This window comes from Podarcis raffonei, chromosome 11 (assembly GCF_027172205.1).
Source record: "Podarcis raffonei isolate rPodRaf1 chromosome 11, rPodRaf1.pri, whole genome shotgun sequence".
NCBI lineage: Eukaryota > Metazoa > Chordata > Lepidosauria > Squamata > Lacertidae > Podarcis > Podarcis raffonei.
In genome coordinates, this window is record NC_070612.1 from 32,110,208 (window position 1) to 32,395,781 (window position 285,574).

General features: G+C 41.9%; 2 protein-coding genes and 1 long non-coding RNA gene across 11 annotated transcripts; 2 read left to right on the plus strand and 1 right to left on the minus strand.

The window, feature by feature from the left end:
• The first annotated feature begins 18,348 nt into the window (after positions 1–18,348).
• On the plus strand, positions 18,349–150,275 carry VCAN (versican). Of its 7 annotated transcripts, none has more exons than XM_053408706.1 (16): positions 18,349–18,849; positions 37,613–37,679; positions 56,154–56,519; positions 65,004–65,178; positions 65,286–65,413; positions 75,562–75,855; positions 84,926–86,977; positions 104,220–109,541; positions 111,622–111,735; positions 113,665–113,778; positions 118,031–118,078; positions 125,593–125,751; positions 127,859–127,941; positions 146,883–147,027; positions 148,016–148,198; positions 148,894–150,275. In XM_053408706.1, exons 2-16 carry the CDS (start codon positions 37,619–37,621, stop codon positions 149,022–149,024), a joined length of 9,375 nt encoding a protein of 3,124 aa, XP_053264681.1. In that variant the 5' UTR covers positions 18,349–18,849; positions 37,613–37,618; the 3' UTR covers positions 149,025–150,275. The 7 variants fall into 7 exon arrangements, with proteins under 7 accessions (XP_053264681.1, XP_053264684.1, XP_053264683.1 ...); XM_053408707.1 differs by lacking the exon at positions 18,349–18,849 and adding an exon at positions 19,986–20,060; XM_053408709.1 differs by lacking the exon at positions 111,622–111,735.
• A 25,034-nt stretch (positions 150,276–175,309) lies between these two features.
• Positions 175,310–243,352, minus strand: HAPLN1 (hyaluronan and proteoglycan link protein 1). 3 transcript variants are annotated; one of them, XM_053408713.1, is made up of 6 exons: positions 243,162–243,351; positions 242,717–243,007; positions 204,442–204,567; positions 188,431–188,799; positions 181,716–182,018; positions 175,310–179,374 (listed from the first exon to the last, which is right to left on the minus strand). In XM_053408713.1, the coding sequence occupies exons 3-6, from the start codon at positions 204,539–204,541 to the stop codon at positions 179,085–179,087; spliced, it is 1,062 nt and encodes a 353-aa protein (XP_053264688.1). In that variant the 5' UTR covers positions 204,542–204,567; positions 242,717–243,007; positions 243,162–243,351; the 3' UTR covers positions 175,310–179,084. The 3 variants fall into 3 exon arrangements, with proteins under 3 accessions (XP_053264688.1, XP_053264689.1, XP_053264690.1); XM_053408714.1 differs by lacking the exon at positions 242,717–243,007 and having other exon boundaries at positions 243,162–243,352; XM_053408715.1 differs by lacking the exons at positions 242,717–243,007; positions 243,162–243,351 and adding an exon at positions 205,113–205,207.
• LOC128423506 (uncharacterized) lies at positions 203,505–217,030 on the plus strand. The gene is made up of 3 exons (XR_008332773.1): positions 203,505–203,635; positions 203,846–204,024; positions 211,227–217,030. It is a non-coding gene; the product is annotated as an uncharacterized LOC128423506 (long non-coding RNA).
• Positions 243,353–285,574: the final 42,222 nt, after the last annotated feature.

Here is a 285,574-nt window from a genome sequence, read left to right on the forward strand (position 1 = left end):
GAAGCAAAGTTCTTAACCTGAAGCACCATTTCTGGGTCAGCAGAGTCTGTAACCTGAAGCATGTGTAACCTGAAGCGTATGTAACCCGAGGTACAGTGGTACCTCGCAAGACGAATGCCTCGGAAGACGAAAAACTCGCAAGACGAAAGAGTTTTTCGTTTTTTGAGTTGCTTCGCAAGACGATTTTCCCTATGGGCTTGCTTCGCAAGACGAAAATCCGCGCAAGACGAAAAGACTCGCGGAACGAATTAATTTCGTCTTGAGAGGCACCACTGTACTACTGTACCTGTTTTGGACTGGGACCAAAAACAAACTTAAAGAAGCAAAACTGTGAACAAAATATAAAGGAAGAGATGGATTAGGAACCTTTGGGATTTGTAAGCTATTTCAGTGGGGCTTCTGCAGGAGAATTTCCCGGTTAATTTGGGCCCATTGAGTTTCATACATTTGGATTGAGTTCCCATTTATTGTAACATTTAGCAGATACAGAGTGAGGCTCAGGAAAGGATTACTGACAGACACACTGCTTTTCTTGGTTTCAAGAGCCCTCCCTATCAGTGTGGACCCAGACTTAGTATTTGCACAATTGCGGTAACATCATATCGTAAATTATGAAAGTCTGGTTGCATGAGGTAAAAGGGGAAAGAACAAACCCGCAATTGATTGTCCAGTATTACTTCTGCGTCAACTCTTGTGGTGCAGTCTGTGCATTATCAAAACAAAAATAATATGAGCCCGGGGTGAAATTTATCAAAGGAAGTCTGAGACAGTAAGGATTAACACAGTACTTCACTGTGACTGGGACCTCTTGATAGTGATAAGTTTCTCTCCCTCATTTGATCGTGCTCTGTTCCCATTCAGACCAGTGTGCAGAAGGAAACTGGTAGCATGTGACCTTTTAAACCCTTCTCTAAAGACTCCCACTATAAAGTACAGAAGGCCTATTCTTTAAATATACAGATCAAATTCTATACCGGCCAAACAGACTATCATTTATACCTGACACAGAGATAGGCAGAAGTGCCATTGCTTCTTATATTATTTCGTGTCTGCTACTTGATTTCCAGTCAGGCTGTTCGAAAAAGTAACCACTGCACAATATTAGCATGTGTATTATCTGGTCCAATTGTGAAAACTTTCAAACCAATTAACCAATTAAGCAAATGATTTTGAATTTATGGTCTTTTAGACAGTGGACCACTAACAGACTAAGATGCAATTGAGCACTAGCCCGATTTCAGCCAATGGACCGCAGAATGATTTTTAACCTTCTTTCTGTTTTTAAGAGACCCTGCTGCCAACATTTATGCTGGGGCAGAACAGCCTTAAGAGGACTTTTTTTTTATTTCCCTCTGAAACTCCAAGGGACTATCCAGGGAAAAAACGACTGCATTCTGAATTATTGAGCTACAGGATCAAAACCCATCACTTTTAGAGCAAATTCCTCTTAGGGCATGGTCTGAAGGTGCATTATGTAGGTTTAGAGCTGTTCAGTAGCTGAATAGTGACCCACTTGTGTGGCCCGTGTACAGTGCCTTGAGTTCCACAATGGAAGAAAGGTACATTATAAATGTACTAAATAAATAAGCAAATAATAATAAAAGACTCTATGTAAAGTGAGTTCCTCTACCAAGCCATCCACAACTGTCAGTCATCCTAATCCAGTGGGAACTCATCTTATCCCGTATGCACAAAATGGTGGTGTATGTGACATTCTCCTTTGTGGATCTCCCCATACAGCTCAACAACACATTTCTCTTTGTAGATCAGGACCCTAGTATTACTTCCTATCAGACGGTCATTGTCACTTCTCTGTATTCCACATCATAATTCACTAGAATCTGCTTGATCATTTTCATTGCCCTTTTCTGAACCTTTTCCAACCTTTTCCAATATCCTTTCTGAGAGGAAGTTACCAGAACTGTAGACAGTATTCCAGATGTGTTCCCCAGGGGGGTGTCCTGTCCATGAGGTAGACAGAGGCAGCCACCTCAGGTGGTAGAATCCAAGGGGTGGCCTCCCCAAGTACACCACTGCAGCCATCAGAAAAGCAACTGCAATGGCTTCTGGGTTCTGGGGAGATCTTGTGAGAGCCCCAAGAGGTTGTGTGGAGGCTTCTGAAGGCCTCCATGTAATCCCACAAGATCTTACCAGAAGCTCACATGACCCCGGTAAGCGAGGTTTCGGTGGGAGTGGTAGGGAGGCAGCAAAACTAGGCAGGCCACCATAGATTTGTATTTATGATCAGCAGTTTTATTTTAGATTCCTTTCCTAATGACCCCTAGCATGGAATCTGTCATTTTCACAGCTGCCCCACACTGGTTCAACACCTCCATAGAGCTATCCACAATGATCCCAAGGTCTCATTCCTGGTCAGTCACTGCCTGTTCAGATCCCATGATCATGTATGTAAAATTAAGAGTTTATGCCCTGACGTGCATCATTTTACACTTGTTCACACTGGGTTGCATTTACCATTTTACCACCCATTAACTCAGTTTGGAGATATCCTTCTGGAGCTCTTTTTTGCAATCTCTTTTTGTTTTAATGACCCCGAACAATTTAGTATCATCAGCAAACTTGGCCAACTCACTGCTCATTCCCAAATCAAGATTGTTTTTGAACAAGTTAAAAAGCACAGGTCCCAATACCGGTCTTTGAGGGACTTACTTTTCCGCATCTCTGGAGAAATGTCTGTTTATTCCTACTCTCTGCTTTCTACTACTTAAGAAATTCCTGATCCACAAGAGGACCTCCCCTCTTGTTCCATGACTGTTAAGCTTATTCAGGAGACTTGGGTGAGGTACTTTGTCAAAAAAAGTTTTGAAAGTTGAGATACGCAGTATCAACTGGATCACCTGTCTATAGAGTCTAATAGGTTCTTGAGACAGGACTTGCCCTTGCTGGTTCTGCTTCAGCAAGCCTTTTTCTTCTGTATGCTTGGCTATTTTATCCTTAACAATACTTTTCATCAGTTTTTCTGGGACAGGTATTAAGCTGAGTGTCCTGTACAAGACCTCTAGAATTCATAGACACCTTGGCTTGAGAACTTTTCTCTCTAATCACACAAAGATAAAGGCTAGTTGTGTTGACTCAATAGCATCCTGCATGTAGTTATTTTTTCTTCCAAGTTTCATGACTGTGTCAAATAAAGCTTGTCAGCTGATAAATTTTATCTGATGATTAAATATGTCTTTTAACTACTTCATTTAAAAAATTTGCGTCAGCAGAATTTTGATAATTGTTTTTTTGAAATTTGGGGGAAATATGAGTTAATATATAGTTTGAGGGGGGAAATGCTACCACTAATGTTGTTGTTGTTGTTTAGTCGTTTAGTCGTGTCCGACTCTTCGTGACCCCATGGACCAGAGCACGCCAGGCACCTCTGTCCTCCACTACCTCCCGCAGTTTGGTCAGACTCATGTTTGTGGCTTCGAGAACACTATCCAGCCATCTCATCCTCTGTCGCCCCCTTCTCCTTGTGCCCTCCATCTTTCCCAGCATCAGTGTCTTCTCCAGGGAGTCTTCTCTTCTCATGAGGTGGCCAAAGTACTGGAGCCTCAGCTTCACGATCTGTCCTTCCAGTGAGCACTCAGGGCTGATTTCATTAAGAATGGATGCGTTTGATCTTCTTGCAGTCCATGGGACTCTCAAGAGTCTTCTCCAGCACCATAATTCAAAAGCATCAATTCTTCGGCGATCAGCCTTCTTTATGGTCCAGCTCTCACTTCCATACATCACTACTGGGAAAACCATAGCTTTAACTATACGGACCTTTGTTGGCAAGGTGACGTCTCTGCTTTTTAAGATGCTGTCTAGGTTTGTCATTGCTTTTCTCCCAAGAAGCAGGCGTCTTTTAATTTCGTGGCTGCTGTCACCATCTGCAGTGATCATGGAGCCCAAGAAAGTAAAATCTCTCACTGCCTCCATTTCTTCCCCTTCTATTTGCCAGGAGGTGATGGGACCAGTGGCCATGATCTTCGTTTTTTTGATGTTGAGCCTCAGACCATATTTTGCGCTCTCCTCTTTCACCCTCATTAAAAGGTTCTTTAATTCCTCCTCACTTTCTGCCATCAAGGTTGTGTCATCTGCATATCTGAGGTTGTTGATATTTCTTCCGGCAATCTTAATTCCAGCTTGGGATTCATCCAGCCCAGCCTTTCGCATGATGTATTCTGCGTATAAATTAAATAAGCAGGGAGACAAAATACAGCCTTGTCGTACGCCTTTCCCAATTTTGAACCAATCAGTTGTTCCATATCCAGTTCTAACTGTAGCTTCTTGTCCCACATAGAGATTTCTCAGGAGACAGATGAGGTGATCAGGCACTCCCATTTCTTTAAGAACTTGCCACAGTTTGCTGTGGTCAACACAGTCAAAGGCTTTTGCATAGTCAATGAAGCAGAAGTAGATGTCTTTCTGGAACTCTCTAGCTTTCTCCATAATCCAGCGCATGTTTGCAATTTGGTCTCTGGTTCCTCTGCCTCTTCTAAATCCAGCTTGCACTTCTGGGAGTTCTCGATCCACATACTGTTTGAGCCTTCCTTGTAGAATTTTAAGCATAACCTTGCTAGCGTGTGAAATGAGTGCAATTGTGCGGTAGTTGGAGCATTCTTTGGCACTGCCCTTCTTTGGGATTGGGATGTAGACTGATCTTCTCCAATCTTCTGGCCACTGCTGAGTTTTCCAAATTTGCTGGCATATTGAGTGAAGCAAAGCTATATTTAGTGTCCCCCCCTTTCCTATTAAGTAACACACTAGAACCAAAATATCATCTCAAAACTAGTGTGTACTTGTAGCTCTGTCTCAGTGATTAAAACCTAATATTTACAGAGGCACTTGTCAGGGCTATCCAATGCTGACACTATTATTCACAAAATCACCAGCTCCTACAGCTGAACTTATGAGCAGATAATACTATCAGTAGAATACAGATGAAAACACAACCAATCAAAATAAAATTACACGCAGACTACATCGTGTTCCATGTGATTGTGGTGGCCTCTGGCTACAGGCAACAAAGTTTGTATTGATACAATATTAAACCATCAATAAGAGAATTGAGATAACTAGTTGAAAGTAATATATAACTTTTCAGCAGTGCGCATGCTGGGCTAGGGTACTGCACATGAAATAAAAGCAAACAAACCAATCTTTAAATTATTACAGCATTTATATCCCATTTTCAGGGCAGCTTACAACATCAAAAATTTCATAAAACAGCAATATAGAACATGAAGAAAGAGAAAAGGTCAGCACTACAAATTTTGTTTGTTGTTATGCAGGATACTTCCACACTATGCAGTCAAAGCACATAGCATCCCCCAATCTTGGGACCAGTAGTTTACTCCTTGCACTGCTACAATTCCCAGTGACCTTAACAAACTACTGTTTCCAGGATTATTTTGGGAAGCCATGTGCTTTGAATGTATGGCACGAGGGCCTCAATAATCGGCACAAAATGTTGAGGGAGGGGCCCAATGTTAGTCTGGGTGCAGCCACTGCAGGAGGTCATGGGTGATATACACAGAATAGATGCATTAAAATCAACAGACTTAAATTATCTAAGTATCAATTGTAATGGATCTACTAACAGTGTGTCTAACAGTGGATATCGTCTGTTAAGTTTTAATCAGAGGTGTTAATTTGTTCTTATTAAGATGAACATTTATCAATGGAGAATAGTATTAATAAATCGCAAATAGTTAGTTGCTATATAGTATGTTTGGACAGCACTAGTTCACATTTACATAGAATTCCCACTCTTTAAGTATTATGAAAGAATGAGCCCCCTGGAACATATTGAACTTGTCATTATAAAATAGAATTAACATCAGAAAAAATAATTGTCTTTCTCCCCCAAAAAACCTTTCTATTCATATCAGTTTGTACAGAACTCCGTAAAGTGGTCTTTTGTGTTGAAGTGTTGCCAAACCTGGGTTCATAGGAGTCAACTTCTAGGGGGCGAGGGGGCTTCAGCCCCCCAATAAAATATTCGAGCCCTGCCCCAAAGTCAATGAGAAGTGCCATTCAAATGGTGCACATGCACTGTCATGTGATTGATGAGGCAGGGCATATCTGCACCCCCTCATATTTCATTCAAGTTGGCACCCCTGGCTGAGCTGTAGTGTTGTATCCACACACACACACACACACACACAGATCTGCATGATCTCTTGTTCTGAAGTCTGGAAGAAAATTTGTTCTACAGGCCATGGTGACCCAGTAGGGTCACCCAAGGCGGTAAGGTCAAGGGGGAAGAGCTAAACAAAGAATGATCCAAGAGGTCCTCAATAGCAGAAACAAGCAGAAGATAACAAGTGGTATGTTACAACAGCTGTGAAGGTGGATGAAGGCTGCAGCAGATAAGAATCTACTGGTTGTTGTGATACTCATGCCATCGGAATACAGCCATACGGTGAAGACTGTTCATTGGTCAGCGTGCCCTGATTTCCACACATAAAACAAATTCTTGCACAGGCGTCTTCCAAGAAGACCAAAATTAAGGGCACCTCACTGATCGAGACCACATTATTTACGTTACAGGATTGCCACAAAATCAAAGGTGTTCCACCCGCCTATGCAATTGGAAGCACAAAAGCTGTGTGACTAAGATGCAGAAGTGGAAAGCCGAGAATAAAACAGGCACATGAGAATCGTAATAAGGGAGGCGTAAGCCTGTAAAAAAGGAGTCTGACCCTGGTCATATTCTGACATTTATACCTCTGTTGAGCTCCATTGTTAATGATATTTTGAATAGGCCTTTGGGACTAGCTATTAAGAGAACTGTAAAGATAATGAATATCTTTTCACGACGTCTCCCCCTCCCTCGTCCCCTATGACTGAGGTTAGAGATGTCTTTCGTATTACACAGGCAAAGGGGAGGTAGGCAGAGGGCAGGATAGGGATCGCCTTGTAAAAACAAGACCTTGAGGGTGGCAAGGCGAAACTATCCCCATTCATCCCCGTTCTCCTCCCAGCATGGCCTGAAAGGGCTGCTGGGGGTGGGGGGGAGAGCTGGACATTGTTGTATGGTGTGTGAAACGAGGGAGGAACGGGGCTGCGATTTCCCATCGTGAGAAGAGCAATTTCTTGGCAAATACTTTGCCCATATGTCATGGAAGTGTTTGATCTACAGTCAAGAAGGAAGGGGGAGTCGAAGGAGGGTGGCGGTGGGAGAGAGAGGCTTCATAAACGTGCACACAAAAACTATGTTGCAGAAAGGTTAAGGGGTTGGCTTAAGCCAACATATGCAAGGAAATTCAAAGTGAAGGCTGAGGGTTTCTCCTTTAATCGCTACATTGTGCTTAGGCGCAGCAGCTGATAGGGCCTCAGGAAAGGGTCCACAGAACAGGCCCTGTCTGGAAATGCTTGGGAGGAAAATAAAGCAAATAAGCACATATGAGGGGGGAGAGTGCTAACTTCTTGATTTCTAGGGCTTTCATTTTGTAGGCCTGACCAGCAGCTAAGAATCATTTTAAAGTTAAGTTAATAACCTTGTTATTAAACTTACCAGTTTAAAAATCGATGATATGTTGCTCAAAGTAGAGGCCAGTCTTAATGGAGACATTGAAGAAAATGACTAAGTCTTCGCATCTTCTGTATGTTGGCTCTCAATTGTCAACAAATGGGTCTGTTGATTTCTGCCTTCTGTGGACATGCCAGCATGTTACAGGACAAATGGGTATCTCAGGATTTTTATCCTGAGAACCACATTTTATTATTTTTCTAGCAAGTGGAACGTTTTTTGGTTGCCTAACTTCTTTGCTCTGAACTGAATAATTATTTAACTTGCATTTAAAAATTACTTCATGTCACGACAGATTAAATTTTAAACAAAGTTAGCATTCAATATGTACCGGTATGTGTTTATTTGGAAGTAATGTATCTGTGGGATAAATGCATATAGATCACTTGCATAGAACTTAACACCATTTTTCAAAATACACATTTTGAGTAACTGTTTTACGTGAGTATCTGTAAAGATGTAGGTAGGACTGAGTTCAAGTGTGTCAGACTTTGGTTGCCTCTTTTCCAACCAATCTGGTACCCCATGGATGTTGTTTGACTACTCCTTGATGATGGCTGAGGCTGATAGGAGTGGGAATCTAACTACATCTGGAGTAAACCACATAGGCTTCCCTGGGTCATAAATAAATAGTGAAGATTTCAAACCTCTTGCACCGATTTGACTAGCAAGATTAATATCAATGGTGGTTGGTTTTTTTTAAAAAAAATTCATCATCCATACAGGGCCAACATCATCTGATGTCAATGAAAGTACCAGGTGGCGCTCACTGGGGAGAATATTCCACAGACAGGAGCCACAACTGAAAAAGGTCCTTCCCTTTGTCAGCACCCTGAGCCTCCTCAGAGTGTCGGAAGAGGTTCATATCAGGAGTGGCATTCCAGAATATATTGGGGTCCTGATCTGCAAAAAGCTTTACAGGTCAAAGTTCACAGACCCATTCTTTTTTGTAGATGGGGGCTAGCTATCACCTGTCTGTGAGCTCCCCTACCCAGCTGCCCTCCTCCATACCGGACATTTGCTGAACTGCAGTGATGTCATGGCATGCTAGTAGCCAACCTAATTGCTAAGATGAAAGAGCCATAACAAAAACAGACAGTGCAGCTGGTGAGAGGAAAGGGAAAAGATAAGATTTGTGTTGAGAGACAAGGAACTATCTGTTGCTGCTGGGAAAAAGGAACAAGGAGGTCAAGAGGCTGAGGAGGTTGTGGATCAGGGAACTGGGGTGACAGTGACGTCAAGGGCATAATAGAAGGGATAGATTCCACATATTGGTGTGAAAGAACCAACTAGATCTTGGGCTGCTATCACTAATCATTACTTTACCTTTGGTTAATACACATAACATGAAACTCAGTTTCTATTTACACAGGGCATTTCCAGACAACCACTATTTTGGGGTGGGATTCAATGACATCATGGAAAACTTCAGGCTGATTTGGTGTTCTTATGAAACAAGCCCACTTCCCCAAAAGAACGGGCATTTTGCAATAAGAATAGTGATGTGAAAATGAAATGGAGAGTGTGGGGCAACACTTGCTTGACACAACATCATCTAATCTCCTTGCAAACAAATCAAGATGAATGCTCATTCAACAGATTGTCTGGAAGCGACCAGGGTGAGGACTGTGCAGGGTCTTCACTGAATACATGGCATCAACCTCCACAAAAACCTATGCGTGTCCATGTAGTAGAAGTCTACATCGGTAGGGAAAGGGAAGCTTTGTGGGATGACATCTGCCTCGCATGCAGAAAGTCTCAGGTTCAGTTCTTGGCATCCCCTGGTAGGGCTGTGGATATCCCCTGACTGAAACCCTGGAGGCCCACATATTCCTGGGGTCTCTGTCATTCATGCACTGGTTCTGTCACGCATTGCTGACCCACCCTCTGGCCATGTGAGCACCTGCATGTGTGACTACAGTAGTTATCAAGAGTTATGATATTGAAGTTCTCCTCCTCTCACCACCATCATCATCATCATTTTATTTGTATGCCGCCTTTCCATAGTTGAAACTATGCTCAAGGCGGCTTACAGCATGACAAGATTTACATAATTACGAACAACGTAACAGAATTCATAAACAATAAATAAAACACATCAAAAAGTACACAATCTAATGGAAACAATTTCCATATAAATCATAAGATCTAAAACTAAAGATACAACAATAATATAATAGCAACAGCTCTCTCAACAACACCCCCCCCCGGTAAACAATACTCCAGCCCAAGAATCTGTTCAGCAGCCTCAGCTTTTGTAGCTGGAGTCAGTCAGCACTCCACTCTCCCATGCCAGATGGGAAAGGGCCAGCAAGGCAGGGTACAGGTCTTCCAGGGCTCACAGCCAAGATGATCTCATTTAAAACAACACAGATAAAAATAAAAAACAATTTAAAAGAGGAGTCCTCAGTGCTAAGCAGCAGCCACAACCCTTGTGAAGCCTGTCAAGCCCTGCCCCAAGCCAGGTGGAAAGAGGCAAGGGCGGGGCCCTTCAGGCCCTCAGCAGCCAGTCCTCCTACAGGTGCAAGCAACTATATCCTCAGTACTGAGGCCAAATTAACACCATTCTCCTAGGTATCTGTATGGTTTCATTGCAATTTTAAAATAATAAAGAACTGCTATGACAATTAACATGTATAAAACATGCTTGATACAGACAACTACTTATTTGCTAAATCACTCCCTCTTTTTATGTTCAAGCTGTGAGCATCCTTGCTTATTTAGTCAAGATGGCAAAAACCACACACACACACACACACACACGGGGTGTAGCAGCAGGCTTGGGTAAACCTCAAGCTTTTCAGAAGTCAAAAAAAAACCCCCACCTCTTTAAAAATGATCAGGGAAATGTTGGAGCAGCAGCTCTGGAGCCAATCAGATGCCCTCTGGAATTTGTTCTGGATCTGTGAATGCCCTACCCAGTTCACATAATTTAAAGAACTGATATGCTGAATCAAATCAGGCCCAATGCTCGTATGGAACTACTTCTGTTTTCTGGGGTAACTCTGCCACTCTGACCGAAACGGTTTCTCTCATGTTGACCTTTATTCCAAGAAGCAGCAGCAGCAGAAGAAGAAATTTCTCCACATGTAACCCTCTCATGCAATCTCCATGACTACTCTGACTGCATTTCCGATCTTGCTTCTTTCTATGTTATTGGCTGACTTGCAGACTCGAGAACTTTTTTGGGGGCACATAGGATCAACAGTAGATATTTCCTCCCCCCCCCACTCCCAAGATGTTACAGAAGACGCTGAAGCACCCCCTTCAGATTGCATGGAGAGCTTGGGATGTTCAGAGCAATGCAAGAGCCCCTGTTCACAGGGGTGTCAACTTGAATAAAATATTGTGGGGGCCCATGTAAGCCCTGCCCCACATAATTGATCACACACACCATTTGAATGGGAATGCCCATCAACTTTGTGGGGGCCCGGACCCCTCAAAAATTTTACTGTGGGGGCTGAAGCCCACATGAACCCTTGGCGTTGGTTCCTATGTCTGTTCCTATGCTGCTTCTAGCACAGCAGATGACGACTGGATTGTGCTTATGCTGGCTTTGTGTCACTCCAGCCAGCTGCCTAGTCTTCTTGTATGGTTGACCTGGTGTTAAAGCTGAAGCAAGCGATATCACTGTCCTTATCCCTAGTTGCAGTGACTGCAGTCTTTGAGCACTTTTTGACTCCTCAGCAGAAACTTTTCCATTCTTTACAAGGAAGCCAGGGTGATTTGCAATGCCGTTCTGAAAGATCACAGGACTTTGTGAGAGCCAGGAGTTCATTTGCACTCGTGTATTAGTCAGCCCCATTTTTGTGTGTGTGTGACAAATGAAGAAGCAGAAGGTCTTAATTAGTTTCAGACAGACAGATATGCCTTTTGTTGTATACCACGGTCACAGTTTTGATCCAATTCCTTCTGAGTAATGCATGTGAAGGCAGTAAATGTCCCTGAAAATAATTTAAAGGCACATGACACCGCCATACTTCAGAAGCTGGCCATGTAAGCCTTCTGAGTAGGAAACTGACTGGACAATACTCTGAGTTCTTTGGATGAAAAGCAGAACACGGCAACCAAAGGAAATACAGTAAATCCTGTGGGATTTACTCCAAATATTGGAGGGTAGGGAGAACAGAGGACACCGCCCAAAGGAGTGAGTCTCACAGCAGTATTAAGAAACCAAATATCAGTTCAGTAAATAGTTTCAGACCCATGCTTTTCTGGACTTTCCATATTAGCTGCATAATGTACAGACCCCACCCTTAAATCTGCACACACAATGTTTTGCAGGAAAGAGTTAATGCAAGTTATTTCCTCCACAGTATTGATGCTTGCTTCCAAGCAACTCTTGTGTTGTAAAAATATAATAAGGGAAGCAAAACTTCTGATTCATCATGCCACAGCTTCTGTGGCAACCACAAGAGCTGGATGAATGAAATTGTCTTGAGTTGTTCATTTTTAAAAAATAATTTTTCATTGAAAGAGACAACCGGGAATTACAGGATACCTGTTTAAAAACACAGTGGCTGTGACCTCATTGTGTGGCTGCTGACTGTTGTCTATGGCCACATAGTCACCACAACTTAGAGCAGGTTCTGAGCTGAAGGCGTAGGAAGGGCCAGTGTGTTATGGGCTTCACTGATGGTTAGAGGCAGGGCTTTTTTCCAGTGGGAACTCAGTTTTGGAACCTCTCTGGTGAGTGCCATTGCCATTCTACGAGAACGAAAGTGTGCATTCAATAATGTCACATTTACCTCAAATGTTTGGATTTTCAAGAGTTTGTATCTGCCTGGAAGGGGAATGTGTCTTTAAATTGACTTGTGTGCAGCTTGGAGCCTGGTTGGCTTACTCTTGTTCACAAATATTAAATGTTACCTCAGAGCCCTTCTTAAAGTGGTGTGTGCGGATCACCCAGAGCTGTCTCTCAGATTGTGACTGTTGTATATGTAATGTGATTGTAGGCCAGAGACAGCTGCGTATTCTGTACCGTTTGCCAAACAATGCTGTAGTGGTCAGTGGCACAGGGCAGAGTGGCACATTGTTGCCAATCTTGCCCCTCCTCTTACCACCAAAAACCTCCATGCTGAGAAGCCAAGTGACCAACTCCACCTCACTCCAACCTACGATTGCTGCCTTCTGTATCACATTACATCTACTTTTCAAAGGTAGGCTTGCTTAGAGTTTATTGAACTTCCAAGGCACATTCCATCTCTGTGGTTCAGGGCTAAATCTTACTTTTGCACTAGTTGTAAGGTGCAGATGTTTTCCAGAACATTCATGGAATATTAGGATTTAGAGGGTTAGTATATACCTCTTAATTGCATACGCTCTTTAAACTTTTGTAGTATATGCTATTGAACAAAAACAATTGGGTAGTTTGGTGCTGTCTTCAGGTATTGGGGGTGGAGGACAACCTTGAGCAAGTTGCTTTCAATGGACCCCCATTCCTAAGTGCGCCTGCCATCTTGGTGCCACCACTGCTGCCCAATTCCTTCCTTTTGGAGGGACCCAATCCATTATTTGGGAAAGATCAAGGAAAGTGGAAGATGTGGCTTCATCCCTTGCTCTTGTCAATGCTCACTTCCTTCAAGAGCAACGGATGGAGAGGCAATGACATCCAGGTACGTAGTTGATTCCTTGCAGAGCACTGGCAAATGCCCAACAATGCCCGTTCCTGATGCCAGAATGGTAAGGTGTAAAGGTAAAGGGACCCCTTTACTGACCATTATGTCCAGTCACAGATAACTCTAGGTTTGCGGCGCTCATCTCACTTTATTGGCTGAGGGAGCAGGCGTACAGCTTCTGGGTCATGTGGCCAGCATGACTAAGCCGCTCCTGGCGAACCAGAACAGCACACGGAAACACCTCTTACCTTCCAGCCAGAACGGTACCTATTTATCTACTTGCACTTTGACGTGCTTTCGAACTGCTAGGTTGGCAGGAGCAGGGACCGAGCAACAGGAGCTCACCCCGTCGCGGGGATTTGAACCGCCGACCTTCTGATCAGCAAGACCTAGGCCCTGTGGTTTAACCCACAGCGCCACCCACGTCCCTTTCACTATGTCTTAACCTCACATAAATTATTGTGAGGGTGAAATGAAGAGGAGAACCATGTGACCATCTTGAGATCCTGGGAAGACAAAAGTTGTATATAAAGGAAATAAATAAAACAAATAAATAAGCTAGATAATGCACGATTGGTGTTCCATTTTCCAGGACTGCTGTAAACGATCATGCATGAAAGGACAGGGATGTATATATCAGGAATCATTTTTCAGTGGTCATAGAAGATGCATGTATGTGCAGAAGTTGTTTGGAAACTCAGTAGATACTCAACACCAGGGCACAAAACTGCTAAACTGAGAAGAAATAAAGGGGCAGGTTTATCACATCTCTAATTTTCCCCCTGTTGCATTATTAATAGCAACAAATTTTGATCATGGATGCATCTAATTGGCAAGCCCTAGGCTCTGTGGTTTAACCCACAGCGCCAATAAGGTACACTATTTTCCAAATCCCCTACTCTGTTCCAAGAAGTCAACTTAAAGTGTGCGGCAACAAACAACAACACAGTAGTAGTGACAACAATGCAATACTGTAGCCTCTGTAACCATTGCAGATGGCAACTCTTTCCACATATCTGACTGTGCAGACACTCTTGCTTTCTCTGCATCCAGTGCACTCTCACGACTGCTTTAGGAAGTGGTATACACAAGGCATTAGCCACAGCCCATTTGCAATTTGATGCATTTCTCCCCAAGTCCAGCTTCAATCCAATTTCGAAAAAGAATGATCTAGCTGTGTTTTGTCATCGTTGTGTACATTCTGACAACACTATTACAGAACCTAATAATGTCATTGACAGTATCACATGCTTCTTTTCCTACTCTTCTTCCATATGCCAGTATCTCCTTTTCTGCATGCTACATAGGACAAACGCCATGCAAAAGACACTGTGCAAAAGGATAAATGGGCACAAATCTAACATCAGGAATAGTAGTATTCAAAAGCGGGGTTGGGGGGCATTTCTGCTTTCCAGGACACTCTGTAAATGACCTTCAAGAACAAAGAATCTAACCAAAACAAAGGCATTTTAACACATTATATGTGTTAATTAGCTTACCAATGCCAGGATATCTGTGCCATCGAAAGCTGTTTTATGAATTACCATTGTTAAGTATGTAATTATCACTGCACTTTTCTGCTTGTCATTTCCCTCTGACCTGACTTTTTACGATCTCCCACCAACCATGGTATATAATTCAGGCATGTCCAACAGGTAGATCATGATCTGCTGGTAGATCACAGGGTGTTCCTGGTAGATCTCCTGGTAGATCTCTGGGCCCCTCAGTGATCCCCCGCAAAAGCTCAACAACTTGGTCCATCCAGTGACAATGGGTAAATCACTGCCAGTTTTTTTATACTGTGAGTAGATCACAGTATATTGGGAGTTGGACTTCCCTGGTATATACGGTATATATTTACCCACGACTCAGGATAACACTTCGTGCATCTGATAAAGTAGACTGTACTCCATGACAGCTTTCCCCATAATAAATCAGCTAATCTCTAAGGTGCCACAAAGCTCCAACTTTCTTGGTTTTGATGTGGAAGGCTTAACACGGCTACTCCTCTGGAAATCATAAAGTGTAAAAATTGTCTTATCAAGAAGTACAGGAATTAAGCAGAAAAAGGGATCAGGAGTACATTTAACGGCAAGCAGAAAATCTAGCAGCAGCGATAGAAAACAATATCAGTCTTAACTCTCTCTTTTTAGAATAATTAAGTGCAGGCCTACACATGGAAGCACTAACCAATCCTTTACTATGTGGCCTCAGTGGGAATCCCTATAATAGAACCAGACAGTCATTCTAGGGCCAGTTCTTACGTTGCATGAGCAACGTATCTCATGCTCCCCCATAGCTGCTTCCCACTCCACCCTGGTCCTATTAAAAGAGAGATTATGTGGGAGGGGATAATGACACGGTGACTTGCTACAGCAGCCTCGCCCCACCCCCTGGAAGGGGCCAGATTGACATGGGATAGAACAACTTTGCCAGCCCCTCCCACATGACTTCGCGGTTTTAATTTTACTGGGATGACATAGGTAGCAACTGCAGGGAAGTAACAATCATGCTACTCCCCCTATGGTAAAAACCCAGACCTTAAGGCACATCCAAGAAACCTGAAAGTGCAGAATCAAATGATGTAAAACAGAAGTCTTTGACCTTTGCTGTAAACAACGTTCCCCAGGCCAAGAAATAAAAAGTGTGAGCCTCTCCAAGTACAATTAAGGGGAAACAAACAATCCAGCCACAAGGCCAAATGAATCAGAGGGGCAAGGTGGGGTGGGGGAAGCATGAATAGCCATGGGAAAGGGGGTGGCACACTGAGAAAAGGAGCACCCACTGCCACCTTCAGCAGAAGGCATCAGCTCTGTAGGGAAGCTGCCCACAGTGCACTGTAAAAGCCCCCCCAGTGTTAAGGGCTGGAGATTGCTAAACCTCAGAGGGAAACACCCCTGGCTAGAAAAGCTGTTAATGTTGGACTGTCCACAGTTCTGGCAGAGAAAGGGATGAAGTTAACAATTACAAATGTATTTTTCTTTAAAACTCCCTTCAAGCGAGAAAGGGTTTAGGATGTTACTCTTTTACTGGCATGAGAAGATTATAAAGGAGGCTTGGGAGATGGTTTTTCATTGGCCAGTTGCTTGTTTTTTAGGATTATAAATTTGTGTCCTGCAGAAGAGAACATCTCTTGCCTATCCATATTTATTGTGTGTAAGTAGAAGCATTTTCACAATGCTAAGAGATTCCCACATTACAATGATACAGTACACTTAACTCTTTTAAGTGTATTATATCTACTTATTACTGCTGCTACCACCACTATTACTATTGGTATTCACACATTTATCTTCTCCTAGTAAAGTTGTACCTGCATCTGTGGAGGCCTTGGTTCACACATGCTGTGGTTCTTTGTTTGAATGTATCCCCTGGAACAGTTGAGGCACATTGTGTGGAGCTCTTTTGTATCGGGTGAACCAGTTTTCAGTCTTGTTCCACAAACAAATATTTCTAGGAAGAAAATGGATAAGCTTCCCATCTGGTGAATGTGTGGATGTTGGGGGGGAAACAAGCATCTTAAGTCAGGGTGGGGAACCTCCAGATGCTTTTGGACTCCAGGTCTTCTCAGCTCCACCCCATCATGGCCAATGATGAGGAAGATGCCTTTTGTACTTCAAAAACATCTGGAGGGGCACAGGTTTCCCACGCCTGGAAATCTTGAGATGGGGCTGGAAGGGGGGCAGTCTTGCTCCCTCTCCGCATGTACAATTTATAATAATTGAACAGCCCTATATTCTAAAAAAAATGCTTGATTAACCTGGAGGTAGGCTGTATGAATTGTGTATTGATTTGTAATGATTTGTTGGGTCTCTGGACCGTAATAAAGATTGATTGAATAATTGAACAGACCTTAATTTCGTGTGTGTGTGACCAGTACAAGCTAAAGCATGGTTCAGCTACGGAATCCCCTAAATCAGCCTTTGCAAACTTGATGCCCTGAATAGTTGTTTCAGACTACAACTCCCATGAGCTCTAGCCAACACAAAGATGCTCATCTCCCCTTTACACTTCATGTACCCTTTGCTAGGAAAGCTAGTGTCAGTACAACACACATGCCTGCCACCACAATGATGGCTTTTAGAGAGGGCTGCCATATGTCCGGATTTTCCCAAACATTGCTGGGATTTCAAAGGCGGAAGTGGCATCTGGGGGGAATTTCTGGAAGGTGGTGGTTCGTCCTAGATCTTCGGCGAGTAAGCCAAAAAATCACGCTTATTTGGCATTGAAAGCTCAACAACTTTCAAGTTTTCCTTTAAAAAGCCAGAACAACTTTTGGGGTCTCCTGGTTTTTACTTTTTGAAATATGGCAACCCTACTTTTAGAAGAAAAACCTGGGAAACCTCAGTTTAAAGCCCTGCCAGTCCAAACTCAGAGTGACCGGAGGCAAGTCAATGCATTCTGCCCATCTTATAAAGACAATAAGTCGCATCACAGATGCATGAGGATTGTAAAGTGCTGTGGATATGTTTGTGATATGTCTGAAGAAGGCACTTTGTCCTTATCACAGGCTTTCCTTCAGCTTGCAGATATATTTGGCAACCCAGGAAACATCAGTTTAATTAGAATTCCTAGAAAGGATAATGTCCCCTTTCTGGAGAGCTTCTGCCAGTCAGTGCAGACCATCCTGAGCTAGATGGACCACTAGGACAGTGGCTGGTTGGGAGTCATAATTTAACAGGGGCAATGCTTTTTCAAGAAGAGCACCCCTATACACTTTGTAACCCATCCTCACATGGGAGGGGTTCACACGCCACCCCCAAATCCCACACCCCATCACAGGGGGCGTTTCACTGGTTAGAGAGCCAGTGCGGTGCAGTAGTTAAGAGGGTTGGACTAGGGCCTGGGAGAGACCAAGGTTCAAATCCCCTCTCGGCCATGAAGCTCAGGGGGTGACCCCCAGGACTGTTATGGGGTTTAATTGAGGCAGAGAACCATGCACACCCCCTTGAGCTCCTTGGAGAAAAGATGGACTATAAATGCAATAAAATAAAAATTAGTTAATCGGAACGCTGTATGGTACATATTAGAGAAACAGAGAGGGGGGTCTCCATCCTTGTCCCACTGCAACCAGTTGCTCTCCCAGTTTGGGCGACGGAAGGTCCCCTGCTCCAGCCGCCCGGCCGCCTCTCCGGCATCCCCGGCGAGGGGCTGAAGGAGGCCGCGCTCTGCCGAGCCTCTTGGGACTTGCTGAGTCCGGCAGGGGGCTGTGGGAGGGGGCAGAGGCGAGGCAGGCGCAGGGAAGCCGCCGCCGCCGCCGCTCTGCTCCTCCTGCCCCCCTTTGGCTCGGGGCTCGTCTGCCTTGGCGAACCTCGCCTTGCGCTGGAGGGAAGAGCCCTCCTCTCGGAGAGGCAGGGCAGGGCCCCTCCTCTGGAGCGCTGACGGTACCATGATATAATAATGATGGGTGGCGGAGCCCGCATTTGAACTTGCGGGGAAAGCGGGCTGGGTGCATCTGGGTGCCTGCAGCTCCCCAAGCCGGACTTCCACAGCCGGGGATCAGGTGTTCACCACCGGGGGGGTCACGAGGAGAAAAACTCCCGAGCCTGGACCAGCGACCAAGAAGCCCAGGGCTTGCATGAGGGCACTTCTGGATTAACAAGCACGCTGTGATTTTTATTTTTATTTTTTGGTGCTCCTTTCCAATCCTTCTTTTTTTCCTTGAATTTTTTCCCCAGTCTCTGCAATAAACTGCTTTGAAAGGTAACTATACCCTCCCCTCTAATTTTCTGCGTTTGTCGGGTGGGGAAGGTTCCCACCATCTAGGATTCCGCTGCTGTGGCCACTCGTTTACCTGCGAAACAAAGAGTTTGGGGAAAGAGAAAAGGGGGCGAGGCGGAAGGAGTGGATTGTTACTTAAAGAAAAAGAAAATCTCCGGATCTGGGGCGCAAAGCAAAAGGCTTCCTTTTTGGTGGGAACCACAAGTTCTGGGGAGGGGGGGTGGGAAAGAGAGAGAGAACAAAGAAAAGTGAAAAGAATGGAGGAAGTGTGTGTGGCCGGAGTAATTGAATGGCAGGCAAGGTAGAGTTGGGAGTTTGGCGGTTCTCAAACGGTTAATGGCAGGGGGAGAGAGAGAGAAAGAAAGAGAGAGAAGTCTTTGTAGGGGCTTGAATGCACAAAGCGGCGCTAGAGGAAGGAGGTGGTAGAAAGCCGGGTGGGTTTCATTATTATTACGATGATTATTGCACTGATCAGGTTCGGCTGAATGGGCTTGAACAGCCCGCGAGGATGGTGGTGGCGAGGATGAGAGAGCGCTTCCCAGCCACGCTGAGGTGGCTTGGGGGATTACTGGGAAGCAGCCTTCCTCCTCCTCCTCCTCCTCAGGTTGGGGTGGGGGTCTCGGGAGATCTCCTGGGGAAAGGGGGTAACAGAGAACAGAAACCCTCCAGCCCCACTGGTAGGCGACCAGGAGGAGGAAAGGGGGTCTCCTCCTCGTCTCCTCCCCTTGGCACCCCAGCCGGCTTCAACTGGTCTTGAGGAACATTTCCACGTTTCTTTCCCACCGTCCTTCTCCTGCTCACCCACCGACATCCTTTTTTGTGTTTTAAAGTGTGCGGGGAGAGAAATGGGGACGTTGAACTGGCGGGGGAAGCCCTCCGGTGAAGCAGGAAAGCGTTGGGGAAGTGACCGGAATTCCCTTTGCATCGGCATTGGGTTCAGAAAGAAACGTGAATGCGAGGCATCTGTCTGTCTGTCTCTAATCAGTTTCCTACCCAGATTTCCGAAAGGAGTTGCTGGAAAGGAGTTCAAGAGGCTAGAACGCTTTGAGGAAGTGGGAGGGAGGGGGAGATTAAGGGGGGGGGGGGAAAGAGCCAACCCCCAAACTTTAATCTTGACCCACTGCTCCAGATTGCAAAACGCATCATCCCGAGGGGGAGGCAACTCCATCCAGAACTGAGTTCAGACTTGGCAGGTCAGAAAGAGCGAATGTGCAACATGGAAAAAACTGAGGGTGGGTGTGGTGGTGGTGCGGGGGGGGGGGGAGGGGATGGAAAGAGTAAGAGTTTTGTTTTCTTGCACTGAAACGTTGTGTCGGAGGATGGAGCGTTGTTTCGTCTGCTTCGGGCCGGTTGCTTATGTTTCAGGCGTGCTGGAGGAGGAGGCGGGCGGGGTGGAGAGAATCTTTCCCCGCTCGGGTTGGCTTTTGGTGCGCGCCTGTGTCTCTGCACAAGGGAGTTTGCGTCGGGGGGAGAAGCTCCTCCGAGGTTTCTTCTGTGCAAAAGGAGCGATGTGCAACTTCCCAAGGCACCGCCAGCCCCTCTGGCGGGCTCCAAAATGTCACCGGGGGTGGGGCGGCGGCGGGTCAGGATTTTCTCCACGGCAGGAAAAGTCTATGTCATCGCCATCGGTTCGGCAATGAACTGCTTCTTCCCCCAGCCCAGCTGCTTTCTTTTAGACAGACTTCCCAGCCCTCCCAGTCCGGATGGGGGGGGGGAAGGGATTTTTTTTGGCAGATTTTTTAAAAAGTTGGCTGGAGCTATGGGGGAAAACCCATCCAAAGACGCCCCCGCGCATCCTCCTCCTTCCAGGGTCCGGGACGCGATCTCTTCTTCCCCATTTTACAGGAAGTCCTGCTTGAGCAAATGAACGGGCCGCTTTGCAAAGAGGGCTCCGCCGCTTGTAGCTTCCTGGTCCAGTCCCTTTCGGGTTCCGATGGACCACGCTTTAAAAATCCCACGACGTAGAAAGGGCAGGTTTGAAAGCGCGGAGCGCTCACCTCATCCACTCCGAAGTCGGAAATCTAGGAATCGGACGCTTTTTTGATAGACCCTCGGCTCCCCCTGCTGGGGAAACTGCGAAGGAAGGCTGGAGGCGGGGAAGGGAAAGTTCATTCACACAAGTATTCTTGTGCAAGCATCTTCTCTCACTAGGGAGAACACGATACTTGCCCGCATTACGCTACTTTGGGGATTCTTAATGCCATAAGAGATCACCAGTTAATTCCAGCTAGCAGTCTTCCCGATCATTTAGCAAGTTTTTTACGGTTCCTTTCCATGCGCAACTTTTCTTAAACTTGGAACGGAATGCTATTACCGTAGGGACGTTGTGGGGAATAAATTTTGCTATCGTAACGAAAAGATAATTTATCAATTCATTCAAGCTCCGTTTGAACCGGCTCAATTTGAGCCAGGAGTCTCAGATTTTATTTATTTATTTAATGCCGGAGCGAAAGTCTGGAGCACGTGAAAAGTAATAATACAGAGGCGTGGACTCCGGACTAGTCTGATGACTGCATCAAGCGATTAGCGATGCATTTCCATGTGTGAACGAATGAGCCTTTGCCGATCACAAAGAGAATATTCACACATGCGGGCACGTCCTAGCATTTTGAAGAGAACTCTTCTTTTCAGCGGAGCCAGTTCACACATTGGATTTAAAAAGCCGCATGCACGTGGGAACTGACTCCTTGAGCATAGTCAGGGTGTCTGTGTGTTTGGAGGGGGTGCTGTGGGGCGTTCTTTCCTGCAGCACACATCTGGAAGTAGGGATCGGGCTTTCAAGTAAGGAGGCAAGTCTTTCCGGCAGACTTTATTTACTTTTTCATGCAGCCAGGCTGCGGTATCTGTATCTCTCCAGATGTTTCGGGACTCCAGCTCCCACCAGGATGACCAATGGGCAGGAATGATGACGGGCCACCCACCGGCTCCGAGTCCCTGCCATAGAGCATCGCCAGGGTACAAGACCCCGAGTTGCTTAGCCTCATGTCCGCGAGGAGCATACTGTTGGAAACAGGAGCCCCAGCTGCCCCCAACCTTTCCGTTCATCTTGCCTCTGACCACCTTTCCTATTCCACGCGGACTCCCTTGAGTCGAATCTTTGCTTCCTTCCCTCTTAATGGTCCGAGTCCTTTCTCTTTCTTTCAAAAATGGAAACGAAACCAACACGTGATAAGAAGCCCCGGTTGGGATCTTTTGGACCCGAGGCTTTTAGCTGCCTCGGAGTGATGCGTAATAAGACGCGCTCCAAGACAGGCAGCGAAACCCGCGTTTCCTTGCCGAGAGAAAGAAAAGTCTTGTTCCGCTTTTCTTCCGGAGCGGGCGGGCGCGAAAGGGCGAAGAGATCCCCACAGACTCCCCCTAGACACTCTGCACAAATGCAGTTCCCGATGAAGATGGGTCCCGTCTCTGAGAACGGGGGCAGGAGGGACCGTATCACATTTCGGATTTGATTCCCAATGGAGATGGAGCCAGGAATCTGGCAAAAAGGCTGAGCAGTCCCAGCCAGCTGTTGTTAAAAATAAAATAAATCCGGGATCCATATTGCGCCCCTTTCCCACTCCCCATAGCAGAGCAGGACCTGGGGGTGGGGGGCGCGCCCTGGGCGTCGCCTCCTGCTTACTCCCGCCTTGCCTGGGAGCGGGAGCCTGGGAGGTCTGGTTCCCCCGGAGCCACGTGGCCTGAGGAGGTTCAGCTGGGAGACAGTCTTGCTCCTCCTTTGTCCTTGCCTGTCTCGTGTGAAGTTAGGAGCTGCTGCGGAGCAGTTTGCCCGGCGCCTTTTGTACAAAGACGACAAGAGCCAGGAGAGAGAGAGGGAGAGAAAGAAAGTGAGGGCGAGAGAAGGGCTGAAAGTCAGAGAGGTGACCCGGGAGTTGGCGTTCCGAGATGCTCACGGAATATTAAGGTCTTCTGCAACAGCGGCTGCGGAAGGCGGCGTGCATCCTGCGGGTTGCTTTATTAGCGACATGGCCAGACTGAATGGGGGTGGCAGGGGAGGACACGGGCAATCGCAAGTGGAAAGAGGCCACCGTGGGGCGAGGTGCCATTGCGAGCAGTTGCCAGGATTAGCTGGTTTGTTCCCCCACCCCCACCCCAAGAGTGCTGTGGGAGACTTTCCTGGTTTGCTATGACATCAGCTTCCGAAGACAGCCAATGAAACTGCTTGCTTCACATGCAAGAAGCAGACAAAGAATGTCTTAGGTGGGAGTAGGAGGAGAGGCCCGCTGAATCAGACCAAGCAAAGAGTCTGTCTCGTTCTGCATCCTGTTTCCCACAGGGGCTGCCCAAATGCTTTGGGGAAGCAACAGTCCTCTTCCGTTGTTTTAATCCCCCACCATCTGGAACTCAGAGGTATAGTGCCCCTGAATCTGGAGGCTCCATCTAGTCACCCTGACTTCCAGTCAGAGACGGACATTTTTGTCGTTGATTTGTCTTGTGTTGTTTAGTCATTTAGTTGTGTCCGACTCTTTGTGACCCCATGGACCAGAGCACTTTTAAAACTGGATTGTAGTGGGGATTAGGAATGGCCAATGAAGTAGGTTGTTGCCTTCAGAATAGCAGGGCCATGTGAAAAATGTTTAAATATATCCCAGTACAATTTCAAGTATCATCACAGTGCAGTTAATGCTTTCTCTCTTTCTCTTTGGCGTTGAAAACCAACATAGCTAGTCTTTTGAGCCTGTTCTACAACAAGTGGTTAGGATCAATGTATTGCACAGCAAAGGGATATGGTAACACCTCACCCCACCCCAGTAATTCACTTGTTACTGCTGTGTACATTGAGCTACCTGGGGCACATGAGGAATGAGGATACAGTACTATAGAAAATATCAGGGCAGCACAACCAATATATTTTGTGTCATCTTCCTTAAGAGGCCACCTTCCTTTAAGAAACAATCACCATTAGGTCATCTAATGGTTATGTATAGGGCAGATTTGAATCATAAACTGCCTTTTATGTACCACTGCTCTGACCTGACCAATTGTACCTTTACATCTTATCCACATACTGCCAGCTCTCAAAGGCATGTTGTCACCCTAGGAAAACTACATCCTCTCAGCTGACATTCCCCAGTTGTCCACATGTAGACACACAGGCCCTGCAAGCAGTTGCACAGAGACCCATTGCAACACTCCCAACAACTCATCCTTGCTACTGGTATCCCTGGAATTGCTCTCCACAGCTGATGTGGCTTCCACCCCCCTTGCACCAAGCTCTGGAGCCTAATTTTTCTTGTGATTCTGTCTGGAGCCTTCAGGATTCCTTGATAGACTCTGCCTCCCCCTCTGTCAATGGGTTGCGTGCCTCCCCCTTGGAATTTCAAGGGTACCCAAAGTATGTTGTGATGGCCTAGACACCCAACAGCTGGATGATGTCAAATTTGATAAAACTCGTTACCTGTTTAGAAGGGAAGGGGCACAAGACCTCCCTTTTCCAAGGGGGGGGGGGGAGCTGAAAGGGAGCCATATTCAGCCACACCACAATGTTCCAAAGCAATGCATCAGTTCTATCAAACCCGACAGCATGTTCCCCACAGAGCACAAAGTGCACAAATGTGTGACCCTGTCCTTCTAGAATTTGGATGGGAAATTATGGGCTCAGAATGACCCTCCACTGCCGTGGCAGGGGGTTTCTAAATGCACAGAGATTCTCCTTCTATTTTGCTCCCCCTCCCAGTTCTCCATGCAGACTCTGACTTTGTACATAAATATGATTTAGTCATTAGTACTTATTTATCATCATGCGTTAAGTCCTAGTCGGCAAACATCACAGGAGGCCAATAAACACCTTGAAATAGTCAAGAGTGCAAAGGCAAATAGGACCAGGGGTCAAGATGGATGCACTGACCCAGGTAATCTTCTCAGTAATCCTTGCTGAGAGAGATGCCAGGCTGGGAACTCAAGGGGGACCTGCCATTTGTCTGGGTGGACTGAGCCTCAGTGATGGATAGGCAGCAATGATGTAACCACTTGGGTAGATATGCAAATGAGGAGTCCTGCAGTGATGGAATGATCAGACAGTGCCTTTGTGTGGAGATGGGAGCAGTCCTCTTTCGTAGACTCCTTCCAGTTCCGATGTTGTCGCATCCCATGGCAGCCTATCAATGGCCATGTTCCTGCTGATGATCAGAATGAAAGAGCTCTCTATATGGAGGGACATTCCAGGTGCAGGATTAGCAGGAAAGGAGACGGATGTCTGCCACTGCTGCTGCTGCTGCAACAACATGAATGTTATGATGACTGCCTCAGTGTATGGCTATTTCTAGATGGGGACAGACGGTGATATGAATCGGAGAAGTTTGGCATAACGTAGAGTTCAGCACAGGTCCCTGTAAGCAAGCCAGTATTCATCATCATTCGGTCCTCCCTGTACTGAAACAGGATGAACATGTGGGATTGCTTTCACATACCTCTTTATCCTCGGACCTTTTGAGATATTCCATCATTCAGGGATATCCCACACAATGTGGAAAAGAGATGTTTGCATCAAGTGTTGCAGCAAAGAACACAATGCCATTTGAAGCTGACCTGAGTGCTTGCAAACAAACCTTGTGCAATAACAAAGTGCCTAGGAGCTGGGCATTTGCTGTCTCTGTAAATCATGGAATTGTAGAGATGGAAGGGACCACGAGGGCCATCTAGTCCAACCCTCTGCAATGCTGGAATATTTCAAATAGTTTTCTCTTTTCAGAACTTATTGTGTGCACTGGACATATAATAGACATCTGTTTTCTGTATCATCTGAAACATCCTTCCTATTTCCTTGTCACATGAAATGGGAAGAGTGTCCCTGATCCAATTTTTGGGGGTGGGTGGGTGGGAAGTGTGGGTGGGAAGAGTATCTCATCATTTCAGGCTTTAATATTTAAATCTGATGTTCCTTCAGCACATTCATGTTTTTGCATGCCAGCCTTATTGCAGAAGGATTCTTAATACGGTGGCGGCTAACAGGTGTCCCTGCTAATGCATTTGAAAGATCCATACTTCATTATATCTTTGCACATTTTAGGAATATTTAGCAACTTGGCAATAGATGGGGGTGAATCCGAATAGTTTTATTGTGTAGTTTTGAAGATTCTTGTTAACAGCTTTTTAAAAAGACTTGACCCACTTGAAGAATGGAGAGCAGATATTCTAGGACAGACTTTGCCAGCCTGGGGCCCTCCAAATGTTCTCAGCATTCTGGCCTTTGGCTGTGCTGGTGAGGCTGATGGGAACTGAAGTCCAAAACATCTGGAGAGGTTGAAGAAGGCTGCTCCAGGCACTTTCGAGGCTACATCTGCACTCTACATTTAAAGCAGGATCGTAGCACTTTAAACAGGCATGGCTGTCCCCAAAGAATCCTGGGAACTGTCATTTGTTGATGGGAGAGCTGAAATTCCCCCTAGCAAGCTAATTTCTCCAAATTTCCCTAGGAAAGAGGGAGCAATTTCTAAACAACTTTGGGAACTGTAGCTCTGTGAGGAGATTAGGGTTCTCCTAACTCTCTGCACCCTTAACAAACTACAGCTCCCAGGATTATTTGGGGGAAACCACAACTGTTAAAATAGTATAATAGTGTTTTAAATGTCTGGTGTGGAGATGGACAGATTCATTATAATATCTATACCCAGGAGCAGTACTATTTTTATAGGAAAAAAGGTGTCTGAACTCACCATGAACACTTTCCTTGTTCTCTTAGAATGGCGATGGTGCCCACCTGAGAGGTGCTAGAACCAGAGCTTTTTTCATCTGGAACTCGCTGGAACTGTACTGGCCTATAAGTAAAAGAAATCCAAACTCCACCGTAGAGCAATATTTTTATTAGGCCAACCAACATGCCATAAAACTGTGTGCAAACATTTTGAGTTCTTCAGAACTCTTCATCAGACCAGATGCTGCCAGATGTTTCACCACCAGCCAACTCTCTCTCCCTCACACTTCCTTTGTTTACCATAGTATGATGAGTTATGGAGAACTCAAAAGCTTCCACACTCACACTCTTTTTGTGACATTCTAGTTGGCCTAAGGAAGGCATTGCCTTAATATGAATTTGGGGATTTTTTATTTTTTTTTACACTTTAGCTAAAAGGAGAGAGAGATTTGACCACATGACTGTCCTCGGGCAAGGCATTCTACTCCTAAGAATATACCCTCCAACGTTTCTTCAATGAAAAAGGGACTTCCTAAGGGAAAGTGGGACATTCCAGGAACAAATCAGAAACCAGGACGGCTTCTGTAAATCTGGGACTGTCTCTAGAATATAGGGACACTTGGAGGGTCTGAGTAAGGAACCCCTTTCCACCCACCCATCTATCCAAAGTGGGCCAAAAGTCTGCTAGGCTGGCTTGCCTCACAGCAAAATAATAATAATGCAGTAGAATTCTTATTATTTATTGAATATATATATATATATACACTGCCCAATACCCAGAGGTCTCAGGGCAGTTCACAGAACAAAATCAAAATATAAAACCACAAAATATATAATCAAAATAAAAACAGCAAGCCAATACATGGGATCAATTCCAATCTGTTACCTCCGAGGATGTGGACAGGCTGCTTGGACAAGTGAAACCGACCACCTGTCTCCTTGATCCTTGCCCATCCTGGCTGATAAAAGCAAGCCGGGAAGGGCTGGGCGATGGGCTCTGCGGGGTGGTGAATGCTTCCCTCTGTGAGGGAGCCTTCCCAGACCCGCTGAAAGAGGCGGTCATTAAACCGCTTCTTAAAAAAACATCTTTAGACCCGGCCAATTTGGCCAACTATCGCCCAGTCTCAAATCTGCCATTCTTGGGCAAGGTGATTGAGCGGGTGGTTGCTGAACAACTCCAAGCACGCCTGGAGGAAACGGACCATTTGGATCCCTTCCAATCAGGATTCAGGCCTCACCATGGGACTGAAACTGCCTTGGTCGCGCTGGTTGATGATCTCCGGCGGGCTAGGGACAAAGGTGAGAGCTGTTTCCTAGTTCTGCTGGATCTCTCAGCGGCCTTTGACACCATCGACCATAACATCCTTCTGGACCGTCTAGAGGGGCTGGGAGCTGGGGGCACTGTCATACAGTGGTTCCGCTCCTTCCTCCTGGGCCGTGTCCAGAAAGTGGTGGTGGGGGATGAGTGTTCAGACCCCTGGGCTCTCACTTGTGGGGTGCCTCAGGGTTCTGTCCTCTCCCCCATGCTTTTTAATATCTATATGAAGCCGCTGGGAGAGATCATCAGGGGGTTTGGACTGGGTGTTCATCAGTATGCAGATGACACCCAGCTCTACCTCTCCTTTAAATCAGAACCAGTGAAGGCAGTGAAGGTCCTGTGTGAGTGCCTGGAGGCGGTTGGAGGATGGATGGCGGCTAACAGATTGAGGTTGAATCCTGACAAGACAGAAGTACTGTTTTTGGGGGACAGGGAGCGGGTTGGTGTGGGGGATTCCCTGGTCTTGAATGGGGTAACTGTGCCCCTGAAGGACCAGGTGCGCAGCCTGGGAGTCATTTTGGACTCACAGCTGTCCATGGAGGCGCAGGTTAACTCTGTGTCCAGGGCAGCTGTCTACCAGCTCCACCTGGTACGCAGGCTAAGACCCTACCTGCCCGCGAACTGTCTCGCCAGAGTGGTGCATGCTCTAGTTATCTCACGCTTGGACTACTGCAACGCGCTCTACGTGGGGCTACCTTTGAAGGTGACCCGGAAACTGCAATTAATCCAGAATGCGGCAGCTAGACTGGTGACTGGGAGTGGCCGCCGGGACCACATAACACCGGTTCTGAGAGATCTGCATTGGCTCCCAGTACGTTTCCGAGCACGATTCAAAGTGTTGGTGCTGACCTTTAAAGCCCTAAACGGCCTCGGTCCTGTATACCTGAAGGAGCGTCTCCACCCCCATCGTTCAGCCCGGACACTGAGATCCAGCGCCGAGGGCCTTCTGGCGGTTCCCTCATTGCGAGAAGTGAGGTTACAGGGAACCAGACAGAGGGCCTTCTCGGTAGTGGCGCCCGCCCTGTGGAACGCCCTCCCATCAGATGTCAAAGAGATAAATAATTACCTGACATTCAGAAGACATCTTAAGGCAGCCCTGTTCAGGGAAGTTTTTAATATGTAACGCTGTACTGTTTTTAACACTGATTGGGAGCCGCCCAGAGTGGCTGGGGAAACTCAGCCAGATGGGCGGGGTATAAATAATAAATTATTATTATTATTATTATTATTATTATAATACCACCCCCCAGAAGGTGCTTCAGCACATGGAGCCCCTTCTCTGCCTTGCTGGCTTCCAAGATCCCAAGGGGCGCAGCTCAGAGAGGCTATGGCTCGTTCTAGTCCTTCAAATCCATGCTTCCAACTCTCATACCTGGACTAGGGTGAGCTGAGCACAGCCGGAGAAGCGTCAGCAGAGGTGGCGGCTGCTAAGAGAGGCCCAGTGAGCCCAGTTCCAGCCCCACCTGCTTGCCTGCCTGGCATTGGTCAGGGGCTGTGGGGTGCCTGCCCAGGCTGTGCTGCCCACCCTTCCCCTGAAGCACCTGGGCTGGTGACAGCGACTGCCCTGGCAAGGCTAGAGCCGCACACAATATGGTGGAGTTGAGCACTGCTGGTGCTGCAGGCAGCCACCACCTTGGCACATCCGGGGCTCCTGTCCCAGTACTCTCCCTGGGGCCACCAAAATCAGCCTCGCGGGAGACGTGTGGCCCATGGGCTGTGTGTTGGACCACTTCTGGTTTAGTTGGAGTCTCCGTTATTGTAATCCATTGGTTTGGGTCCTACCCTTTAGAGCAGGAACAAACTACCGGTAGCTAGGTCCATCTGTGACTGAATGTTTCCTTGCTTTAGCTGTGCAGCGTCTCTGGCTGCATTCAGACGACACTTTATTCTGTGTTTTCAATTTCCTTATTGGATAATTTCTGTGTTCTATGTGCTCTTTCACATGTTGCAAAAGCAACTTCTGAAAATCGGGATTCAATGGAAGTTAAGCACTCATTCTGTTTTAATTGCTTCCAGAAAAAATCCATTTGTAACCTCGTTAACCTAGAAAATCGTGGGAGCTTTGTGCTGTAATTTTCCTATGGTTTTCCATGGATCGTGCCATGTGATGAAATCTGGGGTAATATTCTTGAATACAGTCCTTTCCTGACATTTTCACAGGGAAACAGAAGCCCACATGTGTGTAATGGGTGGCAACATGTCCAGTGATGTTAACTGTTGTGTCACAACACACCCACTGAAATTCAGCATGACATGGCAGTACAGTATGTTGATGAAAAAGCCACAGTTCCTTAACACATTGGGTAATGCAGTGTAAAAGGAACATTAGAAACTGGTATAGAAGCACTAGCATTGTAACCAGGAAAACTAATGCAATAATGCCCATGTCTGAATGCACTCTCTGTCTAAATAAGAACCCTGGAATATCAGTGTTTTGTGTGTTTTTGTGAGTGTGTGCAGGTGACAGGGAGCTGCAAGAGGAGACAGGCCAGTTGGTCCATAGAATCATCGAATTGTAGAGTTGGAAGGACCTTGAAGATCACCTAGTCCAACCCCCTGCAGTGCAGGAATATGCAGCTGTCCCATATGGGGATTGAACTTGCAACCTTGGCATTATCAGAACTACGTTCTAACCAACTGAGCTAACCAGGGTCCATCCACACTTCCCCCTCCCTAACATGACTGTAAATACTGTAGATTCCGGCGTATTAGGTGACTGGGCGTATAAGACTTATATGCCCAGTCTTATACGCGGCAGCTTCGCTGGGCAGCGGCAGTGGGCGGCGGGCTCTGCACTGGGAGGAAGCTGCCTGGCAAAGCTGCCACTGCCACAGCAGTGGGTGGTGGGCTCCCCGCTGGGAGGAAGCTGCCCAGCGAAGACGGCTTATCACTGGGCAGCTTTGCTGGGCAGCTTCCTCCTAGTGCAGAGCCCGCCGTCCACTGCCACTGCCCAGCAAACCTAGACGACCCCCGACTTTTTAGAGGATTTTCCAGGGTTAAAAAGTCATCTTATACACCAGAATCTACGGTATATGCAATGGGGAGAATGGATATCTAGGGCTTGACTTCCTGACATCCACACATCAAATCTGCACAAGATATAACCCAATAATTTGAGCACAGCCTACCAGGCCTGCCAATAACTCATTTCTGCAGCTCCTGTAAAGCAGCAAAAACAGAAGGTTGACAGTGGTTGGCTCCACACATGGCTGGTGGGCTCTTTTTTTTTTTGCTTGGTGAGATAGAAATTATGCAGGCTTCTGCTCTGTATGTAGATCTGTGTGACACTCCTTGGCTTCTTCCGTGTGACACAAACCTTTCAGAAGCTTTCAGAGTATGGGAACACTTTAAGTATGGTGTGAAGAGACAGAAGGAAGGACCAAAGCGTGCCTTGGGGGGGAGTCAGTCGTTTTGAGGTTCTGGCAGCCAGTCCATAGCAAGCGATAATGAGCTCATCAAGAGACTGTGATTAATTGAATATGGCCGAAATTAACCAACTGTGAGCAACAGAGCAATTAATCAACTGGCAGTAATGTGGTGAAACTGGCAAAGTTAATTAAACCGAGAGGAGAATATTTAAGCAGCAGCGTTTATGGTGAAACTAATCAGTGTTCAGCAATTAATGGTCCAGCAGAGAGTTTCAAAAGATGGGAGATGAGTTGATAGTGAACAATACAAAGTGCAAGTATATGTTAGGGCTGCTGCAATAATTTCCATCATAGCTTGTGAGCTGGGCATAGTAAGGAAATGCTCGCTTGGGGTCTATGGCCATCGATAGGCCATGCCGCAACTTGGGCTTTTCAACTTCACTAAAAACAAGTAACATGCCAGAGTGCCATGGCTTCTCAAAGACCAAGACTACAATCCTATGCATAGTCACTAGTGAGCAAGTCTAGCTGCCAGTGTGGTGTAGTGGTTAGGTTGTTGGACTAGGACCTGGGAGACCAGGGTTTGAATCCCCACTCTGCCATGAAACTCACTGGTCAGTCAATCTCAGCCTTGCCTAACTCACAGGTTTGTTGTGAGGATAACCTGGGGAGGAGGAGAATTATGTATGCTACTTTGAACTCCTTGGAGGAGAGATGGGATGTAAATTAAACAAACTGAATGGATAAAATGACACCAGCCTTTGGAAACAGGAAATGGGAAGGCAAAACTATCCTGATATAAGCATCAAAGTAAACAGTGCTATAGCCTTCTGCTTGAATGAATGTAGTTATTTGAAGTAGATTCAGCAAATCTAGCAGTAGAGGTTGTTTCCTGTTATACTTTTTCTACAACCTTGTTGCGGTACTTCAGTTCACATAAAATACTTGGGGTAGGATTTATCCATTAATTAAACCAGAAGGAACAACATCTGCATGTCTATTTTGGGGAGGATTAGATTAGAATCTCTGCAAATTTTGTGTCTGAAAAAAGGAATAAGACTCTTCTGAGTGAATAGAGATCCCCAGGGCTCTTTCACAGCAATAGCAGCAGATGAACAGGAAGAGACAAGCCTCTGATAGACTCTGCAGCCCAAGGAGCAAGGGTTTATTACATCTTTGATCACAACAAGAAGACTTTGAAAAATGGAGGAAGGAGCAGGGGACAGGCAAAACTTCCTTCCATCAAGGAACAAACAGTTCTTACAAGCAACGTAAGGATGGGAAAGTCACAGCTCTTAACAGACTCTATTCCTGTTCATTTTTCATTGCAAGTGCTCCAAGCTCAGACATGTTTCCGTCCAAGAAGCATCTCCTTGAATCTCTTTTGCTCAGATTTTTTGTGCACACACTGGCTTGATAAGAGATTGAAATTGCAGCATGCTCTCTCAGAGCTATGCAGATGGTTGCTCATCTACTCACTGGAGGCTGCCTCACACATTACTTTTCCAACTTGTAGACCCCCCAAAGTGTGCATTCATAATGAGCCGTAGCCACATGACATGAAAAGCCATAGTTTATGGCTTACCATGATCGAGCAACATGCTAGGGCATGCTACTCAGCCACTCCTGCTTTAAGCTTTGTTCTTGGCTTACTGCTTTCATTTTGTGGGAAACCATGAGCACCATTTCACATGCAACACTAAGGCAAGTCTTGTGGCTTGTTTCTTGCAGCTGTAGACAGGGCAGAGTGAAAGGAGGGTGATTGAAGAATGTGCATAAGCATGCTGCTCACCTACAGTTTGTTGCTGTGACATGCAAACCATGGCTTACAGTGACATTCAACGTGTGAATGTCAGCATGAGTGATCCTCAGCACAAGAGCCAAGAGAATCAAATGGATCATTCCCATTCTTTCCTCTTGTTCAGTGAAAGACATGATCAACTAAGGCAGCCTCAGTCCTGAACCCTGACCAGAAGGTGATTTGAAATGGGTCTAAATCAGGTCTTGGGGCCAAACACAGCTCTGTCTGGCCCTAAAGACTCTCCACGAACTTCTCCACTTACTGGCAATGCTTGAATGCTTCTGCCCACTGGTTCATGTTTCTTGGAAGACTGACCATAGAAGTGTTGCCTTGGGGACATCTGCTGCCTGAGGAAGGAGCCTCACCCTGCCTAATGGTTGGACAGGCCCCTTATCTGTCTATCAAAATTAAGTCACTTTAAAAAGCTTTCACATGCATTCTGTGTGTTCAGGGTCCATCCAACTCCACTGGCAAGGCAATATGTTGAAGAGGGGTGAGAGTATACAATATAGCATTTCTCAACTTGTTGCCTCATTCTGGTTGGGTTGCTTCCAAATGACCTAGAAATAAGCTGGGTCAGCCGCAGCCTATTCACCTGAATAGGAGGGAAGTGCCCCAGGAGTATTCTTTTTTTAATATGCCTTCTCACTGAATGTATTGTGCTGCTACTGAAATCGGCTGGCTAATATTACACAGGATTAATAAAAATTCACCCTTGGAGATTAGATTTCCAAGTCATTCTGAACATTTGAAGTTTTCTTATTATCTGCTAATGAACTGGAGTGGCGGTTTGACTAATTGTTTTTTTTAAAAACCCACCCATATTAAAAATGTATAGCTATGCCCTGTGATATTTATTCACATTATTTTAAAAAATGATGTTGACTTTACCTAAGGCTTTGGCTTTCTTCAAGCTGGAACACGTAATAAATGTGCTAAGGGTGAGAGCGACCGTGTGAAAACAGGAAATTGTATCCTTTAAAAGCAAGATGAGAGAAAGACTCCTGAGTGAAAACTGGGGTTGAAATACAGACTGCCATTAAGGCATCTTCTCTTCCAGCTGCAACAAGAGCCTGCCATTTTGTCCAAAGGGCTTACAGGCACCTGGTTAAAAAGTAGACTCAAATACAGTGGTACCTCGGGTTAAGTACTTAATTCGTTCCGGAGGTCCATTCTTAACCTGGAACTGTTCTTAACCTGAAGCACCACTTTAGCTAATGGGGCCTCCTGCTGCTGCCGTGCCGCCGGAGCATGATTTCTGTTCTTATCCTGAAGCAAAGTTCTTAAGCTGAAGCACTATTTCTGGGTTAGCGGAGTCTGTAACCTGAAGCGTTTGTAACCTGAAGCATATGTAACCCGAGGTACCACTGTAGGGTGCATTTGTTCTCCCAGTATATGGCTAGGAATATAATTAAAAAAACAGTTACTCTGGGTGCCACTGCAATGAAAGGCAATGCGTTACATCCAATTAGAATAGTAACTGAGGTTACAGGTTGGTCAACTGGAACCATAGTTTTTGCACAGATCGTGCCCCAGGCTTTTCACCTTGGTTTCCATATGAAGAAGATCATTTCTGCCAGCTGCTATAGAGGGGTGTTTCACAGTTCCACAGTTTCAACATTAACCCCTTGTACTGCATACCCTCCAAGTGTTCTGATCTCTGAGGGATTGTCCTGGAATTGCAAAAGACATCCTGGCTTCTGATTTGATCCCAGAATGTCCCTATTTTTCCTCCTGGTGCTGCTGCCACGGAGCTTAAGGAGGAGGAGGAGATGGAGCTTGTCCCAAGCAGTGGTTGCAGTGGCTACAAAGGAGCATCCGTGGCCTCTCCATGGCTGCCACTGCCGGCCTCCTCCCTTGGGCAGTTCGTAGCAGCTGCTGGAGGTGGCCAAAGAGGAGGAGAGGCTGCCACCATCAAGACCCAGCTTTGTGTGACTTGCCGGCTCTGAGGGGCAGGCAGAGGGCAAGGTTGCCCTGGGTGGGAAGAAAGGGGGAGCAGAGCAGAGCAGAAGGAGTTCTGATGCTTTTTAAAAAATGCTTTGTTTATCTGTGCCCAGTCTTGCCCCCTTCTAAAATTTATTTATTAGTGTGTGTTTTTCTTTTTGCAAATCTATCAAAAAATGGAGGTGGTGGGCCTGTGTGCTGTGTCCCATTGGTGTAGTGATGCTAGCACTCACCCTTCTTCTGATAGGAAATGTTCTGCGGGGCGTGGGGACGAAAAATTGGGGTTGGGGAGTGAGAAATGTCTCTATTTTCCTCTGAGGAATGTTGGAGGGTATGGTACTGGTACTGATCCACCAGAGGGAGGATTTGTTGTTAGACACCCCTGTTTGGGGGAATGCCTGTGTATAAGCATGGGTCAAGGATCAAAATAGGGGTGGGGGGGGGCTGGTGTTGATGTAAATAACTCTGGCATGCAACACTGAAGCAATATGCCATGCTGTGTCTTGCAGTCAATTTTATTTGTTGTCTTGGTGTTAGCTCTGGTGGCAAGGAATTCTTACAGCATTAGAACAAAAAAAGGCTTTGTCCTCTTCATCCCTGCCAGAGGCAACCAATGGTGTGAAGTGGGGACAGAGAAGAGGTAAAGGAAATTTGGAAAGAAACATGAACTTGGTGCATTTTCAGCAGCAACCTAGTACTCTTAGTTACATGCATTTTTGTTCTGAGATTAGCAATTGAGCTCCATTTACTATGGACCAGAGATTTATGCCTCCCAAGTCCTAACTCCTGATTTTCCAGTCTCTGTCCATACCCATTAAAAACTGCAGTATACATAGCTACTTCTCTCCAACACGAAACTTGCCCTTGTGGATTACCGTAGCAAAGGCAAAGAAAAAGAAAAAAAAAGACTAGCCCATTCCCCTGTATAGTTATAGCACCCCAGAACTTAAAAGAGTGATCAGAGTGTCATGTTTTGGCAAAGCCATACAGAATTTAGGGAGACACACTTCAAGACTTGTTCCAGCAGGGATGAATTGCATTTGGATTGACTCGCAGGAGAGTGAAGATAGCAGGAAGGGCAGCTAATTGGCTCAACTATCGAAATTCCAGTGTCAGAAAAATTATTAATTAGGAGAAATTTAGTTGTGTACCACCAGGTTCTTCGTTTTAGGAATCCCTTGGGTTTGCAGGCCTCCCTTAACTCAAACTAACTACCACTGCATTACTAATACTACTTGACAGTGATGAATGTGGGTGATTTGTTTCCTGCAGTTCTGATCATGTTATACTGGAAATCTAAGCTCAGCAGTGAATGTGAAGGAAATGTTTTCTGGAAACACCATCATGCGCTTCCTCTGCTTCATTGCTGTTGCTAAACTCCAAGAGAAAGAGAGAGAAAGAAACTGATCATCTTAACGATTTCCTTTCTCATTATATTCTTTATCATGTTTCCCCTGTCCTTTTCTCTGCCTCTCCTGATCTGTCCATCTAAATTGGGCTGAAGGGGAGGAACCTGTACACCTCCAGATTTGGTTGGACTTATAAAGTCTTGTCAGCCGCAGGCAGCATGGCAAGTGGTCCAGGATGATGGGAGTTTTAGTTCAGCAGCATCTAGTAGGCTACAGCTTCTCCATCTCTGATGTACATAAACCAACAAAACTGGTTTCAGAATGTGACTATGGTCTGGCTGTTGTTGTTGTTGGGTTTTTAGGTATCAGGCTTCTCTCATTTTCCCTGTAGTATAGAAATTCCAAAATAAAGTATGCTCTTTTTGTGGAGCAAGGGGAAAAAAGGAAGTGGTGAGATGGAAAAAAGAAAGTGTTTAGGCAAGGTCCAGAAGAAGGGCAAGTGGCAGGGAATCCTAAGTAGTGGACCAAGCACAAAACTATATTTAGCCACAGTTTATAAGGTGCTTTGTTGGTGGAGTATGAATTTCCACTGCTAAGTACTATTTGAAGGGAGAATCTTCTCCTTTATTGGAGGGTGTCAGAAGGTAGACAAAGAAGTATGAAGGTATCGGACACACCATACATTGAAAGCACACGGCTTCCCCCGGAGAATTATGGGAACTGTAGTTTGTTAAGAGCACCGAGAGGTGCAGCTCTGTGAGGCATAACCTACAGCTCCCAGGATTCTCTGGGGGAAGCCATGTGCTATATAAGTGGTTTAAATGTATAGCATGAAAGAGAGAGCTAGTCTGGGTTTCACCACTCTTGACACATGGTGACTTAGAGCACCTGAAGCAAAAAATGGCAGAGGGCTGTCCCCCAATTAAAGGATATTAATCACAATTAATCAACCAATCTCAATAATATGACTTTACTTTTAATTGATTAATAAATGAAACTGTCAATTATTCCATATATATTGAAGCACCATTCAACTTTTGTGTTTAGGTTATACACACATCAGCCATAACAGGCATAATGAGAGAAGAGAGATTCCTTGTATGTGGTTATGGGGAAACACCTATGTTAATGGCAGTTGTCACTTGCAGTCTGTGTGACTAGGATGGAAAGGCACCACTGGATAGAACCACTTGTCTAAAGAGCTAGAATAAAGACAACGAAATAGCCTGTAATTTGATAAATATATATAATTACCAGATCAAGTATTTACTTAGAAGCTTTTATAAGACCACAGCAGAGTACATTTAATTTATTTTGTGTTTTCATTTTTTGTAGGTCAAGATGTTAAAAAATCTCTTATGGATGTGTTGGACCTTAGCCATAACAGGTGCACTTCACAAAGGTAAGGACATTGTGGACCAGGAATATTTGCTGAAGTTGGCTTCTGTGAGAATTGGAGACGTTGTCCTGATGTTTTTTGGCAGTGGGAATATGGCAATTATTCTGAAGCAATTAGTCTGACCTCCATAACTTTAATGTGTATTTGTGTGTGTGGTTCCTTTGCCCTGATGGCTCCTAGTTACACAGAAATGAAGGAAAATCTCTGTATATTTATTTATTTAGGGTTGCCACTTCTTCCCCGCCCCTTTTTGGACAGGGTTCCTATGCGCCTTTAACAGCTGCTTGACAATGAAAAGAACTAAGGAGTAAAAGCTTGTGCTGTTATCAACCTATGATGTTGGGCGAAAGAAGCATCTCAGCACCATGCAAGAGCTAGCAAAGGTTCAAGAGTTCCTGTTGGGAACAGAGATGACAGTGCTCTTCTCAGATTATATTCCCAGGGGGAATCAGACAGCGAGAGAGCACTCTGTTCCTCATGTAACTGCTAGTTAATATTCTGAATGGGAGCTGAATAAAGTCCCTAGCTTCTCAAGGTAGGACTGGAAGACAATCCTGCAGCAAACCTTGGAGACCCAGTGCCAGTCAGTACCAAGCTAGAAGGACCAATGGGTCTGTTTCCTATGTTCCTATGTTGTTCTTCAGTGGTAGAGTACATGCTTTGCATGCAGATGTTCCTAAATTCCTCCAAGTACGGCTAGGAGGGACTATTTTCTAAAACCTTATGAAGTCATTGTCAGTCACTGTAGACCAGCAGCAGACAGCATGGTGCCCTCAGAATGTTGTTGGACTCTAACCTCCACCAGCTCTATCCAGAATGGCCACTGGCCCTGTTAGCTAGGGATGATGGGAGTTGTAGTCCCAAAACATCTGGAAGGCCGAGTTTGCCTATGCCTGGCCTATAGAGGGGGTGCTAGCTTATGCTAGTTGCTTGTCAATTATTTAGCTACCCACTGCTGCTGTGCCTATAAGAACAGCTTGCTGTGCAGCCATTGTGAAGTGAGACAATGGTTATCTTTATTATATGCCAACTTTTGCACATCACACACATCAACCAGGCCTGTTATCTTCTGGTCTGTTGGCAAACCGAATACTGCATTAATAGTTGATTGTAGCTAAACCAGAACACCTACATTTACAGTACAAAGCGTTTCCCACTGGGTTCCAACAGGACAATACCTGGTAAATAAGCATAGGATTCCAGCCTAATCTCAAACTAGATTATGGTGATATCAGGTGTTACAATATTGCTGTATGGAAAGAAGTACAACTTGTGATCTCACACATGTGCATTGCTGCATGATTGTTCACATGTGACCATCTACACAGAGATTCCCACTGGGTGATTCCCGCACAGAAGTGTTTTCTGTGTAAAGAACGCTGTACTTTATGTTGCTTCAGTTGGTTCAACTGGTTTGTGGATTAAACCATTGGCAGACTTTTATGGGCTATATGTTCCACTGAGGTGGAGATTTTCATCATGATTTGCCCTGTCTGTTGCTAAGGTGGTACCTTTAATAGCAAGCTAAATGTATGTGTGACGTGAATGGAGGCATAATTTAAATATTTGCAACTGGGTGTAATCCCCTAACGGGAAAAGGAATGTATAAAATCAAAATTAATTGACCTGCCTTACACTTTCATATTTTTCCATATTAAAACCCAGTTTTTCTTAAAGTCTCCCTGCCACATTTCCCCTGGAATGTGCAAATACCATCTACCATTTCAATTACAACAACAAAAATACATTTATATTGAAAATAATAAGGCTCTTTGTAGAACCACTGCTGTTGTAATTTTATCAATGGTTTTCATCACTGGCCTGGTTTCCACACCATGATAAACAATTAAGCAATTGCATCTTTAATCAGGGTTTCATGTGAATGGGCCATGTCCTGGGACATACTGCTCAAAAGCCCCCTCTTCACTTTGCTCACAGGCCATGCTGGGAGCAACAAACCGCAAGCCTTGGCTTGCCGTGTCATTCAAACCCAGACTAATGGTTTGTTTCTCTCCAAACAAAGCACAAGTGGTAGCCAGGGTTTGTTCTTGGCCTGCTGCTTGTGGTTCATTTGGGGGAAACTAAGCACGAGCCTGGGCTTGGATGCCAAGCATTGTGGTTTGTTGCTCCCAGTGCAGCACGTCCAGGAGTGGTGGAAGAGCAAACAGAGGGACTTTTGAGCAGCGTGTACTAGCACACTGCTCATTTGCATTCAACCATAGTTAAGCATTTGTGATGGCTGCTTTAATTTCTTTTTGGGAGCAACTGGCAAGCGAGGCAGCGGTGCCACATTATCTGTTTGAGAGTCTCATTTCAGAGGCTCAAAATTGCTGAGTTTTGCCCCAAAACTTTCATATGGGGGAGGAAAGATTATCCAGATATAGCCTCCTCCTACACCTCTCCCTTTTCCTCTCATGGCATCATCATAGAATCACAGAATTGTGGAGTTGGAAGGGTCATAACCACAACATATCAATACTGTGCCTAGAAGCTGCCTCAACACTCCATGATTTCTCCATTTCATCTAAGGCAGCAGCTAACGTATGCCTCTTACACCTCACCTAATTTAAAGGGAATGCTGTTATTTTCCCCTTTTCTGTTGTCCCCTTTTCTGCTCCCTTTCAATTTTTACCCCGCTTCCACAGTCCCCCCGACCCCGACCCTTTCATTTGCTTTGATTCCCACTATCAGGTAAGGTTGATTTGAGTGAAGTAGTACACGTGGCAGCAAGTCGCTGAATGCAACCTTGGCTTCCCTTTGTTGCAGATTGCATATACTCATTCCCAACTTGTTCCTTTGTAAATCTTCACCTGCCCCCTTTCCCCTGGCGTAGTGGTGCTGTTTTGTGGTTTGCCTCAGGTGTCAGAATGTCTTGGGCCAGCCCTGGTCAAGAGATTTGTAGATGCCTCAGGGGTGGAATGGCTATTGCCTCTAGCTCTGTGGTATTTGTTTCAAAAGGGCCAGTGAGTATTAACAAGAAGCATGTATTGATGTGTTTGTGGGTGTTTCATGCTACTACATTCAGATGCATGTGCCCTCTTAAATATTATTGCTGCAGATGGAATGTACATTTGCCTAGTTTCACATGATTTACAGCCGGAGCCTGAACAGTAACTGATCCTTCACTATGCCTGGTTTACATCCTCCCTCTCTTTACTGTACGAACTCAGACCACAAGCCATCTGGCAGAACAGAAAGGTTTTTGTTAGAATTCAATTTATTACCTTCATTGTCAAAGCCTCATGCACGTTTCTGCTGGTAGACCTGGATATTTCTGCAGATCTGCTCTCGCAATCTATATATGTTGACGGGGTGATCCTAAGGGCTGATTTACATCTGATGAAAGTCCTGCACAGAAGGCACATCCATGTTGGTAATAGCTGGTGACCCCATTATGTGTGCCTAAGGGGTGTGTGTGTGTGTTGGACAGGGGAAGAAGAGGTTCACACAGTAGTTAAGGGGCTGCTCTTTGCTATATATTCAAAACTGAATTGCAAAAATTGAGGGAAGCTGTGTGTTTCAAAAACATTTGTTGTAGATACTATAGAATAGAATAGCCTCTTCTGTAGAAAAACTGTATGTAGTCTGAAACTATAAGTTTGTTGGACTTTCTGTTGCCCTTTCCAAATGTCGTCCTGGTCATCCATATGTAAATCATCATGGTTGATGATTGCATGCATATGTATTGTATGATGTGAACTGTTACCTGGAAGCCAAGATTGCTTTCAGCGACTTCCTGCTTCATTTACTACTTCGCTCAAGGAAGCTGTATTTCTTCACCCAAAGTGCAACTGATTTATGGAATTTTGTATCAAAATATGGGGCAATGAAGACTAGTTTAAATGACTTTAAACACTACTATGTAAACTCACCCAAGATATACCTCTCAATGGTTTACAGTGGTACCTCAGGTTAAGTACTTAATTTGTTCTGGAGGTCCGTTCTTAACCTGAAGCACCACTTTAGCTAATGGGGCCTCCTGCTGCTGCCGCGCTGCCAGAGCACGATTTCTGTTCTCATCCTGAAGCAAGTTCTTAACCCGAGGTAATATTTCTGGGTTAGCAGAGTCTGTAACCTGAAGCGTATGTAACCTGAAGTGTATGTAACCTGAGGTACCACTGTATGCTTGGGGAATTTGTGAATTCTGATATAAAGTGGCCTGAATCTAGTCTGCTGGGCTAATGTGCTCATTGAAACATAGATAGCCTTCAGAGCTTACACTTATCTGAATTTTGTGATAGTGCTTAGAGTGTATTTGGACCACAAAGCACTGATGAATAGTTCTCAAACATGACAATCTACATACAAGTATAGTGCCTTCTATGTACAGGAAGAATATCTCTTTTGGGAGTTATGGGGCTGTTCAAGAGACATGGGCGGATCTTTGGGTTGCAAGCTTGCATTGCAATATCCTGGAATAATTAATTTGTGGAAGGTTTTTCTTTAAGGTTTTTCTATTTTGGTTATAGAATAACAAGCACATATGGATCTGTGCCTTCATAGCTGATCATGGGGCTGGGGGTTGCTCAGATTAAAGATTTATATTTATTATAGTTAACAATATGGTCATAAATTCTACTCATATTTATCCAGAGATAAAATCCAACATATAGTTAGCAGAGTAAAAACTTAAACACATTGCAGGATCTACCAAAATAGACCAGAGGCAATTGTATCTCATCCAGCAGAGCTTTACTGCTACTGAAGGCAAATAAGCAAAATGGTCACAAATCCAATACATACAGTGGTACCTCGGGTTACATACGCTTTAGGTTACAGACTCCACTAACCCAGAAATATTACCTCGGGTTAAGAACTTTGCTTCAGGATAAGAACAGAAATCATGCTTTGGCGGCGCGGCAGCAGCAGGAGGCCCCATTAGCTAAAGTGGTGCTTCAGGTTAAGAACAGACCTCTGGAATGAATTAAGTACTTAACCCAAGGTACCACTGTACAGGATTGGCACTGCCCACAAGAAATCCAGTTGCAGCAGACTTAACTTAAACGTACAATAACTTATAATAAGACTAAAACATTAACACTAAGATACATGCTTCAGAGACAAAGTTCTGAAGAGATGGAGGGTTTTGGTATTATGTTTATACTTTGTTGCCTCTCAAGTGCTGAGCATCTTAAAAAAAAATAAGACCATTTTTTGCAATGGATAACAAAATGAGGTTTAACAGCACAGATTTTTAACCCAGAGATCTGAGTCCTTTGAATAAGGGAAGGCTGTGATTCTGATTGAGGTCAAAAACGAGAAGAGATTTTATTCAGTGTAGAGGGAAAAAATGTGACTGTGAGCTCCAGGAGGTGGGATGCAGAATTTATAGCTTCTCTGGGATCCCTGCATATAACTACCTCCCTTTAAATTAATTAAACAGCTCAACAGCTCTTATAACTGCCTAGCAACTGAATGCATTAGCTCTCTGGGTGGAAGACTATTACCACATGTTCAAGAGGTGATTGTTTTGCAATATGTTTTGTGCACATTAACTAAAGAGTGGGATCCTTAGGCTCCCTCAGTGATGGGATGGAATTCATAGATAAAGATGGAGGGGGTTGGTGTAGAACCTTATATTTGCCAGGCTATACAACACAGACCCTCTAAGTGTCCCTTTTCTCCAGGTACATCCCAGATTTAGAGAGGCCATCCTGGTTTCTGATTTGATCCCAGAATGTTTCACTTTTCCTTAGGATGTCCTTATTTTCATTTGTAGGGTATGGAGTTATCCAACCCCCAAGCCGTCTGAAGGCAATCCTGTATAGGGAAGCTTGTTTAATGTTTTATTATATTTTTATATATGTTTATATATATATATAAAGCTGCCAAGAATGGCTGGGGCAACCCAGCAAGATGTGTGGGGTATAAATAGTGAAATTATCATTATGGAATGGGATGTCCCTATTTTCATCAGAGAAATGTCGGAGGGTATGACAACAGTGTTAGTTTGGTAAGAGTGCTGTTTGGAGCTCCCTTTTCATCTCACAGAGCTACAATTCACAAAGTGGTTTAATGATCAACCCTTTTCTTTTAATCAAGAAACTCTAAGCATTGCACTTCTATGAGATGAGTAGGGATCTCCTAACAACTCTCAGCACCTCAACAAACTACAGTTCCCAGGATTTCTGGGGGGCTGTGTGTGTGAAGCCATGACTGCTTAAAGTGCTTTACATGTATGGCGCCGACGGGGCTCAAGTCTGCTCTTTTTCTGGCTGACAGCCCTTCTGATTTTCGGAGACTGCTGTAATTGGTTTACATTTTAAAATATATACATTCAGAAACAATATTCAATAAAATTTTCCAGAAACTAAACAAAAACAAAACACATTGGTGTATGAGAAAATAAAACTGAGTAAGAGTACTTAACCAAAAATAAAAAGTAACGGTCCAGGATAGCTTGTGTAAGCATATATGAGTTTAATAGCTCAGTTAGTAGAGCATAAGACTTAATCCTGGAGTTGTGGGTTTGGGCAAAAGATTCTTGAACTGCAGGGGGTTGGACTAGATGACCCTTGTGGTCCCTTGCAACTCTATGATTCTATGATGTAAAGGTCTTTACTGTCTGCCTCATGAATTACCTTGGAGGGTGCATTCCAGAAGGTAGGTGTTATCACCAAGAAGACCTGCTTCCTTATTGTCACTTACTGACATTCTGCTAGTGGTGGAACAACAAGCAGGGTCCTCTTGGAAGATCATAATGATTTGCTTGGTCCGTACCAGGAGAGGCAGTCTATAAGATACCCTAGTCCCTAATCAGCAAATGGAATGCCCCCCCTCAATGTGAATAGTATCTCTGATGATTTTATTTTGTATCAGTAGGCAGAACAAACATAATCCACACTACTATGTGTTGTGTCTAGCTGCCTGCTCTTCCTAGAAGGCTGAAGATATGGGCCCATATCTCAAAGAAGTGATTTTTTGCTATAAGGTACACTGTGTCAAATGAGTTTCTGCTCTCCTCTAGGAGTTTCTGCTTTGCTCTCTTCCTTTTTTGTTGTTGCTGCATTTATTTATGATATAATACTTATGCAGCCTGAGCCTAGCCATTTTGGAGGGCTCAGGAGGAACATCTGGGGCGCAGGGCGGGGGAAGAGTGTGTTGCTGCTACCACCACCCTGCCCATCAGCTCCTGCCTTAGGGGGGCACCTTGTTTCTTCTATTCACAACCCCACACCTGCCAATAGCCCCGATTTTTCCGATACATCACGGATTGACAGAAGCCGCCCCGGCTCCTTATGTCAATCATCTTATTTGAATAGCCCTACATTTCACTATTCTGAGAGAGGTTTGTTTTATACACCTGTCATGTCCTGCTGTCCTTACCTCTAATCTAAGTAACACATAACATTGTAACTTTTCATCTTAGAGGAGCCGCTCCTCAGTGTCTTCAAGTGGTCCAGACGCCAGTGAATTAGGTCTACTTGCAAAGAACTGTTCTCCTAAGACACTTTTACAGGGACAAGTTTTTGGAGGTTCCCAGCCTCTGTCTCCAGGGCAGTGATTTTCAGCAGCATAAAACCCTTGATTTACTACCTGACAGAACAATTCTCTTAGGTTTCCTTGCAGGCATGCTCTGAGCTGGGGTCTCGGCAGTTGTTGGCCAGCTTTCCAAGCTTACCTCCCAGCAGCTGTCTGGTGGGTCTTTCTTTCTGAGCCTCTAGCACAATTTTTTAAAAAAAAAATGTTCTCCCACTTGGCTCAGTAGTGCTTCCAGCATGATGATAAATGCTGCAGAACTGTGAAGCTGTGGCCTGCTTGCACTTATCTAGCTTTCAGAAAGTAGCTGTTATGTCTCAGCCTCTGCAGAAACAGCAGCCCTAGTTCCTCACTTCCTCATGCGTTGTGATTTAGATTCTTGACTCTGCACTTTGGTCGCCTCTCCTTGATTCTGCTCGCCCTGCTAGGGAAAGCTTCCCCCCACTAGAAAGCTTTTTGATGTTGCCCTGATCTTGCTCAGATAGACATTCATTGCCTGGCAAGATGAAGTGAAAATATCTATACAGTGGTACCTCAGGTTATAGATGCTTCAGGTTACAGACGCTTCAGGTTACAGACTCCGCTAACCCAGAAATAGTACCTTGGGTTAAGAACTTTGCTTCAGGATGAGAACAGAAATCTGGCTCCGGTGGTGCGGCAGCAGCAGGAGGCCCCATTACCTAAAGTGGTGCTTCAGGTTAAGAACAGTTTCAGGTTAAGAACGGACCTCCGGAATGAATTAAGTTCTTAACCTGAGGTACCACTGTACACTGGGCTGGCCAGAGGCAGCCCCCAATTTGAAGCATTGCCCAGTCTGTCAGGTTTAAAGATTTAAAAACATTCAAAAGAAAGATCAGGCACTTTGGAGTTGCCCATCAGCCGTTAGCAGAATGACCAGCAGAATGAGTAGGCATGCAGGTCACCTGGTTAGTCTTCCTCACTATGGTGAGATGTATTATATTTCTATTTTAATTATGGTAATTATATCTAAATTTGCATCTGTGCAGGACATATAAATATGTACACAAAAATATTATGCAAATCTGTGTCCTCATTTGGTGGCTATGCATAAATGACCATCCTAGTGTACACTGCATTTTTACACATCTTTCGACACTGCTGTGTTTTGTGAGAGTGAGCACATGTCCCTGCAAAGCCTTTACCCATTTTTGGACATGTGAACTATCGCTTAGTATTTCCATTCCTCTCTTTCTTCCTCTGAAAGGTTAAGCAGGATTTCTGATGTGCTGGTGAAAACTAATTTGGCCAATTTCATGCTACAGTATTTGGTTAAGGTTTTCTTATTCATCTCTAGACTTACTTTAAATGTGTATAAGTGACCTTAACAAATATTTGCACGAAATATAAACATGCATCATTATTTCCGGCACCCCATTTCTCAGGAGAGGTGGCAGTGCCAAGCTGAACATATGGTTTAGGCAAATTTATTTTGCTTTGAAACATCCTATCTCTAGAAGGCTCGGCCAATTAAAATGGATACTTCAGCAGAAAGGGCAATAAATCATTCCTGAATCGGGAGAATGGACTGCTACAGGAGCAAAAAAAATCACAACTCCATTATCCCCCCTTCCCCAATTCTTCCCAGTTACAGGTTTGAGTTGATTAATCTGAAAGCTAGACCAGAAAGAACTCCCAGGGAAAGCTACCTTGGGCTGCCTATTATGGAATAGTTGAATATATATATGGCTACATTGTCATTTTTTGTTCTGTATTGAACAGAAGGCTTGTTCATCATGCATTGTGGATGGCTCTACTGTTGGGTACTATGAGCTTGTTGCTTCACATAACTGATTCTGTGTATCATGAAAGAGCAACTGTTGGTTATTGAATTTGTTATAGTTGTGTTTTCATAGAGCCGTAGAATTGTAGCGTTGAGAGGGGGACCCCCGAGGCTCATCTGGTCTAACCCCCTGCAATGCAGGAATTACAACTAAAAAGTCCATGACCGATGGCCACCCAACCTCTGCTTAAAAACCTCCAATGAAGGAAACTCCCAACACCTCCCTAGGGAGTTGGTTCCTCTGTCAAATAGGTCTTGCTGTCAACAAGTTCTCCCTGATGTTTAGTGGGAATCTCCTTTCTTGTGAAAAGGGACGTGGGTGGCGCTGTGGGTTAAACCACAGAGCCTAGGACTTGCCGATCAGAAGGCCAGCGGTTCGAATCCCCGCAAAGGGGTGAGCTCCCGTTGCTCGATCCCAGCTCCTGCCAACCTAGCAGTTTGAAAGCATGTCAAAGTTCAAGTAGATAAATAGGTACCGCTCTGGTGGGAAGGTAAACGGCGTTTCCGTGCGCTGCTCTGGTTCGCCAGAAGTGGCTTAGTCATGCTGGCCACATGACCCGGAAGCTGTACGCGGGCTCCCTCGGCCAATAAAGCGAGATGAGCGCCGTGACCCCAGAGTTGGTCATGACTGGACCTAATGGTCAGGGGTCCCTTTACCTTTACCTTTCTTGTCACTTGAAGCCATTGGTTCAAGTCCTACCCTCCAGAGCAGGAGAAAATAAGTTTGCTCCATCTTCCATGTGACAGCCCTTCAGATATTTGAAGATGGGTGCATGCAGTGCTTTGTTCTGGTGTACTCAAGAGTATGCAGTACCGGCAACCCCCCCCCCCCCCAGTATTAAAAGTGTGGCACTTACTGTAACAATTTCATGGTGAATACCAGTTCCTTTTCCCCTAAAATAAATAAAGCACTGGGAGTACACATGCACATTGAACGGCTAATGGCATCCATGTCCCCCAGAAGGTTGCAGCTGCAGAGATAAGAAAAGAAGAGTCGTTCCGTTGTCTGGAGAGGTCATTTCCTGGTTTGTGTAGAGAAGCCGTTTTCAACAAAGCCCAGCAAGGGAAACATGCAACTGTATTGAGGCAGCACTGGGTGTAGGAGTTTTGTGCCTCTAACAAATTAGCACCCGGGGCAACCGCCCATGCTATGCCACTGACTCCAGCACCTTGTTCTCACAGAGGTCAACCAGTTTAATATGGAAAATGAATGCAACAATACTCTGCTCAATTGGGATTCCCAACAGCTTGTGATTCCCATCGTGGCTCTTAGCCCTGTGTGCTTTGTTTTCTTTATTCTCGTTTGTGTATCTTAGTATGCAATATCTTCTCAACCTACTCTGTATTTCTCAGCGTACACATAAAATGAGCATTTATAAAACATCCCTGGTTATTACTACATGCAAGTAAATGCTGTTTCCTAAACAGCTAAATAACTTGCTGGTGTCGGAAGTGCTCATTTCTTGCTTTGCACTGTTGGTGGCCAGCGCTAGTTCACAGATATTACGTTTCTCAATTGTTTTGAATTAATACATTAATTCATTTTGAATGGGCTTTTAAGAAAGGAAGGACGAAGTTCGCTTTTGTATCCAGGGCTGTCAAGTCGCATTGAATAACTTAATGAGGGATTAAGGGTTGGCATTCAGTGTTAGCAAATGTAAAGTTTCGTCTCCAGACATGCTGCAGGCAGGTTAGATGAACAGTAGCCAGCATTACCCTTAAGGATATTCTTTTGTTGTATGGAAACATTTTGCAGTAAAGTGTTTGCAGCTGGAGATGTATAAAACCATTGTAAAAGTCCTTTAATCAAGCAGGGACTATCCACGTGCTTTCACTTCCTCTTTGGGCCCTTCTCCCATAAAATGCCGTGGGATGTTTTATTTCAGTGATATGTTAAGCCCCTAGATTGGAAAGGCAATAATTAAAAGGCAATGATTTGTTGCCTGGAGTGTTTTTTTCTGGTAATAATAGGAATGTGGCTGTTTCCTCTAGATAAATGTTAAAAATAAACCGACACTTGCTTAGAATTACTAGATTATGTATTCTTTTAAAATTTTACTTTGCTGAATCTCAATAAACATTGAGCAAACCTTAGTAATGCAGCGTGCATAGTTAGAACAATACAATAGTTCTTACCAGAGTAGTTGCTTATATACACTAGAAAACAGCACCATGTTTTTTAGAATAAAAACCAACCTTGACCTGGCAAAAGGTCAGGATGAGAGCCTGGTACATGAACCAAACTTCCAGATCTTTTGGATCACAACTCCCACAAGCCACAGCCAACATGGCCAGTGATCAGAGATGATGGGAGCTGCAGTCTAACATTACTGGAGTGCACCACAAGTTTATTCTGTAACAAACTTAAATCTGTGCAGTATCAGCTGGGCCCAAGCAAGGGGATGGGTGGGTACATTTGGCTTTAACCAGGCCCAGAGCTCCAGGGGAGGCCAGGCCTGGGCTACAAGCCCATTTCTGTGAGGGGGAAAACAAGTTAACTAGTAGATGGTGCAGTGAAGATGTTTATACAAACTTATTTCCATGTGTTCATACATGATATCCAGATCTTGTGAGATTTTCTGGAAACAGTGGTAGGGTAGAACAAGTAATACAGTGGTACTTCGGGTTCCATACGCTTCAGGTTAAAGACGCTTCAGGTTACAGACTCCTCTAACCCAGAAATAGTACTTTTGCTTCAGGATGAGAACAGAAATCGTGCAGCGGTGGCACGGCAGCAGTGGGAGGCCCCATTAGCTAAAGTGGTAACTCATGTTAAGAACAGTTTCAGGTTAAGAACAGACCTCCAGAATGAATTAAGTTCTTAACCCGAGGTACCACTGTATTCTGAAAGGCGAGCTGCTGGCCTAGGCTGTCCAGAGAATGAGAGAACCCCCACTGACGCGTAGAGAAAAATCATGATGAAACTGTCTTTGGAGTTGTGTGTTTTAACTCCAACATCATGATCCTTCTGTCCCCACCATCAATGTGTATAATATCTGTAGCAAAATATTCCTCTTTCACCTGACTTGATGTCTGCATTCAATTACTGAGTGAATGTGGAGTCAGAGAGAGGGGATTTGTAGTTTGAAACACAAAGGAAAGTATGTCCTCCTTTGTGTCATGCCCTCTCAAGAACTACAACTCCTAGTGATCCATAGTTCCTGTAGGCATTTCCTATGCACAGGTTGGAGAAACCAACAGGGCATGGCAGCGGAAGGGAGAAATTAGTCACAGGAGGAGACAGTGCTGCTGAAAATATTTACTGGGCCCAGGAAGTAGGTGAGCACAAGTTTTTAGACCTCTGGTCTAAAAATTGCGCTGAGCCACAGACCGTTGATGCAAGGGACAAAGAATGGTGCTGAAATGGCAATTGTCAGGGCTCTTGGGTATGATTTATATACATACATCTGATATTGCCCTGTGTTGCTAGAAAGAGAAGCTAGGGAGCCTGACACACATGAAGCTTTAATAAAGGGACCTGAAGAAACTAATTCATGCAGGTGACAATCATTTCGCGTGGCGGTTCTGTCCCCAGCCCCTGCATGATTGAGCTTGCAGGGCAGCAGCTGAAGAAGAAGCAAAAAGGGTTTTCTCGTGTGTGTGTTTCTTTGTGGCTGATTAGCTGCTCTCCCTGTGCAAAGGTCAGAGGGGGCAGGGTTTCTGTTGAGGCAGGTGATTAGCTGTGGGAGGAGCTTATCAGAGCTTGCAGGGCAGCGGCGCAAGCCTAGCGGCGCGTGCAGTTTAATCCATCTTTTAGATTTAGGGGAGCTAGTCTCAAACATTTGTTGGGGGAGACCTAGGTTTTTTTTGGGGGGGGGAGTTATTTGTCCTGTCTTCACGCTTCTTATGATGGAGGACCGCTGTAGTCACCCCCAACGACACGTTCTCAAGATGGAGGGTGAGGGAACAGCTGCAGTCGCCTGCGGTTCCTGCGTAATGTTTGCCATCTTGCCAAAGGTTGCAAGCAGCTTTACCTGCAGCAATTGCATGTTGATTGCCCTCTTAGAAGACAAAGTCCAGCAACTGGAGGAACGTGTAGCTACGCTCCAAAGAATTAGAGAGCTGGAGCTCTTCTTGGAAGCAACAGAGCACGCCGTCTCCACCAAGGAGAAGACAGGGGACTCCCCTGAGAAGGAGGCTAGTTCACCAACACAGGAGCCAGATATATGGAGAAACGTGACTCAAAGAAGTAGGAGGCCCAGGGTTCGCTCTGATTGTTTAGAAATACACAATCGCTTTGAGGTCCTCTCCCCTAGCATGGAAGATGAAGAGCAGACTCCATTTGAGGATCTCTCCCTCATTACAGTCGATCAGGTATATGAAGACGAGCAGCAAAGTCAGTCCTCAGGGAATGTGCAGGTGACCTTGGAACGGACAGCTCACGGAAAACCCCGACCAAACCTAAGAGAAGGCGTGTAGTTGTGATAGGGGATTCCCTACTGAGGGGAACAGAAGCAGTGATCTGTGGGCCTGACAAGATGTCTCGGGAAGTGTGCTGTCTCCCCGGGGCTAAGATCCAAGATGTAACTGAATGACTGCAAGGAATCATAAAACCCACTGAAAATACCCCTTTCTCTTGGTTCATGTGGGAACCAATGACACTGCAAGCAATAGCCTCCAGAAGATCAAAAGAGACTACGAGGCTCTGGGCAGGAAATTGAAGCAATTAAATGCACAAATTGTCATCTCATCTGTCCTCCCAGTTGAACGACGTGGCCCAGGGAGAGAGGGAAAAATAGTGGAAGTGAACAGCTGGCTTCGCAAATGGTGTAAACAGGAACAGTTTGGATTCTTAGATCACGGACTGCAGTTTCTTGAAGATGGACTTCTGGCAAGCGATGGGCTGCACCTCACAACGGTTGGGAGGAATGTTTTTGCCAAAAATCTCAGAAACCTCATCAGGAGGGCTTTAAACTGACTAATGTGGGGGAGGGAGACAGTGCTCCTGAAGGTAGGAGTCTATCAATTGATGAAGATGATCATCCAAATGTCATAGACCAAATGGAGCAAACAGCACGCAGACCTAGTAGTGGGAGGAAAAAATCCTTAAATAAGAGACACGGGGGAATGATTAATGGACTTCAATGTCTGTACACTAATGCGCAAAGCATGGGAAATAAACAAGATGAGCTTGAGCTCTTGGTACAGCAAACTAAATATGACATAATAGGCATCACTGAAACCTGGTGGGATAAGTCCCACGATTGGAATGTAATAATGGAGGGATACAATCTATTTCAGAGAAACAGACCAGACAAGAAAGGAGGAGGAGTGGCGTTATATGTCAGGGATGTGTATACCTGTGAAGAGATCCAAGATTTAGAACCTCAAAGCCAAAGTGAGAGCATTTGGGTCAAAATTAAGGGAGAGAAGAATAACAGTGACCTCATTGTGGGAGTTTACTATAGATCCCCAAGCCAAACGGAGGACATAGATGATGCCTTCCTGGAACAGATGGCCAAGCATGCAAAAGGAAGGGAGATAGTAGTAATGGGGGACTTCAATTACCCGGATATTTGTTGGATGTCAAACTCAGCCAAGAGCATAAGGTCAAACAGATTCCTCACTGGCCTTGCAGACAACTTCATTGTCCAAAAAGTGGGAGAAGCAACAAGAGGAACAGCCATTTTAGATCTGGTCCTAACCAATGTTGATGACCTGGTTAGTGGGGTAGAAGTGGAAGGATCATTAGGCGCGACTGATCATGCTCTTCTGAAGTTTACTATACAGCGGAAAGGAGCAGCCAAGCATACTAGGACTCAATTTCTTGACTTTAAGAAAGCCGACTTCATAAAACTTAGGGAAGTGCTGGGTGAGATCCCATGGACAGTAATACTAAAAGGAAAGGGAGTTCATGATGGCTGGGAGTTTGTTAAGAGGGAGATAGTAAAAGCACAACTTCAGGCAATACCAATGAGACGGAAACATGGAAGGTGCCTAAAGAAGCCAGGGTGGCTATCTAAAGAACTTTTAACTGAGATAAGATTAAAAAAGGATGTGTACAAAAAATGGAAAAGGGGGGAAACCACCAAAGAGGAATTCAAACAAATAGCCAGCACGTGTAGACACAAAGTCAGAAAAGCTAAAGCACAGAATGAACTCAGGCTTGCTAGAGAGGTTAAAAGCAACAAAAAAGGCTTTTATGGGTATGTTCGTAGCAAAAGGAAGAACAAAGAAACAGTGGGGTCACTCAGAGGAGAAGATGGTGAAATGCAAACAGGGGACACAGAAAGGGCTGAACTCCTCAATGCCTTCTTTGTCTCAGTCTTCTCCGATAAAGAAAACAATGCCCAACCTGAAGAATTTGTAGCAAATGATTCAGCAGAGGAAACACAGCCCAGAATAACTAAGGAGATAGTACAAGAATACTTGGCTAGTTTAGATGTATTCAAGTCTCCAGGGCCAGATGAACTGCATCCAAGAGTATTAAAAGAACTGGCAGATGTGATCTCAGAACCACTGGCAGTCATCTTTGAGAATTCCTGGAGAACAGGCGAAGTCCCGGCAGACTGGAGGAGGGCATATGTTGCCCCTATTTTCAAAAAGGGGAAAAGAGAGGACCCAAATAATTGCCGCCCAGTCAGTCTGACATCAATACCAGGGAAGATTCTGGAGCAGATCATTAAGCAAACAGTCTGTGAGCACCTAGAAAGGAATGCTGTGATCACCAATAGTCAGCATGGATTTCTGAAAAATAAGTCATGTCAGACTAACCTGATCTCATTTTTTGACAGAATTACAAGCCTGGTAGATGAAGGGAACGCAGTGGATGTAGCCTACCTTGATTTCAGCAAGGCATTTGACAAGGTGCCCCATGATATTCTTGTAAAGAAGCTGGTAAAATGCGGTCTTGACTATGCTACCACTCAGTGGATTTGTAACTGGCTGACTGACCGAACCCAAAGGGTGCTCATCAATGGTTCCTCTTCATCCTGGAGAAGAGTGACTAGTGGGGTGCCACAGGGTTCTGTCTTGGGCCCGGTCTTATTCAACATCTTTATCAACGACTTGGATGATGGACTCAAGGGCATCCTGATCAAATTTGCAGATGACACCAAACTGGGAGGGGTGGCTAACACCCCAGAGGACAGGATCACACTTCAAAACGACCTTGACAGATTAGAGAACTGGGCCAAAACAAACAAGATGAATTTTAACAGGGAGAAATGTAAAGTATTGCACTTGGGCAAAAAAAATTGAGAGCCACAAATACAAGATGGGTGACACCTGGCTTGAGAGCAGTACGTGTGAAAAGGATCTAGGAGTCTTGGTTGACCACAAACTTGACATGAGCCAACAGTGTGACGCGGCAGCTAAAAAAGCCAATGCAATTCTGGGCTGCATCAATAGGAGTATAGGATCTAGATCAAGGGAAGTAATAGTGCCACTGTATTCTGCTCTGGTCAGACCTCACCTGGAGTACTGTGTCCAGTTCTGGGCACCACAGTTCAAGAAGGACACTGACAAACTGGAACGTGTCCAGAGGAGGGCAACCAAAATGGTCAAAGGCCTGGAAACGATGCCTTATGAGGAACGGCTAAGGGAGCTGGGCATGTTTAGCCTGGAGAAGAGGAGGTTAAGGGGTGATATGATAGCCATGTTCAAATATATAAAAGGATGTCACATAGAGGAGGGAGAAAGGTTGTTTTCTGCTGCTCCAGAGAAGCGGACACGGAGCAATGGTTCCAAACTACAAGAAAGAAGATTCCACCTAAACATTAGGAAGAACTTCCTGACAGTAAGAGCTGTTCGACAGTGGAATTTGCTGCCAAGGAGTGTGGTGGAGTCTCCTCCTTTGGAGGTCTTTAAGCAGAGGCTTGACAACCATATGTCAGGAGTGCTCTGATGGTGTTTCCTGCTTGGCAGGGAGTTGGACTCGATGGCCCTTGTGGTCTCTTCCAACTCTATGATTCTATGATTCTATGATATCGGCAGAGTGCACATAAGTGTGCCCCACCCTGTTCTTCCCTTTTTTGCCCTCATCCTTCCCTTTTCTGGACCCAAAAGGATCCATGTGTCGGCAATAGCGCGCCATTTGGACGCGCCTAAAACGCTTGCCGCCTGTACGAATTAATCTCCCAATTTTTCAAAACAGACAAGGCCCGTTGCTGGAAGAGAGTGAGGAAGGGACCTTCGTTTCAGTCTGTATCAATCCCAGCCATTCTCCGTGGGAAGGAGGGGCTGCATTACCAGCCTGTTTCGAGCTCAATGAAATTAGGCTGGGCCATTGGATATCACTGGTGTTAACTGTGCTCGCTTATGCTGCAAATATGAGGGAATTCTCACAGACCCTTTCACCCGTTGTAAGAGTTGTGCGGGAGCTGTTGGGCTGTGCAGACTGGTTCGCACCGCCGCCATCAATGTACCCATTGGCCACTCTTCCTGCTGTATTTTGGATAGGATGGTTGTGGGAAGGGACTGTACACATGTGGTCAGGAACCCCCCTCATGAAGGAGCTTCTTGTACATGTAGGGTCATTCCCACAGTCACCCAGTTCCTGGTTGGCAGAACTTGGGCTATGTGCTGTGTACTCATTCTTTTAATGTGTCAAGGGGTTTGAGTGACTGCCCTGCTCCAAGGATTTAAATTAATGTCTTAAGACAAAAGGGATGATGAGAAGATAACAAGTGACAATGCCACCAATGTATATGGGTTGCTGCTTATTTTACATAGAAATGCTCCTTCCTGTAAAGGGGACCCCCCCCCCATAACTGAGATTCCATATTTTAAACACAATCTTATTTTTCAGTGGCTGGGTTTTATGAGGCTCTATTTGTCATACAGGGCCTCACTCAGAAGAGGGATAGGCAACTTTCAGTCTTCCAGATGTTAATTTTATTAAATGTATATATCATGTCACATGCCTCAAAGGAGTCCTGAAGCAATTTACAGGACAATAAAGTACAAAAATACAATTTAAAAGCCATTAAAACAATATGCTCCTCCACTTCTCTTCCTATGGCTGTGCCCAAACCTGGGGCCATGGTTTGTTTCCTACAAATAAACCATAAGTGATAACCAAAGTTTTAAATTATGGTCCAATGTGACATGTCAGACAGCTGTTTGAATCAACCAATTGCGGCACACTTTCAGCTGTAGTAATAGAAGGGGGCTATCGTTGCTTGAATTTTAAGTCTCTGTTGATTTTGTGTAGATCAGCTTTTGCCAGCTCTCTTATATGCTATTTTCTTTTGCAGAAAAAAGCCCACCGGTGAAGGGCTCGCTCTCTGGAAAAGTCATCCTCCCTTGCTTCTTTTCGACCTTGCCTACTTTGCCTAACTACCACAGTTCAAATGAACTTTTCCGGATTAAGTGGTCAAAGATCGAACAGGATAAAGGCGGAAAAGATCTAAGAGAAACCACTGTTTTGGTGGCCCAGAATGGGAAAGTCAAGCTAGAGCGAGGCTACAAAGACAGGGTGTCTGTTCCGAGCAACTGGGAAGACATTGGTGATGCATCATTGACTATGGAGAAATTGCAGGCAAGCGATGCTGGGGTTTACCGCTGCGATGTCATCTATGGAATTGAAGATACCCAAAATGTTGTCTCATTAGCTGTGGATGGTAAGAGTACACTTTTGTATTTGTTCATCTGCTTTATCAGCTTCAAATTACAAAATGAATCATTATATATGAGTGAACTTTTCCTGTTTGCCGGCAATATACTGTTACATCTCAGTTATCTTCTTAGCCTCCCTTTCTACTCCTGCTGTTTCTAGTTTCCTGGGAGAGTCAGTCTGAGGAGACAATGGAGTTTGGTGGGTGTGGCCTTTCCTTCTATTGTCATAAGTAGTCTGCCAGTAAGTCCTATTGCTACTGGCATTGGTTGTTCTCCATCTTTTGTCTCTGGGCTGGCAATGGTGGGAGACAGCTGTTGTTTCGTATTTGGCCAGAATTGACCACAAAGCCTCCAATTGCTGATCCTGCCTTGCTTTTGGCTGCTTCCAGACCATTTGCTTATTTGAGTGTCCATCCTGATTGGTTTGCATATTGATGATGCCAGTTACTTAATGGCCGTTCATTCTGATTTGTTTCTGGGGAGGTTAGATGACGTTGCATCAAAGCAAGCGTTATCCCACATTTTCCACTGTCCCCCCCCCCCCGTTGCTATCAATATTGGAAAAGTTCTGATCTTTGGGGAAAGCAGGTTTGTTGTAGAAGGTCTACTAACCGGTTATAATTGCACAAACTGAATATGCCAGTATGTGATTGAATCCTACTCAAAAATAGTGACAGTCTGGAAGTGCTTTCTTCCCAGATACTGAGTTTCCTTTTATTCACCTTTCTTTGAAAGAGAGATGATTCCCCACCCTAAATTCAAAGCAACCTCTGTATTTATTGAATGCAGACCCTGCTCTTACTATGCTCAAGCTAATTTCTTTTATTTTCTTATCTATTATGATACTTCTTAATATTCCCAGTTTGGGCTCCATCACTTGTTTTCACTTTTATCAGACGTAATGCTGTAATCTCTCCGTAGTGGTTAAGAGATCGGGAACTGGACATGGGATGGCACCCTCCTCCTTCGCTTATCTGGCTTGAACCAGAGTTAAATATTGCTTCATCACTGTATTTAAATCACTAGTCCTTTTTACCAGGAAGTGATGCCCAAGGTGGAATCTACATATATGTTAAGAATGTTCTGAAAATGCTTTTTTTAAAAGTGTTTTTTAAAAATAAATGAATTTTCCATAAGGCTCACCATCACTATCTAGTGTCACATTGTATATTGTACTTAAAACACACTTAAAACATTTTATTTGCAGCTGTATAGCTGAGTCTCAAGTTTGAGGCTGTTGGTTAAGAGAGAAACTTAGTTATTATTAACTGTAGTTAACATCCTTGCTTATGTAAACTTCAGTGTGACTAAAGCTGCCAGGCAACGGTTTGAAGGAATGCCAAGAGATCAGGGAATGGGGGTCTCTTACTGCTCATCATACAGTTGTAGCGTTGAAAGGGACCCAAAGGACCATCTAGTTCAATTCCCTGCAATGCAAGAATCACAGGTAATTGTTAAGGTATCATTTTTGACACCTACCACCACCTTCCTTATATTATGGTGCCAAATTCATACAGGAAAAATGAGTTTAAAGATGACTGCATGGTGCAAAATAAAACCAAAATTTCATCATTTTTATTGTCATAGGAATGTGACCAGATTTATAGTACTTAATCCGGCACGCAGAAACCCCAAAGATGAACATTTCTTTTGCCCTCATCACATGTATAATGTAATCTAGATGATAGTGTTACAAAAGCAGACATTTAGAAGCACACAAGGTGATCCACATCACACATAGCTGGGGGCAAGGAAGAACTGAGTAGAGTAAAGCAGATGACTCAAACCAAGCTAAATGCAACGCTGAAGGCTAAAAATAGTGAAGGATGTTTAGGGTCCTTTTTCTAGCAAAAATTCCCTGGCACTCTTATGTAGGTCTCTGACTACACAGCAAGGGAACAACAAATGAGCTCCTTGAGGAGGCAAGGAGCTCCATGTTCTGTTTCTGTGCCCTTGCATGGCTACTCTTAACTTCCAACCCTGCCCAGTGGTGCTGTCCCCGCCTCTCTTCTTTGCATGCCCATCTTGCAACATCTCTAGACACTATTCTTGATCCGTCCAACCTATAAACTTTACAGGGAAAATGAGGGGAAGGTTCCCATTTGCTTTTTGTGCAAGAATCAGGATTGTGTCACAAAAGATGGTCAAAGTTGGATTCAAGCTGGGAACTTTCCACTTTGTTTTTCTTAAGCCTGTGGTGTTTGCGTGCAGAAATGAGATAATATGTCTTCCTCATGATAGTAATAATATGGGAAGCATTACTCACCACAAATGATCAACTAAGCTCCCTCGTTTCACCAGACTGGTTGATAAGTGATGGGACTTTTTATATGCAACAAAATATGCTTGTCTGTTTCCTTTGCATTCCAAGGCTACACAGCATATCATCATATTTCTAATCTTTATTATTTGGCCTGGAGAGCTAGAAGCATATAGTCTACCCTCAACAGAGTGATTGGAGTTAACCAGAATTAATCAAGGTTACTGGGGTGAAAATAAAATTGAATAGATGGCATTTATGGAAAGCCATGATGGCAGTATTTAATGGGGAGAAGTATTTAGCTCAGTGACAGATGGCATGGTATCAGGGGTGAGCATTGTAATTGAAAAGTGCATCAGTGCTGTGGACTAAAGATTCCTATAATATCCACAAAATAAAAATTGATAACCACTTTCTCAAATCAGTCAGGTATAACGATATATCATAATTTTATTTGTATGTTGCCTTTCCACAGAAAGGAGCGTGTTAAAAGTAAGAAGCCACCCTGAGCCTACATAGCTTTAACTTAGTTAGCATTCATAAAGAAAATTCCATATTGCGGGGGTTGGACTAGATGACCCTCTGGGTCCCTTCAACTCTACAGTTCTATGATTCTATGTTATTTAGCAGCATACTGAACCTAGAGGCTCAGTATAGTTATCATTGCATTTAACCATTTGTAGGCCCATCCTCCATGGATTTGTCTAATCCCCTCTTAAAACCACCTGAGATACTAGTTATCACCATATCTTGTGGCAGTGAATTCCATAAATTAACTAATTAATTAAATTAATGTTGTGTCAGACATAACAACTGCTGACCAAGATTGAGCATTGTATCCACATGTTATCTTCCCCATCACCCCTCTCCTTCTCCCTTTGAGTATTGTATCCACATGTCATCTTCCCCCATCACTCCTCTCTCTTGTTTGCTTGTTAGGACTAAGGATAGCTGATTCTGGGTTCATGGCAGTTAGTAAGTAGAGATTAAACCACTGTTTCCTGATTTGATTATAATAGGAAACCGTGGTTTAACAAGCACTGGGAGTCTTTTAAGTCTGATGCACGAGCAAAGTGATTGGGGAGATACTAAAGGGGAAGTGTACAGCCATAGTTTATTGGACAGAAACCATTATGCCTAAACAGACCCCGCTGCTTTTGTTCTAGGATTTCTACTAGGGAGTATACAACAATAAAGCAAATACTGCCTCTATTCCTTGTTATCCTTTAGATATATCGAGGATCAAACTGTGTCTTTCTTCCCGGTCGTCAGTTTAAAGGACAGCTTGGCTGACTGTTCCATTTTGTTTCCAGCTGTCTTTGTAAACCAGCATTACCCAGGCACAAGTTGCAGTGCTCAATATATCACTCATGTCAAGTAGAACACATAATCAAAAGAAACATCCCTTAGAAAACTCAAGAATTTCAGAACAACTTCAAAAGATTTTTCTAGGTCTAGACTCCCAGGAGATGGCAGTGGCAGATGACATTTTTATATATAGCTTTTATTTTTATATATAGCTTTTATTTTCTCTTTTAAAACCTCATTAATTCAACATGTCAGTAATAGATCAGCCTTCTTTGTGTCTCTCTGACTAATATAGGGGAAGGGCTGTTTTCATGGATATTAGCCTGTTCATTTGAATTTGATCCAGTAGCAAGTTGAAATAATTAACGTTAAACAGAGAAAATTCTCTCTCTCTCTCTCTCTCTCTCTCTCTGTGTGTGTGTGTGTGTGTGTGTTTCTTTCTGTCTGTCTTGGGGAGGAGAGAGGGTAATCTCATTTCCCATTTATATCAGTGAGGCATGCATGAGAGAACTCCCTGTGGGATTCTGACTCACTTCTTTGCTACAGGACCATTCGGACACAACCCACAAGGAATGCCTTTCATTCCGCTTTGGGAGAGCTGTGTGAAAACAGTGGGAGAACAGTGCACAAGGTGTTCAGTTTCCCACCTCTAGATGTTACATATTGGGGGAAAACCAAGTTTACACTTAACAAAGAACTACAACAAAATCCTTGCTCTATTATGAACGGACCACCAGCATGATGCTACAGCAGCAGACCCTTTGCACTTTACGACATTCCAGTCTGAGAGTCTCCAACTTTGGGCGAGGGCCTTCAGAATATCAATGGAAAGCAATAGTACCCATGAATAGCAATAGCACCCATGATTAGCCAAACAATGCTTTGGATGCTTTCATATTTTTGGACCATTCAGTATTGACTTTTCTTACTGTTATAGGACATAATTTGCCACTTGAGTGGTTTGTCAGTCCCTGTCACTTTAACAGCATCAGTGCCATCAGCTTCCTCTGCTGATTTCTGTTGATCAGGCACAGGGGAAGGTCAAGCCAGTGTTTTTATCTAGTCACAGAGCAGCCCTGTTTGCCACTGCCTCTCTGCTTCAAGGCGTTATCAGCTTTGTGAGTACAGTGGTACCTCAAGTTACAAACGCATCAGGTTACAAACGCATCAGGTTATAAACTCTGCTAACCTGGAAGAGTTACCTCGAGTTGAGAACTTTGCCCTAGGATGAGAGCGGAAATCGTGTGCCGGAGGCACAGTGGCAGCAAGAGGCCCCATTAGCGAAAGCACGCCTCTAGTTAAGAACAGTTTTAGGTTAAGAACAGACCTCCGGAATGAATTAAGTTTGTAACCAGAGGTACCACTGTATTGCTCACCACAGTTTATTTTGGGTGTATTTAAATTGGTGGTGTGGAGCCTCAGCCATGGAAGGGAAAACTTTGGGACAGGGGAAGACCCTGTGACCCTCCGGATGTTGCTGGATTGAAACTCTCACTTCTGAGCAGATATGTCTAGGATTAGGTTACCAGACATCCCTGTTTCCTGGGGACAGTCCCCGGATTTACAAATCAGTCCCCATACAAAATCCATTGAAGTTGAAAAGTGTCCCCAGATTCATTGAAAAAAATCTGGTAACCTTAGTCTAGGATGGCATTCTAAGCTTGCAATGTCCCCCCTCTGTAGGTAACAGCAGCTTCAGGGGTTGATGTAAGTCAAGGGAATCATCATGGGGCATGGGCTTATCAGAGACATTGCAAAGCAATAAACAGGACTTGTGGTAAAGGCCCATGATGCAAATTTACATAAATGTATAGAGTAGATTTGGGCAAATTAAGATGGGAGGTGAATAGAATTGCACTGGCACTTCACTAGGGCCAGGCGATATATCGATATAGTGTGGAAAACCGTCTTGAAGTCCATATTGTGATATTGGTTTCATAGTTTTTGACCTGGCAATACATTGCAAATCATGATGTCTGTGTGCATAATATGCAAAAATCAAGATGCAGGAAAAACCATGAAACCAGTCAGTGCCTCTACATAGCTCCATCCTTATTTCAGACATCATGATATATCAGTATATTGCAATGTTTAGCTGGTGATATATCACAATGTGGAAAACCAGATATTGCCCAGCCCAGCCCAGCCCAACACTGCACTCTGCAGCATGTTCACCTGCAACATAAGTGAAATAAAAACTAATAAAATAAAAGGAAGGAAGTGGTAGGAGATATGAAACCTGGCATAAAAGACTCTTTGTATCCTGCCCCCGCAGTAATACCCTTCTTCCAAATCAGGGTCCTGCTGCTGCTGCTTTTGGTAAACTAAAAAGATTTCTTGAGTTTCCATCATGGATGTTTCACCTCACATGTAAGCTTGATCCTTATTTGGACATATGTTCTGAAAGTTCCTGTAATCATCTAGAGAACATGCTTAGGCTGTTCCAACAGAATGCTCCCAATTTTTAATTCCATCTTGCTCAGATATCAGAAAGCTTTAAGCTGTCTTTCTGTTTAGATTTTAAAAGACGCTATCTCAGCCCCTTGGAAGCATACCTGCCCTTGGGTAATAATCACTGGCAGAAAGAAGCTGGGAAAATGTTGCTTCATTTGTCTCATTTGTATCTCTGCAGCAGTGGAGCATAACAGACTGAAATTGGGTTGCATCAAGTTGGGAATATGCCGCATCACAAATCCAAATTAGCTGGCAAATTACATTTTAATGAAGATCAAGATGCAAGCTGACCAGATCAATAGCTTCACCTATTTGTGGCCAAAGTCTATCTGGAGCCATTTTCCAGTTCATTAACCTGGACACCAGTTGCTGTGGTCTGTTGTTCACAAGGGAAGAGAAATAAGCAATAGCCTGCCTGATTGTCACTTCTTAACTTGAAGCAATGGATCAATTTCTTCTTTTACAGCTGTCTAGACTAGGGTGGCCATCTGTTATGGAACCCACTGAGTCTTGAACCTTTAACCTTCAGGAACAGAGTCAAGGTTTTTCACTGCATGGCAGTTCTGTCAATTAGCGTTGTTATGAACGTTTCAATATCAAATAATAGCAGAATGTTATTCATAGTAATATTATAATTGTTATTGATGTTACTTAGATGTGTTGTGGGGGGTGGGGTGGGGTGGAGAAAGGGATTGTAAATTTGTTTAAATGGCATGTGGGAAATTCCAGGGTGGTAAACACCTAATGTAACTGGCTCTCTGCCATCTTCTCATAACATTAAGACCATGCCAAGCCATAAGCCTCTTCCAAGTACTGTTTGGCCAAATGTTAGCAACCCAACGGTATTCTGATGAATTATACATTTGGAATAACTCTTTGTGTTCTATGGAATTATTCCACATTTTCAGCGATGGAGAGAGCCTATCATAAAAATTCATGGAAACAGTAAGGGGTGTTTTACAGCAAAATGCCGTGTCCCCATTAAGCACGCCTAACTCCTGCTAATTTCAGGAAGATTTGGGTTGCAATCTTGCACCTAGTTAATCATGTTGAAATGTTTATTTGAGTTAGAACACTTTAGGTAATGCATACAGTGAGGGGCCACAAGGTTATTGAGAAGACATACACATAACAGAAGAAAGGACATTTTGCCACATTCTGAGGCTGCTTCAGGCTGTGGTATTTTAGAGTGGGCTTTGGCCACATACTATGAAATGCAGGTTGCACAGTTAGAGTAGATTTAGCAGTCTGATGCAGCAAACCTCCCCAAAACTGGACTTTTTGCAGTAAAGAAGGTGATAGGAAAATGCACTGGAAGGTGTGAGATAACAATTTTTATTTATTTATAGAAGTATTTATATGCCACCCTCTTGGGGTCCCTTCCAACTCTACAGCTTTATGATTCTATGAATATAAGACCATTTCCCCCAGTTTTGCTTTTTGTGTAGCTGGTTAAGTTGCTGAACTGGCATGACTCCTACCTCCTACAGATCAAAGTGGGCTTGAATTTTATGCATTCTTTCAAAAGTTACACTGGTGCATTAATGTTTTGTGCATTATTCTTGTGTTGGTCATAATAAAAATTAAATTCAATTCTGCGAACTGTCCAAACAGCCTTCAGTTAGAGGCAATTAAGAGTGTCTCTGAAAATTACAATGTACTTTTAGTGACGTAGCCTGTTGTGGAAGATACATTATTTCTCTTTAAAGAAACCCTTGTTTCTAACTTCTGTTGTCTGATAAGTTTTCTCATTTGTATGGAATTATTCATTACGGAAAATGTTGAGATAGCTGTTGCACAGCCATATAAAGCACAGCACTGTCTACAAATGCAAGTATCTTTATTCATTTCAGATTCAAACATATGCCCATCTTTCAACTGGGAGAAGAATATGTCCTCTAGCTGAGACTTGTCTTCATTGAATCTCAGCTTGATGGGGACTCCAGGGGTGGCTATGAGACCCCTATACCTCTAAAGTCCCATACATAATCTAAGAAGAGCCTGAAAGCTTTGAACCCAAGCACTGAGAGAATATGTGCAGCCCCATTGTCTATTCCTTTTGGGCTGCAGAGTGGAAGATAGAAAATTGAAAGTCTATTTTATTTCAGGAAATTTCAGTAGGCTAAAATTCCAATTCAGTTTTATTTCCACATTGGCTGTAGGCCATAACCGAAATGCAGAAATACAGTACTTAACTAAAGTACTTAATGGAACCCATATCTTACAGATTAGTACAGTGAGCAGAAGATAGGTCAACCAAATTTAGTTTTCAGTTCCACATTCCTGGTGATGTAGAATAAAATCTGAAGTTTTAAAATCCTTCCTCCATGTTATTTCTAAGCTTACTGCTTAATGAGACTAGTATAATTTCATCAGCAATATGATGATAATATTAATATTAATAATAATAATAATAATAGATGTTGATGACACGCAAGTGACCAGCATGGTTTTACTTTCTTTGCAGGTGTTGTGTTTCACTACCGAGCAGCTACTAGTAGGTACACCTTGAATTTCAAGCAGGCTCAGGAGGCTTGTGTGGAGAATGGTGCTGTTATAGCAAGCCCTCATCAGCTGAAAGCAGCCTATGAAGATGGCTTTGAGCAGTGTGATGCGGGCTGGTTGTCCGATCAGACCGTTAGGTGAGAGGACCAAGTTGCTTCTTGACTGCGCACCCTAAAACTTTTTTGTACGTCTGCGGGGGCAAATGAAACGTGATCTTCACAAACTTCCACTTACTCTGTTGCAGGTATCCCATCAGGCAACCAAGAGTTGGATGCTATGGAGACATGATGGGGAAAGAAGGAGTCAGAACCTATGGATATCGTCTTCCTAATGAAACCTATGATGTCTATTGCTATGTGGGAGCCTTAAATGGTAAGCGGAATCTTTTTTTTATGCATGCTGGCTAAACTGTAAAGCAAGCTTCCCCTTCCTGATGCCCTCCAAAAGGTTTGGAGTATAACTTGGTGTTATGTACTGAGTTGAATAGGATCCAAAATGCAGCAGTCTGATTGGTCCACAGGAGCCACCCAATCCAGCTCCAGGTGGACGTGAATCCACAACCTGATTGGCCTACAGGAGAATCCCGGAATTAGCCAATCACATGCGGCCCATTGTGTAAATAATGTATATAAAGCAGACATTCTGGGGGAACTTCCATTCCTCCTCACCACTATGAGCTGAATAAAGAACATGAAATCCACTCTTGACTCCAAGTATATTTCACTTACATCAGCCCAAGTCAGCATAGCCGATGGTCAGAGTTTTTGGGAGCTTTAGCCCAGAGCATCTGGAGGAATCAGGATGGGGAGGGCTTATTTGAAGCACATGCGGTTTTTCGGAAACCAAACATCATGGTAGTGAACCTTACATGGACCTAAGCTTTCAATGGCAGCTCAGTATTCATTTTATCCTCAAGAAGAAAAAGATTCCAGTGCCTTGAACCGGGTCCAGTCTGTGGGCAGCCAGTGCAGATGTTTAAGAAGAATTGACCATCTGCCCCCCGCCCCCCCTCAGCAATTTAGTTGCTGCAATCTGTGCTACTGGAGCTTTTGGACCAGGCCCAAGGCCAGCTCCACATAGAGCATATTGCAGTAATCCAATCTCAAGGTTCCCATTTCATGGATTGATTCTGGCTGTAGCTGGCATACCAGATGAAGCTGGCAAATGACACTGCTGGTCACAGAGGTCATTTGGGCCTCTTATGAAAAAGGTGTTTCTTCAGAGGGAGGGCAACCCTAACCAGAACAGACAAGCGACCTGCTTTCTGGACACAGGAACCACTTACAGAGCTTCCTTCTTGCCAGGATTCACGATGCATTCACTGGTCCCCGTTCACTCCATAAGTACATTCATGGGCTAGTCCAGGCTTGCACAGTATCTCCAGATTCATATATTATGGAAAAATAGAGCTGCTTGTCTATCAAAGTAGCAATGACACCATGCCCCCAAAGTAACGACTGCTCCTAACAGCTTCACATGTTGTAGCACCCTGCTTGTGGTTAACGCTTAGCTGGAATGAAATATTCAACGCAGCAATAGAGAAATTAAAATAATAATTTATTTGTCGGACAAATAAATGTGAGGCACAGTGGTATATGGTTACCAAGCTCTGGCCTGCCTCCTGCCCTTATGGCCAGCACTTATATTCCCTCAGCTCAGCCCCCTTGCTCCTCCTTTGGCTGCCTCTGTCCAATCAGCCTGGTTAAAATTCCTATTGGCTGTTTGCTAGAACCAATCATAAAAGATACACCCATTTCCTATTACCTTTTATGGGAGACAAAGAGCTATATATTCTTCTATTTATAATTGGCAAATAAGTAGTCATATATCTTACATTTACCTCGACCAGGCACCTTAATTACCAAATAACCTTTTGCCCTAGACTAGGCGCCTTAACTAACATTTCATCTTTTGCCCTATTGCCCTATTCACTCCAAAACAGATGGTGGCTAATGGTTCTAATTTTTATCTTAAACAGATATTTTGGGTTCACCTCCTCACACATTATCAATGAAAGATCTCCTTCTTTGGAGGTCATTAAGCAGAGGCCCGACAACCATATGTCAGGAGTGCTCTGATGGCGTCTCTCTGTCTGGCAGGGGTCCGGACCCAATGGCCCTTGTGGTCTCTTCCAACTTTATGATTCTATGATTCTATTTAACATTTCTTCTAAATCCTTTGCATAATTACATTTAAGCCAATATATTTCATAACATGTATAGCTTTTTAGAAGAAAGGGAACTTAGTAAAAGCTAAGCTAAATTCTCTAAATTCTCTGAAGCTTCAAAGCAGCTTCAGAGAGAAGCCTCTTCCCTAGCCAGCTGCTGTTTGTATTAGCTCTTGCCCTTTTAACCTTAGGAAGATGTGGCTCAAGTTTAATGGGAGGCACAATAATTATTACTATTTTTGCAACCTTGATTGTATTCTATAATTTGTATGGTCAGTGTGACCTTTTGTTCCCAGCCTGTAATTTCCTTTTACAACCCTGAGACACTGCTATAGATCAGGGGGGCCCTTGATCAAGAAGATAAACAGCTGCCAGAGTATGGTTTCTGCCTGGCATGAGAGATACAAACATTTACAAATATATTTCTTTAAGGTCATTTTTAGAATACAGGAATCTGATCAAAATATAAGCCTTGATTAAAAATGCAGGCTATGATCAGATGCCTCAATGTAGGTGTTAAAAAAACTCCAGGGACAAAAAGTGTCCTGTGGAACCTCATGGTGGAGGCATTTTAATTTTGGACTGATTTTGCAAGGTAGGGAAAACCTTGGTGAAGACAGCCATTGGCACTTGTTATTATGCCACTAGATTCTTAACAGCACGTACCTGAGTCACCGTGATTGTTTACTAGTATCCGAATCAATAAGCGATTTCATTGCCATTGTTGGACTAATCACTAAGTGAGAGCACATGCAGATAACTGAAGAATAACTGATTGAAGGACATTATTATACAGTGAAATGCCAGGGCCAAAGTGTTACACCAGATGGGATTATTAGCAGGGTGGAGAGCATGTGGAAATATGTTGTGAATTTACCATACTAATTAGATTCATCAGGGTGAGATATATGTAAGCACACATGATTTTAGCTCTTTGCAACTCCTTTTATAGTCTGTTTCTATGCATGCTTACTTGGAGTTAAGTTCTAGTGAATTCAGTAGTGTTTATTCCCAACAAAGATGCATGGTATTGTGACTTTGGGCTTTCAAAAAATCACCTCCGCATTCATAGATGTAGGAGCTGAGTTTTTGTTCAAGAAAAGATACATTTTGCATGAATTTTCCCAATACTAATCTACTCTGGCAGTCATTTATATGTGATTTCATATTTCATACTGGCCTTTTATTTATTTTGCAATGCCCTGAATAGTTTTGCTGAAGGGGCAGTGTAAAAATCATTCAAATGGACAAATATAATTGTTCGTAATGCCAGGTAAAACCTTATGAATTTGACTTAAAGGCAAATTGTTTTGCTTTGAATGCTGCGTGATTAGAAAGAGAAGTATTTTCACATTCAGAATTCTGCACAGCTAATTGTGAAACTGGGTGCAAGTGATCCCTGTTTGCATGTTTCCTCTTTAATGTGATTATTACAAACTAATTAATTCCTTAATTAACAAATACGGGGTCAGAAAGGGCACCTGAGTGGTCTGTCAGAGGTGTTTTTGTTGATATGCCTGCTTAAAGAACATATTGACATAATAATGCCTAAGTAGAGCTTTTGAATAATAATAATAATAACAACAATAATTTTTAATTTGTACCCCACCCATCTGACTAAGTTTCCCCAGCCACTCTCGGCAACTTGTAAACAAATAGTTCAGGAATGTTTATTTAGTTTGACCCCCTAGATAAACATGGTATTGATATCTGGCTGGAACCAATGGAAAATTTGACTTGTGAAAAAGCCCATTTTCCATGTCTCACTGATGATGCCAATCCAAAACACAGCTATGGAATGTAAAATCTCCTGCCTCAAATCCTATTAAACTATGCCCATATAATAAGTAATCAAGGGAGTGGTAGGAAACTTATTTTATGGAAGTGTAAAGGGAAATCTAACGTATATTTCCCCATGATCCACCTTTATGCCTTTTAGTCAAGTAAAGCAATATAAATCCAGATGTTTCTTGCAGATTTTTACACACACACAGAGAGAGAGAGAGAGAGAGAGAGAGAGAGAGAGAGAGAGGTACGTTAGTGAGTATTCACATCCCACCACACAGCAAGGGAAACTCGTTGACTTCAGACTGCAGTTGCAAAATAGTCTATTGGTAAGAACAATAATTGCAGACCTCAGTTCTGGAGAAAACAAGGGCCATAAAGCGAATGGGAGTTTGGCAGCCGTGCTGACTGTACTTACCTGGAAGCAAACCCCACTGAGATTTTACTTCCCAATAAACAGCTAGGACAAGGATCATAACTGGCAAACTTTAAGCTGTGTGCATTGTTGCTGTGCAGTTGGCTTCAGGGAGCCTACTCAGGAATATAAGAAACCATTCAAAGTTGACATCAAGTGCAATGTGTGTGCAGAGAAGCGTGCAGATGAGCCCCACAGGAGTCAGCAGAAGGGCATTTTTTCTTTTGCACCATTACTGCTCTGCCAGACACGCAGCATCATGACGAAACCATTCATATTAAAGACAGGATGAAAAAAAGGGTTAAAAAAAGTAACTGTTACAAACTAACAAAAATGAATTTGACACAGTTTTATGGAATCAAACAACAATTAAAAACAACCAGTGTATGCCTATTGATTCCCAAAACAAACGAATTCAGGTCATTTGTAGGCTGATTTTCAACCCTGTCAGATTCCAAAGGCAGGGTACAATGAAAAGATTTGAACAATTTGGCCTGTCGTTTGGATTTGCTTGTGATCAACAGAGAGATTGGCAGAGTCCCTATATGGATAAGCCTTTTCTATGTTTTTTAAAAAAGTAAAGGACTCCTGACAGTTAAGTCTAGTCGCGAACGACTCTGGGGTTGCGGCGCTCACCTCGCTTTACTGGCTGAAGGAGCCAATGTTTGTCCGCAGACAGTTTTTCCGGGTCCTGTGGCCAGCATGACTAAGACGCTTCTGGCGAACCACAGCAGTGCACGGAAACACTGTTTACTTTCCCACCAGAGCGGTACCTATTTATCTATTCACACTGGTGTGCTTTCGAACTGCTAGGTTGGCAGGAGCTGGAACTGAGCAACAGGAGCTCACCCCATCACCGGGATTTGAACCGCCAACCTTCCGATCAGCAAGCCCAAGGCTCAGTGGTTTACACCACAGCGCCACCCCCGTCCCTATTTTCTATGTTTTTAGTGGTTCTCAATTTTATGTGTAAACTGCCTTGAGTCCAGTGAGGGAAAAAGGCAGGGAACAACAACAACAACAACAGTGTTAGGTGCACTGAAGCACAATGCCTGGTACAGCTAGGGGAGTGATACTCTATCTGAAGGATCCTAAATACAGTAATCTCATGCTTAAACCAATTCACAGATGGTCTACATACCAATGACCCTGGTTGGATGTAATTCAAACTGCCACTGACCAATGGCAAAACCCTATTGCAGGTGTGCAGCAATATTCTTTCCTGATTAAATTTCAGGTGCAACAAAACATATGAACTGAGTCTCAGAGGATAGAATACTAGAGGGTAATCTCTTTGGAGTTCAAGCATTTTGGCATGAGGCTGTGATGAATGTTTGTGTGTGTGTGTGTGAGAGAGAGAGAGAGAGAGAGAGAGAGAGAGAAAGTTTGGCTGCCAAGTCTATCTTGCTGCATTTAACAGCAATAAAAAGCAGCTTAGTCAGGTGCTTTTTAAACTGAGCAATGCAAATACACACAACAGGGGAAATCTGGAGATTCTTAGAGTGCTTTGACTCTGGGGCAGAGGCAATCAGCCTAAAACAGGGGGCCAAAACTAACAGAAATCACATTGCTGTCTGCAATCCAAAGATTGTCATGGTTTCCATGTCACCCCTGTTATTGCAGGGCACAGCTAGCTCTCTTGCTCCTGGCCCTGGTGTTTGCCTGGATCATTTTGCTGAGTTACTCTGTGTGGATTCCAGCTATCAAAACATTACAGACCACTTTTAACTCTTGACTCTCCCTCCCTCCACTTCTTTCTAAGTATTTCTTCATTGCTCTAATGCTCAGAGCTACGTCACTCGCAAGCCTGCCAGATGGATTTTCTCTGTGTCTTTCTGGAACATGTGGGAGAGATACATTTAAGCTGTTTTTGTTTGGGAAACCTTGGCTCAGGCAGATACATAATTCAGTACCTCAAAGTGTATGATAGAACTAATCCCCACACTTAAAAGTTGACTGCAACACTGCCATGGTGAGAATAAGAGCTGGTTTTGGAGATTATACTTTTAATACTTTTACTGAGTTCACTAACAGTCATAATCTTGTTGAGGGAAGTTGCTTAGAAGGTCCAGATAATCTTTCCCCTTGACGCTGTGGAATGGGAAGCTGTGGATAAACACCACCCTAGCTTGGCTACGCCTGTGGAAGTCAAGATTAAAAGTTTAGTGGTTCTGAGACTTGTGGCCTGGGATGCAGCATATAGAAACAAGACAGATTTTATAATCTCTGTGGGTAACACAACTGAAGATTGCAGGGGTGTGTGTGTGTGTGTGTGTGTGTGTGTGTGTGTGTGTGTGTGTCATCATAAGACACAGTGTATGAGATTGCAAGCTTGTTTCTGGACTGCACCATTTCCCATGGTAAAGGAGAGATTTCCAGTCATATAGCATACCCATCAAGCTGTCCTGAAAACCCCCCAGAACATTCTGTTTTTCTCACAAGAGGACAGTGGCCAAAATGGCCTCTGTGATCTCGTGTGATTTCAGGCCGCACTCTTGCCCTGGAAAAGTGCTTTGTGGGGAGGGGGCAGCTATCTTACACATTGCCCTAAAACATGCATTTTTTTGGTGCTGTGCCTGAAGAAAGCACTTTTTGGGAGGCTGAGATCTCATGTGGGTCACTTGACTCATGCGGGACCTCAGCGCTGGAAAATGGCATCCTGGTTTTGGGCTGCTTCATAGTGGAGGTTATGATATAGTACATGGTCAGAACATGAAAGAACAGCCTGCTCATAAAAAAGCCCTAGCCTGTCAGACATCAAATATGCAGGGAATTTAACTCTGTGATCCTGGCATCTTGTCTGAAGTGGTAATATAGTCCAGTGAAGTGACTGTAAGCATTGGCATGCAGCTGCATGTAGCTGCTGAGCCTAAAGCAACTGGTGGTCTAGTGTGGGTGGGGCTCTCTTGGGCATATGTCACTGCTGGTTGCTGATAGGTGAACAGGCACGGCAGCGGAAAACCAATCCAATGCTTCTGATACTGTGTCCACACCATTCTGAGCTCCCTGCTGCCTTGCCTCTCCCATTGTCTTTTGGTAACCAACAGCAATGTACTGCGTTGGGAAGTCAGGAAAGAAACATAGCCCCACCCTGCTGGCCTCTACTGTTCCAAGCAGCACTTTAACCTAAGCCCGTATTCAAATGTATCCTAGCAATTTCAGTAGGACTCACTCCCTGAACCCAAACATATTTTCTCAGAAGATGCAATTGATTTCAATGATCCTCACCCCCCTAAATAATCGCACTTAGGTTTGCAACTTTGGACTTCCCTTAGAGTCTTTAGAGTATGCTCTCTGAAACAGTAGTGAAATCATTATTTCATAAAACATGAAGAATCTCCCAAACCAGACATCAATTCCACTGCTAGTCGAAATGAGACCAGAGCATTTTTATTACCTGTTAAATTGGCTTGGAAAGCACATTCATGTGTATCCTCCAAAGTAACAGAACAAAACATATATATTCCACTGCAATTTGGCAGAATTAAATAGTGTTGTTTCAACATTTTTAGCCTCAAACAATCATTGTTTAGTTCTCATTGAATGCTCATTTTGTTAACATGTTGCAATGGCTGTGTACACCACTTGAGATGCAGATTAGATTAATATTGACACATGGATTTGTAGTTTCCTTGCAAAGCAGATGGCGTATTTTGAAGACCTTATTTCCTCTTTGTGGCAACACATTAACTGGAATTGGCTTAGAAGCTGTTTTTTTAAGCTAGAAGTTTGGAGACGTTATTGTGTAATTGCTTGGTTTGGATGCCAACATCTGGACACATTAACCTAATCAAACATTTAGTGTTCATATTAGCATGAATCTGTACAAAATACTTGATGAAATGGCCATGCAAATATAGCGTTGGTTTTCTTGGTGTTGGTTTTCATTTTATGTTTTTTGTTTTAACTTTCAGCTGTGATGTGGTCCTCTTGAGTAAATAGTGTCCTGTTATCAGAGGCATTAAGTTTGTACCTTAATTAGTCAAGTGCCTTGGGACAAAAGCCCAGGATCTCTGGCTTCATGTGCATAAATATGGAGCCAGCACTTTCCCTGCCTCTATAGTAACCTTTGGCACTTTTTATTCTCTCCTGTTAGTAAGATGCCTATTATCATGATGGACAGAGCAGGGTATATGAGACAGAAGGCTTCTATGTACATTGCAAGGAGCCAGGAGCATGCCCTCCACTTCTCTCTCTCAGAGATGTCTGATCTACCCACTGTCAAGGCTAGAGGTTGAGTTGTTCTGTCGCTTATAAGGAAGCAGTGTACCCCAAGTGAAGTACGTTACATTTTCCCACAGCAGTGAATAGCAGAAATTTAGCTATACTGGAGAAATTATTTGGGCCCTGATAGGATGGCAGTGGGGGGTTCAACATACTTTCTGCCTCTTGTGATCCGCAGTGATCCCAGTCCCTATGCCCCCTTTTTAGGTTCTGTTCATTGGTCATGCTATGATGGAATGTTATTGCATGTGTTTATTGTTATGATAACATTCAGTTCTACCAATGATATGTACAGTACCATCAAGGTATATAGTACTTTGCAAAGTTTCTTAAGAAGAGAGAGGGAGGTTACTGCTTGCAAGAAACTTAAATCTAAATGTTGACAATGAGAGAGTCAAAACGAATGGGGTTTGGGAGGGAAGGACAAGAGTAAATGGCTGGCTGAAGTTACAGGTACTTAGGTTGGCTACGATTGATGTTATAGTTATAGTTGGGCTGAGTACTAAGAAGTTAAGCCAAATGTTACAGGAAAACGTGAGACTTGAGGAGGGATCTGGCGGAGAGAGAGAGAAAGAAAGAAAGAAAGAAAGAAAGAAAGAAAGAAAGAAAGAAAGAACAGGACAGGACCTGAATCTTCAGGGAATGAGATCCAAGGTAGAAGAGACAGCTGGGAAGAATGGACAAAGAGAACATTTTATTTAAGTGAATAGGATACTTTTTTAGTTTGGGTGTAATCTTCGATACCTCCCTCTCCATGGAGGCGCAGATTGCAGCTATAACAAAGGCGGCATTTTTTCATCTCCGCCAAGCTAAGCAATAGGCTCCTTACCTCTCTCGCCCTGACCTAGCCACTGTGATCCACGCGACGGTCACCTCCAGACTGGATTATTGTAACTCGCTCTACGTGGGGCTGCCCTTGAGACTGACCCAGAAACTCCAGCGGGTGCAGAATGCCGCAGCGAGACTCCTTATGGGGTCTTCGCTGCGAGATCACATTCATCCGGTGCTATACCAGCTGCACTGGCTCCCGGTGGAGTACAGGATCAGGTTTAAGGTGCTGGTTTTAACCTTCAAAGCCCTATACGGCCTAGGACCCTCGTACCTACGGGACCGCCTCTCCTGGTATGCCCCACAGAGGAACTTACGGTCTTCAAATAAAAACATTTTGAAGGTCCCAGGCCACAGAGAAGTTAGGCTGGCCTCAACTAGAGCCAGGGCTTTTTCGGCTGCAGCTCCAACCTGGTGGAACGCTCTGTCACAAGAGACAAGGGCCCTGCAGGACTTGACATCTTTCCGCAGGGCCTGCAAGACAGAGCTGTTCCACCAGGCCTTTGGTCAGGGCGCAGCCTGACTCCCTCCTTTGGCAATCTTTACAAAACTTTAGTTTATGTTTGCCATCAATTTTGATTGTAATTAATTTTTATAATGTTTTTATAATGTTGCACTATTTTAGTGTTGTTAGCCGCCCTGAGCCCGGCTTCGGCTGGGGAGGGCGGGATATAAATAAAATTTATTATTCTTATTCTTATTCTTATTCTTATTCTTATTCTTATTCTTATTCTTATTAATGGGGAGAGAGACATTGGGAGATATGGGCAGGAAAATCCTCATAACGCATTTTATCACAGCAGATTCATGCTTCCAATTCAATGTCAATGTTACATTTTTTATTTACCGTATATAGTATTATGCATGCACGCACACACACACACACACACACACACACACACACACACAGCTCATGGCAGTATACATCAAACCAACTAATTATATCTGTGTGACCAGTAAGGAAAAATATACATAATTAATTCATTATTACAATAATCCTGGAAGTAAATGGGCTTTTTCCCCATTTAAAAACCATTTTAGGAATGTGACACAGCCGCCCATGCAAAGAAGTAAAGGTGTCCTTTGTTTCTCTTCTTGTAGGCGATGTCTTCCATATCACTTCTCCCAACAAGCTAACCTTTGAAGAGGCTAAAGAGCAGTGTGAGGCAAACGGTGCAGTTCTTGCTTCTGTTGGTGATCTACATGCTGCTTGGAGAAATGGCTTTGACCAATGCGACTATGGCTGGTTGGCTGATGGCAGTGTGCGCTATCCTGTTTCTGTGGCAAGGATCCAGTGTGGCGGAGGTTTGCTTGGAGTGCGAACCTTGTATCGCTATGAGAATCAAACATACTTCCCTCCCCCAGACAGCAGATTTGATGCCTACTGCTTTCTACGTAAGTTTATTTAATGCTTAATAATGTATAACTATCACAGATTTTTTAAAGTGAAAAAAGAGACATAATATAACCTGCCAATCTACTGGATTCACTTTCTTGTTGTTTACTATTTCTGTATTTGTTTAATTTCTATCTGACCCTTCTTCCAGGATTGCAGACACATAAATGATAAAACATTAAAAACTCAGAAACTAAGAACATTATTTAAAAAAACAACAGTTAAAAACATTCTAAACCAGTGATCTCAAGGTTGCTAGAAACAGTGTGTTTCAGCCATCAAATGCCTGGGTAACACCGGAATGCTTTTAAATTTCTCCTGCATGAAGGAGGGAGATAGACACACCTCACTAGGGAGGGCATTATAGAAAGGGAGAATTCGCCCGTCATGGGCACCACCAACTATGCATCAAAGCAGCTCTTGGTGGAGGCTTTACACACCAAGCAAAGGAGCTCAGCTGAAATAATTCCTGAAGTAACATTGTCTATAGATATTTCATTGTGGAGACGAAGGAAATGTTGATATAAGCTTGAACCTTGGCTTTGTGATCTGCCACCTCTTGGAAAAACATTTGATCAGCCACCCAAAAGTTGACTGCAGTTTCCAAGGGTTAGACAGCAGATTAACAAGCTTGACTGAACCATGACTTTCTTCGGAGTTTTGAGGAAAAACCTGCGATTCTTCCTGATTGCTGTGAGCACAAACACTGTTTGATGGTTCCATTGAACCAGGGCTGGCTGTAACTTCTAAGTGCCTTGAACAGGGGTCTGGCTGTTTTCTCTTTTCTCATGCAACCCCTGCTCTGCTCAGTACAGTACTGGGTCATACCCAACACAGTTGTCCCATTTGTGTTGGCAGTGTGGTGCGGGGGAACCCTTTGTGCTGTGGGCTAGATCTTTATCTCCCCCAGCCCGCAGGCTAGTTTTGAGAGGTGGGCAGGACCACCCACATGCCCGTCATGATGACCAATTGATGAGCGGAAGGTTCAGTCCTGCTTTGATTGCTTATGCGGCTTTAATTGTCTTCATGACCCCCACCTGCTCCCAGTCCACTACCTTAAGAAGTAAACTAAGTCCAAGCTTTTGTTCCATGGACAGAAGTGTCCTCAAATTTTAAGCCTGTGATAATTACACCTGTTGAGAATCAGGTTCATCTAATGCTAGCCAATGTCAAGGGAAAGTGCAACATTTTGTGCACGTGAAACAGTACTTTAACAAGCTGTGTAGGCGTCTTGGATTGCCCCCGTTATTAAATTGTTACACTCCCTGCTCATACCCATATACAACTCCTTGGAAAAGTGACTAATTCTCTTTGAAAAGAATACCTTTGGAATTAAAAGCAAAGGACAGTTTGTAATCGCAACCATTTATATCACATTAGAGGCTGTTAATTGTGGGGATAGAGGTGAGGACAGAAAACACTGCATTCACTTCTCAGAAAGACAAAATGCAGCTAAGACATCTAGCTAGCAGAGGCTAAGACATCTAGCTAGCAGCAGCGCCTGAAGTCTGTAGAACAGATGTTCGTACAGTAAAAAGGAACGACGTCACCCTTTTACTGTGCCCCTTTCCCCCTCGCTTTGGAGCAGGAGATGTTCTCATTTACTTAACCTTTCTGCTTTTATGCCACATGTTATGTATTTACTCTAATGTGGAGGGCTCAAATCCTACCCCTTTACTCAGGGAGTTGCCCCATTCTGGAGCCATTGATGTAAAGATTTGCATTGCAATGTCACTCCCAGCAAAGCCAGGAAATCAGGAGGGGCGGGGAGGGGGGGAGGCCTCTGAGAAGCCAACCAGACGCTGGTGTTTTCACATCCAGCAAAGCAAAGGATCTTTGCCAGAAAAGGCATCTGTCTTAATAATTATAAAAAAAACAAACATTGCTGTCAACAAAGCAGACAGCCTTTTCTTTGTGTCTCAGCAAGAAACTGTTTGTGAGTAAAACCTTTCTTTGGAGCAAAATGAATGTTTTAAAATTAACATGTCTTTTACGTTAAGGAAAATGAAGCCCTGATTTTATTTTTATTTTTTAAAAAATCTGAACAACCAATTCCAGTAAGGATAAATTACAAGGTATCTGCTACTAATGTAAACACAATCGTAATATTTAGATGCTCTTAACTCACATTGATATGAGTGGGGATCAAATGCTTAACTGTGGGCTAAAGCCCCAGTGGTTTCTCCTACATGTCCAGCTATTTCTAGATGATGCTTCTAATAAGTACCCAAAATATAACTTAACGCTAATGGAATTATATTTAAGCTCTCACTTAATTTGATTTCACATTGCAGTGCCTGGAGTATATATATATATGGCCTTAACCTTGGCAAGTAAAAGCAGGCAATTGAAATAGTGAGTCTGATCCCCATATCCATGTGTGCCAGATGTGCAAGGGCTCTGGGCTTTTCTTTATAACTTTCATTCTGACTTTTGTTTCTCTCACTCCTGGACTACCAGATTGCTTTCTGTACTTGCAGCAAGTCTGTGAAAAAGAAGTTTTAGATGTTGGGAGCTGAAAGCGGCCGTGCCAAGAAAGCCCCAAGTGGCTGTGCAAATGCTCTTTACTCTTTTGGATCATGCCATATGTGTTTAGTTTTAGTTTTAGGTTTTTTTTTAATAAAAAGGGAAGTTCACAGTGCTGACCATAACCACTTTGATCATGGATTTGTCCCTAGAGAAATCACGGGGCTTTCTAAAATGCTAATCATTTTCATGTTCTCTTTTGGGTATGGAGCCAATCCCACTGGCATTATCGAAATCTAATAAAAGACTTCTGAGGATCTGAGCCTAGAGTTCCCTTGCCCTTTATAGACACTACTAACCCTATAGTTCCAATATGATTTCACCATTGCACACCTAAAATATAGTGGTCCTAGCTCTGGAACTTCTTTCCCCTTCACAGTTTCTCACCTGCTGCTCAAACCTGTATTCTGATCATTTAACGAATTTGTTTCCTGTTCGCTTCCTGAATATCAGAAGACCTCACATTCTTTCATTGTCTCTCGAGACAGATGGAAGCCAGAAACAATAAGCAGCCTATTTAACTTGCCATCTATCTAGTTTGTGCGATTAGTCACAGTGGCCAGGAAGAATGTCATAGAGGGTTTCCCTAACAGGGTATCATGGCAATGTCTAGCCCCCTGTTAGTCCAGACCATCTGGTAGTCAGTGACATAAATTAAGCCAGTCGAAATAGTTTCTGATTGAGAAAAGAAACCACCCTGGTAGCAGCAGATATGTACAAGTGATTTGTTATTTCCACCTTTTGTACTTCCTATATAACATCAGTCAGAACTTGCACGTCTTCTTGTGCATGGAGGTGTGAACGTCCAATGCATGTATAGCTCATACAGAAGATGAATGAATTATTGCTTCCAGTATTACATATCAGAACATTAGAAGCTGCCTTGTACTGTTTGTATTTTTAAATCATTCATCTTTCTAGCTCAGTACTATCTATACTGGCAGTAGCTCCTTAGAGTTCCATGCAGGTGCTTCTCCCACCCCAACCTGGAGATGCCAGAGACTGAACCAGAACCTTTGCATGCAAAGCAGCTGCTGTACCACTGAACTTCCAAGTAAACACCAATAATAATAATAATAATAATAATAATAATAATAATAATAATAATTTTTTATTTATATCCCACCCTCCCCAGCCAAAGCCGGGCTCAGAGCGGCTAACAACAGTAAAAGTAACACAGTTTACATAGAATCACAATCAATTACAGTGGTACCTCGGGTTACATACGCTTCAGGTTACAGACTCCGCTAACCCAGAAATAGTACCTCGGGTTAAGAACTTTGCTTCAGGATGAGAACAGAAATCGTGCTCCGGCGGCACGGCGGCAGCAGGAGGCCCCATTAGCTAAAATGGTGCTTCAGGTTAAGAACAGTTTCAGGTTAAGTACAGACCTCCGGAACGAATTAAGTACTTAACCCAAGGTACCAGAGTGTGTGTGTGTGTGTGTGTGTGTGTGTGTGTGTATATATATATATATATATATATATATATATATATATATATATGCTTATTTATTAAATTAATATAGCACTCAGCTGTAAGGCTTTCTGAACCATTGTGTTCATGCACATTTTATGTTTCTCTGTATTTTATTGTATTTTTAATGTGTATGATATTGTTCTCTAATTAGTCTAGAGAACAAGATCTTACGCCCTAAAATACAATATAAAACTGAATGATGAGCACATCTTCTTTGCCCCCTAAAACTACATGATAGTTGCGTGCTAAGCAAAAAAATTAGAAGGTAAAGAAAGAGAGAACATTTAAAACAATGCAATAAAACACCACACACAAAATCAAAGCATACAATATGAGATGTTATGGGCAGAGTTGCCTGCTGCCTGAAGGCAAGGAGGAGGGTGTCCAAATTAAGCTTGTTGGACAAGGAGCTCCATAGCTGGGGCGGGGGTACAACCATGAAGGCTTAATTCAGATTTTGGATAATTTCAGTTTCTAAAGTTTCCTCTGTTGCCCTCATCAGTAGGGCACAATCTTAGTAATGTTTATGTTGAATCTGGACTGTTATTTAAAAGGCCTTTTGTGTATTAAAAAGTCTTTGCTGGGAGAGGAAGCATTAAAGAAAAATGTGAAGAGGGACTTATAATGAATTCTGATTCTTCTTAACTATAGTAAAGTAAAACACAACTTTAGCCAAAAACAATTTGTTCCTAATGGATCCTGGTTTTGTGGTCAGACATAAGAGTATTTTGGAAGATTTCCCTCCTCTTTCTTAAGACCTAACCCTAATGAAGTCAACCACAGTCTGTCCATTGCTTTGTAAGCTTTGGCCAAAGAGTACAAAACCAAAGCAGTTTGCTTTCTTTTCTTTCTTTTTTCCTTCTTTTACTTAGGGGTTTTAATGCTGCTTTTCAGCCATGACTGCCAACACAATAGAAAATGCAGTGGACAGTCCATCTCATAATAAAACAGAAACAAATAATCCCTCTACAAATCTGATGGATTAAAAAGCATCCATGACCAGTTCTGGAGCATACCTCACATACAAAAAGTCTCAGGTTCAACTTCCAGCATCTCAAGATAAACTCCTTTCTGAAAACCAGGAGGGCTGATGTCATTCAATGCAAGGCAATGCTGAGCTAGATTGAGCAATGGCCTGATTGCAGCTTCCAATGTTTCAGAATCTTCACAGATCTCTTAAAAGTCACAATAAAACTGGCCTGGTATTTTTTCCTAGGGAAGGAATTTCAAGATTCAGTTATCCACTGGAAAAACCTTTATTTTTGTAGTTGATCTAACCTCATATGGTGGTGGAACCCAAAGAAATATCAGTCCTGAACTTCTGAATTTGCAGACAAGGGGCTAGTGCAGGGCCTGCTTGTCCATGAGGCAAGGTGAGGCAGTTGCGTCAGGCGGCAGATTTGACCTTCTCTGCGTCCTCCTCCTCCGTACCCACCTTCCACCTTAGCTGCTTCCTCCACTCCTGGCCACCCTCTTTGCTACCATGGATGCCACCTCTGTGGCTACTTGCCACTGCCACCACTACCTCTGTGCCCAGCCATGTTGGTGGATGGGTGCAGAGGAGGAGTGGCTGATGTCAGAGGAGGAGACCAGGGACAGAAAAGATTGCTGTGGCAGCGGGGCAGGGGAAGACATTTTCTTTTTTTGCCTGAAGTGGCAAAATATCCTGGGCTGGTCCTGGGTTACCACATATAGAAGATCATCCCAAGTATCCTGGTCCTTTAAGTATGTAGGCCTAGTTATGGACATCATTAATGATTGTAGTTGCTCTACTTTTTTTTTAAAAGAAAACACTTTTTAGGCACACATAGCCAAATAAGTAATTGAAATTCTTGGGACGTTTGTGTTACTGAGAAGCATGATTCAGCTGGAACTCTGTCAGGATTGCACCCTCCACCCCTCCAGACCAGCTGTGAGGAGGAGATCAGAAGCGTTCTCTTCTGATTTTGACTGACCAGTGTTACGTCCAAATCCTTGTAAACTGCAGTAAGCCTTAGTTATGCTTCACTCAAACAAGCCACTATCAAACCTCAGTGTACGTACCTGGCTTGTATCAACAAACCATGGTTAATGTTAAGCATACACTTGTGGATCAGACCATAATGCTGAATTGTGGTTAATTGAAAATGGAAGCAAACACTTTCCAATCTTCTTGTGGCTGTCCCTGAGGACGAGGGAGGAGTGCAGGAGTCCAAGACTTACCTAGACTTGTTCTCATAACGATAAACCACAATTCACCATTAAATGCACGCAGCCATTGTGCTCATACATATAAAATGTAGTGTGGCAAGGGGATGGAAGAGATCCAGCCTGCAGTGCTTCTCTAATAGTCTTCTGGATAACCCTAGGCCAGGCCCTAAAGCCACCAAGAATGAAAAGCTGAGGGAAATATGAGAAAAGGAGGAATGCTGCTATTTCTTCCTCCCTCAGTTTTCAGTAAAGCACAATGATCAGTCACTGACTGGGGTGAAGTGTCACCAATATGTCTATCTGAATCAGGAGAGGTGGCTGAGGTGCTAGAAATATGTTTGGAGGCAGTGATGGGCTGGATGTGGGCCAGAAAGAAGTTCTATGTGTTCCAAGTTCTTGAGTCCAGGAGGTGGGAAGGCAGCCTGTTTTGGATGGTACAGGTTCATAGCTTGGGGTACCCATGGATCCAACATTGTTATTTGAAACCCAGGTGGCCTTGGTGACTGGGTGCCTGTTTCCAGCTCCTGATGATTAGCCAACTATGGGCCCTTTTGGACAGAAATGACTTGACCATGGTACTCCATGCTCTGTAATCTGACCTGAGACCTGGTAGTGAAGGGCGTGTAATTTAACAACCACAATAATTGTGGCTCTAGATCATGCAAGTGGCCCAACATGCTTGGGGGTTCCAAACCAATATGTGCTTGAACCTTTTGGTTAGTATATTCTGAGGTATAATTTCTCACTGTTCAGTGTCCCATCTTTACATGGGTTTGCAGAGGGAAGAAGAGGACGTCAATTCTCACTCTGGATTGCTGTACTTTTAAAAAGGGCATGGTGTTATGACAGGGAGCAATTACTGTGCAGTAGCTTGCTTTGGGAATTAGGCCATTTTCTCAGACCACTGATTTCCCATGCACATGGCTGCATACAAAGATAACAGGCATCATGGAGACCCTTTTAAAGCAGCAGCTCCTCTTATCTCCCAATTTTATCTGTTCCTTTTTGGTAAACGTTATTTAGCTTAATTCAGAATCACTGCACTGCACAGTAAGCAACCTGGAAGCAAGTGTGTTACTACACTATTCTGTGATCTAATATTTAATGATTCTCCAACTTTTTAAAAAAGTTATCCAATGAAGAACAAGTTTGTTTTAATATAAAAACAAAGGAAATATGTGTATTTTTTTTTAAGCATAGAAACCTCTTCCAGTTGCTCAGCTTCATTCAGGTTGTGCATAATGTAAAAGAACACTATTTTTTAAAAAAAGAACTCAGGATAGACTTTGATGCAAGCAGCTGTCGGTGAGATAATTTGCTTTCTTGCTGTATTAGATGTGGATATTTTATTAGGAAAAACTGCCTCATGTCTTGTATTAGAAGGAGCACAAAGAAGATATCCCATTGAACATATGATTCTAGGAGTTTAGTAATGCAAAACATCTGTACAGCGAGGGAGTCTGTTAAAGCTGGAGCAGAGCCTTTTAGAAAGGAAACACCCTTCACTGGGCAGGTCATCTTCTTTTAAGCAAAAGGCAGATGAAATGCAGAGAATATCTTCTTTGAGACGGAACAGCTTTAACATCCATTCATTCATCCCTTCTCTCTCTCTCTTTTTAAAAAGTTAAGTTTAGAAATTTAAAGCTTGTATCTTCTGAACTGTGCTGTTAATTAAGCAACGTTCAATGATGATGCAATAATCCTGGATTAAAATATTGCTACCACTAGACAGAAAGCAGATTGTAGATGAAGTGTGCTGAGTGAATATTTTCTGGAAATATTAGTTGAAATTTAAACAGTGGAATAAGTGCCGAGGCTTTTATTTGTTGTGTCTAAGTGGAATCTGACATTTTTACTCTCACTTTTTTAAAGCTTAAAAAGGGTATAATGCATAAAATATAGGTGCCTATACAAATTAGGAATGGTGTCCCACCTTACCTTGAGAACTGCACTGTATAATACAAATGACTAAAGCAGAAAGTGTTTGAATTCAGATGTGATAGTGGAGGCAGCTGGAGTACAATAACTTCAGGTCAGCAAAAATGAGAGCCATTTCACGGATCAGTGGACCATGGGGCAGCCACTTAAATTCCTTTGCATATTTATTTAGCACATGTATACCCTGCCCAGCTTCTAAGGAACCCAGGGAAACATACATAGGTTTATCCAGTTTTGTTCTTATAGCTAGTGCTTTCTTTGTGACAGTACCCATTGGTATGGAGTACCTTCAGATCATTGTTGTTGGTGCCTTGACCACCATTTTGTGCTGGTACACGCATTACTTTTATCAACATAAGAGCAGCAGCGCCGCCTCATTTTATTTTACCAACAACAACAACAACAACAACACTTCTTTTAGCAGCTGTTGGGCTGGAAGAGTAAGTATCGATCCAAGGCCATCTGGCAAGCTTTGTGGCTAAGCAGGACTGAACCCAGGTCTACAAACTCCAACAATGTAGCATATGATCAGCTATTCAAACCAATTCAGGCTTTTATTTTAATATGGAGGGGCAAATTCCCATTTGAAGTAGTGTGAAAAAAGTTTGAATCTGTGTGACAGTGGTTCCAAGCAGAAAACTACTACATACAAGACTTTTAAGTCATTGCTATGGACTAGTGGGAGTTCACAATTCATTTAAACTACATTGGATTGAATTGCTTTACTCTAGAAGTACATGGGACTAAATTAGTTTAATTACAGCTGCTTTCTGGTCAAGATGCTCAGCAAGTACATCCTGGGAGCAACTGGCATATAATAAAGATACAGTAGAGATAAAGGATGCTTGTTCAGAATTAATATATTAAAAATGCTTCTTACATTTAAGATATTGCAGTAAGCATGACATTCATTTTAATTGTCTTTCTTTTTTATAGCTAAGCCGAATGATTCTGCAACTGTTGAACCGAATATACCTTTGGAAAGTGGATCTTCCAATTTATTAACTGAACAAATCGCTTCTAAAACTAATCTTGATCCTCATATCTCTTCGGTCACACAAGGAATGCCTAAGGCAAAACTGGAAGAGAAGGTACCTAAGCAGATTGCTAGTTTATCCACTGTTCTACCTCAGACTGTTACAGACTTTTCTGATTCATCAGAAGTGACAGAAACAGATACTGCACCGAGTAACCTAGTAGGGATCACACCCACACAAGTTGTCTCTGACCTCAGTGAGAAGAGCTCTGAAAGTCAGACTGAACAAATAGAGGTGGGACCAATAATAACTTCTGTAGACGTTCTACTGAGAAATAACTTGAGTGAACCTGTAGAAACAAAAACTTCTGTTACATTAACAAAGGAAGAAACACATCCCGGCATCCAGCCTACAAAAAAATCACTGGAAGCAAAAAGCGACGTAAAACTGACAACCGTTGTCATCCCCAAAGAACTGCTCCCTGATCATCATGAACCTACAAAGGACGATAACAATGGCAATATTTCACCCGATGACAGGCCAGTTGCCTCTAGCACTGTTTCAGAATCAGATGTAGTCAAAGTGTCAAAGACCTTCTCACCTGAGAATGCTACAGCTACACCAGGTGTAATAGTCAGTTCATCTGAAAGCAAAATACCACTAACTACCGGATATACAAAGAGCTATGAAACATCATTTAGCTCTGAGTTAGGCTCTATGGAGTTTCCAAAGACCACAACCACTGCAACAGAAGTGAATGACACAGTGGCAGGGGTTTTCCCCAAAGCTGAAAGAGAGGACATGCCAAGGCACCGTGATACAGTAACACCTACTCCAGAGATGCAACAGGAAAAAACTGCAAGAACAGACGATGAGAAATATGATTGGACTTCTGAAGGGAGTTCTGCTGAGCATCAGCCAGACTTAGGAATTCCCAGACAAATCACTACTATTTCCTCAACAGGCATATTAGGCACAGAATCAATTATATTTACAAAGATGGTAACTCCTTCTGCAACAGCAAAGGAAGAACCTGGCATTTCCCTCATTTCTGAAACCCCAGTAGATAAAATTGCTAAAGATGTGGTCACTGTTACTATTCATACAGGTGTCAGAGGTGCGAAAACAGAGGCTACAACAGCTATTCAGGAGGAACCTGGTGCTAGAGATCAAGCTGTTGAAAAACTGGCTACTGTCCCAGACACTACTGCAGTGATTTCAACATTGCTTTTGACACCTGAAAGTGACTTAACTGCTGAAGGATCCGCATATGAAGGAAAATATGCAACTACTGAGGCTTTGGGCCCAGGTGTCAAAATAACAGTTTATGAAACAGCCACAAAACCTGAACTGTCTCCTGGAATGGATGCTGTCACGGAACGCAAACTAAAAATGACGCGTGTTCCCGCCAGAAAGGCAAGCACAGAAAGTGAAAAGGATGTACCCACAACCAGATTTTCAGGTCCCTTTCCTACTAAAGCTACTGCTCCTGTCACTGAAAAATTACCTCATGTGGAGACTCTTACAACTCATAGCCCAGAAGGTTCAGGAACGACAGAAGAGGCCGTAGGAACGGAGCCAGTTTTATTCTCGGCTATTGTGACAAGTAAACCGACGGTGGTAAGTGGCATAGCCACAGCTACCATTGCTCCAGTAGACAAGACCCTGACCACTTCACCATCCAAGCCTTTAATTACCAAAACACAGCCACCCTTAATTTACAGTGAACCTGACGAGGATACGAGTAAAGACATGGTAATAATTGAGGAATCTGTTTCTCCCATTAAAACTACTACTGATGATGATTTTACAGGCAAGACGGCAGAGCCAGAGATTGATACAGAATATTTTACATCATCGAGTGTGACTGCGGTTGCACAGCCTACAGGACCACCCTCTGAGGTTTTAGAGTCTCAGGAAGAGCCTCCTTCTACTTCAGATGCTGACGTAGGAGTGGAAAGCAGGCCTGACATAAAAGTGTTTGTTGTTGCTATCTCTGGCAATGATACAGGTAAGACTTTGCTTCTCAGGGCCATATGCCCAACCTGATGGACCTTTGGCCGTAGCAAGTAGTTTTAAAATGTGCTGGAAGATGTGTCTTTTATGTCTGGAGCATGAAACTATCTTACACTTCTGTATGTTAGAAATAGTTGATATTTTTGAAATGAGGTATTGGTAATAGCTATTGGCAATATAAATGTGCAAATCATCAGTTGTGGATGTAGCAATAATATATGAGAGCTTCCTATCTGATACTAGCAAATCATTGAATTGACTTCCATTATTTGTGGAACAAGGCATTTTAATTTCATAGCTTCCACTCCATGCATTACTACTCCTGAGTGTGGCATTGGAGCGTGTTAACATTCCATTAGTCTGTAGCTATTAACAATGGCATCTGCAGTGCTATCAGCTAAACAAGGCGTGAGTTCTTTTTTCTTTGCTTACGCCAAAGGGTGCTATCAAATTTGGGGAAAGAAAAGGGTATTGTGTGAAATTGCCAGGTTGTAATCAGAACAAACATTTGTTTTCTTCTGTTCTGTTCTGTTTTAGCTGAGGGCACTGTCTATGCAGCTTTAATCTTGTGGGTATCCAGAACAGAGATATCAACTGTCACTAATAAGTTATATGATTTCTTCTGTGTTAAGAAAAGAGGCCAATGTCTCAACTGAAAAGAGATCTGACAGGAGACGTTGTGGGATTTTTTAACATCATCAATGATAACTATGTTTTGAAGTCAGATAGAAACATTATTGGAGAAAATAGCAATGAAAGCTTATTGGATATTGTGTCTTATATAATTTTTCATACAGTAAGCCCACAATTTATGTGGGGGATACATTCCAGGGATCATGCCTAAAGCTAATAATTGGGTTCAATGGCCAAAGTCATGTTTCATTTTTCAAAGTTCAGTGGAATTACCAAAGTCATATTCCCCAGAACCACACCCCTTTTCTGCCTCCATTTAAATTTCTTAATATTTTTTTTTTTGCCACGCGCATAAAGCTGAATGTACACAAGTTAAATGCACCTAAGTTGCAGGCTTACTGTATGTAAGCCTTACTACTCTTTATATACTCTTTCCAACCAGTAGGGCACTTTTATAAGCTTTACAGAGTACTCCTTTTCAGTTGTTGTTTTATGAACTTCACACTCACTCTTGGCTGTACATAGTGTCATAATGAACATGTGTGGGTAGACCAAGTTCACTGAAAGAATGCTGAAAATTACATCAGAAAGTAATTTATTTGGAGCTCTCAGCCAAACAAAAGTAGACTCTTGACTCTTACCAGTTCCCCCATTTCCGTGAAATCCCTGAATCCCATTCTCAAAGCTAATTATTGATTCCTGGCCTCTACCCAAGTCATAACAAATTATTGCATCTGCAAGCCAGTTGTGCAGAGACTATAATTTCCAGTGTGGGCTGGTCTGTTAGGGCAAATGAGGGACTGCCCCACCAACCTCAGCCTCTCTCTAGCCAGCCCCCACATGCCCACTTCTGTCTCACAACCTATCAGCTTCCTCCTCCTTAGCCTCTGTGTTGAAGGGAGGGTGGGGCTAAAACTAGTTAGTTTTACCTGGTTGGATTACCTGGTAGGTAACTAACACTATAGTAAGAATTCAGTAGTAATCATTCCTGAGTAGCAAAAACATCATGCAATTTTCTCAAACATTTATTGTCAGCAAGATTGAGGCTTCAAGAAGATAGGCTATGACCCTGTGCCATAGAGATGAATTGGTTTAGTAACCAAGTTCCATTGGGCCCTCTCCTTCATATCCCTGACAGTTGCCAGTTTGTTACTTTGCCAAGGACCACATGTGGATGATTCATATTGTTGGGCTTTAGCTTTTATTTTACTGAATCAACTTGCAATGATTACACCATTAATTACAGCCAGTTGGATCTTTCCTCCGAGTTGGCCTCATTGGCCAAATGGATGCCACTCAGGAAGGTACCGCATGATCTGGGTTCAGGCTTGAAGCTGCGGAGTGAGTACAAAGACCTAACACAATTCCTCTCATGTTTGTTCTCTAAGTGGTTCAACCTGCCCCAGTAACAATTCTAACTCAGATAAAACCAAAAGAAATGTTTTACCAGAACTTTGGGGTGTTTTCAGTAGGTAGTGTTTTTGAAGTCTCTCTTGATCTTAACTTCCTGATTGTCATTCCTTGTAAGGTAAAGGTAAAGGGACCCCTGACGATTAGGTCCAGTCGTGGCCGACTCTGGGGTTGCGGCACTCATCTCGCTTTATTGGCCGAGGGAGCCGGCGTACAGCTTCCAGGTCATGTGGCCAGCGTGACTAAGCCACTTCTGCCAAACCAGAGCAGCGCACGGAAATGCCGTTTACCTTCCCGCCGGAGCGGTACCTATTTATCTACTTGCACTTTGAGGTGCTTTTGAACTGCTAGGTTGGCAGGAGCAGGGACCGAGCAACGGGAGCTCACCCCATTGCGGGGATTCGAACCACCGACCTTCTGATCAGCAAGTCCTAGGCTCTGTGGTTTAACCCACAGTGCCACCTGCGTCCCGTCATTCCTTGTACCAAACAACTAAACATGGTCTATAGATGATGCTCTCACTCACATGAGAACGGTGCTTAAGAACACTGTGTTGTTGTATAATCTAGTTCTGTGAGTTGGCTAACGGTGGTTTAGGATGCATGGCTGGCTAACACCTAAAGTAGGCTTCCTGCAAATGAGGCTTTTTGGGGAAACAAAACTACCATTCCCTACCCCAAGCCTTGAATCTCACTCAGAACAATGCTATGTCAAGGCATAGCATCATTCCAGGACATTCTGCTTGCCAGAAATACAGACATCAGCAAGGGATAAAAGAGTAAACGCCTTGAAAGTATTTGAAAAATTGTCCTGAAAAATTGTATGTCCCCAGATAATTGTAAAAAAGGACCCATTTCCATTTGTTGCTAAATTAGGGTAAGAATATTTCGCAACAACCCTAAGATATGTGTGTGTGTGCATTTATTTGTATCTGTCATGAACCATAGAAACAACCTATAACTCCATATTCTATTTCTGATCCCTTGGGACCTATATGATTGTTTTCCTAAGTTGCATGCCTTTTCTATTGATATAGCATAACATGAAATTATTCTGGAAGTTTATTTATTCTTTCCTTAGACCATATCAATTATTGTTTGCTACAAAATATCTGTTGGAGTTACAGAATTCCACTTGTGGGGCGAAGGGGCTGACTGAGATCTGGCTGAAAACCAAAATCGTTTTTTGTTTTGGCAGCTTCACAAAAATGTTGATAAGGGATATGCTGATAATATTGCTGAGGGGATTAAAATGGTTCTTTCCCCCCTCATATGTGTTAGAATATGGTGGTTTTCCTGAGAAAATGTATTGCACAAGCAAACCATGCACTGATGCAATTTGAGACAGGTGTACAAGTTAATGAGGAATATATAAAGCACACCATTAGTGTGGGTCATGAGGAGTTCTAGGGCAGGTGTGCAAATTAATGAGCAAAAATATGTGTGTATGGGGAGACAACCCTTTGGGAATTTACTTTCTTAAAAAGGGAACCATGGCTATGCATGCTGCTATGTTTTCTTAGGGGATGTTATTTCTTTCAACAGGATCCCATAACTTAACTTTCATACTATTGTTGAATACATGATGATACAACAGGGTGGACGGAATAGTCTCCAACAATTTGATGCTACAGTCTTTTCGTATTGTGCAAGTGGAATCCGTCTTGCGTCAATACTTGGGGTGCGGGGAGATACGCGTCATTTCTGTGCAGCTTAAAAGGAGCAGTAATGGAGAGTTATGATTCAAGAGCAAGGAGCGAATGAACTAGCAGAAGAAAAAAGGAACTTTTCTTGAGCATATAAAACTTTTTATGAGCTGACAAATACTGGGGGATTGAGGTGAGGCTGTTGTTTAACAGCAGCCGAGGGGATACTGAAAACATGACTTCTGTCTGTGTCGAGAATAATTTGCGCATCTGCGTCTTGTGGAGGCATTTGAAAGTGTTTACTTAGCATGCTTGGAAAGGCTTGCTGGGAGCCCAGGTTTCACACCAGCTATGTCTGGTTTTTTGACCCCTTCTGCTTTCGAACAGTCTGAAGCTGAGAGGGAGCCATCACTTTTTGAACGCAACCTTTTATGAAAAGGGACTGCAGCCTTTTTAATGCCATTTAGCATGCCATTTATTTTTTACTTCGCTTATTTTCTGCGTCCAAGATGTAATAAGTGTATAAAACTTCAATGAAAGTAAGAGTCTTTCACAGAATGCACAGATTAAAACATAACCTTAAGCTTTGGAATAAACAAGTGCCCTTGTTAGGGCTAATACTGTTTTTTGAGATTGGACATTGTATTTACTTTTATTTTATTTATTTTTTAAAAAACCTTAACATCAAAGGTCACATGGTGAGAACCTAAGAGTTATATGAAAAATGTCTCAGATTTCAGTGGCACCAGATGTATGAGAAGCTACTTACAAGAAAAATAAAAATCACTGGTGGACATAAAATTGTATGTTTGGCAGCAGACTAGATATTGCTTCTGAGAGAGGCTTTCAGAACAAGACGAATACAGGAAGAGACCTCATTTCCACAATATAGCAAGATTTGGGGCATCAAATGTGGAGCATTTGGAACAGTGAGTGCTAGTTTGGTGCATATGGACTTGAACGATGCTGTTGTTTATTGCTGATATTTGCACTGTGAAAAGGCTTATAGATGTTTTATTTTGAAAAGTTAAAAAAATGCTTGTGTGGGAATGTGGAAAGAGATGGAACCTCTTTTCAGTGTCTGAAACTTTAGCACAGGAATGGAGAAGTAGACTGCCTGCTTCAGAAATCCCCTGCACAGAATAAAATCCTGCCCTGAGTCAGAAGGCATATGGAGGATTGCTTGTTTGAAATTTCTCTGCCTAAGCAAAACTAGCCTAACAGAGAAGCGGTTGGGATTTAATCCTTGCTCCAAGTGTATTAGCTTTGCAGGGACAACACACACACTTGATTTTGTCTGCCTGCTTTCCCTTTAAATGTGCAAGCTTTTCTGTGTCTAAAAGCTGTATTTCTCACAGTGTAATTAGGCTGTCATCTTGTCAGTGAGTGTTAATTTCTTAGTTAATCACCAAGACAACTGTAGTAATTCTCATATTCTGAATGATCAAGTTCTTTTCTCACTCTCTTTAATGAGGAGAATTGCATTATTATCTCACAGTGCAGTGACTGACTGCTGCTTTACCACTGGAAATGACTCCTGGGAGTTCTTTACCATTGTCAGACTTGGATTTCACCTAAGCTTGAGTTGAATATCGCTCCCAATTCATGGTGCCACTTGTCTCCTACAAAAGTGTGTGTGTGTGTGCATGTGTGTGGCCTTTTGGGAGACCTTTTGGAGAAGTCTGGGGTGGGGATTGCTTGAAATTCTACAGTTCTTGAGAGGGCAGAGGGTGTACCATTACAGTGGTACCTCGGGTTAAGTACTTAATTTGTTCCGGAGGTCCGTTCTTAACCTGAAACTGTTCTTAACCTGAAGCACCACTTTAGCTAATGGGGTCTCCGGCTGCTGCCATGCCGCCAGAGCACGATTTCTGTTCTCATCCTGAAGCAAAGTTCTTAACCTGAGGTACTATTTCTGGGTTAGCAGAGTCTGTAACCTGAAGCGTATGTAACCTGAAGCGTATGTAACCCAAGGTACCACTATATAGGTAAGCTAGCAGAGGACTTGAATTCGGCCTTTTACTGGGGGTGCGAGAGACAACATTTGCTGCCACTTTGTTGCTTTAATAAGCAGCCCAGTGGCATTCCAAATTAGTAACAGAGTGGACCAATGCAAACAATGCTATGTCATGACTTATACATTGTCTGAACGGCTTTCTTTGTTAAATTAAATTAAAAGGTCGAGTGCCCCTACTGGTGATCTTCTTGGTGCATGAGTTCACATATTGTAGAGGGATCTGTCTGAATGCAGTTGAATGTCTGCATGGCACTTATGAATGGACAGCTGTGTTCATTTAGATCTCTATCCACACACTGTTGGCTACCCTGCTTTTCAAGGCTTCCCAGTGGATGGACCTCTATGAACATATAGTTCCTGTTGTTTTGAATCATACAAATGATTGAGATGGGGGTCTGCTGCTGAGATCTTGCTCCTCCACTAGCTTTCACTCACCATAGCTGCGATATCTGAAAAAAGGCGTTAACTACCGAGGTGAATATGGCAATAGGCCACTGCTATTTTAAAAAGCAGATAAGAATCAGAATCTAAGTAAAGTGGAGTGAGTGAGAACATAAGTTTGTTCTGAAGTGGACATTAGAACTTGGCTCTCTCACATTCCTAAGTATTATTTGTTTCACTTAAATTTTCACTGGTACATGTGAAACCACTTTGTGTTAAATCTGCCTAACTGGAAGACCTGTTGTTTGTTATACTTGCTCTACAAGCATTATGGACGCCTTTCTAAACAAAGTGAACACAGGGATAGTATAAGCTCATTTTTTATTTGAGAAACGATTGTACGTGTTTGAAAGAGAGAAAAGGATTATTCCTGCCCTTTGTACAAAATGTGAATTGTAGGCTTGAAAACTCCTTAATGTTAATTGCCAGCCTAAACTGTAGATTTGAAAAAATCTTGAACAATTGACTCAATAGTCCATTGCCGTCCATTTTAAGATGTTTCTGTGAAGCTTGTTAAAGAATGATTATCTTTCCTCAGATTCCTTCGTAGACACCCGGAAACAAAATCATATACACATTGTCTCTGCTGTTTTTTGCATTGTTGCCAAGGAAACTTCATCACCCTATAAACAATACTTGAGGCTTCCTAATGGCTTTTTGTGCATTTATGAAACAAATGAATGGTCACTTTATTCATGGGTACCGTGCCATTTTCATTATTCTCATAGGGAAATAGAAAAAAAAACCTTTGCAAAGTACATATAGAGAAGGACCTATTCCGCATTTTACATAGATGCAACTCTTAACATGTGTTTTCTATTGAGGAATATGTTTCACTTCTTGAACATGTGGAAAGTTTGTCATCTGTTCCTTTAGGCACTATTGAAATGTGAATGTCCTGCCATTCTTGCTGCAAATGTTAGCTAATTGTCACCTCTGGGGAAATAGCTGGACATAGTGAGAACTTTAGTTCCAAAACAAATGGGCCAACGCTCATAAACCCAAATTCAGAACAAATGTGGCATTTGGCACCATTAATGCAAATAGCCTTGTATGGGCAGAAGCTTTTTTCTCTCTCTTTTTGTATATGTTGTTTTTCAAACAAATTTCACAGTGGTATAGAAATTTCAAAATGGTGCTTTTTAAAGATTGAGGTACTATGGCCACCACCAGCAGCACTAATTTATTATATTAATAGCATACTACTTTGAGCGCTTTCTGAATATTTCAACACATCCAGTCTCATGAAAGCACTAAAATTGCAGGGAATGTCCAGTACTTTATCAGGTGTGATTAGTGTAAGAGCCATTTTTGGCACATTAACACTGCAGTAGAAATAGTAAAATGAAAGCACTCCTCTCAAAGAGACAGATCCATCATCTATTAATAACCCCACCAAGTTAAGCTGAATTTGTTGTTTAGTCGTGTCTGACTCTTCGTGACCCCATGGACCAGAGCATGCCAGGCACTCCTGTCTTCCACTGCCTCCCGCAGTTTGGTCAAACTCATGCTGGTAGCTTTGAGAACACTGTCCAACCATCTCATCCTCTGTCGTCCCCTTCTCCTTGTGCCCTCAATCTTTCCCAACATCAGGGTCTTTTCCAGGGAGTCTTCTCTTCTCATGAAGTGGCCAAAGTATTGGAGCCTCAGCTTCATGATCTGTCCTTCCAGTGAGCACTCAGGGCTGATTTCCTTAAGAATGGAGAGGTTTGATCTTCTTGCAGCCCATGGGGCTCTCAAGAGTCTCCTCCAGCACCATAATTCAAAAGCATCAATTCTTCAGCGATCAGCCTTCTTTATGGTCCATCTCTCACTTCCATACATCACTAGTGGGAAAACCATAGCTTTATAGGATCTCCTATACACACATATTTTAATCTCTTCCCCTTTTGCGAGGTCTGTCACTCCTGAAATCACCATCAGGTTGACAGAAAGGATAAACAGTCAGTCATTGAGCACTTAGAAAAGGATGCTGTGATTACTAAGACCCAGCATGGGTTTCTCAAAAACAAGTAATGCTGGATGAATTTCATTTCTTTTTTTGATAGAGTTACAAGCTTGGTGGATCAGGGGAATGCTGTGGACGGAGTGTATCTTGATTTCAGTAAGGATTTTGTCAAAGCCCCCCATTATATTCTTGCAGAGAAGCTGCACCACACAGCACTCCTTTCCAGTTTCTGGAGGGGGTGATGCTGAGCTACAGCATTTGTTTTTCTTATGTGGCGTAAGGCTTCTGACACTGGCTAAGCATTGCAGGAAGAAACCACGGGGTGGCATATGAAGAGATCCTTGCTGAAATGGGTTGTCACCACTTAATTTGTCATTGTAACTTTATTATGTTGTTTCATTGGGAAGTGGCTGAGTGAATGTGGGAACATCATCTCCTTTTTCTAATCTAGCCTTGCCCTTTTTGGAAAATCAGCAGAACATCATAATAAAGTTACAAAGCAAAGGTAACATCACTTATTTTGGGTTCAAGTTTCTGGAAACAAATTACTGCTTTATGTGGCTAATAAATATTTTACAGGAACGTTTTTGAAATAAGAGAAGTAAGACTGTTCTGTTCTAGACAGTGACCCACTTTTACAGGACCTATATTTAGAGAAGTAAATATTAGGAACTAAGCTGGTGGGTCATTATCTCTCTCCTACTAAATGAAAAAATGTACTCTATGACCAGTGATTTATGGGATGGGGTTAGGTAGGGAGGAATGGGTCATATGGAGTCACAGATCTAGAATAAATGTGTATTACTGTGACATAAGCAGTTACAACTGAATATTTAGTCCATGATTATTATCTGCTGTGGAACCAAATGTTGGTTTACTTAGTCATTCAGCTTTACTGGCATAATTTAGACAATAAAAATCATTCTCCTAATTTTGCTTCTGGGCATCGGACAATATAGGAATTCAGAGCTACATCCCATATATGTGAATACAGTGGGGAATCACAGTTACATTATGACTTTTTTGGCATTGAGTGTTCCAAGTATCTTCTTAGTCGTTTAAAGCCAAATTCAAATGTTACCTTTACAAGGCCATTGGATACACAGCCAGCAGTCAGAATCACAGTTGATCAGATAAACTGTTCTCAGCAGATCCCTTGTTCTTTTCATGGCGTTTGCTAGGTTATATACCAGTGTTAATCCTGCAAGAATGTTATCCTTAGTCACATTATGCTATTTTTAGGCACCAGTTGTTTTGGGGAAAATATGAGAATAACTGTTAGAGAACTACCAGCAAAGACATTTTTTCAGTACCTATGTTAGATGAGATACCATGTTCTTTTGATAAATGCTTTTTAAAAAGTCAGGCCCAATTTATGCATGCATATTGAAGGTAGTAAAGTGCTTGTGGATAATTTCATTACCTCAGTTTCACATGGAAAGCCACATGCAAACAGTCCAGAGTGAGAAAGAATGGTTTCATTACTCTCAATTTTAACTTGGTTCCCCCCCTTCATTTCAAGTTAAAATGGTGGTAGAATGAAATAAATATAATTTTTCCACCATGCAATTTTTTAACTTGACAGATTAATCAGGAAATGAGCTGATTTCAAGCCGAATCCTATACAATATTTGTCAGATGCAAGTTCTCTTGGGAGAATTACTCCTAAGTAAGGGTACATAGAATAGTCTTATTCTGCGTAAATCTCACACAGTAAAGTTGACAGCAGTATTTTCCTGAACAACACATGATGAATACATTTTTAAAGTTATGTTAACATTTACCATATCCTTGACCCCAGTGAGATATTAACAACAGGTATTCGTTGAAGAAAGGATACATTTCTGACTACTTCCTTCCCCTGAGTTCAGCACATAGCCAGCTGTACAGGATTCTCCATTAACGTTGCCAGTAAAGCGCAACATGTTTTAGCTTTGAGAAGGCTTACTTGACCTTTCTACTTCAGTCTTCAGCAAATATATAAGTAACTGATTGTGCTCACTTGGGCATACCTAAGTATCAGGATGCTGATGCTCCTGAATGCCATTTTGACTCCTGCCATGTAAGCATTTAGGGAGGAGTTCATTGTAGCACCAAGTTAAAGTCCCTTAGCGGCACTAGCAGAATGGCTTGCGTAAGAGAAAGTGCAGGAAGCCAGGATATTTGTGGATAGTTGCGCAAACAGCCACAAGAACTATGGTATTTAGACTTTGGTTTTTCTGTGACCTTCTTCCTGGAAAATGGACAGTGACAATAATTTGCACAACTGGTCGCACAACAAGCTTCTGCTAGTGCAATTGTTGCATGGGTTTTCATTTTCTTCGAGCATTATTCTCACCCTTGTGCTGGTGGTCAGAGAATGTTGAATCCTGCTTGGGAGATGATTAACCATTTGGGAGAAATGATGTAGGAGTTTTCACTAACCAATTTGTTCAAGCAAAGGGAGGAATCCATGGGCTGGAGTGATAAACCCGAGTAAAGGTTTGAGACCTGCTATTGAGTTCACTTATCCTTAAAGCTTCATTATCCCAGTAATCCTACCACTTCACTGAAGGATGCATTTTTGTATTTATCTCACCTTACCAGTCCTGTATGCAATGCTGAACTGTAAAGAGTCTTAAAGGATTTTTTAGGGCAAGATTTAATGCCATATAAAAGATGCTGAGCTCACAAGAACCTCAATTTCCTCATTTTTTAGTGGTGTGTGCAGGCTGCCAGAGTGGAAAGATAGTTTTGGTATAATACCCACATAGAATGTGTGAGAGAGTGGGTGTGCATCCGTGTTCACAGTTCTCTTGCCAAAAAGGGCAAAATTCCTTGATTGAAGGCAGCAGAAGAAAACATGTTTTGGCATATTGATATTAGTGAATAAATAATGATTCGGAATAGGATTGTGTATTTAATGCTAAGCAATACTATGAGATTTCTTCGTTAAGCCAGATCTTAAAACCATAAGCTAGGAACAGTTTATGGAAGAGGGGACATCCAAGAAAGACACTGCTATTGCCAAGCCTGACACACAGCAAACCTATATAGTTTTTGGGCAAACTCTTCCAAGGTTACATTTTTAGACATGGGATTAAGTTATGGGATCATTCCCATGACTAAAAAAGGCAAGGTGGAAGTATTCATTTAGTAAGGGAGAATAAACATTAACAAATTCCTTGGTTTATCCTGTAACTTAATGATTGTTTAAAATACCAGGTTAAGTTAAGGAGAGCATGCTAGAAACAAGGTCTTTCTTTTGGCAAATCAGTATACCCCTGATTAAAGACACATTCATTAACTGCTTAGGTGGTTAAAGAATTAGGCACTGGCTAAAATAAAGTAATACAGTGTCATGCTTGATCATTGTCAATGCTTGGTTGAGCACAGTGCAGTTAAGAACAAACAAACCGTCAGTTACTTTGTGCCCATACGTACGAAAAGGTCCTCTCTTATATTAGCAACATTTATGTGAATAGCCTTCCCCCCCCCTTAATGGGTTTTGATGGTGGTTTTCAGAGTCTGGTCAGGCAGAACTTGCTGTAGAATTCAAGGAGGGACATACCTAATTGTGCAGTAGTGTTTCGTCTCTGGACCTAACTAGATGGCAAGTTGGATCAAGCTTTGCTACGCTTTCCCATAGTCTTCTCAGCTTGGATTGGGCCTCTTCCCCTTTGACTCAAGTTATTCTGCATAAGGTTCAGTTTATTTTGTGCAGACTGTGGCAGGCTCGGAGATCCTGAATTGAAATAGTCAGTATTGAAATTAGGCCTTACTTGATGCCCCTTTGGAATAAGAAGAGTTGCTCACATAGCCAGGGGGAAAATACAGCTATTCCAAACAAATATTGAATAGGAACTTGTAAGGTTCTTCCACTCTCAGAACTGAAGTCTTGTAGTACCTGACGAGTGCATGGCGAATCAATCTCTCTTGGTGATTTTCAATGGAAATGCTATTTTTGTCTTTGAAAATTGTACCACATGTGCTAATAATTGCACAGTATACATGCATGCAGATTCAGAGACAGAACAATCTAAAATAAAAATAAAAATGCTGCCTTTATAGTTTTATAACTTTCTTTTATCTATGACACATCTTTCACTTAATCACCATAAGCTGCTACTTCAGGCCACTTTCTCCAGTGCAGTTATACTGACTGCAGTGGGACTTACTCAGAGTAAGCGGTTTGAGGATTTCAACTACAGTCTAAAAATAAAAGTCTTGGACAGCTGATTATTAACTAAAGCTGCAGAAAGAAATAGCACTGCCATTGTCAACATTTAGGACGTGTGACATTAATTTAAACTTTCTTAGAACTGCACTAAAATATATATTAAGTCTATTGCAACCATTCTACACAATCCAAAACCATATTAACAGTCATAATGAAAATCTACAGCCAACAGATGAGTGAATAATAAAAAACAAGGCTATAATGAATTACAAAGAGAAATGGAAGACATAAGAAAAGCGGAAGAAATGCTAAATTCTATAACAAGAACCACCACCACCCCTCTGAAAGTGACAGTAAAACACCCCCCCCCATTTCCCTTGAGATCTAGGGTTACTTCTTTGAATGTTCTACCAGTAATGTTATCTGAAAGCAGCTTATCAATAGTATACATAATTTCTTTACCATAAATGGTCTCTTTAGTAAATAAGGAAGAGATTATTCTTAACCTCTGGTGGTATAAATAACCCCAGACCAAAGTAACCTGTCCCATGTTCAAAAGTGTTCATCTGTGCACTCAATGTCCATCATATTTGAATTTCTAAGAAGAATCTTGACATGCGTAAGGTAGAAAAGAAGCAATTCTATTATTGGGTCTATGTTCATCTTGCATCTCTTGTACTGTGCATTTTTCCAGTTGTTTCCAGCTGTTTCATTTCCGCACAAATTCTGGTGATATGCAGTATAAATGGTGGCTCGTTCACCTCTACTTGTGTGTAAGTGGCCTGGATAAGTGTGAACTGCACATGTGCAAATAGAACTACCCAGATTTGTCAGTATAAGGAGGACAGGTGTGAAAAGCTTTGCATTTCTTGTTTTGGAAAAATAAAATTGAGAGTGCTGACATGGCATAAGATTATAATTTAGACAGAAGTGAGGATATTGCTGAGGTGCTAATTTAAAACATTGGAGGTCAACAAAATATGATTAAAGAGCCAGTGTACCACTGAGCCAGAAGATGCATTAAACTGAAATGAATGAATGACTTTTCTGAGCTTGGAAGAAGCATTTGCAAAGCTGTGATGAAGCCAAAGTGGAGAATGTGAGGGTGCTCCCTCTGGCAACATCCACTCTGCACAGATGTTTCTGGTCTCAGCCAACAATTCTGACAGTCTGAAATGGGGCCCTTCAGACAAGAATTGGAACTTGAGAAGATTCTGCTAATTAAAACATTCATCTGCTTTTCCATGCTCTTCTACTGGAATACAGGCAATGCTGTAAACCAAGTTCTGTAACTGAATCTAAAAACTCCAATACCAAGACTGACCACCCAACTTGCTTGATTTTCAACTCCTTTCAGGCCAATTGTACAATAAATAAGTTCTTCTTTAGCACTGCCTTCAAGAAACTGAGTTGACTAATAATTTATAGCTTTATACGAGTTTCATGTGTCCTTAAAAAGAAGAAGGGCTTACTGCTGCAGGGTGTGTACATTTTCCCCAAATCTCTCTTTTAATTGTTGAAGAGAGGACAAAAAGTGTACTTTGATTAAGTGTGTTTGTGTGAAAGACTGAACCAACAGAAAAATGTTCAGCAATATATTCCTTAAACCTTTAAATCACAGCCAAAGATAACAGTGCTTTGACAAGGATACATCAGCTAGGAAACATTGTGAACAGGACTTCAAAAAACACTGACTTTCACTCTGACTTTGGCCAGCCTACTTACAAATAAGTCTGAGAGGGGAGAATAGAATAAAAAAGTTAATAATTTTTGCATAGCTTGGTTTGTTTAACTTAAGTGTATGTAGTGGTAGCTATGTTTCCCCCCCACAACTAACTTGCTGACATTGGGCAAATTCCAAATTCCATCTTGCCAGAGGGAGTAAAACTGTTAGCAACTTTCAGGGGTTTCAGTTCTTCCCCAGATGGAGGGATCAGAGATTCATCATTGATATTTGAAGGCTGCATTCATACAGCAATTATTCATTAAATTTGGAAGACTAAACGATGCTTTGGCATAATCATGCCCCTCCTGGCAAGTTGACAATATGACTGACAAGTCAGCAGTGGCAGGGTCAGCAAGGTCTATAGTCTAGTGATATAGCTTCTTATCATGTGCAATACCCTGAGTTCTACTAGGTAAAAGCTGGAAGGTTATAGAGAGTGATGGCAGGTCAAGAAAATAGTGTAGTCAATAGAAAGCTAAAGCCAGGGACCAAAATTGGCACAGTTGAGAACCAACAGTTCTCAAAAGATCTTCATCCAGTTGAAGCTGATGCTACCCATAAAGGTAAAGGTAAAGGGACCCCTGACCGTTAGGTCCAGTTGCAGATGACTCTGGCGTTGTGGTGCTCATCTTGCTTTACTGGCCGAGGAAGTCAGCGTACAGCTTCCGGGTCATGTGGCCAACATGACTAAGCCGCTTTCTGGTGAACCAGAGCAGTGCATGGAAACGCCGTTTACCTTCCCACCGGAGTGGTACCTATTTATCTACTTGCACTTTGAGGTGTTTTCGAACTGCTAGGTTGGCAGGAGCTGGGACCGAGCAATGGGAGCTCACCCCATTGTGGGGCTTCAAACCGCCGACCTTCTGATCGGCAAGTCCTAGGCTCTGTGGTGTAACCCAGAGCGCCACCCGCTTCCCTCTGATGCTACCCATATATAATCTAAACCTTGATCGTTCCGCGATTGCTAACCATTCCTTATCAACGTTGTTGCCCAGTTTAGGAGGACAGGATTATCCTGAAGCATAATTTAGTCTTCCGTATCCCCTAAATGAGAGCTGAATGGATATACACTCTTTAGATGGCTTGCATGCATTTCTGATCTCTTCATCTGGGGAAGAACTGAGACTACTGAAAATTATTGACAACTGCCCCTCTCAAGCCAGGTGAGGGAGAGGGAGAGAGGGGTGTGTGTGGGGATAGATGGTGTCCTCCAACCCTCTATCAGATTGCTAGATTTCCAGTGGTCATACATTTTATAGGGGGAGAGGTTGATCAAAGCAGTGAGAGTCCAAATGGAGAGAATTGCAGTGAATCTGGACCCTAGGTGATGCAATGTGTGCTCTGACAGGAGCAAAAGAAAATGAAAAAACATAAAAGAAAAGGTACAGATTCAAGCTCTGTTCATAAGGCAAATACCTATGAGGACTGAAAAGCCAAATTACAAAAACTGTAGCATGAAGAAGGTATTTAATGTAATATTATAGAACTCCATGCTATACAATACCATTCCACCCACCCAGGGGAACTGTTAGGTTGTGAACAACTGTTCAATGTTTTAGAAGAGAACCTGGTTTTAAAATTATCTAAATATGCTAAATCTGTAGCAGAATCATGTTGGAGCATTGCATCTCTATAAATTGCTTCTTTTGTGTGTATTATATGTTTTAAAGCTTAAGGAGATCAATGCAGACTTGATGTAGGCTGTTGTTGGCTACATATGTATATATGTTTATGTCTTCTCTGTGTGCCTAAAACAGATGCTTTTCATCAGGGTTATTACCTACTATAAATGAATTATACTAAACCAGTAATCTATGTGTCTCCCAGGTGAGAAAAGTAAGCCAATGGCCAGGAATTTTTTAGTCTTATTACTGCCCCACAGTAGAGGGGCCAGTTTTTCAGTTTATAATTTTGAATTGATTGGTTAAATGTTTTGAACTACAGCAGCAGAGAGTTTAACAAACAAACAAAAAGTTTCAGAATTACTGAAGATGGTATTGTTTAGGTAAGGGAAAAAAAATATTCCTGAGTTTTTCTCATCATGGTAGTTTGTTTTGCTGCCATTGCTTTCAATAGCCTCGGGGGATTGATTGGTTTACTGCAGTATATGAAGACAACTCCACAGTCTTCTACTTTTCCAAGAAACTACTATCATGGGGTAAAGCAGTTCTGGGAACTTTAGCTGTATTTGGATATGCCTGAATAGATCTCAGGGCAGAGTGAAAATTATAGTCAGTATGAAGGGTTTGGGCTTCTTCCCTTGTATTACAGGCCTCTCAGTTACAATAAAAGCTCTCCAGACTTTCATTTTATTAAAAAATGCTGGAGAGACAAAACTAGAGAAAAGGTCTCTATCTTTCATCTCGGTAATTAAAAAATGGTGTGCCCTAAAATAATCCTGATGTTAAAATAGCTTGTAATACTTTTACTTCAGTTTCATTAGCCCATAAAGCAGGTTGTGTGCAAAGCAAGGGCAGTTAGCCATGACCTTGGTGAGTTCATTAAAGGGACCTCCAGATATCAAGTCCTTTTTCCCACATCCATCTTGCTCTCAATGCAGTCATACCTACCCACTGGCTTCATATCCCGACCAAACATATCTAGATGCTATCATCACTCACAGAGTCACCCTAGACCTCTGCATAGTCTCCAAGATGTCCCAGATACTGTCAATCTCCTTTCCCTCCATAGCTTCTGATAGAGCGTTTCAAATCTTTCTATCAGCTTGCTATATCCTTCTCCCAGTGAATGCTGTACTGCCACTAGAAGGCCATGCACTTCAAACACTGCTGCTGAACTATTTGAAGACCTACTTGATTTGTTAATTTTTACTAAGCTGTCTATATTTAAACTCTAAATTTTCTTTTCTAACTTTCTAAGGAAGATTAGTTTATGATAGAACATACTGCAGTGGCATGTAGTTATGTGTGTGATATCATCGATACTTTATTCACCTAATGGTTGACAATTTCCTCTTTCTTCATAGACTATAGTATCTCTGTTTAAATAAGCACTTTGAAATATTTATTTCGTTTCATTTCATGGTATCACAAAACTTGGGGAGGGATGACTCAGTACAACAAAAACAACAACATGGTAGTGAAATATTAGAAGTGTTTAAATAGCTGGATACTAATGGAAGCACATGGGAGCATTCGATCTATTTTTCCTTTCAGTGCATTTGGTTTTACTGTGACAGTTGATGCCCATGTCAAGCCAGTTGCTAAAAATATTATTAAAAGCTCTCTTTCTTTGCAGATCCAGTGCATGAAGTTTGGGATTTATTTGGTTATCATGAAATAGACGAGCCCCCTACAGATACTGATTCAACACAAGATGAACCCTGCACAGCAACGCCGGATGAGGAATCTGCAGAACTTTTAATTTTGGACCCTTTATTCTACCCAGAAATATACAATCTTGGAGAAGATGATGACGAAGAAGACTGTGAGAATACTACTGATGTCACAACTCCACCAGCTTTGCAGTTTATCAATGGAAAGCAACAGGTGACTACAGCACCTAAAGATAGAAATGCGGAAGAAGCAAGGAGTGACCAGATTGAAAGTTTACCACATTCCAAAAATGTAACCTTTTCACACATCAATGATACTAACATAGTGTCTGAAAATGAGATCTCTGCCACAATGCAGCCAAATGAATCTGCTGAAATTATAGGAGAAGCCACTACGCAGAAGCTAACGGCAGAATCTATCATGACGGAACTGGCCTTTAGTGGCGATTCTGAAGTTTCTACTACAGATAAAATCCTTGAAATAACATCTCTACATGGCCAGCCTTTATCAGACACTACAGAGAAATTAACACAGCCTGGAACAGATTTTCATCAAATCTTAAGCAAACATCCTGGCATTTTCTCTGTAATTAATACAAAATACTCAGGAGCTTCTACTACCATGCCTGAGTCAAACAGTTACAGCTTTTCACACTCAGTAAGAACACCTCCAAAAGAAGCTTCTGAAAGGTTTTCTACTACAATGTTTACTCCAACGTTTGCTTCCATAATCATAGAAGATAGCACAGCACTTGAAAATGTTCTACAAGATGAATATAAATCAACAGTTAGACCAGATGCACTTCTTACTGCTGAAAGTTCAATAAAAACAACCAGAAGTCCTAGTTTGTTGAATATACCAGAAGGCTCTGGAGATGTTCAACAAGAGAATGCTAAACCTTCGACCGCGGTAATAAAAATGACAGGAACAGAAGAAAATCCTGTTCAGGATATTTCCTCAGATCTTGGCAGACACAGCCCTACAAAAAGCAGCCCTAGTGCTTCACAGCCTCCTGCATCTTTGTATAAAGACATGAATTCTACACTTGAACAGAGTTCTGTAGAAGCTCTTACTATCCAAACTATTCCTAAATTAATTTTGAACTCTACCAAAAATGCCGAAGAAGTGAGGGATGATAAGGACGAGATTAAGAGCACCATTTCCTCAACCAAGGAGTATTCAACTACTGTTAAAGCAGAAAAGTTGCTGTTCAGTAACGATAGCGTCAGATCTGTAAGCCAAGAATCCATAACTCTCACTAAATCAGTATCAGTGACAGATGCCTCACCTCTCAAAACTAAAGAGGCCACAGAGAAGATAATTCCTGTAGATGAAGAATCTGGGGATGGATCCACAGATGTTTGGAGGAAACCTGGCATGGACATTCTTTTGGGGGGTCCCACCAGCAAAGTGGTAAGTACTGACTCCCCATTTATTGACCCAGGTACTGAAAAAATAGATGTTATCACTATAGCTACTACATTGAGTTCATTACTATTGAGATCTCAACCTGGAAGCACAGACACACAAGTGAAGGAGCTAGATACTCTTAACACAGATTCATCACCTTTGGAATATGCAATTATTATTGATCCCACAATGCAAGTGTTAAGTACTGAATCAGACAGAAAGGCCATGGAAACTAAAACTGAAGTGCAAGTATCAAAGGATATAACTGATAACCAAGGACCAGTAAAACATGAATTGGATGCAGTCACGCAACTGCCATTTAGCGAAAAGTCTATTCTGGAATCAAATGAAGAGATGATAACATCTTCTACAGCGATTGAAAAGAAAATTGACTTGTTTGAGACATCTGGTGTGGCATCATCTGTAGAGTCAACTGGAAGTGGAAGCACTACAATCCTTTCTGTCAGCACTCCTACACCATTGAAAGATAACATTATTCTGCAAGAAAGAGGTTCTGAGTTTTTAATAAACGAAACAATGGAATCTGCCAAACCAGAAAGCACTGGACACTTTTCTCCAACCATTTCTGCTGAGATAATTGACCTGGTGGATGTGGGCTCTGGAGAGGAATCAGGAGATAACAGAAGTAGTGTAGTACTTGTGACTCATGGTCCTACAGAAAGAATAATAAATACTAAATTTCCATTGATTGAACAAGGTTCTGGAGACATAGATTCTTTTACAGAACCTCCTATAAAAACAACATATGAAAACAAAAGTAGCAGCGTGACATCTAGATATGTGCTGTTTACTGATGCACCTGCAAAGTTAGACACACATAGTCATCACACCACCAGGTTCACTTCAGTGAATGCAGGAATTACAAACACTGAAGGAGAAACACCAGCTGAATCGGAAACAATAGCTTTTACTACAATCCCTCCTTTAGAAGATGAAATGAATTCTGATGAAGAACATGCTGCTGAAACATCAGATGAAATGGTACAGACCTTTGGAGTGGTAACACAAGAATCTTTCATTAAAAGTAAAGAACCTTTAACTGGACAGACAGGAATTTCAACTGTTTCTACATTTATCCCATACATAGAAGAAATAAAAATTGATGTCACACCTGGAACTGAATTTGTGCAAAAGAATCTCTCTTCACATGATAAAATCCTCACGATTGAGTCTGAAACATTTCCAGATGAACCTGTAAGCCCTTCACCAGCAGCTGAAGATAAAGAACAGTTGGCACAAAATGCTCACCCAACTGAGGACAGCCACAAGCCTTCCTCCATGTCTACAGGGTACAAGCCAGTAAAAAAGGCAACCAGTAATGCTCCATTTTTTTCGGAACAAGGTTCAGGAGATGCAATCTTTACTGTTCCATCTACCACTGTGCCTATAAGTTCTGCTATATTAAATGTCAATGCAAACACATTAAGTCTTGACATTCTTCAGCCTAGAAGTTCAGAAGCAAGTACTTCAGAGCAAAAAATAAAAGAATCTGATACATATCCCACTGAAACATATGAGGATTTCAGCAGTGTTAATAAATATCCATACACTATAGCAGTAGAGTTGCTTGCAGGAAGAGACAAAATAGCCCCTAGTGCATCTACCTTAGATACCCGGGTCATTGGCACAGAAGTACCTACTATAAAGCAACTCATTCTTGAAAATTCTCAAAACCTAGAAAATAGCTATCAGGAGAAGGAAAATACAACATTATCAACATTGGTAGCTACTGATGGAATTTCGGAGGAAGCTTCTCACGTGGTGATGTATGAAGATACAACTCCTGTTCCTGAATCTGTTCCTGGAAGGCCTACTCTTGGAATTGCTAAAGAACCTAAACCCACCTCAGAACCTGAAATGATGAGAATAGCAATTCACGAAGGATCTGGAGAAGGTTCTGGTTGGCGGGACACCATGGAAAAATATCCTGAATCACCTACCCAGTTGCCAAAAAGAGTAATACCCTCATCTCATACACCTGGCAAAAATAATTCAAAAGTTGTGGACCTTGCTGAAGCAGTGAATGGATCTGAAATAGAATTAGTATCATCACCCACCCACGGAGAAGAAAAACAAATGCTACCAACCTCAGATAGTGACTTTTCAGAGACATTTGCAGATGAAAGTTCCACAAACAGCATAAAAGACTTTGAGGAACTTATCCCACTGCCTGGTGACAAAAGGAATTATTCGGGGGGTATTTCCAGCTTCATTGATGTAGGCCATGGAATAATATCTGATGAAACAACAATTATAGATGCTGATAACTTGAAATCAAATATTGAAGACATAGGTGGACAAAGAACTGTGGGCTCTGAGAGACCCTCGATGTACAGCATTTATACTTCTGTAACAGAAATTCAGACTGCCACACCTACAATTACTTTAGCTGTTGATAAATCAGATGGCTTTGGAGATGGTCAAGGGAGTTCTGTAACCAGTAAGTTCATATTCAGCAAGCCCATGATATCTGATCTGACACCAACATCAAATGATGTGGGCTCAGGAGATGCCACACCTTTCACAACAGAAACTGTTGTTACTCAAGAGCTGCCCAAAATAGCTGCATTGCTTCCAACTATGCCACTTCTTGTTAGATCTACCACGTCATCGCCAACCAGCTCCAAAACTGATGAAAAGGACAAAGAATTAGAGCTGGAAACTAAACATACAGATTCCAAAAATACAATAGAAGACAACTCTGAATTACAAACATTGTCAGACAACCAAGCAATAGCTGATGAAAGTGAAATTGCTTCTACCGCAGACTCTTCAGGAAAAGGAGAAGTAGATATGGATGAAAAGAAACTCGTGGCTCCTACGCCGCCATACCTACCCATTGAGCCATGGAAATCTTTGACAACACACAAATCTGAAGAAAGCACAGTTACTGTACAACTTGCTTCCCAAAGTGTAATGAAGTCTGAAGAAACAACCCAGGAGGTCTACAAAGGAATGAAGGAAACAGAAGCCACAGAATCCATAGAAACAGATCCAGAAAAAATACATTCTGCAACTCAAACTCCAAAGTTGCCCGTGACTGTCTATTTACTCAATGGAGCTTCTGAGTATCCTGAAGACATAATGCCAAGTACTTCATCATCAGTTGACAATGACAAGCATGATTTGTCACCAGTACAAACCTTTAGAGAAGCTAGTGCTGACATCACAGCAACTTACAAACCTGCCCTGAAAGAGTCTTCAGGAAGCACCGAGTTCCCATTAGCATCTTCTCCCAAACTGGTATCAGAAAGCAAGACCACTGAATCTGTGCCTAGTTCTGTAACAGAAATGAAAGAAAAGCCAGGAAGTTCAACAGAAGTGATTATTGTCGAAGGAACCATTGCTCCTGGAGAGTCTCTTTCAAAAGAAGCTAAGCCAACATTTATAGTTCCAGGAACTGACATTTTAGAATCTAGTTCAGAAGAAGAAACTTCTCATGAGAAGGAGCTAAATCAGTTAGATGAAAATAGTGCTGATGGAGACTTACCATGGATTCGCACCACACCATCTCCCATTCCACATGAAAGTAAAACAGGTGGAGTATTTGGGACTGATGGTGAAGCCGATGTTTGGCCAATTTCATCCCCTCCATCAGTAGACACAACTGTGGAAACCCAGACTGCATTGGATGGGCAGAAGAAGCCAACAACTGTTTCCTCTAATGCTGCAACAAAAAACCCAGGCTCTGAAAACACTCCCAAATATATTAAGCAGGCAAGAACCACAGGGGGCATAAACAGCATTGAACTTGTAACACCACCACTTTTGCTTCTGGATGTAACTAATGGATCAGATTTCCTGATTGGCACAGGTGGGGGTTCAGTCGAAGGCACAGCAGTTCAGATACCAGGTAAGAGTTAAATTTTCCACTACTGAAATGTTCTTCACTCACATGAAAATATTGGCCTGATGATACAATATAGTAAACTCTGAAGATACTACTGTTAGGTCTCACAATACATTTTTCATCGGTCTTTGCAATCTCAACTTTTTTTGAGCACACAGACACATTTACAAATGTAATAGGCGAATTGGATCTTTTGTGGGTATGGCTGGCAGAAGTGCCTTTCCCTCATCAATTACTTTTGGCTGTATCTAGGCTTGGCAGATTCACATGCAACATGTGCCCATTCATTGTCCAGCAACAGTGAAGGCTGATTGCATGAAGAAAAGACATATTGCGTGAGAGAGCCATGAAACTTTGGGTTACATGGGGTAATAATTTTGGAATATTTACAGAATAACAAGTCTTTTTATGTTAACAGATATTCTAAGGTTATTAGACTTTGATATGTCATAAAAATGCAGATATATTTGTCTTCAGCCAGACATACCTATGTGCAAAAGGGGGCTACATAATGAGTCTTACTAATAGTAATTTTGACTGGATTCACAATTGTATCCCAATCCTGGAATGAAAGAAAATCACACCCTACTAAAGAGGTTGATAGCAATTATCTCCCTGCCCCATTGAATCTGCATCAGTTCTCTTATTTTACTCTTTTGTACATGGGGTATGGTGGGATTCAGGCTGAAATCCTATACCCACTTACAGAGGCATAAGCCCCACCCAATGAGACTTCTGAATAGGCATGTATAGGATTTGCTGTTGGTGTGGGTTTCTGCATTTGGAACAACTGCTTTACATGTGATAAGCTCCCACTGTTGAGGGAACATGACAAATGGATGATTTCCTAGTACTCTTGGTGGCACTTTTGGTATGGCTGTGATAAATTACGCTATTGGTCTCAAGTTCTTTTTAAAGTTTGTGGTTGTTTTGTTTTTAAAATGTAAGGATGAGTCCTTGACATTAGTGGAGATCTCCCATTGTCAACTATGACAGGAAGCATTACGAATAGTGCTAGACAGATAAATTTGAAGACATAGGATTTTTTAAATTTGTATTTGTGATTAAATCATTAAAGGAGGCACTCTGGGGCATGATCTGTTCCTTTATGACAGGACAGATTTACACCTTCTTAATGTGTTTATTATCAAATATAAATATGATTCCCTGTTGATTGATGCTGTTTTCATGTCATAAAGATGTTTTATGTGTGACAGTGACTTGCCATGGAGGTTCTGTATATTGGTAGCTTACATGTGTAAAAGATTATAGTCTTAATCATTCTCCGAAGTCTTCCCATGGCAAGGCTATAGATATGATTGAAAATGGCTGTAGTAGTTCCACTAAGCACTTATATGTAGCATAAGTAATCATACCTGATGCTATCTTGATATAATGCATATGAGGAACTGGTCCAAATATCAGATGCAGAACCAAAATTGCATACCATTCATTGCATACTATTTTACATAATATAAGAGCCTTATATATTTGTAATCTTATGTGAAATAATGTTTAAATATGCATATTGGTTTGGCGTCTTACTCAGTTAGTCCTTCAATAACCATATAAAGAAACAAAATGAGAATATGGCTTGATGGAAAGCAAACAATATCCAGAATGACAAACAAGAAGAGTGGTATAAGAATGCATGTTCTGTGTACCCAATCATTCCACATAAACTAACCCCGTTCAGATAAATGCATATTTCACTCACTGTGCACATATGTTTTAACTGTTTTCGGCTATAATTAATTGTCATGTCATGCCAACTAAATCCTCAGTAGAATATTGCAGTTGCCAAAAATAATACAAAATGTCATTTGAGGAAAATGAAATATTGCTGAAAGTAAATTGTTTTCACCAGCAAGTAAGGATTGCATTGCCAACATGGATGATGGCTGATTTACTATTACTGCTGCATATTATGATGAATTGATTTTGGTTTCTGTCTAATCTGCAACTATAGCAAATCTGACAGAACCAGCTGAAAAGTAGGAAATGTCTTTCTGCTGAAAGAGAGTCTGCACCCAACAAGCAATTTTAGCAAAATATAGCAATTTTCCATGAACTCACTTTACAGGCCAAGAGCCATGCAAGAGTAATCCATGCCAGCATGGGGGAACTTGTTATCCACGTGACACTTTCTACATCTGCACTTGTATGCCGGGTTTCAGTGGTGACCAGTGTGAAGTAGGTAAGAAGCAAAGTCTTTGTTGGTATTTGATTATCTGATTATTCAATGTGCAAAACAGGGCATGGTATTGCAGTACCAGAAGACTCAGACTGATGTAAACAAGCAAGACGAACTCTTGCTTGCTTACCAACTTCGTCCATTTTCGGTCCAATCCACAAATGCCATTTGTGTATGGGAGTAAATTTTCATGTGCCAATCTACTGTGCTGAGTGGACAAAAGCCAACGGGAAGATGGGAATTTTTATCCAGTACACCAGCAAAATGTGCCTTCTTCCATATGCTTTCTTATGTGGTAGTTTGTATACAAACTTGAACACCAGGCAGCAAATCTCTGTGAGATGTACTAGGATGATCAACTGCAATTTATACACGTGCAAAACCTGTAGAAATATTTATGAATGGCAATATCTGGTGTTTATAAATGGATGAGGAAGAATAACTGCCTCAAATGTTTGAATGCTGCTAATAGCCTGTTGAAAGTTCTTCCAGTTTAGATATCAGATTAGTAGCACACATTGGAGGTAAGACCGCTACATGTGCTGAAGAGAAGTTAAAAAGAAACTGAGTGGTTATTGCAGGCAGAAGTATGAGCCTATTCACTGAATGAATTAATGAATTTGCTTATTTATTTATTTATTTATTTGATTGGTTAGGCCAGTCACATTGCATGAAGACAAAAACAGTTGTGTAATGGCAAGACTCTTTGTGATGATGGACTCTGTAAACAGTTAGCCTACTGTTCTTGGATTAGCCAATTTCTCTGGGATTCCTATGTTTGTATCCAATGAAGTTGTCCCAATTGTACAAGGAATTCTGCTTGTGCAACGGAACTTCCCCTCCCTCTCCTCTTGCTGCATGTGCCCTCAATCTGTTTTGGAGGGTTGGAGCAACCCCAATAATATATTGGGGGACCCAGGGCAACCTTCACTGGACACAACCCCTACTGTTTGGAGTTACGTTTTTATGACCACCAGGATATGAAAGGGCAAGAACAGTAGGAACAGATGGCAGTGTCTACCGCAATAATCTGAAATGCAGCCATTGCAACCTAATAGGAGTTCAGTTTTCCATGGTCCCAAGTTAGAATAGGTTGGACACATCATAAAGGTATTCTGAGGGTTAAAGAGAGAGAGAGAGAGAGAGAGAGAGAGAGAGAGAGAGAATGAGCTGCAGTACTCTTTCCCTCAACAGTACATTTCCAAGCACAATTCAAAGTGTTGGTGCTGACCTTTAAAGCCCTAAACTGCCTCAGTCCAGTATACCTGAAGGAGCGTCTCCACCCCCATCGTTCAGCACCGACACTGAGATCCAGCTCCAAGGGCCCTCTGGCGGTTCCCTCCCTGCGAGAAGTGAGGCTACAGGGAACCAGGCAGAGGGCCTTCTCGGTAGTGGCACCCACCCTGTGGAATGCCCTCCCATCAGATATCAAGGAAATAAACAACTATCTGACGTTTAGAAGACATCTGAAGTCAGCCCTCTTTAGGGAAGTTTTTAATGACTGATGTTTTATTGTGTTTTTAATATTCTGTTGGGAGCTGCCCAGAGTGGCTGGGGAAAACCAGCCAGATGAGTGGGGTATAAATAAATTACTACTACTACTACCACTACCCACTACTATTACTACTACAAGTTCTGAGAGGTAGAAACCGAGGATGCAGGTTACAGACCCAGCGGTCATGCAGGATGGTTTAAAATGTTCAGGCGTGTGTATATTTTGTTTAGAATTGTTCTGCAAATTCTGAGATGCAAATGCTGCTGAACTCTGTGTGCAAATGTTGAAGAAAATCGTTAGGTCCCTCTGCATTGTGATATCTGAAATCAATTTATGTACATTATTTATTTGACATTATTAATACATATAAACTTTCTTTTATATTGCAAGTGAGGACAATACCTCATTCTAAATAACTGTTTCATTTTCTTGCGCAGACATTGATGAATGTCAATCCAGCCCTTGCAGAAATGGAGCCACATGCATTGATGGCATCAATACGTTTACTTGCCTTTGTCTTCCAAGCTACGTTGGGGCTCTTTGCGAAAAAGGTGAGTTCAGTTTGAAATTTATAGTTAACTCTACTGTGCTTACAATAGAATCAAATATGCAAATTTGCTAACAAATCAGGCCTCTATTGGGAGGGTGGTGGCAATTAATGGATAATTATTTGTCTTTGCTTTTATTTTCTTTCGCTTGTGTTGCTTTGCTTTCTTTCTCCTTCCTGCTGAAAATAGTCATAACTGGGGGGCGGGGGCGGGAATTGCTGTAGTCTCTTTTACTGAGGTAGAAAATTAATCCTCTGGGCTTGATTTTAGTTTGTCATCTTATGTTTCCAACATTTGACTTCAAGAGTGATGTTTAAAAAATGAAGTTTTAAGTTTGGGATATGGTTCTTTAATCTGTGTTCTTTAATCTGCCCCTGGATGATGCTATTCCAGATTCCAGAAAGGTAACTGCATTAGTCTGCTACAGCAAATACAAAAAAGAATTTATTGTTACATAACTTTGTGGACCAAAGCCTCTTTCAGCAGATAAATCTTATCCTCAGTTGGCAAGTCTCTTCATCTCTGTGTGTGTTTACACAGGTGTAGAGGTTTTTTTGGGGGGGAAGGAGAGACTCCTGTGGGTGCCCAGATATTGTTGGACTACAACTCCCATAATCCCTGCAATCCTGCACCCACTTTGTTGGGTAATAAACATACTGAATTCTATGGGCCTTTAAATGCATGTATAGAATTGTGATGTGAATTGATTTTAGAAATGTTCTGCTTGAATTAAGACAGGAAACATGAGGTCCTTCAGATCATATCAGTGGAGAAACACTTCACTCCCATGAACCAACAAAGATTCATGCCCTGCCAGTATGGCAAGTGGGCAGAGATGATGCAGTTGTTCTTCAGCACCATGTAGGGGACCTTAGGTTCACCAACCCAGGGATTGGAGGCCTGTGGCCTTCCAGGTGTTGCTAGACATCATCCATGACCATTTGCCATGCAGGCTGGGGCTGATGGTAGATGGAGCCCCAAACATCCAGAGGGTTTCAGATTTTCCTGGTGAAGAGAGAGAAAAGTAAACAGTGGAATCCAAAAGCCATGAAATGCAAAAGGTATATGACATTTCTGCCATTTACAAGATAAGCACAGTGATGGTAAATACATGTGAATGCTAACACACCCAACACTGCAGACCTGAGAAAGTCCTTAACAAACTCAATAAGCCTTTCTCAAGGTGACACCATGTTTTTCTTTCCTTTTGTGTCTGGGTCTTCTGGTCAAGCAGGCTAACGTAATGGCCCTACGGAGAAGTTAATTACGTAGTGTTGCTGTGGGCTTTCCAGCACTCTTTTAACATTACCTCCCTGCCCTTCATTTGTAAAGGTGGTATTACAGAATAAACACGAATCTTCCAGCATGGGTTCAGGCCTGTCCAAAGGTAATAGGGAAATTTCCAGGATGAAAAATGAGCTGAAAGTTTTAAAAGTTGTGGGTTTTACCCCTTTACGTTCACCCTCACATGTAGGAAAATACCATTCCCCCCCCCCCATCTTGCTCTGACTGGATTCACTCACAGCTAGAGCAAGAGTGTCTTCCAGGCATAATTACATAAACATTGGCATGTTTCAGGCTTGCCTTTCATCGTAAGCCTACTGGGCGAAAGACTGTGAATTTGCAAGTGCTTTAAAAATATTCCATGAGCCTGAAGGGACTTCTTTTTGCTTTTGTTTTGTTAATGTTGAAGCCTCAGGCATAGGACTAGGTCCAGCACTCATTATATTTCAGTTTTGCAGTAGTCTGGCATAGGCTGGAAAAGACTCCTGAAATCTCCTCTTTAATACAAGAATTTGACCCATGTTTTTACAGCAGAAGGATATTTCTGAAAATATCTTCCCGCAACAAATCCTTAACGCTGAAATAGTCTGAAGTTCATGGTAGCTTTAAGTTGTGCTTTATGACCAACCAGGGAGAGTGTATTTGAAATGCTTAATGTGAACATTTCCTCGTTTGTCAGTCTGAAACAGACCTCAGCTCAGTCAACTCTGGAATTTAAATTTCCTCCACAGAAAGTCCTGCAGTGGTTTGGGATCGCAGGAAGGCATTCATTGGCAGCCCCTACCCCCTGCCCATTCTACCAGACAATGGGGAAAATGTGGACCGCTGTCTGGAAAGCAGTTTTGATTACATGTCAATGAACCTGATTTCATTAGATCTAAAGCAAAGCCAAAAAGTACAGAACCATGCATTCCTAAGCCACGAAATGGCATGAGTGAATGATTCTGTTGTTTCCTAGAACTAGTTATTGGCTTGTAAAAACAATCGTTTGCCAAATGGATTTCTGAGTGCTTGTGAACATTTGAACTAATATTAGAGAAGATGTAGGTGACCTTTTTGTTGTACCAAGAAGGTAAGGTAATTGTATGCAGGTCAGTTGGCATTCAGCCAGTGTTGATATTTTCTCTGTCAGTATCAGCTTAGCGGGGGAACATGAGGGCCAAGAAAGGAGATGACTGGCAGAATCCGAGACCAGGGAGAAGAGTTGGTGGAAGAAGATTGGAGGAAATTTAAAACTTATTTACAGAAGTATTGTAAAATGTATGAATGCTGATGACATTGAATTAAAATGAAGGGGTTCTAGTAATAAGAGATAAAAATTTGAAATTTGGGAGGTAAAATAAATAAGGATAAAGTAGTAGGATACGAATTTGCTGAACTAATTGTTAAAAAGGGATATAAAAAAGGGAGGCGTGAGGAAGTCAGGAAAATAAGTTAATTGAAGATGAATAATTGGAAAAGAGTGATCTGTGTTTTTCTTATTCTACTTTTTGAGTGTTGATTGTCTTTTTTTGTTTTCTTGTTAAATGTTTGTATTTTATGTATCGTGAAAGTTTGTATTGTTGTGTTTTATATTTTCTTTGTGTTTTTATTGTTCTACTTTTTTATTGTTAAACTTAATAAAATATTATTTAAAAAAAATGAGGGCCAAGAAAGGGACATTAGCCAGTGAATCCTGGTTGTCACAGTGAAAGAGATGGAAGAACTGAAATATGGAAACATCAGGATTCACTGCTATTTGACTGCTTTCACTTCCTTCACTTCTTCTAATAGGCAGAGAAACCCAAGATTGTGGAAGCTGCCTTATATTGAGTCAGGCTGTTGGTCCTTCTAGCTTAGTATTATCTATAATGACTGGTAGTAGCCCTCTGAGGTTTCAGGCAGGGGTCCCTCCCTTTCTATTAAGGTTGAAAATTGAAACTGGGACCTTCTTCATGCAAAGCAGATGTTCTATCACTGAGCTGCGGCCTTTCCCCATAGGTAGACCTCATCTGTGAAAAAGCTGTCTGAATACTGTTCCCCGTCAGTTTGCAACTAACACTAGATTCAGTGTGTTCATTGCCAGATCAGACTGTAAAACGGGGGGGGGGGGGGTGAGCTACCAGAGGGCCAGTGCCTCTCTCAGCCCTGTGGCAGCCCAGTTTCTTAAAAAAGATCCTATTAAATGAACAGGAGCTTACTTCTTAGCCTGATTACTGTATGGGGGGAGAGTTTTCGTAGAGAGAGATGGTTGGGTGACAGCAGGGGAAAAATGTTTTTCCCTTCCTCCTCCCATGCTGCCACCTTCTGAAAATTACCCTATTTTTCTGTCTATAAGACACCCCATATTTTTGGGGACTCCAATTTAAGAAAATGGGGGGAGATGGCCCCCATATATAAGATGCCCCAAAATTTTGGACATTGTTGTTTAGGAAAAAAATCTAGTCTTATACACGGAAAAATACGGTATGTCCCTTGCAATTGCTCTTAGATAAAGGTTCCATTCTCATCCCCCCCCCCAACTACCACAGATAGGGATGGGATGAGAAATACGGCAAATGATGGTGAGGGGAGTTTAAAATGACAGTGCAAATGTGGGATATGTGTGGCTGAGGTTGTATATGCGTGGGTAGATGGAGGTGTGTGACTAGATTGAGTATGTTGCTTTTGGGTTTGGCTGCATCTAACACTGGCTTTTGACTTTTTTAATTGGGTGGCTATTTTGAAGAAATGCAACACAATCAGCATATTTATTCCAAGACTGTTGGAACAAAGTAGAAGGCGTGCTTTAAACTATGGTCTTCCTTTGTCTTTGCCTTCATCTCTGTCTTCTTCTTCTTCTTCTCTTGCACTCTGCTCCTATAGCTCAGGTTTTGCTTTTGGCGCCATTTTTTCCTGGCAGTACAACTCAGTCTTACTGTGTTATATAAAGTCTTCTTTACATATATAAAAACATTAAGTAAAATTGAACCTTCGTTGCACTGTTTACCAGATGCAGATGTGCATGTGAACCTGCTGCCAAAACTGCGCAGATGCAATTGTGAGTAGACAACCCTCCTTGGGGCAGTATAGCCAGAGATGGTTTCTTTTCCCCCTTCCTCCTCTTTTCTTTTCTTCCTCCTTTTCCTAAGGAAAATAAATGATTTCTTTGTTAGCAAAAGTGCTCCGTTTTATAAAGGAGTTCGTTCCCTGTCCAAATGTTTGTGATTGCTCTTGTCCCTCCCCACAGGCTCAGTTCTGGAAGTCATTGTAGTTTGGGAAGGAAAGAAGCATTTCTGTTTGGAAATAGCTTCTAGCTCAGTTCCCACAGCTGAGAAGGACTGGGGGAAGCAATGCCACTTCTGAAAGCCATTTGACTAAATTAGATTTACAAGCTTTTGCTTTATATGTTTGCTAAACCCACTTCGTCTCATGCCCTGAAGTGAAGCCATCTTGGGGAGTTAGAGCTTGTCTGCACAGGACCCTGCTTGGCAGCAGGACTCTTCAGGCAGCTTAACTGGGCACAACATGTAGACCGGAAAGTGGGATTAGAGTGGCCATGTGCCTTCCTTTATAGCAGACAGTCCTCTGTTTGAAGGCATCCTTTATTTGAAGGGTTGTCTAACCCAAGTCCCATTTAAATACCTTTAGATGTGAGAACAAGAGGCCTTACAGTTTCCAACCTGGAGACGTGCCCAAACTCAACCGCTCCCTTTTAAGCCTGATCTTCCTGCGATCTTAAAGAGGGAGATGGAGATTCCCAAAGGCTCTTTCTCCCTTCCCTGTTAAGCCCAATCTCACGGCAATGTTAATGGGAGGGAGACTTGCAAATGCTTCCAAAAGCCTTTGGGAGTCACTCCGCCTACAGTCTTGCTTAAAGGGGACTCCCAAAGGCTTCTTCTCCCTTCTTCCCTTTTAAGCCCAGTCTCACTCCGATGGGAGCAGAAGGGATTTTGACATCAACTTTGGCCTATGGTGCCAAAATGGTTCTCCACCTCTGCTCTGAATGAACCTACCTAGGGAGAGCCGGTTAAGACAGATCTGCCTCCTTGATGCATCTGAGGGGAACCCGGTAGAAGCTTTTGCCTGCTTCAAGAAAGGGGGTGGCAGTGAGGAATCTAGTAGCCAAATATTTCTGCACTTTTCTAAAAACCATAGTTGCATATAATTAACCTAATAAGGGTGTCTGGTTCCTAAATATATATTATGCACACGATTATATTACCTTTCTTCTAAAAGCAATAAGATATATCTACCTTACCTTGCTTGACTGATCTTTCAGACTGTAAGCCTCTTGATTGTACCACTTGTCTCCTTTTGTAAAATTGTGTAAGATGGTCTACACTGATGGTACATATAATAGGCCCTGGCAAGGTCTGCTGGAATAGGCAACTTAGGGTGCAGCAGATCAACATTAAGTCCCTAGCTCAGTGAAAGATACAGAAGTACAACTTGCTCAGCTGGGGCTCACCTGGCTGAACCAAGGCCAATGTAAGCCCCCGAAAAGGGGCATTCTGGAGGGATAGCAGGAACGCAACCGGGGGGAGGGGGGGCTTAGGCTGCATGTCATGTATGCTCAGTTCAGCCATGTGACCTGGCAGCCTGCTGCATAACACTATTTTAAAGGCTTGTTTTCCTTCTACCAGGCTTAGGCAGAGCAGCAGCAGCAGCCATGCTGTTGAACAGAGGTCTCAGCTATACAGCTGCAAATAGGACATTTTAAATGTGTTGTAAAGTGCAATATGCAAATGTGACACTAGATGGTGACAGTGAGCTATGCCAAATTCTATGTATTTTTCAAAATGTTTTTTGAAAAAGCATTTTCATAGCGTTTTTAATATGTATGTAGATTCCACCAGAATTTGGATCTTGTGTAGCTTTGCTATGGCTTAATTTACACCAGCTTGCTTTATGGCAGTTTCTTGTGCATAGGTTTTCTCCCTTAATAATGATTAATTTCCCAGGGAAGAAAATATGACAGTCCTAGAAAGAGGTTTAAATGACACACATGACAACATTTATGCATAATTGTGGTGGTAGATTGGTCACAAGAAATGTTGCATGTAAAGCACATTTCAGTTAATATCTTACCAAATTTTCTTAATGTTAAGAACCTCAAAGGAGAGAAAAAGGCAAAACATGTATGTTTCTTTTCCTTTGTCGGGGGAATAAAAGTATGTGTTTTTGTGACTAACATAACATGGTCAAGCAACATAAGTTTTACTGACCTAAACTCATCTGAATTCCCCCCCAACATAAAATTTATTGTCATTTCACCAAATGAAAAGCAAAACTATATCTCTGCAATGATGGGTCATCAACCATTTCTCTATTTTCTTAGAGAGGTATTTAACCAAATTTTTAAAAAAAGAAAGAGAGAAATTCTGAGTAACCTTGCATGTCATGCTTCAGGTTGTTTTACTCATGTGTAAAATGTCATTTTGAAAAATTGTTGCCAGATCATGAAACTTTGGAAAATTATCTTTCAAATGATACAGAACATGTTAACTATATATGGAAATTAAAAAATGGGTCTGCAGGTTGACATGTTAATGGAATTACCCATTACCTACCACATTTTGTATTCCGTGTTTCCCCAAAGGACATCAGAGATGCATCCATGAAGTAATACCGTTTTTATCCTAAAAACAACCCTTTAAGGTAAAGTAGGCTAAAAAGTGACTTGCCAGTAAACTTCATGGCTAAGGCAATTTGAACCTAGGTCTCAGTCTAAGTCCAATGCTTTATCTACTATACCCCACTGACTTTGATAGTAGTTGTGGTTCAGACTTTGCTTTTCTTGCATTTTCAGAGGACATTTAAAACAAGACGAGGGTTATAGTCAAATGTTTGTTGCAACAGTTAAAAACAACAAGCCAACAGCTCTAAAACAATTTTTTAAAAGCAACTCTGCTCAGAATCTCTAGACAGTATAACTTAGATATGTCTGAAGAATAATATCCATGCTGAAGTTATCGTAAAGAGATGATGTGAATATATAAAACACCCGTCCTCCATAAATAAAAATGAACTGCTGCACTATAATGACTCCTGGGTTTAGTGAAACAGCTTTTAAAACACCATAAACATGCCAAGCTGCATTTCAATTCTTATATAATACATTTTAACTATGAATGTCTAGAATGTTGTAAAAGAAAGTGTCTCTATGCACATGGGTCGGATTGGATTATTATTATTTGTATTTAAATTATTCACCGATTCAGGAAATTTCATGGATTATCTAGGCTAACAGCCTCTTTGGTGCTTAAAAAAACCTGAGACCTCTTTTTGTATATGGACCTCACATTAGCACCATCCTATGGGTTGTATCTAATGTCAGTCCTGCTCAGAATAAACCCATTCAAATGGAAGGACATGGTTAACTTGGGTACATCCATTTCAGTGGGCAGAATTTAGTAGAGTGCAACCTTGTGGGAAGAAGATGCAGTGGAGCTCTGCAGGGACTGTACCATTTTGGAATGCTGGTAGAAAGTTATATGTTGAAACATCCACAAATATCCAACTATCCCTTCTCCTAGAAAATGCTTGTGTCAGGAAGTAGGCTAGAATGGAACTCTTTTTCTCAATGTAGATCCTCACTGGATTTGAACCATCCCTCCACCCCAGAGCATGATTTTTTTAAAAAGAACATCTGTAAAGGGCTCAGGCACAACCCAAAGCAGCAGTGGAATTTTATGCCACTTGTCAGCTCCACTCTGGGATTCTGCGGTACTGGCAGTGTAATTGACACGAAGCCATTAAAATGTTCTACGTTGCCAAGCTTCATGTTTGCTTCCCTTTAGCAAAATTGAATTATAGGCTGGTGCAAACGCTTTTCTACTGTGTGTTCTTATCGGGACCATCCGTCACGTGAAGATAGACAACGTGCATTTCATTATTTTATGTTTCAGTTTTACAGCTGCCTTCAGAAAATAATCCCTTAAATTTATTTAATATATTTAAAAAGGTCCCCTCCAGGGGCCTTTTTATTATTGTTTGGCTGGTCTTAATCTCTGTTGAGGTAGTACTCCAGCTTTGCATCTGTGAACTGCACAACAACATGCACAACAACAGTTATTTTTTTCCATGGCTATTTTCAGTCATCACTTCTTAAAGACAGCATTGCCAAAATGAAAAACGCAAATAATGTGTTTTTTTTTTATGAAGGCTGTGGGAAAAAACACAAGACCCTTCCATATTAGGGACAGAAATCCACCTGGATCTAATTTTTCTTTCTCACTAGTTATAACTTGTGTGTCCTGTTGCAATGTTAAAACCTAGCACACAGGCCCAGTCCAACTAAAGTTATTCATGAAACCAGTGGAACAAATCAGTTGCAGCTGACTCGAATCCCATTGCTTTCAATGAGATTTAGAACCAAACTACGTGTGCAGCCATGTGTATTATATTCATGTGTCTTCCCTTTTCACATACAGAAAATTGAGAACTGGGGGCATCTTTTCTTTTTTTACATGACAAAGGAGGTGAACAAAGCCATTGCCCCTCCCATAGTGTGACCTGATGCTTAAAAATAATAATAATTCTGCCCACCCAGCTCATTTCTGATTTTAGGGCTTGTGTGTAGGAAGTGCTTCAAACATTCGAACACAGCATGATAAGATAGGGGAAAAGAGGGGCCAAATCTGACACATGTGTAGTTTCTCAATATTAATCTCCATCCTGTGTGCCGGCAGAGAAGTTGGGGAATAGGGTGGAGTTGGGCAGGGGCAGACAATGCACTGAATTTCTCTGTGGAGAGGAGAAATTCTCCTATAGTTTCTCAGTGCGGGGCTTTCCCCCCTCAAGAGGCAACAGTGCAACTTCACACCCTCCACAATACCCTGGACATACCCAGGGCACTGTGTGTCTATGTGTGGAGTGGAAGAGAGGAAATGGTGACCATAACAAAGAAATAGCAGAGGGAAATATGAGAAAATTCTGCAAAGTGGTTTTCTTTTTCGTTGTGGGAGGAGCGAGAAAAGAAAAACCTCCAAGAAAAAACCAAGACATGTCACCTCGGCTCTAGATGGGATTTTGCTTCCCTTACCCACTTGATACAAACATTATTTATATATACACACACAGACCAACAGACACACACACACACACCACTTTACATGTGCATCAGGAAGACATGTGGAGATGTGAAAAAGTACAGCTTGCTGGCCCATGTCACTCGTCTTGACTCATAGTCATGACTAACTTTGTCAGGGTGTGGGCTGCAGTGTTCTTGAGTATTAGTTGACAATAGTCTTCATGCATCATTTTTATTATGGCAGTGAACTTCCTCGAGTCTCCATTTTCAAAGTGGTAGGAATCAGGAATGAATTTTCTTCACAGTCAAATCTGAAAGCTGTGCCTCTGCCTTTATCTACTTCAAAATCTATTTGCACAGTCTGGATGAATTAAATCAATGGAAACTTTGCCATTGGCTTCACTGAGATGTACATCTCAGTACATTGACTTGGGTAAATCTGACTATCCTCAGCTAATCTCTCCTCAGTGAATCATGTTGTCTGAATGATATTACAATGGGTTTTGATCATTAGCTGTGATTAGAGCTTGTTTAGTCATGGAGTCTGAGTGCAGGAAGCCCCTTCCAGCCCTGTATGTTTAAAACTGTATCACTCAACAATGGTTAATGGGGGGAATAAGTGACCTTTAACTACCAAGCGTAGGGTATAGTTTTGCTAAAGGAATTAAAGTGGATCAGACGCCCAAGTGTGTGCAGGGCTTGCAGCTTCATTTATGCTGTCTTTTTTCCTATGAAATGTTAAAATGATATCACGGTCTTTCAAGCCGTTAAATGACACAGATGAGGTTGTTCCTTTTTTTTTTTTTTTGCAATTCCACGTGGAATGTGGTATCTGGCATCTGGTGTAGAATTTCCTTTCTGCTTTCTAGCGCTAATGGCTGAGTGTATGCATCTGGAAAACATACAAGCCATGGCCCAGATCCAAAAAGCTCTATATGCAAATAGCTTTCTTTGAAGATGTAACTGCGGCAGCTCCCTCTGCTGAAGAAGCAACCTGTACACTGTTCAGATGAGAAAGTGTCCTGATTCTAGTGTAGTGAGAGCCACTGCCTGTGATTATATCTTCAGGCTTAGTTGCCGTCCTAGCTGGGTCCTGGGTCACAAGGGAATGTCCAGATAACAGAGCTATTGTGGGCACGGTCAGCAACCAATCCAAGGCCAGTCTGAGGTCTGTTGCCAGGCAAGAAGTATTTCAAATGAGGTCTAAGGCAAGGTCTGATTTCAGGCAAGCAGTGCTTAGAATCAAGGCACATTTCTGGTAGAAAAGCATTGCCCAAGTCCTGCTGAATTCTGTCAACTGTTGTCAAAGAGAAGTGTCCTCAGAAGGAAGACCTTACTCATGAGAAGACCATTACTCCCATGGAACCTTTCCTCGAAGTCTTGCACGTCTCCATTTCCATCTGTTGTTGAAGGCATCGGTCACTTCTGCAGGCTCAGAGCCCATTAGATCTTGGCTGCTGATGTCTGGACTGGTAGCCTAACACATCCTTATCTCTAAATCTAGCTGGTTCCTGGGCTTTGCTCAGCACAGGGGGCTCCAGGTTGTTCCCAGATGAAGAATCCCCTGGGTGAAAGCATACAACTTCCTTGGCAGCTGTGGTCCTCAGGAAGCTCTTTTTATGTTTATGGGTCAGAGCTTTTGGGTGTAATAAGGTTACCTGTCAGTTCGTTGTTATCTCTGCCAGTGGACCTTAACTTTCCAACCCTCAGTAAAATTCACTTCTCCAGACCACTTCCTTGTCTTGCACAATTTCTTCTTCAAAGTTGGACATCAAAAGAGATGCTCTTAGTTTGCTCCTGTGATTCATTCTATGCTCACTAAGATCAGGGCCTTGGGTGTGGTTGTTGTTGTTTAGTCATTTAGTTATGTCCGACTCTTTGTGACCCCATGGACCAGGCACGCCAGGCACTTTTGTCTTCCACTGCCTCCTGCAGTTTGGTCAAACTCATGCTGGTAGCTTCGAGAACACTATCCAACCATCTTGTCCTCTGTCGTCCCCTTCTCCTTGTGCCCTCCATCTTTCCCAACATCACGGTCTTTTCTTGAGTGTGGTAGCAGCATGTTATTTGGAATATGCTTTCAGTGAACATCAGCCTGATACCTACAGTATTGGCATTTGATCTCCTGCCTAAAATTCACCTGTTTGTCCAGGCTTTACCCTGAGGGGTGATCCAGCTGTTTCAGTGTATTAAGCTGATGTGTAATGTATTTTGTTTTTGTTTCATGGTTGCAATTTTATTGCTGATTTTATGCTGTTCACCACCATGATCTCCCCTCACCCCTTAATGTTGATGTTATGTAATACTTTCCAAAAACAATCTGCAGAAGGCACACACTTACTACATAAATGTTATTCACAGACTCAGTTTATTTATTTTTTTTGAGTGAAGCATTTGAGTGTTTCTGTATGCAGAATGTGTGGTTTCCTTGTCACTGAATGCTTCATTTTGGGCATTTCAGCGTTGGCTCTGCCAATGGGCAGCCCTTGGGCATTGCCAACCCATGTTTACAATAAGAGTTTTGCAATTGTTTGTTGCAGATACCGAAACCTGTGATTACGGATGGCACAAGTTCCAAGGGCAGTGCTACAAATACTTTGCTCATCGGCGCACGTGGGACGCGGCAGAGAGAGAGTGCCGCCTCCAGGGAGCCCATCTGACCAGCATCCTGTCTCATGAAGAACAGCTCTTTGTGAACCGTATGTGGCATTTTGATCCAACGCTGTGCTTGAGGATGCAGAGGCAGTGGAAATGGCTGTAAAATAAAATATCCACCAGGCCTCCAAATATTTTATTTTATGTTTTGCTTTCTGAAATGTGTGTTATCGTTTATCCTTTTTAAAAGAGGACCTTTTGTCCTTGACCGCTACTTTGTTCCTTTCAGCCCAGCTCTAAGGATCTGCCAAACTCATTAGCTAGAGTGGGAGAAATGGCTGATCTTTGGAGGGATTCATCTTTTACAATCCTAAAGAATTTAGTTCATGAGAAAAAGACATTAGAAGAAGAATTAAGTGAGGCATTTTATTCCAATGTTTTAATTTTATTTTAGGTTCACTGTTTAGGCAGTCTCATCTCCAGGCACTTTAAAAATACTGTTGCTCGCAGGAATGGCTGCATCAGTCACTTTGCGTTCTGCTACAAGTAGCTGACATTGGTTGCAGTCCCAGGTGCTATCTGAAAATCCAAATTCTCATTCCAGGCTAATGCACATGAGGTTCATTTCAAAATGCTCATCATTAGCTGTGTTAATGTTTGGGTAAGATGTTCATTCCCTGAATATGTTCTTGGAAGCAAACACATGTTCGTTCTGGGTTTGTGTTGTCTTCTGAGAAGTCACCAGGTTGTTGATTTTCTGCCAAGTCGTTTGGCACATCCTTCCTTTCAAATGTTTCTAAAAATTGCTTCAGGAGGATATGCATCCCTGGAAAGAAAAATCGGCACACCAGCACGGCACAGCAAAACATTAGAAATAACTAGGAAAATTAAGAGGGAAATATTATGGTGGCCATTTTCATTATTTGTAGCTTATTGCATTTTCTGTTTTTTTATATTAAACAAGAAAATACAATCAGCATGGGGTTAGGGTTTCCCCCCTTCAAAAAAAAATAATAAATATTATGTTTTCAATTGGACATTATTCAACTTCTATGTGCTTATACAAATGTGACACACTCTTTTTACCTCTTCCAGGGAATATTCTATATACAATTGGTGGTACATAACAAAATGGTTAAATTACTGTCATCTACTCACATCATTCTCCAACTCTAAAGAGCTGGACAGCCTGATACATCAGGGGGCAAAATATGCAATGGAGCATCCGCATGTGCACTGAAGTTGCTGGATCACAGTACGTGTGAAATCAGCACAGTCATTGGACATTTGTATTCAGGGACTGTAAAAAATGACAGCAAATGGCAACAGTAGTGATCAAGATGAGTGACCATGGGTGGTATTCCACTAATCAGTACTATCATCATGAGGATTTCCACTTGCCCTCCCTCTCCCCCCCTTACACACCCTACTCAAATCTTCTCAAGGGACTTAGGAGAACCCTTAGAACAGTTTTAGGAGGCATGCAGGAAATGGGGGGAGAGGAGAAGAATGTTCCATTGCACAAGCAGAAATCTTTGTAGTTGTTGGCATTTGTCTGTCTCAAGAGACAGTGGAGTGTGCCTTTGGGGGTGAAATCAAATTACTGTGCTAGCAACAGCAAGGTGACTTCCTTGGGGTACAAGCCTGGACAATGTGTATGAAGGTCCTGGACTGTCCAGACAACAAGACCACCCTCTCATCCTCACTGATGTGGTCCAAAGGAAAGCAGAGCAGTACATCTGGCACTCTTGCATTGATGGAACAATTGCCTTAGTGCTATGTCGAATTCCACCCCCTTTTTTCATAGATAAATTATGAGTCTGATACCATAAGGGCATTGAGAAGTTTTACTTCTTTAAGTGTAACAAACTAAACAAGCCTGTTCAAATACTGGCGAGTGTCAAGCATTTTATCATATAAAGCCATCTGAAAAGCAAACCAACTATCCAACTCTTTAAGTGTAGTCAGCAGCAAAATATGAAATCATTTGGGAGTTGTGTGGAAATGTGATTTTTTAAAAAATAAATAACTTCAGTTATAAAAAGATGGAGCACACTGCGGATGTTCATTTATTTTCTCTGTGAAAGAATAATCATTTTGAAGCACACACAGGAAGGCTGATTCAAGTCTCTGAAAATACTTTAATTTTGAGATAATTCCCTTTTATGGGAAAGTTGGTTAAAAAAATTCACTGGTTCTGTTTCCTTTTAGGAATAGGACACGACTACCAGTGGATTGGCCTAAACGATAAGATGTACGAGAGTGACTTCCGCTGGACTGATGGCAGCGTGCTGGTAAGAGACCTATAAAACAGTATCTGGAAAACGTTTCAGTTGTTTGTGACACTGCTTCTTAGAAAAGAAAATAGGTCAGGCTGCGAGAACAATGGAGAAAACTATATCCTAGCAAACAACCAATCTGATTTGCTATGGTATGATGTTCTTATTATTGTAATGTAGGGCAGGCAATAATAATGCCAAGGTAGTTTTGGATTTGAGCCCCGGTGAGTGTGACACTTCACGTGTTTGTACATAACTTTCCTTACTCCTGGTCCAGTCTTTCAAATTCCAGCTCAAAACTTACCTCTCCCCTTAACCCTTTTGCTCTCAACCTCCAACTAAAATAAAGTGGCATATGCTTGAATTCATCCCATCTTAGCATTTGCTCACACGCTTTTCTACTGTTGCCCCACCCAACTGAATTAGATTGCATGCCTGGGACAAAGACATGTCATTTGCTTGTATAATAGGGCGAAGTAAGAGAAATGGTGGTAGCTGTTTCCTTAGCAACTTAAAAACGTAGCTTTTACACAACCATTGTATGGGCTTTATGCAAACGGCGGATAAACTGTGGCTCTCCAGATATTTCCAAACAAAGACTCCTATCAGCCCCAAACAGCAAGGCAAATGACCAGAGATTATGGTGGCAGTTGTACTCCAGCAACTTCTGAAGGGCGTCAGGTTAGCTGCACCTCCTCTAGGCATTTGCTTAAGCTAGGAGGGATTCAGATTAGATCAGAGAGCCAGTGTGGTGTAGTGGTTAAGAGTGGTAGACTCGTAATCTGGTGAACCGGGTTCGCGTCTCCGCTCCTCCACATGCAGCTGCTGGGTGACCTTGGGCCAGTCACACTTCTTTGAAGTCTCTCAGCCCCACTCACCTCACAGAGTGCTTGTTGTGGGGGAGGAAGGGAAAGGAGAATGTTAGCCGCTTTGAGACTCCTTTGGGTAGTGATAAAGCGGGATATCAAATCCAAACTCTTCTTCTTCTTCTTCAACCTAAGGCCCATGGGCCACAAGTGGCCCATGGGGGTCATTTAACTGCCACCGGAGCCGAGCTGCCTGCTCAGCGAGTCCCTGCGCGCTGTGCTAAACTGGTGCAGCGGGGTGCTGGGACTCGTTTTCGCGGTGCCGGAAATCGCGTCTGCGCAGACACAGAATGCCAGAAATCGCGAGTGTGTGTGTGTGTGTGTATGTGTGTGTGTGTGTGTGTGTGATCTGGCCCATGGAGGGATCTCCACCCGGGCAAGGACAACCTTACCGACACCTGGATTAGATCTTTCTCTAGTCCCTAGTTTCTATGAATGAACCTAAGTTTTAATAGCAACTTCTACTCTCAGCAGAAGTCCCAGCCCACTATTTACCTTCACAAACCACCAGAATATACCGCCCTTCATCACAAGAGTGGTTCACAAGATGAAAACACGAGACAAAAGCACAAATAAATAGTTAAAACAGAAACAATGAATCAATAACTCCCCCTCCCACAAACACATTTAAAAGGCTGTGGAATCAGTCAGAGGCCTGGTTGAAGAAGAATGTTTTTTTTTTTTTTGGCTGGTGCCTGTAATAGATGTGCCAAGCAAACCTCCCCCCGGATGAGAGCATTCCACAAATGGGGAGCCACTGCAGAAAGGACCCGCCCTTGTGTTGCCTCCAGATCCCACATGGAGAGGAGGCACACGAAGAAGGGCCTCAGATGATGAATGCAGAGTCCTGGTCAGTTTGTATGGGGAGAGGCGGTCCTTGAGGTATTTCAGTGAGCTGCAAGCCCTGGATGAGTGAACATTTGCACTAACATTTCCTGTGCTCTCTGTTGGTGCCTTTAATACGCAGTTATTTCCTAGGAGAAATGGAGCATCTGGACCCCCCTGAATACAAACTGCTGAGGCTCCTATAGTCCCAGCTGCATAGCACAAAGTCTGCCAATCTGCAGCTACAAGAATAGGTACCCAACGTCCCACACTGAAGTCCTTGCCTTGCATGTATTCTGCTTTGGAGGCTGAAGTCTTCCATGTTCTGTTCTTTTCTAAGGGCTTAAATGGCATTGACGTGAATTTTTATTTTATCCTAACCCAAATTGCCGTGGTGGTGTGGATTTTCTCCGATACCTTGGTGTGGGAGGGGAAGCTTAAATCTGCCCTCCACCCCATATTGTGCTCCTTGGAATAATTCCTGCTCCGTGCCTGGTATTTAATTTTTTAAAAAGCTACAGCATGATTGCTAGTGACGTCTTATTCCTGCCCCATGTAGCCAGGCCCTAACTGGGATGGTGTGGGACATTCTCCAATTGAATAGCGTGAACTGAAGTCGGTTCACTCTCCGACCTAAACGCAGGTGCTTTGCAACAAAATACTGCATAAATTCAAAAGTAAAGCAAATAAAACTGCTGCTCACTCAGCTGCCCCTTTCTTTTTAAAACAGGGTTTTGTTTCATCCAAGTCAAAAATACCTTTTTTCCATATGAATGAATATATATATATATATATATATATATATATATATATATATATATATGATTTTTTTAGCCTGTGGATTGTGCACAGATACTGGGGCTACGCTTACTATTTGCCTTCTGTTGTCAGGACTCCAGGAAAAGGTCTGGTCCTGGCATCACTTCTGACTATCACACATGTCAGCTTCAGAAAGAAGTGGCTGAAGAATCTGCCTTGATTGATTACCATTTAGAGTTTACCAGAGGGTTTGAGCGGCTTTGTGTGTGTGCATGTGTTTGAAGGACCCTTTTCTTTAAGAGCTGCTATTTGCTGCAGGTGACAGTGTAGAAAATGAAAAAGGGGAGCAACTCTTTCCTTCTCTTAATGTGCTATATTGCTGACATACTTTATTGCTGGAACAAATGTGCTTTATTGTGCCTTGAGGAGTAGTTTCTCTTGGCGTGTGGCAGGAGAGAGCCTGTTTCTCCCCAGGGCACCCTCCCACCCCCTTTTTTTCTCATTCTTGGAAGCCTCACACATTCTGTCTGTATTGTGGGCTTGAATGGCCTTGTTCTCCACTTACCATGTTTATCCTCCCCCCACCCTTTCATGATTGAATGCATTCTAGCACTCCAAGAATTGTATTCGCAAGATCAGCCTGTCTTCAAGCTAGTCAGTATTAAACATGTGATAAACCTCAGGGTGGGAGAGCCAAGAATGGCATGGAACCAATCTTCAGACTCCAGGAAATGAAATCCTAATTCAGGCTTTTGAACAAACCCGAGTGTTAAATTTTTAGCTTCTTTTTTGAGATGAGGAAAAGAAGGCATTTGATGAGCAGGATAAGGACATCTGCCAACAGACCTCTTTCCGACTGATCTCCATCCCATTTTTTCCTTCCTTTCTGTTAACCACTTCCCTCCACTTCTTTTCTTTAGAAACAATCAATAACGTTTATGCTTTTTCCAGCTTATACAAACAGGATTAAAGCCAGACTTAGCAGTGATTAGAGTAGTTCTACTGAAATCAATAGAACTTAATTCAGTCATTGCTAACATTAATGGATATCTTCTAAGCATGACCAGTATTTTATGCATCCCAAAGTGTTAAGCAGCATGCCTCTGAATATCAGTTGCATGGAAATAACAGCAGAAGATGCTATTGCACTCAGGTCTTGCCGGGGTTTCCCACAGATGTATTGCTGGTCACTGTGGGAAACATGATCCTGGACTTGACTGATCTTCATTTTGATCCAGCAGGGCTCTTATTCGTTTCTTATGTAAACTTCCTGCCTTCCCAGCTCTCTCAGCAAAAGAGAACTGGTCCCAACTTCCACTAGTTGCAATGAATATAATTTTAACCCGCCATCCTTCCAAACACTACAATTCTACGATTCTGTGCATCCTTTTTTATTTAAAGGGATGAGGAAATGTTGTGCGAGAGTTTGGAGAAGAGGAAGGCAGGGGACTAGGGTATATGAGAAGTAGCAAAGAAGTCTACCATTGGCAGGGTGTCAAGAGCTGAGACTACAGTGGTACCTTGGGTTAAGAACTTAATTTGTTCTGGAGGTCTATTCTTAACCTGAAACTGTTCTTAACCTGAGGTACCACTTTAGTTAATGGGGCCTCCCGCTGCCACTGCACCGCCGCCATGCGATTTCTGTTCTCATCCTGAAGCAAAGTTCTTAACCCGAGGTACTATTTCTGGGTTAGTGGAATCTGTAACATGAAGCATCTGTAACCTGAAGCGTCTGTAACCTGAGGTACCACCGTACATCTTATCTGCACATTTTGATGCAGCTTTTTCCAACTTTCCAACTAATTAATGAACGCGCACTGTGTTTTGAGCTGAATTCTGACACAGGTTATAGAACTGAAGGGAGTAACAAGTTCACCTGATAGTTCCTTGCATTGTTTTATTAAGCAATGACTTATTTCCTAAAAAACTCTGCTATTCTATATACCAGAGTGGCTAACCTGCAACCCTCTAGATGTTGCCGGACTCTATTTCCCATCATCCCCAGCCAGCATAACCAGCAGTCAAGGCTGATGAGAGCTGGAGTCCAACACTGAGTGCCACAGGTTAGTTATCCCTGCTGTAGATAGGAGAGTGGTAGTACTTCTGGGGGGATGGACACATTGTGCTCCTTCTGGGGTAGTTTATCCACCTTTGGTCCCCACCCTGCACTTACCTGTCACCTGTGGTTCCCAGAAGCTGTTAGCAATGTCACAGCAGCCACACCCTGGGAAACCAGTGCAGTGATGCCTAACAAACAAAAGGGACTTCACTATGGATTTCACCCATCTGGGATATCCAATGTATGTCACTGTGAGGCTCTCTGAAAGAATAATCCCACACTGGCCTAAAGGCACAACCTTGCTGATACGTCTAGTCAGTGCCTAGATGGGTGAAACTGCCTGTACACTTTCTTGGGCTCCATTATGGAAGAAAAGCAGAAGATAACATATATTTTAAAATGTGGGATATGGAAGTGTAATTAGTAGGCAAGACAGACAGATAAATGAATGAATATATTCAACGCAGAGTTCTGAAATAAATTATGAATTGGCACAATGAAATATTTTCAGCTGCTGTCAGCTTTGTCTTCAGAAATTCTCTTCTGTCACTTCTGCTTTTGTTTTTCTCCTTTTCCTGGTTTTTTCTTCTTCTTCATAGGAACAGAACATTTTAATGGAAAACTACCATGGCAAATTATAGAATGTGCTTTGGGGTTGCTTCAGTGTATATCTTTTTCATGAAGTTATTGAGGAAGTCCTCAGCTTTCTCATTCTGTCCATGTAAGGTAATTTGTTTGGCAAGAACTGGCAATATATATTTTTAGAATTGAATTGTGTTTTATAGGATTGGAGGAAACAGATTATCTAGTCCAGCTGTTTTTGAAGTCCAAGGATTCTCCATCACAAAGCTTTGCTTCAACTGGTTAAACTGGGAAGGGAAAATGAGCGGAGAGAGAAAGCCCCAGGATAGTAACAGTTGGGGGGCGGGTTGTAGAACAGTCACATAGCACTTTTGTTCCAAACCATTCAATATTTAATTTCCAGCTATAGTGATATCTTTTGTCTCCTGTGGAGAAACATCTCTTATTTTCAAATCTTAGAAGAAAAATAAATTTTGGTTGAAATAATTTGTTTTTTGACAATAAAATAAATTTTTTGAACCTTAAAAAAATAAAAATGTAAATGGAATGAAATTTTTAACAGGTATATTTGTATAGTTAGTGGCTATAGCTTATTTAAAAACTACAGCTTGTAAATGTTTGATCATTGCTAGAGTCTAGGGAATTGCACACAGAATCACAAATTTACAGAACATAATCATAGAATGATAGAATTGTAGAGTTAGAAGGGACCTCGAGGAATCTCAGCTAAAGCATCAATGACAGTTGGCCATCCAACCTATGCTTAAAAAATTTCCAAGGGAGTCCATTCCATTGTCAAACAGCTCTTACTGTCAGAAATTTCTTCCTGATGTTTAGTCAGAATCTTGTAACTTGAATCCATTGGTTCGGATCCTAGCCACTGGAGCAGAAGGAAATACGCTTGCTCCATCTTCTATGTGACTGCCCTTTAGATTTCTGAAGATGGTTACCATATCTCCTCTCAGTCTCCTCTTACCCAGGCCAAACATGCACAGCTCCCTCAACCGTTCCTCATCAGGCTTGGTTTCCAGATCCTTGATCATCTTGGTTGCCCTTCTCTTCTACCCAATTTAATCTTCTACCCATTTTTAAATAAGGAGATACTTGGGGGAATCTGCAATGTTCCAGAGATCAGTAGATGTTCATATACAAGTTTGTAAGACTTGCTACATATGTTCTCTGAGGGCATGGTTCCTATTAAAAAAAAGCTTCCACCTGAAATTCCCATTGGAACCAAGACTTGAGAGAAGACTTCTTTGAATCAGGAGAAACTAGTTGCACACTGAAATACAGTAGAGTTTTCATTTCAATAACTTCATTGAATGGCAACTTTTCACTCTTTTGCCCAGTAGTACAGTCTTTGTACAATGCAGGATCAACTGCTATATTGTTAACTGAATACTTCATCAATCAATGTGTTAGACGAGAAGTGTAATTAAGAATCAAGGGTCTACCTGTTCATTTTCAGAATTCTTGGGTTACTTTTTCCCATGGAAATTATCAGCTGTTGGCAATTTACCAGAATTAACAACTGTAAAAATACCAGACTTGTGCACTGCATTTTTTTTTCATACCCTGACTGGAATGCATATGAAGTTAACAAAAATAATTCCAGTAAGTGGAGTAAGCTTCTAATCCATGAGGACTCATTGACAAGCAAAGCTTTGCAGGAAAAAATGCTTAGGTCATTGCAGAGCCAACCACGAGCTGTCACACTGGAATCATTCTTCATGGACCAAACAAAATTGCTTTCATGCATTTCACCAGTAATACCTCAAGTTTTTCAAAAGCTTAAAAAAAAAAGTTTGGGAAAACCACCCAAGAATAAAAAGGAGAGAGAGGGAGAGAAATGCAGTTCCTAGTATCTTGCACCCTGAGGTGTCTGGAATTCAGGAGGGCTTCCTATATAACCATAGCTCTCTCTGTAGGGTTCATGCTTAGCGTTAAAGGAGCTTTATTAAAATTGCCGCAAGAGTTGCATATGAACTGAACTGAACTTCATGAACAAAAGCAAGTTAAGACTTCTTACCAATGTAAAGGCATAATTTGCTGCAGCTCTTGACCCAAGCACTTTTGAAAAGAATTTCAGGTCCCAGGTTTAATACCTGGTGTCCCCAGATATGTCCCACTCCTGGGATTCCCATAGGCATCTGGTTTGTCCACTAAGAGAACAGAATGCTAGACTAGGCGAGACTTTGGTTTGAGCCAGAAGGACTACTCTTACGTTCTTATGGAAAGCTCACAAGCAGATCCAACTTGGACTCTCTGGTAGCCTGATTCGCCTTGCTCCAGGTTTTGTAGCAATAATAGTTTTGTGCAAAGTCTAGACATAATATACTAGACATACCATGGTTTGTTCTAACCATAGTTCAGAAGCCCCACATTACGGTGTGACCTTCCAGCTGTAAAATATGCAAACTGTTGCTTAGAGCTGCTTGTCTAGTGCTTCCCATCTGCTCAGTACTCAGCTTCAGAGCTGAGACTTGGCTTAGTGCTGTGCGTGAGCCAACCCATTAAAGCTAGGGTTGCCATATTTCCAAAAGTGAAAATCTGAACACAAAAGTTGATTATTATTATTATTATTAAAATAATTTTTATTTATATACATTTCAGTAGTTTAACCATAGTTCTAACATTTCAAACCTCGACTTCCTTCCTCCTCTTTCTGTGGTTCCTTAAATTTATTTTATCATTTACTGCATATTCTAACTTAACTTATTCTTTTATTCATCTATTTTGATTATATATTCTTTTGAAACTGCGGATTATTACAATAATCTTGCCAATGTCTTTATCTGTGGACATAAAAGTTGTTCAGGAGCTTTTTTTTTGCCCAAAGTTGTTGATCTCTCCCCCCCTTTTTTTCTTTGCAAAATTTTTTGCAAAAAGTTATTCTTAAGCAATTTTTCCAAAATCTGTGCTTCTGATGATGGCAGCCCTAATTAAAGCAAGTCATTATTTACCTATACAGTGGTACCTCAGGTTACATACACTTCAAGTTACAGACGCTTCAGGTTACAGACTCCACTAACACCTCAGGTTAAGAACTTTGCTTCAGAATGAGAACAGAAATCCCAAGGTGGCGGCAGCAGGAGGCCCCATTAGCTAAAGTTGTGCTTCAGGTTAAGAACAGTTTCAGGTTAAGAACAGACCTCTGGAACGAATTAAGTACTTAACCTGAGGTACCATTGTACAAGCCATGGTGCCATGTGAAATCTGAACTACAAAAGGATTTGACCATGGGTTCTTCACATTTCAGTCCTGTTGGATTTCCTGGGGTTTCCTTAGAAGCACATGGGAATTTTATGATTCAAGTCTTGACAAGCCTGGGTTGCTGCCCAAACTGGGGGGAAAGCCTTTATCATATAAACACAGGGGCATCTGTTGATCAAACAATTCCTGTCTCTAAGGTTTGAGTTCCTAAAGTTCTGCTGCTTCCCCCTTTTAATTACTTGAATTCTTTAAAAGAAAAAGAAGAAAAAGATATGCACATGCTGTAAATAGCCCCCTTCAGACATCATTAGGAGGTGTTTAAAAACCTTGTAGGGAAATTGCATTTCAAATAATTCAATTAGATTGGTGAGTGCCAACTTTGATATCAGCAAAGCCTAACCATGTAAACAGAAAAAAAGCAGGTATTGTTTTTGGCACATTTTCCACTGAACTTGGATGACTACCATTTTGCTATTCGGGACCTTTGCAAGCAGGCGAAGCTGTAAAGGAGTCCACTGGAACCATTCATGTTATGGATTAACTACTTACAGCTACTCGGGGTTGTGCGCTGGGCCTCTTTCTCACAGGGGGGAGTTATTCATATCCTTTGGAAAACGCTGCTGATAATTAGTACTTTGTATGGCAGTGAGCTCACTCACATTACACAAGATTAGTGCTTTATTAAACGAGCAGACTGGTCTCTGCAGCCAGATTGTGTCTCACCCCTGGCTTGCTGGCAGCAAGGAAACAGGCGCATTGCCACTTTAAAACTGTCCAGAGACCTATGGTCATTTTGCTTCCCTTCCATGCAGACACATTTCACATGTTTATAATATGGGTTTTCAGGGTGCCAATGGGAAGAGGCAATGTTGCAACAAAAGGAAACAGAAGTTCTTTATGCGAAAAGAACAAAGCATTTTCTCTCTCTCTCTCTCTCTCTCTCTCTTTCTTTCTTTCTTTCTTTCTTTCTTTCTTTCTTTCTTCAGTTTTACCCTACACAAATCTGTGCCTGTGCCCCTTTCAGAGAGAGTATAAAGGAAGGTGGGGAGGGGAGAGAGACCGTGAGCCTTCCATGGAAGAAAGTTGCCTGGGAGAGTTAAATAAAACAAACAACCCCCGCTTGAGAGTGCTGCAGTCAGACTGCAGACAAAAAGCCTGTTGTGCCAAAGACCCCCGGGACCCTCGAATAAAAGGATTTTAAAACTTAGCAAATATTTTCATTTTTGGTTGGTACGGCTTCAATTTAAGATACCCATTTGACCTACTCTGAGGAAGAGGAGGGGGAAGCCTGCCACTATAATTACTTGAAATATATTGTTTGGTGACAAAATTGTGTTTATTTTGCTCAAACTAGTAAAGAGGCCACTCACACAGGCATTTGTTTGGAATTTTTGCTTAGTGAAACAAGGTAACCCATTACCTTCAAGCATCATATATATGGGCGTTTTGCTTTGTTTGTTTTTAATCTTTGGGCTGGAACAAATGAATCTTAGAAGGCAGAAGCAGATTTAGCCTGGAAGTGTCCCTCTTTTCCAGAAACGTCCCTGATTTAGAGAAGGCGTCCCAGTTTCTTATTTGACTCCAGAATGTCCCACTTAGGATGTACCTATTTTCATTGGATAAATGTTCAAGGCCTTAGTTTTAACATCCTCAGTTCTTCAAACACTCTAATATACCTCCGTGACTGCATCTCCCAGTACCAGCTGCATGCTTCAGATCCAACCTTGCCATGTGAGCCAATAATATGTGCTGTGAAAAAGAGGCCTTTGTGGTGGTTGTCCTGAGACTGTGAAGTGTTCTTGCTTTCCTTGGCCTCTTCCTGTTTTTTTGGAAAGGCTGCAAGGTGCTGCTTTTATGATTGCCATTTGGTATAACCGGATTTCTTTTTTAATTGTTAATTATGCTTTTGCAAAGCTAACTGAATTGTCTGCTGTTTATCATGTTATAGTTGTGACAAGTTGGAAAAGCCATTTTAATCACAGAGACCCATAAATTGTGTAGGATGGATAGGTAGGCAGGCTGTTTCTTCATTGTCTGACAGGGCTGGCCCAAGATATTTTGCTGCCTGGCGCAAAAAGCAAGGTGGCACCCCATCCCAGAAGCTGACTGGAGTGGCCGTCAAATCTTTCAACACTTGTGACAGGACGGCATCCTCCACCATATCCGTAACAGAGGGCAGCAGCTGGGCTTAGAGAGTGCAGAGCAGGCCGTGTGGGGCACACAGATCTGTCACTCAGCACCTTGTAACCACTGCCTGCTCCCCTGTATCTTCCACCTAAAGTGGCTGCCTCCCTTTGTCTAATGGTAGGGTGGGTCCTGTTGCCTGTTGTGATACTATGGCACAAATGTCTGAAATGGGAATTTTTGAGTGTAGTCTTCAGTGTTGAATGGTTTGTTGTTGTTTTTTGTAAACTGCTGATGTAACAAAACCAGTTGCTTGAATCTGCATTTTATTAAGACTTGCTCTACAAACCCAGTTCCTCTCTTTGTTCTTCCTTCTTGTTTCCTCTCCCAGCTAGAGACACCATACCATTAAGCACACGAAGCTCGCAGAAGGCAATGGGAAGATTGTGATTGATTTCCTTGGTATTTGTGCTGAGCACTAAAGGAATCACATCTTTCCGGTGTATTAAAGCTCTTAACCTCCTTTAATCAAGGACGTTTATTATCTTGGTTCAGCAACGAGTAAACAGCTCCATCTAGTGGGGATTTTCTGTGACGCTGAATAAGCATTTACACTGAGCTGATCTCTTCAAGTTTCGGTGGATAATAGCTTTAAATCTCCAAATGATTGCTCCCCAATAGCAAAATACAAATTCAGAGCATTTTTTTTTTTACATAAGGCACTTTTTTATACCAGGAAATCATTGCGAGATGTGGAAAACGTATCTCGGAAGATATATGTGCTGAGAGATCCACAGGCTTAAAATCTGGCATGCAGTCAGAAATTTAATAGTATCCCACATCCTAATAAGTCATGTTAGGCGCTTTCACATGGAGAATTCTCAGGTGTCTGGTGTGCAAAACTCAGTCTACCTGAGGTACACAAGTAATATTTACCCTAGTCCAATCAGCAGACTCAAGTAGGAGGGAGCTAATAAGATTTTATGTGGGTGGCACATCCAAAGTAGAGACTTGTATAACTTTTTGTCTGTCGTGCATTAAAGTATGCAGATCTGCTTTCTGAATGTTTCCATCAACTCTCTTATTCTTTTACTCAGAGTGGCACGTTTAACCATGCAACTAGATTAGGTCTATCCTCGCCGGATTCATTGCAGCCTCCTGGGGAATTCCAATGATACATTTGTCTTTTCCCACCTCTGTGTGTGAATATTGGCAGCACACATAGGTTCATCAATGGTAGCTGCTGGGATGGGAGAATATCTTCCTTCTGTTCTGTGCAACATCTCCGCCTTGATTCAGAAGGGGAAGGTGGAGTTTGTACACTTTTTCAAGTCTGGCAAAACCTGCTGGTTACACTGTACAAACACATGACTCCTAAACACACTGTTTTTGTGTGTGCTTACGATTTTTGAATGTACATAATAACATGTGAAGGAGACAACACATCTGTCAAACTGGTACACTTAGCCATTGATCTTAAACACCAACTAGTGGCTCTCCAGCTCTTGTTGGACTTCATATCCTATCAGCCCAACCAGGGATGGGAGGGCCACAGGTTCCCCACCCTTGTGATGCAAACTGTGATGCCCCATTGAATACACTGCGACCTATTTCTGACAAGTCTCTTGACTCTCTTATCATTGTACCTATATAGTACATGTTGATAAAAATGTTTGTAGCTTGCACACATTAGGTGTGCATTTAAAAACCATGTTTGTTTTTACTACATCTAAAAAGTGCCATGGACAATGTGCAGTGTTATACTAATTAAAAGCTGCCTTCAGTGGAATCAAAGCCATGCTTAGTTCATTATGAATCAGCTCAGTCTGAACTTACTAAACTAAGGGCACCCTTGATAGGTCAACTTGCAGACAAACCAGCTGTTCATGTGGGCAATGGAAGGACTTTACTTGAAGTTAAATAAACTTCAGAAGAAATTTACCCATGTAGGAAGCACACTTTCTAGATAAAAACCTGAAAGGTCTTATCTGCCTCAGTGGAAGAGTTTTTCTCCTAATAGATAGGAGGGATTATGGGAAAGACAACACTAGTTAATGAAGGTTTCCGGTGTTCAGTTTTAAAGCACTCACTGATAAATGCTAGGCTTATTTTGCTTTGCTTTGAAGGTGTCCTTGGCTCCTTGGGTTTTATGAAAGGCTTGTAACATTCCCCCTGCCCACATAGACAAAAATTTCCAGGGGATAGTGGAAGGAAGGGAAAGAAAACCTCAGTTCTCTTAAGGAAGCATTTAAAGAAGCTGAAAATTAAATGACTGACTTACTTAATTTTGGGACTTGTTTATTAGAAAGAACCACATACTTGATATTGGATGCTCATTGGTTTCTCACACAACGGTCAAGTAATTATGCTTTCTGCATTGGCAGTTGATTTAGTCGCGGTTCATTACACTCTGTCCCATTGACTGCTCTGGAATGTGAAATCCCAACTATTGATCCCAGGCACTTGGTGGGGATTTCAGAGATAAAAGGGATAGCTGTTATCATTCAGTATCTATTGCATTGCTTAGATACTGTTCAGGACAGATTCACCTTGACAACATTCAAACAACTGAAGAGCCATGAGAATTACTTATTGGTTACCCAAGTAACTAAGCTGCTATAAAGCTAGAATAGGTTAGGATACATGCAAAAGATTTCAAGAAAGAAAAGCTAGAGTTGTATATTTTGGATGTGCGTCGTGAGTGAATGACAAAAGTTAGCAAGCAGCTAACAAAAACAATTGTTGTTTTTATCTTGTTTTGCCTAAATGCAGTTTCAAGAAAGGATTTCTGTATCTCTTGTGGCATGGAGCAGTATAATTTAACTGAAACTTAAATGTTAGATACCATAGAAATGGGTAGCAGTAGGAACACAGTCCTATAACTAATAAGGAAGGACCACACTACTGTATATACTTTCTCTGAAAGAATGATAAATTATTGGAAAGTGGTGCTTAGTTGGCGATGCAGAAAGCAGCTTAAATTTCCTGTAATGAATCTCACCAAGAAAGATCTATGTGAAAGCCAGCATGGGATTATAGTTTGGATGTCCAATTAGGACTGGAGAGTCGCAGATTTAAGTCTATCCTTGGCCATAAAGTTAATTTAGTGACCATGGGCCAGTTAATGTTCCTCAGCCTAACCTACTTTACAGGGTTGTTTGAAAAATATGGGTAGCATGCACCATCTTAAATGAGGAATTCTCCCAAACTGGGGTTGCCTCTTCTATGCTGGTGCCTTCTACAACACATCTGCATCATCTAAAAAACAAAGACAGTGTGCTTTTGGCTTCAGAACTCTTGTTCAATTAACTTGCAAAATCAATGTATTGATGAACTATTTAATTAATTAAAGCTTGTAAACTAATCAACTTAGAGAGAAGCCCCTGTTGGTGAAGCAACCACAATCCATTGCTTTGTTCTTTTCTTGTGGGGAGGCCCAGAGGTTGAGCAAAGTGTGTCCTTCCCTCCAACTGATGACAATGTGCTGCCATAGGATCGTGCCATTTCTGCATGTATTGGGAAATGGGCTTTGAACATGGTGCTTCCATGACCGCTCCCCATTTTTACCCAGCTTTCCTTCCCTTTAGCAGGATTCCCCAACAACAGCATCTGTCATCTAAGGTAGCTGCTTCAGTTAACCTAATGGTAGGGCCAGCCGTGCACCCACTTGTTTTTCAGGAAATGGGGTACAGGAGAGCTTGGGTTCAAATGGATGTCAAAGCTGGAAGTACCAAAAATCTGTTGAGAACATCTAACCATCTAGCTCAGCATCCTGGGTTATGCTGGTTTTGCTTCGGCATATGTCGTTTTATCTTTACGAGTGCTTTCCACCAGTTTTCCAGAGACTAATACTAAGAGAAGTGACCTGGAGAAGGATCCTCTTACCCTCCATCCCTTTTTAATTTTTTTTTTAAAATGGTGTTACATTGGCTACTTTCCAGTCCTCAGGTATGGAAGCTGATCTTAGGGACAAGTTGTATATACTTGTTAGAAGACTGGAAATGTCACATTTCAGTTCTCATCTGTTGACACTTGTATGTGAGGATCACTCCCGTAAAGATCTCTGTGCATTTTGTTCCACATTCTTGATGCCCTGTATATATCCCCAAGTAGCACCACTCTGCACACACAGAACATACCCCCACATGCCATTGTATCTGTGGAAGCTTGCTGTTGTACCTGGATCATCCTTGGGTTGATTTAAGTACAAAAGCGAGACTTTTAGCTGGTGGCGTCATTCATCTATTAAAGCATAACACTTTATTTCTTCATTTATACAAAGATGTAACTTAGCTGGAAAGTAACTGGGAAAGGGGTATTGTTTTTGTATCCGCCTGTTCATTTGGCTGGCTAAGCTTCAAAAATATAAGACATTGTTCTGTGCCAAAACTGGAAATGAAACATTCTGTTTCTCTTCCATGTGTTATTTGAAAAATACAGAAATAGAATAAAATAGAAAGTACAAAGACATGGAGCACAAACCACAGCAATGTTGCCTGCATGAGCCCTGTTGAAATTAGGTGATAGAAATCAGTTGAAAGCTTCTGCACAAGACACTTCCATGAATACACCAGGAGAAGCTCCCATGAAACGATGTCCGTTTTCACCTAAATCTATTAAAAGATATATCTGGATCACGTTCCCATTAGCAGCCTTGCTCATGCATCAGTTAACTGAAACTGTGGTTGCTGAAATCCCAACCCCTAAAGTCTTGCAGCAGATTGTAGTTGTGGAGCTTAGTGAAAGATTGAGGTCCTTTCTTCTCATCAGAAAGTTAATCTATCTACTATTATTTTCCATCCTACTAGGGAGGGGGGCATATTATGCTGCTTCTGGGGTAGTTTGCCTACCTTTGGTCCCCACCCTGCACTCAGCTCTTACCTATGGCTCCTAAAAGCTGTCAGCAAGTGACAGCGGCCACACCACAGGAAATGGTTTTGACTGGCAGGCTAAACCAGGTGAGGTAGCCAATGGGTCTCAAACCCTCAGTGAGTTAGAGATTTTTCCTGCATGCCAAGGCAGGCTCCAGTGGGTTGGGTGGGCAAGACCAATAGTGCGTCTAACAGTCATGAAGACACTTTCTGCACATGCTGTAGAGGGCAGTGAGAGGCAGATGGGGCTCATCAACCTGGGAAGGTAGCCCATCTTAGAGAACATAGGAGCCAAGTCTTAGGGGCTGAAGTCCCTTCACCCCACCCATAAAATATTTAAGAGGGCTTGGGCTTCCCAAAGTTTATGGGCATTGTCATTCAAACGGTGCATGGGATCAATTATGCAGGGCAGGGCTTACCTGGGCCACCCCAATATTTTATTCAAGTTGGTACCCCTGGAGAAGGAAAACACTGAAGCTAAACCTCCACTGCCTTGCGGGAGATCTTTGGGAGAAGAAAAGGTTTGTGAGCAAACCCTACACAAATGCAGAGCTGGATGGCGCCTTGTACACCTCCTTCCAAAAATTCCTGCAGCCTAGTTGATGCCCAACATATTGCTCTGCTTTTTTTGGACCACATCAACGAGGCCAAAAGAGAGGCCTTGTTGTCTGGGCAGCCCAGAACCTCCATACACACTGCAGGGCACCCAGGGGAGGTCATTTCAGCGTTGCTAATGTAGTAGTTGGACTTCACCCCCAGAGGCGTGCTCGATTATCTCTGGAGACAAGAAGCACGTGGTGCCACACAGGTAGTCGCAAAATGTGAAACTTGCCTTGATCATATGAGCCGTATATGGGGTTTGCAGCCTGTGGTCCTCTAGATATTGTTGAGCTACAGTTCTCTCCATCCCTGGTCACTGTCCATGTTAGTTGGGACTGATGGGAGTTGGGAGTCCAACAACAACTGGAGGGCCACAGTTGCCTCACCAGAGCCATCTGAGCACCATCTGCACTGGGATCTTCCAATAACTGGTCTGCATCAGTTAAACCTGACTTCCACCCATATTTGTAAAAGGAGGAATCAAGCCTCCAATGCACTTGTCTTGTGCCATGTTTTAATGCGGGCCGAGGGAACCGTTTCTGAAGGCTTATCTCCCCATCAGTGATGCTTGCCTAAATAAGGAAATGGAAAAGTTCAATATGTGTAGCATGGAGAGTTAAGAAAGCATTTCAGGAGTCTGGAACCTCCTCTGTTAAGTGGTTCTGGCATTAGTAAAAAGCAGCATGCAGGTCAGAAAGCCAAAGTAAATGTGCGCAGTGATGATATCAGCTGTGAGGCAACAGCACGTTACGGCTGGGGATGTGGTGCAATCTTGCAAAATCCATTCCATGGGACTGAAGGGCCTTGCCAGCAGCATATGCAAGCCAGGGCTCACGGCTGTTATTGCAGGCCCTTGATGTAAAGGCTCTTGAATCTTTGTTGGCTGGAATGTAACGTCTTGAAATCCCAGGGCTGCCATTTCTGCCAGGAGTTGACCACCAGCATCCCCTACTAGCATATGGAAACTAAAATGAATGTTCAGCTATTGGAGGAAAAGGTGTTACTTAGAGGTTTGGCTACGGAGTGACTGAAGTCACTTAGTAGTTTTGGATGAGGTTTGCAAAATAAACCCTGACTCTTGCAGTTATTTTCAGAGTTTTGCACCTGGTTAGAAAGCAAGTCAGTTCATTGCTTGGGATAGAATTGTAGAGTTGGAAAGGACCCTGAGGGAGTCTGTTCTGCTGTCAAGCAGCTCTTGCTGTCAGAAAGTTATTCCTGATGTTTAGCTGGAATCTCCTAGAAGACCAATGTGTATTATACCATGATACCAGGCAAGAATAATCAATGAATAGTTTGACTCTATGCACATTTACATAGGAAAAAAGACGCTGTAGTTCAGTGGGTCTTACTCACAGATAAGTAAGCATAAGACTGTAGCCCTAGCCTTATGGCAATTAAAATGTTTTATAGCCTGGCACAGACAATACTTTTAATGCAGCCCAATTTAGAAGTCTACAGTTCACTTGCCTGTATACATAAAAAGCCATTATTGACATACTGGAGGAAATATGACACTAAAATACTATACAGTATTCAAAATACTATATTCCGCTTTTCCACAGCCAGGATAATTAAGCACCACTTTTGTGTGGTGCATTAACTTTATTAGTAAAATGTTCTCAGAAAGACATTATGTTTGGATTACTAGATAAAGAATTAAAGGAAAACAATTTGTGCTTTTTATAAGCATGTAAGTGGACCAGCTCCAAGAAGTAAGCACTGAGATTAAATAAAAGCACTTGTGAACTGTGCCATTATGACCATTTAAGGGACAGAGTGACTGGTACATGCCAGGTATTTATGAGGATTCTTGCTCTTCTAGAAACTTATTTTTATCCACCATTAATTTCTACTTGAAATGAAAGTTTTGTAGCACCACAGAGAAAAGCTAAGAAGATTTCAAGTATTCTCCCTCTCTTTTCCTGATTACTCATATATCTGTATCTGTACGCAAGACAAAGAATAGTACAATGTAGTACTTATTCTGCCGTAGTCCTATTTATTCAGATAAAGAGTTTTGAAACGTTGTTATTGTTTAGTCATTTAGTCGTGCCCAACTCTTCATGATCCCATGGACCAGAGCGCACCAGGCACTCCTGTCTTCCACTGCCTCCCGCAGTTTGGTCAAACTCATGCTGGTAGCTTCAAGAACACTGTCCAACAATCTCGTCCTCTGTCGTCCCCTTCTCCTTGTGCCCTCAAACTTTCCCAATATGTTTTGAATATGTTTTGAAACATATTCTAATGCCATGCATTACAGAAATGAAAAAGGGATATCTTGGTAAGGCAAGCATTTTCTCTCTCCGGGCTATTTGAGAAACAAGACACAAGGCTGTAGTAGTGCATACTGGATAGTATAGAATGTCCACATGGCAATCTCTGATAGGTGCTTCCTTGTTAGACTCTTGACGGGGTGAGCTCCCATTGCTCTGTCCCAGCTCCTGCCAACCTAGCAGTTCAAAAGCACACCAGTTCAAGTAGATAAATAGGGACCGCGGCAACAGGAAAGCAAACGGTGTTTCCATGCGCTCTGGTTTCCGTCATGGTGTCCTGTTGCACCAGAAGCAGTTTAGTCATGCTGACCACATGATCCAGAAAGCTGTCTGTGGACAAACACTGTCTCCCTCAGACTGAAAGTGAGATGAGTACCACAACCCCATAGTCGTCTTTGACTGGACTTTACTGTCTGGGGTCCCTTACCTTTACCTTACTGTATTTAATGTACACATTTTTTTTAAAAAAATCAAATAAGAGCTATGGTACTCAGGGAAGGATAATTAGTGGAATACCAATGGGTGGAGAACCCTTCTCCATTTACTGTGATCGTGATGAAAATCCGCCCCCTGAATCTGCTATTTGCATTGGGAGGGAACACTTTATTGACTTCAGGGGAAAATTTCTTCCCAGTGCAGATAGCAGCTTCAGAGGACAGGTTTTCCTTGGGACTACGAGGAGGAAGGAAATATTTACATTTCATTCGTCCTTAACTTAGCAAGCCCTGCTTGAATTCAATTTCTTTTAAACCATGCTTCTGGTATTTTTCTTTATCTTCTTCAGCAATATGAAAACTGGAGACCAAACCAGCCAGACAGTTTCTTTTCTTCTGGAGAAGACTGTGTTGTTATAATCTGGCATGAGAATGGCCAGTGGAACGATGTACCATGCAACTACCATCTCACCTACACTTGCAAGAAAGGAACAGGTAAGGATTTTCAGACCAGGGTCACAAACTGCCACATGAAATACACAAGAAGTGCAGGCTTGTGAACTTACACGTGCAAGTCATAATGTCTGAAGACTAGCATATTTCATTGCAGGCCGAGCTATGTTAGTGCTGCAGAAATCAGCGCTGGCTGTGTTATTGAAACTGGCTGCATGCCATTATTAAAAATATGCTGAAACAAATGAATGCACTCTAAGTAGAATTCTTCATCCCTACTTTAGCTTTCTTGTAATTTCATGTTTCAGCTGTGTAAGAGAAAAAGGCAATGACATATGACTGCCATCCTAACTCCACTTATTTTAATTCAGCACTCAATTCAATAGGCTTTATTTCTGAGTAGATGTGGTTAGGATTGTGTTGTTCCACTTGTGAGATCCTTCAAAGAGCAGAGTTCCTTCTCATGGGGCTTTGGTTCCAAGGCTCCCTCATATGAGAAAAAATGCCTATATGCAAAGTACTCCCTTGGAACTGCCCCCCCGAGCAACCCTAGTTTTCTGGAGCTGGCGCGCCTTGCCCCCCAAATCAGACAAAGAGCTTAAAAGCTCTTTCGTGCTGGGTAACCCAGGCAGACCTGGCATGAAAAGAGCTTTTAACCTCTGTGCCTTGATTGTGGGGCAAGGCCGTCGAAGCATGCTTCTTCTTGGATGCTCTCATGACATCTCAGGTTGTTGATGTTATTGATGTTCCCGTGAGATTTCACATGAGCCCTCCTAGCCTTCCTCCAATGTTATAAACTTCTAGTGACTATTTAGGAAAGGTTGAAAATTGTTGTAATCAAATTACGTTATACTTCCGATTGACTAATTTAGTTTTTAAAAATGAAGGCTATGGGTCCCCTTTCATCAAACTCTCTAAAAATGACTGAGAACCCAGTCTGAATAGTGGGCTTTTTGGAGAGAGAAGGGAGCTTTGTCTGAGGTTGTAGGGTGGAAGAAAACCGACAATAAGTCTGAATTTGTACTTTTAGTTGCCTGTGGCCAGCCCCCAGTTGTAGAAAACGCAAAGACTTTTGGGAAGATGAAGCCTCGTTATGAAATAAACTCCTTGATCAGATACCACTGCAAAGATGGTTTTATCCAGCGCCATGTTCCAATCATCCGGTGCCAAGGGAATGGACGATGGGATTTGCCTAAAATTACCTGCATGAATCGTGAGTTGCCTATGCAAAGGGATTTGTGATTGCCAAGGTTCAGGCTAGACCCTCACCAGTCTGTCAAATGTCTTTGCATGGAGGAGGAGAGACCATCCCTGCCCCAACACACCTCTCCACTCTACCCTTTAGATAGTGTTATTTAATGCAGGTGTTCCTTCCATACAGGTGTATGACCATTCTGATGCTCATTTTATTCCATCATCTTATTTTTATGATGTGGGAGAATTGTGCCAATTGGACATCTGCACAATTGGATTTCCAGACAGAGAGCCTGAATTGCATGTGACTCTAGGATGGTTCACAGGTTACCCTGAATACAGTACAAGCCATCTTTGCACTTGTACAAACATTTGTGTGAAAGAGTGTACACTTGTTCATATGAACAGCTCTGCTGTTATGCAGGCAGGTACACAGACTGTACACTTGCTGAACAACACACATACAGTACTGTATGAGTGTGTAGCTCAACTATTTGTGCTCCCAGTTTCACAGACTGTACCCTCGTTGAATGTAATGTGTGAACACCCATGTTACCTCCATGCCCTCTCCTCCACCACACAAAGACTCTACGCTGGTCAGGAAATGTCCGAACCTGAGTTGTGTGTCTAACACAGTGCATCTCTTCATCATGCTTCTAGTTTTGCTGGCATGCTTACAACATTTTCCTTCTTTTCTTTCTCTTTTGTTTCCAGCATCCTCATTCCAAAGGACTTACTCTAAGAAATATTATTATAAACATTCTTCACCAGGAAAGGGAAACTCATTAAATTCATCAAAACATTTTCATCGTTGGATCAGGACATGGCAGGATTCAAGGCGCTGAACGCACTCTGGCAAAAGCGGGATGTTCTCCATGCCAGCCAAAGTCCTAACTTAACTGTGCCTTTTTAAAAATCAATTATAGGAGTATTACCAAGCATTTTTATTTTTTTGAAAACTTAAGGACCTCAGAACTCTCAGCACACATCTGTGATTGCTACAAATGCAAAAATCGAAAAGGGAGACATTGCCAGCCATCTATAGCATGTTAATGTTCATATGTCATTGATGAGGGAACATTAGAGTCCCTGTCCCAGCGTCCTATAATAATTAAAACTCTTCCATTTTAGCACCAATGATAATGTAAATAAGATGATTTAATGGTGTTTTAATGTGTGTTACGTTAAAAGAACAGCAACCCTGTATATACAATGAAATGTCACACTAAGTTCAAGTTTATTTATGGCTATTTGGCCTCAGAGGTCTTTAATCGGTTTTTGTTTGTTTGTTTGTCTTGAGGTACTTCATCAGACTGAAAATAAGTGTAAATTGCAGTCTGCTCTCTCTTTTCTTTTTGTAACCATGGGAGAAAACGGCTGTTGCAATGGCTGAAGATGAGCAAAGAAGCAGAGGAACACTGCTCTTTCCCAGCAGAGGTCCATAGAGAACTGTGTGATGAAACCTTACACATAAGGAGCACAGCAAGCAGGAACAACCCTGAACAATGGACTGCAATGTGGAACTTGACTTGCGTCCTTTTCAGCATTGGCACTGATTGAAAAGGGACTTACCTGGAGGACTTTTTTTAAAAAATGACAAGGAGGGCCTGTAGGAATAACAATAATGATAATGATAACAATAATAAGTGCTAATACAATAAATCTCAACCAGGGCCACTTTTTTTTTAACGACGACTTTTACAACACTAACCGTGGGTCTACATTACAGCTCTCTGCATTTTAAGATGGAGATACGATAGACCTACAACTTTTGTTGTACAAAAAAACCCGAACAAACGAAAAAGTAAATAATTTTGTATATATAAATATATATAACCATTTTTAATCCTTTTATAAAGTAATGAATGTTTGTGTATGAATGCTGCAGCTGTGAAGCGTACCTAAATAAATGAAGTAAGCCATACTGATATAATTTATTGGATGTTCTTTTTATCTTGAAATAGCTTGGTAGCTTGTTTTCAGCCTCCAAGCTCATCCTGGTGCATTTGGGAGAACTAGAGTTGGCTTCAAATGTTTTTGACTTGACTTGAGAGAATATATCTATATCTATATAATAAATGGGATCATGAGTGAGAGCTGTGTGACTTGTAAGCAATCAATACCTTGACTTGTGAATAATCTCTGTGTTCCTAGAACTATTGTAGATTTTTCTGCCTAACAGGCCTAGTATAAGGAGGGGATATGTCTCCTTAGCTCTTCTTGATTCATCTTCCATGGCCAGGTGGGGTACACTAATTGCAGAAAGTGGTACTTTCAAGGGCTAGGCTGGGTTGGTACTTTCAAGGGCTAGAAGTATCTTATCTCCAGGTCCATGCCATGCCTGGGGAGCAAGGGTGTGTCTTCCCTCTCCACACTTCTGGTATGCCTTCCTCACCTCCAAAGTTGCCACTGCCCACACAAGAGTGTGACATTCTAATCTGGCCTTGTGCATCAAGTCTAACACAGGACAATTTCTGAATTTTATCTGGGATATTGACCACACAAAAATGGGTCTGCTCTGCATAGATGCCTGGTGATATCAGAGATGCAGTATAGGCATTCCAGTAGTATGCAGAGGGACGTAATGTACGCTCTCTGTGTCAGGCACAAATGGTGGATCTTTGAACAAGTATGGTCCTATCTGGCCCAAAAGAATCCCCCCAGTTGCAATATTCTGTTTTTAGCTTTGTTGAGAAGAAAAGATCTGAAATGTTCTGACCAAAAACGTATTAAAGAAGAAAAATATTCTAGTTGTATCAGTACATGTGAAGTTTGTAAGTAGAAGGTAACATTAATCAGTAAGGGCTAGCTGATAGACTGACCTCTTCATAATCCAATTCTGTTGTGTACGTTTAGTATGTGATGTAGCTATAGTTGTGAACAGAGCTCATGTGTACTCTCACAAGTCAGGAAACTGGCCCTGGATTGGTGCAGCAATGTGTCTTCACACATAAATGTTGTGCGGCTAGAATTTCATATAGATGCAGCCTCAAGTGGTGTGGATTATTTACTTGTAAAGGCCTTCCTCTCAAGTCCCAGGTTATGGTCTGAAGGCACATTTTGCTGACACTAAGCAACTCAGTGCCTGGATGGGAAGACTTCCTGGGACCTTTGGTGCCATGATAGAAGAGAGGCGGGATAAAATGTAAGAAAACAAATAGTAACTCTGATTTTGGCATGTTCCCCTAGGTAGTTTACAGTTTCCCACTGCCTGAAACCTCTTTCAGCTGAATTAATGCACCCTGAGAACTTGTGGTAACCATAGACTGATTAAATAATGTGTGAATCTATGGTAGATTAACACAGTTTCTTTCCCCTGTGCAACAATCTGCAAACAAAATATGGAGGAATCTAAAAGAAACTGGGCCATTTATTAAATGAGCTTCAAGACAATGATGCACAATATCTGGCTGGCAAAAAAACAGAGTTGGAGAGGAGTGGTGAGATCCCATTTCAGGTGCCCTGTTGTGTGATGATCAGAAGCAAAACTGAACCATGCTGTGGGAAATAGGTGTGCTAACCTTCCATGTTAAGACAGAGGTAGTTGGCAGGTAAGCTTGCTCACCAAAGGTATACAATGAGCATAAACAATATATAGCTTCATTTTGTTGTACATTCAGTAGCTTCACTCTTACAAAGGCCCAGGGGTTCCCAAACGGACCAGTTTTGTGAAATATAAAATCACATTGAGAAGAATCATGGTCTCTCATAAAAAGCTACCACTGTTTTGAACTGTACATTTCTTTCCTTTTCTATACCCATAATACTTTTTTCACTATTTGTATTCTATTTTGTATGGTGTGTAATGTGAATGTTTTGGGGTTTTTTGTGAAAGAACTTTAGAAACCTTGTTAATTTTTTATATATATCAGCTTCTGGCTCACCAAAGAAATCTTGTTTTGCTCTACTGTGATATGTTCTGTTTATTGCATGTCTTCAAATTTAAGTCTATGTAATGTCAAGTTCTACTGATGAGTCAAGTCAAATAACCAAGAACAACAAATACTGAGTGATGCAAACACTTTCATAACTTTTTTCTACATTTCTAATAATAACTTTTTAGCTGATTAACCAGGGTCAATTTTTTTGATTGACTTTTAATGGGAAATTGATTTGACCATAGTCAATTAGATGCAGGTAATTTATGAAATCTGTTTTATAATATACCATATAAATATATATATAAATATAAAAAATAAATCTTGTGTAAACTGAGATTATTCTCAATAAACAGTATATATATGTCCTTTTGTACAAAAATACACTAGTGTAGGTTTTATCACTGTTTTTCACCATTTGTACTGAAACAGACATTTTGATCTTGTTGGTACCAACACAAGGATTACTGCTGTTATTCCTGAGACTCACTGACAAATCAAGGTAAGTGGGGGAGAGGGAACTGAAGAATTGCTGAACCTCAGCTCAGCCAAATAATAATACAAAGACTTCAAAGGATTTGAAAGTGGGGATATACTTTGCAAAGTAGAGGTGCTCTATCATTACAAAATAAAAAATAAAATCATTTGGCATTGTGCTAAGTAAGTGCATGTATTTCTGAGTCATGCCTGCCCTCCTTCTTAGTTGATTTCTTTGTGAAGGTTGGTCTTTGAAACAGTTTGCCAGTCTTAGTGAACATGTGCACTGTCTGGTCCTTACACCACCATGGTTGCTAACCTTTGGCCCCCCAGATTGGAGCTAGACTACAACTCCAATCTTCCCTGACTATTGGCCATGCTGGCTGGTGCTGATGGGTGTTGGGATACAATGGAATCTAGAGGGCCACAGGTTAACCTGCTTTACACAATAAGCCCATGTTCCCATTCTCAAAGTCAGTGGTCTGGGGCATGGGTAGGAAAACTAAGGCCCAGGGGCTGGATCTGGCCCAATCGTCTTCTAAATCCGGCCCGCGGACGGTCCGGGAATCAGCGTGTTTTTACATGAGTAGAATGTGCCCTTTTATTTAAATTGCATCTCTGGGTTATTTGTGGAGCATTGGAATTCGTTCATTTCCCCCCGTTCAAAATATAGTCTGGCCCCTCACAAGGTCTGAGGGACTGTGGACCGGCCCCCTGCTGAAAAAGTTTGCTGACCCCTGGCTCTGGGTAATGATCTCAGTTCACTGAATCAAGGTTTGCTGGATCAAGAGCAACCTTTTAAGTCCTTGCACTCTTGCTTGTCCCTCCTCTTGTCTCTTTTACATCTCATTTCAAAGAAGGTACTAGGAATGCATGAACATTTTCGTGCTAAATTCTTTGTGCACAATCCAAGCAACCACATCCAAAAGACCAGTGGTTTCTGCGTTCTCCAAGGGATTGTGCACCAGACACCCACCAGCCCTCAAAGGGCTCGCCTTCACCATTGCCTGATCCTGTTTCCATTCAGTGGCCTATTTACCTGGGTTTGGAGAAGGAGGGTACAGTGGCGGAGCTTCATGCTCCGGCCCTGGGGGGGGGGGTGGAGAGCAGGTGGGGGCAGGGCTGGTGTGCACCCTGGGGGCGTGGCACGCCACCTGCAGGGGCGTGGTGCCCAGAGCGGGCGGGGTGTGTGTGCAGCCGCGATGGTACCCCACCGGGATTGCACTGCCAGGGGCTGTGCACTCCCTCCGCACTCTCCTCCGCCACTGGGAGCATGCTTCAAATGTGGTGGCAGGCATGCCAGCTCCTTATCAGGCTATTTTACCACCAAGAGGGTTCACAATATTAAGTTTCAGCATCCCTGTCAGATATCTGACGCCCTGTGTGCTCCTTATCCCTAAAGTCTGGCTAAACCTCCTCTAAGCCAGCCATGCCCAGCCTGTGGATTGCAGCCCACTGGGCAAGTGGGTCGTGGACTTGGTAAGTAAACCCCAAATAATTATTGCATTTACCGGTAATCCCTAACTCATAGGATGAATATCCCTTACAGCTTTTTGTTTGGCTGGCCTATTATAATGATGTGTTGACACTTGTAACTGAACATCAGCGAAGCCCAAGGCTTACATTTTAACACATGGGAGCTGCTTGCTGGTGGCAGAGCTGTTGACAGTTTGCCACAGGCTGCTCATGCAGGGTGTGCATAGGTGCCTGTGATGTGCAGGTGCTTGTCACCAGATCTGCTGCAGGGAACAGCTTGTAATTGAGCCAAGGGTGATCTGAAGTTTGCTTAGGTGAAATAATAATTAAAAGCATTAGCCGATGTAACAATAATGATTTGAGAGTATGTCTGACAACCATCACTGACCAACTCATCGGCAAAATGCAAGCTCAGCCATCCCACTGATGCTTGCCAAAATGGACTCTATTGTAAATAGGATTAAAAAGCTTACTAGTTCATTATATCTAACGCTGCTTGAGTAACGTTTTAGAATAAAAATTGTACAGCTTACGGAGCAATATCCTGCAATTAGATGGTTGGTGTTTTTACGTTCCCATGAACAAAACTGAATAACTTTGTAAGTACTATAAATATTTCAACAAATTCCACATTAATAGAAGCATTAAGTAAATTTTTGTTGAGGTGGTTATAAATTAGGCAAACGTGCAGTTAAAATGCACACAGCCAATGGCTGCCAAAGACCAAAGGTCCAAAATTCATGTGACAATAAAACGAAGGGTCAACCTACCAAGTAAAATTGGACTTGTGGGTTGCCACACCAAAACAGATGGGAACTACTGCTCTATGTCACTTCTCTCTCTTTTTCTTTGTTTCTATGCTGTCACTTTTGGGTTGTTCTTCCCTTAATCTGCATTTCCCTCTTGTTCCACTGACTTCTCCTGTCTGCTTTACTAACTCTTTTACTTAGTTCCATTAACATTGCAACACATTGCCAAAGGCTCCATTCCATCTTCTGTTTTTTTCTGTTCGTTTACCCTGCAATAGTTCATTGCCCACTGATTTAACACTCTACTGGGTCTTTTGTTCATTTAATTTAAAGATAACCTTGAAAAATATAAGCACTGCTCACATGTTCCCTGAATGCTTGTACAGGGCAGAATGGGATTGAACCAGCTTGTGTACCTCCTGGACCTATGAGTGCTTGGTGCCATGTCTACAAGAGCCTAAAGCCATTCAAACTGTATGAGCGATAGGCTCTGTTAATGTGATTGAGGACCTTTGAATGGGCAGGGCCCACAATCAAATGAACAGGTATGTTTGGGTGTGCAGTTCATATACACACTGGATCTGTCAGACATGCCAAACACGTATACAAGGCAGGAAGAAGATTGTGAGTAGGCAACACGCAACACAAACCCAGAGAACATCTGAACAGGGCTATAGTTGTCCTACAATATGCTTTCAAAATATACTTCAGCAGCTGCAGGGTACGAAATTGCATGGGTCTGCTTTAGGCAGAAGATGCAACCCAACTCAGAAATGATTAGAACAAACCTGGCAAGATCAGTGTCTTCATGCTGTGGCAGTGTATTGGAAATAAAAGCTGACTTGTGAGAACCTGTGTTGATATCTGCAGCATGCTCTCAGCTTCCCACCACACACATTTACAGAGCTGAGTGGTCCAAACTCTCTCTGTTAATGGACACCTACATTTGCTTTCCTACATTATGTTTTAAGTTATGGGCGCAATCCAACACCACCTCTTTGTTTATAGGAAAGGTTTTATACACATAAATACAGAACTTGAAATGAATAAATGCCAAGAACACCAGGATTTGCTGAATAGCACCTGGGTTCTCAGCATGCCTTAGCTTTAAAAGGAAGTGGACAAATGCATAAGCCCTTCCTGTGCTATGTTTGTATATATGCAAGAAGAACATTCCTTCGATTTCAAAAACGTAAGCGTGAGATGTCTGAAAGACTTAGGAAACTGCTGTTTTCCTGCAGCATATACTGAACACCTCTCCTTCCGACGCTACCTTGCTTCTCGCTTTCCTTCTCTCTTCCATACACCCACCCACAAAGCATGCACATCTCTTTGCAGAGAAACAGAAAGGTAACAGCTCACAGGACCATAGGGAGTCAGTCGCTGGTCCATTTTGCTCAGTTTTGTGCACACTTAGTGGCAGAGGCTTTCCAGGTTTTTCTGCAGGGAGTCTGTTCCAGCCCAACCTGGAGATGTCAGGGATTAGAACCTATAAACGGTAAACCACCTTGTGATCCTCAGATGAAGGGCAGCATATAAATTTAATAAATAAATAAACCTGGGACAGTGGCGGAGCATATGCCAGCGCTGCCCAGGGTGGGCGCCCTCCCAGCATAGCTGTCAAGCGTCCCTTATTTGGTGGGACAGTCCCTTATCCCAGCACAATGTCCCGCTGCTGTCCCTTATTGATGATGTCCCTTAAATTTCCCGGGTTTCAAAGGAAGCAGCTCCTCTCCCTCCCTCCTTGCCGACCAGGGAGGAGGGAGGCTCCAACTGTGTTGCTTGGCTGCGTTGCTCACCCAATAAGAAGTCTAAGAATGACTGGGGGGGTGGAGCTTGCATGCCTTGTGTTGATCAAATCAGCTGCGTTGCCTGGGGACTCGCCTTTGCTCAGCGTTTCCCAGCGGAGAGGTGACGGTGGTTTTCCTTGAGGCTTGAGGCTTCATTTGGCTGTTGGCTGGGCTTTCTGCCTTTGGCTCAGAGGGGCTCAGAACTTGAACATACCTGTGCTTGGAAAATCCTTTATTTTGGCTGCTGATCCCTTATTTTCGAGGCTGCTGGTCCCTTATTTTCAAATCTGTAAGTTGACAGCTATGCCTCCCAGCCGTGGGATAGCTGCTTGGGTGCCCGGAGCGGCGCACTCACACTGAAGCCAGGGGCGGAGTGAGCCGCCCATGGCAGACATTCGGCGCACACCCGCCAGTGACTCCCAAGCCTCCCCCAAGCTGTCAAAATGAAGGGGGAGGGGGGAATACCGCTGGTTGCGGCTCAGGGTAGGCTCAGGGTAGGCTTGGGAGTCGCAGGTGGGCGGCACGCCAAATGTCACCCCCCTCAGTGAGGGCACCCGGGGTGGTTTGCCCCCCCCACTCCTTCCTACGCCCCTGACTTGGAACCGTCTGCATGTAAAGTTGTATACAGTGGTACCTTGGGTTAAGTACTTAATTCGTTCCGGAGGTCCGTTCTTAACCTGAAACTGTTCTTAACCTGAAGCACCACTTTAGCTAATGGGGCCTCCCATTGCCACCGCACCGCCGGAGCACGATTTCTGTTCTCATCCTGAAGCAAAGTTCTTAACCTGAAGCAGTATTTCTGGGTTAGCGGAGTCTGTAACCTGAAGTGTATGTAACCTGAAGCATATGTAACCCGAGGTACCACTGTATGCTGTACCACTGAGCTGTGCCCACTCACCCAAAGCACTAAAATACAGCCTCCCCAAAGTTTTGCAGCATCCTTCAAGTCACAGGTTCAAACTCCAGTCAGAGGAGTTGAGGTAGTAGCGCTGGTTTGACTCGGCAAAATATAGCTTCATATGTGAAAATAATAGTCCTAGAATTCGGACAGTTTTTTTTTTACTCAGGATGAAAAGATTAAATAAATAGCCTGAAGCATACCTGCTGAAATGTAGAGGTCAACTGCACATTATATACAAATGCACATAAGCTTCAACTTTGTATTTTTTTCCCTTCCTGAAAAGCAGTCTTGAGGGGCTGCAATGTTGCACAGTGGAAGAGCAGTGTGGGGAGCCTGCTTAACCCTTTCCCCACCAGCCGTATTGTCAATTAAAACTGCCTGCCCACCACAGCTCCCCGTGCACTTTCAGATGCATGATTACTCTCATCAAATGCATCTTTCACGCTGCAATTTAGAAAAGGAGCTTGGGACAGGCATGATTGTAACTGAAAAACAACCAGCACAGAAAGGAACATAGGAATCTGCCTTCTACTGAATAAGACCATTGAGCAATCTAGCTCAAAGTAGCCTACTGTCTCCAGGGTTTCAGACATACCCCTTCCTGGAGATGCTATGAATGGAATCTGGGACCTTCTACATGCAAAGCATGTGTCCTGCCATTGTGCTAGAGTCCTCTCCTTTCAGCAATCACTTCCCCACTCCTGCACCCAAAAGCACAGCTTTTAATTTCCAAGGCTGCTTTTAATTAAAAAACAACAACAACAGAGAGAGAGAGAGAGAAGAAACAAGGTTTAGTACAGGCATTTGTGTGTATATTTTTGCCCCTTAAGCTCAAATCCCACCAAAGTCTGTATAATATAAACTAATATAGTTTAACTTACTTAGACTGTGACATTGCTTTTCACTAACAGCACAAAGCATGGGAAAACTTGATCATTTCTAAATACACATTTTTTATTTTACAAAAAGTTAATTGTGTTGCAATGAAGGAAAAAAGCCAAAATTAATAAGGAAGCTTTTTAAAAATAATAATAATAATAACTTGATGGCTCAGGATAGCTTTTTGATTCACGGCGCCAGAGTCTCTTCCAAATGCAGTCCCTCTGCGTCCAAGAAAAGGAGTGAAAGCCAAGAAACAGTGCAGAACCATCTGGAGGTTATTAGGGTTTAAATCCTTGTGTTGTAGGAGTGATGCCTCAGACAAAGCAAATTTGCGCCAGCAGCTGAACAATAGCTATCAGAAAACAGTGCCAGGAGGACCACCCCAACCTGTCACAGGGCCCTGAAACAGCCTTTCTTTCTGTAGGCTGAAGGCACAGGCATTGAGGGACCACCAGAAAAAGGTTGCTGTCACTTCCATATCCTAGCATGAAACTACTTCTTCTATCCTGGATGTTGGTACTAGGACTCTTGTCCCTATTCCCCACCTCCCAGATTGGTGCATTGTGGGTGGATTCTGCAATATGTTCTTGGCATAATACTAATGCATTCGGATGGATTTATTCTGCTTTCCTCTTTAATTATTTCTTAAATTTCTATACCACTCTTCATCCGAAGATCACTGGGCGGTTTACAATATAAAAACACCAAAAAGCAAAGGCAGACTTTGGCAATATGGCGCCCTGAGCGAAGACAAAATCCCCCTCCCCCGAATATTTCTTATTTTAACAATAATTCCTTTTGGTACAGTTGCTTATTAACAGGTATTCTCAGTAAGTACCCATATAAAAATAGGTTTCTTCTTCTCCTTCTTCTTCTTCTTCTTCTTCTTCTTCTTCTTCTTCTTCTTCTTCTTATTATTATTATTATTATTATTATTTTGTGCTCCGTCGGTTCAGAGCCCTGTGGAGGGGAACCGCCTGCACCCACCCAAAATCCGGCACTGCAAATTACATTCCATAGTAAAACTGCAACAACAACCCTGCCCCATCCTTGAATCGCTACCGTATCATTGCTCTCTGGTTAGCACAGTAAACGCAAGGCAGCACCACCCAGAACATGTGTGGTCTGAAAAGCTATGTGATTTCAGCAGGACATTCAGTGATTGGAAATGAAGCCATAAGAGTGCTCTGAAATTTTAGTAAGCGCAAATGCTGTAAAAAGTGGGATTGTGTATGATTGCCCCGACAGCATCATGAGTACAAATGAATTCCCAATAATTTGCACATTTAGTAAAAATAAAAAGTAATAATAAAAAAGTATAAAATGAGTGGACATCTGGAGGGACCCCTTGGCTACAATTATCAACCTGGGCAGGTAGCCCACTGAGGTGAAGGTGTAAACACTGATCCTAAACATCTGCTGCCTTGCTTCGAGAGTAAATCCTGAGGAAAAACCTGTACCCGCTGCCTTGTGGGACATCTATGGGAGAAGAAAAGCTAAGGAATAAACCCTACACAAATCCTGAGTAGGGACTTTGGATAATGTATGGCAAATTCAGGAAAACAACGTTATAATACAGTACACACTTGAAGTAATGGATTCAGCTGCTGCAAAGGCCCTGGAACACGTTCCGGTGAACTGAGAAATCCTAGTTCTGTTGAAAAGCCATGCCTATTACGGAGGTACAGTGGAAAGACTGTTATTTCTGTGAGCTGATCTGCCACACGTAGGTTTTAATTTCCTTCAAGAAATGTGATTTTGAACACATTATTTTTAACTTCCACACACTGTAATTTGAGCATGCAACCACTAGATGTCAGCCACAGGAGGCTTTATTGCCTTGGATCTGTTAAGATTGGTTTTGGAAAGGGCGAGGGTTGGCTGCTGAATGGAAGAAGGGTAACTGTTTACTCATAACACCTACTTGCCGAGAGGCATTTATCTCCCTTTTAGAATTCAGGGAAAGCCTTCCACTGGTTATTATGAAAATGAATTTATTCTCACAGAGTCCAGCGAAGTGGGCTATAGTCACTGCATTTGGAACAGCCACAGCTGGAGTCTCCCAGGGTCCAAAGTTTCAAAACAACATTGTTAATGGGTGCGGCTTGCAGTTTGGAGCCATAATGGAAGGGACACGTTGTTTTCATTTTGAGGAGAGGCACTCCTCCAGTCAGATTTAGGAGGGGACATGGGGCCCCCACTTTCCAATTTACTTTTGTGACATTGACATTGACATTGACATAGATCTGCCAATGGAAGTAGACCCGGGTATATTTTCTGTTCCTCAGCTACTACTGTTTTCCCACAGATAATGTGGAACAAAAGCACATCATTTTCAAAAAGTGGAAATACATGTGTTACAACAACAGCAAAGTCAAAATGTATTGTGTGACTGGAATCATAATTTTATACCGCTACAAAGGAAAATGGGAAGTTCAAAACCCAAGGGGTTTCATACCAACATGATGAATTTTGTATTGTCCAGCATAGGACTGTAAAATGGTTAATGCATAAAACTTGATTCTGAATGGATCTACACAGTTCTGATGCAAATATGGAAACGAAGAAGATGGGGCTGCTTTACTGAAGCAGTAACCTTTATGTCTGAATATTAAAAGGTTATGTATAAATTATCTGATTGTGGAGAGGAGAGTCAGACATTAATAGCCTTTGCCTGAGGGCACTGCAAAACAGTTTCTCTGCCAAGTAAACTTATTAAATAGCCTTTTAATCAAATCAATAATTCACAACCAGTGGATAATGTTACAATGAGCTGAGACGGAGTCAAAGATTAATAACACAAAGAGTGTTTTGGAGGAAGGCTACTCTATCGCTGATGTTGCTTCAGATGTCATCTTAGCTGGAGAAATACATTTTTGGAGTGGGAGGAGTTCCTTATTTTTTCCATGTCCAGTCATGATCAAGACCCAGTGCTAAATGCATTACTTTCCTGTAAATCTTGTGGTAATATAGTGATAATTTTAATACCTGGTGACACACCTGTAACATGACTGACAACACAATATGTTTCCTTAGAATAAATGCCACTGAATTCAGTGGTGCTTACTCCCATTAAAGTCTGCACAGGATTGCAGCCTCGGCTGTGAACCTACATATACATTCCTGCCTCATTTTTGCCACAGTCATTGCTTCAGTTCTTAGTAGGCCTCAGTTCTGGAGTTGTGGAGAAATGGTTGCCCCCCAACCCACCACACCATTACCTCAGAATGAGTCTTTGAAAATATAGCTGTCATAACCTGTGCTAGACTTTGCTGGTTTGGAAGACAGCAATGAAGCAAATACATGACACACATTAAGCTTATAATGATGGTGAGTCACTGTCCAGCTATATCAAGCTGCGGTGGACACCATCTTAAAAGCCTTAGAAAAAGGAGGGAATGGCCCAATAGATTTTCTTCACTGTTGGAAAGCAAGAAAATCTTCCAAAGGTATTCTAAGATTTGACAATGGCACAAGCAAATATATTATAAGAGATATGTGTCGGAAATAGGGCACTTTGTCCTATTTACTTGGTGCAGGATTCTTCTTTAGCTGTTGCAGAACAAACAGTGTCTTGTGCAAGTGCTAAAGGCCTGGAAAGAACTAAGCTGCCAATATGTCATAAGTGTAATTCATGAGCAAATAAAGAATTGTAGACACATAGAGAAGTGTTTTCCTGTGTAAATGTTAAGGTTCACTCCTCTGCAACATCTCCTGTACTTACTTACTTACTTACTTACTTACTTACTTACCTACCGTACTTACTTACTTACTGTACTTTTCTATACTGCCCTTCATTTGAGGCAGTTTTCCTTTAAGTTACAGGATTTCTCCCTCTATGTCTCTCTCTCTCGCTCTCTCTTTCTCAACCATTTTTAGATACTCAAGACAAGAAAGGAGTAAAGAGCCTCCCAGGCTTCACACCTTGCCTTACTTTACTAAGATATCCCGGAGAAGAAACAGAGAGGCACATTGTGAGAACAGAAAATTTTGATTAATTGGCTTTGCTGTGTGGCCGTGTGTGTGTGTGTGTCATATAAAACCAGCTGCAATTGCCTGGCCAAACCAAGATGATCACAGCCAAAAATGTCAAGGAAAGTGTTTCTGGTCTCCTTTTTTCCTACCACAGTGGGTCTGAAATAGTCATAGAAAATTCCTCTTGAAGGTAACTGCAGAAATGTTCTGTGTAAATGTTTTGTTTAAGGGTGGGGAGAGGGAATCACCTTCCTCACACACCCTAGAAAAATGTTGGGGAAAGTGGTACGTTATTTTGGACGTTTGCTTCAACACCGAGGACAAAGACGCACTGTTACTTCGTTTTACTGGTTGGCTGAGTTGCTTGGATGGTTTTTGCCAAGGACAAGCTTATACAGCTTATTCAGTCTACACAAGGAAGCATGTACTTAACTCTTCCATCGAAATCAATGGGACTTGAAAGTGCTTAATGTTGGCTGGATCACACCCATCAAAAGAAAGAAATGACAGACAGAAAGTAAGAAAGCCTTGAAATACTTCTTTCCATCTCCCTCAGTCTAAATTTAATCTGCAGGCTGCGGTAGGTTATGTGAAATATGTTTGCCATGTGTGGAGATTGCATGTGTCAGATCTGGTAACTTTCAGCAGTTGTGTGTAGAAATTGGCACAGCCAGTCTAGGCACCCTCACTCACTACCTGAGGAAGTAACGTGATTTGATGTTCAACGAAGGCAACCTGGTATGAGTTAATCACCAAAAAAAGACATGTAAACCAGCCCAGAGTTGCTCCTACTGTCAGGGGAGGGAAACCTTCCCAGCTGGTGGGTCACATTCCTTTCTGGGGGGCCACACACCAGAGCTGGGCAGGGCCAGAGACAAAAAATGGGTGGAGCACTGGATGCGACTCTTATTTCTGTACAGTAGACTACATTCAGATGATGCACACATCTCCCTTTGTCCAGGCAAGCAGGAGCCATTATCACAATTCATTCATGCACACATTTCAGCCAGAAGAAATCTCTTGAGGAAGCTGCAGAGCAGGACTAGAGAGGGTTGTTCCCTGGAGAGACGGGATGTGGTTCAGGAAGAGGCATGGCCTGCAGGTAGACCTGAGGGCCTGAGAAAGGTGCCTGGAGATTACCACTGGCCCCTGGGGCTGAGGTTCCTCATGACTGCTTTAATCCAAGGTCAATGGACCCTGTCATGTTGCACAAGGAGAAGAGAACCCTCGGGTGTATTTTCCTTTGCTACAATGTCTTGGTTCCCCCTTCACTTTGTATGTTCATAAAATATTCTGTTTACTGTCTGCATAAATTATTCTGGCATACCCAGAGAAGAAAGAAGGATTTTCTAGGTGTATGACTTGGCTGGACTGACCATCTAAACATAGAGCAGAATGCTTGGTTAAGCTCTTCTCTTGGAAAAGCAAGGGATATGGCAACCATGGCAGTGTGTAAAAGATTTAATTATGTAATTAACAGTAGTCATTCCAAAAACAGTTCACAATGGTAAACAGCAACCACTTTGACTTAATCAAGCTGTATGAGTACAGAAGTATGCATATATTCAAGATTCATACCCACATCCACTCAGTTCTTCATGAATTTCTAAAATTCAGTATGAAGCCTCTGACTGTGCACAAAACCTTTCCTGTAGTTTTGTATACTGGATGGTTGGTGGATGATAACTCATCGGAAAAGAAGGACACCCTCTTTCCACAAGCTCAGAGGGATATTCCAGGGTGTGGTCTGAAGGCATGTGATGCAGCAACCTTGCTGAAGCGAAACAGGTGTGGGTCTGGCTGGTGTCAGCATGGCAGACTGCCTGGGAACTTCATGTACACCAGCTTGGGTTCCACAACGGAATAAAGTTGGGTTGTAAACAAATAACAACTCTTCTTAAGTGTGGCTACTTCGAACATTCTGGCAGTGACCGTCTGTTCAAGGATTCAGCTCTGGCTCGATTTGTGCTGGGTCCAGTTTAACGGCTGCAGTGTCAATAATATACATATTGCTGCATTAGAGGTTGGCTAGCTTGCTGTGCCTCCTGACATGGCAAATTGGCACTACTTGCTGAAATGGTGCCACCTCATCCCTGTTTCAGCAGTGCAGCTCAAAAAGTGGCTGTTGCTGAGCCTGGAGAGGAACTGGTGTCAGATCATAGCTTGATGCCAGCAATTGTAGCATCATTTGAGTGCTGGGAGCCTCACACCTGCTGAATAAACTTTTAAGGTAGTGTTTGTTCTGTTCTGTTTTGTTTTTGCAGAGAGGGCAAAATTGTCAGCAAATTCAAATATTTGCACGCTCTCCTTCCTGCAGCTGGCAGAGTCAGGACTGCAGCAGCATAAAGAATGATGCTTTTTTCTAGTCCTTAATGTGTTCTATATCTGAACAGGCTCAGCATCTAGACCACTGGGCTGGTTATAACTGTGGATGTGTGTGGTCTGGATCCACATTGGATCTGCGCTCATGAAAGTTATACAGTCCCTTAATTCTGGCTGTTTTTTAGCGTGTGAAGTGCTGCTCAAAAGGTACACTATTGGGGAAGAAATATCTGGGTATTTATATTATTTAGCATCATTTGCATAATTTATAGTTTCTTAAGATTTTTTCCCCTTTCCAATTCCCACAGCATACTCCTATATTGAATTAAAAAAGAAAAAAAACCATTTCCATACCACCACTTCCCTGTTTTAAAAACTGAACTTGGTATAAATGGAGCACGTCTCTTCGTACTGGAAACGCAAGAACCTTTACAATAAACTGTTACCACATACCGGTAATTTATTTTTACAATATGAGGCTATGTTAATTGACATACCTCAATTAATACAAAACACAGTTTAGTATAACTTTATGTAGATGTTTATTTGGTAAACAGATGAAAGAGAAACAGGTCCCATTCCAGTATATCATCAGTACTGGGGAAACATCTGCATTGGTGTAGCTCTCAAACGTCAGGATCTATTCTGAACCACCTTAAGCAATAGCCTTATTTGCATTTCACTTTAAACCATGGTGAAAATGATATAAGCTATGAAGGTGAAGCTGCAGCATGCTCAGGCATGATGTAAAAATCATGAGCACTTTGCTCACCTGTTGCTTCCATGCTGCTAGGATCTAAGCCATGGTTTTGCTTAGCATTCTATCCGAACCTGGGTTTGTGGTTTGTTTCTCTCCACATAAATCATGAGCTCTAAGTAATGTTTGTTCTTAAGTTAGTGCTTGTGTTTGTTTGTGGGAAACAAACCCTGAGCCTGGGTTCAAATCACTAAAGCCAACCAATGCTTAGCTACCAGTGGTGCAGCACGAGGGATGGAATCCTAAACACATGTATTACTAATAATTTTAATGATAATAATGATAGCAATAGCATACACCACCTTTCATCTCAAGAAGACATACCAAGGTAGCATTAGGAAGTAAGCGGAACCTACTTCTGAGTAAATAGGCATAAGATTGCACTGCATGCAACCTTGGGAGGCTTCTCAGCAAAGTCTGCTTCACATGGATCTTGGCAAAGGATAAAAGAGAATAGCCCCATATTTGCCATCCTCAGCTACCTGTAAAGTGTGGAATACAAATGTGATGAATAAAAGACAGATTAAAAGTGCATGCAGACCTTTCATAGAAGAATTCCCTTGAAGTTCTGTATATGGCTTTCTCTAGAAGCAGCATTCAAATTCACTTCATCTCTCTCTCTCTGTGTGTATCTGTTAAACTAATGTGGTTAGTTGTACAAGTTTTTACCTCCCCCACCACATGCCCAATTATAGTACTTTCAAAAAGCAGAGTGGAGCTTTCCCCGATGGCTCTAATGGAATACTTAAATACTTTATAAAGGCAGAGCCATGATCAGAAACACTGACCTGTGTTGAGTGTGCTGGCCCACAAGTGTGAAATGGATAGGCAATCCGATATGCTGGAAACAAGACTCTTCGATGTCAGTAAGATTTCTAGGGCACCCAAAACATGTTTACTTAGGCAAAGGATACTTGCCAAACCTATGAGGAGTAGGAGAAGACTGGAATGTGTTTCTCAGAGATCCAAAACAATGCACAGAGGATGCTTCTAGATGGGGGTTAAGATTGCATCATTCAGATATCACAAAAGAACTACTGGCAGTTTTTAAAAGAGACTTTCTGGATTCTTTCCAAGAAAGTATAAATCAGGGTTAAACAAAGGGTGGTAGGGGTGGGGAGAAGCTGGTATTTTGCTGTCAATAATGGAGTGTAGGTGCTGTGAAAAAATGGTCTGCGTGCATCCATCCCACAATATACTCTTGTCTGGAATGATCTGAACTCTATTGGAATGTAGAGTAAGAGTGAGAATTCCATAGAGACAATGTGTGTGATACTATCCAGAGCTACTAAACTTACATTACTCAAAGGTGTTTTTGAAAGATCTGTAGTGCATGTATGCCTAAATATATGGCTATATTTTCACTTCAGATAAAGCTGTTGATGCTTCAGGTAACCATGGTTAAGCAAAAGAAGTTCAATAAAGCACAGATATATATATTCTGTAAGGATACTATTTTTATTATTTATGGAGGAGCAATTTGACATATCCCAGAGATGAAGCATATCTGACTTCCTAGTGGTTCCTTGGAATAATGCACACTTTATGACTACACTGTGGCTTCCGCTAACCCTCTGTGATAGAATTCTTACAGTGCAATCCTAATTGCGTGTTGAGGTCCCCAATCCACCCCCCAAAATAACTCACAACGGACACGTAATTTTTTGTTTAAGATTTTTGGCATGATTTTGGCCACAACTTTATTAAAATACAAACTGTGAGTGGTTGTTTAGGCATTGGTTAAGACTATCTGTCCCCCCGCCTGGGGACAGAACTGACTTTCGGGCACCACCGAAAGACAGTGCGGGGGAAAGCAAGTCGGGGAGGAATTGGGGCTGAGACACAGCCCTCAACTCTCACCCGCCTGCTCCCCGAAGGCTTGCCGGCCCTAGTCCCATTCCAGGGATTGGACGAAAAGATGGCAAGCCCCAGGATTCCTTTAACGGAATTCCCTTTCCGCAGCAACCATGGAGGGGCAGGCCCAGCCTATCCTAACCCCTCCTCCACCAGATTTATAACCAATGCCTAACCACAACCTTACAAGTTGTGACGATTTGCTACGCAGTAGGCAAAAACCACCCAGCCAGCCAATTTGCCAGGTGGAAAAATTCCTACCAGGCCCCTGCTCAAAGGCAGACGACCCCATGACAGGCATAGCAAGGTCAACGCAACAACCCCTTATTCTAGGGCGGGTGGGCGGGTGATCCGTTGCACGCAGCAAAAGAGAAAGTAGAAGGCTGCGTGCAGAGTATTTAAACCTTTTACCCCTCCCACCAAAATTGCAACATAACTTTTCCCCCAGCAACTCGGCAATCCAATCAATGCCCCCTGGCCATCTTGGAGAACTTACCCAGCAACAAAGGGGGTGGCTCAGTAGACCCCACCGCAACACGTGCTCTCCCTGAAGGAGAACACGCTTTGTGTATACTAGGATTGAAATCAGATGGAATGTCATCTTGAACTCAGTGGGGCTTACTCCCAGGCAGGTGAGGTTAGAATTGCAGCCTTAGGCAATCAAATCTGCTCTGGAGTCCAAATAAAGCATATCTGTAAAAAGTTGCTTAGCTACAAGATATGCACATTTGCAACAGGTTGGAAACATGGACAGGGTCAGCGGTCATTTGAGAGAATGAAGCATGTAGCGACATCATCCTAGTGTAATTTGTGACATATTTGAGATGGCAGGTCTTTTTGTCCCTTGCTATAACAGTGCAGGTCTTCATCTTCAAGACAGAAAAGGTGTGTGCCATGCTATAACCTAAAAGTTATATTGCTTTCTTTTAAATGCTGGAAAAGCTAACAGGAGAGAGTGTGCTTTATTGATAATGGAGAACATTAATTCTCAGTGGCTCAGTGTGCCTGCGCCAGGTGTCATCATTGTTTAATCGAGTGGGTGTCAGGCCTGTGTTCAAGATGCTCACCTTTATATTGATATTTCTCTAATCATTGCTTCTCTGCTAACCTTCTTATTGGCTAAGGTTGTTCAGAAACTACTGAAGAAACCATTGTTTTCCTAGTGGAAGCTTTCCTGTTTGGTTTCACAGCTCAGCATGTAGTGAAGATGACATTGGTCTCTGTTTTCAGTAAGTGAGCAAGGATGATTCCAAATGGATGCTTATTTTGGAATTGGTGGTCCTCACGCATGCAAGTTTTTTCTTTCTTTCTGTAGCACCTACATGGCATCATCACTTTATCAAAACGCCAACCCACATTTTGTCTCATTTAATATGGGTTTACTTTTTCAGGGGGGGGGGCAACCCTGTTGCTATTTACATGTTTGCAATATCTCATTTACAGCACCAAGCCCCTGTCTGGAAGCTCCCACAGTTTAATTACCGCATTCATTGTATACTTGAAGCTCGCAGGGATACTGAAGTAAGTGGGAAGTAAGTTTGCAATGGCACTTCTTTGCTTCAGAATTTTAGAATGAGATTCCGTTTCATTAAAGTTCATGGGAGTTGAACCGCAACATCAATGGAATTGGAATCACACCAATGAGGTACAGCAATATCTTTTCTTGAACCAGGTCCTGGGCTGGTGCCTTTTTTCACTAACGAATGGTAGTCTCATAACGCACAGTGTCATGACTAACTCACCAGAGCTGTATGGCCACAGAGAGACACGTTATAAGGTCATTGCTTTGAACACTGAGAAGATTTGTGCTGAAAATATATTTTTGGTTAATGAAAAGTGTAAATCTAACTTGACATTATTTATAAACAACTGAGAAACTGCAGGAAATTGCAGTAGATGAATGAAATGGATAAAGGAATGAAGGAGCGTTACTTTTTAAAATCTTCTTAGCCGTTTTAACCTCCATACCTTAGGCAAATAGACTGTTTTTCTGCTGGGTTCTGACCCAGACCTGCCCAAAGCAGGTTGTGTACTTGTTTCTATCACCTGGTTCTACCACTTTTTTGTTTTGTTTCAAAAGTTTGCACTCCATCCCTCCACTGTTGCCCTGGCCACTTGCCTGTGTGCAGTTCCACATATTGACCTTCGTTGAATTCTTTGCTTCTTAGGGCTACCAGGCTAGTGCTTAAATGCAAGGTCAGAATAAGCTACAATTGTGCACAGACCTATCTTGGATTGTGATCATGGAGGCCTTATTATTAATTAATTAATTAATTAAATTTGTATATCACCCTTCATCTGAAGATCACAGGGCAGTTCACAACATAAAAATACAAAATGAGAACATTTTGTGAATAACTCACCTCTACAACTAAAAAAAGTCCAATTGCAGCACCACTTAAGAGACATATTCTCATCTTAGCCCAAATGGGCCAGATTCACATTGAGTTGAACTCAGAAGAGACTGGGGTAAGAATGATAAAATATCACAGTCTACATCTTTCAGTTCAAGACCTGGGAGGGTGAAGGAATTATCTGTCCACCCTGTCATTTGGGATCTGTACAGTAGAACTGGTAAGATGAGATAAGCAGCTAAGAAGCTCTTTTCTCTAGTTTCTGTTCAGCTGGTCTGAAAGAGATAGGGACTTGCCATTTATAGCAGTAAATTTTCTTTTTGATCCAACATTCTGAAGAGTGAATTTCTAGTTGATAGTCTGCACTTTCATTCACGTGTCACTGTTAGTAGCGAGTGAGTGAGTGTGGGGTTTTCTTTTGTGCACCAATGGTGGGTTGTGTCCAAAATGAGAAAAGTTCTGTAGCATTCCCTCCAACATTTGGAGGGTATGAAATGTCCCCTCCAGCATTTCCCCAATGAAAATAGGGATATCCTACCATACCCTCCAACATCCAAAGGAAATAGGGACGTCCTAAAGAAAAGCAAGACATTCTGGGATCAAATCAGACACCAGGGTGAAATCTACACACATATAAAAACCATTTTGAAAATGCTTTAAAAAAAAGTGTTTTTAAAAATACCTTGAATTTTCCATAAGGCTCACCATCGCCATCAAGTGTCACATTGTGTATTTCACTTAAAACACACTTAAAAGGTTATATGTGCAACTGTGTAGCTGAGTCCCAGGACAGCTTCTGTAAATCCGAGAATGTCCCTGGAAAATAGGGAAACTTGGAGGGTCTGCTGTAGCTGTAGTCACACCTTTACATACCCTCATGTTCTTCCAGTCAATAACTGTCAGAGTTATGAGCATGCACATGAAAATTGCCCCTTTGTGGGTTGTTGTTGTTTTTAATGCCTAGTGTTCCATAATTCTACTCTTGTGGGAGGCCAGATTAGAATAGGAACTACATGTCTGCTTGAGCTATGGTAAACCTGGTTATTGTGATGAAATTTTGTCTGCAGCTAATGGTATCATGTGTAGTACTTTGACTCAGAATTATAGTTTTCACCTGTCATTTCTGCCCTATGTTCTAATCTCACAAACTGACAAAGAGGTGTGAAACATGTCTCCCAAACCATGCCTACCAACTCCCAACCCCTCCATACAGAAATTGGATAGTACACATGTCCCACAAAAGAACCATTCTGGATCTTTCCTAAATGTCAGATTTTTTTTTCCAGAAGAAGAAAAAGTTTCTGAGTACATTATTCTGGTATAACAGGTAATAATGTCACTGTGTAGCATCATGCCAATAAAATGGATGTGGTTGGATGGAAGAAACTATGCCACTATACATGGTAAGTGTGGAACGATCCTTAGTGAGTGGGGAAGAGGGAGAGGAAATACCTAGGGGAGAGTCTTCCTTTTTCAATGCTTCTTTTCTAGCAACAGATTGTCTCAATTCAAGTATTCCATTACCCAGCCAATCCTCAGCTAGATAGTTTGAGCATGATTTGTTTTCAGTTTCCATAAAATCTTCCATTTGAGGTCTGGTTACGCAATAAAACCCTTCATGTAAAATGAATTGTGCTATGCCATGGCTTGGTTCTTTGTATACAGATGAACATATAAACAAATAAATTAACGAATGCTCAAGAACAAATATTTGATCCACATAACCTTTCCTGCTGCAATTTACTTTTAGCAATTGCCAATAAATCTTTTTATTACTGAGAAATAATGTATGAAGCATCCCAGTAAAGTGAAGAATGGCTTCATTAATAGGAGCCTCTATCAGTCTAAATGTCAATGACTCACACTTGCTGTGGGATATTACAGTATTTCAACACTGAATTCAGACAAGGCTCTGTAATGGCAGGTAGCAAAAATAAAAGTTGTGTTAATATATGCATGCTTGCAAAATGTAAATAAACATTAATATTTGCGAGTCTGTTATTTGTAGAGAGAATGAATAAAATGTATCAATTTCTGTTCCTTAGAGAGATTGAATACCTTGCCTAGGGATGTCAGCCTAGCAATGTACTTTGAGACGCCCGCTATTACTTTGGAGATTTAGTTACCATTGTGAACTATATTTCAGTCAAATCTCAGATATCTTCTTAGGTTTGGGAGAAGTGGAAAAGTGTAAACACTGCAACAATGCCATTCCTCTTTTTTTTAAAAAAAATGAATTCGTATGCCACCCTTCAGTGGAAGACCACAGAGTGGTTCACAACATAAAAATGCAAAATGAGAAATCCCAACAATCATTTTAAATAATGTCATCCCTATGTAGTATCTAGGCAAACCAATTCTGAGATAGAGATCTGAGGATCAACCATACTGTGCAATAATAGGAAAGGAAAGGAAAAACACACAGATAATTGTTCCATTGGTAACACCAATGAGCCATGAAAACACTGGCAGCATACCGCAAGAAGAACAAACTAGAATTTAATTACCAGAAAACCAAAATCACGGTATTTGCCAAAAGGCCCAAATCTCGGTCATGGTACATGGATGGCAAAAAGATTGAGCAGGTCACCTGCACCTTGGCATAGCCCTTCATTCCTTGGGAAGCAGAAAAGCCCACGGGGACTATGTTGCAGGGAAGCGCAAAAACTATACTTAAATATCTCAGAACCGAAGGTACAGTAGCCACTTCATACCTGCAACCCTCAAATTGTTTAAGGCAAAGTCAGTTGCGCAGCTGCTATATGGTGCTCAACTGGTACCCTCTCCCAACTGTACAACACTGGAACTGGTACAATCTAAATTTCAAAGATCAGCCCTACAAGTGCCCAAAAACGTTTCCAATGCAACCCTACACCTAAAAACTGGACTTGTAAGAATTGAGGCTAGAGCGTGACTTGCCACACTTAATTACTGGTTAGACTATCCTTCTTCCCATGTGACCTTGTTCTCCTAACTATAAAGGACGACTTCCAAACAAGTTGAAAATGAGAAGTGTTAAACAAAATAACAACCCTAGGTTTTATCTCACAAATTTTACTTGACATGGGATATGAAAAAGCCCAAAAAAACCCCATCAAACAGCATATGGAAGACATAGAACGCAAGCAAACCTAACCAGATCCCCAATTTTTTTCATCTGTGAAACCAAAAGATACCTTAGTTCCCAAATGCCATATATAACCAACCTAGAAATACCAAAACAGTGAAGGGCCTTCACTTTGGCCCGATGCCAGGACCTCCTCCCAGCTATCTAGGAAGGCCGTTTTAGAAATGTACCGTACAAGGAGAGAAAATGTCCCCGTGGCTCAGGGCAACTAGAAACTACTGGCCATGTCTTCTTCCACTGGCAATATTATACAGATATAAGAGTCAGGTTCATCCTGCCAATACTACACAAATTCCCTGAACAGACAGAACAACTCTATACCTCCTTGCTACTTCAAGATGCAAACCCAGACGTAACATACTCAGCCAGATTTTGCACTGCTATGATGGTCATTCGCACCAGACTTAAACTGAAGGCTTATACGCAAGACCCATTCCCTCTCTTGCACCCTTCCTTCTATAGTTACTTTTGCAACTTTTTGCTTTTAACCCTCTAGCTGATTTTAAGTCTCCCTGACGCACCCCTCCCTTCTTTGAGTCACTCCTTTTACCCGTTTTATCTGTTTTATTTCCTAAATTACTATGTGTTTCTATTTTAACATGCTGGTCTTTGACTGTAATAAAGATGATGATGATGATGATGTTCGAATGGATCCCGTTCTACTAAGAATATTCCAATGTTTATGCCTGGGTTTGGATGATAAACATGTGTGTTATATCTAGGGTTCAAATCATGGTATTAGCTCCACCTCAACCCCAATTTTGATTGTAATAATTTTATGGATACCAAAGAAGAGAAAGAGTTGAAAATATATTAACTTTTATTCCTTCCCTCACTCATAAGTCCTTGTGAGGGACAAGTGACACAGATAGAGATTTATTTATGAATAAAAGAGACGCTTTGCTTATAAAGAAAGAAGTTCTCATTTTGAAAAGATCAACATGATTTAATTGTTGCCATACGAGGGGACATTAAAATTCAGATACATTTTGAAAATACAATAAAATGACACAGTGCATTAATTCATTTCTTATTATGATTGAGGGTGGTTTCTTTCTTTCCAAGAACAGTAGCACCGACATAAAACCAGTTCTTAAGCATTCCCTTCAGACACTGTTGAAGCACCATTTCCTCATAGAAGAATGCTCTGCAAGTCCCAGTAATGCTGTAAAGCTCATGTATTAATATTCATATTAGCAACTAGATAAAAAAATCATTTCTGCTTACTTTGTATTGATTTTCTTTGTGAGCTTACATTTTATTATTTTCCCACCTAACTCCTTACAATGTAAGAAGTTATTTTCTGCAGCCTTATATACCAGCACTATGACATCACTTGGGATCCGAAACTACTCTTACTTCAGTTAGAATATATGAGAGAAAATGAATGCATCAGGTCTTTAATAATGTAGGCACAGAAACCGATTTGAATTGGGTGCAATGCTGGAAAGCTGCTGCAACTGTATCTAAATGTTGAGCTCAAATGAAATTGACCTTAATTATTTTGGAATGGCTTACTCTTGCCTTGTCTCTTTGCCACATTTTAATATTTCTCTGGTGCTGCACTGGTTTGCTTGGATGCCACCCTCAAAATCATGGTTCTACCCATGCCATGTTCAGGGATGTGTTAATAGCCTGAGGGAATGCCTTCTTGTTATGGGCATACACTAGAGTTACCTTCAGTGTGTCCTGATATATTGGATTTAGGATTTGGTCGCCTTTAGGATTTGGGTGCTGCTAAGGTGCTGTTAGGTTATCAGATCCTACATACAGCTGATTTTGGCCAGACTCAAATTTCAGATGGTGGGATTCATCAAACAGACGCTATCAGTGGAATCCCTGTGCAAAAGCTTTCACTTACATAACATGACATCCCTCTCACTCCTCCTCCTATGTGCCTCTACACTGAAATTAGATCAGTGGGGTTGGGGAATCCAACTGAAATCCCCAGTTGCACATGGGAGAATGGGGGATCATTCCATCTGTCAGGCTACAATGCTTGTGCAGATAGAATACTTGAAATAATGCGATGTTGAATTCCACCCAGAGGGCCCATGTTTTTCAAAGTGTTTTATCTCAATATTGGAAGAAATTGTTCAGATCAGGTTAACCTATGCTAAAAAATAAAATGAGTGAAGCTTTTTTAAAAAGAGCTGAACTCAGAAATCCAGATTCCCCAAGAGTCTAGGTTGTTTTGTTTTTTAATGTGGGATTGTATCATTTTAGAATTCAGTTAGGGGATCAGTGTTTGAATGTAAGTAAGAAATATGTAGACTCAAAAGCCGTCATGTTAGAACCGTAATAGTATATCAGTCTACATGATAATCTTTGACATTCTAGCTTTCCATGGACAGGGAGTTACTGGCAATTCAGATTATTCATACATGTAATCCCCACAGGCATTCTAAAGTGGTACAAGCCAGCAGGTGTATTTTGTTCCTGAATGCACACATCAATGTGTGTGGTCAGCTCTTGGGAGAGACACACAGAATATCATTCAATGTCATTTGCTTTCTCTAAGCCTTTAAAAAAGAAATTACCTCAAGTACATGGGAGCAAAGGTACTGTGTGTGCAAATGATTGTTTAAAAAAATGTGTTGATGTTCCTTCTAGTTAAAGAATTTGATAGACTTGGGGTTTTTGTTTTGTTAAAGTATTTTAAAGCCCACAGAAATGCCCACCCATTAACTTAAGTTAAACAGTTTCTGGTTAATGCTTTAGTGTACTCAATCTCATTATTAAATAAAAATGATGCACTGCTGTACGAGTGATCTCTTTCCCCCTATATGTGTTTCTCAACTGACAATTAAGGACATCAAGGAGCTTAAAATAGCTGTATTTTTTCATCAGCTACAAAGCAAAAGCAATGTGTAGTTTTGACGTACACAATCACTAGTACACATGGCTTACCTTCAGAAGAAAATGAAAAACCCCAAACCCTAATATGAACAAGTGGCAGAAAGGAAAGCAGTGTTGAGAGCAAATTGAACCAAGTCCAAAAACCCATAACAAAAGGATGGGGATAAAATTATTCTCTAGTGCAATCCCATGACCATAACCAGATAAATCAGCACCACAAAATCAAGGGTAAAACTTGTAGAAGGGATTTTAAATTAAACTCCAATGCAATTACACTGTAAGCCCATTCTAGATATACTGACTCTCAAGAAAATTAAGCAATTTCATTCACCTTATTCTTTAAACATGTTAACATTTTCAATTCTTTTTTTTTTAAAAAAAAGATATTTTCAAATTCATGCAAAGATGCATTTGGTATTATGAGTTTGTTTGGAACCATAATATATCACAACTCTAATACACTCATACCGCATAACCTAGTTAATAGATCTTTCAGCTCATGAGGAAACTGATTTATTTATTTTAAAAAAACTGCACAGAAATATTTGTGAAAGCATATCAGTTGTGCTACACTACAGAATATAATCGCATTTAAATGTGATCAAGCATGGTTCCAAGGAAAGAGTAGTATATGCCCTTTGTCTTAACAGTAAACTGATGAATGTCATTTTTAAAATACAACCATTGTTTGGTTCTGATAGCTTGGATTATTATTCTATGTCTGAGAGAAGCTTTGGAAAGTAACTTGATACTTTGCAAAGGTTAACCTTGCATTCTTTACAAATAAAAGTGCCTCACAGCTCTATCCTATAATATCAACTCAAAAAGTGAATCCCAGTTAGTTAAATGGGTCTTACTTCCAGTTAAGTAGAAATAGGATTACAGTCTCAGGGTGCTAAAAAAGGCAGAGTGCAGTGTAGCAACTGCTGAAATATATATTTTCCTTTATCCAGTGGAAAACTTTCTCACTCCCATTTTCTTTAGAACAGACTTTCCCAACCTGGTGCTCTCCATATATTTTAGACTACAAATCCCAACTGTGCAAGCTGGGACTGATGGGAGTTGTAGTGGCTGCTTTAGACTATAAACGTTAGTTCTTAGCTTCTCATATTTTTGCTGCATGTTCCTGAAAAGGAAAACATATTAGGCAGGATACGGAACAGATTTTCCGTTTCTTTCTTTTCTTTTCTTCTTTAGTGATTATCTCTTCTTTTCATTTCTCTTCCTCCATATATCCCATTGTTGCCCTCTCCCCCTTCTTCCTAACATCTTGGGCCAGATTACAGAAACCTTCAAAAGTCAAACTTTCTAAACACAAATTGATGAATGAATTGCAGCTGCTCTTCCACTCAGTAAATTCTTTGGCTGCTTAAAACATTTCTCCCAGATTTTGGGGTTCCAAATTATATCTGATCTTGCTTACAGAGTGTCACCAATGCATTAGTGACCCATCATTCTGTTTTATTTCTAGACTATGTTCAAGACTCTGCATGGGTACAGATCCTCTGCAGTCTTAAAGTGAGCACCAGAACATCTGCAAGTTGATTAAACTGCACAACAAGGTATCTTGAGACAATTGCACTATGTTTTAATCAATGCATGCACATGCCCTTTCCTTTCATTTTCTTCCTCCTCCTCATATTTTAGTTATAAACCATGTAAGATTGCCCTGAGCGGATTATATTGGCACCAACTAGTACTTGACATTCTATACATCCTATCGAAAGAATGGCCAATGTGGGACACAATCAGTACATCTGGTCCCTTCAAATAAACCAGTAAAGATTACAATCAGTTGACTACACTGCTCACAAGTATTTGAATGCTGTGATGTGTATATCAAAGCACAGGCATATATTTTAAGGCTACCTTGCATGGCAAATAAGAAACCATGCTTGATATAGAAATATGAAGCCGCTGTAACTATTGAAAAATTGATTCACTGTCAACTGTCCAGCTAGTTGGGCTGAAATCCTAAATCTGCTTATCTGGGAATAACTGGAATGGGATTTACTTTTCAGCGAACATGTTTAGAATGTACTTTAAGTTCCATTGAAGGCCATGGGACTTCAGTTAATCGTGACTAACTTTTCCCATTAGTTTCATCCGAACTAATTTTTGTCTTCTAGGCAGGTCTGCCCACCCTGTTGCATTTGTTGCTCTTTTAATACTTTCCCTCAGGAATATCATGTAATAGGTAACTTTTCCTGGGTTCTGTAGCAAGGGATAATATCCCATAATCGGAATACTGATCAGCTGGAGAGTCAGAAATAACTATCTGGGTGAAGTAGATAATATTCTTCCTGATCATTTGTGGGCATGGGGATTCCTTGCTCCTTTACTTCAGTGGAGAGACAGCACCATAGGCATGACATTACCATGAGTGGGGAAATGCAAAGAAAAACTACATTCGCAAATTGGAATGTACATGGGGAACTGATTACAGAAATATCTTCCCCTTTCATAATTGGGATCAGAGGTTTTTTTTCCATTTGTAATCATAGAGTGGATAAATATGTTTCAAGATTCATTCAAATGTTTGTCTTTCACATGTATAACTAAGAAAGAAATATTAAATATTTAAATGCTTCATTTATAAAGACAATACTATTTTAAAAGCTAACATGAATCAAGCTGCTAAATTTCAGACATTTGTGTTTCTTTCTGTCCAGCAGTTCATTTATATATAACTGCCCTGAGTAAATGCTGCTTAGCAAAATGGCCTTTAGAGTTAAAAAAAGAAAAGAAAAAGAAATCCTCTCTGTAAAGCTACTCAAAGGTAATGCAATACATCTCAGGCATATTTAGTTTGCATTAAGAAGAAGGTAGGGCCCATCCTTTAATTATTCATACACACATTATCTACTACATACACAATAAGACTGGGAATGACGTTCAGAAGATTTAGCTGTGCTTGTTGGAATGTTATGAGATTATTGAGCAGGTTTTGATAAAAGGCAGGATTTTAAATAGTGAAGCAGTTCTCGTATTGCAGACTTCAAAAAGCACTGTCACTTTAACTCGTGTTCACATCTTTGTATTTAACTGCTCGCAAAACCACATGGCAGTCAAGGAAAGATTAATGTAGTTCAGACCTGCAGATCTCATTATTCTATTTTAACATGATGCAAATATGTAAACTCGGAAAGGTGTCTGCTTTGAGTAGCCTTACATTCCTTAACTTAAGTCCTAGCAATCATCAAGCTATTGCATGCCCCATTCATGAAAAAATATGCTTTGTTGGAATGACGTAGCTTAAACAGTTACACTTCAAGCACTTCCTTACCTAGAGCTTCCTTTAAATTATATTAATTTAAAATATCTATTGAATGATAGTTTTTTTAAAAAATAACCAAAACAAATTAATAGGTTGGGTTTTTTTTTATGAAAATGACTCTTTACAGTAAGTAAAAAAGATTTATCACAGTTTTGGTAACTTGCATGAGTTCGTTGAAACAAAATCCTTCACATGATGGATCGGATGTTGTTGTGCTCTAGGTACATTCACTGGTATGACCTAAAGCAGTAGACACCATAGAGCTTGTGCTTTTTATCGGGAAAGCCCACAAAGCGGACTGCTGCTTCAGTAGGACTGCAGCGTTTCCTTGGCCTGGAGATGGGGTAGCGGACGCTGCCATCAGCCAGCCAGCCGGCATCACAGCGGTCGTATCCCAGGAGTTTCCAGGCTGCAAACATTTGGCCTACTTTAGCAATCTGTGCACCATCTTTGAGGCAGGCATGCACTGCTTCATCGTAGGTCAGCTTGGTTGGGTGTATTAGGTAGTAAAAACGGCCTAATGGAAGCAGAGAAAATACCAAGAACAAGATAAAGTTATAATATGTTTTCTTTACAGTTCTTTAAAGCAATCACTGTTGAGCAATGAAGTTAAAATTACAGTTCTTTTTTTATAGAAAAATTACTTATTCATTTGCCAGCTTTCAACAGATCTCACTATATAATCTTGAAGTGACTACTGTTGTTTGTGTAAGAGCAGTTGCACAATGCCTCTCATTAATAGTGCTGGACATTACATTGCCTTTTGATAAACAGTGGGGTTGTATTTACCTATAGCCACAAACCAGAAGCTTGTGTTGATATTAAGTGATGCACCATGTACTGAAGTTTTTTTAAAAATGAAATATGGCATCCAACTATGAACCATGAAGGTTACAAAATGTCTATATTACACAGCAAAAACTGCATTACCATAAATATGAACACATTTATTTATTATACCATGAGCTTCCTTGGATTAAGGCTAACTTTATCATTACATGGCGTGAAATCTCAATTCACTTCATGCATTTGGTAAAACCGTGCCATAATAAATACATTTGTTAGTCTTTAAGTGACGCAGGACTCTGTTAATATTGCTGCAACAGACATGGGGCTCATCCAGATTTCCTTCTGCGCTGCAATTTCCAGGCACAAGCCCAGACTTTAAGGTTCCGTGCCCAGCTCTCCTTCAATTAATGCTCTGCCTTTTTAAAATCCTTCTTGGGTGTGGATTGGGAAACTACACAATCCCTTTCTTCAATTCACTTTTAGGGTATGGAAGAGATTGTGTTCACATTTAGTTCCATCTACAACCCCTTTAATTCCTATACCGGACCACCCATCCTTTAGCCTTACGGATGGAAGGCAGCAGAAGTTTATAGAATTAATGATATTCTTTCTAATAGTCTTCCTGTTTCCATGTCTGTGCATAAGTTGTTGGTTTTTTTAAATTGAGATGCTAAGGAAGCAGTTTGTTCTATTACATAATGCAAGCATGCTCACACATCTGCACATGAAGAAGGGGCATGAAGGAACCAGACCTTACAGAGTGAAATGAATTTTCATTGCAATTATTCAAAGGCTGACTAGCCCTTTTTCATGCCTGGTTGTTTGTTTATTATTTATCCCCTTTTCTACAAACTGCATAAAACTGCTTACATGGCACAGGATTTATTTGCATTAACTTAACCATCCCCTTCTGGAACAATTTAGCTGGATCCGGATCAGGTAAACATTTGCACAATGTTTTAACTCTGGTTTTGAAGACTATTTGTTTTGGAAAAGCAAACTCAGGATTGCTCAAAGCAAGAGAAGTATTTGCTCTTTGCATGTTTTAGGGCAAATAAATTTAATTGTCAATACCCAGAGCGTGCGTAAGCGGAGAATGTGAGCATCTCTGAGCTCACAGGCTACAGGCCAAACATCTGCTCCCCAACATGCATACAAGTTAAGACATATGGGAGAGGCCCATGTTTGAGGAACACAAGACAGTCCAAGTTGTTGCTGAAGAGGGAAGTCTGTTGTGTGATGGTCCTCCCCTCCTCTCCTAAACAGACCAGTGATTTCCAGGCTATATAGAGCAATTCAGTTGACTTTGCAAGTTCATTTATTATTGTATTCTAGCACTGGACAAAAAACACAACTACCCTTTAATTTCATTGCCCCATTCACACCACACCCCTGAATTCTGAGCTGAAGGTTCCCATTAGGATGGAAATATTTCAATAAAATAAAATAAAATGGTATCAGATCATACTATTTATCCACCAAGCCCAGTATTGTTGAACCTCACTGGCACTGTTTCTCATGAAAAACTACACACTACAATTAATGCATAGTGTGTGACTGTGCCTCTTGTTCTCCTTAAATTAATTACAGATTATTTGATTGTTATCAGGATTGAAGCATGCAGGGAGTGAAGGCTTACTCCTTCTCTCTCCAGCTGTGTCCCCTCGCCCCCAAAAACACCCTCCCATAGGCTAGGAGGCTTAGCAAAAAAAGTTCAGTTGTGCCAACTCTCCCTTCCCTGCATGTTGCAATGCCAATAACAACTGGAGCCCCCTACAGCTGTAATTAATTTAAGAAAAATCACAGGCATAGCTGTGCAGTGTGTATTAACCATAACACAGAGCTTGACCCTCAGGGTCTCCAGCAGAGGCCTTTCCCACCAAACATTACCTGATCATTTTAACCAGAGATGCCAGAGAGTGAACCTGTGACCTTCTGCATGCGAAACATGTGTTCTACCAGTGAGCTATGATCCTTTCCCAAAATGAGTAATAAATTGTTTCAGCTTGTCATTCTTTCCCCCTAAAGCACCAATGGGCCCCTTTGAAAAGGGAGTCAAAATTCCTTACCATTAAAATGGGATGTAAAACAGAAGACATCGTATCTACTTTGATCTTTATTTGAGAAGCCATAATTCCGGATTCCAGGCACTGTATTTTTCCCACCGCAAGGCTCCCTGGGATGCGTAATGGGATATTGCACTGACCCGTCGCTGAGCCAGCCAGCATTGCACCAGTCCAGGCCTGCTCTCCACGCATCGTACAACTGGTCAAACGAAGCGATAACTGCATCTTGGTCCAGGCAGGCTTGCTGAGCCTCGTGGAAGTTTAAGTTGTAACGACCCAGTCGTGGGAAGTAAGGGAATACAATGCCTGAGAGAGAAAATAAAATAGAAGTGGGTGAAATGAATGGTTTAACTATAATTTTAAACATGTGTGTATTCACACATGAATGTCATCAGAAGAGGTGCAAGGAACATTTGCTGGAAGTGTAGGGTTATGGTGGTGAGAGAGTTACATGTATATGATGCCAAAAGAGCAACCTGTTAAGTTTTATATCTGGAGATATTGGCTGTCAGCGAATGAGCTGTTTAGTCTGAGAGTTCTGCCTGTCTCCGCAGACAGAAGGCTTCTCTCTCAGACAGAATCACACCCTTTCCTGCTGGAATGCCACCAATCCCACATGCTATTCTCAAGTGTGGGCCATCACCAATTAGAAACATTACTCTCATTGATCAGTTCTATTCTCCACAGAGCAAGCATACCAAAATGGAAAAACCTAGGGAATATCCAGAAGAGCAAAGGAAATCAAGTTGGCAGAGGACTGCTTCATTTAGACAACAACAACAACATATGGAGAACTGGGCAAACATGTTCTTTGGTATGGGTCATAATGAGCAGTTATCACATAAAGCATTGTTTCATGTTGCACCTTTCAGCACCATCTCTATGGAGCAAATATATCAGTGGTTGTTAGCTATGATACTGTAGCTACATGAAACCTGTATCTCTGAACAGCAACCGGATGTCTTGGTTCACACATCACACACTAAACCAAACAACGGCTTAGCCCCAAGGCAAGTGCATGTGTGCTCCCAGATTATGGCTCTGTGACCATTCTGCTGCTGGGTTAGCATCAAAGGTAGGTTAGATGAAGAATGATTACTTGGGTTTTCCCCTGCACAGTGACCTTAAACTGTTTTTATGAAGATTTATTGAGGGAAGTCAACGCCAGATGCTGGTGGGGAAGCCCTTTTTGGAGTTTCTTAGCTGAACAGGTGAGTGAAGCACTCTTCAATACAAGGGGCAGGATTCAGCTAGCAAGTCCCATCAGTGGAAATGCTGCAGAAGGGCTTCTGCTTGCTCAGTGGGGCTTTCCCTTACTCTTCTACGCCTGCACATGCACACCCTGCAAACCATACTCCCCTCCTTAAATTGGCTCAGGGGTCAGGGGTTGAAAATAGACAGGAGCGTTCCATCTGGCAAGCCAAGATGCTTGTGCTGGCGGAACGATCGCCTCAGTGCAATGTTGAATTCCTGCCAAGGTCCTGAACTAAATGGACCTTTCCGCCTGAACCAGAATTTTTTGAATGTTCTTATAGTCTCAATATTAGGGCAGGTTCTTATGTCAAATGCACAGAAGTGCATTGTGGGAATGCAGAGAACAATCTAAAACAAATACACATGAAGTCCCCCCCTTGAGAATAATTTAGAATAAACTAAAGTGCAAAGAGTTAGAAAGGAAAAATACATTGCTAACTAACTCTGTGCCCATATTCTAAACGGTACAGTGGGAACAAGGCATTCATATTTACACAGTAACTGTTTAAAATTTTCTAGTTACATTTTTGTAAAGCATAGTTAGTTCATATTCAGGGCTAAATGCCAAACTGGCATCTTTCCCAAGTAAACAGGTCTGCAGCATTTCTGTGAAAGATACCTTCCTCCACTTCCTTCTTTAAAGGAAAATTTAATTCAAACTGAAAGCAGAGCCTATGTACTGGAATCAACGTCTACATTTAAAAATTCTGCCTATTTTTCTGAAGATGCTCAAATTAAAACAAAGCCTATTTCTGTATTTACAAAGTGTATTTGTTTATTTACAATATTCCTTATTCTATGCCCTTAATATGGCATCTGAAATTATGTACAATGCAATTAAAAATTAAACTGTAAAAACATGTATCAATAATAAGACATTTTAAGACCTAGCAACACATATTAAAACTTGCAACAACCCAGAAAGGAAGCCAGGGCAGCTGAACCAAAAATAGAAGGGAAATGTTAGGTGTCACTCAGTCCTGTTAAAACAAGAGTCACAGCATTCTGTGCCAGCTGAAGCTTTCCAACCATCCTTGGAGAACTACTGAAACATGGGATGACAAAGATAAATCCAGTGTCTGGGCTCTCACTTGTGGGGTGCCTTAGGGTTCCGTCCTCTCCCCCATGCTTTTTAACATATATATGAAGCCACTGCAAGAGATCACCAGGGGGGCTGGGTTGGGTGTTCATCAGTATGCAGATGATACCCAGCTCTACCTCTCTTTTTAATCAGAACCAATGAAGGTGGTGAATGTGTCCTGTGTGAGTGCCTGGAGGTGGTTGGAGGATGTAGGATGGATGGCGACTAACAGATTGAGGTTGAATCCTGACAAGACAGAAGTACTGTTTTGGGGGGACAGGGGGCAGGCAGGTGTGTGGGACTCCCTGGTTCTGAATGGGGTACCTGTGCCCCTGAAGGACCAGGTGCACAGCCTGGGAGTAATTTTAGACTCACAGCTGTCCATGGAGGTGGAACTAAAAAGGGGCCCTCTACTGAACTTAACACCCAGGATTGTTTGTAGGGAAGGAGGTGATCTTTCAGATTTTGGGGGGCCTAAATAATTTGAGACTTTAAACATTACTGTAAGCATCTTGAATTGGGCCTGGAAATTTGTCCTGGCACCAAATGGAGTTCTTTTAGAATAGGGGTGATATGGGTTCTAACAGCAGCACCAGCTGGTAATCTGGCCACTGTATTTTGGACCAATTGAATTGTTGAGTCTTCTTCAAGTAAGCCTCTAAGGTACTAAGGCTCAAAAGGTGGTTATTTAGAGCAGTATTTCAAAGGGAAGAAATGGATAAATCAGATATATTGGGTATAACTTATTTACCTATAAAATGCAAACCTTTTCCCAACTGCTGTTGTCACTTGATGTTTTTGGTCATCCAGTGTATTGTACAAGAAACCACTAATTGCAGTTGTTCAGCACAGTGTTGATGCTAATAATCTAGCATTCTTAAATGTGTGCTTTTTTAAAAAATAAGCTGAGTCTCTCTGACAGTGAAGTGCTATTAGGTACCACTGGAGAGCAATATCTAACATCTGCTTTTCACTATAGAATGAATATTGGTCTACTAAGCCAAAGACTTAGCTAATAAATATTAATGCACCCTATCCAAAGCTCTGCCAAAATCTGAATGCTGAGGAACACTTCTCTTCAGCTTGGAAGACCCAGGCAACAGAAAAGGCTATTTTTCCCATAGTCATGTAATTCCATCTTTCTCTCATTTGGAGGCTCAGGTTACCAGCTGCATACAGTGACATCCATTTACTTCTTCCAGAAATACTGGCAGAAGATATTCTGGAGCAAAGAACAGTCACATAGAGACGTTTGATATCCACTTAACATTGATCCCTGCATTTTGAGAAGCCTGTGTTGTGGAAAACAATATGCTTTGATAGATACCATTTTCTAAGGACAAATTTTAGATTTAGGATTTTAACTGTGACAGTTGCAAAGGGTGCTGGAGTTGCTGAGTTAACACTGTAGTCAATTATCAGTTTTAAGAATAACTGGTCTGTATTTACAGAGAGACTTAAATTTCCTGTACCATAAGTCCACATGGAAAAAAAGAGGCTAGCCTCAGCCAGAGTAAAGAAATTGGCTTCCTTTGGTGCTAGTCTAAACAAAAATGTCAGACTTCTCATAGCCAGAGTCAACATGGGATACAGTAGGGCTTGCTGCAGTCCACCACAGTGTAATCATCTTAACCTGGCATGCATATTTGCCTAACAAGCATTTTTCCAATTGATGTTACTGTAATACTGTGATTTTTAAAAATCTCACACCATAATTCATTGCTCTCCCATAGCTGCATTCAGGAAGCAAGGTCAGGAAAAGAGGAAACTGCCTTAGAGTCAGATCATTGGTCAATCCAGGGCACTCTCCACCAATTGGCAGCAGCTCATCTTTCCCAGCCCTACCTGAGGATTTTAGAGCTTGGTTCCATGACCTTCTGTATGAAATGCATGTGCTGTTCTGGTGACCTAAACCCCTTAAAACTATTTGTCCAGTATCATCTACCCTGACTGCTAGCAGCTCTGCACAGTCTCTAGCAGATTTCTGTCACTTTAGTGCTATATCATCCTCTTAGAGATGCCAAGGACTGAACCAGAGACCTTCAGAATGATAAGCGTGTGCCCCAACTCTAAGATATGATCCCTCCTTCTGCCAAGGTTCTCCCATCCCAGAACAAACTTTGAAGTTTTATTAGTGCTGTATCTACAGGATTCCGCCCCCCTCGTTGATATGATGACCATATGTTGTTGGACTACAGCTCGCATCAGCCCCATCTAGCATGGCCTGGTCAAGAATGGTGGAAACGGTGGTCCAACACCATTTGGAGGGCACCACAATGGTTTTACTTGCAGGGCTATCCCAGGGAATCCACAAATTCAGGGAATTCGGGGAATTCACAAAGCCATGATCTATAAAGCAGCTTACAAACTGAAAAATTAGCATCAGGAGAAGGAAGCCCCTTGAAACAGAGAGTAGATGTCATTGTTATGACAAATATGGTTTCTGAGTGAAGTTACATATGAATGATTAACTGTTTTGTCCAGCTTAGAGACATTCCTGGAAATAAATGTTTTTGTCAATCTGCCAAGCATCATCCAATAAGACCATTATCTAGGGACAACTGTCTTATTGATTCACAGTTTCATCAGCGGTTACACTTGTTCCATCAGGCAACTGAAGACTGTGTGCAAGTGTCATGTAGGAAAGAAACTCAATTGTTCTAAAAGAAAGATAATGCTTTGCTGAATTGTTCTAAAGCGACTCTTTTGCATTTTCAAGTGTAAATTTCCATAACCATGGCAAGAAGTTAAACATTCCTGTAGAATGTAAAGAGAAGAGAGGAAAGTATGATTGCCATATAATTGAATGAGGCCCTTTTTTCTAGATCAAACCAGCTATATATATATGCTTTTTATAAACCTATGGTCATTTTTATCTCAAATATGGTGACTTCAGCTGCAAGCCTAAGGAGAAATGTGGTTTGATTGCCTCATTTAATATCCTACCTGGCTCTACCAGCAGGGCAGAAGGAATTTATGGGCTTTGGATTTTTAAATCTTTTAGAAATTGTAGGTAATGGGGAGGGTTAGGTCTAAGCATGCTCAAAAGCATGTCTAAATAATGCTGTGGTTTGGGGGCATGGCAGGGGACTAACAGAGCTTAAAATTCTTAGAAGCCCACCAACTTCCATCTCATTCCTTTTTGGGGCCTTTGCAGCCTTACTCTCTTTTGGAAGGGACACAAAGTAAAACACAGAGATAAATGTGAATGGATACCAGAACAGGACTGAAAAAGTAATTTTTTAAAAGCATTATATAGAAAAGCCATTTGTGCACAATCATGTATTCTTCAATGTCAGTATTGTGGCAACTTAAACGTGTTTATGGCTTGAACGCACCTTGTTGCAGTTGGTGGACCAGATTCAAAGTGGGAGAAATAACCCACTTTCATGTTATTGCTGAGTTCACCACACAAATCAAAAGACACTCCCTTAAAAATGTACCAAGACCAAAACTTGATTTCATCACAGACAAATCCAAAACTATTACTAAAATGATTTATAACTAACTTGTGTTGACAGAACGGAAAATGAAATGTGCCACAACATTAACATGTACAGAGAACTTGTAGCTGCTTAAATTCCTTGTGAGTGTGTGTGTGTGTGTGTGTGTGTGTTTTCTGTTTCTTTAAAGACAACAGATAATTTCATGGCTAAATAAAATAAGTCACCTTAATTTCATGTCAACTTTTAGTGGATATTTATTTATTTATTGGGAAGCAGATTCAAAGTTAATATTTTCTAAGAGAAAAAAATAAATAAAATAAGAATGGCAGACATGTTAGCCTGCAAACTGCAAGACAAAGAATTTTGTGGCACTTGCAAAATTACCTGGATTGTTGCAGCATGAATAATTGTACATAATGCCATATTTCAAATGCATCCCTACAAAATCTCTTGCAGCATTAGATCTAAGCCAGTTAATGAGGGTGACATAACCTTCCTTGACTAAGAACCAAACTGCATGTGATGTAGTTCATGATATCTCCCCTTGCAGATATTATTTCTGAAGTAGGTAGTTCAGGGCTCTTGATATACATTGGCACACTGGTGTGGATGTAGGGGGATTTATCAGCAGTTAAAGTTGTAAATTTTCTAAAGAGCTCTATGTATGTAAGCTGTGAAACAGGGTCTCCAAAAGGTGTGTCTGTCATCTTCATTGTATAGCTTTCACCATAAGCTGAAGACAGACACACACACACACACACACACACACACACACACACACACATGTATATATGATTTTTATATTGTATTTTATATTATGTTGTATGTTGTTTTTAACCTGCCCCAGGACCTTAATGGTGAAGGATAGATAAGAAATATGACGATGACAACAACAACAACAACAACCACCAACACCAGCAATTCCAGGACTACTTGCCTTCTAAGTCCAGAGATACGACAGTTGTGTCATCTTCTAAACCTTCAATCACTTCACATTTGTATTTCCCATAATCCTCCAGCATTATATTTGTGATTACAAGGGAGGCATCGTTTTCAGTGCTTTTCTTCAGGAAAACTCTTCCTTGGTAATTCCCATAGCTCTTTTTGTGATATCCCATTTCAACATAGACATCCACTTCCTTGAGGTAATCTGAGGTGAGTTTGGTCCACTTGACCCGAATTTTATGGGATCCCGAGTCAGATGATCCATGGTCACGATAAAATTTACATGGCAGTGTAACATTGCCACCCCGTTGTGAGAAGATTTTTGTTTGATCTGCTTCCACAAGGAGGCGAGGTCCATTTTCTGGTCACATATTTGGAAGAAAAGAAACAATTAGTTTGGCATTCCATCCTACATTTCACAAATTTAAAAGGGGGCATTCCTGTGCATGGTTGTAGGGGAGGGGTGTAGGGTGGGCAGCCTATGATCTTTCCAAGCATTGTTAGACTTCAGTTCCCATGAGCCTCAGTCAGCAAGCTCATTGATCAGGGATGATGGCAGTTGTCATTCATTAATATCTGGAGAGCTACAGAGACCCACTCATGGTCTAGGAACATACATGCCAGCTGCACAATACTGGGGATAGCAGATTCCAGACTCAGATATGTCATGAAGATAAAGTGGAAACTAAGTGTGTGTGCAGGCAGATGGTTCCAAATGACTAAAGCAGTGAGGCAAGTCACACAATGCACAGCAAGCCAAATACCAAAGTCCTTTAAAAACAAACAAACCACTATACTGTGCTTATACTATTTAGGCATTGATCTCCCTTTACATCTGAGTAAACTGAGGCACAGCAATGTGACTAGTGAATACATGACACAAATGCTTAAGCATGATAATGCATAGTAATAAAGAGAGCATCTCAGAGAACTTCTTATTTGTAGTCAAATAAGTCCCATTCAGGGTTTCCTACTGAGAATTCCTCCCCCTCTCTGTACAAATGACAGTCCTTAACCTTTAATGAAGGGGCAATTACAAGTGTAGATAAAATGGCCTATCCAAAACAATTTGTCTTTTCCAAGTGGTCTGCATTAGCAGTAGATCACCATCTAGGGTGCTGTATTAGGCTCAAGGACATGGACTTTTAAATCAACTTTTTGTACATAGCATGCAAAGGCACAGAACTCTTATGCTTTGTTCAATTGCTTGCTTATATTTAGAGTTTAATGTAAAACAATATAGTCCTATGAGAAATACTGACTATCACTCTAACCTTGCATAAAATTAAATTTTTGATGGTATAAAGTAAAGTGCATTTATATGAAGCTTGCTTTTTCACCCAAATTTAATGGCTCCAATTCATTGGCAAAGTTTTGGGTGGCTAAGCAAGGAAGGTGTCCTCCACCACTGAGTTTGGAAGGAGAAAGACCACTGTGTGCCTGCAGCACTTCCCCTGACATAAGCAGTAGCAGGACAGCAACGTGTCATTTCTATACATAGTTATCACATTATAATTACATAGTAAGTCTTCCACTGCCATGCATCTTGCAATCCTGATTTTTTTATATATGAACGTAATTTCATTGCTTGACACAGGACTAAAAGTGGTTTTGTGGATAAGGGTCATAGCTCAATGGCAGAATATCTGCTCTAGGACGCTTAGTTTGATCAGAATCGAGTATACACTTCTAGAGTTAATGCTAAATACATTACTTCTGATAAATGAGCCACTGTAGCTGCTAGAGGGCCATGCAAATTTGTGTCCTGGGCTTTTTAGAGTGGTCTGCCCACATACTATCTGAAACCCAAGGGGCACATTGGTTGCCAGATGTGTGCTTTTCCCCATCTCTCCTACCCCACTGCTTGGTTTTTATTATTTGGATTGATTTTAGTAATGAAGAATAGACTAGAAATATTTTAAACAAACAAACAAAAGTAAGTAAATGGGATCCTCTTTAACGAGGGTCCTGGTTGCGCACGGGCCCCTGAGACAACCACCACCAGGTTGAAGGTGCTGGGCATGGCCCAGGCCTTGTCGGTATGGTCCCACAATCACACCAGGCCATTTGGAGCCAATCAGTGCAGGTGGCGTGATTGGTAAGGGCCTATAAAAGCAGCAGCGCAACATGGCTGAGGCACGGTTTGGCGGTTAGGCATTGGCTTAACAAAGTGTGTGGGAGGGGAGGTGCGGCCATCACCTGCCCCTCCATGAATAATGGTAAAGGAATTTGGGGGTCCTGGATCTCGTCTGAAGTCCGCTTGATGGGCTAGGGCCATGCCAGGACCACAGGAACCCCGGGGTGAGCTTTGGTTGATCTTCATCGATGTTGCTCCCTCGTTTGGTGCTTACCCTTTCAGACTACCAGCCAGAGAGGCAGGAGTCAGTTACAGTCTGTTGCCAATGCCTAAACCAATACCAGTCACTTTGCTGTAATCAATAAAGTTGTAGCCTAAATTTTGCCCATTAACTTAAACCAAAATTGTGTGCAGGTGTGAAGTTATTTACTTGGGAAAGGCCTTGGGGCACAACTATTTTGAAACACATCAGAAACAGACCCAATCAACAGATCTTTCTTCTGTTTCATACTTCATGTATTGACAATTACTAGCATAGGATTTATTTATGCCTTATAACAGATTTCAAACTTTTGGTGACTGGCATGTCAACATGTTCAGAAGAGTTGGGCAATACTTCTTTGCAAAAACTTTGGTAGTTTGTAAATCATGTTTCTGCCTTGGGGATCACAGTGGTATACCCAAAGCTGAAAATGACACAGCCCAGCTGGTAGAGTAACTCTCCTCCAGTGCCCTTTTGATCCCTGTTCTCTTACATATTTTGCAAAGAAAACAAAAACCCTGGCTTCAGATACAACTGTCTCTTAGCATTACATATACTGGGGAAGACAAGCTAGTGAATCATCACACATCCTCATGCTGTAAAAGAAATGGTGATCTCACTGCAGCCTGAAAATGGTTGAAAAGGAAGTGTTTTTGTTAAGGAGGAAAAAGCACACACATGTGGCTCTCACATGTACCACTGAGAAACTGACTCCTGAAAAAAGTTTCTTAATTTAGGAGAGGGATGAGGAACATGTGGCGTTCCACATATTGTTTGACTACAGTTCGCATCAGCCCTAGCCAGCACGGGCAATGGTAAGGGATAATGGGCTTTATAGTCCAAACATCTGGAGAACAACAAGTTCCACATTCTCGATTTAGGACCTGGAGTGGGGAGGCATCTAAAGCTGGTAGTCACTTAAATAGTGTTCCATATTCAGTTACAGAGAGAGAGGCTAGAAATCTGCACACCAGATTAGCAAGGAAACAATAAAACAGCAGGAAAAGTATATTTGATGGGAATAAGGAATGAAAGCAACATGATATATGTCTGGGAATTAGACTACAAAGCGTTCAGACTGGTTTCTAAAAGATGAGCAATTCCACAGTTCTTCATTCCTTGTACCCATGCTTGCCCATGGATGACATGGGGTTTTTTGGTGGGGGGGGGGAGAAGCAGAAGTCACATATATTTATCTACTACTATACTTATAAAACAAATTGGGTTAATGAAATTTTTAGCATCAGAGGAAAAGACTGTGCTACAAGAAACGTGACAAATTAAAAGCCCCAGGGATTGCTGCTTTGCATAAAAAAAATTTCAACCCATATTTATGTTCAACGTATATAAAAGAGACAAGCTGATATGAAAACTGTCATGCTTTGAGATTAAGATATAAAGTTTCCCAAACAGTTCTAGATTGTTGGTGGAAAAATGATATGGGGCAAAAACTTTTAATAGTCTATACATGAAATGAATCTATATTTTTTATATAAACACTACGCTACGTAAATGTAGTTTTCATTACAGTCCACATTTTCTTAAGATAAAGGAGCCTTCCATATTCCTGAGACATCTAGACCTGCTGCCTTTTGGGAATAATCCTGTAGGGGGAAACAGAATGTTTCTCTCAGAAACTCTTAAGAGGGCATGTCTGACACAAGTTATGCACAATCCCATGCATGTCTACACTGAAGGTAAGTCCCACTGTTTATAAGGGTTTTACTCCCATGTAGGTCTAAACCTTAAACTAGTTTAATGATAAGTCCCCTTTACCATGGATTCCTAGAATTACTTGGGCGAAGTCATGAAAATTAAGCTTTTATAAAACTTACACGTAAGTTTATAACGTGCTTATGCTTTTAATCACTATTGTTTGACATATATAGACCAGTGCAGCCAAAGTACTTGGATTTTTGTTTATTATTTATTTTGGCTTCAGAAAGACAGCACCAGCATAAATCAGTAATTTTGATTGAATTCATTTGTGTACCAAGCTCAAAGATGTATGACCATGTTAGCTATTTAATGAATGTTTATTTTCAACTGTCCTGCATATTGTGACTGTTATATTGAGCTCAGTTGGATCCTGAAATAATACTTATTCATCGGCAACAAAAACTTGCATTACTGAGAGGCAAATATTATCATAATATTTAAAGATGACTGGAAGTTGTTGTTTTTTAGTTCTTGAACATGAACCGTTTTGGGTCCAATTGATTTTTGTGTGGCTAAAGTAATTACATTTGCTCAAATAAGTAAATTAGTTAGACTTCCGGAGGCGGCGCCAACGGCAATGGCGGTCTCCTTCTGAGTAGGAGGAGAAGCTCAGTAGAAAGAGGGTCTGTTCCGCTACGGCGAAGCGGGGACCCGACTTGAAATCGCAGGCAGAAAGAGCCTGCGAGCGTGGGACCCAGCAGGCACCTTTTGCGCCCCCCGTTTTTTGCGAGGGAGCTCCGTAAGGGGCTCCGGTGTGCAGCGGGAGCGGCGCGGTGCTACGGGTCGATTGCTGCGTCTACAGAGCGAAGCCGCGTAGCTGTTGCCGGAGAGCGCTGACCTTCTTCCTTTGAAATTCGGCTTTAAAAAAGAACACCCGTGAGTAGGGGGATTTAAGAAACTCGGATTCGAGAACAAAAAATCTGTGAATTTGGGCTCTGAAGCGGAAAGGTGTAAAAAGGAAGTCCGTCTTTCCGTTTTGTAAAAGATTAAAGCAAAGACCTTTTTGCGCTATTACTTTAATGTGGACTGTAAAACTTCAACTCTAAAGCACCAAAGAAAGAACTCCCCCGTTAGTGGAGAGGGGGGAAGTTAAGAAAGTGACTGTATTTCTTCTGGGGATCTTCTGGGAATTTAAATAGACTTTTTTCGAACTCTCATGGGAACGGACTGTCAGATTAATGAGGATTGCTACATTTGAGCTCGCATTGACTGTGGATACAGTAAATATTTAAGATCTAACTCTGCAGAAAGTTGCATCTTGAGTTCTATTTGGGCTGAATACTTAGTTTCAATTAAAGAGGGGACACGGAAAGTTACAAAAGACTTTGTTGTTTGGTTACTGAGAACTTTATGGTGGCTACTGTGTCCCCCTAGAGGACTATTGAAGTTAGTATCTGACTGGAGGAATTTTCCACTGCTAACTTTGGGGACTTTCCACTGCAAGGCTTGACTGTGGGAATTGACCTTGACTGAAGATAAAGGGGAATGACTGACCAAAGAGCAACAAGATCCAAGGTCAAAGTGCAACAATCTACTTCAGTCTCCCAGCAACGTAGGGCATCTGTGCCTGGCCTCCCTGTGACTCAGGAGGAAGACCCAGGGCAAATTGAGTCAAAAGGAATGGCCTCAGAAGGGGAATTTACATCTGTGTTGAATAAAATCTATGAAAAATTGGAAGGCCTAAGTAAACAGGTCTCAGATCAGTCAGCTGAAATTAAAGGGAACACAGCTAGTATCAATTCAAATACTAAAGCTATAGAAAAATTGTTGGAGGAATCTGCGACTACCAGGAAAATAGCTGAGGAGGCAAAGGAAAAAGCCGTGGCTGTGGAGGAAGAAATTAAACCAATACGTAAACAGATCGGGGACCACCAGGCCTTATTGTCTATGGTTGAATTGAGAGAGAGGCAGACGAACCTGAGGATCAGGGCGGTGCCAGAACTTGAGAAAGACAATCTGAATGACTATCTCTCACAGGAATTTCAGAAATTCTGGAACTTGGAGCTGGACAAAGATTTTAAGATAGTGAGCGCCTTCAGACTTGGAAGAGGAGGGAAGAAAAACAGGGTGAGAGACTGTTTGGTGACCCTCCGATCGAAAGAGGAACGAGACAAAATATTGAGTGCTCACTTCCAGAAGACCTTAGAGATTAACGAGTCCAGAGTGGAGATTTTTAAAGATATTCCGAAACACCTTCTGGATTTGAGAACCAACTACGGAGACTTGGTGGCCCTGTTGAGAAGGAACACTATTGCTTTCAGATGGGAGTTCCCCCAGGGACTGTCCTTTACGTTTAAGGGGAAAAAGTACAGGATTAGATCAGTGGAAGATAAGGAAAAATTTCTGAGAGATTTTGAAGAAGATTTACAAAAGGAAGCGACAGATTTGCCAAAAGCCTTGAGACCAGGAGCTGACATAGCACCACCACCTTTGGGATTCGACAAAAAGAAGAAGATACCACCGCAAGAACTTGACGAGCTTTTGGGAGCGGCCGGAGGAAACTAAAATAAATACACTATGTCTCTGCAATTACTAAGTTGGAATATTCACGGTTTAAATTCTCCGGAGAAGAGGAGGAAAGTATTTCATATATTGAAAAAGGAACAATTGGATTTAATTTGCCTGCAGGAAACTCATGTGGTAAGGCTCCATAGGAAAGTTCTTATCAACAAAAGGTTGGGTCAAGAATTTATTTCATCTGATAAAGTTAAAAAGAGAGGAGTTGTTATATACGCTAAAGAGAGCCTATCACCGAAATTTGTTTTTAAAGATGAACAAGGAAGGTTTATCGCAATTGAGATTCAACTACAAGGTGAAAAATATCTGATTCTAGGAGTATATGCACCAAATGAGGGGAAATCTGAATTTTTTAAGAAATTGCATGAGACATTGTTGGACTATATGGACTATAACATCATTTTGATGGGAGATATGAATGGAGTGGTATCTACTAATATGGATAAGTCGCAAAGACAGGTGGTAACTAAAGATGGAAGACTACCAAAAACATTTTTTGAATTGACTGACAATATGGATCTGATTGACACTTGGAGAACTAAGAACCCCCTTGGAAGAGAGGGAACATTCTTCTCTGAAGCCAACATGACATGGACAAGAATTGATCAAATATGGATAACTAGAGGACTGGCACCTAAGATTCGAAAAGTGGATATCTGCCCTAAAACTTGCTCCGACCATAATGCAGTAAAGATGGAGATGAAACTAACGCTAATCGGCTCCTTCAGATGGAGGATGAATGATGCCCTGTTTAGAGACCAGGAGGTGATTAAGAAGGCCCAAAAAACATTGAAAGATTATTTTGAGATAAATTTAAACACTATGGTGGAAAAAAGAACAATCTGGGACGCAGGTAAAGCGGTCATGAGAGGGTTTCTGATTCAACAGAATGCAATAAAGAAGAGAATCCAAAATGAGAAAAAAGATAAAATCTTGGAAAAAATAAAAGAAGGAGAGAAGAGATTAAGAGCGAAACCAAAATCCCAAGAAATTCTGAGGGAAATTAAGTTATATCAAGTACAATATATGAGAATGATAAACCAGGAAGTGGAATGGAAAATTAAACAGATGAGACAAAAGTCTTTCGAATCGGCTAACAAATGTGGGAAACTGCTTGCATGGCAGATGAAGAAAAGACAGAAATTAAATACTATTACAAGTTTGGAGGTAAATGGAAAGATTATACAGAACCCATTGGAAATTAGAAACTGCTTCCAGAGATTTTTCAAACAACTTTATACACAAGGGCCACAGAAAGAGGTTGAGTTAGACCAATTTCTGAGGAAAAATGGACTACAAAAAATTTCTCAAGAAAAGAGGATAATGTTGAGTGACAAAATCACAGAACAGGAAGTGGAGGGCGCCATTCGGAATATGCAGCTGGGCAAATCTCCAGGACCAGACGGTTTAACCTCCAAATACTACAGAGTTTTGAAAGATTGGCTAATTCGACCACTAACGGAGGTGTGCAATGAGATATTAGAGGGGAAAAAGGCGCCGGAGTCGTGGCAGGAAGCATATATTACACTTATACCAAAAACTGAGTCTGAAAAGACGCAACTTAAGAACTACCGCCCCATATCCCTTCTTAATGTGGATTACAAAATATTCGCGGACATTTTGGCAAATAGATTAAAGAAAGTACTATTGGAAGAGATCCATAAGGACCAAGCTGGCTTTCTCCCGGGTAGACACTTGTCGGACAATACGAGGAATATAATTAACATTTTGGAGAAGCTGCAAGTGAATATAAACACTAAAGCAGTTTTAATTTTTATAGATGCGGAGAAAGCCTTTGACAATATTTCTTGGAATTTTATGAAGAAAAATCTTCAGGGGATGGGGGTGGGCCAAGGGTTTGAAAACGGTATAAGTGCAATTTATTCAGAACAAAAGGCTAAATTAATTGTGAATAATATGGTGACAGAGGGATTTAAGATAGAGAAAGGCACACGACAAGGCTGCCCAATTTCCCCATTGTTATTCATCACTGTCCTGGAGGTATTATTGAATATGATTAGAAGGGACCGTTTGATAAAAGGCATTCAGGTCGGAGCTAAGCAATATAAACTGAAAGCATTTGCAGACGATTTAGTTCTAACATTACAGGAGCCAGAATCTAGTTCGAAAAGAGTTTTGGAAGTGATTCAAGAATTTGGAAAGATGGCTGGTTTTAAGTTGAATAAGTCTAAAACTAAAGTTCTTGAGAAAAATTTAACACCGATTGAGAAAGATAGGTTTCAGAAGGAGACAGGCCTAACAATAGTAAAGAAAGTTAAATATTTGGGGGTTAATATGACAGCTAAGAACCTAAACTTATTTAAAGATAACTATGAGAAATGTTGGTTAGAAGTGAAGAAAGATCTAGAGATATGGTCAAACTTGAAGCTTTCCTTGTTGGGTAGAATTGCGGCTATAAAGATGAATGTACTGCCAAGGATGTTATTTCTGTTTCAATCTTTGCAAATTTTGGACAAGATGGACTGTTTCAAGAAGTGGCAGAGAGATATTTCTAGATTTGTCTGGCAGGGCAAGAAGCCCAGAATAAAATTTAAAATATTAACTGATGTTAAAGAAAGAGGTGGTTTTGCCCTGCCAGACCTGAAACTTTACTATGAATCGGCCGCATTTTGCTGGCTGAAAGAATGGCTGCTTCTTGAAAACACAGACATTTTGGATTTAGAAGGTTTTAATAATGTTTTTGGGTGGCATGCATATTTGTGGTACGACAAGGTTAAAGCTCATAAGGCATTTAAAAATCATATTGTCAGGAAAGCATTGTTAAATGTCTGGTTAAGATATAAAGACTTACTGGAGAATAAAACCCCAAGGTTGCTGTCACCAATGGAAGCAAAGGCATTGAAAAAGTCCAATATGGAGGCCAAATGGCCGAAATATTGGGAAATATTGGAACAAGAAGGAGATAAACTGAAACTGCAGAGTTTTGAGAAATTAAAAGATAAGGTGCGAGATTGGCTGCACTATTTTCAAATAAGAGAAGTCTATAACTTGGATAAAAAAATAGGCTTCCAGGTGGAAAAATCTAAATTGGAAACTGAGTTGTTAGAATCCAAAACTAAAACACTCTCAAGAATGTATAACTTGCTGCTAAAATGGAATACGCAGGATGAAACAGTTAAATCTGCTATGATTAAATGGGCACAAGATGTTGGTCATAACATTATGTTTGCTGACTGGGAATGGTTGTGGACCACAGGTATGAAATTTACGGCATGTAATGCCCTAAGAGAGAATATTATGAAAATGATATACAGGTGGTACATGACACCAGTCAAGCTTGCAAAAATCTACCACTTGCCTGACAATAAATGTTGGAAGTGTAAAGAAAGTGAAGGAACATTCTTTCACCTTTGGTGGACATGCCCAAAGATTAAGGCTTTCTGGGAGATGATATATAATGAAATGAAAAAAATATTTAAATATACATTCCTTAAGAAGCCAGAGGCCTTTCTCTTGGGCATGGTGGGCCAATTGGTGCCAAAGAAAGACAGAAATTTCTTTATGTACGCAACAACAGCGGCAAGAATTCTCATCGCAAAGTATTGGAAGACACAAGAGCTACCCACCCTGGAAGAGTGGCAGATGAAGTTGATAGAGTATATGGAACTGGCGGAAATGACTGGCAGAATCCGAGACCTGGGAGAAGAGTTGGTGGAAGAAGACTGGAAGAAATTCAAAGACTATCTTCAGAAATATTATAAAATTAATGAATGCTAAAACTGTGCTTGGATTGGCAATAAGTAGTAATTAGTGATAAAAGTTAATAAGATTATGCAAAAAAATAGGTACTGATATGCTTGAAAATATGGATATAGTATATGTTATGGTATAAAGTTTAACATTTGAAAAAGGGTAAGAATTTGCTGAATTAAATATTTGAATGGGAATACAAAAGGGGGGAGGCGGGAGGAGGTCAAGAACATAAGCATATGAAATTGAGGTTATTTGAAAAATGGATTGGTTTTAACTTTTTTATGTTTAAATTTAATTTTTCTTAATTAGTTGTGCTTTCTTTTTGTATTTTTGGTGTTTCTTTCTTTTTTCTGTAATCTAGGGTTTTTTATTCTGTGAATTTTTATCTTTCTTTTCTGTAAAACTCCAATAAAAATCTTTACAAATAAGTAAATTAGTTAACATGGTTGCTGTTTGGGCTAAAGGCATCACATTTTTGCATGAATGTACAATGCACTTTCTACCAAAAAATTAGTCAACACCATCAATTATATTTTTATCTCACAATTCCACCAACATTTCAAGGTGGCATATATGATTCAACCTTTCCCCTCTTCTCATTTCCACAACAAGTAGGTTATGCTGATAGTGGCTATCTGGGGATTTGAATCTGGGTCTTTCAGGTTAGAGGGACTTTAAACCACAGGTAAACAAAACTAAAGGTGAACATGCAGCAGGCTGGCGCACACTGCAGATACTGTGACTGCTTCGCTCCTCCTCCACTCCTGCTGCACGGTCAACTAAGCCATAGTTTGGCTTAGTGTTACATCCAAACCTGGGCTTGTGGTTTGTTTTCCTCAGACCATGAAAACTAAACCAAGAATAAACCTTGGATACTTCTCATGCTTTGTTTGAAGAAAGACACCACAAACCTGAGTTCAGATATAACGTTAAGTCAGGCTATGGCTAAGTTCCTAGAAGCATAGTAGGAGCAGAGAAGCACCTAAAAATTCAGCAGTATGCCTCAGTACTTTCATTTAACTATAGTTTAAAATGATGTGCAAACCAGGCTAGGATTGTGAACAACTGATGCTGTCTGATAAAAAGCTGAACTTTCCTTAATATATAAAAAGTGTCCTGAAAATTGGGTCTAACAAAGTAAAATCGCATGATTCACCTTTCCACACCCAATCTTCTCTTTTGCTTGCAGAAGATATTTTAATTTTAAATTTTAAAAAGACTGTGAGTTACTTGGGATCACAAATGAAACATGAAATAAAACAGAATAAATTGATCTTAAGTGGCATACCCAATGACCCAGATGTATTTCCCCCATCTTAAATGAAGTTTATTCCCAGGTAAGTGTACCTGGTTCTCAAAGTCATTAAGGAGCATTTCTAGAGTCATTTTAATCTAGGCTGGAAATGGTGCCCCATAATGCTGACTCTAGATGAAGGGGAGCTGAGGAGAGGTGAGTGCCAAAGGGGGGCAGATGAGTGCAGGGCAGGCAGAATTCTTAGCTTGCCGCTGAAGCCTAAACCCAGTTAGTTGTTAGATGTGCCCTGGCTCAAAGGATGAGCTCAACATTGCTCTGGGGTTCTTTAAGTAGAGGATATCCTGTGTAGGACAAGTGAAGAGAGTGTGCTCAGTGAAATGGATCACACAGTCCATTCACAGTTATTTCAATTCTGGTGAGTGTGTGACACTCCATCACATGTCTTGGTCAAGGCACACACTGGCAGGTTGTGTCTCTCCTGGAAAGTGCTAGTGCCTCCCTTGGGAGGCCAGCTTCACGGCTTTTAATTTTGTAGGGGTTTCTTTTGCCATGTTTCTGAACTAAGAATCTTTTGGTATCAGATGCCCAGTCAGCAAAATCATTTTATATTCATTTGGCTTCTTCAGTCTGCTTAGTTTATTTCTGTCTATGCTGCTATTCCTAAGCATATCAGACTTCCCTCCCCACTCTCCACATTATTGTTGTAAGGATTAATGCCAGATGGGGCCTCTGATACACAGTCTCTCATTAGCTGGAGATCTAGATGTCAGATGGAACAGACCAAGTTCAAATTAAACTGATCCTATCTGTAAATACAAATATAGATGGAAGAGGAAGGAAAGACATTATATCCTTTAACTGTTTAACACACCCACAGTTTAGCAACTGCAAACTGTGTAAAATGGCAGGCTGTTGTTGTTGTTTTAAAAATCTATCCCACCCATTTCTCTAAATGAACATTAACTAGGGGCTGCCATTGCTGCTCACTTTGCTTTGCTTGCCAGCCCCATCTAACCCCAACCCCTGCCCCCAAAACCCATCTCCTTACTTGTTGCTGAAGCCATCCTGTCCCCTCACTCCTCACCAAAGTCATCTCCAACCCTTACAACTTGCCAACCTACATCCCCCTTAAAGCTTGTCAAAGACCTCCCCCCACCTTCCCCTTAGACTAGGGATGGAGAACCTTTTGTCATGGAAGGACCAGATCTTTATACCCCCTGTGCTGGGTGGGGCAGCCCAAATGTCAATCACCTGATGTCAGCATGATGCTGTAGCCCTCTGTAGCAGGGATGTTTACAAAGCCCTTTCACAAACACACACTACTTCAACTTCCAGCTGTGCAAGTTTGAAGAAGATGGATGGTGGTGGGAATGTCTGCTGGGATTGCTATATTAGCATTGGCTTCTGCAGGTGTTGGCACCCTGTTGAATTTGCAAGGTGAGAACTGGGTGATGACTATTTTATCTGGTCCTACCCATACATACACAGGACACGGGTGGCGCTCTGGGTTAAACCACAGAGCCTAGGACTTGCTGATCAGAAGTCGGTGGTTTGAATCCCCGTGACGGGGTGAGCTCCCGTCAACCTAGCAGTTCAAAAGCACCTCAAAGTGCAAGTAGATAAATAGGTACCGCTCTGGTGGGAAGGTAAACGGCATTTGTGTGCGCTGCTCTGGTTTGCCAGAAGTGGCTTCGTCATGCTGGCCACATGACCCGGAAGCTGTATGCTGGCTCCCTTGGCCAATAAAGCGAGATGAGCACTGCAACCCCAGAGTCGGTCATGACTGGACCTAATGGTCAGGGGTCCCTTTACCGTTACCTTTTACCCATGCATAGTAGCCATGTGACATGCCTGGACCATAGGATTTTTCTGCCCATCCTTGGTATTAAATACTCACTGGCACTTGAATCTTGTTTAAAAAAACAAACAAACCAAAACCCCCTACAATAATTGTAATTATGCTGTGAAAAACCACTGGCTACAACCTAGTCACAAAGTACTCTCAGAATCTACAACACTATAGAAGTACTTTTAGGAAATTACCAAGTGGTATATGCTAAAAACTGAGGGATGCAAATTACTAAAGAGAAGATTTCACTTGTGTGCTGCTGCAACATTCAGTGGTCATAATTCCACCACATCTGGAGCCCTGCCTTCTCTTGCATCTGATCATGCAGGTCCTTCCCTATATTAGCACACTGTTCAAGGCTACTCTCCCCTAGATTATTCTCTGACATTCCCTACCACTATGATCTACTTCCTTTTGGTTAGTTACCTGGTGTTAAGCTGCCCTTTACACCCTTTTTTTTGTTTACCAAACAAGTGGCATCTTGAAGTTTAGCACATTTTAATGGCATGAATGACATTATTTTTTGTGTCCACTTCATCAGATACAGAAAGTGTTAACCTCAGTTCCAGGTACACCACCCATGGATTGTAAGCAGCAAGTTCAGGGGGAAATACAATGCAGAAAATGTCACACAGTGTCCATTCAATTCAATTAAAATAAAGACTTGTCCCTTCACAACAGTAATGATAAGTAATAACACAATCTGCTTAACAATGTTGTTAATTAACATTGATGGACAGGAAACCATTGTTTCTGTTTGGACCCATAGTGCCTGGCATTCTTGATGAATTGGATTTCAGTGGCTTCACACTGGTGTCTTCCTTTGAAATGTGCTTATTCAAGTTTGGTCATCTTAAAGACCAGTAACTGAGAATCCTGGTAGGCTACAATGTTCTTCTAATAGATTCTTTTATTTAGCGCAACCTCTGTGTTAGTCAATGGGCAGCTTAAAATGTTAGCAATGTGTACAAGAGAGCCATGAACAGTTAATCATAAAAAAGTAAAGAGAGTATGTCTACCACTCTGTTTCTTTTTCAGACACCCTTTGTACGGAGGAAGGGTATAGACTGAGCCACAGGATTGGGGCTGAATAGTGTGAGAACTAAAGTTTTCTGGACACGCTGAAAGTTCTGCATTTGTACCTGTGCACTGTCACTGGGAATACTACCAGATAAATTCCAACTGCTGTAGGTTTGCTTCAGAAGCAGCTCTTTTGTGCTTTATTACTAACCAAGGGTTCAGCAGTAGTTTGCTGCTTAAAAGGAACATTACAAAGAGGCAACAAGGTTTCCTGATAGAATTAAAATAGAAGTGCTGTCACTTGCAAAGCCTTTTATTACATCCCTCTTCCCTAATTCCTTCAGATAATGTCATGGTTTAAGTTCATAGTGAGGACATGCTCTGAGGTATAAGTAACACATCTACACTAACAAATTAAAAGCAACATATTTAAAAATATGTTATACATCAAGTGTTCAGAAAGTTTCCTTTGCTCAAGAGGCACGTGCTGATAGGAAATATTATCAATTAGACAACACCTGCAAAGGAAAAAGCTAAATTCTTCAGAATGAACCAGTTAATACACACTAAAAAGGCCATTGCTTTTGTATTTTGATTTACACCTTCTTTTAACCACTCATCTTGCACTCCTTTCCAGTGTCACTTTCCATTACCACACCAATCCGGTGCAATTTCTTCTTTGACCTTGAAGCTAGTGTCTGGTGCCTGGAGACTCTCGGCTCCTGAAATCTTCACTGAGAGAACTGCAAATGCTAAACCCTTCTTGGTGTCAAAATGTAGTGTGGTGCGTGTTTATAAAAAGTGCAAACACTGTGGGGATTTTTTGGTTGCTTTTTTTCTAAGTAGCATGGAACCTCTAAACTTTAAATGGCACCCATGGGCTGCATTATTTAAGTTGTCAAAATTGGATGTATACAAATGAAAGAAGCTATAGATGTATTTTATTCTGCCTGTCATTTTTGCATAAATAAATGTTTTGGCTTGCTTCATACAGGATGACCCTCAACTGCTAAAACTGGAGCTGAAAAACAGCTGCATTGCACTGCAGCCTCAAAGCTTCATACAGCCAGCTGTAAGCTTTAGAATTCAAATAGATATACACGATTATGCAGAGGGACAACATACCACTGTATATGAGTGAAAGCTATGGGAAAAAAGCATCTATTTGTTGAGGTAAGTCACTTTTTATACTGCTTGAGTTTTCAACTGATGCCTCATTTTTCAATACAGTGTCTTAATAACCAGTCATTTACCTGTGAAAGGGAAGTCTTTGCTTATATGATGTGTTTTAGATCATATTTTTTCTGCAGTAAGGCCAATACTTTTCTGGCTAAACTAATTGCTTGCTTGCTTCTTTCAATATGCATGCACTCTTATTTTAACAAATACTGTTTCTGTCTCAGAAATAGTCATTAGATTGCACACTGAAAAAAATGCATTTCAGATTTAAAAGCAGGTTTCATTGCTCAGAGTACAATAATGCAGCACAGCAGCAAGCTATCTAATCTTTTTCTTTTTTTAAAAAAGATGCAAGTCATAAAATTTCAGCATAACATCACAAGTGCAGCTTAAATTCCTTTTTTAACTTACCGTGGATGTGAATAATTCTGTCATGCTCCAGTGTGAAGTTGGCAGCATGATGATCAGCCCAGCAGAAAGAAATCAACACCAGGAAAAGTAGACTCTTCATCTTTTATAGCTCAGGAATCTTCTTTACTGTAAGAGTACCACATAGAAAGAAGCTGGTGAAATTTGGAAAGCTTAACAGTGATGCAATGCACAACTTGTTACAGCCCATCATTTTCTCATTGCTCTATGAAAATTTAACCCACTGTGCTTGAAAAGTTAGCAGCGAGTGACTTTTCAAGCAGCATTTTAAAGTTAATCCTCTTATTAGAGAGTCAGCTGCAGAGACTATTAACTGATGCTTAATTGAGATATGCTTGCAGTTGAATAACTTTGTCCATTAAAAGTATAATAAGAACTGAAATAACACAATCATCTTCTCCAGATGCTAAAATAAGCAATGGTTGTGATTCTTAAATGCATAGTGGACTTTGGTTTGTTGAATTTATTCTATTTATTTTCTTTAAACAACCATGTTCTATATCTCTCCGATATAGTATGTATTGCACACACACACACACACACACACACACACACACACACACACACACTAGCATAGGGTGTAATGTCTTCGTCAAACCTAAGGAGCATAGAGGCTGACCAATAAAGGCATACTTTATTTCAGGTACACTTACCATTTTAGAGTCTACAGTGAAATGTTGAAAACCATGCACAAAGTAGGTTAGAGTTGCATGTGCTGCCACTGCAGTTGCCCTGATTGATTTTTCATTCATTTCTATCTAGAATGCTGACGCACTAAATTGTGTGCCAGGTAGGGTCTCTGCAGTCAGCAGAGCTGCTGAGCGCTGCAGGGGAAATCTCTGCCAGCCTCAGAGTAGTAATTAGGCAAATGAAGACCCGAAATAGATAAGAGGACACAAAATGCAAGGGCTCTGATGCAGAAGGTTCAGCCTGTCATCTTCCATAGAGGCATCATTTTCATAACTAGGCATTCACTGTCCTTTTCAAATGTGCTTGGAAATAATTTATTGTGGCCAGAATAGATTCAGCAGATAAAAAAGAACAAAGCCAATACAATCTGCATCAAAACTTAGGGAGTATATGCACTTAGGGTGCAGAGCAAAACTACAGATCAAAGCCTCGTTAAATTTGGAGGCAAAGAAGCTCCGTCAGAATCTTATTCTAGTCCAGATTTTACAGACTACGTCTGCATTCGCTCCCAGCTGTTTTGCAGGCTAACATGAGCTGCTGATCTTGCAAATACAGCAAAGGCTGTTTGCAGTTGGATGCCATGGCCTGTACACTGCAATGGCATCCCGAGCCAATCTATGATGTTGTACTGCTGCAGGAGCATACTGGCAGCATTGCTGCACTGGCAGTAATCACTATAACTCACAGCAGCTGGGCACAAAGCAAAAATTACAGAGGGAAGTCTTGAGGCAATGTGAATTCCATTTCAACCTCTGGGGAACTGGCTGCATGAGTAGAAGCCTGTCTACTTAATATATTTGGTACTAGGAAAACTTAGAAAGCTGCAGCTGGCAGCCAATAGAGTGCAATGATTTTGCCCACTTTCTAAGTGCCCTGATCCAATGGCATGTGTATAGAGTAGTTGGGATAATGGATGTGTAGTCCTGGACAGAAAATTGATCATAGTGCTGATCAACATTCCACAAAGAGGAGGGAACAGTTTATTTGAGCTGTAGGGCCTAAGATTCCATCAATGCCAGTATATATATACATATACATATACATATATACATATACATATATATATATATATATATATATATATATATATATATATATATATATGGCTACTCACCTAGCTAGGGTGCACAAAAGCTCACAGGGGCCAGGTTGGTGACCTTTGTGTATTCCTGACATCCATGGAGGGGCTTATCTGAATTGGGTATGCTCTGTGATTAAGAAGGACGTGCTTAGCTAGAAAGAGACAGAGCAATGTATGTGGGGTCTGTGTGCATGTGTCATCTGTCAGACAGAGGGAGAGATGCAATTGGGCACAGAAAGATGGAGAAATTTACAGGTTGTCTGTAGGGCTGGGTGATGTATCAATATATCATCCAAAACCGCTTTGAAGTCCATATCGTGATAACAGTTTCACAATTTTCGACCTGGCAATATATTATGATGTGTCTGTGTGCATGGGCTACGCAAAAATCACAATGTGGAAAAACCATGAAGCCAGCTGACGCTTCTCTTGATTCCTGCAGCCCATGTTAACTCTGCCAGCTCAGCTTACCCCTGCCTCATGCAAGGGGCAGTAAATCACAAGAATAGGTGCTGGCAAAAAATCACGATACAGGGAAAGCCATGAAGCCAGCCAAAGCCACTACACAGCTCTATCATTATTTCAGGCATTGTAATATATTGGTATATTGCAATGTTAAGTTGGTGATCTATCACAATGTTGAAAACCAGATATTGCTTGGCCCTAGTAGTCTGCAAGGGGTAGGGGTGGGGAAGGAACGTATATCTTTGAGGTTTATGAGAGAAGGAGCGATGTTTGTCTGCTGTGTGTGCAAGAGACAGTATGGTGTGCCCATCTTGTACACTTTCCCCTGGTCCTGGGGGATGCTCCCTTTTGTTATTAGTCAATAACAGCATCATTCTTTCTCTGTGTAATTACACATTGTGTATTTAATTGCTGCGACTTGCCCAAAGATCACATGTAATGAAGGGCAGGATATGAATCAAACAAACAAAATCCTCATGCAATAAATACCTCAAATTTCTCCTCCATCCACTTCTTTTAGGACAATTCCAACAGTCTTGTGACTGTTAGAAGAACAGAAGTGGTTCTCTCAAGGACGTATCAATCAACACTAGTTTATTTTAGATGCTGCAGGTCGTATTTATTTATCACATTCTCAACTGACTGGCAGCCTAAGGAATTGCAACAGAATTGAGAAAACATTTGAGATGGCCTATTCCAAAGGACCCCTTGATTTGAATACAAGAGGTCTGACTCACTATCCCATGTAGGAAAAGTTTTACAATTTTATAAATTGGCTTTAATTGGTTTTGCTTTGCCAAGAGACACAATGTTTGAAAGACGTCTCATTTTCCATTACAGTCACTGATTTTTATGCCAATGATGGCTACAGAGGGTCTAAAACACAGTGAGGGCTTCAAGGACTTAATGGGGCATGCCAAACTAGATAGATTTTTGACACTATATGTTTACCAGGGGTACATTCCTGCTTGAATTGATAATGGGCAAGTGCTGTTAGAGACGTAGAAAACCTCTCCCTTTATTTCTGCACAGTATTCTGTTTTGCGTTACAATCACTGTGCTCTCAGATATCTATGGAAAGTCTGTAGAATGCCTCAAGTGCCCTTGTTTTTCCAAACAACTTCTGCACATGAGGAACTTCTTTCCCCTCATAAAAACAAGTTGCACAAACTGATGTAGATTATACAAGCAGGCTACTTCATGCAAGTTGTCATAGACAAACACATGCATGATTTGGTTGGGTGCACAACTTCCACATCTGCAAGAGTACATGCACAGTTCAAGAAAAATTGTATCTGCAAGCAAATGCACAGAAACAGTTTTGCAAAGTTCCAGGTACAGGCTCAAGGAAAACTGTATTGCTTGCTAATTATGTAAGTCAAATTAAATGTTCCTTGCCTCTGTATGTTGTTTTGATTTACTGTGGGAAAGATTCATCGCACTGTTACTGAGATGTCGGTAGACACAATATTTTATATACAATGCTAATGGATTTTGAGGTGTGTTTTTTTAAAAAAATCAAAGATAAGTAGGATGAATTACATCCCTCTGATGAACTCTTTTAGTCTTTATTCAGACTAAACAAGACATTGAAACCTGGATTACTTTTTAGGTTGCATTTCCAGAATGTTAGAAATAGACAATGAAAATAGGTAGATAGGGCACTGGGTTTCAATATTTTTTAACTGATGGCTGATATATTTTCTTTTTGTGTTTTGTACATTTCCCTAAGGTCCTTTGGAGGAAGAGCAATTCATAAATATTATAAATAAATAAATAAAATATAACATTGGGTGGCTTTAACGAGCAAAAAAGAAAATAGGAGTTGGCCCAAAGAATAGGAAAATAAAAAGAAGAGGCAAGAACACCTTAAATTGGTGTTCTTAAAATTGGAAGTTGATTGTGGGGTGTAATACGCCGATTACAGCCATATTCAGCTTACACTCTCACACTTTTTCCCCCAATGGAAAGTTCTCTAGCTGTTCATTCTTCATATGCTTTTTCAAATGATGTTTTATCAGATCAGTGTTGCCATTGGAACAAGGCAATGCAAAATTAATGTTACCCCTGAAAATACTAGAAGTCAAAATGCATTGGCCATATTATATACCAGGTCAACAATTTTTTGAGCACCAGTTTGAGATCTTTCCTTTACCTTTGGTTTGACCTTGACCAAATCACTTGGCATCTCTATTTTAATTTCCCTTGGGTGGTATTCAACAAGCGTTACTCAGAATACACCCACAAAAATTACTGAATATTAATGAATTAGGTTTATTAATTTCAGTAGGTCTACACTGAGTAAAACTTAGTTGAATACCAACTCTTGTCTTTGAAGACAACACATTTTTGGCATGAAAATTTGAAATGGAAGAATAATTGAAGGCCATAGTTTGTAGCCAGCATATAAGAGGAGTTGCCATTGATAACATGTTTACTATTTAACCATTAATTATCGAGTGGCAGTCTTACATTGCACTTACTCAGTTAGTCAATATATCATTAGAGTTGTATCAGCTTTTAATTTTTACAGAATTAAGGATGGATTTCTTTTTATAAAAAACTTATTGTAAATTTTCTGCATGTCCAATTCATAAATCACAGCATGGAAAGTAAATGGAGGAAAGCCAGTTTTTCTTGTGAGGACATTAGCAATTTATATTGATAGCTTTGATTTTCATTTGATGGCCTTATAATCCACATCATGACTGCTCTGGGATTTTCCTCATTGAGTTATTGCAGGCGATACGATGCCGCCTAGTCAATTCAGCATTTGTGTGGTGGAAGTAATAACCAAAAGAAGTCCAGACTGTTGATATAATGCAGAGGTCGGCCACCTTATCCGAGGATGGGCCAGTCGATGCTCTGTCCATCGGAGGATGGGCAGGAGCGTGTGCGCATGCGCGCTCTTCTGGGTCGGAAGAGTGTGCGTGCACACACACTATTTCCAGCACACATCTGGGTTGGAGGAGTGCCAATGTACATGCGCACAGGTGCCATCAACCCGGAAGTTGGTCCCTGCACCGCACCGTGCCACAGCGGTAAGAGTGGGGGGAGGGGGCAGCAGCGGTCATCATGGGCCGGTTAGACAAGCTTTGTGGGCCTCTACTGGCCCATGGGCCTTAGGTTGCCGACCCCTGATATAATGTAATGCTGGTGCAGATATTTTCAGGTCTACACAGTGACATTTTGCAATCAAAACATAATGGCTGCATATATTTGAAAATGCTTTGTGTGAATTTTGGAAAACAGCTCTACAACACTCTCAAAAGCTTTAGTCAGATGCACAAGCAGTTATGGATAATGTGATCATTCAGGAGCAAGGTATGTGGGAGAGTCATTTGCATCCATTAGTTTAGTGTTTGCATCCAAACTGATTCTTCTTGGAGTCATTCATGAACACAAACTGTTCTATTAGACTTCACTCTTAATTTTACAATGGAAGCTAGGAGGAGAAACAGGAACACTTGTTTTTATTTGATAATTTGTGTAGCAGTGATTCATTAACTCTAATAAACCACGGACAAATTTTGAAATGATGCATTTATGAAAGATAAACATGTTAACACAGATACAGGGTTCTTTTTGGTGGAAGATCTGTTGCTTCAGTAGCATTGCTTCTCTTTCCTAAAACAAACATGAGACTCTCTAATAACAGGGTATAATGTACTGTAATCTCTCCTAATTCAACTTTTCTACTTACCCTGCCTCTTTCTAAAAGTGAAAGGGCACACAAGTTTTTCTGACATACTTTATTTAATAGTGCATTGTGTGTGGTTGTTTATTTACTCACTGTCCACAGTCCCACTGTATTCAATGGTGTTTATTCCTAGGTAGCTTTCAAGCCTAAAATTCCTGCCTAGATATTTAATCTAGTTGAGAGCTGATAGTTTGCTTTCTTGAGGTCGGGTGACATTTTGTTCCTACAGGAGCACCTAATTCTACTAAACATCAGTGCAGTATTTTAACATGAAATACAACTTCCTCTAGGAAATATTTATTTTTCAAAAATAGTAGGATTCAGCACTTTGAAAAGGATGACAGGATTTTGTAGGGAAAGGATTTTTGCTAATGGTTCCCATAATTAAGTGATTCTAGCAAAGTGGAAAATTATTACATTGGCTTCACTCAACTACAGAGCAGAGCCCTTACTCATGCTACTATTCCTGCATTGCATGGGATTGAACTAGATGATCATCACTCTTCCAACTCTACCATTCTATGATTCTACTTTGAAATGTTAAGTACTACAGAGCATAATTCTTATGTTTTTATTATTATACTTTGCCACCTATCCTTTTAGAAGACATATTTACATTTTGGAATGTGATATTCACAAGATCATAATAGTATATTATATCATTGTCCATATGTCTTTTGAAGTACTTCTGTTATGCACCCTTATAATATTGCTGGAATATTGTAAGTTCATAAGAGGTAAATAGTCTTCACACCAAAGAAGACTAATGAATTGATATTTTAGTTTATTTTAGGCAAGACTAAAACTATCATCATAATTCTTGTTCTGCAGACAAAGAAGACCAGCAGTCTTACTATTCAAGGAAGAATTCAAGATATTTTTTAAAACCACAATACACAATCCATTTTAATAAGGTATTAATCAATTGCATGGAGGGTAATCTTTGTGACTGGATCTCATCTCTTTTGTGTGAAGTTGGAGGAAGAGGAAGAGAAAAGGGTCTACTGCATCTGTGTCATCACTCCCATTGCCTCAAAATCCCTCCAGGTTCCCTTTACAAATCTAAGACTGCATACATGGGGAAGGAAGTATGTGGGGAGACAGTCACCCCACCTGAGAAGACCACAGAGATTTCACAGGAGAGGCAATACAGCCTGAAGCTATGGACTTTTTCTGCCGTTGTCTTTTGTGTGGTGCAAGCTCCAAAGGAAGTAGTAGTAGAAAAGCATAATGTGGCTTCGCTGGAGTTGCCTGACCAGGAACAGGAAGAAAGCCACAAGGAGATTTGGTGCTAATTATGGAGAAAGTGCACTGCATGCTTTTATCCAGGAAGTCATCATAGAGAAATCAATGTCATTGATTCTAATGCTGAAGCCAAAGGTAGGAACAAGGAAAATGCCTGCAATAACCTAAAGTATCCTGAGATGCTGTTGGAAATGATGCTCTCAGTATGTTTTTCCATCTAATGCAAGAACCAATTAATGTTGTTAAGGATGTGGAAAACTATTTCTTGAACAAGTATTGTTCTTGAATAATAGTTGATCCCAACTCAGTTATTGCCAGTAAAGAATTTTCTTAGCCATCAGGACCAGCTAACTCAACAAAGAGACCTCTACATCAAATTGAATTAAATGAACCAGATACTTTAATATTCTTTTCAAGGTTCTGTTTTGCTCTTGACTGGCTGGCCAAGTGAGCAAAGATACTTTATTTAAAAATATAAGAAAAACTCATTGCAATGAGAGAAGCTGTGTAAGTTAACCCAAGATACTGAGATGCAATTGAATACTCTTCACAGACACTGGAGAAGATAGTGTTGATAATAAAGCCTTGGCTATATGCACAGCACAGAGACAGAAAAGTGTAACGGATTTAGCAATCTTGCCTTTGTTCATTCATAAGTTCCACTTGTAAACCTAAAAGGATTCTATAAAAACTTATGAGATTTATGGATTATCAGTCAAATGCCCCTGATAAAATATTGCTAGCCAAGCAGCAAAAATCAGCATGATTACTCAACAAAGCTTAGAAACCCCCAAAATCCTGGACATTTCAGTAGCTTTTGTCTAACTGCTCATCAGTTGTTTTGAAAGATGCAGAAGAGAGTCTATCCTTCAAAAGATGCTTCAAACATTAGAAACACAAGCTAAACATCTATATTCCAATTCAATTAAAAAGTGGCAATGAAAACAAATGAAACTCTGCCTTGAAACCTATGTTGATTCTGCATGTTACCTTTATGCCACCCTGATCTGCTGTATTGGGCTCAGTTAGAATACTTTTTTGTTATGGTTATGAAGCTTCCATAGTGGACTGATACTTACTCTATTAGCTAACAGAAGAAAATGACTCTGATCTCTGCTGCTCTCTAGAAAAGGTAAGCAAACACTTATAGGTGGCATTGGTCCTTAGGCAATCTGCTTTGGCTCATCTTGCCCTGTACTATTTCTGTAGGTGAAATATAGGAACATAGTGATATAGATTTGGCCTAACAACATCCTGTCAGCCTGAATTCATGAACATCTCACAGCCACTCTAATTGCCTCTCTATCATCTTCAAGACTATTCTGGATGCAAGCCTTCAAAGTCCAATTATTACTTGCACAGAGTCTTGGATGCCTGAAACTTTGATAAAATATCTTATAAATCTCTACCCAATGTCTTCCTCCTACAGAAACTGGGTCCAACAAAGAAGTATTCGTAACAAAGATTTTGCTATGTCTGGCCAAACTCCAGAAGAAAGATACAACAAAAAGATTTCTGAGAAAAAAATTCTAATTTTTCTCAGAAAAATTATTACACGTCATGTGCATGGAAGTTGCCAAACCAATTAACCAGCTAGAAGGATTACTGTTAATAGCACCAGTTTTCCTATAACTTGATATTGCTGGATAGTTTTGATGAACTGCAAAAGCATTTTTAGTTTGCTTTCTGTTGCCACCCTGGAACTTTTCTTTATTAGTGCCACTTTGTTTTCTACGATTCCTTGCAAATGAAGGAAAACAACTTTTCTGCTTGTATATGTTGATAATATAATTTGGTTACTGAGAACAAACAAGATTGTACAAAAACAAGATTGGGTACAGGCCTGGACAGGACATAGGTGTCCTGACTGTGACAAAGGTGACCTGTGTGCTTGCTTGATTAACAACTACTGGGAACTTCAAGGTCCCTGCTCTCCCTTCTTGTGGTCTTTGTACTGGACCTGGAGACTCCAATAGAGAGCATTCCATGTCAAGAAGGAGGGCAAGTGGGCACTCTATCAAATGACAGGGCAGGAGTTACATGGAGCAGGGGCTTTTCACTGGTGGTATCCATTGTATGCCTCACTCTTCCCAGACCTGTTCTCTTTTGGCCTGTATTTTGGAGCTTTATAATTTAGGAAGAGTTTGGAAGAACTGGTTGACAAGTCTTATCAGTTGCTGACATATGAGCGGATTTTATTTGCTGCTATTCTGGGCTTCTGGTGCATCAGGGTTTACACCAGCATAATAGAGTTGGCCAGGATGCCAGAAGGGATACAATTTATGAGCTTTCTCCATTATCTGCACAGCAGAACACTGAATGGTGACACCAGGGACCTAGAAGGTGCAGGGCTTGTCAGTCCAACCCCTGCACAGTCTCATCAAGGCTTACCTTAAGGCAATTGGAGCAACTGAGCCAAATTGGGCCCCACAGGCTGCTCCTAAGGGGGCCCCTGCACCAGGGCAACCTAGATGGATTTTATTTATATTTATAAGATTTTGCAGACTTTGTCTGTGAACTGGGGCCCTACCCAAAAAAAAAAAAAACAAACAAGTTGCGCCCCACTGCTTCAGATTGGGCCCCACTGGCTAGCCCTGAGTCTTATAGCCTGAGTTGCCCATCCCTTGCATGAAGTCTTGGGTTTGCAATTTTGGGAGAGGGGAGACTGCGGCACTGGGGAGAGGGCAGGTTGGTGAGGCCCCATAGACTTAGAAGCCCTAGCCTTCAGCCTACTTAGCCTATGCATAAATCCGGCACTGGACCTAGACCTGTCTGAAGGGTCTATTAAAGACATGGCTATCTAAATACATATTTTTGAGTGGGTTTCTATTCTGAATAATATTTGCCAGCTAGATGCACTGTGGTATGAATGGGGATATGAAAAACCTGCTATAGGAACAGCATACTTAGTGGCACTTCACTACAGATTTAATGCTGTTTGGTGATACAGATGGGTGATACAGAAATAGTGACCATGTGAAGGTTTGTGTGATTAACATGTGGAAAAGTTATTTGTGCTATTCGGTTACCATCAGCAGAATGTGGCTGAATTATAGACTCCAAAACCATGTTGTAGAACCTTGTCCAGAATATGGGACAACTGGCTAAATACACCTCAGGTCACCACAAGTCTGGCAAAGAGCACTGGAAAACAGAGGATCTTTTTTTTTTTTTGCACTCTGTTAACCTTCTGCTGTGGTTTTTCTCACCTTGAAAAACACTTGGTACATGTTGCAAATGGCACCAGCACAAGAGAAAAATTATAAGGCCTAAGTTTTGTGTAGTTCCAGGTAAACAATTTAGTCACACAACGTTCCACCGAGGGGGAAAATAAATAAGAAACTTCCTGTCTGGGTGTGACAGAATGAAAAGCACTCACAAGAAAATCCCAAATGGGCAAAGCACATCTGTTTACATGTGTATGTGTGCCTCTGACTAGGGGAGCATAAAGGACCTTCTTAACAAAGTGTATTGGTTCTGAATACTCAACAGGGAAAAAATGCAGACACATTATTTAATGAAGTGGAATATTCATACAGCAATAAGCAAAATCTTTCCCAAGTGTCAAAGAGTGTTATAGATTATCATTGCTTTAGTTCTGATGCATGGCTAAGCTACATTATTGATTGATAGCCTCAGATGAATCTATATTTGCCTGGGCTTCACCGATTGGCAGACTGAAGTACTGAAAATGCTAGGATATTTCCTAGTCTGTTAGAAAGAACCCTGGAATTTGGTAAATGATCCAAGACTTCTTGTTTATTAGACAAGTATAAAGGACACTGATGCTTTTCTCCCCCAAAACAGTAAACTCAGAAACCCTACTCAGGTATTCACTTCCATAGGTCCCCAGAACACCCTCCTCCATTGTTCCCTTCCCTGCTACAATGTATTGAAAAGTACTTTGGTCTGAACAGGATATCTTGATGTGTTAAGTGGAATATGCTCAGAATCTTTCACATGAATGGGAATCCTGCATGGTTGGGGGATCCATTCACATGGAGGATTCTAAGGGTTGACAATACAACACACTAAAGCTTCCCCCTTCAGATCTTCCTACTCAAGATGTAAAGGGCTGCAGCTGCAGCCCATGGGAACAGGAATGGTTAACATGTCTCCTCCCTCCCTTCAAATCCCTGAACTGGTTAGAGAGATTTTTCCCTGGGGGAAATTCCTTGTTGTAAGCATATAGCCCAAGACACCACTGATGATGCTAAAAATCTGGAAGGGAGACAATTATGCACCTGTCTCCTAGAATAGATGGAATAAAAGTGTAGGGCACTCATGATGTGAAGAGGTGTGGCTGTGCTTCCGGCCTCACTTCTGACATCATATTCTTGGGCTAGAACAGCAGTGTGACCCCACTTCTTGCACTGCTTCTTGACTTCCTTTACACCATGTAATGTGTGAAGGGATCTCAAGTGTACACTGAAACACTTATGGCATTTACTCCATGAGCTAGGAAGCTGAAGCTTTGTACATACATAGTCCAATATACCCTTATTTCTATAAAAGTCTGAAGGGGAGACATTTATGCAACAATTTCCTGAACTAGGAGACTCCTAATATAAATTTTGAAATGGTAACGATCAGTGCCAAATTTTCGCATAGGCTAGGTAAACTACAGCTCAAGACTATGAGGGGCCTCTAAATACAACCTCACCAGCACTAGGTTTTACATAATAATGCTCTTTTGGGATGGGGAGGGGGTAATACTATGGGGCTTCTAAAACTTGACATAGCTTAGGGCCTCAGCATGTCTTAATCTGGCCCTAGATATCATACCTCCGAAGCCCTTCAGAAAGATAAAAGTTCCTATACACGTACAATACACACTGATAACTAGAGAAGTCTGAAAGGCAGACATTTGGCTCTCCCTAGAAATAGGAGACAATAACTGTACCCCAAACACTATAGCTCTGTAAATGAAGTATTTTCAACATAAATCTAACAGGTTTCCAAAATTATTCTCAATATTCATCATTCTGCATTAATGGTAATGTAAGAAAACAGGGAACACCTTATCATGCAAATGTGTTTGCTTACACTATAGACCTAACTAGCAGGTATTTTTAGAAGATGGTCACTTTGAAGACAAGAATGCATAGCAATGGAGGAAGAGGACTGGTACTCCTCAGCAGCCACAGATTTGGCCTCAGGACTTCCAATTGCATATTCCAGCACTATAATGTGTATAATAATTCTACATTATCTGTTATGTTATGCTTATTAGGCCTTGATTACTGTATATTTTTATTATATTGAAAAAAATCATATCCTTTTATCATTGTTGTGTTTTGTTCTTGTAAATGTAAACTTTCTTGCAAGAATATCTATTCTCATATGTATGGTAAACAAAAAACAAGCCTATAAAACAGAATAAAAACATACATGAGGGGAAAAGTGTTATTGTAATTTCTGTTCAAGATAATTTTACACATTATGCATGGGATTCAACTAAGTTTTATTCAGAGCAGATCCACTGAAGTGAATGAACATGCCTAAATGAGGCCTATTGATTTCAATAGGCCTACTCTGGGTAAAAAAACCTGGTTGAATACCAGCCAGCTATCATTTATATCAAGTGGGTAAATACATTGCCAGGACAGGTAGACATTTTGTAATACAAACATCAAATCAAATCAAATCTTGAGATGTCTGATAAAAGAAATCTGAGTCCAATGGATACCTGTTATCATTTAAATGTATGGTGGATATAAAGATGTGATAGTAAGCAAATAACGTGTACAGGCTCCTTGGCAACCTGCTAGGTTCTACAGAGGAGAACAATAGGCTGTATTCCAAATAACGAAGTATTTCTCAGCTTCTACATGTCAGATTTGTACACACACGGTCCCACATATATTCTGCCAATCTAATTTATTCTAGGTAATGGATTTGATTATATCAGACTAAATGAACACCACTGAAAGTTAACTTGTATTCTTTGTTCCTTCCTCCTAAAAGTAAGCACATTTTTTTTTTGCGGGTGCGGTGGGGTCTGCCACACTCCAGGAAGTTTCCAGCAATTGGTATTTGTCTTTGGGTAGCAGACAGCCTATGATCAAACACAGTAGCTGCATGTAGACGTTTGGAAGCCATGGATAAGACAAAGCAAGATCCTTGATTAAGATTTAGAGACCCCAGTAGAGCTATGTACATACAAGTATGCTGCATATGCACATTGATTCTCCCTGTGCAACTGGGAGCCTCTCACTTGTACTTCTATTTGAACATGCAGAGTCCATGTGCATATAATTGTTCAGATCTATGTAGGAGACACTGAGAGTGAGGATGGCAGGTCCCCCACTCTCCATGTTTATTGAACACCTGAAAGGTGTTGAATGGAAAGTTGCCCCCCCCCACTTCATCCACATTTAAACATTTGTAGCTGGCTGGAAAAAATTATATGAAGAGCTGAAACATACTTTAATTTCATTTGCAAGCTCTTTAAGCAATGGAGTGATGTCGTTCTAAGAATTGGTCCACCTGCAAATGATTGTTAGGTTTGGGATCTACCAAACACAGAGCCAATATAGCATCACTGTCTGTTATATTCTGCTGGCACAGCAAGGATGTTCTATCACTAATGTGTAGGTTTGCTGAAGACTCAGCAACTCATGTAAATATGCATCAACAGTTAATAGAATAATTGTTTTACAATCCTAGTGCATATTTATTAAAGCGTACTTGAGTGGATGTGCTGACCTATCTGATTTTAAATTGTCGTATCTTTGCAATATTTAAATTAAATGCAAGCATCTTGCTTGGCCTAATGGTTTTGCTCCTGCGAGTAAGCATATGGCTTGGTGGAGCTGAGATAGCTCCAGTAATTATTATCAAAACTTGAACAAGATGTGCATTAGCTTGCAGTCTGGTCACAATTTGTAGCATTCAGGCCTATGGGTTACTACAGAAACCAGGCTGCAATGAGATTGCGGTGGAGGTTTTTTAAAATAAATAAATTATGGAGTTATTTTGGAATTGTAGGTGCAAACACACATATGCCACCACCCAGGCCATGAGAACTGTGATTCCAATTTCCAAATCACAGAGCAGATCAAGTAGGGCAGGCATCCCCAAACTCAGCCCTCCAGATGTTTTGGGACTACAACTCCCATCATCCCTAGCTAACAGGACCAGTGGTCAGGGATGATGGGAATTGTAGTCCCAAAACATCAGGAGGGGCCGAGTTTGGGGATGCCTGAAGTAGGGTATCATGGTTGATTGTATAAAAAACCACTGAGAAATCAAGAAGTAGCAAGGTCACATGCCCCCTGACTTTCTCCTGAGATAGGTCACACATCAGAGCAAACAGAGCCATTTCGGTATGAAACCCAAGGCTCAACTCAGGATGAAACAAGTCAAGGTAATGCACACCTTCCAAGAATGTCTGAAGTTGAACAGCTGCTGTAGACAGTCGTACCTTGGAAGTCAAATGGAATCTGTTCTGGAAGTCAGTTCGACATTTGGAAACCAAAGCACGGCTTCGGATTGGCTGCAGGAAGCTCCTGCAGCCAATCAGAAGCCATAAAAGCCCCGTCATATGTTCAGCTTCCAAAAATAGTTCACAAACTGGAACAGTCACTTCCGGGTTTGAGAACTAAGCTGTCCAAAAACCAAGGCACAACTGTAACTAAGGAATGTCCCTTTACGGGGGTGAAACTTAGTTTTTGAAAATATATTCTGGGAGGGTAATTAAAAATATGTTTTTTGGGGATGTGAATAATTCAAATATGCTATTATTTTTGTGATCTGACAAAATTGAGCTTGGTAAATCTACATTTGATTAAAAAGCACATAAACTGCTCTCAAAAAACCAAAGAATTGTAATTCTGCCTTCTGAAAATGCCAGCTATATATTATTATATAAACAATAATAATAACAATATATAATAATATATAATATAACTGCAAGTACTTGACAATCATTTTACTTATTTTAATAATGATAAATAATATATCTGTGAGTACTTGTCAACCATTATTATTAATTATTTCTATGCAATTTTAAACATATTGTACTTACCAAGCAAAACTAAATTATATTAATGTAAGCAAAATATCTTTTTTAATTTCAAGTCATGTTATAAATTTTTAGCACCCTCGTTTTTGGAGTTTTAAAGTTGAAAAATTCAACACGCCCTACCGAATGACACAGGAGGTTGCAGGAGGTAGGAGAATTGGCAAAAATTTGGGGGGTAGAAGTGCTAGTGTAAACCCACCATCAGATACAAGAAGAAAGAGAAGGAGATGCCCCATGAACCAGAATATACATGACGGCATCATTTCAAGAGGAATGATCAGAGATAATGTTGAAACAAAAGAAAGTGCTCAGACTTGGAGCAAGTGTTTCCCAACAGATGGTTTTTTAAGGGGTGGACTCCAAAATCCATTTGCATGCCTTGAGCCATAATGGCTGCATTCCTGAAAGCAGTGAAAATAGCATATTTGTCCTTAATCCAGATCAGTCTGATTAGAATCAACATGACTAACCTTGTTTTAAGTATGCTTAAGTATGCAAGCTATGGGACGCGGGTGGCACTGTGGGTAAAACCTCAGCACCTAGGGCTTGCAGATCGCATGGTCGGCGGTTCAAATCCCCGCGGCGGGGTAAGCTCCCATCTTTCGGTCCCAGCTCCTGCCCACCTAGCAGTTCGAAAGCACCCTTAAGTGCAAGTAGATAAATAGGTACCACTTTCTAGTGGGAAGGTAAACGGCGTTTCCGTGTGCTGCGCTGGTGCCGGCTCCCCAGAACAGCTTCGTCACGCTGGCCACGTGACCTGGAAGTTTCTCCGGACAGCGCTGGCCCCCGGCCTCTTAAGTGAGATGGGCGCACAACCCTAGAGTCGGATACGACTGGCCCGTACGGGCACGGGTACCTTTACCTTTACCTTTAAGTATGCAAGCTAGAGCACTTTGTGGATCACTACTTCAGGTTGCATATTCATAGTCAGAGGGCATAGCTCAGTTAGGTTCAATTCCTGGTTGATTCCAGTTAAAAAGCATCTTGGCTAGGAATGGCCATTACGAAATTTGGGACGAGGTGCTAACAGCATGCTGATGACGCTCAGCTCTGTTTCTCCAAAATATCTGAATCAGGAAACACAGTATAGGCTCAAGACCAGTGTGTAGATCTACTGGTGGCCTGGATGTGGGGAAATAAACCAAGCTCATCTGAGCAACTGGCCAAATGCCCACCCTAGATGCGGTTGCACTCTTAGTGGAGAAGGTACACCAACTGGGGGTGCTCCTGGTTCCAGCCTTGTCCCTTGAGGCCCCAGATTTGCCAAGCCAGCTAGTCCAACTTCTGCAGCCATTCTACAACTGGGGTAGCATGACCACAATAGTTCAGGCATCAGATACTTCAAAAATGGAATGCACCATATGCGAACCTTCCTTTGCAGCTGGGCTGGAAACTGCAGTTAGTGCAGAATACCACAGCATGATTGCTGAGAGGAGTCTTCCCACAGCATATTACATCTCATAGAATCATATGATTGTAGAGTTGGAAGGGACCATGAGGGTCATCTAGTCCAACCCCTGCAATTCAGGAATCTTTTTCCCAAAGTGGGAAACCCTGAAATTAAGAGTCTCATGCTCTACCATCTGAACTCTACCCAACAATCTGCACGGCCTTGCCAATTTGCTACTGGGCCAGGTTCAAGGTTTTACTATTAGCATAAAAAAGCCCACAATACCTTGGGAGCAGCTTGTTTGAAATATCACCTTGCCCTACAAGTGCTTTGATCTGTGTGAAACTTACACATCTAGAAGTGCCATATTATGTCCATTCTGTATCTGTTAGGAGTCCATCTCTCACTGTGACAGCACTTAAGTCTTGGAAGTCCTACTCTACTCTTAGGCAGGCACCCTAGCTATCATCTTAAAGGTAAAGGGACCCCTGACCATTAGGTCCAGTCGCGGACGACTCTGGGGTTGCGGCGCTCATCTCGCTTTACTGGCCGAGGGAGCCGGCGTACAGCTTCCGGGTCATGTGGCCAGCATGACTAAGCCGCTTCTGGCGAACCAGAGCAGCGCACAGAAACGCCGTTTACCTTCCCACCAGAACGGTACCTATTTATCTACTTGCACTTTGACGTGCTTTCAAACTGCTAGGTTGGCAGGAGCAGGGACTCAGCAACAGGAGCTCAAAGCGTTGCGGGGATTCGCACCACCGACCTTCTGATCGGCAAGTCCTAGGCTCTGTGGTTTAACCCACAGCACCACCAGCACCCGCTATCATCTTAGATATGTCCTAAAAACATTTTTTTAAACAAAGTCTACCCAGACACATAATTTAGTTATGAATTGTGGGTTGTTTCCCCCCAAATGCTCCTTTTATTTGTATATTATTGATAATTATTTAATATTGTTTTATGTGTACCTCTCAGAGGTTGTTTGATTAAGAAGTTTATATAATTCTCTAAGCATATGTATATACACACATATTCTATTGTTTATGGACAAGTTAAAAAGCACCAGTAACAATATAAATCCTTGGAGGACTCCACTTCTTACATCTGTTTATTATGAGAACAGTCCAGTTGATTCCTGTTCTCGCCTTTCTGTTTAACTAAGTTATCAACCAGTATCCATCCTATTGTCCCATGATGACTGCTATATTTACTTCAGAGTATTTGGTTATCATAGGTGCCCAGGTTCTGCCCATGCAATCAAGGCCTCTTGAAGGAAGGGCTGGAATACAGTGGTAGAGCATCTTCTTTGCAAGCAGAAAGCCTCAGGTTCATTCACTCTAGGGCTCAGATAGACTCCTGCCTCCAACCCCACAGAGCTGCTGCCAGTCATTGTACAAAGATATGAGCTAGATGAACCAACACTCTGACTTGGTATAAAGCAGCTTCCCATAAAAAGGTAAAGGACCTCTGACAATTAACCCCAGTCACGAACAACTCTGGGATTGCGGCGCTCATCTGGCTTTACTGGCCGAGGGAGTCAACGTTTGTCCACAGACAGTTTTTCCAGGTCATATGGCCAGCATGACTAAGCCGCTTCTGGTGAAACCAGAGCAGTGCACGGAAACACCGTTTACCTTCCCGCCAGAATGGTACCTGTTTATCTACTTGCACTTTGATGTGCTTTCAAACTGCTGGGTTGGCAGGAGCTGGGACTGAACAATGGGAGCTCACCCCGTCATGGGGATTCAAACCACCATCCTTCCAATCAGCAAGCCCAAGGCACAGTGGTTTACACCACAGGGCCACCTGCGTCCCACAATTTGCCATAATATGTATTATTATTTGTTGTTGTTATTTGCATTTTTATATGCATTTTTTTAATATGCATTTTTACACATGTGTAAATCACATTTATCACATCTTAGAAAGGTATAATAGAGATTCCAGGAGAAAGAGAGATAAGCAAGCCAACCTCTGTATGCAGTATCCTGGAACAGCCAAGTGACCAACAGATAGTGCTGATCTGGTTTCTGTCCTGCACCTTCACAATTAATGTTCCTTAACATTAACAAGTTCCTTTCTTCAGCACTGCCTGCCATATTGTCTTTGCTGGAGGCCATCATATCTCTACCTTCAGAGAGAGTGATGATAGTTAATTGGCCCCACTGCAACCCTTCTTTCCCGTTTTCATTCCTGCTCATCACATTTGCTTTCTTTAGCCAAAGCTCAGGCATCAAACACAGCATGATGAGAAGAGCTGGTCTGATTCACTGAACCACCTGTTTCTTTTTCTACTTACTTTGATGGTAATGTTTCACAGTCTTTAGTACTGTATTGTTCTTTCCCCAAACTTTTTTTTGCTGGGAGGCTAGCTATTTCTTCTGCTTTTTCTCCAGCAGTGAAATACTGTAGCAGAATCTAATTTATTAGTATATTCCACACATCTATGCTTTCTTCTAGATAATATGATGTATCTTCTACACTTTCATTTTGCTTTAACCTTGCCTGTTGTATACATTGTAGCAATGTGGTTTTAGGAGATTAGCACAAGATGATAAAAACTAGCTCACCCAGGTGTGTCCCAAATGTAAATAGGAGATTAGGCTCTGCGAGTTTTCACTATATGGGATGCAGAGAATGATCTGCACTAGACAAGAGCTATAGCATATTGCTATCTAACCTTGAGCAAAATTGCCAGAAAAGGAATGCTGGAGACTGCAGTGCAGCTCTGCACCATTCTTTATGAATGGTTATGCCTAAGGATACAACGTGTGTGCATTAATTTACAGGACAAATGGCTACCAATATTGCTGAGGATCACAAGAACAGCCACTCTTTCCAAATGGGAAAATCCTCACCCATATGACCTGCACACAAATGTTTTAATTTCCACCCTTCAATCAAATGATCCAGAAATGGCAAATTGCAGACACGTTTGTTTCAAGGAAAGAGACTTCAACCCTAATTCACCCCTGCTAACGTGTCTATTTATATCTCTTAAATGAAATTTTATTGAGAAAAATTATGTTGACACAGAGGGAGATGTGTTTCTTTCCATCACAGAAACACATTTCCAGCTTACAGACCCTATTTAACAGCTCTATTGTAGGGTTTACTTTTATGTTTCTAAGAATGGTGTGTGTTTTTGTGCCAGAAAGATATTTTTGAAATCCCTCCTTATTATTAACTAATTCTTTGCTATTTCTTTAGTCTGGCAGCAATCCAGAGTAACTATCTCTAGCTTGGGGTAGACAATGTGCTGCCACCCACATGTTGCTTGAGTATAATGTACTGCATTCTAATAGTCTGTATAGCCAGGAAAATAATTTTCTCCATTGAGATGAACTCTGCCAGTAACTTGGTCAGTTGAGAAGAACTGCACTAATGGCATAGACCAGGGATAGTCAGCTTGCCCCCCCATCTATCATTAGACTACAGCTCTCATCATCCCTGATCACTAGCCATATTGGCTGAGGCTGATGGGAGCTGGAATCCAACAACATTTGGAAAGCACCATATTGGCTACAACAATTAACAAACGTTAACAACAAGCAAACAAGAAAACTGCAACAAATTAATTTAAAAACTGAAACAAAATTGAAGCAGAACTCAATTTAAAATGGAAAGGCCTAGAGAGACATGACTTATTTAAAGGTCTGAATAGAAGAGTCACTTGGTGCTCAAAAGGCCACAAAGATGATGCTGGTCTAACCTCTGTGGGAAGGCTGTTCCATAACCCAGGACCCCTCTCCCCAATGGTTACCCACCTCATTTCATTTTGTGGGTGCACTCAGAGCATGACCTTTGAAGTGGTTCTTAAGTTTCTGGTAGGTACATATTTCAGGAAGGTTCTTAGTTAAGAAATGCTTCAAACATCACTCATTTTCTAACTTGAAAATTCCTCCATCTGGGGAAGTCCACGCCAATAGATTGTCATGCATGATGATTGCACACCACATCACTGGATGAACACATTCACTCTTTCTCATTGCTTTTTTTTTTTTTTTTGTAAGCCATAGGAAGGTTGAAGTACATTAAGATTATAGTGAGGTTGAATTACAGGGTGTGGACAAGACTAAGGAATGGATGATTTTTCTGAACGCTTCCTCTACAGATAATGGAGGGAATCACCCAAAGAAATAGATGCATTGTCAGATGTAATGACTTTGTGTGCTTTATTCACACAAAGAGATGCTTGCCATGTTGGAAAAATGTAGCATCCATGGTGCCTCCACATATGGATAATTTAGCAGCACCCAATCAATGCTGTTCCGATTTAAGCTGGAAGTGGAATAGCAACTCTGTTTCCAGATTTCCAATACTCTCTAGCCAAATGGGAAGTTCCCCTTTGCCCAGCTCCAAATGGGATAAATCTTGCAAACTGCATAGTCATGTGTGTGTGCGTGCACACTCTCCCTCTCTTAGCTACCTGCAGATTCAAGCCTCTGCAACCTGGGGAGGGAGGGAGAAGGCACACAAATCTGGAGGCTTCAGGTCAGTCCTGGGGGTTTGCCAACAGCATTCCCACAGCTGATTTCCTGTGGGTACATTGCACAACACAGGTGAAACATTTACATAACAAGAGTCCTGCTGGATCAGACCAAAGGTCCATCTAGACTAGGATTTTGTTTCTCACAGTTTCAACCAGATACCCATGAGAAACCTAAAAGAGGACCCTGAGCACCAAAGTATGCTCCTGCTCGTTATCTTAAACTGGGCTGTATTCCCAGCAAGGTTACCACAAAAGGGAGATCAGCCCAGACTGAACTTCTTTTGGGACCTGTGGTAACTCTTCTGCAAGCACAGTATAAAATATGTCCACATGGAATATTCATCTTCCTTAAGATTTATTCCCAAAATAAATGTGGATTGCATTGCAATGGAAAGCTCATTGATTCAGCTGACTTACAGTGCAGCTGACCTACTCAGAAGTAAATTTTACTAGTACCACAAAGCTTACTCACAGGAAAACAGGTAGAGAACTGTAGCCTTAACTGGCTTTTAGACTGCAACTGTGAGCTGCAATCACATAGATGATAGATAGATGATAGATGATAGATAGATAGATAGATAGATAGATAGAGATAGATAGATGATAGATAGATAGATGATAGATTGATAGAAGATAGATGATAGATAGATATTATGCCTTACTTTCAGAAATTCAAAGCAGCTAACAAAATTGATGGATTGGGTCCAGACAAGTTAGCCATGACTAAATTAAGTGCAGTGGATTTCAGTGAGTCTACTCCAGGTATGATTAAGGGGACAATCCAAATTCTGGATGCCAACTGGTGGGGCTTTATGGAGCAGCAGGACAATAGCCACAGCTGCAGCGCTGCTGCACATAACAGCTGGAGTAGAAGGCAAGGGGTGCAAAACCATTGCTACACTACTTTGGAGCCAGTACAGCAATCGGTACCAGACAGAATGCAATACTGTCATGTGACAGAAGTGGGATCAGCTCGTGTTTCAATAGATTTTATGCCAGCCTTCAATGGCAGAGCTGGGTGCAGGAACATCTGTGCCTAGGTCAAACTCCTCACCCAACCCAGGAGAAGAGGGATTGGATTACTATGGCTCTCACCCAATAAAAATTAAATGAAGGAAGAATTATATTGCAGAAAAAAATAAAACATTGCAAATAAATGGCAGCAACAATTAACTAACAAAATACGAATTCTAACAAAGTAATACAATTAGCCTTTATTAAATACTTTGCCACTGGAAGAAATTAGGAGCTAATATATTCCATACACATGCTATTTATATTATAACATCCCTTTTCCTGCAATAGCGGAAGAGTGGCTATCCTGATTCCCATGCTAGACTGGCATATATTTAGGTGATTGCCTTGGTCATTGTTGCTCTGAGCATTTGATTATTTTTTTAAAAAAATGCATACCTGCAATTTTGAAATGGCAGCTGCAGATTCCTTGGAGGTGAAGCCTCCTATTTGCTGGTATCGCAAATTCACCTCTAAGAATCCTTAATCCCTGTGGCTGAGGGTTAGGAGACAGAAAAAGAATTGTATTTGGAATATCACTACCTTTGCCTGATAAGAAATTCTGCCAAAATTCCTGCTAGTATTAAATTGAAATCTGTATTTTAAGGATATCATGACCTTTCTAGTCCTTAACTTATCTATTTCATGCAGCTGTATCTTTGACTTATTCCTGTGTCATCTATATTTCAGGAAGAATAAAGAAGTTGCTTTTCCCAGAAGCATTCGAATTGGGCTCATTCAAATAATTATTCTGAGCTCCGCAACCATGCCAAGTAGTCAAGCATATTTACAGTCACTTTGAAGTTAAAGATTATCACCAGCTGCCCTTGTAAGTAGGGATGCTGCTTCACAGAGGGACAACACTAGAGGCTGAAGCCAAAACCTACCAATCAGAAGCTGCTGACTAGGTACTGTATTAGGCAGGAAGAAAAATCCTCCCTTCACTGAAACTTTTCTACTGTGTCATCAGTGCTTGATTCAAGCTTAAAGTTGCCAGTGTGGGACCCTTGAACCTGAAACTTCCATGCATTCATTAGCAATGTTTTTCTTTCTGTGTTGTAACTATCACACTAGTATCACAAACATATAGGATATGCTGTGTTTTTGGATAGCATTATCTTTTACATACTCTTGATGGGAGCAAACCTACATGTGCCCAATGCATATATTTCACTGACAATAAGCTGTGGTGTTTTAGATGTACTTCATTCTTGCACTTAGAAAGATACTGATCCCCCCCTCTGCCCCTTCATCAGTGGACAGGCTTCTTTCTTGCAAATATGGGAGGAGTCAAGTTAGTATTCCACTTTGCCCAGTTATTTGGAGCTGAGGGAAGGTGCTGTGCTTTCGGAGCAAGGGTGATGCTTCCTCTAGGTCTACAACTTGCAGCACTGGCGGTATCAGCATGGACATCGTTAGTCTGCATCTTTATGGAATTGTGAACTCCTCTCAAGGCATGGAGCTTACATCTGATAATGACAGGTTCCCCTCATCCTGTCAGTTCTAATTCAGTTCTGGCAAGGAATAAGCACATTAAACTGGGTCAACCAACAATGGTCATAGCTTGGACTCTTGCTCTGCCCTTTGAATACCTCTTCAGATAAAACAGATAAAACCACCTAAATAGGTCATTCTACCTATTGGAAGTGCAAGGGACGTGGGTGGCACTGTGGGTAAAACCTCAGCGCCTAGGGCTTGCCGATCGCATGGTCGGCGGTTCGAATCCCCGCGGCGGGGTGAGCTCCCGTCTTTCGGTCCCAGCTCCTGCCCACCTAGCAGTTCGAAAGCACCCCTAAGTGCAAGTAGATAAATAGGTACCGCTTTATAGCGGGAAGGTAAACGGGGTTTCGTGTGCTGTGCTGGCTCACCAGAGCAGCTTCATCACGCTGGCCACGTGACCCGGAAGTGTCTCCGGACAGCGCTAGCTCCCGGCCTCTTAAGTGAGATGGGCGCACAACCCTAGAGTCGGACATGACTGGCCCGTACGGGCAGGGGTACCTTTACCTACCTATTGGAAATAAGCCTCCGATGATTAGATCAGTATTACCTGATTTGAAATGAAGTGATGTGTTTCACACAAGACAGCATTTCTGAAAGGGCTAGAATACTCCCCCCCCCCGATAGTGAGAGACTATTGTCTATCTTTTATTCAAGTGACATTATCTCCTAATTTCCTCTAGACAACCTTTGGTTGTTGACAGCAATCCATTTTGAAGGATTGTAAACTCTGGATTTTTATCAGTCTGTTTCCTAAAATGCAGAATATTATAACAATGACTGTTTGGATAACATGAAAAATAGGATCACTTAAATTAATGGGTAAAACCTAGAGCTAGGAAGCAACCCTAAGAGAACATTAATGATTGCTGGATGTCAGTAATTTTGTCACTAATGTTGCCAATATTGTTGAGTCAGAGGTGTATCCTGGGTTGATACTGACTACAGCCAGGGTGGCTAAACTGTGGCACTCCAGATGTTGTTGGACTACAATTTCCATTATCCCTGATTACTGACCAGGCTGACTGGGCACCTCCAACAACTAGTTTGCTACTCTTGAACTAAGGGGCGTCTTACCCATAGGGGCTAGTGGCGCGGGGTGCCAGGGTGCCAAGTTCTGGAGGGCACCAGGGAAGAGGTGGAGGCTGGAAGCAGCGCCTCCTGGCATCAGCTCGCTGCCCTCGCCCGCCTCTGCCATGCAGCACTGAAGCAGCGCCGCGCCCGGAGCCTCTGTCTGCCATGGCCACCATGGCACGAAGTGGCCAGCAGAGTCAGGAGGTGCCACGTCCAGCCTCGACCTCTTCCCCGCCAGAAGGGCCGCCCTCCAACCATTGCCCACCTCCTCCAGCCCTGCTGGCAGCGCCATCCTCCCTAAGAAAAGGTGGACAACTCTGGGAAATGGGGGGCAGGGCGCTGGAGGGAGCTTTGCACCACGGCGCCGGATATGCTTAAGACAGCCCTGCTTGAACCAGAGAATACTGAAATGTTATTAATCAGATTCCATCCCAAATTAACAATCCTGCGTACCACAGATCATTACGCCCTGCTCCAGAGATAGTTAATGCCATTGCACTAATTAGTGGTGAAGTGCAATTAACTTAAACCCGCTAAATGCAATGGGCCTCAAGCGCAACTATCTTTTCATTGGGAATATCATGTTTTGATACTGGAGAAGCAATATTCTCCCCATTTCTGTGATGCAGCTTAAATTTTAACTTACCCTGCTATGACAACAGATAGCAGGAAGGAGATTTTGATTATAGTGGGTATTTCCCCCTTGTCTTCTAGTATTGATTGCAACCTCAAAGTTACTGCTTCACCTTGTAGGCAGTGTGAAGTTGAGAGGGATTATTAGCCTGTATATGCTATTAACTGTGTGACTCTAGGGCAACTAATTTGAGTTCATTAGACTCTATGTTGGAATGAACCTTCAAAGACATAAGATATTACTGTTGAAAATGTTCTGTTTTGAATGTGAAAAACAAAGTCTCATTTCTTAGCGAGTGGAATCTATGGCTAGGAATCGTCTTACTCTGTTTATCAGTGGAAACAAATCACGCAAATAAGCAAGTACACTGGCATAAACATTGCTAAAACCAGGTTTGAAGGCACACATTGCCAGAAATAACTGCTGAAGGGAGTTTATGAGTTAGCAAACATACTAACATAAGTCAAAAGAAATAACTGATGTGTCACAAACATCATTTACAAGAAAGGCAGAACAAATATATAATTGAAAATGGAGCTTGAAATGCCATCAGTTCATAACAAAACCTCAAGTCCAAGCTTTATTTAGACCAAGGTACTTTGAAGATGATTTATGCATTTCATGCAAACATATTTTTGCAGCTTGAAGTAAACACGAGTTGACTTTTTCCACTGGATAAACACCATAAACTATTCCATGGCATAAACATAAATTTATGGTGAATTGTTTTGTGAATGGTTCAAGCATCAAGATCATGAAATGCCGCATCCTAAAAGTCTTCAAAAATAAGGTGAAACCAGAATGTGGTTAAACATGTACAAATCTTGAAGGAGCTCAGTTTGTTGACTCCCATTACTCTCTATTTCCATTTTGAACCAGTCTCTGCACACATTCACCCAAATGCTGTGTTTGTCTGACTGTGTCTGATCTGCACAGTCTACAAGAAACACTCACATAAATCCGGAGATCCTGTAGTCCAGGCCAGAGGTAGCCATTGTGGTGCTTTCCAGAGGTTGTTGGGACACCAGAATGGCCAGTGGTCAGGGGTTATGGAAGCTGGAGTCCAACTATATCTGGAGGGGACCAAGTTGGTTACCCCTAGAGCACAGGTGCAATATCTTTCAATGGACCAAAGGAAAAACGAATTTTCCTGATTATACAGATGCAATGATGTATTGAGGATTTAATTATCTTACTTGTTCTGTCTTCCACATTTATAATCCACCTCACAGCTAAAAGCTAATGATGCAGTGTACAGCATGACTAAATGAGGTAAAATACAAATGATACATACTCAATAAACTAAAAACAGTAAGATCATTTCTGTAATTGTACAGTTAAAATTCCATAAAATGACTGTTAGGTTTCTGTGACTTAAGTAAAATTAACACTGTGCCCTAATTTTCTGGGAATTAACACTGTGCCCTAATTTTCTGGGAATTCTGAATTTTTTGTTTTCTGAAAAGCTCAACTGGTGTTTTCAAGCAGAAATGACAGTGTCAACTTTTATTGTATCATGCAATAAAAGAGCATGCCACTGGGTGGAAGCACAATGTACACTATTATATATAAATTAATAATGCAGAATTAACCAGAACATGCAGTTTGAATTCACCAATAATGATCATATCCCCATTCAGTTATTGCTTCTGATTTGCTACATTCATAATTTTGGATGAATATTATACAATTTTCAATTCAGCTAATAATGCCAAAAGTTTTTTTTGTTATTGTTAGGTACTTATATGTTCCTCATAACAAGGGTATGGTAGTCATAATAAGGATATGATAGTCAAACATTTTAAAACATGGAGAAAGAAAATAAAGACTGTTTTTTTCAATAGGGTAGTGCATGTTGAATTTTCCAAAATGTTCATGGATTTTTACAAGATGGTTTATTCTTCTAGCTCTTGTGTATGCTACAATTCCAAATAACCCCAAGCATAATGTTAAGTCACAATCACAAAAATGTTTTGTGAGTTGGACAAATAGCCCAGGATAGAACAGTCTCTCAAGACTGAGACATAAATTTCCAGCACCAATATTTTTCTTTATACCCAAGTACCGTATTTTTCGCTCTATAACACGCACCCGACCATAACACGCACATAGTTTTTAGAGGAGGAAAACAAGGAAAAAAATATTCTAAACGAAACAGTGGATGTATGATTTTTGTGCTTCATTCTGTGGCCACAGACATGTGATCTGACGGTGAGTTTGGGGTAGCCCAATGCAAAAATCCTGAGGATCCATGTGGATCCATGCTTTGTAACCACGTTTTTGCACCACTGCGGCCCCAGGCAACAGTGGGTGCGTGATTTTTTTGGTGCAAGATGTAGCCATGGACATGCTATGTGATCTGCTGGTGAATTTGGAGTGATACGTGTAAGCGGCTCCTCTCCTCTCCCGCTTTGCTCCTTTGAAGCAAGCAGGCTCTCTGTTCCTCTCTCCTCCCCACTCAGTGGCTCTTCTCCTGCTTTGCTGTTTCAAAGCGAGCCACGGAGGAGGGAAGGAAGGGGAACCATGGATCCTCTGCTCACGACTGCAGCAGACCCCCCCGCCATCCGTAGGCATTCGCTCCATAACACGCACAGACATTTCCCCTTACTTTCTAGGAGGAAAAAAGTGAGTGTTATGGTGCAAAAAATACGGTAACCTTAGGAGATGGGTAAATTGCTCAAATAAAAAAAAAATGTACAGCCCTTGAGAAAGGCTTTGGCTACTGGACCCACACATGACTGTTCCATTATAAGCAATGATGTTGAGGCACATGAAGTTCCTCTTAACATTATGCCCACCGATCAGGGGACGAGCAGGTGAGTCAAACGGTGTCACTGATTACTGTGGGGATCCTTTCTAGTACGTGCAAGTGTGAGCTATGCATGATAACATGATTTCCCTACAATCCATCCTCTATTCCTTTGAAAACAAATTCTTTTTCATTTTTAACCAAACTTTGGGTCCACCAACCCAATGAATTTACCAGTATCCCTTCAACACTGTAAAATCCATTCATATCCTAATGCCTTTCTCACGCTTCTCTGATATGTTGATCAAGTTCTGAAAAGCACATTTGTGTTTCTCTTCCAGGAATAGTTGTACAAAACCTGACACCATGTTTTGCATCATTTATTCATGGGACTGGTGTTTAAATGAATAGGTTTGCATTGTGATGTGAGCTTTTCGGAAATGAGCTTTAAAACAGTAACAGTTGGTACCAGCCTCTAGCCATGCAAACAATGAGGTACCAGTTGCGAATCAATGGGAATCTATGGCCAGTATGCAAAGAACCATAAGTCAGCAATAGTGTACAGGCTAAAACAATAGGCTCTCAATCAGGAAGAACAGCAAAAACAACCTCCATGTTCTGAATGGTTTGTTTTCAGATAAAACCATTATGCATTCTGTACAAGCATATAACTACATATGCATATGGATGTGTATGTCTGTATAGTGGACATAAAGAGATAGCATTAATAAGAAACCTGAATTAGGCAAGGAAGATATATTTGTTAATATCATGCTTTGATATCAAAGTAGTAGAGAATGCAAAAGCTCTTAGGTTCAGATTTCCAGATAGGGATGTAACTGACTTCTGCTTGAGACTGGAAAGCAAGACAATACTAAGCTAGATGGAAAATTGGTTTAGCTCAGAATAAAGTGCCTTCCTGTGTTCTCATGAGACACTGTAAATCCTTAAAATTCTCTAGTACTACAAGCCTTGTATAATTTGTACCATATTGAACTCCTTAGATATTATTATGATGATATAAATGAACTAGTGATTATGATTATATTCTACCACAAGGCCTCCACTTTATGGTTGTGAAATACAGACCATTCTAATCTGAAGCACTGTGAATTGCCACTGCATTCTCACTTTAGCCTCTCCACCTGCTCTCTCTGTAGCATGCAACACTCAAAAAAGAATCTCCATAGTGACACACACTATATAGCTACCATGCAGTGGCTTCCCATATGGTGCTTGTAACTCATTGGTCTGACTTGTATCAAGCAGTGACTCTATATTAAGTGTTTGGATAAATATATCTCATCTGAGGCTTCATACCTGAAGTGGCAAAATATGACCAAGGAAGCCAATATGCCCAAGCTTTTGCTGCACACCACACATCACCATGTTAATCCTATATTCGTGCTAAGAACATAGGAAAAGCCCTGCATCCTGTTCCCACAGTGGCCTGTGCAAAGCCCACTGGCAGGACAGGTAACCTGACAGCACTCTCCCTGCTTGTGCTCTCCAGCAATTCATGCTTCTAAATCTCTGTCCCTCCCCCAAGCTAGCATTTGTTTCTTTTGCTACTCAACAATCTGCTATGCACACATTTTATCTACCTTGTCTCCACTGTCATTCTGTTAGCCTTTAAAATAATTAAGAGATTTTGTTAATGGAATGCTGTGGCAAGATAATAGTCCCTTGCTACTAGATAAAATGTCAATTTGACATTTATTTTCTAAGCAGGAGGCAAGTATCTGGTAACAGTCTCCTGAGCTATTAATTTTGTTTCTGTTAAAGATCTCTTGTCTCCACCCATGAACTATGAAATCATATATATATATTGGCCCCATTATCTGCTTGCATTTTATGAAGCACAGTTGCATTTTGCAAATTTCACCTTTCTCGTGAGAAAGGAAAGCTCTTGCTTACTTCAGCCATTAGCTCATACCTCATACCAGCAGCTTATTAAAGTAATATTTCACATAGCTCTGGGTTTTGGTTTTAAAAATGTTTTCCAAGCACTCAGAATGGTCTTCAGACGGATTGTTCCTACTGCCTCTTTTACATGTTTGGTTTTAGTGCAATCAGTAATGTTCAGGATTTCCTCTGTTGTATTAATTAAAGGAAAGCTACCTGTTTTGAAGCTGAGTAAAGGGGGCAAGGAATCTTTTCACATAGTGGCAGTGTTGCTGTTTCCTTCATCTCCCCATCCCATGTGACCAAAATCCAAATTAAACTTGTGATGTTTTGTATTTTGCAAGTATTGCTGAATCTTAGTATTGAAAAAGAGCTTCACAGGCCACCTAGCCCTGTCCCTATAGAATGATAGAATAGTTTATATATAAAACAATTATCCATAGGCTTACTATAAATGAGAAGGGAGTCATAAAGTGTCTACATTAAGAAACTCTAATAACCCCATACAGTGGTACCTCGGGTTACAGATGCTTCAGGTTACAGACTCCACTAACCCAGAAATAGTACCTCAGGTTAAGAACTTTGCTTCAGGATGAGAACAGAAATCACGCGGTGGCAGCGGGAGGCTCTGGAGCCAAGTGAGGATTCCCAGGTAAGATCCTCCCTCTATTGTGTGGGCAGGTAATCCCTCCCCTACCTGGACTGGTCTCCTTGGCAACGCTTCCCCCAGGTGGGATTGGGCAAATGACTGAGGTAGGCGGAGACCCCACGTATCCCACCTGAGGGAAGGCAAGGCCAAGCCTAAGCTATTGGAGCCGCTCCAGATCCAGGGGCTGCACGCGTCCACGCAAAGGGCGCCCCCCGTTTTTAAGTGGGGAGCGGTCATTAGCTAAAGTGGTACCTCAGGTTAAGAACAGTTTCAGGTTAAGAATGGACCTCCAGAATGAATTAAGTTCTTAACCAGAGGTACTACTGTACTTGCCTTGCACCCCTGTATGGCTTCTAACCAACAGGAGGATCCTTCACAGCTGTAGCTTCTTTCTAGTATTTCCTGCTCTCCGAAGCCTCCATTTGTTGCTATAGCCTGTGAAGACTGTTTACTAGGTGGGATTCAGTTGAAGATGCAGTAGACTTCAGGGGTAGCCCCAGAACTGCAGAAACTGCCTCCCTCAAGTTGTGTCTTGCCCCAACTGCACAGGCATCTAGGTGAGCGCTAAAGACCTTCTTCTTCAATGCTGCCTTTTATTGAGTCATAATTAACTAAGGTGCTACAGAGCAGCTTTGTAATTATTCCTGTATGCTTGCTAATGTGGCTGTTAAATCTTTTTATCATGCCCTGCTCCCGTGTGAACGCTGTTTTGTTGTAGCTCTAAAGAGCAACTAAAATACTTTAAATACACGAATAGATTTATAGATAATTGCATAACTCATAACCTATGAGTTGGAGAAGGCCTTTTAGGCCATGTAATGTCCAACCCTTTCTGGATGCAGGAAATCTGGAGCTTCTGCATTCCCAACCCATGGCTGCTGAAACTCTGCTTGAAAATTTCTCCATTGAGGAAGAGCTTAACAACTCTCTAGGTGTTTGGTTCCATTATCAAATTTCTCTTCCTGGGCAACTGAAGTGTGTTAGATCTAGTTCTGCTTTCTGCAGCAGCAAAAAACAAATCTTTGCCCTCTACCATGTAATAGACAGTCAGAGTTCTCTTCTCCTAGCTACAGATCCATCAACATCTCCTCATGGAGATTGTTTTCCACACCACTGGCCAACTTCATTGCCCTCCTCTGATTCTGTTCAGATTTGCCTGTATCAAATTGGGCTGTTCATAAATTAAAAGGGGCGAGTCTAGAAGATTATGCCCATTATAAAAACCAGGATTTGGCCTGGTTTGTAGCCAAGTTTACCACGCCAGGAAATGAAAGGGGAGAGGAAATATAACATAGCATGCACGTTGACAGAATGAAGAAAACAGGAGCAAAATCAGAGAAGGAGGAGAGAAGAAAAAGAGGTGACAATGATTGGAAAGAGAGGAATAATCTTGGGAAATGCTATAAAGGTGGTTAAGCCTTTTGTCTGCAAAGTTTGAAAGGGGAACACAATTATTTTTGACAGGCATTGCTTTCATTTTTGCGATGAAGTTTTGAAAGAATTATTGGCATTAGCTCTGATCGTTGGCATTTTTTATATGAATGTCTAAAACTTGATTCAGATAGAGCCATTGCTGTTACTGTATGTGTGGTGTGACTTAAACCCTTGGAATTAGCAACAGAACAATAAATGCCCTGCTTCGTTAAACTAATGTTATTATTAGTGGAAATAACTGTAATTTCTTGAGGAAATAAAGCCAGTCAGAGCTGTTAATTACTTGTTAAGAGTTCGTTTATATGCTGGATTGGCTACAGAAGTGTGGAAATTTTTTTTGAGGAAAAACGTGTTTTTTAAAGGTAGTAAAATCCTGTCAGATCCACTAGGTGGCACATGATGACCATGGTTAATACATTATACTGCCACAAAACCTCCCATTCATGTCATAAATAAAGACCAGCATTATTAATTTATACCATTGCATCCACTCTGCCCCCAATATTTGTTTAGCCAGCTGTTTCCTCTAATCCTGCTTAAGCACCATTGACTAAAATTCCAAATACATTTGGGGTGGGGTTCCCCCCCCAAAAAAAGAACATTTTGTTACCTACAAATTACAAGCTGCCTTTTCAAGCACATGCCTGCATGTAGCACTTGCAAGCTGTGAAGCCAGAATGTCTGACAATTCCTTAGTAGAAACACAAAAGGTTTGTGAGCTGAAAATGATTCAATTAAACACCTTACAAAATTGAAAAGGCTTTTTAACATATATTTTGACAGACAATATTTCTGATTTTCAAATGTCAAATAAATAAAAAGTGAATCTACCGGTACTTTCAGTGTTTTAAGGCATTTTAATTGTCACTTGAGCAGAGAGGCAAATATTATTGCAGATGCTTTTAATTCTTCCCTTGGCTTGCAAGCCAACTCTGAACAATCTTCAGGTCTTTGATCCTAGTGATACATATAGGAAGAAAGCTTCACTGAACTGTTGGGAAGCGGGGAGAAGACAATCTGGAAGCTATGTTGCACAAGTGGATTTCCACTGCACAAGTGAGTGGACATCATTGAATGGATTTTTGGCACAACGTATTCCATCATTATTTTCATCAGAGCTTATTTTCATCATAGAGAATTCAGGACCAAAACTTTAAAAGGCACAATAGCATGAACAACAAAAGGTTTGTGTGCCATTTTTCTCCTTTTACAATTGTACTTGTAGAGCTTGTTCCAAGTACTGACTACTCAGTCTTGTGACTTAGAAATGAGCTACATTATTGGTATGTTTAGAAGGCTATAGAATAAGTTGCCAGTCAAGATAGGACTCAAAACCTAACCCATGTAACAGACTAGTCAGTCTAGAAGCAGAATACTGTCTATACAGCAGAATCTTTCAGGGTACAGAACAGGATGCAGAAAATGTGAAACAAGTCATCTTAGGGCAAAATGTGTATTTGCGCCTGCCTGCCTGCCCATTAATGTAGGGGCAGCCCCTACAGACAGGCGGGTGCAAATCCACCTTTTGCCCTAGTGGACATTTCCCCCTTTAAATGCAGTGTTTTCCAAATCCACAGAAAGCCTGAAATGGCCACAATAGAAAACCCTGCATTTAAATGGGGGTGGGGAGAGGAGGTCTGGTGCAGCACTGGGATGGGGGAGGATATCATTTGGATGCTCCAACATTAATGAAAAAAGAGTCAGGAAGGTAAAAATACACATTTAGCTCTCATGTGGACAAGGCCTCAGACTGTGAACTTTGGATATGGGGAGGGGCAAGCTCAGATTCCACATACTGCTTTTATTGCCCATACACCCCTTTCCTTTGGTGTTCCATCTCCTTCAGCCACCCTCTTCCACCACATACTTCCTAGACACTGATTGTAATAATAGCGTGTGTAGTTTAGATATACTCTTTTAGTGTTAAGAAGTTGGTAATGACAGGTCATGTGGACGAGAAGTGTGGAGCAAGCACACTTCTCCCACTGGTGGCTATAGGTTTGGGGGCAGACAAGAGGTAAGCAAGCACATGCATGCATATTCATTCTTCTGAACAAGAAGTATTTTCCTACACACTGGAAAACTGATGATATGTACAATAATTCTGGTCTATACACTTGTGCATAGATACCCAGTTATGATTTTCTGATAAGCATTTATGAATCATTGCACTGGAAAAATTAACACATGGTGTGGTTTTCAGAGTCACAAAAGGCCAATGCCAGAAGCTGTCAACTTTTGGCCAGAGTCCAGAGACTCATTAAAGAGTTTGGGGGCCCACAAACTCGCTTACAAGGTTTTGCTCCCCAGCAGCTAAGCAGATAAGTCATCTTCCTGTGTTCCCTACACATTGAAAACTATTTAGAATGCAGAATTACTGTTTGGAGCATTGCTGGAATGAGGTGCCTCCCTCCCCATGATCTACAACACAGCCCTAATGTATCCAAACAACTGCCGTTCTTCCTCATGTTCCTCTTGGTGCATTTGAGGAACCTACAGTACTTCAAGGAAAAGGAAGGAGTGGTTATTTTTTTCCCTTTTTTGTGGCCTCTTTTTTACTGTTTTGATTACTCTTTTTCCCTCCAAGCACTCCCCCACCTACCCAGTTTTTTGCGTATTCCCTCTGTCAGGTGATGATGTGGTTGGATAGGACAGGAGTGATGTTCGCCAGCACAGGTGTGGTCTGTGGTCTCCTAGTGTGAATTTAGGTTGGGGTTGGTTATGACTAACATTGGGAAATGTGACTAATGCTGTGGCGACACCCTGTTAGAGAAATGTTAGATGAGAAACAGAACAGGCAACTCTGCATCACCTTTGCACACACTGAGGATGAGGAATGGTTGGCAAAGCCAATAGGCTGACTGTTAAGTTTTTGTACCCCTGATGGGCCCACCAAATGAAATTCTGCTTTAACTCTTTCCTGGTCCAACCAACCTGGTCAGGCCCTGCTGTAACAGAAAGTGAGACTAAGCCTATGAGCATCATGTCACAGGACAGAGGATTCTGGGGCAGTTTCATACTTCTCTCACATGTCATTTTATAACCATGGCTCAGCTTTCTAACCCATCCTCCCATGAAGTGTCCTTAAAATGCTAGTGTTGGTCCAATCAATTATAAGCTCAAATTCCACTAAACTATGGCTTACTATTAGATTTCTACTTTATGGGCCAAATTCTGCCTACACTAATTTGTATTCTTTACAGTATTTGTCACCCTAAGTTTGAGTACCATTGCACTGATTCCATTAGAATAGGACACTATTCTTTACATTGCTTATCTTCTCATGAACTTCTGGTTCTTCTTTTTACCATTTTTTAAATTTTCTTTCCTGAATCAGAATATAGATACAGTGGGGCTAAATTGCTACTTTACAACAACAAGGTCTCTCTCCCCCCCCCCCGACCCACTTTTTAAAAAACTTCATATTCAATGTAAACTTTTTGGGCATTAAGGCTAATTAGAAAGACAATCCTCTTGGCACCTATGTGCCACACAGAGCAGATGTTTCTTCATTGCACCACTGAAGGTTTTAGAACTTGTTTCTTTGAAGGAGACATTTCTTCAATACTGAATTTGAGCTTGTTGTTTTATTTTGCAAGGCTTGTCAGTTTAAGAGTATGCATTGCAGTTTAATAGTTCTTGCTCACTGAACTGAAGCGAGCTGGGCCATCAGATGCTGGCTGAATATCAGCCTCCACTAACAACACAAAGCTGATCCCCGCTAACATTTTAAGCTTATTTCCTCATCACCTTGATGTAGATCATTGCTTGTATAGTGCTAAGATAAACGGGGTGGGGGGAATCCAGGGAATTTTACTTTGCGTCCTGCTTCAGCACTTTTGGAAAGAAATGTGCTGGAATAGAAACCCCACCTATTATTCAAACATTGGACGAGTTCCACTCTCTAATTCTGCCTTCCTGGTCTCCCACCCCAGCTCAGTACAGCAAAACTAAGAGTCAGCGTGACTTGGAGAGTAACACCCACTTACCTTCATGCTTAGAATTAAGCACTTTCAAAATGTGCTGGTTTCAATGGAAGAGTTAGTCAAATTCTTGAAACTAGTGCAACTGAAAAAAGACACAACTTTGCTGAAATGTGCCCTTTTTGTGCTGTTCAGCACAACTGAATGAGTTTCAAGAATGCACAAGAAAAAAATGTAATGCATTTGCAAATCTGAAAGTGCTAAATATATTGAGCTAAAGAGATCTCATGCATCTAGGCCTGGCTTAAATTTTACTCCATTTTAACAGCTCATTGTGTCAGCCTGTAACTTTAATATGCAAAAAACCCGACTTTTGAGAATATAGTTATTTGAATGGCACAATAATACCAACCAATTCCTTCATCCTCTGGGAATGTGCATTACAAGGCACATTGCATCACATCATATATAATTTGTCCAGAGCAGAATAACTGAAGCTCTCATTTTGCTACCACCTTCTTGCTTTTTACTCTCACTGAAAGTGTTTCAAATTGAAAATATTAAACTCACTGTTATTAACTTTTCCATTAAGCTCTTATCACAGAGTGTAACATATGTGTTTCATTTCATGTAATTCTTTTTTTTCAACTGATGTTTAGAATTCAGGGAAACTATGTTGGGATTTATTTGATCTTTATAACAACCCATTGAAACTATATACATGCCTTTTCCACTTTGAAAAATCCAACCAACAACATATGTGGACTTTCTAGAGATTATAATCATACATACATTAATCTCATTTACACATTGCTTGCTGTATAACACACTACTGATTCCAAGACCTGCATCTACCCAACTCTTGCAAAACTGTCAGTTTTGGAATGTGTGTTTCGTACTATTATTATCATGAAAGCAAAGCAACAGCAACAAATACTTTTTTAGGGTTCTTGAGGTAACACTGCCGTGAGTCTACTACTATCATCCAATAACAGCCTTTTGATAATTTATTTAAGTTTTGATCATAAGTAACTCAGTGCTGGAAAAATATGCAACACATTTGGGACTAAACCATTATGCCATTTTAATGTGTTGTGGACAAATACATTGTGGAGGCTACAGTCATCCCTAAAGTGCAAGGGAGGATGGCACTTGCTGGAAGTGTAAACTTCTTCATGCCCCTTTCATCCTTTTCATACATGTTCAGGAAAGGTACTTATCCATGCAGCCCTTCCTTCTCCCATGAAAAGCTGCCAACTGTAGGGGGCTAACTCATCTTGGTGACAAACCAAGCTAGGGACTTCCACTCGTTGAAAGCTTTGCACTCTCAGGAGGATTGTCATTGCAATATAATTTATTCATCCAGATTAATTACCTCTTGTACTGAGGTACAAGATCACCCTATCATACTGGCATGAATGGAAATCCCCCTTCCCCCAGTGTGGGAAATGAAGAAGAGTGGTGGCTCTTCTAGACTCAGGGCTCCCAGCCAGGTGTGAAATTATGCATGTTCCTTCAGAGATGTGAAAGTTCACTAGGGTTCCTGTTTCTTTCCTTCCATTCTGCCTCCTTACATGTCCATCACTCGGTGTGCTGCCCTTGGTTCCTCTTGCCGAACCAAAACGCTCAAATTATTTTAGCCCTTGCATTAGGAAGTCGACAATTCCTGTTGCTTCCATTGCTGTTGCTGTGGTAATAAATGTGGTCAATGTGAGCAGTGGCAATGGCTAATCATATTTGACACCCCATTTTCATCTCTCAACACTACCTGAGATTCCTCAGAAAGCTATCCTACGCAGGGAGGGATGGGGCATAGAACTGTGGTTGGAGTTGGAAGGAACCCTGAGGATCATCTAGTCCAACCCGACGTGATGCTGTCATCCATCAGCCCCAGCCAGCATGACCAATGCTCAGAGGTGATGGGAGCTATAGCCCAACATCATAAAGATGACCACTAGTTCCCCAGCCCTGAAATACAGGTTTGCCTAGTGGTAAAGATTTCCCCAGCACAGAGCTGAGGCGAGTTGCATCTGTTTAATTCCTGCCTGTCTTTGTATCTGTTAAAAGCCAGAGGAGCTGTCAGAAGGGGCGGGCGGGATGGCAACCCCTATTCCCTGAGCGCTCCACGCCTCACACCAACGGAGAAAAGTTGGTTCCAAGTCCTCCCTCACACGAAGTTCGAGCATTCCCAGGAAAACTGGCGCCTTCAGATTATGCTCTATTGGTTGAGAGCAGCTTGACGGGACTCCCTCTCTCCCTACCTTTCCCCCCTCTTTTTTTTTTTACCTTTCTCAAAGCTCCAAAGCGAAGATGCCTCCCCTCAAAAAAGCAAAATAAAGTCTCGCGACGTTGGTCCCTGAGCGCGGCGGGCTCTGCGGTGGCCGCTGGCCTGGCGTCGTTTCTGCGCGCGCTCTGGCTCGCGCGCGGGGAGCCTGTGAGGGCGAAAGTCCCGATCCAGGCGAGAGGAGCGCGTGAGGCGGGAGAGCGAGCGAGCGAGCGCCACTCTCGGTCGAGAAGGCACCACGTCAGACGGGAAGGACGTTCCCCAGAAAGCTCGGCGTGAGCTCCGTTCAAAACCTCAGGAGCGAAGGGGAAGAAAAGTCGAAAGCAAAACACACACACGGAGAGAGAGAGAGACACCCACAGAGTGTCCGGCGCAACAGCGTCTCTTCACACAGTGGCCTCTTGTCCCTGCTGCCCCCGTGTCCTGACTGACGCCCTCGCCACTTACCTCAGGGTCTCGCTAGGTGCCCTGCCCTCTTGGCTCCGCCGCCTCACAACTCCCCTCACGCCACCCGCGCCCACGCCCCGGCTTTGCCCAGCGAGTGGAACAAGTTGTCAAGAGTTTCCCTGTGTGAAGGGATCGCGGCGGGGCGAAGGACCGACACCTTCTCAGGAACACGATACTCCGTGGGCTCTGCCCTCCTCCTGACGCCCCCACCCCCTTCCCCCTCTTTTTGGGATGGTGTCTTGGAGCAGATCAAGAGCGGGGGGAAAGGAAGAGGGGAGGGAGAAAAACGCCGAGGAAATTCTGAGAACTAACGGAATCCCGTTGGTTTACCCAGCGAGTCTCCCAGCAACTGGCCCCACACAGGAACATGTAGGATTAAGGGCGCGTGCGATCCCTATTTGGGGAAATCGCTGGCAAACTTTAGCCCTGAACTTCAGTCGGTTGCATCCTTGGATCATCAAGCATGGGAACTATTCTTTGTGCTGTAGAGATCCCTGGTCAAGATCAGGAGCCTGAAGTCACAAGACATGTTCCCACCACATATATTAAGCTAATAATGAGCAAAGGAGGGTAACAGAACCCTGGTAATATTTAACTCCACATGAGAATTTAGTGCTGCTGGGGTAGGGGGAGCAAGTAGGCATATCACCCACGGGATGAGGTCCTTGCCAAAATGCTGCCTCATATTATGTTCCCATTTAATCTTGCTTTAGCATTTCACCTATAAGTAACAACACCTGTGGGAATGGTAAACCCAGATTAAATTGGGGAAGGGGATGGTCATTTTCATAAGATTGATGCTGAGAAAAAATTGCCTCCATGAGCAACATCAAATCTCCAATAATCTGTTGCATAGTAGTGACTTAAACCGAGATATGAATTAGCTAGGCTTTGCATGGCTTGCTTCCCTTTTCCCTGAACCTGGCAATTTGAAAAAAAAACTTGGGCTGTGTCATCTTGACAGTGGGAGAAAAATATTGCATTTTGCGATTTACTGGCGGTGCTTGCAGATGACCTCATGGATATGGTACATGGCTCATGCCTAGTTATAAATCCAAGCTTTTGGAAATGTTCAAAAAGCAAAATAATGTGTTTGGGATGCCTTTTTACCACCCTCACCCCACTGGGGTGTGGAAGTGAATGGGTCTTGATCCCAGCATCTGTAACACATGCCCCGTCAAGGCCCAACAAAAGTGACTGAATAATAATAATAAATGTTTGGACTGTCATAGCTAAATGCAAACCCTTGTCCTTGCCCTCTGGAGTTCCCCTTTCTAAACTCCCACCTTCTGTTTGCTTAGGTGCCACATATCTGCTGCCATGGTGCAGCCTCGAGACATCATTTCTCTGCAGGAAGAGGCATGGCACTATGGTGGAATAAGTTATTTATAATGTGTTCTGTACTGCCTGGGTATGAATATGTGCTACTCCTGTTTGGCCACAAACATAAATGATCTTGCCAGATCCAGCAGCAATATTTTGGTCACAAACAACTAGTTTACTTGAACAAAAAGAGTTCTTTAGTAAGCTACAGGTACATATTGAGTTTGTGCTTGAAATGTCCATATATAGCTGTAGATGTAATAAGTTCTGCTGACTCACACCCCAATGCCAAACACGCTAGGAACATTCCCAAAAGGGTGAGCTGCAACTAAGTCTTACTGAAAGTGGTACAAAGGGTCCTTGTCAGGACTAAGAGGTGTGGAGAGATAATTTCAGCAGTGAGCCCACTGTGCAAAAACATATCACATACTGAACACATGCACCATCCTCTCCAACAGAGCAAGCTAAGTGGAAACCTGTTATGCTTTCCAACAGATGCTGATTTTGTTCAGTGATGATTGGCTAGTCTTTGAGTTGCTCAGTGTTGATTCGCTAACCTTTGTGTCATTCACAAAGTGGCACCCCCATCGCCTCCCCCATCTTTGGTTTAGAGCAACACATTGCTGATTGACTGGCTGCTGCATCAATCCTAAAAGCAACTTTCCCCATCCCCAGATAAAAGTGGAACAAAAAATGTTTGGGTTTTTTTTTTAATGAATAACTCACAGAGATGAGGAAGCAAGGGTCTTGCAGAATAAACACACCATCCAAAATATTGGAGGGGGCAGAGAAGAGGCAGTATCAGGTCCATTGATTTTACTTATATCATTACAGAAGAAACCTTACAGCAGAAAAAAATACAGATGCTCCTGTTTTAGAATACAGTGGTACCTTGGGTTACATACGCTTCAGGTTACATACGCTTCAGGTTACAGACTCTGCAAACCCAGAAATAGTGTTTCAGGTTAAGAACTTTGCTTCAGGATGAGAACAGAAATTGTGCTCTGGTGGCGCAGGAGCAGTGGGAGGCCCCACTAGCTAAAGTGGTGCTTCAGGTTAAGAACAGTTTCAGGTTAAGTACGGACCTCCGGAACGAATTAAGTACTTAACCTGAGGTACCACTGTATGTTTGTATGCTGATTTCAGTAGGGCAGCCACTTCACACACAATGTTTTTAAGATACAGTATACACAAAAGTGTTTTAGTGTACACCTAATCATGACTGCAACAAATACGTGTTTGCAAAGATGTATCATAGAGCTATGCTAACCAAGAAATTCAAATTGACTGTGACTTCCCATCAAATGCATGCTGGGTGGCAAACCTAATTTTGCTGCTTGTCAGTATAAAATACTTCTAGTCCCAATTAAATTTTGCTGGATTGTTCCACTATTCTGAGTGTGAACAAACTCATTGTAAGAAAGACAAACTGTCTGGGTTTGTATTGGAATCTTATCTTCAGTTCCAGAGAATAGCACTGAGGATGTGTGTTTGACCCCATGACTGCTGTCTGGTGGGATCCCATAAGGTTCCATCTTGTCTTCTGGGCCTTTGAACACATTGGGAGTTGGGAGTGGTCACCAGGAGATGTGGGGTGAGATGTTATCAACATGTCTCAGGTGATGGGTACAGGTGAGATCAACTTCTACCCCATCACGTTACCTCATTATGGTGCACCTCTCCAAGCAAGGTTTGCTGCCTGCTCTTCTACTTTGCCTCACTCTAAGTAAGGTCCCTGGAGAGAAGGTATCCTTTTCTCTTTTTTAAAAAGCATTTCTTGCCACCTTGCCCAGAATGCCTGGCTCTGAAAAAGGAATCCCGTGTCTCTTTCTCAGAGCAAGGGGAGACGGGCACATGGTGGTGGCAGAGAAGCCACTACCACAATCACTGCTAATGCAGCAGCCAAGTTTTATTTTTATTTTAAAGTAAAAGGGAGAGGAGGAAAGCATTCAGGTAATGAAAAGTTGGTGAGTCATCTGCTCCTTGGCATGTTTTGATAAAGATCCAGTCATGTTTACCAAGAGTTTGTTCCTATAAACAAAAAGTACAGGCTCACACTCCAGCTATTTAGTGAATTAGAAGACACTTCACCAAGGGGGTGGGATCCATGCATTTCTACCATCTTTGGCAACCACCTCAAATTTGTGCTTGCCCAAAACCATGCACCTCCCTGAATGAGAAGGCTTTTCCTCAACATAATACTGAGCTTTAGAAAAACCTAGAATGCCTTTGAGTCCCAGGGCTAGCATAAAGATGAAACAGCACCTCTCCTGCTGAATTCTGACACAGGGATGGACAGGAAGTTCCTCCCTGTCTTGCTCAGTCCAGAATCTCTAGTACTTCTGAGTCCAGCACAACCATGGGGGTCTCTCTACTAGGGGTGGGGAGGGCCCTGTCCCTCTTGTGCTTGCTCTAGGAAAACTCAAGAGAGTTAAGACATCTCATTTCTTTGGGGACATTTCTTAGTCCCCAGGCTAAGCTAGTCCTTCTACGCAATCCTTCTGGTTAAACTGTGGGCTTTTCCAATTACAACAAACTCCTGCTTCCCTCCAAAATGAGACTTTTTGCAATGATGAAAGTGATGGGAGAAATGCCGGAAAGTGTGTGGGATAAGAATTGATGGACATTGCAAACAAACCAGGATGAGTGCTCCATAAACCACCGGCGTTGGGTAACCTCCCCACAAACGTCGTTCAAAAAAATCGGGATGAATCCTCGATCAACAGATCATCTGGGAACAACCTTTGCCAATTGGTCAGGCTGCAATCCTATATCCACTTACCTGGGAGTAAGCCCCATATTACACAGCAGAACTTACTGCACTGTAGACATTGGTATGTTCAACCTGGATTGCTTCATCTGCCTACCAATTGCAGCCCCAATAAAGAGAAATGCCTTGATCCTACTGACAGCTTGTAGGTGCATGCTAACAACAGTAACATTTATTACATGCCACCCATCTGACTGGGTTGCCCCGCCACTCAGGGCAGCTCCCAGAAATATTTAAAAACACAATAAAGCATCAAACATGGATAAAGCTTCCCTATAGAAGGCTGCCTTCAGACGTCTTCTGAAAGTCAAATAGTTGTTTATTAAGGCTACACACCACCTGCATATACATATCTATGTTGTGTCCCTTACAAAGTTCCTAGGAGTTGTGAAATTAGTATCAACACAGCAGCAGCAACTCCGAAATGAAGACCCAGCTGTCTTCGGGTTGTGTGTATTTTGGGGGTGTGCGTGGGGCGGTGAATGGAAAGCGGGGTGGGCCCCGCTCTTCTTGGAGAGGAGAAGGGGCGGCTGAGCGCGGCGGCCACAAGGGGCGCTTGGAGAGGCGCGCCTTCCCTCCGAGCAGCGGCCGAGCGAGAGGCGGCGCGCCGCCGCCCTCCCTGCCGAGCAAACAGGAGGTATTTATTTATAAGGCCGAGGAGAATATATAGGGGCCATTGATTCCCGCCTTGAGCAAAGCAGCTCTCGCTGGAGAGGAAACGGCTTCCTATTTCAATAACAGAGCGGCCTTTGATGGCTCCTGGAGCCGGAGAGAAAGCCAACGGAACCCGCCCTCAGGAAACAAGGGGCGGCTCGGGGGGAGCGGGAGGCCGAAGCGCCGCGCGAAGGCGCAGGAAGAGAGGAGGGAGGGCGGAGAAAAGGACAGGCGGCTCGAGGAAGGTCGAGAGCAAAAGGAGGGCTCGCCGCGTCCAGTTGAGCTCGCGCCTTCGCTTTGTTGGGCTGGCCTGAAAGCAAACGACGCGGCGCAACACGCCTATGTCGGCGCGGGATCTCTAGGTGGCGCTGTTGACTCAACAAACAAGCCGCAAACGCGCTTCTTCCCCAGCCGCGCTGAGCGAGGCGAGCCGCCTTCTGCAAAGAGGAGACCGGGAGAGATTCTGGTCCAGCCCCGCTGTCGCATGCCAGGCTGGTGGCACAACGAGACCCATCATTTGGTTGGACTCTCGGGTCTGACCCAAGGAGAGAGAAAATTATTTAAATTCTCGCACTTTGTCAAAAAGTATCCAGGTTAGGTAGCAGTTCAAAAGCACGTCAAAGTGCAAGTAGATAAATAGGTACCGCTCTGGCGGGAAGGTAAACGGTGTTTCTGTGTGCTGCTCTGGTTCACCAGAAGCGGCTTAGTCATGCTGGCCACATGACCCAGAAGCTGTAAACTGGCTCCCTCGGCCAATAAAGCGAGATGAGCGCCGCAACCCCAGAGTCGGCCACGATTGGACCTAGTGGTCAGGGGTCCCTTTACCTTTACCCAGGTTAGGTAACAAGTGAAGCAGCAAAATCAGAAGCCAAGGAGTGTAGTGGAAAAGCAGTTTTAGCACATGCCTTTCTTCAAAGAACCTTGGGCAGCTCCCCCCTCCTTCACCGGCTTGCATTTTAAAAATATATATATATACTGTATATAATACAGATCCCAAGATTCTTTGGGGAAAGTCATGTGCATTGGATTTGGCGTGGATCTGCCTGAAAATGCACTGGGAAGTGTTGGATTACATACGTTTGATGCAAACTTACCTAATCTCCCTCAAAGCAAATCAGGGTGAATGCTCCTGAATGCAGGCCATTTAGAAGCAACCAAGGTCCCAGCCACACAGTCACCAATTGAGGAATGCAATCACAGGCTATCCTCTACTCCAGATTGATCTGAAGGGTAAAGGTAAAGGACCCCTGACAGTTAAGTCCAGTCATGAACGACTCTGGGGTTGCGGCACTCATCTCGCTTTACTGGCTGAGGGAGCCGACGTTTGTCTGCAGACAGTTTTTCCAGGTCATGTGGCCAGCATGACTAAGCTGCTTCTGGCGAAACCAGAGCAGCACACAGAAACACCGTTTACCTTCCCGCCCGAGCGATCTTATTTATCTACTTGCACTTTGATGTGCTTTCAAACTGCTAGGTTGGCAGGAGCAGGGACCGAGCAATGGGAGCTCACCCCGTCGTGGGGATCTGAACCACTGGCCTTCTGATTGGCAAGCCCTAGGCTCAGTGGTTTAGACCACAGCGCCATGCAATGTACCGTACTTGCCCATGTATCCCAAAGCCACTGTACAGGAATCACTAAATTATGAGAACCATTATGATGATTATTACTCGAGTGCACCACAACATATTGCTCTGGCAGACCTACATTGGACTTTGGTTCAAAGAAAAATAAAGTCAGATTTCAGAAAGCTAAACTGAAAGGGCATGAAGGAACAACATCTAGCTATTTTATTTGACATTTTAATTGCACTTTGAATCCATCTTGTTGCTGCTACTACTGGGTGTCTGTCTGCTTGGGGATTGATTTTTCCATGATCTAGCCTTTGGAAGAATGTGCTAGGAATACCTGTTTAATTTTACTTCCCAGCCAGCAGGGAATTAATTTATCATTGCTTCTTGTTACTCATGTGTCCTTGGTTCCTGTGGGTTATTTTTTCCAAACAGCATCCCCCTGCCAGTCATTATTATGGTAAATAATTCTATGTCCCAAAGTATTTCTACAACAGCCCAGGAAATATATCACATCTGTTTACCTACTGCAACTTATTAATTTATCTAGATGATTTTGGGTTCTTGTAAACAGGATCTTCTTTCTCCAGCCTAAATAACTGTGAATTTGAATCTCTCTGAAGTCTAGTAATTAGCTGAAGGCAATGAAAACACCCACTGTTAACTGTATCATTTAACAGGGCAAACTGGCAAGATCCATGTGGAATTTATTTGTGTTAGCTCAGGGATGAGAACCTTGTGGCCCTACAGATGTTGAAGACCAATAGGGCAGTCCTGGGACATGATACCCTAGCACAGACTTTCTGAACCTGATGCTCTCCCAATGCTTTAGACTACAACTCCCATCATCCCTGACCATTGGCTATGCCATCTGGGCCTGATAGGAGCTGTGGTCGAAAACACCTGGAGCATATCTGGTTGGAAGAGCCTTACTTAGAAGTACTAAAAAGCTCCTAAAAGGGTAGGACACAAATTTAACAAATAGTAGTTAACAGTTTATGTATGGGACGGCTAGGATCAAATGCCAGAGTTCTGTGATTCATAATAAGTGTTCAGGTGTGCTGCTTTGACTGACAGCCATAGGATGTTGCTTGAGCTCTCACAGTGCAATGCATGAATTCCTTCAGTTGCCTAGAAACCTTAAATTACTTGGGAAAATATATTAATGATGGTGATTAAGGACCAGTCCATGAATACGTGATCTTCGTTCATTGACTGATGATGGATGACCTGCGAGTGTGAATGAACCATCCCAGATTAAGGGCCACAAATACTTTCCTCTCACCTGCAGCCGAAGTTTTGAACAGTGCAAGCTCACACAGTAGACTAGGGTTTGGGAATCTGTGGCCTTCCAAATGCTGTTAGATTATAACAATCCCTGACCACTGGTCAGGCTGCCAGAGACTGATGAGAGGTGGAATCTAAGAATGTCTGGAGGGCCATGGGACCTCTGTCCTTGCATTAGATTGAGAGTCATCTTGCACTTGGGCCCTAAATATTGAGAGACCAAATAGTGCACAGCCTTCCCACAAGTACTGCCAGCATCTTAGAACCAAATAAGATGAATTTGTATCTTGCCACTTATAATAAGAATTTCAACTTTTCTGTTTCTCCTTTTTAATCTTCATTTAACACATAAACCACGAGACATGTGGATAGTCACAGTACATTTTGTAAACTGAATGCTGTGATCATAGAGACCTTCCTGGGAATTGTGAGCCGAGGACCCACCACCCGCATAGGATTATAATAAGACACAAAGACACATTATTTTAGGTTAATGGGCAAAATAAGGCCACAACTTTATTGGTTACAGCATATGAGTAGTATTGGCTTAGGCATTGGTTAAAACAGCAATACATGACTCCACCCCACTCAGCAGGGAGTCATTTCAGGGTTAACAACCAGTGGGAGGAGCTTGTTGATGCAAATACAACTGGAAGCTTCCCCATGACATCACCGGGGGTCTTGCCATGGCCCTAGCCACCAGCAGGGCATTGGACAGGATCCACTACTGCTGGATTCCTTTAACGGAATACCCAAAAGAGGAGGGGTAGATGATGGCCCATACCCAATCCTCCAACACAGCACACCTATTCCAATGCCTAACTGCCAATACCAGAAAGTTGTGACGAGTTGCTACAAGGTAGGCAAAAAAACCCAAGAGGCTGGTGCCAATTTCTCAAATGGATAAAAAGTTCTACCAGGCCCCTTGGGCAACCAAGGCAACCAACCAAAGTCCATAGCAAGGTCAATATGCAAAGGAAGCTGACCTAAAAGGGAGGGAGGGCGGGAGATCCGATGCAAGCAGGAACCGACTGGGAACAGAGCACTGCTGCGGCTGCTTAAATGCAGCTAACCCTGCCCACCAGCCAGCCCTATTGGCCAGCTGAAAGGCTTGGCTGCGGCTGCAGAGGCAATCAGAATACGCCTCCCTGCAGCTGTGGGAAGCTGCTCCCACTCACAACCCATCCCCTCTGGGGGGAGGAGAGGCCTTCTCAGCCCCCACCCCCGAAATTAGGCTTGAAAATCAGGGATGCAAGAAAGCAGCAATTCCCATTCTGACTTGTAATTGTTACCATCAGTGTTGTTTACATTCCATTGTAGTTCATTTTCAGCCAAATGCTACATTATTCATCCCGCTGTCTGCTTTTAAACGTAATTTACATAAGTTATATAAGTATTTATGTAAGTTACATAACTTGTATTCTTTTCAGTGTAAAGAAAACAGCAAAACAATGTAAAAAATGTCATTAATTACATATCATTAGCAGGCTTTAGAAAAAAGTATGAATCAATACCAATCAAGTTCACTTGACTGATTTCCATTCCTGACTACGGTTTGGGCGTGCAAGGGCACTCATAACTGCTAGACTCAGTGAACGTTAGAAATTCATAACTGATAGAAATTTGATGATATTTGGAATATGGAAAGGTTTGATTTAATATGCAGGCTAAACCAGGAAATTGATTGGGGAGAAGGGCCAACAAAGGGTAATTACTGGACAATGGTCAATCATTGACCCTATGCCTGAGCTCTGGGTGAGTAGCAGAGTTGGGAGGGGGAGGTTATTGGAAGTGTGGTGTCACACAGGAAAAATGTGTCCTTTTGAAAAACAGGTCTGGATAAGGAGGGCAAGCAGACAGTGGGGAGGAGACACTTGAAGCAAAGTTCTTGGGAAGAAGAAAGGAAGTGGGATGAACTCCATGCGTTGCTGTGAAAACAGAATCATCTTGGCAAGTTGGGACAGAGGCATGGAGATGGTGTGCAGGATGCCTTGGACTCCAATGCTGCATTGCTGTGGGGAACAAGCCCCCCTTGGGATGTCGTGTTCTCACCAAACTCTCACCAGAGTATACCTAGTTGTAAATATGTGTACAATAAACCACTTTTCTTAAGGACACAAGTCTCTGTTGTGCCTTGATTTCCCAAAGGAAACACAATCCTGGGTGAGTGCCTGGAACCCCCTGGAACCTTGCTGTCAGGAGTTTAGCCTACACTCGAGTAGGACCCTGGCAGAGTCACATGCCCAACTGGCATGTTCTCTCCCTCCTGGTTGATCGTTCGGGAGCTTCATAAGCTTTCTTCAGCCCGAACATCACAGCGACCGATGCCAACCAACATTGGCACACTTAGGGACCCGCAGAGTTTGCGCACCTTGCGTGACAGACCTCAGCAACTCAGCATTTGGGCTAATCTGCTTTATTTACATATAAACACATGGAGCACTGCAACATGGCTCCCTCTCTCTCTAGCATCAGACAGCAAAGAGAAAAAGAACAAAGGACAATAGTCCCACTTCATGGAACACAGTAACACAAACATCATGTCTCCATCACTTCCCACTCTGTGGAGTCAAAACATATACTGTCATGTGATAGACAACAATCCTAAGGCTGCAATCATGGATTAGGAATTCTAACAGAGATTGGGGGTAGCTCACAACCTCTGCCACACCATTTCCATTGCAATTATGTGACATCCCTTGATGCTACTTGTATGAAGCATTCTGTACCACCAAGTGGTGTGTGCTTGACGGTGGTGTGTGTATGTATTGTCCACCACAGCTTTGCTGATTTACATGAAGCATTCTACCGTAGACAAAAGAATAGGTTGTGGTATATGCTTGGTTGCCATGTGCGTACATGTGTGGTGCCCAGAACATTTTCTTTGGCTTGTAAATGGACCCCAAAAGGCTGCCAGCCCCTTACATACAGTACGTATTCTTAGAAATTCAATTGCTCACTTTTCAACTTCTTAAAGAAGGGTAGAACTTCTGCCTTTCATCAACAGGAGATCTCCTTTCATTTATGGAAGGTTTTAAATTTAGTGGTGGATTTCACTGGTGGCAGGGGCAGTTTTTGCCAATTGCCCCTTCCTCCTAAGCCACTCCCTTTTCTGGAGGGTCCCTAACCCTCAGGAGCAAGGGGCTTTCAGAGGATGCAAGGGGCTGCAGGGAGACTGCCTCTTCAGGTGGTCTCATGCCCTCCATGACAGCTAAACCAGACCTCCATGTTCAGAGTATATATGCCAGATGTTGTGAACAAACAAGAGGAAAGATGCTGCCTTCATGTCCTGCCTGCAAATTCCCAGAAGCATTTAGAGCTGCCCGCTGTTTGAAACAGAATGTTGAACTAGATGGACCTTTAGTCCGATTCAGCAGCATCCTTCTTGTATAAATAAAACTAACCCCAGTGTATAAATAAATCCAAAAAAACCCTATATAGCTGAGCTCTCCAAGTGCAACTAGCCAACGGCTTCCTAGATATCCCTGCTGGGTCCACATCCAAAATAAGAAAGTAGACTTTGAGTTCTTGTTTCACTAAGCATTCTGCATACTGCCAGCTTTTAAATCATGCCGCTTTTACGAGACTTCCCTTGCATTTTCTTCCCCCTTTCAGATCCTGCTTTCATTACAGTTGGTGTGTGACTCACAAAATGAAATGCTGTAAATGTGAGCTATCTGTGCTATGACACCAGGAACTAACTCTCTCTCTCCTGGTGCCCTTGAATAGATAAAACCATGTTGCTCCTGAGGACTGATAGCCCTTCCTTATGGGCGAAGTTGACGGTTGGCACTTGAGATAATAACAGTGACAGCAGCTCTCTGCAAACAAGAAATTGATCTCAGAGGGTGTTCAGTGCTGACACTCCAGTAGTAAACCAAAGTTTGGTCAATAATGAAAAGGTACTATTAGTTCCCCTGTGAATGCCTGGCAAGCCACTTGGATAGGAAAGCAACTTTATATCCTAGTCTCATGGGCAGCTCTGTTTACCACCTCCCTCAACCTCCTGGTGTAAGCATGAGACCACAAAACTAGGTGGAGACCTGTGTTCTATTCTAAGCTGACTCCATATATGTGTGACTTCAGGCCAGCTTGGGCAACAGTAGCTATTTCTTTTGCAGGACTGCGGGACATATTTCTATTCACTAAATGTGGCGTTGGAAAAATCTGAACATACCTGTGGGGTTTTATTTTGATCCACTAGTCCCTGTCGTGTCTAAAATAAAATCATTTTCAATAACTACATTCATGCAAAGACCAAAGCACATTGTAAAGGAGGTTCTTATATAAGCAGCAAATGCAGCTCCTTCTGTCATATACTAGCATTGGCACCCTAGAGGAATTTCACATACAAATATAATACCTTGTGAAATAGTCCCAGAGTCTCCTTCAGAGAGTTTTCAGTAGTACTGCACTGAAAAAAAAATTCTGCATGGTGTCCCCGCTCCCGTTCTCTATCAATTAAAAAGTAAAGAAAATATATTTGAAAATGATCAAAGGGAAGAGAAAATTCTAGTGAAATGTTTTGCAGATGGGGTGCAGGTTTTTTATGTTTTTGTTGCAATCATCTGACTTAAAACTGGATAATGTTTGTGAGCGTCCTTTCACCCCACAAATTATCTATCTTGAGTTCTGCATTCTGCAGCCTCCCTAGGTACCCACACTTCCTGGAAACCCCATGACACCCTCAGCTGGGCTTCCCTGTAAGCATAGGAAGTCAGGAAGGCTGTAGAGAACTTGAGAACTGTTTAATGGAAATGATAAGGTAAGTTCCATTAAGCACCCACCAATATTCCAAGGGGTGTGGGTGGCTGGGAGGCACCAAATTAGCCACATTTCTTTTAATGTGTAAGTTACTAAATACAATAAAGGGATCTGAGACTCAGCTAGTAGTAATGACATTATCCAATTAAGAAGAAGAATTGTGGCTGCAATCCTAGGCACATTTCACTTGCAAATGAGACCCACTGATATCATTGAAACTTTCTTCTGAATATAAAAGCTTAGGGTCAGGATGCTGTTCAAACAAAAGCATTCACTTATAACGGTATGTGGAGCAGAGCTTCTTTCAGCTTCGTCATCAGTCAAGGCAGTAGCTGTTCAGTTCTCCTGAAGCATCGCCTTGAAGACAGAATGAAGGGCAAATCTGCAAGTGCATTGCTCATCATTAAATAACTTGCAACATCAACGGACACTTTGCATGTGTGGAATGAGAGGCAAAGATAGAGCACCACAAATAGAGATTTCGTATCAATCTCTTTAAAAATGCAAAACATTTCAGCTGAGGTGACTCGGTATTTGGCTGAGAGTCATCAGGTGTTATTGACTGAATGTAAATGTTGCATGTGTTTGTTTTATGAATGACTCAGTTCTCAGTCAGCTTGCTTGCCCAGCAGAGTTCATCCTTGCCATTTACACAGAGGGATGAAAAAGGAATTGATCAATGGAAAAGGAAGTTGCACAGCCCAAATGCTGCATTGGACTCTGAGACAGGCAACACATTCCTGGCTGGCCCAATGAAAGGTGGGTGTGACCAGGGCCAGCCTCCCCTGTTGTCTGTGCCTCTTCTCCCTTTGGGCAATAACAAAGTTGCCACCGCCAGTCCCATGATTATGTGCTGTAAATGACAAGATGGAGCTTGCAGACTGAGCTGTATGTTTTGTGAGCTGGATTCAGTTTGCATAGCAGCAACTTCGAGTTTTTGCAATTAAAGTGGATGTGGGGCACACATGTAAGAAACCGGCTTCCTAAATAAACAAAAAGGGCTTTTTTTTTGGTAATGAAAATTATAGGAAAAGCACTGGAAAGTGTGGGGTAACAATTGATTGTTGCAACATTGTTTAACTTCCTCACAAGCCCATCTGAATGAATTCGGAACAGACATTATACAATTTTTTTAAAAATTGATACATTATTTTAAAAATGAAACAAAAAACAAAAAAGCTGCAGTCATAGAACCTCCTTGCAAACATTGTGCTGCTGCTGTGTAGCAGCTGGAATTCAGAGGCCCAGTGCAACTCATTCTGGATGTATTATTTAGCCATCCTGGATAGTACACACCAGTCTTATCTTCCATGAATTTGTCTAATGCCCTTTTAATGCTGTTTCAACAGGTCTTCATCATGACACCTTTGGTCTGATCCAGCAATGCTCTTCTTATTGAGGTTCTTAGCCCTCACATCCTACATGATTGCTGTTCTCCAGCCCACACCAGGTCCCCAATGTTGCTCTGCCCACCTGTTTGCATAGCGAGTGGGGATAATGTGCACTTTCCTGTCCGCTCAATGCATGTGCAAGAATGCCTGTGATCCATCAATTCTCTGTTGGCATTAAAACAGAGGCGGGAGGAGTTCCCATGCAGTCACGTCTTCGATGGCTTTAAAACAATTAATCATCATCCCGATCCTGTCTTGTGATGCCATGCTAATGCTCCAATGCACCAGAAATCAGACAGCGCTTTTCTTTTAACTGTTCGATGGTCATGAATCTGTTCAGGTAATGGCACAGCTGTCTGCTTCCTTTGAAGTCAAAAGAATTGCCCTGGGATAGCTCATGCAGTCATCACTTCTAAGGTAATATTGTAGGAGTGACTGGTTGTGCTCTACAGGCAATTCAATATCAACTGACATCGTCTTGAGAAGCTGTTGTAGTTATTTGTTTGCTATTGGAGTATTATGGATTATTTGATTCTCTACCAAGAAAGTTCACCCTCTGCGAGTCTATTAAATCATTATTTCTCAGGAGCTTTCTTGCTGCTGTTTAACTGTAACATAATGTTCCTTTGTTTCCAAAGCAATGTTTTTATCGGAACAAATAGCCTTCAGATAATCACAGGGAAAATTACCTATTGAGATTAATCATTTCAGGGTTTTTATACCTACACGGACATTTGGTCTGCTGGGCCACCATTGCGGCGTTTATTAGCGCCCTGCAGAAAGGTAGTTGTAATTATTCACACTTCCAGGTTTGTCTCTAGGGAAATTACTGTGAGACAGAAATATCTTGTATAACTTGCCAGGAGTGAGAGAGCCACTGTCAGTATTGCTTTTTTGGCTGCCGTTTGTGGTTTCTGCCATGCCAAAAAATTAAAGGGGAGGAGGATAAGATCAGGTCCAAGGCTCTTTCACTGCTGCCATGCTGCTTCAATCAGTTTTGTGTGGGATATTTACAATGCAGTCAAACCAACAATGCATGTTTGCTAGATAGGCACATGCTTAAAGCATCCTGGATTACTTAAACTAAAAGGCTAAAACTAGCCCATCTAACCTTCTCTGTTAAGCTGCAAAAGGATGCACTCTGCTGAACTCACAAAATTTTCATGCAGACATGGACATTTCTGCACTGATGCACCTGCATTGCTGTAAAACCTAGTATGTCTTATGTGGGTAAGAGCATAAAAAGAGCCAAAGGCCCATCTAGTCCACCATTTTGTTCTCACAGCAGCCAACCAGATGTTTATGGAAAGCCTACGAGTGGGAGCTGAGCACAGCAGCACTCCTTCACCTGCTGTTTTCAGCAACTAGTATTCTGAAGTACACTGCCTCTGGCTGCAGAGGCAGAACACATCCATCAGGGTTAGTAGCCTTATCCTCTGTGAATATGTCTAATCCTCTTTTAAAGCCATCCAAGTTGGTAGACATTACTGCATCTTGTGGGAATATGAAGGGAACGTTTTGAGGGCTTGTCTGTGGAATGACAGTACTAAATCCAGTCTCATCCATTTTAGCTGGATCATGGACACTCCCCGTGTTTTATAAAAACAGAAAAAACCATGAATATTAATAACAATATATAGGCCCACAAATACGTTGGTGTCGGTGCTACAGCACTTTCTGCTGTGTCAATGAATTGCATAATGCAGCATAATTGATCGCAGCTTGGCTTCAAGTGAGATGATGAAGGAGAAAATAGCAGAGTGTTGTGCTGATGTTTCAAGCAGAGATGCTGCTCTGAAGCCTGTAAATTGCAGGCTTAGAATATGGATTCTTCAAGATGAGGGCAAACATTGTGCCCCCAAGTTTAATATGTGCTAGAGAATAAGTCTCACACACCCATGCACCCCCACTTGTTTGCTGCTGTCATTGCTGCTCTAGAGGCGTCAGAGGAGGAATGGCAGAGACCGCCTCCCCCTCCTGAACCTTCCAGGGAGGAGGAAGAGGAAGACAGTGTAGATTTACAACAGGGGTTTGAGGGAGGTCACAGCTCAGAGGTGGATGAGGGGGAAAGTTGGGAAATAATGGGAGAGGAGGAGGAGGAGGTGGAGCCGGAGCAGCTGGCTGACACGTTATCACTAGAAAGCATTCCAGACCCCGTCCTCTCCCAGAACCCGGTGGGCACTGAAAGTAGGAGAGCAAAGAGCTCAAAGACAGAGGGCATGTAGGAGCACCGGTAGAAGTGACAAATGAGGAAGTGGGAGAGACAAGGGGTGGAGATTCACTTGGGACAACACCATTATCCAAGAGGCTGGGTTCTATAGCCTCTCTCTGTAATTACTGAATAAAAAAAGGACGGTAAGGAACCTTCCCTTGTCTTTACATTTTCCTAGGCCACCAGCTGGGAGCCACTATGAGCATCCTGACAAGTGGAAGGCAGATGAGAAAGGAGCTGCCTCCTCTATTATCCCTGGCACATAAAATGCTACAATTCTTAATTTTCATGAAAGAACAGTGAATGTTGTTTGTACCTGACCAGGTACCCAGTTGCCATCAGTCAGCGGGATAGAGCTAAGTGCAATGCCAGCAACATTCGTGGCAACACATCATACCTTCTGTTTGAGGGTTGCACTTTAAATATGCAAATCCCCATCATAATTCCATTATTTTGTAATCATTCAAAAATGCATCTTTCAGAAATCAGCTATCTTTCCCCATATATATATCGTAAAATAGGTTTTTTTTCATACGCGGGATGATCCAGTTATGAAGAAATGTGATCGTTTCACTTCCCTTTTTTGATGGCAGCTGGAATCTCTCCCACATGTTTGAGCGTGTAATGAGAAAATGCTGATTAAACTTTTCATATGGAAATATCCTTACTGGGCTCAGCAAGACTCTTCAGGAATTCAGAAGCACTTTAACTTAAATAAGGGAGAGGAACAATTTTTTAATATAAAAAAGTAAGTGTGTGGAAAAATGATATTAATAAAGAGGGAAACCCAGATGTGTGCTGAATAACAAGGCCTCAGGTATTTAAAATTTAAGAGGAATTTACGCCGCTGAAATTTTTATAAGTGGGAGGTGCAGTGCACTGCTTATGAAAATACCCCTTGATTGCCAGTCGTTTTTAAAATCTCATTCCAGGATTTTTATTTATTTATTTTTGTCTTAAAAAAAATAAAACACACATTCTAAGGGACCTGGGCTCAGATTCTCCAAAGTGCAAAGGAAGGGTAAAAAGTAACGCTGTGCCAAAAACGTCAGATGCTAAAGGCCAGAGTGCAGATGTCTGTAGAAGCAGTCAGGAGCATAGGAGCAATAAGGTGCTCAGTTGGCAGTTGCTACAGTTTCCCTGCCTCCCACAGAAGGGAACATACCACTATCATCACTCTGCAGCTAACTTCTTAGAGTGCCCCCTCTTCAGTCTAAAGTGAAAAGTGCTTTATCTGGTTGGAGAACTGCACCACAAAATTCAAGCAAGTGTGAATTTCAAGATAGCTGGGGGGGTTTTTTTGGTTCTCATATCGTTTTGGAAAGGGGGCATTTGATAGATTCAGCTACTGAATTGAATCAAGTTTCTCTTCTATCACTATGTATCCTCAGTGCAGGGTTTATCCCCTGCAATTTGTTGCAGTCACGACTCTACCACCAATGAACGCAGGATCTTCAGGCTTCACAAGAGAGGGCGGTATTGAACTAACTCATTTGGTTAATGCAAGGATTTCTGCTTGCACAACAGAACTTACCTTCCTCCCATACCTCTTAAAAATGTTGAGTCCCCACCACCACACTTTTGGAGTAGATTTGGGGAGAGCCCAGGGAATGCACAGGGTCTGGGAGAGGGGAAAGGGGATGTTCTGTTGCACAAGCAGAAATCCTTGCACTGATGGAATGAGTTACTTTACAGCTCTCCAGACATTTAATGTTGCTGACACACTTTTTAGACGTGCATCATTTTGCGACACAGTAATTCAGTTTTGCTAGCAAACTGGAGGTTAAACTAAGCCCTTTCCAGCCCCGGGAGGAGCAAGGGAGTGTTTGTGCAGCACACCTACACACTGCATCTGACACACTAATGTGGCACGACACACAGTTTGGAAAGCTCTGAGTTACTTGGATAGCACCTGAAGTTCCCTGCTGCCTGTAAGTCCTTGTATATGGCTATAGGAAATGGCCTTTTACCAAGTCAAACAATTTGTGCATTTAGTTCCATATTGTCTACTCTGGTGTCCTGAAAAGCCATTATTTTGAAGAGGCTTTCCATGGTCTCAGGCTGAGGAAACAGAAACAACAACAACTTATACCCTGCCCACCTGACTCTGTTGCCTCAGCCGTTCTGGGCTGCTTCCAACATAATATAAAAACCCAGTGAGACATCAAACATGACCTGCTCTCTGTTTCTTTTAGCTGGAAATGTCTGGGACCTTTTGCATGCATGCACCAAGCTAGAGTTTTGATATTATTCAACTTCAGGAAAGGAACATTCTTTGAGAGATGGGATGTACTCTGGGCTCAAAGCCTGTTCCCTCACGCTGCCAGAATGTAGGGTCCTTTCATCTCCACCTAATATTCACTCCGGATCAACCTGGCAACATTGTAAGAGTGCTGAGATATGTGGGGGTGTTACAACACTGCAAAAAGGGCATTTTTTGTAATGTCGGTCTGCCAGCTCCAAAGGCTTAATTCCTAGATGGAAAACTAGCGTAATTCCATTTTAATATAAAAAAATGTCAGGCAGCGTGTCTCCTCAGAGTGGCAAATTATTGGCATGCGCACACACACAACAGGAAGTGTCTCTCTTGTCAAAGGGCAATTTTAGACTTTGAACTTTGCATTGGGATGCTTGCTCGATCTGATGTAGCGGCACGAGCTAAATATCAGTTGCTGAGTTTGGATTAGCCAATGCAGAACTCCTCTCTGAAGCTGGCCCAGGTGCAGGGCTAATTGCTAAAGGTAAATAGCACAGAAAAGGAATCTATCTAAAGAGGGATGATCTTTATTGATCATCACTTAGCTGGATATTTATCAATTGATTGCCTAGTCAGGCTGGTGCAAAGCATCTGGGATTCGAAGCTATACAATAGCTGTGTGACGCAGGCTCCCTGGAGCACAGTTTCTCTTTTCTGGAATATGACCCCTGTCAATTTGGGGACAAGTTTTTAACTGATTGAAAGGATGTCAACATTAACAAGGGAGTTTCTCTCTCATGCTCATTTGCTAATGCTGGCTAATGAATACAGGTAAATGCACAAGGTTAGGATATGATGCTAGGAAAAGGAAAGAAAATTGTGGTTCTGGACATGAAAACAGTTGTTGGTACAGTGGTACCTCTGGTTACAAACTTAATTTGTTCTGAAGGTCCATTCTTAACCTGAAACCATTCTTGACCTGAGGTACCACTTTAGCTAATGGGGTCTCCCACTGCTCCCGCCGCGCGATTTCTGTTCTCATCCTGAGGTAAAGTTCTTAACCCGAGGTACTACTTCTGGGTTAGCGGAGTCTGTAACCCAAAGTTTTTGTAACCCCTAGGTGTTTGTAACCCGAGGTACTGCTCTTTGCAATTTTGCTCTTTGCTGCTGTTTCTGGCTTGGTAAGTTTGTGTTTTCATGGTTAGCTAGATCAGGATTGTTTTTTTGGGGAAGAAAAAAGTGGGGATACTTTTTACAAATAATAAAATTGTTATCAATGGGAGAATTTGGGACCAAATCTGTGTCCTGGCCTCTGGAAATTGCAGCAGTACAATCTTACCCCTTCCACATGTTGATGGCGGAGGGAGAGTTGGGATGGCATGAAGTTGCCTCACCACTGCCAGGCGCTGACAAGGCAGAGACAAAAAGCTGACACTGGCAGTTCTTATGCCAGTGGTAGCCAGTGGGAAATCCTGAAATGGGGTGTTGGAGCCAAAGCCCCACTAGTCCTTCAAACTTTGGGCCCCCTGCAGTAGCATTTTTTTTAAGCTGCCTACCTTTAGAAATAGTGGTGGAGCTGCTGCTCTGCATCTCCATCTCCAGATTGGATCGCTGTGAGTTTATAAGAAGATGCCCCCTATCCAGTTTTTAAGCTTCCCTTAAATACTTTTTTTTTTTAATGTGAAAGCAAATATTCAAAATTATCTAGAATATTCTGTGCTGGAAGTCAGGCACTGTTATTATTCACGGCACCCTACAGTTATGTAGTAGGTTAATTTCCCTGACCTCAAATGATAATCTAGAGTATAGGCTTCTACACCATCAGCAACTGCTAGGAATTCAGATGCCAAATAGTGTCCTCTCATAGTTTTTATATAACCTTGGTATAATTTGTTCTAAACCATTCTCCTTATTTCAGTCTGCAATAAATAGGATTCCCACTTTTCACAGTTTCTCTGTAACTGTTTGCTTTCCTGCATGTAAAATATAACAGATTCTGTTGCTCTTTTCATCCCGCATCTCCCGAGAATGCTTTTTATATATATATCTATTACTTTACTTTCATAAGAAAACTCTTTTCTGTTGTAACACTTGCAAATCAAGATCTAAGCAATTTGCTGTTACCAAGCCAAGGGCTAATGCAATTTTCAGTGCACTCACTGGAAGTAATTTAGTCTTTCTCCATGTGACAAAAATTGATTTTATTCATTTTGAAATCAATATGTCACATTTGCTGATTTCTTGACTGGTGAATCCCTTTACAGACAATCTCAAGGGGTGCAAATCATATGTTTGTGCTTTTTAAAAAATGTTTTGTAGAGCTGGGCCTCATGATAAACCAAGAGAAAATATGCATTCACACATGCAAGGTGAACTTTTTTGGAATTTTGTTTCCCATAATTCATAGCGGGAAGGCTTCAGGCTTTTTAGGGAAAGAGCGTTTAAACATTTTCTTAAATTCATTGTAAATCAATGAAAAAAACCCTAAGGTTTGTTTTAAAACACAAATTTAAAAAGTATTTCATCCAGCAGCAAAATAACCCTAAAGAAGGTACCAGATGAATCTCTCGAGGTGCCACTACAGAGAAGTCTTTTCCACTGTAGCCTCAAAGGCCAAGTCAGACATGACTTCACATGGATACCAATGGGATCTAAGTCTGGATCCAACTGGTGGTGTGAATGCATCTTCCCTTGAAAGCTGCTTGGAGGTTTTAGCTGCTATTGGATGTGATATATTTTCTTTGCCCTCACTATGGGGGGCAGCCACCCTGATTTGCCCCAGAATGCACATGTATTCCAAAAAACTAGAATAATGTCTCACTCCATGGGTAGCATTCAGCCTAGCAACTCAAGAGTAGACCCATTGAAATTCATGAGCACAACAAAGTTAAGTCCATTAGCTTTAATGAATTAAACACATGCCTGTCCACAGCAGCCTGCTCTACAGCCTCCTGCAGCCTCTGCCCCACAAACAGAGAATAAATAATCACAAATATAGCAGAGCAAGCTGGGATAAAGCACTTTGCTGCTCTAATTGTTGATAAGCATGCTCCAAAGCTGCAGTGCATCAAATCAATATGCCAGAAATAGCACTATTTGAGAGACAAATTAGAATGCTTCTGCTTTCAGTTTACAGCCGAATGCTGGAGAGCGGCAGGGGGTGTTGAGAGGTATGATGGCCGTGCATTTTTTGCTCAAATTATCAGCTCGATCCAGTTTCTGATAGCTTAACTATCCTTTCCACCATTTTGGGCATCTCTGCTAGTCACAACATCACTGCTGCAGTAGCCTTTTCCTTCCAGTCCCCTCACATCCTAAATAATGACAACAATCTGTCCTGATTTTTTAAAGTGCCTTACCCACCTCTGTCATAGGAGCATAGGAAGCTGCTCTATAGCAAGTCAAAACATGGGTCCATCTCACTCACTATTGCAGCAGAAGCTCCATAGGGTTTCAGTCTTGGATGTTGGGGACTGAAGCATAGCTGTCAAGTGTCCCTTATTTGAAGGGACAGTCCCTTATTCCAGCGCCATGTCCCACTGCTGTCCCTTATTGATGGATGTCCCTTAAATGATGTCCCTTAAATTTCAAAGGAAGCAGCTCCTCTCCCTCCCTCCCTGCCGGCCAGGGAGGAGGGAGGCTCCAACTGTGCTGCTTGGCTGTGTTGCTCACCCAATAAGAAGTCTAAGAACGACTGGGGGGTGGAGCTTTCATGCCTTGTGTGTGGCTAGATGATGCAAGCTGAGGGGTTTTTTGAGTGCTGGACGCCATTTTGTTGCACGTGCTGCTGCAAACTTTGCAGTGCAAAGCCAGGCCGGGGAGCCATCTTAAGTTGAGGCTGCATAGGCCTTGTGGTGCATGTGATTCAGATTCTATTCAGTTGAACCTCTGGTTACAAAGTTGGTTGGACAGTGTTCTCGAAGCTACCAGCATGAGTTTGACCAGACTGCAGGAGGACAGGAAGACTGGAGTGCCTGGAACAGGTGAGGCTGCAGGTCCCTTATTTTGGCTGCTGGTCCCTTATTTTGGCTGCTGGTCCCTTATTTTCAAGGCTGCTGGCCCCTTATTTTCAATTCTGTAAGTTGACAGCTATGCTGAAGTTGGGCCCATCTACATGCAGAAGAGATGCCTCACTACTGAGCAAAATCCCCTCTCCTCCAGTTTCCCCCTTGTCTTCTTCAGCATGTAATAATTTCGCTAAGCCTGACAAAAGATTTTGTTGTGTCATGATGTAAATGATACAGCAGGTTAAGAGAAGAGATGCTGTTCTTTGGTGCCGGTCCTGTGTTGCCTCTAATGTTTACTTCGGCCTTCACACAGCTCTGTGGGGTTTTTTTGGGGAGGGGCAGTTGGCAGTTGGCATCACATTACGACAGCGAACTCTACAGAACACATACTTGCAAATATATGATTCACAACCCCTATTTCCCCAGTACAAAATGCTCAGAATGTGCAAAGCTAGCCTGCAGGGTCGTGATATGTGCACAATGCCATTTCTCATTTTCTCTGTTTGCAGGGAAATCTGTGGAGAAATGAGAGGTGTGGGCAAATTCACCCCCTACTGTTTTGGCATTTATTTATTTATTTAGTTCAAGCAGAAGAAATAACTAGGATGAGGACTCTACACCCTCCAAACCCTTCCTGAGTCACATGAAATAAATCTTCATGGCCCTGTGAAGGTGGACAGGGTGCAAAATTTGTGAAACTTTCACAGCAGTCCGAACCTGCCAGGAACCTGAATGGGGTGGGGGGAATGGACAGCAGGAATAAGTTTCCCCTACTGTCTGGAGTTCTGAATAAATCAATGGGTAATTTATTGATCTGAACATAATCAAATCAGATGATACATAAAAACCACCCACTCGCCTGGGAAAATGCTGATATTCTTTGTTCATACTAGTGAAGATCTAGTATTAACCTGAAATATTAGCAATGTTCTCTTGATTTATACATTCAGTGAGGCACCCGCCACTTTTTTCCACCACCAGAATATTGTTTTATCTTCCTGAAATTCAGCTTGAATTTTTCATGTTTGTTTCCATATCATTATTCCAGCTAGCCTTCTTTTCTCCTTTCTGCTTGTTTTCCTCTAATAATTGCAGCCTGATGCTATGCACACCCTATTAGCTGTTTAGCACAGCAAGCTTTTAATCTTTCCAAAGAAATCGGTCCTTCCAGATTCAGATAACTAGAATTTCCCCCCTCCTTTCACATTACAGACTATGCTGGGTGTGGAAACAAATGCAAATATCCTGGTAACAATATAACCTTGCATTGCACACAATGCACACCAAGAATTAATAGCAACTAGTCTCCCTCCTCCGCATTCTAGTTTGCTATTATGGGGTGGGGGGGAGAGAAAAAAAACCTCTTCCTCATGATAAAAATAAAAACAGTCATTTAAAGACAATTTGAATAAGCTGAGGCACATCTGAATACATTTTCCCTCCTGCGAGTGCTGACATAAATCTAAGAAAGATTAATTAGTTGCGTGATCACTATTCTTGTCACTCTTACACTTCCCAAGAATTCTTCTGCTTCGCTGTTACTCGCAACTTACTTTGTTCACACCCTGTCACTTTTAATCATTAGACATAAACTAAGCTCACAGTACACATTTATTACCATGTCATGGATAGCAGAGAAGCGTTACAACGTTTTATGTTCCTGTCTTTCTCTTGCTCAGTTTGTCTTACTTGCTGTTTGGATAGCTTTGCCGCACGCACACAAACAGAGCAACAACCCCGCCACGGTTTCCCTGCTGTCTTCCAAACTCAAGCCGCTGCTGAAACACTGCAGAAGGCTAGACCTGGTTTCCTGAGTTGTGTGTGGACGAGCAGAGACTAAATTCTGCAAACTGCTGGTTTAACATACCCAAGAAAAATGTAAGTCATTGGCCAGAGAGTCCTTGGTTTGAGGGGGCCTTAGCTCAGTGCTAGAGCATCTTTCTTGCGCAGAAGAAGTCCAAGTTTCAATCCCCTGAAGCTCCTGAAATCTGGAGAGCTGCTCCCAGTCACTGTTGACAATAGTGAGTGAGATAGACCAATGGTCTGACTCAGTAAAAGGCAGCTTCCCAGGGCTGGATTAACCATTAAGCAAAATAAGCGTGGGCTTAGCGCATCAAGGGAAAGGAGGCACCACAGAACATTTTCGTTGCCTTATTTACCATGGACCATATGTGGCAGTTGAACTTGATTCCATAAAAAAGGTTTCCACCATAAATGAAAAAAATTACATACAGTGGTACCTCGGGTTACAACGCTTCGGATTACAAACGCTTCAGGTTACAGACTCCGTTAACCTGGAAGTAGTACCTCGGGTTAAGAACTTTGCTTCAGGATGAGAACAGAAATCATGCGACGGTGGCGCAGCAGCTGCGGGAGGCCCTATTAACTAAAGTGGTACCTCAGGTTAAGAACAGTTTCAGGTTAAGAACAGACCTCCGGAACGAATTAAGTTCTTAACCAGAGGCACCACTGTACATATATACACAATAATTAAAAACTAAATAAAACAGCAATAGTAAAATAGTAATAATAGAGATTGATGATATACATTGATATTGGGAATACACCAAAATTAAAATCTGGTAAAATTTTATTTCACGGTTTATTATTGTTTATATTTTGAGTTAGTTATATATGGGGGCACCAAAATCGTTTAAGTGCATAGGGCCTCTAAAGGTCTTAATTTGCCGCTGCAGCTTCCTACGCTACTATGAATTTTATTGACTAGGAACCACCTCTGGTTTTTGCTAACCTTTCCTGTTTCAAGCAGGGGTGTAATATAGAGTACAACTGCATCTTGCAAGTAAGTAACTCACACAATTCCAACCTTGTGTGGTTGGAAGGAGGCTGGTTGAAATGTCACAGATTAAACACATACGAGGCAGAGAACTTAAAAGTTCCTTTTGTGTTGGGTTTGGAAGGTAAGGATGGTCGTGTGGCAGTGGTTTGGGTATATGATATTTTACATACATGCATCCTCCCTGGAACGTAACCCCCACACCACTAAATCCAGATTAAATAGTGGAAAGTTATGGTCTGGTATTTTGATGACAATTATGCCATTTGGATGCTGCAAATAATGTATGAAGAGCATGCACGAGGAGTATTGATTCCACAAGAAACATGTCTCAAAAAGCCCCTTCTATCTCTGTCTATTCTGATGCAGGTGCTGTTTGTGGTGCAAACACACCATAATAATAAACAGATTTGACTTCAATGTGGAAAGCTCAAAGGAAAAACTGCTGCCACTGTATGGTGCACAGAGTCAGAATCAATACAACTCTGAAAGAATTGTTGTACAATTACTAAATTAGACTTTATTAAAGCAACTCAGGAGGGTTAGAACTAGTTTTGTGATCAGAAACATCAGGGATTGTGAAAACACAAGTGTCTTGAACTAGGCTATAAAGAGTGAAGTGGATTTTGTACTAGAATGATGTGCAGCATTGGATATTCACATGACATTAAGCTGCTAACTGTGGATTTTCGACTCACACAATAAATGGCAACCATTTACTCTAAAGCTCTGTATAATCTTTCTTACAATAGCCCGAGGCACATTACTGCAATTTTACAAACCAGAAGCCTTGCATTAAAACAGTTTGGGTTCAGTGTTTTAATTTTCTCTCCTGTTTAGAAGTAGTTTGGAGGAGGGTAGAGGGGGAACCTGAGTGAAAATGTCAGAAACACTTCTAGAAGTAGTCAGATAATTGGTTCTATACAGAGAGGCATCTCCTAGGTCAGAGGTCCTCAAACTACAGTCTGCAAGCAGCTTTCAGGTGGAAAGAGGAATGGCTGCTAGGCTCTTCTAACACTAATAGGTTGTTCATATAATGTTTGCCATTTAATATAGCCCAGTCTTTATCCCACTCTGCGTTGTTAAACGTTTTTATATATGGAATTGTTTTTAAACGTTTGTATTGGCTTGAATCCAGTGCAGAACTAAGTAAGCACTCCATCAGTGCAAGAATAGTAGATAGATAGATGATGATGATAGATAGATAGATAGATAGATAGATACTTACTTACATACATACATGCATAGAGATAGATAGCTAGATGATAGATAGATAGTGTTCTTCCTCCACGTAAGACAAATTTCTTCTCAATTTCATATTCTGGACTTCCCTTCCTCCTTAGAATATATTTTGAAACATTTGAAGGGGGTTCAAAGACTCTAAACATCAGAGCCAAGATAATCTCATTTGATTAAAATGCCATAAAGTTGACCATAGTCCATCCAAATTGCACAAAGCATTATATATGAGCCAGTCTTGGGATGACCTGGTGCTGAGACATTTTGGGAGGCAGATTTACCTGAAGCTTTCCCCGCAGAGCTCAATTTGGCAGCATATCTGCAGCTGGCACCAAGTCCTCCGCAGTAGCACAGATGTCATATTTTATAGTACACTCAGTGAACTGGACACCTGTCAAATTACATTGTTCTATCCTCTCAGCCTCCAAGAAGTACTGGCCCTGTAGGAATAAATGGGGAAATTTTTAACAGAACCATTTGCAATTTTATAGTGGTTAATGACCTTAGAGAACAAAAATGGAGATGCCATTTGTGGATTGTGGTGGATGTCCAAGCGCCGCTTCCTCCTTCTGTCTAGGTGATTCTAAATTCAGGCCTTGCACCTTTCCTGCTGAAACAGATGTTCCTCCCTAACAAAGTTTCATTACTGGAAATTAGAACTCTATGACTGGCTTAATTTGTGGAAGATGTTGCCAAATTGGAGAGGGCTCAAGGGGAAGCAGCAAAGACGATCATACATTTGGAGGGTAACTCAAGTTTTAGAAGGTTGAGGAAGAAAAAACAATATAAGGAATGCAAAGTTTTGGGGGCAGCCACACTGAGGGCATCTTCTCTTCTGCCCACAAAAAACAGAACCCCAGAATTCCTGGATCTGGCACTGTACAGTTTGCTCCTGTGAAATATAAAGGATGATGCAATATGAGATACAGAGCATGTGGCTTCCACTCTTTATCCTATGGATAGGTGTGGGAACACTTTCCAAGGACATACAATGGAACAACATTGCCTTTGATGCAGGGAGGGGCAACCTGTCGCCACCCTCAGCTTAATCTCATGTGTGTGTACCCTGAGCCTTATTTCATGCAGGTTGAGAGAGGGGGGAGCCCTGAAGGACAGAAGGAGACTAGGTAGGGGGAAATGGGAGGGGGAAAATGAATTTGTGGAGTGATGGCAAAAGCCCTCTGCGAGTGAGCCTTTCAGACCTCTGGCAAGTGCTGGGTGAGAGTAGGGAGGAGAGAGAGAGAGAGAGAGAGAGAGAGAGAGAGAGAGAGAGAGAAAGTGGTGTTAGAAAGACAAAGGAGGGGCTGAAAGAGAGAATAAGAGAAAAGTGGCCCTGCCTACTGTTGCCTTTAACCTGTCCACTACTGGCCCACAACACCCCCAGCATTAATTAATTAATTAGGATTTATTGCCCACCCTTCAGTACAAGTTGTTGTTGTTGTTAGGTTGCCCCAGCCACTCTAGGTGGCTTCCATCAAATTAAAACATCAAACACAGTAAAATATCAACCATTAAATATATCCCTAAAAAGGGCTGCCTTCAGACGTCTTCTAAAAGTCAGATAGTTGTTTATTTCCTTGACATCTGATGGGAGGGAGTTCCATAAGGAGGGTGCCACTGCGGAGAGGGTCCTCTTCCTGGTTCCCTGTAGCTTCACTTTTTGCAGTAAGGGAACTGCCAGAAGGCCCTCAGAGCTAGATCTCAGTGGAGATGTTCCTTTAGGTATACAGGGCCAAATCTGTTTAGGGATCCCAGGGTGGATCACAAAATCAAGTTATAAAAACAAGGTGAACGATTATAGATATTTATACAAGCAAAATGATAAAATCATTCCAATGAAAAACAGAAGACTATAGCTACTTCAGAAGAGGTGGGACCCACAGGACAAACTGCCTGAACAGTTGAAAGGCAGTTAAAGGTAAAGAGGTCTATTCTCAACATACAGGGGAAGCTGTACAGCAAGGATGTTAGATGCACCTCCATGGGGAAGGAGCTCCATTTAGAGACTGTCCCAGGCCAGGAAAAGGTGGTTTCCTCACCCCCAGTTGAAGGAATAGATGTGTATTTTGTCTCTGAGTAACAGCTCTATCTTTAATCAACTTGGCAGTCTACATTGTGCTCTGTTATCTCACCCAGATCAACAACGTGAGAGTTAGCAAGGACACGGGATCACTGAGTCCATGGAAAACATTTCACTAAACTGTTTAAGTGTTGCCAACTCACACATAGAAATGTTATGACTTGAAGGATGGGTGGGACCGACACAGGCTTTCTCAGTGTCTGGGATTGGAGAGATTGGTGCTTGGAGGGGGGGGGGCAGGGGAATCACTGTTTACAGCTCTTGCAAATGCAATACCTGTCCCAAAGCCCATTCCTTATAATCACAGCAATTGGCTTAGATCTGTCACAGTCTGTGCAGCCTCGAAATAGGGGCATGGCATAAACAAGATAAACTAGGCAAACAACAAGTGTGCAGCGTGGGGGGAGGCGCGGAGGAGCAGATAGAGAAAGATGCAGCTCAAACCCCCAGTGGTGATAATAATAACTTATGACAGCTGAAGTAAATCAGAAGTCGACAAGAGGAAATGCTCCACCGTTTCAGATGTGATCGTACATAAAAAGCACTTTATTGAGGCAGACGTTACAGTCATAAGACAGGGAATATTCTGATGTAGCCACACAGAGACCTCTATGGTCCGCAGATGACAAGGGAGCAGCCAAAAGATACCCAGAGAGCTCCTTTTAGGAGCAGTACGGAGATGTACCTCTTTACTGATTTTGTGAATTCATATTGAAAAGGGAAAATGCTTATTTTCAGGGAAACCTTTCAATCAGGGAGGGCTAGGAATGGGCAAATCTGTCAGTTGCGGCTTCACCCAGTTTCTCATTTTTCCAGTCTTAAAATTCAGTTCTCCATATTTACCCATCAGTTTGCACTTTTTTTAAGCTCTCATGAAAATTCAGTATTTTAGTGTGAATGATTCCTAATATACACACATTTTATGCAATTTTGCCTAATATATGCATTATTGCAAAGCAGTTTTCTCTAATATAACACATTTCTGTATATTCTTTTAATTCATATGTGCATTTTTATGCCTATTTCACCCAAGTATTAATGTGCACATCACTCGGCTGGAGAACTGTATTGCAAAATTTGGAGCAGTGTGAATTTTGAAGGTTGGCTGTATTTCAGTTTGCATACTGAACAATGGTGCAGATTTTACAGCAGGAAGGGAGGCGTAGGTGAATTGCAGTCTGGGGTCTTTATCCGTAGTTCCAAAGCCAGCTCTGAATGCAGTCCACAGACATCAGCTTTTCAATTACCCCCCTTAAATTCCATCAAAGATTACAAGATTATTGCGGAGCACTCTAGAGAAAGTGGTGTGTGTTCTCTTCCATTTATTTGTTCTGTAACCTCTCCAAAAGCCTTGAAGATGCAATTTCTACTGAGCTGAACAATACAGGTCTGTAAAAATAATCAAGTGGAAAACAAATAATAAACCAGCATTCCTATAAACTGCTCAATGTGGTATAACACTTTGCCACGAATAATGAATTCATGTAGTAAAATGGCTCTAGCATTTCAACCATACAGCTATGCATAAAAAAGGAAAATGAATAACATGAGGTCCAGTGTAAGGTTCTGTGCAGACTTTTAAATGTGATCATGTAAGCACTACCACCTGGAAACATGATATGGGAACTGTGATCTTTTTCAGGTGGGTCCATTAGTTGGCTACTATATTTGTCTTGGGTTCCATTCCTGGATGTCAATTTAGGAAACTTGCATGGATTGTGAATCTCCATGTCAAGTACTCATGATCAAAGTTTCTGCCTATGACCAAAGAGAGTTACATTTGAAGCAGCTTGGAATTTTATTCATATTTATGCAAATTAAGATCCACATGTGATCATGCAATTAAAACATATTCCAACTACTTCAAGACTGTTCAGGTATATGGATGTTTTCACATGTCACAAAAGGTGCTCTAACCCAGAGTGTTCATGTCCTCTGTATTCACTAACCATGTAAGAAAAATAAGGCAAGATGACGATTAAAATACATGAGCACTCCAAGTTGCCTTGCACTGATTCAGATCATTGGACCATCTAGCTGGAAGTGGTTCTCCAAAGTTTCAAGTTACAATGGATGAAAACTCCCAGTTAGACCTGGAGTTATGCCAAACACAATTTCGAGCCAAATGAACCCCTGCTATTTCTCCCTACCCTCCATGAGCTCCCTTCTTACATGGCTCGATGCTTCAGAAACAGCAGTGATTTGGGGAGGGGAGATGGAGCACAATCTATCTCTCTTCCTCTCATCTCTAACACCTAACACTTGTCAGTAGCACTGGTGAAAGACTGCTTGCTATATCCCACTACCACTGTAGTAGCAACTCAGATAAAGGGATGATGGAAAGGGTTTGGAGGTAGGTTGAGGTAGGGAACAGGGACAGGTGTTTTTCAGCTTATGATTAAAAACTGGATAAGACTTTGGGGGGGGGGGGCTGTAGCACTCACCTTGTATTTGAGGCAGGCATTATCATCCAACAGTGTTCATATTTCCAGATTAGGAAATATATTTGGCAACATCACCAGTTCAAATAAATCTTCCCCATCCATGCAACTTAATATCTTTTAATGGAGCTGCCAAAGATCTTAGGAACATACGGATTATGTCCCATCCCAAGGCAACAAAACAATGCTACTTCCCTACTGTCTTTGTTATTGATTTTTTTTTTTGTTTCTTAATATTGCAGTTCCTGGCCAAGCAAGTTCCTAGGCCAAGCAAGGACTAAGTATCTGCAATCATGAATTTTACAATATCTTAAAAACCCAGAATTTCATGTTGATTGATGTCCAAATTTCTTCCTATTTCTCTTTTTCATTTTCTTGATATTCTCATGGCTCTTAGTTACAGAACGATTTTAGGAACATGAGAACAACAGAACCCTGATGGATTAGCCCATAGTCCAGCATCCTGTTCTCAGAGATGAGGGCAACAGCACTCTCCCTACTTGTGCTCCCCACCGACTGGTATTCAGAGGCAAATACTGCATCTGATTATAGTTATCATGGCTAGCAGCTACTGACAGCCTTCTCCTCCATGAATTTGTCTAACTTCCTTTTAAAGACACCCGTTAGTGGCCAGTACTAGACACCTGGATGGCTTTAAAAGACAATCTTGGACAACACAAAATCCCTGAATTGCTTTGATCTTTTCTCCAGTGAAAAGAAAAGTTTAGAATACAAGGAAAAAATTATGCTTCTCAGCAAACTGTCAAGCTTGTCAGTTTGGCTGGGGTGACACCAGAGCTATCCTCAGTTAACTTGTGATCACTGTGTATAAAGGCCTTTTGGAAAAGCTGTGTAAGCTCTGACATTATAAAGAGAATATTTATACATATTCTTAGTCCTCACCTCTGTTTGAGTAATGATTCACATGAATAATATGCATTCAAGTACTGAGGTTTTATGGCTTAGTTTTTAGCCCGAGAGTGTGTGATCCTTTCCCTATTTAAATCTGCATGTTTATTCACAATGACTTTGCCATCGGCAGAGAATGAATGTGGAAAATAGTATTTTTAAAATATTACAGCTTGTTTGCAGCGAGTCTGGGCTTTTGCGGGGGTATATTTGCTTGTGATTTCCTTGCAATTAATTTATATCATTTTTTTTATTTCCAGGGTATAAAACAGAGATCTGATTGCTTATGTATTCAGAGCAGTTATTTGTAATTTAAAATACAGAACCTAATATTGCCTTTCCCCTCGCTTTGGGAGACTTTGCTCTCACAAGTAGCCATTCATCACTTGCTTTTAAGTTGCTTCAGGCGTACTGAAAGAGATGAGGTTTTATTTTCATTTATGTTTTCTTAATACATGTTGATAGAAAGGAAAAATTGTTAGCCGCAAATACCTCTAAAGAAAATGAGCATGAATTTGACAGCCACTGCTAGTTTGGAGAAATAAAACATGGTGCCTCAGAAATTATATGGTTTTCTTCCCTTTCAAAGTCCACAAGTGATGATCTAATGAAGAAAAATAATTGAGTTGTTTGATATCGCCCCAGAAAACACAGGTGGTGAATACTGATGGAATTGGGGCCATAGTTAGGCCACTGAGAAACAAGATTTGGCAATTGCCAGATTTGACCATTTTGAGGATGGTGATTTTGACTAATTTCAAATTTAGGCTGGATCTACACTGACTGTGTAACGTTATTAGAACACTATTAGATATATCTTTCTAAAACGTCACAGGGCATACTTCTAAAATAAAATGTTTCTTACCTCTGTCAAAGCAGGAAAGGTTCTTCTTTGTTTTCTCCACATTGTTTCCCTGGTTTCCAGTTGCTCTGCAGCACCCTCTGGTGTCACGTTTTAATAACGTTAAGAGCAGAACGTCATGTTGGCCATAAGGTTATCAAAACCATTCCTTAACCCTTTCTTAACGTTAAAAACCACAAGTGTAGATCTGCCCTTAGTATCATTCCATGGGATGCATAACTGCAAATGTCACCACTCCTTTAAGTAAGAAAGAGGAGCAATCCTGACCCCCTGATGTTGTCGGTGGTTAGGATAAATCAAAAGCCTTTCTCAGCAGACAGAAGCACTGCTAATGCAGGGAGAGGTGGGGGCTCTCATGCAGAGGAGGCCTAGCTTTTACCTGAGTGAGTGGGATGTGCAGGAACCTAAAATAGGGGGTTTGGGAGATGTGTGTGTGGAGCTGGACTGGCCAAGAAGCCATGGGATTCTTTGCTGGCATGCTGCCTGGTGGAGAGGCTTGATCTGGCTCGGGCTGCCAGGTAAGGAGTATCCCAGAACTAGAGGTTTCAGGGCCCAAACCTCAGACATGGGGTCACAGGAACAGAGCACCATGGGGCCAGAGACCACTGAACAGAAGAGAAAATGACACTAGGGCCAAAGCAACCAAGAGGTGACAGGCATGCAAAGCACTGAATAATGAGATAATTCATCAATCTGAGGCCTTGCTTCAGGTGGTGGGGGTCAGGGATCACAAATTAGAGCCCCTGGGCCTCCTCTCAATTGCCTTGGCGGCTCACTTGCATGATCCAGGACGGATCTACACTCATGGTTTATAACGTTAAGAGAGGGTTAAGGAATGGTTTTCATAATGTGATGGGCACATTACGTTTTGCTTGTAATGTTAATAATGCATTATTGAAATGTGACACCAGAGGATGCTGCAGAGCAACCGGGCACCAGCACTAAAGGTAAAGCATGTTTTTGATTCACCAGTATGCCCTGTGACGTTTTAGAACGCTGTATCTAATATCGTTCTAATAATGTTTAAAGGGTCAGTGCAGATCCAGCCCCAGTCTCCACAATTCACCCAGATGGACTCTCCAGAGTGCCTACTCAACCCATCCCTATCCCCCACTCTGAAGAAGTGGGTTATTCCTCAGAGCAAAGCATACGGAGTGAAGATGGCCCAGGAGTGTGCCTGACAGTGTTTGTTATTACAGTGACTGGGAATTAGGTAAATGTTTCTAGGAACTTAACTTTAAGCAAATTTCTAGATGCCCTGAAAATGTAGCAGTGGTGCAGACATCATGTCATCTAGATTGCAGGCCTCAGCTGGGCCGTGTTTTTCTGCCGCTGCTTTAGTTTAAATTTCACATGTTGTCTTATATATTTTTAAAAATTGTTTTGAGCAGACTGGTTGTGAAAAAAATCCTGAATTAATTTAATATAATGAAATAAATGGAAACATCTAACTCCCCACCCAAAATTCTTTTGCTACCCCTCCATGAAAACCACAGTGCTCTCGACAGGTGTTGAAGCCATTTTAACGTTTCAGCTAGGGAACCAAAATGCTTAATGCTCTGTAAATGCTATCTTTATGTCACACGGGTGAGAACAGCTGTTATAGCATGGCAGTGGGTGAGGGTTCCTTCCACAGTACTGATGCTACGCAGATCAGAGTGGGAAAAGAAGTTCAGGGCTACAGATTATGGTTCACCTACAGTGTAATTCACTTACTGTTGCAGAGGGAGAAGGGTGCCACAACTGCTCCTCTTTCAAACTGAATAAACAGCTCAGCGCCCTGCTGCTATGTTTCTGGCTCCTATTTATGAGCTGGCGGGGAAATCCAGAGTACCAATTTTTCATATTGTGTTTTGCTACTTATGAATTCCAAGACCCAGTAAAGAACCCCGGAGCTCTGATTTCTCATTTCATTGCTGCTGCATAATAGACCCTGTAGCTCGATGTATCTTTTAACGGTCTACATTTAGACAAATTGTTGTGTGAACACATTTGTAAATGACAGCCGTGAGAAAAGCACAATCCAGGAGCCAAGAAGAACATTCCGAGGGACATGAGAGGGTAGCACAGCATTCCTGGCTTGTTAACCTCCAAAGTGAGATTTCATTGGAAGTGCAAATGTGTAAATAATTAGAAAACGTGTCTCTTTTCATTCACATCCATGCACATAAATAAACACTGGGTGTTTGAAGCAAGTTTCAGATGATCCAGAATGGAAACTCTAATCATCCCTCAATTTTGGAATGAATTTGAACTTTCTACCTAGTGGTTGAGGGCTTGAACATACTGCTGCCCTGTTTGAGCCTGTTCTGTTTCACAAAGCAACCATTTTTGTTGTACATGTCCCAGTATGGTGCAGAGGGATTAATCATAAACCTGAGACTTGAGTTTCTAAATGCATGAATGATTCTTTCTGTGGGCTCAGCATGCAAACCAAGAACAAAGTAAGGCCAACCCTCAAAATACAGCCTCTGTGCTGGCTTTTAAATGGTTTGATTCATCCCTAGGTGAAAGCAGGTTAGAATTCTGCAAAAAAGAGAGAAAATTATTCGGAGCAGAATGTATAGTTTATATTTCTGTCATGAGAAATATGCAAAGCTGAACTTTGCATCGAACATGTTGTAGAATATGCAGGCAACTAAGGAAACCATTATGCTTCTTGCAGTCTTTCTGGTTTTAATGTTGGTGGACATAGCTGGTCGAGAAATGTCACCCATTTTGAAATGCTAATGGATACATTCCTATCAAGAATAGATGGGAGGAAAGGAGACTTTTTAGGGGGAGAAATCCATTTCTTTGATCCATGATTTAATGTGAACTAATATTTCAAAATCGAACATCACAAAAGTAACAGCAAGATAGTGTGTCTGTTTGAAAAAACTCCAACCCAAGGTCACCTTATGGCTTTCGAAGACACAATTGGAGACTAATAACCCTGAGCAGTAGACAAATAACAAGATCTTGCACAAGTGTTCAGTCAGTGTTCCAATAAGTAGTTTCTATAGCATTGTTCATGCTTCTGATAATGCAAAAGGTAAATCAACCTCTTGTGCATGCAGAAACCTGTTTGGATGTCATTTCACTTTTCTCCCATGCAGCAGAATCCTAGGCAAGTTTACTTGTCAAGATCATTCCTGAGTGCCCTCTTCCAATGCTGTGGAGCTCCGGATGACATTCATGACTTGCCCTTCCTTTAGAAAGATCACAGTGGCTTACCAAGACTAGGGTTGCCATATTTCAAAAAGTGAAAATCCGGATAAAAGTTGTTGAGCTTTTTCTCTCTCCAAAATCTCAAAAAACAAATGACGTTTTTGAGCTTCTTTAAAGGAAATTCTCCAAAACAACATTAGTGTGATTTCCACCTGGACACTGTTTCCAATGGCTGATTCCCGGCTATGTCCGGGAAATTCCAGATGTATGGCAACCCTGACCAACACTCCCATCTGTGCACTAATAAGGTGATCCACATCTCCTTAGCTTCAACATTGAAATAGAGTTAACCTTCGCAGACCTATCACTTGTTCTTGCTCCTCAGCTGAATAAGGGCAGAACCCTCTTTGCACCAGCATTGGGAATTGCCAGAAGAAGCTTGTATAAGAGTTATTCCTACATGCATCCAGAATAATGAGACAGCTGACTTTGTGCTTCATGAAAGGGTAGCAAATTGTTGCATTATTTAACTTATTATGATTGTGTGTTTACTGCTAGAAAAAGGGAGAAACACTTCTGGGATTTTTGGCCTCAGGTGTCCACACACCTTGACTTGGAAGGTAGGGCATTTGCTATTCCATCTCAGGCAGCAAAATGTCTTACACTAGCCCTGCACCTATTTCTCAAGAACTTCAGAGACAATGTTGACTTCTCCCATGTGACTCTGCAGGCAGAAGGATTCCTATTGTCTTGCAATATTTAAAGATAGAGATTTCAGTTGACTACTAGCACAGTTGTGTGCATGTGTGATGCTCCAAGAAGCCTCCTGCCTCGTGTTCGTTTGATAGTCCTTTAGGCTTCATTATGTTTCAAAGAAAGAGTAAGTGTGTGGCATTTTTCAATGAACTGAGAGTTTGGGAGCCTCATAATGCACTATCCAAACATGATGGATTCATTAAAGAGTTGATTAGTGCTGCTGATCAGAATAAATTCATTTGCACTTCATGTGGAGGTCATGTGTATCTTCTTATAACACATTATGCAATTTTGCATTAGTTAATGAACACTTAGCAGTAATTGGATTTGGAGGACTGAATCCTATTGCATCAAGAATAATCACCTGAAATGTGACTGTAGCTCATAGTCACGGAACTTGAGGCAAGATTATCCTCTGTTTGCCATGTCAATGACACAATGCTCAAAAATATTCTAGTAACATTTGTGTTATCTCAGAGCAGGGGCACTGGGCTAGTCATGCACCAGATATTATTGGACTGCACACCCCATAATCCCTGATCATTGATCATGCTGGTTGGGACTGGTGGTAGTTGGAGTTCAACAACATCTGGAAGGCTACATGTTCTCTACACCTGTCTTAAAACTGTTCCTCAAATCTGCTGGGAATGGCAAATGTTGAGAGTGCCTGCACTCAGATCCTGCTTGTGTGCATTGTATAGGCATCTTTTTGGCAATTGTGAGAACTCAGTGCTGGACTAGATGGGTCTTTGGCCTGATCCAACAGAGCTGCACTTATGTTATTATTTTACATTTTACTGTCACACCAAAAACTGTCAAAAGTGGAAATGCAATCTGAGATATACAATACAATACATTGCAAAAATGCAATGTAGATGCTCCAAACTTATCTCTGGTAAATGTATCTGTGGGTGATTGTTTTTGCATCACATACCAGGAGACACAGGCATGTTGCATGAGAATGCCCTTTAAAAAAAAAAGCTGTGCAGGCCATTACAAAAATAGTTTTAGCCCTTAAACAAATAAAACAATCCCTTAATTTTTCATTGACTGATAAGGGCCAGAATCCTCATGAGGCTGATTGCTGCATGCACTAAACAGCAATAGGGAACTTGTAACTGACCATCTTTGTTAATAGGCACCTCTGCAAACCCTGGGAATGACTTCAGGCAATAAATACACAAGGGTAAGCCAGCCACTCCGAACAGTAATCAACATTAAAAAAAAACAAAAAAACCCTCTTCTTGAAAGACAAAGAAGGTTAATGAGTTAGAGTTTCATTTTCTGGCTGCAAAGCAAACCAATCAGGAAGCATACATCTGACAAATATGAGCTGTACTTTTATGAAGCAAGGAAAATGAGGTTGGCTAATCAGTGAGACATTAATACAGATCTTAGTAGCCATATCAATCAATTAATTTTTTCCCCACAAAAAAGGGGGGGGGGAGTATTTATTTGATCTTGTAATTTTTCTTACATGGTTCTTTTATTAACCTAAACAGAGGAGCTTGCTGTATAACTGTTCCATTGTTTTAAATCTCAGGAATTTGAGGAATCAAATTTTCTTTAATTAAAGTATTGCTAGAGTACTGTATGGTGAAATTGTGAGAAGGGCATTTCTGAAATGAAATTGTAGGTGGCCCATGTGGCTGAAAAATGCATATGGTGTTGTTTCTCTGGTTTTTGAGGTGGAAGAATTTGTTTGCAAGCATTTATATTTTTAATATTATTTATCATTAAATAAATACTGCTAATAAAATGTTTATTTCAATTATCTAATTTACATCTTTCCTTTAGAGGCCTGCTGGCTGATGTCATAAACTTTCAAGGAAACAGAGCATCCAATTCTAGTCATCTGCTTCTCAACAATAAGCTTAAACCATGAGCTTGAATCCAAGGATGCTATCCTTAAAAGTAATGGTGGACCTGTGTGACTGACAGGTCCAAGTATATGTTAACTACCAACTGAGGAATTTGACAATGAAATCAGGAACACAGAGAGGCAAATACGATCGGCATCAAAGCATTTTGTAAAGGTTTTTTTTATTGCTTTTGATTTCTATAATTGCTTTTAGTAGTTCTCTTATGTTTGTAAGTAACTTTGACCATTTCTGTGAGTTTAGCAGCTAATTCTTCTTCTTCTTTTTCTTTTTCTTTTTCTTCTTCTTCTTCTTCTTCATCATCATCATCAAAATCATCTATCAAATCTATCAAATTTTTGTAAAGGTATTTAAGTCCACAAAGGCAGCAAATAAAGGCCATTTGTTCCTTTTAGCATGTTTATCACCAAAAGAGAAAGTATAAAAATAATGCCCATGATTGGCAAAACCAGGTCTTAAAAGCTTGTTTGTCCCTCAAAGAAGTCATTATTGCAGCAAGCTCAACCCTCTAATTTACTAAACTGAAATTTGCCATATGTACATTTTGGCTTATGGTGCTTATTGGACTCTTGAGCCTAAAATTATAGCCTGAGTTTTCGCTCCCTTTCTGTAGATGCAATTAACAGTGCTGTTGGTTCCAGAACATGGGAATTTTGTCTGAAAGATGAATGTGTATTGAGATCTAACTACAAAGGCTATTTTGGGAAAGTTTGAATGGTATGGTTTCTTCATCTTCTTGTCTAACAAGAGTCCAATTAAGACTTTAAGGATGCGGGAAGCCAAGTATCCAAATAACTTCATTTTCAATACAACAAACTTTGGCTATACCTATTTGACTTATTCTGTTAAATACCAATGAAAGGTGAATTTCTCTAGCACGATTGAAAAGCATTTGAGGTCAAGAGAGCATTACTTTCATAACTGAAAGTACTAATCATTTCCCAAAAGATTATATCATCAAGGTTCTTAGTTGCCAACTGCAGTGTACTCCATAAACAATGTTGATAATAATTTCCCTTTAACTTTTGAATAGGTTTATAATCCCCCCCCTTTACATGGGATGTGGGTGGCGCTGTGGGTAAAACCTCAGCACCTAGGACTTGCCGATCGCATGGTCGATGGTTCGAATCCCCGCGGCGGGGTGAGCTCCCGTCGTTCGGTCCCAGCTCCTGCCCACCTAGCAGTTCGAAAGCACCCTTAAGTGCAAGTAGATAAATAGGTACCGCTTATAGCGGGAAGGTAAACGGCGTTTCCGTGTGCTGCTCTGGTGCCGGTTCACCAGAGCAGCTTCGTCACGCTGGCCACGTGACCCAGAAGTGTCTGCGGACAGTGCTGGCTCCCGGCCTCTAGAGTGAGATGAGCGCACAACCCTAGAGTCTGTCAAGACTGGCCCGTACGGGCAGGGGTACCTTTACCTTTACCTTATAATCCCGTTTCCCTTTGTACAAGAGTTTTTAACTTGGCTGACAAAGCTGGAAATTTTAATCTCTCAGGCCATTTGTTTTTAAAGGTCTTCCCCACTTTTAGTATTGCAGTTCTGATCAAACCATTCAGCGTTTTCCAGCATTTTAAAGAATTGAACTTTCAGGTCTTCAAACAGTTACCATAAGTGGTTTAAGCCTATCTATTACTTGCTGAAAAGTCTGCAATTCTACACTCACTTCTTTCCTGAAAGGAACTCTGGACATGCTCTGAAACCTAAGTCTTTACTCAAGCATGTAAAACATATTAAGCTAAGTTAGAATGATTTTATTGAAGGGTCACTATGTATGATTTGCTGCCTTCTTTCCCGCGCTTTCTATCTCAAATACACATTTGGCTTTAAAATGGTATTTCCTGCTGAAATCTTCCCCATGAGTCCAAACGCATGTGACTCTTGTGTTTCAAGAAACTATCTTTGGAAGGCTCTATAAGAATTAGTGCCCTTTTCCTAATCCTGGGCTGGAGAGAATTGTCCTTGTCCATAGGGTTTAAAATCCCTGTCCTGAAAGCAGCCAGCTGGACTGCTGAGGCTAAAGATTCAGCCTAACTGGTGGCAGCCTATCATAATTATTTTTCAAGGAACCTTTCCAAAAAGTGTTTCCAGCAGTATGGGAAATGCTCCCCTCTCAAACTGCAATGCTCTGTGTGTCTCTCTCTCTCTCTGTGTGTGTGTGTGTGTGTGTGATACAGCCCATCTCAGCAAGCAAACATTACATACACCTAGCCCTTGAATTATTATATAGCTTTTCTCTAACAATATAATCCTTATTATCATCTTGGCACAACAGTACTCTTTGCATGAAAAATCTTCCCCGGGATTCCCATTAACTTTGTGCTCCTCTTAATTTTCATGTGTGTTTTGCCGCCGCCTTATCTGTCCTGCACCAAAACAAATGGCTCATTTTGACAGAATCCATTGCAACTGTTCAACATCAATCGTCTTCTCGCCATCTTTGCTTCAAAAAGCTATCTTTCGGTTGTTAAGCCTGTTTTCGTATCTCATAATTGTTGTTATGAATCACAGGCCTTGCCATCTGTATCTGACCATCCATATCCAAGCAGGCGCACATAGGAGAGAAAGATAGCAAGGCCTGATGGCTCTACCACCATCTTTTCTTTGAGCACTTTTTAAACTGCTAATTTGTAATCCACCCAATATACACAGGAATCTGACCGTAGAAAATATATATATAGACACATCATCTAAATATGTCATGATGTTTTATGTAATGTCTGCATTGCAATAAAAACAGAGGAGACTATTGCAATACGAAAGACAGCTAGATTATTGACTGGGACTGGATACACAGAAAATGTAAGGAACACATCTTACCAATTCTGAAATAGCTGCACGGGCTGCTGGTCCATTCCCTACTCCAATTCAAAATGGTGGCATTAATCCTTATAGCTGTAACCTTGTTGGAATCCACACCAGCCTACCTTTGCATTAAGATCAGACTCAGTGATCCAACTTTGAGATCCACAGCAACTTTGAGATCCACAGCCAGCAGAGATAAGGTGGTCAAAAAGAGGGCTTTCTTGAAGGTGGCTTCTCCGTTCAGATTTTCATGAAATTCTAAGAGGGTGGGAGAAACATGAAGTAAAAGAGGACTGTCAATTGAATTTCTTGTTTTGGTTGTATTTATACCACACCATTCCTCCAGGGGCTTCATAGTGGTGTACATGGTTCTCTCCCTGCCCACCAATTTTTACCCTCACAACAATCCATTGAGGTAGGTTAGGTTCAGAGACTGTGACTAGACCAAGGTTACCCAGGGAGCTTTCTGGCTGAGTGGGGATTTGAATCCTGGTCTTCCAGGTCCTAATCCACCACACTAATCATTGCAACGCACTCACTTTTCAGAAGTGGAGGGGATCCAAGGTTGGGATGGCAGCAACACTCCCTGTCTCCGTAGTTATCCTCATGGCAGCTTTTACTTAGACCCAAGGCAGCACAGAATGATGCTGTGGGATAACGGACACAGAAACCCCCATAAGAGCTCTGCTATCTCATCGCATAGCAATGTTCAAGGAGAATTTTCCCTAGCCACAGGATATAAAGAAAAAATGAGTAAAACATTGCACCTAACTCCATGGAAAACAAGAACGAATATCTAACAGAGGGGAAGGAAAGTGTTGAATACATCAGGAACAAAATTGAGGTTTTGCTCATATTTGCTGGGTGAGCAAAAGGAAGCTAAATAGCATGTTAGGGTTAACTGGAGAAAGATATGACGTCAGACCCAGTGATATGCCTTTTAAACTATGTTATAGATAGTGTTCCAGATGAAAAACAAATGTATCAGTTCTCACAATTTCAAGAATTTTGGTATGCACAAATATGGAAAAAGTAATCAAAGAATTATTAAATTGTTGCTGCAAATTACAAAAAGAGTTTATAGAAATGGATCCCTGTAATCCAGACTTCCTCAACCTCGGCCCTCCAGATGTTCTACAATTCCCATCATCCCTGACCACTGGTCCTGCTAGCTAGGGATCATGCGAGTTGTAGGCCAAAAACATCTGGAGGGCCGAGGCTGAGGAAGCCTGCTGTAATCCAATTTATTAGGTGGGAGTGGGAATATTAGATGGCAGCTAGAATTTACATTACTATGAATGAGAACTTTTTATATGTCAAGCTTT

What these genes read in the sequence shown, in the direction of transcription:
- VCAN (XM_053408706.1), top strand. Translation starts at nt 37,619, where the DNA reads ATGTTAAAAAATCTCTTATGGATGTGTTGGACCTTAGCCATAACAGGT. An exon ending in TGATGCCTACTGCTTTCTAC is followed by an intron (nt 75,856 to 84,925) that starts GTAAGTTTATTT and finishes TCTTTTTTATAG; the next exon opens with CTAAGCCGAATGATTCTGCA. An exon ending in GGACTGATGGCAGCGTGCTG is followed by an intron (nt 127,942 to 146,882) that starts GTAAGAGACCTA and finishes TATCTTCTTCAG; the next exon opens with CAATATGAAAACTGGAGACC.
- HAPLN1 (XM_053408714.1), bottom strand. Translation starts at nt 204,541, where the DNA reads ATGAAGAGTCTACTTTTCCTGGTGTTGATTTCTTTCTGCTGGGCTGAT. An exon ending in CAGAATTATTCACATCCACG is followed by an intron (nt 188,800 to 204,441) that starts GTAAGTTAAAAA and finishes ATATGTGACCAG; the next exon opens with AAAATGGACCTCGCCTCCTT. An exon ending in CGTATCTCTGGACTTAGAAG is followed by an intron (nt 182,019 to 188,430) that starts GCAAGTAGTCCT and finishes TTTCTCTCTCAG; the next exon opens with GCATTGTATTCCCTTACTTC.